The 224,826-nt window shown below is 40.4% G+C and overlaps 7 protein-coding genes across 18 annotated transcripts; 2 read left to right on the top strand and 5 right to left on the bottom strand.

Annotated features, from left to right (window-relative positions):
- Positions 1-20,828: 20,828 nt before the first annotated feature.
- KATNBL1 (katanin regulatory subunit B1 like 1) lies at positions 20,829-62,860 on the bottom strand. Of its 4 annotated transcripts, XM_054513621.2 has the most exons (11): positions 62,704-62,860; positions 49,025-49,178; positions 36,062-36,192; positions 35,109-35,149; positions 33,244-33,523; positions 29,329-29,447; positions 28,191-28,241; positions 28,013-28,102; positions 27,581-27,670; positions 26,250-26,343; positions 20,829-24,343 (listed from the first exon to the last, which is right to left on the bottom strand). In XM_054513621.2, the coding sequence occupies exons 3-11, from the start codon at positions 36,176-36,178 to the stop codon at positions 24,311-24,313; spliced, it is 915 nt and encodes a 304-aa protein (XP_054369596.1). In that variant the 5' UTR covers positions 36,179-36,192; positions 49,025-49,178; positions 62,704-62,860; the 3' UTR covers positions 20,829-24,310. The 4 variants fall into 4 exon arrangements, with proteins under 4 accessions (XP_054369596.1, XP_045756372.1, XP_064426788.1 ...); XM_045900416.3 differs by lacking the exon at positions 49,025-49,178 and having other exon boundaries at positions 62,704-62,859; XM_064570718.1 differs by lacking the exon at positions 49,025-49,178 and having other exon boundaries at positions 62,751-62,852.
- A 13,603-nt stretch (positions 62,861-76,463) lies between these two features.
- Positions 76,464-82,022, top strand: EMC4 (ER membrane protein complex subunit 4). 3 transcript variants are annotated; one of them, XM_045900420.3, is made up of 5 exons: positions 76,464-76,673; positions 77,019-77,133; positions 80,753-80,906; positions 81,211-81,371; positions 81,610-82,022. In XM_045900420.3, exons 1-5 carry the CDS (start codon positions 76,588-76,590, stop codon positions 81,643-81,645), a joined length of 552 nt encoding a protein of 183 aa, XP_045756376.1. In that variant the 5' UTR covers positions 76,464-76,587; the 3' UTR covers positions 81,646-82,022. The 3 variants fall into 3 exon arrangements, with proteins under 3 accessions (XP_045756376.1, XP_064426792.1, XP_045756377.1); XM_064570722.1 differs by having other exon boundaries at positions 76,613-76,752; positions 77,019-77,248; XM_045900421.3 differs by having other exon boundaries at positions 76,613-76,752.
- SLC12A6 (solute carrier family 12 member 6) lies at positions 81,858-168,007 on the bottom strand. Of its 3 annotated transcripts, none has more exons than XM_045900418.3 (25): positions 166,408-168,006; positions 125,980-126,024; positions 110,217-110,311; positions 108,892-109,023; positions 107,291-107,437; positions 105,892-105,946; positions 104,496-104,626; positions 103,568-103,809; positions 101,157-101,371; positions 99,984-100,142; positions 99,709-99,807; positions 99,378-99,435; positions 96,238-96,412; positions 95,815-95,933; positions 94,522-94,620; positions 92,104-92,223; positions 91,216-91,320; positions 90,640-90,808; positions 89,143-89,338; positions 88,373-88,542; positions 87,522-87,653; positions 86,825-86,932; positions 86,439-86,623; positions 85,916-86,049; positions 81,858-84,971 (listed from the first exon to the last, which is right to left on the bottom strand). In XM_045900418.3, exons 1-25 carry the CDS (start codon positions 166,676-166,678, stop codon positions 84,880-84,882), a joined length of 3,453 nt encoding a protein of 1,150 aa, XP_045756374.1. In that variant the 5' UTR covers positions 166,679-168,006; the 3' UTR covers positions 81,858-84,879. The 3 variants fall into 3 exon arrangements, with proteins under 3 accessions (XP_045756374.1, XP_045756375.1, XP_064426790.1); XM_045900419.3 differs by lacking the exon at positions 166,408-168,006 and adding an exon at positions 150,357-150,789; XM_064570720.1 differs by lacking the exon at positions 125,980-126,024 and having other exon boundaries at positions 166,408-168,007.
- A 4,843-nt stretch (positions 168,008-172,850) lies between these two features.
- On the bottom strand, positions 172,851-173,684 carry NOP10 (NOP10 ribonucleoprotein). Its single transcript, XM_045901926.3, has 2 exons — positions 173,527-173,684; positions 172,851-173,219 (listed from the first exon to the last, which is right to left on the bottom strand). The coding sequence occupies exons 1-2, from the start codon at positions 173,578-173,580 to the stop codon at positions 173,079-173,081; spliced, it is 195 nt and encodes a 64-aa protein (XP_045757882.1). The 5' UTR covers positions 173,581-173,684; the 3' UTR covers positions 172,851-173,078.
- Positions 173,685-175,579: 1,895 nt separating this feature from the next.
- NUTM1 (NUT midline carcinoma family member 1) lies at positions 175,580-185,174 on the top strand (the record flags this gene model as incomplete). The annotated part of the gene is made up of 7 exons (XM_045900422.2): positions 175,580-175,718; positions 177,395-178,094; positions 180,035-180,163; positions 181,249-181,388; positions 181,888-182,177; positions 182,474-182,590; positions 182,953-185,174. Coding segments are annotated over 7 exons (3,549 nt in total), but the record flags the coding sequence as incomplete, so codon positions are not given.
- Positions 185,175-186,157: 983 nt separating this feature from the next.
- LPCAT4 (lysophosphatidylcholine acyltransferase 4) lies at positions 186,158-194,026 on the bottom strand. Of its 5 annotated transcripts, none has more exons than XM_064570723.1 (14): positions 193,258-193,515; positions 191,893-192,035; positions 191,339-191,559; positions 190,852-190,964; positions 190,674-190,734; positions 190,319-190,377; positions 190,095-190,129; positions 189,495-189,549; positions 189,273-189,355; positions 188,898-189,023; positions 188,432-188,564; positions 187,237-187,335; positions 186,755-186,911; positions 186,162-186,538 (listed from the first exon to the last, which is right to left on the bottom strand). In XM_064570723.1, the coding sequence occupies exons 1-14, from the start codon at positions 193,369-193,371 to the stop codon at positions 186,345-186,347; spliced, it is 1,593 nt and encodes a 530-aa protein (XP_064426793.1). In that variant the 5' UTR covers positions 193,372-193,515; the 3' UTR covers positions 186,162-186,344. The 5 variants fall into 5 exon arrangements, with proteins under 5 accessions (XP_064426794.1, XP_064426795.1, XP_064426796.1 ...); XM_045900424.3 differs by having other exon boundaries at positions 186,165-186,499; positions 193,258-193,499; XM_064570724.1 differs by lacking the exon at positions 187,237-187,335 and having other exon boundaries at positions 186,158-186,538; positions 193,258-194,026.
- Positions 194,027-208,915: 14,889 nt separating this feature from the next.
- On the bottom strand, positions 208,916-209,452 carry LOC123862361 (cytochrome c oxidase subunit 6A1, mitochondrial-like). The gene has a single exon (XM_045901927.2). The coding sequence runs from the start codon at positions 209,443-209,445 to the stop codon at positions 209,110-209,112; it is 336 nt and encodes a 111-aa protein (XP_045757883.1). The 5' UTR covers positions 209,446-209,452; the 3' UTR covers positions 208,916-209,109.
- Positions 209,453-224,826: the final 15,374 nt, after the last annotated feature.

The following is a 224,826-nucleotide window of genomic DNA, read 5'->3' on the forward strand; positions in this document are numbered from 1 at the left end:
AATATTTTTCCATCTTTTTGTGTCAACATTTCTTATTTAGGACATACCAAGCTGGGAGGTGGGGATAAAATGGTGAGTTAAACAGACTGATCCTGCCTGAGAAGCTGCTGACAAGTAAATAGGTAAAAATGTAGTAACTCAATTATACTATGTCCCACGAGAGGGGAAGTGCGGCGTCCCCCCAGAGCACAAAGAAGGAACATCTGACTTAAACCAAAATTGGAAGTGAAGAAGAAACTAAGACTCACAGGTCAGGGCGCCTGGGTGGCTCAGTCGTTAAGCATCTGCCTTCGGCTCAGGTCATGATCCCAGGGTCCTGGGATCGAGCCCCGCATCGAGCCCCGCATCGAGCCCCGCATCGAGCCCCGCATCAAGCCCCGCATCGGGCTCCCTGCTCGGCGGGAGGCCTGCTTCTCCCTCTCCCACTCCCCCTGCTTGTGTTTCCTCTCTCGCTGTGTCTCTCTCTGTCAAATAAATAAATAAAATCTTAAAAAAAAAAAAAAAGACTCACAGGTTTAAGGGAAAATTATTTTAAGAGAAGGTGGGGAGGGTGGTTGGAGGGAAGAGGCAGAGAGGAAGGGAGGCGAGTTCTTGGCACAGGGAGGAGAACGTTTGAAAGCTTGGAACTGGAACTGCAGGGTGTGTCCGACACACTGGCTGAGGCCTGCACTAGCTCCCAGTAGGGTGCGTGCGTGCGTGTGTGTGCACGTGCGATGTCAAGTTGAGATGAGGCCGGACAGGAAAGCAAAACCAGGAACACAAAGGGTCGAGTAAGCCAAAGCACTTAATCCTGAGACAATAGGCAATCCCTGAGGAATTTCAAATCAGGAAATGATTGCAAGTTGGAAAGATCCCTCTGTTTGTTACAAAAGAGGAGAGAAGATTTAGTCATTCTCCCAACTCCTGCCTCAAAGACAACCTGCCAAATAGGTTCATAAAGTTTTACCATCCCAAACAGGAGCCTGTGGTATTTTGTAAATTTACAAAAACCATACTAAAGTTGCCAGGAAGGTCCAGTTGGGTCACCAGCAGCCCTGAGGTAAAGTGATGAACTCCAAGCAGATTCTGAGCCAAATTAAAGAGGCCTTGGCCAAACTGTGGAAGGAGCCAAGATGCCCTTCAACAGATGAATGGATAAAGATGTGGTTCGTATTACAATGGAATATTACTCAGCCATCAGAGAGGATGAACACCCACCATTTGCATCAACATGGATGGAACTGGAGGGGATTGTGCTAAGTGAAATAAGTCAAGCAGAGAAAGACATTTATCATATGGTTTCACTCATATGTGGAACATTAGGAATAGCACAGAGGACCACAGGGGAAGAGAGGGGAAAACTGAATGGGAAGAAATCAGAGAGGGAGACAAACCATGAGAGACTCTGGACTCTGGGAAACAAACTGAGGGTTTCAGAGGGAGGGGGTGAGGGGATGGGGTAACTGGGTGATGGGTATTAAGGAGGGCATGTGTTGTGATGAGCACTGGGTGTTATATGCAACTAATGAATCGTTGAACACCACATCAAAAACTTATGATGTACTATACGCTGGCTAACTGAACATAATAAAAAATAAAGTGAAGGTGGTCAGTAGCAGCAGAATTGGATCTACCATTTAACATTGAGTCAGCGACTGGCTTATTGTAACATTAACTCATATGTGATAGACATTATGTATGAATAAATAATCATAGCTACATATTAAAAAAATAAAGAGGGCTTGGCTTTTTTTGTTTCTACTGTAGGTGTTGGTGCTTTCACTCCTTATCTTTCTAAAACCTATCTAATCCCAACTAACCATAAAATTGAAGAACACTTTACTTTGGTTTATATCAGTAATAAAACTGTTCCGATTGAAAGACAAAGGTAAAGAAATTCTATCTACCATAAGCTTATAAGGTATTTGAACAAATTTGGTATTTGATACATACTGTCTGAAATTGCTAATTTGAGTGCAGAGACCATGTTTTCCAGATTCGCTCAGGCTAAAGTAATTGATCTCTATCCAACCACATCCACAAAAAAGGAAAATATAAACAAAAACAATACACACAACCATACCCCTCCCCTACATGTTTTATGCCACTTACTTCAATTTTTCTGCTGTGTATTTCCTTATAGAGCCTACAAAAGCTTGTACACAGCATGTACATATAATAGGGTCTTTTTGCAATGATGATGTTTTTAAATCTGTGTGTTTATGTGTATAACAATCTGTTGGTCACAACACACCTGAAAACTTAATTCAGAGCTCATGCTCTCTCAAACTTTGGTGTTGAATCGGACAGGAAAAGTAAAGTAGTAGGGACTTCTAAACAGATCAACCCAAAAGATTTCATTCCCAACACGGACAAGAGGGTTGCCAAAGGGACCTTAACTGTGCTGATTTCATATGTCCCTCCCATTGCAAAAACTTTACATTTAAAATATTTGAAATTATAATTGTTATCCTTGAAGGGTAAATGTCTGATTCCTGGGCTTTTCATGGTGCTCTGTGGTACTCCCGACCTTTACTTTTCTGAAATAGAGGGTTGATAAGGGCTGGCTAGGCCCAAGGACCCAGAGGGGTCCTGCAGGACCAGCCAAGGGGGTTCTGGGCTTCACACAGGATAGAAATCAAATGCAAGTGACGAGGAAGTGAGAGCAGAGTTTACTGAAGACCTGGAGGGAGTGCGGTTACAGCCAGAGCATCTGGGAGACTTGGGGAGGAAAGGAGTGTGAGTCTCACCTTTCTTGGGATCTGGGGTTTTTATTGAGGGTTGTGGTCTGGTGTACATGTCTTCTCAGGCATCCAGGAACTGGTTAGTACCACGACAAGTGTTTAGATGTCCTCACAAGTTACTTATGACCTGGAACCAGGGGTCTTGGTGAGTCAGTGGTCTGGAAAACCTGCATGATGACCTTGCCAGGTCACTCCTTGGAGGACATTTGTTGTGTTGGAAGACTTCAAAGAAATCATTAACTTCTTGACCTTTACGTGGAAGACATACATTATCTGAACTACAAGGCGTGTGTAAGGTGAGGGTGTAGGTCCTAGCTAGAACAGAGGCAGCAAGAAAAGCAGTCTTTCCTGGTCTCCCTTCAGTTTCCCTGTCTTAGAGTCATGTGGTGATGGTCACATGGAAAACCCATGACCAGGCTGCCGTACTGCAGGGTGAGAATATTCTAGTCTTAATGTTCGTTCAGCCACTTTAGGGAGAGACACGTGTTAACAGCTTATCCTTTATGTTAAAATTTCAGTTAGAAACAGACAAACAACAAAGCACAAAATGATTGCTGGCTTCTTTCAGAAAGACTTCTCTTGTCATTCTGTTTCATTTTCTTGTGTACCTTGCCCTAATACTAAAATCAAGAAATCTCGTGTTATAGCATTTTCCAATGTCCGTGGTGTAATTATTTCCACCGTGACCCATGACAACTATCACGCCATGAAGGCAGAGTTGGGATGTGCCCAAGCAGCTGTCCAAGAAGTTGGGGCAAGCTGGTTTCAGCACATCAGTGCCTATGACAGTAGTTGAGACATACCAGACAACGCGAGCCAGTCAGGTCCTTCCAGCTGAGGATCCAGTCCTAGTAAAGTCGATACGAGCTGTTCCTGCTGTGCCTTAACTCCTGACTCCCAAAATGGTGAGCCTAATAAAATAGTGGTTTTTTTAATGCCACAACTTAAAAAAAAAACAAAACACTTTACTGAAATATAATTCACATGCCATGTAATTCACCCCTTTAAAGTGCACAACCTAATGGCTTTCGTATATTCATACATTTGGGTGTCCATCACCATAATCAATTTTGGAACATTTTCATTCCTGCCACCCCTCAAATCTTATGTCCCTTAGCTGTCACCTCCCAATCCTCCCACCCCTCCTCCCATCCCTAGGCAACAAATCATCTGTTTTCTGTCTCTGTAGATTTGCCTGTTCTGGCCATTTCATATAAATGGGATCATACGAAGTGGTCTTCTGTGACTGGCTTCATTCACTTGGGCATACTCTTTCCAAGGTTCATCCGTGTTGTAGCATACATCAATACTTCATTCTTTTTTGTTATTAAATAATATCCCGTTATATGGCTATACCACATTTTATTTATCCATTTATCATTTGATGGAATTTGGATCATTTAGTCTTTGTCTTAGTCAATTCAGGCTTCTATAACAAAAATAACATAGACTGGGTTGTTTAAACATTTCTAACTCATAGTTTTGGAGGCTGGGAAGTCCAAGATCAATGCCCTACTGGTGAAAGCCTGCTTCCTGATTCATAGACGGCTGGCTTTTCACTGTGTCCTCCCATGGTGGAAGGGGCAAGAGAGCTCTCAGGTTCTCTTTTAAAGACCACTAATCCCACTCATGATGGCTCCCCCTTCATGCCGCAATCACCTCCTCAAGGCCCCACTCCTAATACCATCACCTTTGGGGCTTAGGATTTCAACATGTGAATTTGTAGGAGGACATAAACATTCTGTCCATAACATACTTTTTGGTTATTATGAATAATACCGCTATGAACTTTCATGTACAAGTTTTTTTTAATAGACATATGTTTTCATTTCTCTTGCATATATAACCAGGAGGAGCACGGCTATATCCTATGGCATCTCTGTTTAAATGTTTGAACAACTACCACGCTGTGTTCCCAAGTAGCTGAACCACTTTACATTCCCACCAGTGTACAAAGGCTTCAATTTCCTTACATCCTCACCAACTCTTGCTGTTATCTGTGTTTTTTATTGTAGCTGTCCTGGTGGGTATGAAGTGATACCACATTGTGAATTCAGTTTGCATTCCCCTGGTGGCTAATGATTTGAGCAACTTTTCTTGTGCTGGTTTGCCATGTGTATCTTCTTTGGAGAACTGCCTATTCAGGTCCTTTGCCCATATTTTAATTGGGTAGTCTTTTTATTATTGAGTTGTAATAATTATTTACATATTCTAGATATGAGTCCCTTATCAGGTATCTGATTTGCAAAAAATTTCTCCCACTTGGTGGGCTGTCTTCTCGCTTTTTTGCTAGTGTTCCTTGAAGCGCAAGTTTTGGTTTTGATAAAGTCTAATTTATCTGATTTTTAAAATTTTGTTGCTTGTGCTAATAGGTAAGAAACTATTTACTAATTCAAGGCCAATGATTTATACCTATTTTCTTTCAAGAATTTTATAGGTTTTGCTCTGATATTTAGGTCTTTGATCCATTTTAGGTTAATTTTTGTGGGTGATGTGAAGGCCCAAATTCGTTCCTTTGCATAGCATCTGATTGTCCCAGCAACATTTATTGAAAAGATTATTCTTTCCCCATTTGTTTTGGCACCTTGTGGAAAAATCAACTGACTATAGATGCAAGGGTTTTTTTCCAATCTCCATTCCATTTCATTGATCTATAAGTCTATTCTCATGCCAGCACCACCCATCTTGGTTACTGTACCTTTGTTGTAAGTTTTGAGATCACACACTGTGAGTCCTCTAATTTTATTCTTCTTTCTCAAGATTGTTTTGGCTCTTCAGTTCCCTTGAAATTCTGTATGAATTTTAGGATCAGCTTATCAATTTCTGCAAAGTCAGCTGGGATTCTGATAGTGATTGCATTGAGTCTATAGATTAAGTTCGGGAGTATGGCTATCTTAACAATTTGTATTCCAAACCATTAACATGGGATGTCTTTCCATTTCTCTAGGTCTTCTTTAATTTCTTTCCACGGGGGCGCCTGGGTGGCTCAGTCGTTAAGCGTCAGCCTTCAGCTCAGGTCATGGTCCCGGGGTCCTGGGATTGAGCCCCACATCGGGCTTCCTGCTTCTCCCTCTCCCACTCCCCCTGCTTGTGTTCCCTCTCTTGCTGTGTCTCTCTCTGTCAAATAAATAAATAAAATCTTAAAAAAAAATTTTTTTCTGGGGCGCCTGAGTGGCTCAGTTGTTAAGCGTCTGCCTTCGGCTCGGGTCATGATCCCAGGGTCCTGGGATCGAGTCCCGCATCGGGCTCCCTGCTCTGCGGGAGGCCTGCTTCTCCCTTTCCCACTCCCTCTGCTTGTGTTCCCTCTTTCGCTGTGTCTTTCTCTGTCAAATAAATAAATAAAATCTTTAAAAAAAAAATTTTCTTTCCACGATGTTTCGTAGTTTTCAGAGTATGAAACTTCTTAGGTTACATTTATTTCTAAGTATTTTATCTTCTCGTGCTCTTGTAAATGGAAGAGTTGTCTTAATTTCATTTTCTTTTTTTTTTTTAAGAATTTATTTATTTGAGAGAGAGAGAACAAGAGAGAGAACATAAGCAGGGGGAGCAGCAGAGGCAGAGAGAGAAGCAGACTCCCCGCTGAACAGGGAGCCCAATGTGGGGCTCCATCCCAGGACCCTGAGATCATGACCTGAGCCAAAAGCAGATGCTTAACCGACTGAGCCACCCAGGAGCCCCACATTTTCTTTTTTTTTAAAAGATTTTATTGATTTCTTTATTTTGAGAGAGTGTGTGTGTGAGTGGGGGAGGGGCAGAGAGAATCTCAAGCAGACTCCCTGCTGCGCATAGACCCTGATGCAGGGCTCAATCTCGTGACCCTGAGATCATGACCTGAGCTGAAATCAAGAGTCAGTTGCTTAACCGACTGCGCCACCCAGGTGCCCCCAATAGGTTGCCTTTTAAAACAAACTAGATATAATAGCAACATAATTGTTTCTTTCCTCTGCCTTAACTAAAGCACAGGCTTATTAGTTATTTTAGCATCACCTTTTTCTTTTTTTCTTGTTCATAAACACCATACATTTATTTTATTTTAATTGTGGTAAAAAACACATAACAAAATTTACCATCTTAACCACTTATTTTTTTTTAAGTAGGCTCCAAACCCAGCATGGAGCCCAACATGGGGCTTGAACTCACAACCCTGAGGTCAAGACCCGAGCTAAGATCAAGTGTCGAATGTTTAACCAACTGAGCCACCCAGGCACCCCCCCATCTTAACCACTTTTAAGTGTACAGTGTTAAGTATATTCACATTATTGTGCAACAAATCTCCAGAACGTTTTCATCTTGCAAAATTAAACATTGAAGCTCTATACCTATTAAACAACTCCCTATTTCTCCCTCCCTATCCAGCCCCAGGAAACTGCCATTTTACTTTCTGTTTCTATGAATTTGACTTATCCAGAGTAGCATCTAGATAAGTAGTAGACTTATCTAGGATAGTCTACTCATATAAGTGGAATCATACAATATGTCTTTTCGTGACTGGCTTACTATACTTAGCATTATGTCCTCAAGGTTCATCCATGTGATGGCATGTGTCAGAATTTTCTCTCTTTTTAAAACTGAATAATGTTCCATTATATACATATCACAATTTGTTTTGTTTCCATCTCTTGGCTATTATGAATAATGTTGTATGTACCTGGGTATGAAATTATCTCTTTGAAACAATAATGTTTAAATCTTAGCTGCACTCTGCTCTGTTAACTGGGCTTATTTTAACCATTAGGAAATCAGTAACTCGACATACAGGACCACCCTCTTTTCGCAGTATTTGTTAACTTTGTATCATACAATTGTAAGCATGAGGAATGTAGCCTTAATGTAGCTGAGTGATAGGCTTGGAAGGACCTGGCCTCATACCTGGGCAGGTGTGTCTGCCACAGGCCACATCCCTGCTGCAAGAGAAGCTAGAAGAGTGAGCATCAACCATTTTCAGCTTCAGGTACATAAGGTGAAAATTTCTCTACACTAGGTGGTGAGGGGTCTTTGCTGTGTGCAGGGAGCCAGAAGAATAATTTAGCATCAATTTTCTTAAATAGTTTTGCTTATCTTTATTAGGGTATCAATGGATTATAATTTAGCCACAGATTAAACCTGATCTTGCCAATTTTGATGCAAAGAAGGTTTTGATATCTGCTAAAATCTCCACAGTTAAGGAAAAATAAAAGCAGAAACACCTTTCTTACTATATTTAGCAAAATAAAATTTCAAAAGTATTTAAATTCCAGTTAACATACAGTGTAATATTAGTTTCAGGTGTACAACACAGTGATTCAAACACCCAGTGCTCATCACAACAAGTGCCCCCTCTATTTATCCCATCCCCCACCCACCTCCCATCGGATAACCATCAACCATAGTTAAGAGTCTGTTTCTTGGTTATATTTAGTAAAATAAATTTTAACAAAGTTGTTTTTTTTTTTTAAAGATTTTATTTTTATTTATTTGAGAGAGAGAGAACACCTGAGAGGGGATAGGGTCAGAGGACGAAGCAGACTCCCTGCCGAGCAGGGAGCCCGATGCGGGACTCCATCCAGGGACTCCAGGATCATGACCTGAGCCGAAGGCAGCCGCTTAACCGACTGAGCCACCCAGGCGCCCTATTTTTAACTTTTTGAGGAACCTCCATACTATTCTCCAGAATGGCTGCACCAGTTTGCATTCCCACCAACAGTGCAAAAGGGTTCCCCTTTCTCCACATCCTCTCCAACACCTGTTGTTTCTTGTGTTGTTGATTTTAGTCACTCTGACAAGTGTGACATGTTATCTCGTTGTAGTTTTGATTTGCATTTCCCTGATGGTCAGCAGTGTTGAGCATCTTTTCATGTGTCTGTTAGCCATCTGGATGTCTTTGGAAAAATGTCTATTCATATCTTCTGCCATTTTTAAATTGAATTATTCATTTTGGGGGTGTTGGGTTTTATAAGTTCTTTATATATTATGGATAAACCTTTATCTGATATGTCATTTGCAAATATCTTCTCCCATTGCATAGGTTGTCTTTTAGTTTTATTATTTCCTTTTCTGTGCAGATGCTAACAAGAAAGTTTTTTTTTTAAGATTTTATTTATTTGAGAGAGATAGTGAGAGAGAGCATGAGCAAGAGGAGGGACAGAGAGAGGGGCAGAGGGAGGGGTAGAAGGAGTGGGAGAAGCAGACTCCCCGCTGAGCAGGGAGCCCAACGTGGGGCTCAATCCCAGGCCCCCGGGATTATGACCCGAGACAAAGGCAGATGTTTAACTGACTGAGCCACCCAGGTGCCCCAAAAAACAGACTCTGAAGTATTGGAAACAAAATGATGGTTACCAGAGGGGAGGTGTGCAGGGGGATGGGTGAAATAGGTGATGGGGATTAAGGAGGGCACTTTTTGAGATGAGCACTTGGTGTTGAATGAAAGTGTTGAATCACTATATTGTACACCTGAAACTAATATTACACTGTATGTTAACTAACTGGAATTTGAATAAAAACCTTAAAAAGAAAAAAAAATTGTATCCTTTTTCATTTTTTGAAAAAATTCTGGCTTGCCAGAGATGAACTTTGTATTTTTTCTCATTTCTCATTCACTTACCCTTATTCACCAACAATGCCTACTAAATGCCTTGGTAATTATCTTTGGAGTTTCTGCATTTAATATACAGTATAGAAAAAGTATTCTCTATTACTCAGCTTATGTTTAGTACTACTTTTAAATACTTTTTAAATATACAGTTGTGACATTTTTTAGTCTTCAATACTCACTGGTAAAATGATGTTTAAATGTCATATCAATTAACCCCCGCTTAGTTTTTTCGTTTACTAACACTTAGGAAAATAATAAATTAATATCTCACAGAAAAAGATTTAATATGTATCACACAAAAGAAAAAATATCAGATGCGTATCCCGAGAGAGTAAAATATTCTTTGAAGAATCACAATTAACATATTTTCACAGAGGATAGTAGTATCTCTTTAATTTAATGCCATATTCAAAGGTCAAATTTTACTCAAACCGCTCTACCTTCACCCCTCCTTCCCACCTCTTTCTTTTACTATTCTGGAAGAGGAATATAGCTTAAAGGTCTAAGACTCTAGAATCATGTTGCCTGCTTTGCCACTTAATGAACTGCGTATCCTTGGGCAAGTCAGTTAAATTCTTTGTACTTCCATTTCCTCCCGAGAACAATTATAGTACCAACCATGCCACTGAGGACAAAATGAGTTAATACATGTAAAGTGCTCAGATCACTGCTTAGCGCAAAATTAGTATTCAGTAAGTGTTAGCTATCATCATGATCTTTAGAAACTTTTTCTTCTGAGGACCTTCAAATACAGCAAGAGCTTCTAAAGAGTGAAATATTTGCATTCTTTATCGTTATCTTTGATCTTCAGTAAGACACAGATATGGTCAATGTCAACAAGAAGTCAAATGATTAGAAAAATGTTTATTAGCAAAGTCAAACACTAACAACTCTTGGGAGAAAAATATAGGGATCAGGGAGGAGAAAAGAGAATCATCTGATTTTCATAAATCTCTCACTTGGGCAAATAGTCTTGGGTAAATAGGTATAACATGTTGGAAGAGCTCACGAGTGGTTATCAAGATTTGAACATAGGAATAAAAAATGTGCTCGTGGGACATGATTACAGCTTTGCTGGTGCTTCACAGAAATGTTTAGTTCCCTAAAAATACTGCAGAAATCACAAACTGAATCAAGTGACTCAGCAAATCCTGTTAGAAGGTAATGAATTTACCGAATGCTCTTCAAACAAAGTGTAATGTTTCTATAATTACAGAAACTAAAAGCTTATAACTCCTAGCTGTTGTATGTTTATTGAGATCTTTAATATCCTAGGTATACAAAAAAATGGGCAAGTCAGACTATGGTGAAGGAAGTAAGTTTATTACGGATTAAGGATTTAGCTCAGCTTCTGGCCTCGCCTTCATAATTATAAAAAGGTCTCATTTGATATATTGCCTAAATCTTTCTTTCCAAGCCAAATTTGACATAGCTTTATCATGATGCTCCTCCTCTGTAGTATCCAAGCAGAGGTTGTATAGTATGCTGAGGACTTACTATCATGGACCTGAGTTAATCATTGTTTTGGGGTATTGAGCTGAAGTCAGACTCATTTCTCCTAATCCACGTAAATAAAACCTACTTCACCCAATAACCTCTCTGAGCTTGTTTGGAGGCGTTTGAGACTCAGGGTGCCCCGGTTCTAGTTCCGTGCTCTTTCCCCTCTGTCACACTGCTTGTGACTCAGCATGTGCTCGGGAACAGCTTCCTTCTGAAATTTTTTTTTTTTTTTGAAAGATTTTATTTATTTCAGAGAGAGAGATAGCGAGAGCAGGAACACAAGCAGGGGGAGTGGGAGAGGGAGAAGTAGGCTTCCTGCAGAGCAGGGAGCCCGATGTGGGGCTCGATCCCAGGACTCTGGGATCATGACCTGAGCCGAAGGCAGACGCTCAACGACTGAGCCACCCAGGCGCCCTCCTTCTGAATTCTTAAAAGGAAAAACTCAGATGACCAGAACATAAGCAACTTTGGAATTAGTAGTTCAGCAATTTCATTTGAGAAAAGTTTAGGAACTGTATTTATTTTAGGCTAACCACACCCCTACAGAGGGCATGCTTTCGACGTGGGGTTTTCTGTCTGCGTTAGGAATGTAATGTGCACTCGTTGCATAACTGCGGTACAATGACAGTTCCACCAGGCCGTGGTATTTTAGCTAAACTGGTATCTCGGGGAGTAGGGATATTTAAAGGCTATGATTTCACATAATTTATAACTTTTTTTCTGTAAAAGATAATGGCATCACAAACCCAAAGGAGATCTACCATTTTGCTTTTGCATAGAATTTATAATTAAACTGAGACTTTTCCCAGAAAAGCCAGAATAGCAACTTAGAATGTTGCTGTACAAATTCAGGAAAGAAAAAGTGAAAAATGGATACTTAGAATTTACCAACATTTACTAAACAGCCATTTACTCAGTATGGTGCAGGACACAAGCACCGAGGGCACGTGCGCTCTAGCAGGCTTACAATCTAAATTCAGTACAAACAAGGGTATACCTGGCACGAAGAAGAAAATAAAGAGGCATCAAAAAGGAAGGTGAGGATCGAGCCCCGCATCGGGCTCCCTGCTCCGCGGGGAGCCTGCTTCTCCCTCTCCCACTCCCCCTGCTTGTGTTCCCTCTCTCGCTGTGTCTCTCTCTGTCAAATAAATAATATCTTTAAAAAAAAAAAATCAGTCTTTATTAAAAAAAAGAAAAAGGAAGGTGAAAAACAATTTCACTATTAGTAAAAATTTAAACTGGTTTCTTTAATGGAGCATTCACCTCCACTTCCAAAGGGATTAATGGCTAAACAAGATTGTCATTAATGATAAGCACTATGTCGTACAGCAGGTCTCTAGAACTCACTCCTCTTGCACAAATGTAACTTGATATCCATTGAACAACCCCCGTTTCCCCCTCCTCAAATCCCCTGGCAACCACCGTTCTATTATCTGCTTCTATAAATTTGAGATACCTCATGTAAGTGGAATCATGTCGTATCTGTCCCTCTGTGATTTATTTCACTTAGCATGTCTCCCAAGTCCATCCATGTTGGTACAAATGGTAAGATTCCCACCCCCCACCCCAGACTAATAATATTCTATTGTATGTATACAACACATTTTTTAAAAAATCCACAGTGGACATCTGTGTTGCTTTCTTGTCTTGGTTATTGTGAATAATGCTGTATTAAACTACAGTTTTGATGAGTATAGATCTCATGGTAAGTATTCTTATCACACATACAAAAAAAAGGACACAAGGAAACTTTGGAGATGATGGAGCTGTTTATTGCTGATTGTGGTCATGCATCACAGGTAAACATCTGTGTATATGTCCAAACCCATCAAATTGTATGCATTAAAGATGTGCAGGTTTTGTATATCATTTATACCTCAGCTGTAAAAAAAGCTGTAAAAAAAACCCAAAAAAACAACCCAAAACATTAAAGCAAGCTGAAGATGATCTAGAAATGGTGTAATCAGAATTCTTCTGGGTCAAGTTCTTGTAAGGAAAACTTCCCAGCAGCTACCCATTATATAAGTAGTAATATGCAGGGAAAGGGTGGAAAGACAAAATGTCCCTGAAAGTTGTACCTTAACCCACTGATGCCACTATTCTCAAAAGACATCGGTGTGGATAATAAGCTAAAATGTAAGTGTGAATCTCATGTATCTAATTTAAAAATAAACAGGGTACACAAAACTCCCTATTAAACTTATTGAGTTTTGATTATAAAGGTTGGAGGGACTTATCAACACCAGGAGAAATAGCTTCCCTCTTCTGCAGTCAGGCATCTAGTAAATAGTAACATGCACTACATAACGAAAAAACTTTACAGTGTTTAGTATAGTACCTTATGCATTTGAGTGTGAAATTGCTTAAATCTCAATCTTCCTAAAAAAATTAAGAACTAAAGCTTTCAAAGTCTTTCCCAATAGTACGGTTTTAGAATTAGAAATAAAATACATTTCGTATTTTACAACAATTCTCTGAGGACAGCGATTGTACCTGTGCTTAAGATCAATAAGGATATAGCAAGTAATCTATTGATTATGGACAGCTTCGCTACCTCAACCAATTGACATCTTATTACCCATTGGGTATCTCATAGCTCAATGCCTCTGTTTTGCAGGAAATAATCACCTGCGGTAAATAGAGAACTTTAGACATAGCCTCAATCATACTTGTTAGCATTCATTGGGACTTAAACCACCTCCTTACTTTTCCAATAAAAGTTTTGGGACACTTGAAATACGACTCTTAGAGAGCTGCATAATCAGACTAACAGGAGAAATTTCTATTAGTCTAACTTGAAAAAGGAAAAAAAAATCCATAGATTCAACTTTAATTTAGAGGCTCTGTTTTTTAAATAAAACATTTGTTAGTGACTTGTTAATTATTGAACCTTTGGTATCTGTATGCATTTGGCTGTACATACATATTTCTTTTTTTTTTTTTTAAAGATTTTTTTTATTTATTTATTTGAGACAGAGAGAATGAGAGAGAGAGAGCACATGAGAGGGGGGAGGGTCAGAGGCAGAAGCAGGCTCCCTGCCGAGCAGGGAGCCCGATGCGGACTCGATCCAGGGACTCCAGGATCATGACCTGAGCCGAAGGCAGTCGCTTAACCAACTGAGCCACCCAGGCGCCCCTGTACATACATATTTCTAAACTATCAGTGTTAGAATTTACTCAGATCACTGCTAATAAATGCTACTAGGATGTTCTTGAGGAAGTTTTTCCTTATATATAGTCAGCTGTCACTTTTTTTCTGAAAAGACTGATCAAGAGATAAAAGTAGCAGACATGAAACTCACACACATGTGATATGACAAATGGGAGTGTACCAGCTGCTACAAGCAGCTCATGGAGGCGGTATTTTATAAATATCTTTTAATTGAAGTATTTGATTTCAAGGATATAATGCAGTTCCTCAAATATCACACTAGTCAACAGCTGAGTTAACGTTTAAAAGCACTAAGTTTCATGTCGTTTAAACACAAAACTTGTAACTGAGTCCTCCCATATCAACTTATATTTTTCAAAGAATTATTCAGTCTCACTACCTAATAAAGATAACAGAAAAAGAAAGTCATGATATTTTCATTTAGTTCAAATTACAAAAGTATACGGGCGCTTGGGTGGCTCAGTTGTTTAAGCGACTGCCTTCGGCTCAGGTCATGATCCTGGAGTCCCTGGATCGAGTCCGCATCGGGCTCCCTGCTCGGCAAGGAGTCTGCTTCTGCCTCTGACCCTCCCCCCTCTCATGTGCTCTCTCTCTCTCATTCTCTCTGTCTCAAATAAATAAATAAAATCTTTAAAAAAAAAAATTACAAAAGTATATCAAGAAAACTTTGTCCAAGAAAACTTTAAGACGATAAACAGTGTGATATGATTCTAAAACATCGGCTACTCTTTTGAAGACTACATCAAACATACATCAATTATCATAACTACTATAGCTTTCATTATTTAATTATAAACTTACGTCAATATTTAAATAATTATAGAAAATTACTTTAGATGAATAATTTTACCAAAGTACAGTTTCTAATTATCATCAAAAACTTTTAAAGCAAACTTTTGCTATTTCATATTTTGAAGATTTGTAGAATGAAGTCATTACATACATTAGCTACATAAGTTCTGACAAAGCAGAAATGACTATTAGACTAAGGTAAGAATAACATGGCCCTGGATCAATACTATCAGACATTCTTAAAAGCCTAAAACGTTAGGTTTATTTTGTTTCAATTGCTATATAGTTATCTTTAATTAACTTGTCTTTAAAGTTTATGAATAACAAAACAAAAAATCACAAAATAATTGAAAATTTAAAAATTATTAATTAGAAGGGTACTAACAATTTTCTGTTGATCTGTTTTGCTGTTAATTGTCTTAATGAGTTCAAACAAAACAAAACTATACTTGGCTAAATCACCAATAACTTTACAAATAATGTGAAGAATAAAGTTTTATTGCTCTTCTTTAAAACAAACATTTAAATGGATGTGAAAGCAAGTCAATGTAAAGTGTGATCTTAGAGTTGACAAAGACTAAGGAATTTTACTTAGTAGTATAAAAACACTAATATGGTATAGGAGAATTCAGTAAAAGTCATTACTGCATCCATTTTAAGAAAATCCTCCTCCCTGGGGTGCCTGGGTGGTTCAGTCAGTTGAGCTGTTGGACTCTTGGTTTCAGTTCAGGTCATGATCTCATGAAGGTTGAGCCCTGGTGTTGGGTTCTGCATTCAGCCGGGAGTTGGCTTGAGATTCTCTCTCCCTCTCTCTCTCTGTCCACCGCCCCACTCCGCTCCCGTGCTGGCATGCTTGCTCACTCTCAAATAAATTAAATCTTTGTTTAAAAGATTTAATTTATTTGAGAGAGGGCACTAGAGAGAGAGAGCAAGCACGAGTGGGGGTCAGAGGGAGAAAGAGAAGCAAGCTCCCCACTGAGCAGGGAGCCTGATGCGGGGCTCAATCCCAGGACCCGGGATCATGACCTGAGCTGAAGGCAGGCGCTTAACGGACTGAGCTACCCAGTCGCCCCGTCAAATAAATAAATCTTAAAAAAAAAAAAAAAAAATTCTCCTCCCTTTATTCTGTATGAAGATATAACAATCTTTATGGTTGATTACAGCATAGGATAATAGGTTGAGTCTAGGAATAGGAGAATATTCACATTTTTAATATATACACATGAATTTATGTGTGTATAATTTTTTGCTTTACCTATCTCTGTTCCTATTACTCACCATTAATTAATTTTTCTCCATTTCTAGCATTACATGACTTTCCTCCAGGACACAATGCAATGATTACTTTTTAATTAAGAATACAGTATCTGGGTTGCCTGGGTGGCTCAGTTGGTTAAGCATTTGCCTTTGGCTCAGATCATGATCCTGGGGTCTTGGGATGGAGCTGAATCAAGCTCTCTGCTCAGCAGGATGTCTGCTTGTCCCTCTCCCTCTGCCTCCATACTTCACCACTTGTGTTCTATCTCTCCCTCAAATAAATAAATAAAACCTTAAAAAAAAAGAATCTAAGGAAAATTTAGGCAGAAAATTATTCAGTTAGAAGCACTTCATTAGATAGACTTTCTGTAGAAAATACATTGAGAGTCAGGTTATTAGGAATTGATTTATTCAGATAGTGCCGAATCTTAAAAATCAAATCTTAGTTTTATACTGACTTGATAGTCATAGTATTGCTTAACATTATCAGTTTCAGAAAGAAAGGGTGGCCTAATTAGAAAATTATGTTTGATGGCTAGAATACACCAGAATATAAGTTGAAATTTTGTTCCTAATTACTTAAGATCATTTAAACATACCTACATGTTTCTTTTTCAAAATAGAGAAATTGCTTTTACTTATAAGCCCTCTTGCTAGCATTTTTTAAAAGTTAAGTAATAATTAGCAGTGGTCAAAGAAAACAGACTCCTATACTAAGAATGCTTCAAAAGTAATTCTCAAATATTTTTTTGGCTACTTCCAATTTCCCCACAGAAATTAATAACTGCTCAGAACATATAGCTTTAATAGGCAAAAATGTTTTTCAGTTACCTTCAAGCTTTTCCAGTGTATGGAGAGTAGGAAACAATATACCCAATATCAGTATGTAGAGTTTGAATCCATTTACATTAAAAATATACATACACCCAGAAGAAAATCTGGAAGGAGAGACACATTGGCTCCTCCAGGTGGATAAGATTACGGATAATTTTCTTTATTATTCTATTTTCAAAAATAAGTATGAACTACTTTTGTAATTTAAAAAAGAAACTCACAGGGAAAAAAAACCCATTGTACCTCACATGATTCTCAATTATTTTAAGACAAAATAAGAGAAACACAAAACACCAAAGAGATGTCCTCAATTTCGAGCAAATGTATGTGTTTTACACATTACATGAAAATACCTTCACTTTGCACTTTATAGGTGGTCCTCTCTTACATGGATCTTGTGTGAAATGTAGAAACTATACAATAGAAAAACAATTGTAACAATCTTTAAGAATCAAACACATTTTAGCTAAGGTTTTATCCTGTTGTATGTAGCATGAACATTTACAAACCAATATCCTAAGACAAAAAAGTGAAGAGAAGAAAACTGGGTATTTTTCTTCTAAAATTACACATTTTTAGCTGCTATCACAAACAGCTTTGGATTATTCAATTACTTCCTCGATACATGCCCAAAGATGCCACAACCTTGCATTAATTTGTGAGAATCAATGCCTACTGCCTGCCAGGCTTTGTGCTTAGTACTGGAGATGTGAAAGAGAACACAGTCTCGGGCCTCATGAAATTACCAATCTAGCTGGGAAGACAGATAAACAATTAGAAAACACTGATATATCAGTAGTGTTAGGAGAATAGGGTTAAGATGAGAGCGTGCAGCAGATACCTCTAACAGGTTTAAGAGGTATTTAAACTGTGTTTAAGCTGAGACCTGAACGTTGAGAAAATGATAAATGAGAACTTGGGGAAGAATGTTCAAACAAAACATTTGCAAAGAATATTTTCAGCATTTGCAGTTTTCCCAGAAACTGAAACAAGTTCATTCTAGCTGAAGTACTGGAAGAGAAGAGGAGGTGTGGTCAACAGATTATAAATCATACTGTTTATTCTAAGAGGCTTTAAGGAGTAAAATTTGTGCTCTATAGACTATTCTGGGGCAGCATGTGTGGAGGATAGCATATAGAGATGCAGGACCAGTGCCAGATAGACCAGCCTGGGGGCTGCTGGAATAATGCAGACTAAGATAATGGCAGGAGAGGTGGAGAGATACAGAAAGATGAGAAAAATTGAGGGAGTCGCACCAACAGGATTTGATGAGTGATTTGGAGATGACTCAAAGTTCTGCAGTTTGAGAATTGCTGATATTAGGGCTATTCAGTGAGAATGGAAACCCAGGACCTAGCCAGAATACCTTCTGTCCCTGGGGGGTGGGAGTGAGGGGTGTGTAGGGTTGGTGGAGGGGAGTGGAGGTGGAGAATGAGGTCAATTCTGGATATACTGAATTTAACATGTCTACAAGATGTCCCAATGGACGTTCCCAGTAGGCAATTGCATATATAATTTATGAGCTAAGAGATTTAGGGCAAGATCTATATTTCAGAATGATAAAACATACAGTTTGTTTTCACAACCTTTAAAAATATCCATGTCCATTTGATCCACCAAAAAATGGCCTCCTGTCCACCCCCAAAATGAGAACAATTAATGTAGATAGCAAAGGACGCCTTGGGAATAAACAATGTTTTTCAGGGAACTGGTAGAGTGAGAAGAGACCTTAAAACCTTGAACACCGACATCTAAGGGACAGGCAGAGAAGCCTTCAAAAGAAGAGACTGAAAAGTGAGTTTGTTGTCCCCTTTACTGATTTCTAATCTATTCTAAGTAGAGGAAAAGGAATCCAGATGGCTAAGGGGAAAGATAGGCCTCTTCTAAACCTTTTTTAAGCTTTAGAATCTGCCTAAAAGTATCCATCTTTTCCTGCTGTTGTTGAGGCTAAACTACAGTTGTACAGAAAGGAACTGGTGAATGGACTGCTGGGCAAGTGAGGGGTGAATTAGGGCCTCATTCACCTATTGAACTAATTTTATACAAAGGTCTAATGAAGTGGTTTTTTTTTTTTCTCTCACTCTCTTTTTTAAATCAAAGTAGAAATTGGGCGCCTGGGTGGCTCAGTTGGTTAAGCGACTGCCTTCGGCTCAGGTCATGATCCTGGAGTCCCAGGATCGAGTCCCGCATCGGGCTCCCTGCTCGGCAGGGAGTCTGCTTCTCCCTCTGACCCTCCCCCCTCTCATGTGCTCTCTCTCATTCTCTCTCTCAAATAAATAAATAAAATCTTAAAAAAAAAAAATCAAAGTAGAAAAGTAAATGAATGCTAAAACTCTCTTCCTGACTTCTGGAAGGTGAGGTCTAATTCTAATCCAGGCTCCATGTTGCAGGTTTGGTTGATAAATGCAACATAGTTAATTTTAGAAGCAAATAACTCTAATAATTCAGTGTATTCCAGGACTCCCGCGACAACTCTTTCTTACCCTAGAAAATACTTGGATCAACTCTTCTCAGCTTTGGTGTAAATTCATAGTGTCACAACAGTCTTGGCCAGGTCCGGGACATTAAAAAAAAAAAAAAAAAATCCTGGTTTAAATCTGAATGAAAATACATAATACTGTAAAGGATAAGAATCAGTACTCATTCAAATACTTAGATGTCCATCACCAACAAAATGGACAAATACATGAGGGTGTATTTCCACAATAGAGTATCATTCTGGAAGCAAATGAACTAGAGCCATGTGTACTGACAGACATGAATCTTTTTTTTTTTTTTTTAAAGATTTTATTTATTCATGAGAGACAAAGAGAGAGAGAGAGACAGAGGCAGAGGGAGAAGCAGGCTCCCCGCAGAGCAGGGAGCCCGATGTGGGACTCGATCCAGGGACTCCAGGATCATGACCTGAGCCGAAGGCAGTCGCTTAACCAACTGAGCCACCCAGGCGCCCCGACAGACATGAATCTTAAAAGAAATAGAATTTTAAGTAAAATCAGCAAGTTAAGGAAGGATGTGTAATGTGTATGTGCTGCCGAAGCGAGCACAGGGATGTGTAGTGTGACCCTATTTACATAAAAATTGTAAAACCCATAGGGGCATGACAAAGGCTGTGTCACCTTGGAGGAGGGAAATAATGGGACATGGTAAGGTACATACAGGGTTTCAATTGTATCTATGATATTTTATTTAAGGTGGGTGATATATTATAAACAATACTTTTAAATTTTTTCTTTTGACTTTTATTACTTTTTTGAGGTATACCTTGTGTAGTAAATGGTGTACATGTAAAAAAAAAAAAAAAAAAGAGGGGCGCCTGGGTGGCTCAGTCGTTAAGCGTCTGCCTTCGGCTCAGGTCATGATCCCAGGGTCCTGGGATCGAGCCCCACATCGGGCTCCCTGCTCCACGGGCAGCCTGTTTCTCCCTCTCCCACTCCCCCTGCTTGTGTTCCCTCTCTCACTGCCTGTCTGTCTGTCAAATAAATAAATCTTAAAAAAAAAAAAAACAATACTACTTCATGTGTATTTGGGGGCTGAATCCTCATCTAGACTCTTGACATCTCTTATCTGAAAACTTTGTAGCTCAGATAATAATTCTGTTTATCAAAGCAATAATATATAACAAGCTTTGCTATGAAAAATATTGGTAGCTCTGGGGCTGCCCTTTCACAGAACTGGTACACAGTCACTGTCTTTTTGTGTATTATGATTATAGTCTATAAGAGAAAATACTGGGGTATATACTATGTTTTATTTGTACTTAATTTTTACTGACGTTTGATTTTAGCAGATGCTGTTAAGTCAATGATCTGACCCAGAGAACATTACACTGACTACAATATTTTAAATATTATTTTAAGTACAGCATTGGAAAAGATACTTGTTTTACTGGGTATATAATATGCAGTATTTGTTTTTATTGTTACACTTAATGCTGTCACTGAATCAATCAAGCTATCTTACAAATTAGGAGCATACAGTGTTTAGGGATGAATTTTTTATTCTATATTCCTGTTACAGAATAAAAAAGGAGCAGGAATAGTTGGTCACAAAGTTTTATGACAATTTTCATAGTTAGAATTAGAAATTAAGGGAGAATGAATAGGAGTAAATAAATACCTACCAACAAATGTCCAGCAATATTATTTCCATTTGAAGTAATCCAGAAAATAAAAGTTCGTATTGAAAGATAAGTAGTGTATCCAAATGGATCACTCCAGTTAAATCAATTGTTTGTGATTTTTTTTTTTCTTCTTTAAATCAACAAAGGCAACTGACATTACCATCTTGCTCTTAAATAGGAAGAAAGATAACTGGGAATGACTGCTAAAATATTAAATTTTGCTTTTTCAAGCCCCTTGATTAATTTAAGTAATTTAAGTAACTATTTAAATATTATTCCTATTACCAACATTTAATAGCTAATAATAATTTCTCAAATCATCCATTAATGTTAATTATATCAACTTGCCAAATACAGAAATGTTCTGAGTTGGCCTATTTCAAAGGCCAGAAATGTAGCTCTGAATCTACATGACCATTTTTAAGATTAGGACATAACATGTATCAAAAATGTTCAAGGGCATTAAGATTTAATTCGTCAGTAGCCCTCAGAGTTTAGTGCTGATATTAATGATTCCCCAAAGTGGATACAGGATTTATATCCAAATCCTCACATCTCAGGATTCAAGTAAATAATCTGTGTCAACTACTTCTGAAATTACTGCCAAAAGATTAATTTTAAAAACCATCTGATAATGCTTGCTTCCTTTTAACCCTAATTCTGATCATGACCACTCATTACAAAATCCATTCACTTTATTTCTAGTAGAAGCAAATTACTTGATTATAACCCTCCATCACCTCAATAAACTTCCTGTCCCTAGACCTGCAAAGTTAGCAAAGTCAAGTACAGAATACCTAAGAAGGTAGAAGAGGTAAAAAGGCATAGAGACGTTGGGTAGTCCCTCAGTTCTGTATACTGCTTAGCAGCACAATAATAAATGAGCAATGACAGACAGCAATTGTCCTAATCTAGGTCAATACAACAGCCAAAATACTTTGTAAACACTTTCTTTGGCTCTTTTTGGAGATCAAATCAACACTGTTCTGATTACATAGCATGAGAGGAGCTTAACAGCAACCAAAGTGTTCAACAATATTTACTTATTTAACATCTTTTATCCAAAAATCGTACTAAAAATACTAATCATAACTCAGTAACTGAGAAAGGTAGATACTAATGTAAACCGCAAACGCCAAGAACAGAAATTAGGAGTTGTGTGATACTGAATAATATATGTGAGCTAAAGATTCTGCTGTCTTAGACAGCACTGAGTATACTTTCCTTTAATAAACCCAAACTTAGGCACAAGAACTCAGTGTTAATAGGATTTTACCTTTTGTTACTATGTTTTATTTGTATTTGTATCTAATTTTTACTGAAATTTATTGAAATTTGATTTTTAAAAGATACTATTTAGGAAATGGTCTTACCCTGAGAAAATTACAGTGACACAATATTTTAGATATTACATTATGTTTAATTTAAATATTAAAGTCTATAGTATCACATATACCAATTATTTAAGCTGTCTTTCCATTTGAGATGAAAGGCTTATGCTATGTCATATACATCATCTTCCTTGTGACTAAGAGCTGAATTGTGAGATACATACCTACAAGAAGTTGCAATCTGTGGCCATGAATAGTTCTGTGTATGTGTAAAGTTAATGAACCTATAAAAGAATTGAACTCCTATCCTTAGCCTCATTAGCACCATGCTCCAACTGAGTTAACTGGTGCAAAGTGTTAGATAAGACAGTGATAACTAAAGGAATAGGAACAAAGAAAGGTTCTATTTCATCATCTTAAGGTTTCACAGAGATGACGCAGGTTTACGATTCAAATTCCCACCTCCTGAAAAACAACTTCTTATATAACTCAACTCTCAAATCACAGAGATGCAGTAATCTTAAATTATTCTAAAGACTTAAGAACTGATTATTAAAATTGATGCTCACTGTGAGGAATACACAGCTATATCAAATATAGCTACACAAAAAATAGAACTCAGTGAAAGATAACATTTTTAAAGCAACAAAGTTGCTTGGGATTCACATCAGTAGTGGCTAACTGGATAAATGCTAAAGATTTACATTCAAGTGCTTGTAGGATTACTGCAGAAAAATCAATTACTAAAAATCTTTACTCAGATGAGATGATGCACAAACTACCAATAGTGGTATTTAAATCCCAATCACTTTCAAGATAAGATATATAGCTGTTAAGACATTCCAGAAATGGGTTCATTGACACTAAAAATGATATTAAAAAAAAAAGACCTCATACAGTCTGCTGGCATTTCATACTAACCATTGGAGGAGGTAGTAAAGTGTTGGAATTTAGAACACAAGGTCAGCACTAACTGTAAACATTTCTAAAGCACTGTATGTAATTCTTTAAAACATAAGTAGTGAAAAAGAATTAAACTGATATAAAAGCAGAATTAAAAAAGCAAAAAATAGAAATATTTAGTGAATTTACTCAAATGAAGAAAGCTTAAATGATACAGAACTGAAAATATTAGGAATCTATATACAATAAAAAGTGAATATAAATTAGCCAACTCCATGGACATTTCTAGTTAAGCATTCATACAAATACATATTCACCTTTTTCTTTTATATAGAAACAACACATACATACATGACACAATGATTCTGGCAAAAAAAAAATTCAGAGATACGGAAAATATCCTCAAGTTTTAAAAATGGTATGGAATAAGTTTTAACAACAACATTCTACATGAGTGGAAACCCCTGATGTAATTCCATGATTTTATCATGCCAGAAGCATGGTTGGTTTTAATTTTTTTAAACACGTATTGGTATACATTGGCTTATTAATAATTAAGGCATTTTGTATACACAGTATCTCAGTGTGGACAAATTTTTAGTACTGATTATTTGCTATGACATTTTAAACTTGCAAAGTCTTCAAAATAAGAAAATAGCTGCACACATTTAAGTGTTTTCTTATAAAACACAATCTTCAAAAGAGTCACGATGATTGGTCTTTGTGATTCCTAGTAGTAAGTCCTGTCTTCTTTTTGACATAGTATAAATTATATTCTTATGTAGGATTGCATTAAGACCCAGTAGTTCTTAAACAATGTTACCAAATAACCATATAAATCCCGAATGCAGCAAAGGCGAACAATCTTCATAGTGCACTTTCACCTCATTGAAGTTGAAGCTGCTCCTTTTGGATATTTTTCCACTTCAATGTGAAGTAGATTGTTAGGGTTTCATTAGTGGTTTCATATGTGGCTTTTTAAAGAAAAAAAAGGTTTTGATTTCTTCCACGATTCACAGTTCTCAGATGAGACTTTTTTTTTTGTTTTTGAAATCTTAGTCTGGGGACGTTTTGAATAATCAAATGCTCTTTAGTAGATGAAGTCTCTCAATTCAACTGTAATAAATAAGCATCTACATCCTTAGAAAACAAAACAAAAACATTTCATTAGCTGGTACAGCAAATACACATATGCACACCCCATTTTCTTCTCCCTTTTTGTTACGTGATTTGCTTTAGCTTCTTGCGACCTTCTGAGGGTAAATGTGTCTTACTGAACTTTTTTAGCTGCATTTTGTTTAGCACTGTGTCTGGCACACAGCACATGCTCAATAAATGTTTGTTAAGTGCTGAGTGAATGTTCTGGTTCCTGTGATCAAATCACTCTGCTTTTATAGCTAAGCAAGATCATTAATTCCCAGCAATTCCTTCATTGCTATATATACTCTAGGCCAGCCTGAGGACAGCCTTTCTTTTTTTTTTTTAAAGATTTATTCATTTGAGAGAGCGAGAATGAGAGATAGTACATGAGAGGGGGGAGGGTCAGAGGGAGAAGCAGGCTCCTGGCCGAGCAGGGAGCTCGATGCGGGACTCGATCCCGGGACTCCAGGATCATGATCTGAGCCAAAGGCAGTTGCTTAACCAACTGAGCCACCCAGGCGCCCCGAGGACAGCCTTTCTGATTTCTACCCTTGAAAAATTACAACTGAGGGCTTAATACTATAAAAGAGGTTTTATCACAACTTAAGGAACTTCACAGAACTTTTTTAATCACTCAATATTTTCTTCAATAATAAATACTGTATCTAGGGTCATAACCACAAAATTTCTCTTTATAAAAAATTGTAATTGAAAGGAAATTTCTAAGGAGACAATATTTTTTCAGTACTACTAACAAGAATGCAAGGTGCCTCCAGAACAAGGTGATATGTAATACATACTCTATATCCATTTTCTATCAACTTTTACTTCATTTCCCCCCCATTACTGAAAGAACAACAACTAAAACAACAACAAAAAACTGGGAAATTGATATTTATGAGATTTTCATTGTTAAGAATTCTACAGAGTAAAATTATACACAGTGGTCACACACTTGTTTGATAAATCATTTTGCTTCTTTTCTTGAAGGTATCCAAGGAGAATTTCACAACTAAGTTCACAACATAATACCTCTTACTTAGAATACTGTATTTTTTAAACTAAAGAATGCTTGTATATTTCTGATTAATGCCCATTTATGATAGCAGTATGCTCAGTAAAAGGGTGTAAATATTTCTTAACAGTGATCTTTTCCCCCCTGCAATTACATTTTAACTACCAATGTTTTCTGGAGTTTAAATATTAAAATCCAAACTACCAATATATCTTTTCCTTTAAGAGATAAGAAAGTAAATAAAGAACAATGTCAAATTCATACTGTGATTTGAACATTTACTTTCCCAAAAGCATGACATTAGCAAAAGCCAAGTACAAAATAATACCCTGAAAGCATTTGATTACATTCCTCACCCCTTGCCTCCTGAGTGTCACTCTCTTTTCGGATGCCTTCCTAACCTGGGTTCCTAACCTCTTCTCCAACTGGAGCTAGTTCATTAAATTCCCTCTAGCACATCATTTCCACAGCTGCATCTGAAATACATTCAATGGCTAATTCCTGTGTTCCTTGCCAAAGTCATATTCATATCCAGAGGACAATACGAAACTGACTTTAGGCCTTATTAGAATAGTACTGTAGGGGCGACCGGGTGGCTCAGTCATTAAGCATCCGCCTTCGGCTCAGGTTATGTCCCACGATCCTGGGGTCGAGCCCCGCATCAGGCTCCCTGCTCGGCAGGAGGCCTGCTTCTCTCTCTCCCACTCCCCCTGCTTGTGTTCCCTCTCTCGCTGTGTCTCTCTGTCAAATAAATAAATAAAATCTTGAAAAAATATATATGTACTGTATTGAATATTTGAAAGACTTCATTTATAAATGCATAATACTAATATATTATTTCTAATATTTAATTAAGCTTAAATAGAGATTTTAAGCTTAAATGTGGATTACCTTGGCTATATTACCAGTATATCCTGGAACCAAAGTAAGATGGTTTTCCTGTTCCCATAATCCACTTAATTGTTGTTTTAAAATCTGAATATTTCTATGAGAAAAGAAAAAAGAATGCAATTATAAGAATATGGACTTAGTAAAATACACTTAATGAACACAGTTTCAAATTCTCAAGTATTTATCAAGAGAAATTGTACCATTTGAAATCAAGTAACTCTTTAAAATAATACTTGCCCATCATGGAAATTAAAGATTATTTTTTTGTTAAAGCAGGAAAGAAAACTAGGCATTTGGAGCAGCATGTGGACAACCTGGTCTTGGGTATGAAGTGGGAAATTTTTGAGAGCCTAGAGAAAAAAATCTTTAAGAAGACTGTTGGGAGATATTTTTTTGCAGCTTCATGATAATCTGGTTCATCGAGTAGAATACCCACACATTTTTACATCAAGGCAATATTCAAATTATGATGATTATAGTACAGTTTTTAGAATTATAATCATCCACATCGGATTCTCAGGTTAATGTCTAGGTAGTCAAAGACCTATAGGATGCAGGATGCTTCCATCCCTGTGCCTCAATACTTAACTCACCAAAAGCCATCTCTCTCTTTTTTTTTAAAGATTGTATTTATTTGACAGAGAGAGACACAGCGAGAGAGGGAACACAAGCAGGGGGAGTGGGAGAAGGAGAAGCAGGCTCCCCGCAGAGCAGGGAGCCCGATGCGGGGCTCGATCCCAGGACCCTGCGATCATGCACTGAGCCAAAGGCAGATGTTTAACGACTGAGCCACACAGGCGCCCCAGGTATATCCATTCTTTTTTTTTTTTTTTTAAGATTTTTTATTTATTTATCTGAGAGAGAGAATGGGAGACAGAGAGCATGAGAGGGGGAGGATCAGAGGGAGAAGCAGACTCCCCGCTGAGCAGGGAGTCCGATGCGGGACTCGATCCAGGGACTCCAGGATCATGACCTAAGCCGAAGGCAGTCGCTCAACCAACTGAGCCACCCAGGCGCCCAAAAGCCATCTCTTTTTTTCTCCCTTACTCATTATAACAGGTATGAGGGTTAAAGCACTGTTGTGCTTTTTCCTCCTAAAATGAAGTATAAGGTTCTGCCAGAAAAAGAGATAGAGGAGGTTACTGGGCTCTGGAATTCAATTTTCATATGTAATTTTTGCATGTGAACACTATTCTAATTTAATATTTCTCTGAAAAGAAAATAAATTGTTATTTAATAATGATCATGGAATAGAATTATCATCTTTTAATCAAACTGCTTTTCTGAAAAAAATTTTATTAGAATGAGTTTATTTTTAAAGATATACTCACCCATCATTTACAATTTCTGTTTTGGATGATAGTTCTGACCACCACCTTTTTATGACTGCTTGAAGCCAGTTTAAACCAACTATTATATATCTGAAATGACATTTTGTTACAGAATTCAAGTGTTTTCACCCAACAAGCCTTTACAAAAAAAGATACTCAGCTCCCAAAAAAGCACATACACATACTGATTTTTCCCCTTTAAAAATTTTATTTCACTACTTTCAAAAGCTGTATTTTATGTAAGTTGTTTATAGATGCTTTTGTAATTAATCTTTAATCATTTCATATTCTTTTCTTAATTGGGCTATAAGCTCCTTGAAAACAGACACCATGCATGTCTCATGGAGTTCAAACTACCACTATGTACTCACAAGCAACAAAATCAAGGATGCTGTAAGAGAAAAATGAATTGAGAGTCACATTAGCACTTACTCTTCAAATTTGCTTTTAAGTAGGGACTTTACTAGAGGCAACAAATCTACACAGCAGCCAAGTGAGATGTATTGTTTTTCTTCCTGTAAACTAAAATAAATACTAAGTTGTAAAATTATGAATAAGTAATTTTCCTTCTTTAAACTACTTTTTTTCTGAAAATTTTTTTTTTTTTTACCTATTGGTGAGCACAGGAAGGCAATCCACAACAACTCCAAGGTCTTCTATCCTGTGGGTACAAAACTGCTTAGAGTGCTGATTTCCTTATCTGTAACTTGCACACTGCTTTTGAAAAATTTACTCATTCAGCAAAGAATCTAAGTCTCTATGATGAGCCAGATGCTGGGGATGCAGCAGTAAACAAAGAGATACAGTACTTGTATTTCAGAGTGTGTGTAGGGATGGGGTGTGGAAGAAGACAGAGACAGATAACAAGTAAAATACATATAGAGCAAGTTGATGGTAGTAAGTGCTATGGGAAAAAATAGGAGAGACAGGGAGTGAAGAAATAGGTATTTTTTAATAGATTTTATTTATTTATTTGACAAAGAGAGACAGCAAGCGAGGGAACACAAGCAGGGGGAGTGGGAGAGGGAGAAGCAGGCTTCCCGCTGAGCAGGGAGCCCGATGTGGGGCTCGATCCCAGGACCCTGGGATCATGACCTGAGCCAAAGGCAGACGCTTAACAACTGAGCCACCCAGGTGCCCTGAAATACGTATTTTTAAATAAGGTGGTCAGGGAAGGCTTCATTAATACTGGAGAAGTGGGGGTGCCTGGTTGGCTCAGATGGTTAAGCATCTCACTCCTGATTTTGGCTCAGGTCATAATTTCAGGAGCCTGAGATCTAGCCCTGCGTGGGGCTCTGAGCACAGAGCCTGCTCAAAGAATCTTTCTCTCCCTCTCTGCCTGCCTGACAACGCCCCCTATCCCACACACACACCCTCTCTCTCTAGGGGGGAAAAAAAAGATAATGTTTGAGAAGAGACTTGAATATATTGAGGAAAGCCAGGCTTAAAATTCTGACTCAAAGAGGATTTTTAAAAGGTTACTTTTCCCATACTGGTATCTCTGGGTTTTATATATAAGAACCCTAGAGAAGGTAATAGCTTTGTTCAATATGATGAAACATATGGTTTTCTGTATATTGATTACTCTTAGACTGGTGATAAATATAATTTAAAATATATTGTTGCTACTGAACCTAAATATAGGAAGTTTAAAATTTTAGCCAGTATAACATAAAAAAGAACAGGCACTTCAAGATAAAACATGGAAATTACTTTAACTGAACAAAAGCATAAAAGGTCATACTTACCTCACCAAATAAGCTACAAGCTCACTTATACTTCTCTTTCTCCAGAATGTTAAAGCTACATTCAATCTCAAATTCCTGCTGAACAAAACCTGTGCCATTGTTTCATGGTCCTGAGAAACCTGAAAGGCAGTCATCTAATTTGTTAAAAAGCACACTGAAACATGACATGAAACCATTTTTTTCCAGTTAAATTATCCTGGTAGACATATTTTAAAATTATGCAGAGGTGACTCCTTTTTACTGACCCCAAAAAAGGAATGTTGCAGTTGAACAAAGTAAACAAATGATCTGAATAAATTTAGGACTTGTTTATTTTTTTAAATATTTTATTTATTTATTTGACAGAGAGAGACACAGCGAGAGAGGGAACACAAGCAGGAGGAGTGGGAGAGGGAGAAGCAGCCTTCCCGCGGAGCAGGGAGCCTGATGTGGGGCTCGATCCCAGGACCCTGGGATCATGACCTGAGCCGAAGGCAGACGCTTAACGACTGAGCCACCCAGGTGCCCCAGGACTTGTTTATTTTTTTATCAAGACTTTTTATTTGCTACCATTTTCTTTTTAAATCTCAATAATTTGTAAAATAAATTACTTTTAACTCACCTACAAACCTAGCATTTATTATGTGGATTAAAAGCAAAGATAGATATATACTGAATAACACGGGAAGGGAACCACAAAAATTCAGTTCTATGACCAGTATTTAAATTCATTCATTCCTTTTTTTAATATAGTAAGGTAATATGTTCCTCTTGTAAAATGTTCAAATAGCACAGAACTGTATCAAAGAAAAAGTGAATAATCTCTATCTACCCAGATAAAATCTAGTAGCACTTCTCAGAAGTAATCACAGTTAACAGACTGGTATGTATCTTTCTAAACCACTTTCTAGACAGACAAATTAGATATAAAATTAAAATATTATAATACCTGTACTTTCGAAAACCTTGTTTTTCACTTATATATTATAAAGATTTTAATGTCAAAACACAGATCAACCTCGGGGCGCCTGGGTGGCTCAGTCGTTAAGCGTCTGCCTTCGGCTCAGGTCATGATCCCAGGGTCCTGGGATCAAGCCCCGCATCAGGCTCCCCGCTCAGAGGGAGGCCTGCTTCTCTCTCTCCCACTTCCCCTGCTTGTGTTCCCTCTCTTGCTGTGTCTCTCTCTGTCAAATAAATAAATAAAATATTTAAAAAAACAACAACAACAAAAAACCACAGATCAACCTCATTTTTAAAAAACAATCTCCAGTTGTTATACACCATAATTTACTTAGATTGATTCTGGTTTTTCCCTATTAAAACTATGCATCAGTGAACATCCTTATGTATGTAAATATGTGCACTTATACAAATATTTCGGTAAGATTATTTTTAGCACCGGAACAACTAGATTCATTGTTTTAAGTAACAGATTAAGATATAATTCACATACCATAAAACTTAAGCACTTAAAATGTACAATTCAGTTTTTAGTATATCTGTGGATTGTACAACCATCACCACAATCAATTTTATTCATTTATTTTTTATAAGATTTTATTTATGCATTTAAGAGAGAGAGCACACAAGCAGGGAGGGGCCTCAGAGGGAGAGGGAGAGCAGGGAACCCAATGTGGGGCTCAATCCAGGACCCTGAGACCACGACCTGAGCTGAAGGCAGTCGCTTAACCAACTGAGCCACCCAAGTGCCCCACCACAATTAATTTTAAAATCAACATTTTCATCACCCCTAAGAGAAACCCTGAACTCCAATCTCCCTTCTTTCCAGCCCTTGGCAACCATTAATCTACTTTTTGTCTCTATGACTTCACCTAGTCTGGACAGTTCATATAATGTGAATTATACAATATGTGGCCTTTTTGATGTGGCTTTTTTCACACAGCATAATGTTTTCAAGGTTTATACATAGTGTAGCATATATTGGTACTTTACTCTTTATAATGGTCAAATAATATTTCACTGTATGAATATATGACATTTTATCTATCCATACATCAAGTGAAGGACATTTGGAATGTTTCCACTTTGGGCTATTATGAATGTTATGAACATCTGTTTATAAGTGTTTGTATGGACATATGTTTTCAATTCTCTTGGGTATATACCTAGGCACAGAACTGTTGGATCAAAAGGTTATGTGTATTTGAACTTTGACAAAATAATGTTAACACTTTTAGATTTAGGTTTTTAGAGCAGGCACTACTGAGTCAGTAAAAAAGGTATGAAATAACAAAAGATCAGGGGGTCCTGGGTGGCAGAGTCGGTTAAGCGACCGACTCTTGGTTTTGGCTCAGGTTGTGAGATCAAGCCCTGTGTTGGGCTCCGTGCTTAGCACAGAGTCTGCTTAAGACTCTCTCTCCCTCTGCCCCTCCCCACTGCATGCACAAGTGAGCGCTCTCTCAAAATAAATAAATCTTAAAAAAAAAAAAGAAATAACAAAAGATCAATAAACTTACTAGCTAAGTGTCATGCTAAGGAAGGTTTGTGCAAAGTAATCAAACTGAGAGCAAAGTAAAAGGGGGACCTTGAAAAATGACTCACCATGGCACTAATTCAAATGTATAACTGAAGTTGTTTGTTTTTTTTTTAATAAAGGTATTTGCCCTCAGAATGTCCATTCCCTCAATTCAGCTGATGAACCAACCTAGGTCCCAATCTAGGCCAGATTTCTGGGTTATATAATCATATGTTCTTTTTCTTCAGGGTATGTAGTTTCTTTGATTATCTGATTAGTGTTGGCCCCATCACTTCTCTAACTACATGAAAGTAGGAGCAGTGTCTGTTTTTCATCTACCGATGTAACTCCTCAGAGCCTGCAGAATGCATTACACAGTTGGGAGCCCTCAATAAGTATTTGTGAATGAATCTGCATGACAGTGATTCTCTTTAATACTAAGTTTGATTACCATCCTATTCTCCAGGGTCCATGATAATTCACTATTAAATCATTCTCCTTGATTCCCTTTTTTTTTTTTTAAAGATTTAATTTATTTGACAGAGAGAGAGAGTGAGAGAGGGAACACAAGCAGGGGACATGGGAGAGGGAGAAGCAGGCTTCCCGCTGAGCAGAGAGCCCAATGTGGGGCTCAATCCCAGGACCCTGGGATCACGACCCGAGCCAAAGGCAAGACGCTTAATGACTGAGCCACCCAGGTGCCCCTCCTTTTAAAAAAAAATTTTTATTTATTTAGTTTAGAGAGAGAGTGACCGAGCAAGCACACGCATGTACGCACAGGGAGGGAGAGGAAAAGGGAGAGAATCCCAAGCGGACTCCACCCTGAGCACAGAGCCCTACACAGGACTCAATCTTATGACTCTGAGATCATGACCTGAGTGGAAACAGAGTCAGAGGCTTAAGTGACTGAGCCACCCAGTGCCCCCCTGCTTCCTTTCTTCTCACAGATCATGACAGAATTATACAACCAGCATTACAATCCAGTTTTAGAATATTTCTTTCACCACCCCCCCCAAATTCCCTTGAGCCTGTTCAAACAACTAATTTCACCTGAGCTAGAAGAGCAGCAAAGCTCAGCATGTTTTCCTGAACAAAGCTTCCAATGGCAATTCTGAGAGCCAAGCAAAACATTTGTTCCTGGATAACTAACTGGCTTTGGTGGTCTACTTTTTAGGCCAGATACCTTCTTTTCCTTTCCTTTAAATCTCTGCTGACCAACTTGCCATTTTGAATATTTATAGCAGCTTGTCAACCATTTCATTCCATCTCAGATATCACTAACTTAGTGAAATGGAGTAACTACTGATTCAAATTTGGTTAATCTAGAAAACTGTCTCAGGGAGTTAGAATCACTCAGAGTCTGAATTCAACAGGCAATGAACGACTCTGCTAGCAGAATATGACAAAGAAAAAGGGAATAGTATAACAGGAATAAAGTTAAGCTCATTTAAATGACTTACCTCAGAAAAAAACCCACTATATTTTGATGATGGGCTTTCTGTTTGTGAAGAACCAGAATCACTGGAGTTAACCAAATATGTTCGACTATCATGGCGTAATTTTTCAGGCAGGTGGCCTGTACAAGCCAGTTCATTTTCTTTATTTGCCATGTCACAGCCCCCAGTTCTAGGGGACTGTTTTCTTCTGTAACAAGGATTTAGAAAGGGATGATGCACTTTCTTTCTGCGATAGATCACCTTACGTAGTTTATCTGGGCTTTTCACAGCTTGTCCAACTGTTCTGTAAGAAGAATTGATTTGCTTAAGTGAAAAAGAACTACATGAAAACCTTTACAACTTTTTAAGCAGAAAGATTTAATAGGTCACATTTTGTGATCACAATCCACTAAAATTAGAAGTAAACAGAATTTTAAAAATCCTAACTCTTAGATCAAAGAAGAAAATTAAAGAGAAAAAATTACAAACCTACTGGAAAGCAATGAAAAGGATAATACTTTATACTAAATGAAACTGAAGAAGCATAACTATATGCTTTAAAAATGAAATATATCTGAATTGTGCAAATTTGAATATACATATATATTTTAAAGATTTTTTATTTATTCATTTGAGAGAGACAAAGACAGGGAGTGAGAGCATGAGCAGGGGGAGGGTTTGAGGGAGAGAGAGAAGCAGACTCCCCGCTGAGCAGCATGCCCATCGCGGGGCTAGATCCCAGGACCCCAGGATGATGGCTGAGCTGAAGGCAGACCCTTAACTGACTGAACCACCCAAGAGCCCCAAGAATAATTATTTTGATTAAACTTAAGTACATTTAATTTGTTTAAATAAGATAAGACACAATAGAGCAAATCTAACAGTTTCATACGGTGATTCTCAATGTTTTGGCCTCAGGATAGTTTGCAACTCTTAAAAATTACTGAGATTTCGAAACAATTTTTTTATGTGGGCAATATCTACTGATATTTACTGTATCAGACACTGAAACTGAGGAAACTTACTGATTCGTTTAAGTAATAATAAGATTACATATTAACACAGAATATTTTACCAAAAAAACCCCGTTTCCCACAACAAAATATAGTGAGAAGAATGGCACTTTTTTACATTTGTGCAAAATCTCTAATATTTAGTTAAGACAGTTGGATTCTCATATCTGCTTCTGCATTCAATCTACTGTGGTATCAAATATCATGTAGTCCCTGGAAAACTCTATTTCTAAGAGTGAAAATCAAGAAGGTGAATTAATGTTATTGTTATGAATATAGTCTTGACCTCATAAACTACCTGAAAGGACTCCAGGAACCCCCGCTGTCCTCAGATCCATTCTGAGAAGCAGTAGTTTAGTAGAAAGTGCTTTTAGAGTTCCAAAGATCTGGGAACCAATGTCATTTTTACCACTTTCTGGCTGTATGACCCTGAACAAATCACAAATCTTTAGTTTTTCTCATCAATTGTTAGGGGCAATGATACCTTTCTAGTAGGATTGTTGTAAGGATTAGAGATAATACTGATGTGTTTTCCACAGAGAATGGCACACAGGGGCTATTTGACAATAAGTTACTTATTATAATAAAAGAGAATACTTTTTTTTTTAAAGATTTTATTTATTTATTTGAGAGAGCGAGAGAGCACAAGCAGGGGGAACAGCAGAGGGAGAGGGAGAAGCAGGCCCCCCATCAAGCAGGGAGCCGGATGTGGGGCTCAATCCCAGAACCCTGGGATCATGACCCGAGCTGAAAGCAGACTTTTAACCCTCTGAGCCACCCACGTGCCCCGAGAAGACTTTTTTTTCCCTCCCTCTTTTTCATTCTTACCTAGCTTTCAATATTTCTGTTTCCCACAAACTTTAAAGAAGCTCTTACCTATTTATGTAAGCAGCCAACTGTTTTGGAGATTTCTTAACCTGAAAAACAAAAGGTAGATAGTTAACAGCATATTTAAGTTCTGTGACTGATATCAACAAATCTGAAATTCCATAGTTAAGTTTTTCAGATTAAAGCAGCAGTCTCAGTCTGTAGTTACAACAACACTGTGCATAGATATATCTGACAAAGCAACATGTCCATCTCCCTATTTTATTTTCCATGCCACTAGTCATATATTTTACTTACAGGGTACTTAATAAGTGTGTTGACTTTTAATATCGTTTAAAAGAAATTATATCAGCATGAATGAGCCCTGCAATGGTGAACAAAATCACCTCTGAGATTCCTCTTTAGAATTAAACTATAATATTCAAATGATATCATATCAAAACAGCATACTGTCCATAAACTTTATAGAGCTTTTGGAATATAAAGTTTTCAGTAGTTCATTAATTGTACTTAATTCTGGGAGATAAGCAAAGTATCACCTTCCTATCGTTTAAATAATTTAACCAGAACTATCCATAGACTTAACAGTTCAAACTATCTGTGATATACTGAATGACCATGTCCCCTCAAAATTCATGTTGAAATCCTAATGCCCAAAATGAATGATATTAGGAGGTGGGGCTTCTAGGAGGTGATTAGGTCATGAGGGTGGTGCCCTCATGAATGGGATTAGTGCCCTTATAAAAGAGACCCCAGGGAGCTCTTTTGCCCTTTCTACCACGTGAGGAAACAGCAGAGAAGACAGCCAACTATGAGCCAGAAAGAGGCTCCAACCAGATACCAAATTGGCCAGGGTCTTTATCTTGGACTTCTGCCCAGCCTCCAGAACTGTGAGAAATAAATTCCTGTTGTTTATAAGTCAATGTCTATTGTATTCTGCTATAGTAGCATGAAAAGATTAAGATACCGTCTTACCCATTACCTAGAAACCATGCACTTACCTCCTTCATGTTCTTATTAGTAAAATTAGAGATCCTTTTTCTAGGAAGATCAGTGGAATGATCCTCAATATTATTACAAAAGGCTCGTTTTTTAACATTGTGGGCTTCAGATGCCATAATCTCTTAAATACCTAAACAACAAAACAAAAATAATAAATGGAAAATACAAAAAGCAAAAGAGCCTGATCATTAACAGACATATAAAAATATAACACTATGTAAAAGAGGTTCATGAGTAAAGCAGAGAACATAGTTCTAATTTATATACATTTTAAAACTAAACAAAGGAAACAGAAGGCAGGGCATTCCAGGAAATTAGGCTCCTCCTGTTCTCATTCTTTATTTGCAGCCAGTTAATAATATGGCATATTTTTTGCCAATGCAACATGTCAATCTCCCTATTTTCTATATCACCAGCCATATATTAAATTTAAATTTACAGGTTATGAAATCAGGTCTATATAGTAAGTATCAATGACATCCAAATGTATGGAAGCCTAGTCTTAGAATCAAATCACTGGGTTAAATACAACTACAAGCAGCAGAGGAACAAAAATCAAACTATATATATCTGATTTGTTTTATGCCTAATCCTTAAATTTTTCTTTCATTCTTACAGTTAGTTCTCCAGAGCTTTCCTCTACCTTTGAAAAAACAATCCACAATTTTCTATTCCTTCAATTATATCCAAAGAGGGGGAAATAGATACTATTACTTCCTTTACATAACAGAATAAATTAGTGATTCCCCCACTTGCACTCACATTTCACATAGGAAGTTTGTTTCAAGCCATGACTGAACACAAGTTCCTCCCTCGTTCCTTTTTTAAATGTTTACTGAGCATTCACTATATGCCAGGCCCCAGAATTAATGTAGATGACAGACCAGAGATGCTCTTCTAAAGAATCATTTGGGAAGCTTTTAGAAAATACATCTTTCTGGGCCCTAACTTCAGATTATAACTCAGCAGGTCTCTGGAGTGAAGCCCAAAGCAATTATATTTTTAAAAAGCTCCACAGCATTTCTGATGCACACTCTTAGAAGAAAATCTGCCTTAGAGAACTTTCCAAAAATATGCACAAACACATGAAAATTTGCAAATAATTTCAGGGTATTCTAAGATTTCTGGCCATTAATCCATCCAGCTGCACCCCTAGATTAAAAAACCTTTAGGATGAGACTTTTAAAAAAATAGAGTAATACAATAAACACTCCAACAGAGGGGCAGTCATGTGAGTCAGCAAAGCTTCACTGAGCAGACTTAAAGGACAAATAGCACATTGAAAAAATAGCATGTGCAGAACTGAAAGGCATGAAGCAACATGGCTTGTTTGGCAATCTCTTAAGAAGACGCATGTGACTGGATCTTAGGCTGGAGGTGGGTTGTAGCAGAGTAAAAACTGAGGCTGGAGAGATAGAAGCTGGATCATAAAGGATCTTTTGCACAAGGTAAGCTTTTCTTTCTTAAAGAAAGGGGGACTTTTATTAAAGATAATGGACTAAACTTAAGCAATTACTTCTACCCTTCCCTGAAACCTCATTACAATGATAGTAAAAGGTTTTTAAAGGCATAAAACCCATAAGGACAAAGAAGAAAAGATGAGTTGATGGCAATAACATTTTGGAAACTGCAAAGCAGAAGTGATAAATGAGAGCAGATCTGAGAAAGCCAAGACCTAAATCAGCAATGAGGAAAGGTAAAAAGCAGAATCCCCAAAAGGCCCAGGACTTGGCAATATTGAGGATCTCAAGAAGTGGGGATAAATGTGGGCTTAAGAATAAGGAGAATGAATATCCATTTAAGACACAATTAGCCCCTAGATCCCTTTCCCCATTCCAATAAAATTTTATTATATGGAAAATTTAAAACAAGAGTCCTTGGGATAGGAAACACCAGGCACGAATGAAGGAGAGGAGTATTTTCTAACAGGGGATCAAGTGAAAGTTTATATACTAAATGTTGAGATCTAAGCTTCTTTCTACCATTTGCCTCATGGAAGCCTGAGGCCAGCCTTATACACTCCAGGAAGAGTACAGAAGATCCTTCTTTGGGAACTCTGATCAGTCCCAGAGAAAGCACACATACATACATACATACATACACACACACATCTAAAAATATTGACATCAGTGATGGTCAAAGTCTCCCAAAGAACTGTTTTCCATCTTGATTATGGTGGTAGTTACCTGTCAAAACTAATATTACTATGCACAAAAAAGGGTGAATTTTTATATGTAAATTATATCTTAATAAGCCTGACTTTCAGAAATCCTTGAGAGATAAGAACAAATTGTATACATGAAACACAAATGAGACAAAAAACAACAAAGATTTGGAAATTAAAAAGGATATAATAAGATAGCAAAAAAATCAGTAGAAGCTGGAAGAGAAACTTGAGGGTGTCTCCTGAAATATAGAAAAAAAAAATAGGTAAGATTGGCTTAGAGGAACCAATATCCAAATAATGGAATTTCAGAAAGAGTACAGAGAAAACAAAGAAGAAATCAAATAAATAAATGAAAACTGTACAGGACTGAAGGACATGAATTTCCACATTGAAAGAGCACAATGAGGGGCAGCTGGGTGGCATTTGCCTTTGGCTCAGGTCATGATCCCAGGGTTCTGGGATTGAGCCCCACATTGGGCTCCCTGCTTGGGCTCCCTACTCGCGGGAGCCTGCTGCCCGCTCATTCTCTCTCTCTCTCAAATAAATAAATAAAATCTTAAAAAAAAATAAACTGAAAGAGCACAATGAGGGTCAGCATTGTGGATGAAAATAGACCTAACAAGGCACATAATCGTCAAATTTCAGAGCACCAGAGAATCTGAAAATATATGAAACAAACAAACAATATCCCCTCCCAATGACTGATGGAACAAATAGACAAATTCAACAAGGCTATGAGACAATACCATCACCAACAGGATAAAATCAACATTGATAGACAACTCCAACCAACAACAGCAGAACACGGACATGCCACGATAGTGATACAAGCTAAAACCACAATGACGTACTATTTCACAACCACTAGAACGGCTATAATAAAAATGACATACAAATGCTGAGAAGGATGTGGAGAAACTGGAACCCTCACCCATTACCATAGAAATGTAAAATGGCATAGTGACTCTGAAAAAGTTTGGCAGTTTCTTGAAATGTTAAATGCTGATTTACCATATGACCCAGCAATTCCATCCCTACATATTTATTCATGAGAAATGAAAGTTTATGTTGACACAAAGACTTGTATGCAAATGTTGATAAAAACATTATTCAGAATAGTCAAAATGTAGAAACAACCCAAATGTCTACCAGTTGGTGAATGGAAAAACAAAACGTGATATATCTGTTGGGAATACTACTCAACAACAAAAATGAACAAAATATTAATAGATGCAACAATATGTACAAACATCACCCCAAGTGAAAGAAGCCAAACACAAAAGATATTATGTTATTTCATTTATATGAAATGTCCATAAAAGTAAAGAGCATAGAGGGGCTCCTGGGTGGCTTAGTTAAGTATCTGACTTCAACTTGGGTCATGATCTCTGGGTCCTGGGATTGAGCCCCAACTCAGGCTCTCCACTCAGGGAGTCTGCTTGTCTCTCTCCTTCTGCCCCTCCCCCTGCTCATGCTCTCTCTCGCAAATAAATAACATCTCAAAAAGAAAAAAAAAGTAAAGAGCATAGAGACAGAAAGTAGATTAATGGTTGCCTAGGGCTGAGGGGGGAGTGAGAATAATTGCAAATGGACACAAGGTTTCTCTGGGGGTGATGGTGGTAATGGAATTTTCTAAAATTAGATTGTGGGGGCCCCTGGGTGGCTCCGTTGTCAAGCGTCTGCCTTCGGCTCAGGTCATGATCCCAGGCTCCTGGGATCGAATGCCACATCGGGCTCCCTGCTCGGCGGGAAGCCTACTTCTCCCTCTCCCACTCCCCCTCCTTGTGTTCCCTCTCGCTGTGTTTCTCTGTCAAATAAATAAATAAAATCTTAAAAAAAAAAAAAAAAAAGCAACTGTTGAGGCTCCTAGGTTTTTCCACAGTGCTGTTTGATAATATACAAAAAGAGAATAATCTGAAATGGGATTAAGAGTGGTTGAAGACAATGATTATAGAAAGGATACTCTTTTGATGCAAAAGAATTAAAGAGAATAAAGAGCAAGGTCTGGGAGATACTGAGAAGAGACCAAAATACTAACTTCACGTATAACTGTTCTGAACGTTGACTAAAACATGTATTTTCTTAAATAAAGGTAAGACAAAAAAAAAAAAAAAGGTAAGACAGTGATTGCTACGGATATTTTCTTGAAAAGGTAGGAAAAAACTGGCTGGTAGAAAGAGCTGGAGGGTTGAATTCCCCTTATACAGTAGCTATCTCTTATCAGAAAGATGAAAAGGGATCTATTCATATAATCTACTACAATGGCTGCCAAATGAAGAGATTAAACAGCTCTAAGTGTTCACATACTCCCTACCTACTCACAACAATGAGAAAAACTCATCATACAGGAATGAAACACGTCCAGACTTTTGTCTCTAATAACTTGTTACAGCTCAAAATCAAATTAATTTAAGCTTTCTTTTTATATTAATATAGTATATCAATCATTTACATTGCATTTAACTCTGCAATTTCACTAGGCCATTTCATTCCTCTTCTTAAAAAGCAAAGCATGAAAAAAAAAAAGCAAAGCATGTTTGTGTAAAAAGAATTATGATAATATTCCTGGTATCAAGTATTCTCCAATTACCACCACAGACTCGCACAAAGGTCTTGAATGGTATTCCCCAAAAGTCTTGAGGTTGAAAACTGTACATAATCATTATTATGTAATAATAAAATACATAAATAATAAAGAGGTTTTAGAATTTAAAGCCTTAGCTTAACTTTTTTTTAGCCCAGGAAATCAAGTAACTTGCCCAAAGACACTAGGCTAGTTAGTGGCAGAGTGCAGGGCATAGAATCCATGCTATTCTACCACAACTTTGTTTTCATTAATCCAATGCAACTGATTCCTAACCACAGTAGAGTCAACTTTCAATCCAGAATAGCTGAATAAGATGAGAGTACAATTCTAAGGAGCGGCCAGGAGAGAGACAAATGAACATAAAACTATAAAGGAGTCCTACCTCCTATCCTTCCCTTACCCTATAAGGGTAACATTTTCTTCTCTCTTCTAAATCCCACTAGTGGATTTTTTTTTTTTTTTTAGGCTGGACAGTATTCTATTTTATTATGTTATGTTAATCACCATACATTAGTTTTTGATGTAGTGTTCTATGATTCACTGTCTGAATATAACACCCAGTGCTCCATTCAGTACGTGCCCTCTTTAATACCCATCACCAGGCTAACCCATCCCTCCACCCTCCTCCCCTCTAGAACCCTCAGTTTGTTTCTCAGAGTCCATAGTCTCTCATGGTTTGTCTCCCCCTCTGATCCCCCCCTTCATTTTTCTCTTCCTACTATCTTCTTGAACCCTCCTAACTGTTGGGAATGCAAGCTGGTGCAGGCACTCTGGAAAACAGTATGGAGGTTCCTCAAAAAGTTGAAAATAGAGCTACTGTATAACCCAGCAATTGCACTACTGGGTATTTACCCCAAAGATACAAATGTAGGGATCTGAAGGGGTATGTGCACCCCGATGTTTATAGCAGCAATGTCCACAATAGCCAAACTATGGAAAAAGCCAAGATGTCCATCAACAGATGAATGGATAAAGAAGATGTGGTATATATATATATATATATATATATATATATATATATATATATATATATATATATAATGGAATATTATGCAGCCATCAAAAGGAATGAGATCTTGCCATTTGCAACGATGTGGATGGAACTGGATGGTATTATGCTGAGCGAAAGAAATCAATCAGAGAAAGACATGTATCATATGATCTCACTGATATGAGGAATTCTTAATCTCAGGAAACAAACTGAGGGTTGCTGGAGTGGTGGGGGGGTGGGAGGGATGGGGTGGCTGGGTGACGGACATTGGGGAGGGTATGTGCTATGGTGACGACCAGTGGATTTTTAAGGCTTAAAGACAGACAAATCAGAGGTTTCCCCCATAAGGCAGCTGTCACACAAAAAATATGAATGGGAAGGATAAACATGGGTTTTTTTCTTTAAGAATTTCAATGAAGGGGAGAGGAACAGAAGGTACAGATGAGATTTTTCTGGTATAATCTTTAGAGCCTGCGGATATGGATCCCTCCACCTAAATTCAGCTACCAGACACTTAATAACTACTTTGGTATCTGCAGCAATTATTTAAATGTTTAACAGTGAAATTTGGATCAGGTTAAAAAACAAGGTGATAAAAAAGGGAACTGAGAATGCTAAAGTTGATCGAAATGGGATCAATGCTTACAATGAAATATTAAAAACGCTATTTTCGGGGCGCCTGGGTGGCTCAGTCGTTAAGCGTCTGCCTTCAGCTCAGGTCATGATTCCAGGGTCCTGGGATCGAGCCCCGCATCGGGCTCCCTGCTCTGCGGGGAGCCTGCTTCTCCCTCTCCCACTTCCCCTGCTTGTGTTCCCTCTCTCGCTGTGTCTCTCTCTGTCAAAATAAATAAAATCTTAAAAAAATAAAAACACTATTTTCAAAGAATGTTTTGTGAGTGGAAGTTTCAAAAAATAATGGCATTATAAAGAGTAGGTTAAAAAATAAATGGTTATTCAAAAGCTATCTAAACTATACTATGTGTTGGGGCACCTGGGTGGCTCAGTCGTTAAGTGTCTGCCTTCAGCTCAAGTCAGGATCCCAGGGTTCTGGGATCGAGCCCCGCATCGATCTCCCTGCTCTGCGGGAAGCCTGCTTCTTCCTCTCCCACTCCCCCTGCTTGTGTTCCCTCTTTCGCTGTGTCTCTCTCTGTCAAATAAATAAATAAAATCTTAAAAAAAAAAACTATATATGTGTGTGTGTGTGTATATAATATATAAACGATCAATGCATTCAAAAGAGCTGTGTCAAAACATTAACAAAAGTTACTGCTAGTGGAATTACAGGTGATTTTTTCCCTTCATTTATAGGTTTCTCTATTTTCTACAATGAACATGAATTATTTTCATAATCTGAATAAATACTTTAACTTAATGAGGTCACTCTCTTATAAAAAGCAGTTTAAACTCCCTTATAGTAAAAAAGTGAAAAAGGTGTAAATGCCAACACACAGAGGTAACATTTCATAGGAAGGCTTTATTTTACCTTTCCCAAAATTAGGACAGCTCTATCTAATTTTCTCAGTTGTTGCCTTCTCACCTCATTTGGGACTTAGCTCTCCCCGCCCTACTTCTGTATCTTCAATTTCTCCCTTTGAACTGATTCCTCTCCTTCTGCTTTCAAACATGCTCAGGTTTCCTCTATCAACTCCTATACTCTTTCTCTATTTCTCTTTCCTGCCAAACTTCTACAATGAGTGCTTTTTAGTTTCCATTTTCTCTTTAACCCTTTACAACCTTGATTTTATTTTGTTCTCTCATCTGAAAAAAATTCCATCTTCAAGGTCACTTGAAGCTATAAGGGACCTTTTTATAACACTGATGACGCTCATATCAAGGTCAACCAAGCCAATCTAAAGACTTTGATTGTTCTTCATCACCATTTAGCTTTTTCATCATTTCACAGCACCCCAACACATGCGCGCGCGTGCGCAACAGTATCTATTCATAGAACACAGCACTACAGTATCTTGAGTTTCCTTGTTCCCCTACTCCCTTTTGGTTCCTTTTCCTTCAAGAACTCTTATCTCTACACTAAAATTGGAAAAACATGCTTTCAAGGCTTCAGCTATTTCTCTAGACACAGTTTCTCCTCTAACTTCTATGTATTTGGCCTCCTGATCTGGCATTGGTAGTCCAAGTCAACACATCTAAAACTTCTTCAATCTCTTCCAATGTCAAACCATCTAAATGCCCTTCCTAGCTACCACATTTTAAATTGCTGGTATCAAACTTCTCTCAACTAAAAACCTAGGCGTTATTTTGACTTCTTTCTTCTTCCAACTGATCACTGAGTCTTCTTGAATCTTTCTTCAAAATATTTCATGGATCCGTTCTGACCCTTTTTTTCTTCACTCAATTACGCATAAACCAGGTTTGTCGCAAGCAAATTGGGATATATGGTCACTCCATCTCGGCTGAAAGATCTACTTTCCTAGACCGATTTTTCTGTATTTTTTTTCTATAAAAATTACCAACCACTCAGGAATAAAAAGGAAGAAGTTACTTATACACATGACAACATGAATATGCCTCAATCTCATTACGCAAAATGAGAAGTGAGATTCCCAATGCTATACACTTTACAACTTCATTTTTATGACACTCTAGAAAAGGCAAAATTATAGGTAAAGAAAAACAGCAGTGGCTGCCAGAGTTTCAAGGAAGGAGAAGCTGATCATAAAGGGCTCAGAGGGAACTTTTCATAGTGAGGGACATGTTCTATTTCTTGATTGTGGTGGTGATCATACACACACAACTCTGTGTATGTCAAAACTCATGTCAGTGATGCCTCAATAATCTGACTTTAAAAAAACTGGGGTGTAGAGCACACGTCATTCATGGCTTTTCATTAGGCTCCTTGGACATTCAACACTCACTTGACAGAAGTGAGAAATATGGTTCCACTGGGACCACATCCATTCTTTTTCTCCAGGAATTGGTCCAGATTTCAGTGTCGGAGGTTCCAGAAACATTCCTCAAAGCATCTGAACTATATGTATGTTCTGAGTTGTGATTACTAAGGCCCGCCCTTCTAGTTCTATGTTCTACTCATCTATGTGGGCTGATTGGCCCCGAGGATGGGAGATGCCCTCAGGGCCCTCTGTGTGCAACGATGAGGGGTGAGTGCTCTCACTTGGAGGCTAGTGGGAGTTAAAAGTTTAACCTGCAGGGGCACCTGAGTGGCTCAGTTGTTAAGAGTCTGCCTTCGGCTCAAGTCATGATCCCAGGGTTCTGGGATCGAGCCCCGCATCAGGCTCCCTGCTCCGCGGGAAGCCTGCTTCTCCTTCTCCCACTCCCGCTGCTTCTGTTCCCTCTCTCGCTGTGTCTCTCTGTCAAATAAATAAATAAAAATCTTAAAAAAAAAAAAAAAAGTTTAACCTGCAAAGGCTTCCAGGCTCCTCCTGCTTCTCCCAAGCTCTCTGGAAAACTTTGAGCTCCCTGTGCAGTAGGTATCAAAACTCACTACCTGGGTGAAAAATTAAAGACTCATCCAACCTTAAAGTCTAGTGTAGCTAAAAGATTAGGTCAAATAGTCCCATGTTCAAATCCCTAGCTTTCCCGCTTAACTAGCTATGTGACCTTGAAAAGAGCTGAGCCTCATTCTCCTCATCTGTAAAAGTGAAATTGCTTGTGTATTTACCCTGTTTCCAAAAGTAAGAAAAACTGCAGACAATAAAACGGGTTTTTATTTTTTTAATAAAGGAATAACTAGGACAAAGAGAATGGGGGGGGTAAATAAGTTAATTACCTAGCTGTCAAAACTGATGAAGAGAATACTTTAACTGATTAAAGAGATTTCAAAGCAGTAGGGAAACTCTGGGGAGAGAAAGAGCACTAACACTGGAAGTTCACAGAGGGATCAAGAGTGTCCGTGTATGAGAAGAGGACAAAGATTTTTTTTTTTTTTTAAAGACTTTATTTGTCAGAGAGAGAGAGAGAGCGCGCACAAGCAGGGGGAGAGGCAGACAGAGGGAGAAGCAGCCTCTCCGCTGAGCAAGGAGCCCAATGCAGAACTCGATCCCAGGATCCTGGGATCATGACCTGAGCCAAAGGCGGGCCCTTAACTGCCTGAGCCACCCAGGCGTCCCAGAAGATGGCAAAGATTTAAGAAATGAACCACATTAACACTTTCACAAAAAGAGGGGCGCGTGGGTGGCTCAGTCACTGAGCATCTGCCTTTGGCTCAAGTCATGATCCCAGGGTCCCAGAGATGGAGCCCTGCATCAGGCTTCCTGCTCAGTGGGAAGCCTGCTTCTCCCTCTCCCACTCCCCCTGCTTGTGTCCCCTCTCTATCTCTGTCAAATAAATAAATGAATAAAATCTTAAAAAAAAAACAACTTTCACAAAAAGAAACAGGGAAAAGGCTAAAAACTCATTGTAAGCATCCTTAAACAGAGAATGCATACTTTATAAGTCTCATTTGTTTTGCTATTAATACTTCCTGCCTTTCCTGATGTTTCATTTTTTTGGAAACAAAATGTTTCTTCTTTTATGGAAACAGAAGCATCCCTTTCCATTCCATCACAGCCTCTCTGACCATGACTGAATTCAAATCTTCCTCTCTGAATCATTTCTTGATTCCTATCTTCAATGATCTCTTCCTTCACCACCTTTTTATGGTACTTAGTAAATTAACATCACATAGTTTAGGACTTTAACGATCAACAACTAACTGAGGGCCTAAATGAAGACATGCGTGAGCACTGACTGATCCAGGTGTGTCTCCTCTTGCCAATCTGCAAAACTTCCCAGAGCAGGAACTGCATTTCACACCTCTAGATACACAATCTAAAAGGTAATCCAACAACTTTTAATTTAAATATATACAAAGACACAAATATATATATGTATATAGTGTATATCCTCTAGTGAGCAACTGAATATCATCACAATCAAAGTACTAGTATTTAAAGTTCATTTTATAAATGATTAGAGGAAAGAAAGCACATGTATTCAACATGCATTTACTGAGCACCTACTGTGTATCAAGAGATGAGTAAGTACGAAGCTCATGGCCTGGGGGTGGGGGGGAAGAATGACAAGAACTTAAGAAAGTCAATAATTATAAAACAATAAGTGCTACAGGAGAGGAACAGATAGTACAGGTTGCTAAAAAAGCAGCAGCAGTGAATCTAATTTGAGAGGAAGTCAAGTATCTAGAAATATCTTATGTCACACCAGATCTGAGTCCTGAAGACAAACAGAAATTGTAAAAATGAAATAAAGGAAAGCTCTCTATTTAAGCAACCACAGTAAAAACTCTTACTCAAAAATCAGAATGTACTTTCTTTATTTCCATATTTTCAGTTCTTCTCCAGAAATGGTTGTTCAATTTGAGCATGAACACAAAGCCAAAACAGATACAGAAGCTGACGGGGAACTGTATAATGGATATATCATCCAAACCACTTATCAACTTTAGCATCACAAACAAGGAGACAATCAGACCTTACATGTCTCCTGATGTGATACAACAGAAAATACACTTCACAACACTATTAAATATTATTGCCAAAAAATCTAGCCTAAACATAATCAAGCTTCAACTGTCTGTTACCAACTACTAGTTTAAAGGAAATAGAAGTCAGAGAGGAACGTGTTAAGCACTACCATGGAGATATAATTAGCAAAATCCAGAAAACAGAAAATCTTGGGGACACAAAACGCAGTTTCCTCAACAAATATTTTACAAGAAATAAAGAAGAGGAAGCTATATATTAAAAGACACTGCATCGACTGAATACAATGTGTGGACATTACTTAAGATCCTATTTTTTAAAAGCTGTTAAAATGTATAATAATTAGGGAAATTTGAATATTGACTGGATATGTAATATTAAGGAATTATTAGTTTATGACCCTAAAGTATAACAAATAATAAACTGTACATATTTAAAGTGTACTTATATATACATGCATACACCCATTAAACCATTACCACAATCAATATTGGGAACCTATGCATCTTCTTTTTAAGATTTTATTTATTTGATAGAGAGAGGAGAAGCAGGGGAAGCAGGAAGCAGTGGGAGAGGGAGAAGCAGGCTCCCCGTTGAGCAGGGAGCCCAATGTGGGGCTCGATCCCAGGACCCCAGGATAATGACCTGAGCCAAAGGCAGACGCTTAACCGACAGAGCCACGCAGGCGTCCCCCTATCCATCATCTTCAAAAATTTCCTGTGTCCCTTTATAATTCCTCCCCAACCACTTGATCTGCTTTCTGTCACAACAGCTTAGTTTGCATTTTCTACTACTTTATATAAAAAGAATCATACAGTATATACTCTTTTTTGGAGGGGAGGTATATTTTCTTTCACTCAACATAATTATTTTGGGAATCATCCATGCTGTTACATATATCAATAGTCCATTCGTTTTTACTGCAGAGCAGTATTCTATTGTGTGAATATATCAAAATTTGTTTATCCATTCATCTGCTGATAGACATTTGGGTGGTTTCCAGTTTTGGCTATTACTAATAAAGCTGCTATGAATAGTCCTGTACGGGTCTTAGCATGAACAGATACTTTCATTTCTCTTGGGTAAATACCTAGGAGTGGGATGGTGGTAGGTATATGTTTAACTTTTTAAGAAAACTGCCAAACTTTGAAAAGTTATACCATTTTACATTTCCATCAGCAGTGTATGACAGTAAGGAATCACTGTTAATTATTTCTCGTCGAATGGTATTATTTTTACATCTTTTGTTTTTTTAAAGTGTCTTTTAGAGATACATATACATACATCATACAGATGAAAAGAGATGATGTTTAGGATTTGCAGAGTAAGGGAAGATCAATGGAACAAGAAACACTGATAATGGCTGAAGCTGGGTAACTGGGATATTCATTATACCATCCTCTCTTTCTCCATGATTAAAAATTTTTATAAAACAAAATAGATCAGATACTAAACTACTTCAATGAGCAAATCTTATTTGTGGGCTATATAAATATGTATATAGCAATGTTCTGCAATGACATAGTTTAAATGGCATGTCCTTGCTCTTTGGGTTAGAGATAGTATTCCCCTTAATGACTGTAGCTGCAGTCAACTTTGATCTCAACAAGAGTAGCGGGGGACAAAAAACAGATGTGGGCGGGAAGTCTATGGTCCTGTCCCTCCCTCTCTAACTCCATATCCCTGGATTTGGAGGCAGAAGGAAATGTGTTGCATAAAAGGAAAAAAAAAATCAGAAATAAACATGAATAGGGGCACCTGGGTGGCTCAGTCGGTTACAGGCCTGCCTTCAGCTCATGATCTCAAAGTCCTGGGATCAAGTCCCGCATCGGGCTCCTTGCTCAACGGGGAGTCCGCTTCTCCTTCTACCTGCCGCTCCCCCTGCTTGTGCTCGCTCTCTGACAAATAAAATCTTAAAAAAATAAAAAGAAATAAAACATGGATAAAAATGATCTCTCTCATGTTAGAATACCCTAACAGACACCGAATGCTTCCACAGAGATGAACCACACAGCTGGGGATAGTAGAGAAACTTTTTTACTTTATGCTCCCTTTATACAAAACTTTGCCTTTCATACAAGTATTACTTACTTCAAAAATAAGTCAAATTAAAAATAAAAAATCACTAGTAATTCAACCACCAATACTATTCTGGTGCTTCTCTCATGCAGTTTAGTTTTTTTTTTTTTTTTTTTAAGATTTTATATATGTATTTGACAGAGAGAGAAAGCACAAGCAGGGGGAGGTGCAGAGGGAGAGAGAGAGGGAGAAGCAGGCTTCCCACTGAGTAGGGAGCCCGATGTGGAGCTTGATCCCAGGATCACGACCTGAGCCAAAGGCAGACGTTTAACCAACTGAGCCACCCAGGTACCCCAACATGCAGTTTAGTTTTATAGGCTGCATTTTGTCATTAACATTGTTTTCCTACATATTAAAAAGTGTTTTTGATAATGATTTAAATGACTATATACTATTTTATCATAAGAATATTATTTTTATTTTTGCTATTTCAGAAAATACTTTGATGGAGATAGATATTTGTACAAAATTGATTATTTCCTCTAGATAAGCTCATGACTGGGTCAAAAAATATTATTATTGAGCTCTTCAAATATATGACAGAAGCCCTTTCACATTGTGACTGGGAGTGGTGATTTTTAGTCAAAAAATCATTTAAAATGAGGATTCATTTAAAACAGAGAGGGATGTACACATGTACCTTAAAATAATGCATATGCATCATCTATGATTTCTAATTTGGGTTTCTTTCAAGTTGCCCAAGAACTAATGCCACTCACAAAGCAGGATCAGTACAAAATTCTAGATGGTTACGGTTTTACTTCACTTATCTTTAGCTTTGTAAGCTACACCCAAGTTGATAACCAAGTTTTTGAGTCACTTGCCTTCATCTAGTATATCTAAAGCATTCCAATTAGTTTTCATAGAAACAATGCTCTTTTTTTTTTTTTTTAAGATTTTATTTATTGGGGCGCCTGGGTGGCTCAGTCGTTAAGCATCTGTCTTCGGCTCAGGTCATGATCCCAGGGTCCTGGGATCGAGCCCCGCATCGGGCTCCCTGCTCCGAGGGAAGCCTGCTTCTCCCTCTCCCAATTCCCCTGCTTGTGTTCCCTCTCACGCTGTCTCTCTCTGTCGAATAAATATTGACAGAGAGAGAATGAGAGCATCAGCAAGGGGGGTGGCAGAGGGAGATGCAGGTTCCCTTGAGCAGGGAGCCTGATACATTCAGGTTTCGATCCCAGGACCCTGTGACCATGACCTGAGCAAAAGGCAGATGCTTAACTGAGTGAGCCACCCAGGCGCCCCAAAACAATGCTTTTAAACTTCTATCTTAAACTGCTGCATTTACTAAACTGGGCAACTATGTAAGCCTGGCAAATGGGCAGATGGACAGCCGCCCTCCAATCCACGCTCCTGCCGACAGAGGTGGGCAATGACCACTAATCGGCACCCTTGATGATAGAAGATTCTGTATTATGAATTTTTAACTTTGAAAATTTGACAGACAATAAATAAGATTATGTTTTAGTTTGCATCTGAAAGAATATGAAGTTGTACTTTTCTTAGGTGACTGAACTGAAAGGACGTGGCTGTATGTTGTAACAGGGTGACATAAGTCCTAGAGTCAGATTCCCTGGGTTTGAGTCCTGCTTTAACCATTTACTAGTTATGTATTGTAGGCAAATTACTTAACCTCCTATTTTCAGAGTAGTGTTGTGAAGATTAAATAAAATAATCCAACTGCCACAATGTCTGGCACATGGTTAATCACTCTGTAAATGTTAGCTATCGTTAAGTTATACATAAACATCACTGATGAAGCAAGCTGCCTTTAGTGGTAAGAAACATGCTTTGTGGTGTCAGCAAATTTTAATACCAGTTTCCTACATGTGTTACATGTTTCTGTGTATGTGTACATGTAGCACAGGAAAAAAATAAATAAAAAAGAGACTGAAAGGACAAAAGTTCTTTCTAAAGAGTGGTATCACAGTAGAATCTTTTTCCTGTTCATTTTTCTACAGTTTTAAGGTTGAATCATTTTCTTCAGCTTATTTTTCTGTATCAATTTTCTACAGTAAAAAAAAAAATTACATTTTACAGACATTTCTTTTTAGCATAAGACAATACATTAATAAGATGGAAATTCAAGTTTCTTAGGCCTTGAAACACACAAATTCTCAAGTTATGTAAAGGAACACAAAAGAATTGTAAAATTATAAAACTCAGCGACCTGAATCACGCACGTCAATGTAGAATTTTGATGTTATATACAGCTACATCATGGCAACTAGTAGTTTCCTGCCTCATTTCTGCTCATACCTTTAAGCCTCCCAACTTTTCCTATTGCAAAATCCTCATCATACCATGTTTATAGTGGGAGAAACACAGAGAAGCCACTGTAATACAGTATGTTAAGTGTGGCAATATCCTTGATGATTTATCAAATAGTTTAGGAGGAAAAATCGCTCTTTGAGTTAAATTATGAAATAGAAGAGAGTGGCTTAAAGCAAAGATATTTAAAGCGTCATTTTAGGGGTGCCTGGGTGGCTCAGCCGGTTAAGCATCTGCCTTTGGCTCAGGTCATGATTCCAGGGTCCTGCTCCATGGGGAGCCTACCTCTCCTGGTCTCCCTCTGCCTGCCTCCCCCTCTGCTTGTGCGCACGTGGGCTCTCTGCCAAACAAATAAATCTAAAAAAAAAGTCATTTTATAGAGTAACAACAGCTTCTAGTCCAGTAGGATTCACCTAGTGTTCTCAATGAGGGTATCACTAAATTTTAATCAAGGTGTTAAATTTATTTTCATAACTATAACAAAGATGATCAAAACAAATGTTGGGCTGAACAGATTATGTGACCTAGTGCAGAGCAGTTACAATTTATCATAAGGACTAAAAAAGATACTTTAATATCAAGCCAGTTTAAAAAAATGATTCCATGATTTCCCAAAGGTGACATTCTTTTCTTAGGTATATTTGGACAAGGGGGAGGTGGCTTACAAAGACTGCAACACTGTACTCAAAAAGTGACAAAGTGAATGGCATTGTTAATGTGCTATTTTTTTTTAAGATTTTATTTGTTTATTTGTCAGAGAGAGAGAGAGAAACAGCAAGCACAAGCAGGGAGAGAAGCAAGCAGAGGGAGAAGCAGGCTCCCTACTGAGCAAGGAGCCCAATGTGGGACTCAATCCCAGGACCCTGGGATCATGACCTGAGCCAAAGGCAGACGCTTAACGGACTGAGCCACCCAGGCATCCCTAATGTGCTGTTTATAAACTAAATGAAACACTAATATCTTGGTAGAACAATGATACATTCTGTTGACCTGTTTGGAGCCTTTTAATCCCGTCTAGATTCGAATCTGATTGAGGGTTAACATTTTGAAAGAATATCTCAATTACATGGGTCATGGCTTGGTGGGCAGGAGGTGAATAACAATAGAGAAGAAAAAGAAGCACAGAAACAAGTATAAGCAGTGCTTATTCATGCAGCCTCCAGGGAAACGGTGTCCCATCAAATTCCTGGATGTCTAATGCACTTGCTAGGTTTATTCCTACTTGAGGAAATGGATTTACCAAGTTATCAGAGCCTGATATTATCACTCAAATCATAAAACTAAGTACCCTTATTCTGATTCCATGTTCAGAACGACTCAAAGCCCCTAGAACCTGGAATAAACCACAACGGTTTTTTATTTGCTGATTCATCACAACATCTTCTATTAATTCAGTCCACCATCCATGGAAGGCTGGTTTGAGAAATAATGCCATATTCAGGAAGGCAGATCAAGCATGAAAATACAGATTTTTGGAGATTCAATGGGTACAAGAATGATAATACATCATTTCAATCAATTAGACCAAACTGAATTCCAACTCTCTTATGACTGAATTACCCTGAAATGAAAATTATAAAACTGATGCTATGTGGGAATTACCATTCCCACCACCTCTTCCTTATTTTAAATAATTAAGTCCACTGAATATACTACATTAAGGAACTGGTATTAATAATGGGGAAAAAAAGCTGAATTCTGAGAACTGAGAATTCTCATCACCTTTACCAGTAATTGTGGACCTACAGACTTAATTTTTTCAATGCCTTACACTGGAAAGTGTGCAGGGCAGGGGTAGGTGCAGAAAAATGTTAAAACTTATGTACAAACAAAATGTGTATGTGAGTGAGTGCCTGCATAGTCCCTGAATATCTTTGAAAGGAAGAAACTGGGGACAAAAATCACTTCTAAAGAGAGGGTAAGTGTGGCTGGGGGATGAGATGAGAGGGAGACTTTTCCTTTTTGGACTTTCTGAATTTTGTATCAAATGCAAGTATTATTTTTTAACTAAATTAAAATGTATTGATAGTGGGGCGCCTGGCTGGCTCAGTCGGTAGAATGTGTGATTCTTGATCTCCGGGTTGTGAGTTCGAGCCCCAAGTTGAGTGCAGACATTACTTAAAAATAAAATCTTTATTTCCCCCCCAACAGACTCTTCACTACAGAGAACAAGCTGAGGGCCCCTGGAGGGGAGGTGGGCGGGGGATGGGTTAAATGGGTTAAATGGGTGATGGGTATCAAGGAGGACACTTGTGATGAGCACTGAGTGCTGTAAGTGATGAAATCACTAACTTCTACACCTGAAACTAATATTAAATTGTATGTTAACGAATTTAAAAACAAAAAAATATTTTTTAAAAAATAATAAAATGTATTGATAGTATAATATACATCTCTTCTTAAATGGCTACATAAACACCTGAATCTTTAGGAAGACTTAGGGTTTCTAGAGCCAAGTAGATGATTATCTTAGCATGTTTTGGTGAATATCTCTTATTCTCCCTGTTAGAGTATTCAAATTAGAGTATTTCAATTAGAGTATTTTTCTGGAAATATTCATAGGGAAGAAAAATACTCTAATCCTTTCTTACTGTCTTCTTAAACTCAGAAATGTATATAAATATATACATATATAAGACAACATCACCTTAAGGATCCTTTCTGACCCCTTGTTTAGCTACTAAAGGTATTTCTGATGCTTTCAAGTTAGATAAGACTCTATGTATGAAAGGATATTCCAATAAGATATACAACTCCAAAAAAGACAAGCTAATATAAACTAATTTTAATGTTCTATCTTCATGATTTGGACTAAGGTTACCAATCTATAACACCTGTGCCTAATTTTGAAGTCAACAGTGAGAGGGGGAGTATACCTTAAAAGGGTAGACTGCCCTTTTGAGAATTCAACAAATCAACAAAAGATGATGCTAGGGTCCTTTTATAACAATAGTTCTTAATCCTTCTTACACTCCAACACTTACAAGGATTACCACATATCCCTATCCATTACAGTGGTTTCTTACCATTATGTCCCCTGGGCCGAAATCAGAATATATGCTGAAATTTGAAAACGCCCCCTTCTCTTAGGGAACACCCTTTTCCAGAGTAGGAATCACACTGCCTTAATAAGGTATGACACCCAGGTCTAAAACTTAACTGTAACCAAATTTAACATATTAACCTCATTAAAAAAAAAAAATCGCCCCTCTCAATGTTTCCTCTCAAGTTTGAACTCACATCACCAACTGCCTGTGAGTAGCACCATGTGGATGTCAGTTCCACAGTCAACAATTCTTGAACTTAACATATTGAAAATAGAACCCTTAATATCCATCCTCTCAAATCTGATCCTCTCAACTGTTCCTAATTCAGTGAATTATTCAGTTCCTTTGTTCATCAGCTGTTTATTAAGCACCCACTATGTGCCAAGCACTTTTCTAGATACAGTGAACATCATCCCAGTTGCTGAAGGCCCCAAATGATTCATTATTTTCTCTTTTCATATATTCCCTATCTCCAATCCGTTGATTCTGCCTTTTTAACATTCTCAAACTTCATTTCTCTCCATTTCTGATACCACCATCCTAGACCAAACTACCATCATTTCTCTCTTGGACTATATCAGTTTCCTCCTAAATCCTCTAGCCACACTGGACTTCTATCCTTGAATACACCAAGTTCATTTCCATTTTGTGGCCAAACCATTCCTTCTGCTTAAAACATTCCTCCCATATACTCCCAGGGCTACTACTTCTCAGCTCAGATGTTACCCACCCAAGAGCATTTCCCTGACCACCCAATCAAGAATAACCCCAACCTCACCTCCATTCTCTATACCAGCACCTTGTACTTTTTTTTCCCACCAGAGCAATTATCAGTATCTGAAATTAGTTTGCTTATTTGCTAATCGTTCATGTCCTCCCAACTAGACTGTGAGCTCCATGACAGCAGGAATCATGTTCACTGTACCTAGAAAAGTGCTTGGCACATAGGGGGTGCTTAATAAACAGCTGATGAACAAAGGAACCTATCTAAAGAAAGACAATGTCAACCATGAAAGATAATGGTCAGCTGGGAGTGAGGCGTCACAAAATATTATTTAAAAATGTCAATGGGAGAGTGCCTAACTGTGGTTAACATTAAAACTGTGCCATGATATTCCAATTCTCCTTTCAGATACATGGTAAGTTTATATTTGCCCATCCTCTTGAAGTTAGGTATGGTCATGACTTGCTCTTGCCAATGAAATATAAGCCGAACTCTTTGAGAGTCACTTTCGGTGATTCACTCCTATCACCATCACTCTATTGTAGCAACCAGCAGCAGGACAGAGATTAAGGTTCCATCTGTCCACATTCCTTAGCAAGGATAACGTAGAGCAGAGCCCCCAGATAACGCACATGTAAGAAGAATCAAGGAGAAACAAACCTTTGTTATTTGAAGCTACTGAGATTTGGGCGTTGTTACTGTCAAATAACACAGGCCATCCAGACTGATAAACCATCCTAACAATATTGTGGGCACATAATAACGTAATCAGTCTTACTAAGTAGTCAAGTGATGCCACTAAGTATACACAAGTAATTTCCTCCTGGTTATTATTCAGTTTCCACATAGGTCTGCCAACAAGAGAAAAAACTGTTTACGTGGAGTTTATGAATTCTTGTCCCTGATGCTATTTTTCAATAAATATTTCCCAAATAATGAATGCCACCCTATACAGGCATACCTACTAGCCTTTCCTTACCTGGAAACAGGTGAGAATAACTGTGCTTTTTGTTTATTATCTACATCAACTATTCAGTAATTAGTTACTGAGTTCAGGTCATTGTGGAGGAAACAGACTATAAAGTAGACTGGATAAAATGCACAAGTCCCTGGATACCGAGTCAGGAACATGGACTTTAATTTTATAGACAAAATACACTTACTGAGAAGCTTTGTATAGGAATCATACGATTAAAAACTATTCTTGGGGCACCTGGCTGGCTCAGTCGGTAAAGCAGGAGGCTCTTGATCTCAGGGTCGTGAGTTTGAGCCCCACATTGGGTTGAGAGATTACTTAAACGTTTTTTAATTTTTAAAAAACTATCCTTGAAGATTATTTTATACGGCAGTTGTAGAAATAGGATGATTGGAACAGGAGTGCCAAGAGTACTAATTTCCAACAGCTGTGCCATGAATCCTCCACAGACGAAAGGCCTAATTTTAATCAATCTATATGATTTATTTTGGTTACAACACTAAACATACTGTTAATGATGTACTAAGTGGTACAGGAAATAAGCAAGGCCTAAGTTGTTGGGTTTTTTAAAAGATTTTATTTACTAAAAAAAAATCATTGGCGGAAAAAAAGAGATTTTACTTACTTATTTGAGAGAGTGCATGAGCAAAGATTTTATTTATTTATTTGAGAGAGAGAGAGTGCATGAGCAGGGGGAGGGGCAGAGGGAGAGGGAGAAGTAGACTCCCTGCTGAGCAGAGAGCCCAGATGCGGCTCAATCCTGGGACGCTGGGACCATGACCTGAGCTGAAGGCAGATGCTTAACGGACTGAGCCACCCAGGTGCCCCAGCAAGGCCTAAGTTTTTGCAAATAAGAGTAAAAGGCACACTCAAAAGTCAAAGTTGCACTAAAGTAAGATCTGGTAATGGACAAAACTGTACTCTGAGCATGAGGGGCAATCAGGTCAGTAATTATTACAGAGTTCTGAAAGGCAACCAAGTGAACAATAGACGCTTTACTATCAGTTAGAGGTATTTTTCTATTATAGGAATGACTGGGTTGTAATCAAGTTGGTTTGTATGCTGAGTTCTTTCAAGATACTCAGAGCATCTGTGCAGTACTCCAACAAGCTTGTTTTTTCCTCAACAACAATCCATTCCTTTCATTCAACAAATATTAAGTACATGTTACAGGCTAATTAACATTCTTTTTTTTTAAAGATTTTATTTATTTATTTGAGAGAGAGAATGAAAGAGAGCACAAGAAGGGGGAGGGTCAGAGGAAGATGCAGACTCCCTGCTGAGCAGGGAGCCCGATGCGGGACTCGATCCTGGGACTCCAGGATCATGACCTGAGCCGAAGGCAGTCGCTTAACCAACTGAGCCACCCAGGCGCCCGCTAATTACCATTCTTGGCACTGAGAAAACATGAGTGAACAAAACAATGATCCCTGCCCTCCTGGAGCTTATATGCTAGTGGCACTTAAATTCCATTCTAAAATTTCTCCCCCAATCCTATTATATGGGAGTAGCTTTTACAAATGCCTTTGGCAGATATCATCTGATTAATGCACACTAAGATGTGAAAGACTAATAGTCTCACCAGAGATAATTACCCTTGAAAAGTAAATACTTCACAGATTCACAGACTCTTAGAACTGGGAAGGACCTTGGAGATAATTTCAATTTACAAATTAGATTAAGGGATCTGCCCAAGAACACTCAGTCACCAGTAGGAGAGCAAACCCTAGAACTGTGACTTCCAGTGTTAGTGCCTTTTCCATATAACACCAAGCTGCCTGTTTTAAGATTACACTAGTGAGCAGGAGAGATGCTAGAATGGGCATTCATGATTCATACATAGGTGATACGTTCCTGGATGACTGTTGAAGGCAAAAAGAATTTCAGGCAGTGTGTAAACTTGAGAGGTGGTTATAGGGGAAGCAAACTGGGGGTACCTTTCAGAAGACTCTTTCTCCCATCTCTACCTTCATCATGTCCCCAAAACAAAGACAGTAAATACAAAACTTCTCCAAAGTTAATGCATATTAGAGGAGATACTTGGACATGAGCACGCAGTAGTAAACACAGCATCTGAATCTAGCAAAGTCAAACTGTACCTTATCCAAGTTGAAAGTGTATGTTCCCAGTAAAGGTACCATTTGTATTAAGTTCAAGGTTTTTTTTTTAATTACTTTCCTAAAAACATTTACCAGAAAGCACCAAATTAACTGATATGGGTCATGGGTATAATGATTGATAAAACAGTAATGTAATATTGATGGGAGTGATGTTATGAGGCACTAGGCAAGCATTTTTAAGGATAATGCCTCTTCCTCCACAAAACAGTTATACGCATTTCTTGCTTATAAACTGTACCAATCTATACATTTGAAAAACCCAAACTCGTCCTTTAATCTCTCAAAGGTTCATGAACCAACCTGAGACTTATTTAGTATTCTAACAGAAACTGCATTTAAAAAAACTTTTCAAGAAGAGGGAAAAGACTTGCTAAGAATTGAAAAATAAGCTTTGTACCAAAAAAACAAAAGAAAAGAAAGATTATTAATTTTAAGAGTTTTACGAAGAAAAAAAGTTTTAGGAAGAATGTAAACTGACAGGCAGCAAGGGTCCTCATTAAAATCTCATTATGGGTGTCTGTGATGGCAGTTTCTATATCTAAGGTGAAAATTATGAGAAACCCCCCTCAAAAAAATTATTATGAGACTTCCAATTTATTTCAGTAGCTCTGCCATTCTTTTAGCTTCCAATGTTTAAAACCTTGAAGATACCATAGACTTTTGCCCCTATTATTTTCTATAGTTAATCAGTCACCATATTCTATTTCTTCCTTCAAAATGTCTCTTTTGAATATAAGCAAAATTCCCAATTTCAAAAGAACACACACACAACAAAGACTGTGACTATTAAAAAGAGTACTTTTCAAGCAATGGGAAATACTCATGACATGCTGAGTCAAAAAAAAGGGCAGAACAATAAAAACCCACAGGGAGAAAAATGTATAATCCTAGTTTTATAGAAAGGAAAATAATCATCAGCATAAAAAATTTTTGAAAAAGGGACGCCTGGGTGGCTCAGTCAGTTAAGCGTCTGCCTTCGGCTCAGGTCATGATCCCAGGGTCCTGGGATCGAGTCCCGCATCCGGCTCCCTGCTTGGCGGGAAGCCTGCTTCTCCCTCTGGCCTGCCGCTCCCCCTGCTTGTGCACTTTCTCTCTCTCTCTCTGACAAATAAGTAAAATCTTAAAAAAAAACCCCACCACATGAAAATGTTAACAGTTGTTCTTTCTGCTTGGGGTGGGGGTGGGAGGTTCTAAGTGCTTTTAATTTTTTTCTCACACTCTCTACATTTCCAAAATTTCCTACAATGAACATGCATTATTTTCAGTGAAGAGACATTATTTTCAAACTCAGAAAAAAATGTCATTTAAATAACTGTCCCATTTTACCACTACATGTCATTCTCACTGCCCTCATCCTATTTCCTTACAGCCTCCCCTCCTCCGAAGGACTCCAACAGCAGCCTCCTTCTTTAGGTCTCTGAGCCAGCTTCCCTCTGAGCCAGCTTCCCCTAGCTTTATTATTACTTGTACTCATGCTCCTAACATTCATCATTCATACTTACATAAAGCACATGGAAGCAGAGGCTGGCCATATAAACAATCAGCTCACAACAGGGTTTCTCACCCTCAGTACCACCGACATTTGGGGTAATTATTTCTCATGGAGGGGCTGTCTTATTGCAAGATGTTTAGCAGCAGCGTTCCTGGCCTCTATCCAGTAGATGCTACTAGCACCTCCCCCAATTCTAGTCATGACACTGCCAAATGTCCCCTGAGGGACAAAAACTGTCCCCAGTTGAGAGCCACTGATTTAAAAGTTTTAAACTTCCAAAATCATCTGTGTATATACATATATGTCAAGCCTAAACTTCTTTCCCATGTGTGTCTTTTTTTTTTTTTAAGATTTCATTTATTTATTTGAGAGCGAGAATGAGAGAGAGAGAGAGAGAGAGAGAGAGCACATGAGAGGGGGGAGGGGCAGAGGGAGACGCAGACTCCCTGCCGAGCAGGGAGCCCGATGCGGGACTCGATCCCGGGACTCCAGGATCATGACCTGAGCCGAAGGCAGTCGCTTAACCAACTGAGCCACCCAGGTGCCCCTCCCATGTGTGTCTTATACAATTATACTGATTCTCAGTCTTGCCCACATAATCTCCTTTTTCTCAAAAGAACTTTCCAAATAGATCAGGTCCACTGTTCTCTAGAAAATAATTTCATTCTCACTTCCAAGTCTTTGACACACAGTTTCCTCACTAAAATTCCTCATTCACGCTTATATTCAATGCCCTACATCCATCCTTTAGTAGCTGGTTCTTTGCATAAGCAATACTGTTCAGCCTAGTTCAGTTCACCATATACAGTCTGCACTAAACAACAGTATTTTATATTGTTGCTGTTAATCTCATATCCCAAACTAAGGTTTGTTGCCCTGGCACATTTCTTTTGTATAAACAATTGCACCTAACACTGCTGGGCATAGAGACAATCAAAAGCGTGATAACTGATGAATGAAATTTAAATGCTCTGCTGTAAATCACTGTAAACTGCTGATTTCTTATGAAATGATTTTGCTTTGAACCTTTATTTCTTGTCATGGAGCTATAAGTATAATCACTCCAGATACAAAGTGACCACTCAATAGAATTTCAGAACAAAAATATATAATGGTATATTTTAAGTAATATATAGGTTTCAAACTGTTCTCTACACTGTCAGGAATGATATAAAGGAATTAAAACTATAAACTACAACACAACCATGAACTTTATGAACTCCATTTATCTTAAAATATCCAGCGGAATTTTTGCTCAGTGCACAAAATTTAAGTATGGTCAACAGGAGGAGAGAAGCCAACTGAATAGTGTGTGAATGTATATGTATACACGAACACACTTCACATAGATCCCCAGTTGAGAGAAATAAATGAAAGAGCTTTGTAAAGTAAAAAGAGTCAAAATATAAAGGATGCAGTTAAAGAAGCATAGTTAAAAGCATGAAACCAGGGCGCCTGGGTGGCTCAGTTGGTTGAGCGACTGCCTTCGGCTCAGGTCATGATCCCAGGGTCCCGGGATCGAGCCCCACATCGGGCTCCCTGCTCTGCGGGGAGCCTGCTTCTCCCTCTCCCACTCCCCCTGCTTGTGTTCCCTCTCTCGCTGTGTCTCTCTCTGTCAAATAAATAAATAAAATCTTTAAAAAAAAAAAAAAAAAAAGCATGAAACCAGCCTGCTTGGGTCCCAAATATATTAGCTGCGTGTCCTTGTACAAGTTACTCAACTTCTCTGTGTCTCAGTTTCCTCCTTGTCAAAAAGGGGATAATAATAGTATCCGTCCCAAAGTATAAAGCTCTCAAACACTGCTTAGCATACAGAACGCCCCCCCAAAATACTTAATTATTATTATTACAATGCTAGTTATTAGCCAAGTAAAAGCCTCAATGTATAAAATTCTGATTCAAGTCTGAAGCAGGTTCAAACAAAACAGAATAAACTACTGACACAGTTTAAGCTATTATTAGGTGGCCTAGGTTCTTAGAATGTTTTGCTAGTGCTAAACTATTACACAACTAATTTTTGTCCGTTTTTTTTTTCTTTTAATCTGTAAAGAAACTGACATAGACACCTCTGTTTTCAAGGAACTTTACAAGCCACAAGAAAACAACTGAACTCTTTGTTATCTCCATATTTAAGCCAATTTAAAAGCGTGGTAAAAGCCTGTAAAAGTACTGTTACAAAACAACTTCTCAGAAAATACAATGAGATTTTCAAAGTTGCAATCAGCAATTCTTGTGCAGTTATGTCAAGCTTTCGTCCCGCTAAACAAAAGCTTATCTGTCAGGGAGCCACGGACCCGTCAGAAAGTAAGGAAATACCAGGGCCCGGCCCAGGCGGCTCGGGAAAACAGGTCCCCAAACAGAGCGCCGCAGACGCGTCCCGTCCTTCCCCCTCCCCGGCCCCACCCGCAGAGAAGGTAAGTGACAGCTGGCCGCGTCCACGCCTCGCCCGGCCCGGCCCGGGCCCGTGGCGCCCCGCCCCCGCCCCGCTCCCGGCGGCCTCCAGCGCCCGCCGCCCGGACGCTCCTCGCCGCGGCGGGGCAGGGGCTCCCGCCCGGACACCGCGTCCTCGCCGCCCCGCCCCCGCCCCCGCCCCCGCCGCCGGCTCGGCCGAGCGGAGGCCGCCGCGGGGCCCCAGGTGGGCCCAGGGCGCGCCCGGGCGCGAGGAGACGCGCGGCCTCCGCAGGGCAGCTGCGGGCGCCGGGCTCGTGCGGGCCCGGCGGTCACTTACCGGCGCCTCATGGTACCGCGGCGCCTCAGCCCAGCCCCGGGACTAACCAACTACGCCCGGCAGCCCAGGACGTCCCTCGGCTCCCGGGCCGTGCCCCACTCTGAGCCATTCAAACGCGGCCGCGCGCGCAGCCCGCCGGGATAGCTTCCCCGGGGAGGTCTGGCCGGCTCCGCCCAACGCTGGCTCCGCCCTCCTCGGGTCGCGCAGGACCGGAGAGGGGGAAGAGGACGTGTGGCCATCCTGCCCCCTGGTGGCCACGGGCCCGCACAGTAGTCTTGCAATGGGGCGGCAAGTAATAAGGCTGTAGGCACTGAGCTCTAGGAACGGAGGGTCATCAAAGAATGACCCTGAGCTAGTGACAGTCTGGTGAGGGAGACCATGCCTTAAGTGTTGTCCCAGGAGATGAAACAATCTGCTATAAGTGCACGGAGAGAGCTATTCATTCACTCCCATTTAAACGCACTAAGGCGAAGTATTTTTTTTTTTTCTTTTAAGATCTTATTTATTTATTTGACAGGGAGAGAGACAGCGAAAGAGGGAACACAAGCAGGGGGAGTGGGAGAGGGAGAAGCAGGCCTCCCGCTGAGCAGGGAGCCCGATGTGGGGCTCGATCCCAGGACCCTGGGATCATGACCTGAGCCGAAGGCAGACGCTTAACGACTGAGCCACCCAGGCGCCCCGAAGGCGAAGTATTTAAAAGCATGGACCCTGGACCTACGTGATCTTGACCAAGTCACATAAATTCCTGTGTGTTTTGATTTGCCCAACTGTAAAATGGAGATTATAATGGTATCTGCCTCACAGCTGTGAGAATTAAATGAATTCATACATATAAAATACTTAGAGGGATGTGTCTGGCATATGGTAAGCACTATACCATTGTTAGCTATTATGTTTCCGTTCCCAATATGTGTCAGACTCTGTGTTAGACTCTTAAGAACACAAGAAATATGGGGGCACCTGGGTGGCTCAGTCGTTAAGTGTCTGCCTTCGGCTCAGGTCATGATCCCGGGGTCCTGGGATCGAGCCCCACATCGGGCTCCCTGCTCAGCGGGAGGCCTGCTTCTCCCTCTCCCGCTGCTTGTGTTCCCTCTCTCGCTGTGTCTCTGTCAAATAAATGAATAAAAAAAAAAAAGAACACAAGAAATATGTATGATGCAAACCCTATCCCCCGGAAGCAAGCTCAGGCTTTTTGGTGTGGGAAACACTGGAATATGAGATTAGGGTTGGGTCTGTCCCTCACCTACTTTTAATCACTGAGGAAAATTCTCTTCATCATAGTAGAGACAGAGTGTACCCATCTTCAAAGGTAAACCACTGGTCAAGGTTAACCAAATTGTGACAGGAGCAAGATTGGTCTCTGCTAGGCCTCTCACCCCTTGCAGAAGCCAATCAAGTGGTGCATTCTTTTTTTTTTTTTTAAGATTTTATTTATTTGACAGAGACATAGCAAGAGAGGGAACACAAGCAGGGGGAGTGGTAGAGGGAGAAGCAGGCTTCCAGCCGAGCAGGGAGCCCGATGCAGGACTCGATCCCAGGACCCTGAGACCATGACCTGAGCCGAAGGCAGACGCTTAACGACTGAGCCACCCAGGCACCCCTAAGTGGTGCATTCTTGATGAAACGTTTCCTCACTGCAATTACCAAATTCCTTAACTCACTTTTTTTAGGCTCTTTTTTCCTGAACTGTCCAGGGCTTGCCTAAGCAATGGGTTGCTCATGTTTGGTTCGACAATATTTTTGAGGGCCTACCATGTGCCAGGTTGACATTGTACCAGCTGCCACAGATAGCCTGGGAGAGCTCATAGCAGCTTGGACAAACAGGAAAAGAGATCATTCCAATACACTGTGGTGAGTGCAATGATAAAAGTATATACTAAATGTTATGGGAGTTCAGAGTAATGGGAGGTCTGGTAGACAAACTAATCAGAACTAAAATGTCATTAGATGATAAAAACAATGCATTTTTCTTCCCTAGTAACTTAATGCAAAAAATTAAGTAATGATGAAAGTTTGGGCCACTACTCTAGGTTGGTGGGAGAAATCTTTTAAGATATATTTTGCATAAGCAATGCCTTTGAGAGCCAAGCACAAGCAGGCACATGCCTATGTGTGGGGCCACACCTGTAACAGGTGGGACTATTGAGAGACTCCGGAAGGGTGAGTGGGGGAAGGGAGCAGGAACCCTGGGTTCTAGGGGTATGCAACATAGAACATTTCTTGAGTATGACTTCTACTAAGTAGGTGTGCTATTTTAAAGAAAATAAAAATCCAACACACATGGGTGAAGTCACTTTCTCTCAAGCTATTTCTTCATCACTATCATCATAAACAGGAATTTCCTGATGACCCACAAAAGGCACCATGTGGGGCCCTCATCAGAAAATGAGGAAAAGAGTGTAATACACAGTACCTTACCTCAAGGGAGGCTAGTTGATGAGAGAAGACAAATAACGGAGTCCTAGGACTCAAGGGAATCTGCTGCGTTAACATAGAAGGATCTCAGCTAAAACAAGGCCTCCAGTTGTCTGAGGCCAGAGGAGAATCCCGATATTCACATTTCTAGAGCTTCTTAGGGCATAGTCTCTCAGGCAGTTGTCTCTAGACTCAGGTTCTGAGGTTATACCAGTGATGAGCAGCCCTGGCCCATGGGTCTCATGTGGCTGCCAAGTGTCAACATAACTTAAGGTGAAAATAAAGAAATTTGCCTTCATATTGCTATGTTTGAAATATATACCATTTTAGTGATAAGAATGCAGGTCAGTTTTCTTCATTGACACTTTTTAGTCAACCAAAGTTGAATTCTTTTCCCTTGGAGTCCAATCAAGGTTTTTTCTTTTATAGATTAAAAAAAAGATTTAAAAAAAGGGGGGGGCACCTGGCTGGTTCAGTTGGTAGAGCATGCAACTCTCGATCTCAGGTTTGTGAGTTCAAGTCCCACAATCTGTATAGAGATTACTTAAAAAAATAAATTTTAAAAAAGTGCAGCCCATACATATTTTTATTATCCCTCCACCAGTCCTTGTGCATAGAAAGGTGTGCACTGCTCACCCTCACCTTGAGCGGTCTCCAAGGGAATTTACTTCCCTGGCCATTCCCTCATTCCTTCCTTCTGAATACCTTATATTCCTTGCCTCTGAATGAACAGGCAGGTAAGTCAGCCTTTCTGCCCCCACCCCATCTGTCTTTCTTAGGGGTATGGATGTCATTCAGGGGTGTATAGAGTAACCCTGACCATAAACACTCATATGAGAAAAGAATTCTCATGCAAAGTCTTATGCCTCCTTCTAACTGGACCATTGGGGAGGATCGTGGGGGAAGATTTGAACCAGTCTTGAGAAGCTGGGCAGGATTTTGACAAGCAGGGTGCTCTGGAAATTTGAGGGGCAGGGGAGGGAGTGCAGAGTAAGTTCTAGGACCACTGTCTCTCCCAATTTGAGTGAGTGGAGGTAGCTCTGCAGAGTGGCGAGAGCAAAGACTGAAAAGGTATGCAGTCACTTGACAGGTTGTGAAGATCTGGAGTGATCAAGCAAAGGTTTTTGGGACAGAAAAAAAATCACTAGAAACACTTAAAAGTCTATTACTCATGGATAAGCACTATTTCCATTTGAATATATGTTTTTTTCAGATATTTTACTATGCAAATGTAGCTATATCTAAGAACAGAAATGAGATTATATCCTACTTACAACTTTGTAAACTGCTTTTTTATGAGCAATATCATATTACATATGTCAATCCATGACAATTAATATAAACGTACATAATAAAAAAGGCATAGGCATTGAGGGAGGAAGTGATGAAGTTAAATCAGTACTTCAGAAGGATTAATCTGTCACTGGGTTGTAAGATGGCTAGTGGGAGGAAGGGAGGATTGATGGCAAGAACGTTAGGTATGAAAGTGTTGTAGTTCAGACCAGGGGTTCAGGGAGCCATAGCTTTTACTGTGCTGTGTGTCATTCTCATTAATGCCGACTGATGCCAGGCCTGATAAAGGACAATGCTTGAAAAGACCTAAATAAAAGACAGCAATAGCTCATCCATTCCATAAGAAACTGCATCCACTGCTCAGTCTCAGAGCCTTTGGAAAATTCCAGGCACTTGACTTTGGCAGTCATAGTGGGAAATCAATCCTTTTTTTTTTCTGTTCCTCCCTTCCCCACCTTCCTGTGTAGACTGTAGAGGAAGGAATGGCATTAGGGAACATTTCTGGTAAGGCCGTAGCCGTGGAAATTAGCAAATCTCACTCGTAGTTTACCAGATTCATGATTATTTCAATCATCACCACAGACTGATGCCCTCAATGGTGCAGAAGCAGCAGGGGTTTTTTGGGGGGCGGGGGAGGAGTTGGAGGGTAGGAGTGGTGGAGATTGTTGATTGGTAGGGGATCCTTTTGTTAAGACAGTTTCTGAGGGCGCCTGGGTGGCTCAGTCAGTTAAGCATCTGCCTTTGGCTCAGGTCATGATCCCAGGGTCCTGGGATTGAGCCCCCATTGGGCTCCCTGCTCCGTGGGAAGCCTGCTTCTCCCTCTCCCACTCCCTCTGCTTGTGTTCCCTCTCTCTCTGTCAAATTTAAAAAAAAAAAGTTTCTGATGCAGCTCTCTGTTACACCTCTACAGATGGAAAGCATGTGACGATATCCGCTGTTTATAGGTTTTCAAATCTGCATCCCAAGAGATCATTTCCCTCCTTCTCCCAGTAGATTTCCTGCAATTAGGGTACACTGTCATCAAGTAGAAGATGGTAGGAAGCAGCATGTTAGAGAGGAAAGAACACTAGCTTTGGAGCAAAGCTCATCTCTATCAGAAGCCTGGATCGCTGCTTTTGGGCCCTCTCTACTCCATTTTTACCTGAACTGCACAGTGGGGATAATAATATTCTTCTCCTCGGGGTTGTTGGGAAGTAGGGTAACATAGGTAAAACACTTCAATAGTGCCTAGTGCAGTGATTGTGTCTCTCTCTGCAAAACATTTCCCCCCTAACTCTACCTGTTCGGTGATTTTTCCGAGAGAATACAGGATGTATGGTTGCGTGCTGTCTTGGGAAAGCAGAGCCCTGGAATTACACCAGCTTTAGGAGGGGGGCCAGTGGTGGGAAACAGACTCACTGTGGTGCTGATGGCCTGGTACTCAGTACATGGCATCTGAACCCTATGGCCATACGCAACACAAACCCAACCGTGCAGTTGCTTGGGGGATTCACGCCTACTGGGGCCTCAAGACAAACAGGCCTTGTGGAGAGGAGTTCAAGGGCAGGGGGACAGGCAGGAAGGCAATGAAATGGGCAGGACAGCAATTATAAGAAGCAGGATAATGTCCATGGAAAGGAGACTTGGAAGAGCAAAGCAGATCCCCAGCCTCAAGAGATGGGGGCTGTAGGAAGATGACAAGACTGAAGTCCACTTCTCAGAGCTGGACACAAAGGTGAAACCACTCTTGCAGTGACACTCTTGCAGGCAAAATTGAGTCTGAGCCTAAACTGGCTCAAGTTCCTACCCCAAATTAGCTATGTTCTTCACAACACCAGTTCTGTAAGATATTGATAGATTGAAAAAAAAAAAGAGGAAAAAAAGAAAAAGAAAAAAAAAGGCTTTCTTCGGGGTGCCTGAGTGGCTCAGTAAGTGTTTGCCTTCGGGGATTGAGCCCCCACATCGGGCTCCTGGCTCTGTGGGACGCCTGTTCTCCCTCTCCCACACCCCCTGCTTGTGTTCCCTCTCTTGCTGTGTCTCTCTCTGTCAAATAAATAAAATCTTAAAAAAAAAAAAAGGCTTTCTTGGATTAAACAAATATTAAGCAAATATTTATTTACTGTAGTATTTCTCAGTCTTTAAAATACTAACATTAATTGTAAGTCTCTAAAAGAAGGATGTAGGGGCGCCTGGGTGGCTCAGTCGATTAAGCGGCTGCCTTTGGCTCAGGTCATAATCCCAGGGTCCTGGGATCAAGCCCCACATCGGGCTCCCTGATCGGTGGGGAGCCTGCTTCTCCCTCTCCCTCTGCCTGCCTCTCTTCCTACTTGTTCTCTCTGTCAAATAAATAAATAAAAACTTAAAAAAAAGAAAAGAAAAGAAAAGAAAAGAAAGATGTATACAGTGTTGCCCAAACTTACCCAAACTCTGAATCCTTTAAAGGGGAGAAAAAAGAAATATTCTAAAGAATTACTCTAATCTGAAAAAAGCAGCAGGACTAGCATGGGTCCTGGGGGATGGGGTGTGGCTCCAGCTGTGGGTTGGGTGGAGAGGAGTGTGGAAGTTGGGTGGGTGCCTCGTGATTGGTCAGGGCTGGATGAGAGCAACAGAGCCCGAACATCTGGCAAGAGCTATAAATGACAAATTGTAAAAAACTGAAATAAAGATTAAGCCATACCATTTTCTTTGCCTTCTTAAAAAATGAAAACATTCCAAGGCAGCTGGGTGGCTCAGTCAGTTAAGCGCCTGACTTCGGCTCAGGTCATGATCTTGGGGTCTTGGGGTGGAACCCTGCATGGGGTTCCGTGCTCAGCGGGGAATCTGCTTGAGATTCTCTCCCTCTGCCCCTCCACCGCACTCATGCTCACTCTCTCTCTCAAATAAATAAATAAAAGTCTTTAAAAAAAAAAACATGGCTCTTCATGAAACAGCATGTTATAAAACAGTATGCTGAGTTAGTCTAAATATAAATCAAAAAAGTCTGGAAGAGTCTGAATCAAAATGTTCATGGGGAACATTTTTTTTTTGCATGCTATGGTTTGTTATCTTTTTTTACTGAACTGTATTTTCCATTTTATATAATAAATGTCCTTCTTCCATAATTAATTTGTAAAAATCACTTTATTAAAGGAACCAATCATAAGCAATTAGGAAATCGAACAAAATTTTTTGTGCAAATTTTTGAAAGTTTAGAATTTAATTTGCAGCTTTGGTGATATTATTTTATCACTTGTTATTTTTTTTCCATTTAAGCTAATCCTGGTTAGCTTGATTCATTTGAATGGACCTCTTTTAGAAAGAAACTTGTATCTTTTTCCTAGGGCTGCTATAATGAAGTATCAGAATCTGGGTGGCGTAAAACAACAGAAATATAGTCATTCTCAGTTCTGGAGGCTAAAGACCAAAATCAAGGCATTAGAGGAATACGCTCTCTCTGCTGGCTCTAGGGAGGAATCCTTCCTGGCCTCTTCCTAGCTTCTGGTGGCTCTGGCAGTCATTGGCTTATAGCTGCATCACTCCCATCTCTATCTCCATTATCACATGGACTTCTTCTTCCTTGTATATCTGTGCGTCTTCCTCTCTTCTTATGAGGACACCAGTCCTTGGATTTAGGGTCCACAATCATCCAAAATGACCTCATCTTTCTAACTACATCTGCAAAGACCCGATTTCCAAATAAGGTCACATTCTGAGTTTCTATCTGGATGGATGTCAATTTGGGGGGACACTATTCAATTTACTATAGAAATAATGTAGTCCACAAACCCTTCGAAGTATAAATTAGCACATTTTGGAGGGCCTCTTTGAGCCTATCAATGTTTTAATTATAACCTCTGTGGTAAGCAATCCTAATTACATGACTCTCCTATAGAACCGTGTTGACAAGGTCCCTAGGGATGTTCACAGCAACATTTTTTGTAATAGTGACAAACTGGAACAACCTAAATGTCCATCAACTGGGGACTGGATAGCTAAATTATCATACATCCATGCCATGTATACTGTATAGACTTTAAAGGGAGGGAAAACTGAATGGGAAGAAATTGAGAGGGAGACAAACCATGAGAGACTCTGGACTCTAGGCACCAAACTGAGGGTTACAGAGGGAGGGGGGGTAGGGGGATGGGGTAATTGGGTGATGGGTATTAAGGAGGGCACATGTTGTGTGTGTTGAGCATTGGATATTATACGCACTAATGAATCACTGAACACGACATCAAAAACTAATGATGTACTATATGCTGGCTGATTGAACATAAGAATTAAAAAAAAAAGAAAAAAAACTGAGCAGCAGCTATGGAAGACATCCAAGATAAAGTAAAAAAACAAAATTAAGTGCACAGTGTTTAATGTGTTTCCATTTATACAATAAGCTCCTACAAATTAGACAACCCTACATTTATGTTTATGTTTTAAGGGATGACTTTGTCTTTCTTTCTTTCTTTTTTTTTTTTAAAGATTTTATTTATTTATTTGAGACAGAGAGAATGAGAGAGCACATGAGAGGGGGGAGGGTCAGAGGGAGAAGCAGACCCCCCGCCGAGCAGGGAGCCCGATGCAGGACTCGATCCCGGGACTCCAGGATCATGACCTGAGCCGAAGGCAGTCGCCCAACCAACTGAGCCACCCAGGCGCCCAGGGATGACTTTGTCTTTCAAGTACTTACTGTTCACCTTCAATTTTTCTGAATCGCACTTCACCCATGTATTAGTCTGCTCAGGCTGCCATAACAAAATACTGTAGATTGGGTGGCTTAGACAACAGAAATTTATTTCCTCACAGTTTTGGAGGCTGCGAAGTCTGAGATCAAGGTGCTTATTGATTCAGTTACTGATGAGAGCTCTCTTCTGGGCTTTAGGACAGCCACCTTCTCACTGTGTCCTCACTGGTGGAGTTAGATAGTGAGCTCTTTTGTGTCTCCTTTGAAGGACAGTAATCCTATTATGAAAGCCCCACCTTCATGACCTCATCTAACCCTAATTACCTCCCAAGGCCCGAACTCCAAATATAATCACATTGGGGATTAGGGCTTCAACATATAAATACTGGGGGAACACAATCAGTCCACAACAATCTTCCTTCCAAAAAATTCAGGCCATAAAGCAATGCTTATACCTGAACCAATTGAGGCTTTTAAAAATTAGCACATGGGGGGCACCTGGGTGGCTCAGTCAGTTGGGTGTCTGACAGGTCATGATCTCAGTGTCCTGAGATCGAGCCTGGCGCTTGGTGTGGAGTCTGCTTGTCCTTCTCTCTCTCCCTCTGCTCCTCGAGGCCCTGCCCCACTCGCTGGCGCTCTCTCTCTCTCTCTGGAATAAATAAATAAAATCTTTAAAAAAATAGCACATAGGGGCGCCTGGGTGGCTCAGTCGTTAAGCTTCTGCCTTCGGCTCAGGTCATGATCCCAGGGTCCTGGGATCGAGCCCCTCATCGGGCTCCCTGCTCTGCAGGAAGCCTGCTTCTCTCTCTCCCCTCCCCCTACTTGTGTTCCCTCTCTCACTCTGTCTCTCTCTGTCAAATAAATAAATAAAATCTTGAAAAAATAAAAAATAAAAAATAAATAAAAAAATAGCACATAGGAAAAAGTACCATAAAGGACCTGGATTGGTCATTCAGATACTTGATATAGAGATAGTTTAGCTCACTTCCAAGATAGCTGAAATTAATCATCAGTATGAATCCAGAGTAACCAAGCTTGAAGAAACATGCTAGGCCATCAGCAATGTATCATTATGACTCATGCTATGGTTGTCATTCTTATCCTTTAATAAGATCTGTGGGAATGGCAATCCTCCCAGTTTCCTAAGCAAGTGTTGGAGGGATGTGCTATAATGGGAACTTGTTAAAATGTGAATTGCACAACAGCTCTCCTGAAATGAAAAAAAGGTAATTGCTAAGGAAGAATGGTATTACTAACCAACATTTTCTTCCAGCACTGTCTAGTTCATGTCACTGCTGACAGGGGCATTTCATGACACTGCAGAGCCATAAACCAGAAGTTTTTTTAAAAAGTAATCCACATAGAAATGATGCAGAAATCCAGCAAGAACTTGGAAGGTAATATCTTATTAAAAAAAAAAAAAGACACAAACTTGTTTTTTCACTGAAGGGGTTTGAAATTTCAAACAGACAAAATGGAGGGGAAAAGTTTCCTCTCGTTAAGACTCTTACTAACACAGAACAAATTGCATCTTGAATAAAGTAGTGTAAGGTGGCCCTTTTCAGAAGGCAGTGATGATACTAGAATCAAATAACACAAATAACTGGGGATTTGCAATGGAAATTGATCTCCGGATAGTGAGTTTGAGCCCCACGTTGGGCGTAGAGCCTACTTAAATTTTTTTAAAAAGTAAATAAATAAAATTTCCTTTTTCAAGTTTCAATCCAAATGCAACTGCTCAGAAAACGGCATGAAGTATTAGAAATAGTCAGCTTCTTAGACCCCTGAAGTGGTGGGGGTGAGATTCAAAAACAAAGACAAAAATTGTGTAGATGGCCCAAATATAAAAGTCAGATGAGGCAACTCACATGACCTATGGAATCATGGTGTGCCTTCTCAGTTTCTTTAATTAAAATCATATTTGCTCAAAAGCACAAAGGGAAGTTTAACATTTATTTTTACAAGTTGAGTATTTCCATTACTGTCTAATTCAAGTTTAGTCCAGTGGCAGGCATGCAAGGAGGCTGCCCCAAACTGCAGATTGTTTGCTAAGATTACTTTGTGTAAGTTCAAACCTTTTAGAGCAGCAAAATACTCTGGGTCAGTGGTTCTTAGTTCTTGCTGCACAGTAGATGCCCATGTTCTATCCTAAGCAAATGAATTAGAATCTCTGGAGTGTGACCCAGCTATCAATTAGTATTTTTAAAGAGCTTCCAAGGTAATTCTCCTGTGAATCCAGGACAGAGAACAATTATGCTTTGAGGTTTGGAAACACGTCATGTTATATTACTAACATTTATACTTTTTCTAAATCCAAAAGTGGTCCCTGCACAATGCAGAGAACTAGGAAAAATATGGGAAAGCACAATTTTTTTTTTAAAAGATTTTATTTATTTGACAGAGAGAGAGACAGCCAGAGAGGGAACAGAAGCAGAGGGAGTGGGAGAGGGAGAAGCAGGCTTCCCGCAGAGCAGGGAGCCTTATGCGGGGCTCGATCCCAGGACCCTGGGATCATGACCTGAGCTGAAGGCAGACGCCTAACGACTGAGCCACCCAGGTGCCCCAGGAAAGCACAATTAAAAAAAAAATTATCTGAAATCCCATTACTCCTTTATGTGTTTATCATTTTTTTCTATGAATATATATGAAAGAGTAATATGCAAAATGTTTTTAAAAATATATTTTAGAATTAGAAGGTAACTTTAGAAGTCATTTAGTAGAAGTCTCTTATTTTATAGATGAAGAAATTAAGGCCAAGAGTTCCTAACTCAAAGTGATACAGGTAGTTCATTTGGAGTCAGGATTAGAATCTAGGTTTACCTTGATTTTTCTTGAAAAACATAATTTGTAAAAAACAAAAAAACAACTTGAATCCTCGAGTTTAATTTCAACTTGAAACTCCATTTTTATAAAGGATCTATTATTTCTTATGATATTCTAATATCTTACAAAAAAAAACAAAACCAAGCAGAGCTTTTCAAGGACTACCTTCATCTTTCTCCTGAAAAATTCTAGCATGCTTGGAAGAAAGTTGCCCTCATTGTATTCTATGGAACACTGACTCCATAGGAAATGTATAGGTGTGATAAGGGAAAATAAAAGGGGGGGGGGAGCTTCTCATTTACGTGAATGGGAAGCAGAATTAAAGAAGGTTCTTTATTGAATCATTTCTCATGGTTTTAATGTTATACTAATCCCACTGAGAATCTCTAAGGTGTGTGTGCAGAAGAGCATCTGTAGTTTTTCTCAAATGTGTTTGACCTTGGAATCCTTCTTCAGTTCAGTTCCAATTTTCACCTCCGTCTTCATGTTCTTTGGAACATGTTTTAGCAAACAACACTCTGAGGACTCCTAGGATAAAGGAAAAATGACCTGCACTAACCTGAGGCCAAAGCAACCTTGATTTGGGTTACGGTTGAAACATTTTTGTAGTCAGTGGGGGAGTACTTTAAAAGGGAAGGAATATATGATTTGAATGACTGACAACCTTTTCAAAAGTGTTCCTTTACAATTTATTTAAGAAGCAGAACAATAGCTTGAACATCAAAAAAATGGCATGAAAACCATTAATTGGATATAACATATAACATTCTAAAATGTATTCTCTTCTAGTTTTTACATTTTTTCACATAAATGTAATTATAGTATATTCAGTTCTGTATTATATTTACTTTCAATTAATTTACTCACATTCACTAAACATTCAATACATTATGTTCTAGGCAGTGGAATCAAATATAATTAACATGTAGTTCCTAACATCAAGGAATTTAGGGCAGAGTGCAATGAGAGGAGGTAGATACGTGCTCAGAGGACATCAACAAACACAAACGCAATGTGGTTAAGTACTGCAGATTTCACTGGGACAAAGATTGACCAATAGGGTCAAGACCCTTGTGAAGTCTGAGATCAACCTCAAAGTTTCATCAGAGACAACAGATAAAGGCAGAAAAGTAGAAAGAAGCAGGAAAGCAATCCATAATTTCCGTCTTCCTATGATCAGATAAATAAACATTTTAGAATGAACTGGAAGGGGAAAAGCCTTTTCCATTACTGCCTTATTCAAACAGTCTGCTATGAACACAAAATATCTTTCAAATCAGGAAACAAAGTGGGGGTGGAAACTTCAGCAGCTCCAGATCACCATCATCTTCAAGGGTCCAAACTCTTTAATTGGCCCTTTTCAACCTTACCTCCCAACCACACTCTCACAGCACTCCTCTTCCCTCACCCCCCCCCCCGACCATATCAGATAACTTGGGGTCAAAGGAATAAGGGTTTGAAAATACAGTACTATTTTCAAAGCACCAATTTAAAAGTATTATAAATGCTGGTGAAATGCAAAGAGGTGTGATTTTGCTAGCGGGCATTTAAAATTCCTTTAAAATGTGCATAGGCTTTGATCCAGCAACTGCACTTCTAGGAATTTAACTTAAGGAAATAAGAAAAGATATACTGTTTATAAACACTTTATAAAAGGAGGAAAAAACGAGAAACAAATACCCAATAACACGTTATATAATTATATAGATACACAACTCAATACAAAATCCGATCACTAGTGTGCCTTTTTAAAAAAGTATTTTATTTGTTTGTTTGTTTGAGAGCGTGCGTGAGCGACAGAACACGAGCGGGGGATGGGGAGGGGCAGAGGGAGAGGGAGCCGCAGACTCCCCACTGAGCAGGGAGCCCATCCCAGGACCTCAGATCAAGACCTATGCGGAAAGGCAGAGGCTTAACCAACTGAGCCACCCAGGCGCCCCACTAGTATGCTTTTTAAAATAATAATAATAAAAAAACCATGCATAGGTGGCGGGCACTCCATTTAACCTCACAAGCCTTGAAAACGGATAAACTTCTACATATGAAGAGGCTGAAGCACTAAATATTTAACGTGTCCGAAGTCACACAATTAAGTAAAGAAGCCACGATTCAAAAGGAGGCCATCTGAATCTCAAACCCATGAGCCCTCCCACGTCCACACTGCTTCCTAGTTTTGGGACAGAATGGGCACTGAACTATTTACCTCGCAGGATTAATGTGACTTAAATAATAAACACAAAGCTCCTGGGACATGGCAGACATTCTGTACTCGGAAGCTACTAAATAACTTGCTCAAGATCACACACCACCCGTAGTAAAACCAGGTTTAAAGGAGATTTGCATCTTGTGTTCAGGGGGGGCGCGCAGGAGCTCAAGAAGGTGTCCCTGGCTTCAATTCCTAACCCAGAGCGAGTATGGACTTGCCCTCTGTCCCGCAAGCGCACCTCAGAGGTCAGGGAACACCCAACAGGAATCTCCAAAAAGGAGGAAGCGAAGTACGGTCGGATTTTCGCTGCACCCAGCTTCTCCAGCTCCAAGTACTCTCTGGCTCATCCTCCGCTCGCCAATTTCCGGGGTGGAAGTGACGTCTGTGCTACGCGCCGCCGGAAGCGGGCTTGCAGAGTAGGACCAAGAGGCAGCGTGTGCCCGTGGGCCTGGGTCCGGGCCCCGCTTCAGAGTAAGGAGCTTCGCAGCCTTGGTAGGCGGCCGTGGCCATGACGGCACAGGGGAGCCTGGTGGCCAACCGAGGCCGGCGCTTCAAGTGGGCCATTGAGCTGAGCGGGCCTGGAGGAGGCAGCAGGTGAGGAGCCCGGGCGAAGCTCGGTAACAAGAGTCTTCACCCCAGAATTGCCGCGGAGGAATAGGCCCTGATCTCTCAGGTACAACTCTCTGAAAATGATGGGTGGCACAAAGAGGGCTCCCGGGGAGCCGGCGGCTTCTCTACGGTGGACGTGTCTCATGTTCAAAAGATGCTTATTTCATTCCTCACAATAGACAAAAGTCTGACGAACCCACGAGAGGGCTTGGTCTAATCTGGGTAGATTAGATAAAGATCTGAGGATCTTTGTTCCAATGATTAGAGCAGGAACGTGGGATATGAAGTGTGGGAGGCTGCAGCCTTATGTTTCTTGGTTTGGTTCTTTAGGAGCCGAAGTGACCGGGGCGGTGGCCAGGGAGACTCGCTGTACCCTGTCGGTTACTTGGACAAGCAAGTGCCTGATACCAGCGTGCAAGAGACAGACCGGATCCTGGTGGAGAAGGTGCAGAGCTATAGGTGTCACAGTAGTTCCTAGGCCAGTCCTGACCTACATATCCACCGTCCTCTCCCGAGCAGCATATGAATATCCTACTGTGGGAGTCTTATCCCTAATATTGGTAAACTGCTTGAGATTAATTTACAGTAGTAAAAGTGCTTAATAGTTAGAAAAATAAAATATGTTTGAACATGTAAGGAGGTAGGTTGGAAATTATCCTTCGGTACCGGTGCCTAATGGTTGAAATCATTCTTTTACCCTAGTTCCCTTACAACCACACAACCAATGTGTCAGGATATTCTTTTGGTTTTATCTTCAAAACAGATTTAAATTTTTGCTACTCATCACTACTTCTTCTTACCTTACCTCTCATTCTAGTCTGAGCGATTTCATCTCCTGCCACTTTCCCCTTTGTTCTTCATTCCACTCTAGTCAGAATGGCCTCCTTGCTGCTCCTTGAAAATAGCAGGCAGGCTTCCATCCCGGGCTTTTTGTACATGTTCTTTCCCTCTTCCTGGAATACTCTTCCCCCAGATAACCTGTATGACTTGCTCTGTCATTTCCCTTAGGTCTCTCGGATATTACCTTCTTAGAGAAACCTACTCAGGGCACTCCCTGTCCTCTTTTCTTACTTTATTTCTCCATATCATTCATATACATGATATGATTATTACCTGTCTTTTTACTCTCGTAATGTCCAGGAAAGCGGATTTTGTGTCCCAAGTGCCTAGAACAGTAGCTGGCATTTTCTTTCCTCTTAGCCTTAATATTGTTCAATACTAAATGATCTTTATTTCATGAAATGCAGTGATTTTTACAGGAAAATGACAGCTGGTATCAGTGCTTTTCTTGATAAGTATATCATTTTTCATCTTGGTACATCAAATTGTAATATGAACAATAACATGAAAGTATTATTAAAATGGCCTGATTTTGAAGGTAGATGATTATACTTACTTTAGAACAGTTCTGTTGTATGGTTTGATCTTTAAAGTCCCAGATAAATGATCTTTTATGTAAGTGACACACCAGGGAATTGCTTACAAATATGTCCATTTATTCTTTTAACATGAGTAAGCTCAAATGGATAGTGATATATTCTTCTAATATTGCTAGATTTACTTTGTTAATATTTTGTTTAGTAGGATTTTTGCATTTAGGTTCAGGAGTGATATTGATCTATAAACTTTACTCATAATGTCCTTGTCAGGTTTTGGTATTTATGGGGCCCCATGTAATGAATGTTCATTTTTTATTTTCTGAAAGAATTTGTATAAGATTGGCTTTATTTTTTCCTTAAATGTTTAGAATTTGCCAAGAGAAACCATCTGTGCTTAATTACAGATTCAGTTTCTTAAACAGTTTTATGACTAAATTTTCAATTTATTATGCTATTAGGTTTTTCTTCTAGGAATTTATCCATTTCCCCAAATTTGTAATATGATCACTTTTTTTTTTTTTTTTTAAGATTTTATTTGACAGAGAGAGAGACAGTGAGAGCAGGAACACAAGCAGAGGGAAGTGGGAGAGGGAGAAGCAGGCTTCCCGCTGAGCAGGGAGCCCGATGTGGGGCTCGATCCCAGGACTCTGGGATCATGACCTGAGCCGAAGGCAGACGCTTAACGACTGAGCCACCCAGGTGCCCCTGTAATATGATCACTTTAAGATTTTATTTATTTGAGAGAGAGAGAGAGAGAGATGATGAGCAGGGGGAGGAGGAGAGGGAGAAGATGGCTCCCCGCTGAGCAGGGAACCTGAGGCGGGACTCTATCCCCGGACCCTGGGATCATGACCTGAGCCAAAGGCAGATGCTTAACCAACTGAGCCACCCAGGCGCCCATATGATCATTTTAATACACTGCCAGAACTATAGAGTTGTCCCTCTTTTATTCCCAATGTTGAATATTTCTCTTTTTCCTTCATCAGGCTCACCAGTATTGATGTTATTAACCTTTAAAAGAAAACACCTTTAGGGCGCCTGGGTGGCTCAGTTGGTTAAAGTGACTGCCTTCAGCTCAGGTCATGATCCTGGAGTCCCAGGATCGAGTCCCACATCGGGCTCCCTGCGCGGCAGGGAGTCTGCTTCTCCCTCTGACCCTCCCCCCTCTCATGTGCTCTCTCTCTTTCTCTCTCTCTCAAATAAATAAAATCTTTAAAAAAAAAAAACCAACCTTTAGCCTTGTTGATTTAAAGAAAAATTTATTAATTTCTTTTCTCATTTTTCCTTTTCATTTCCTTGGGTTTAATCTATTTCTTTTTCTAACTTATTAAAATAGATGCTGAGAATGACATGGATGGAGCTAGAGGGTATAATGCTAAGTGAAATACATCAGAGAAAGACAAATACCGTATGATTTCACTCATATATGAAATTTAAGAAACAAATGAGCAAAGGGGGAAAAAAGAGGGGAGGGCAAACCAAGAAACAGACTCTTAACCATAGAGAACAAACTGATGGTTACCAGACAGGAGATGGGTGGGGGGATGGGTGAAAGAGGCGATAAGGATTAAGGAGGGCACTTGTGATGAGCTTGTATGGAAGTGTTGAGTCATTATATTGTACCACCTGAAACTAATATTACACTGTATGTTAACTGGAATTAAAACTTAAAAAGATTGTAAAAAAAGAAATAATGCTTACTTTTTTTTTTATAAGATTTTATTTATTTGACAGAGAGAGCGATCACAAGTAGGCAGACAGGCAGGCAGAGGCGGAGGGAGAAGCAGGCTCCCCGCTGAGCAGGGAGCCTGATGCGGGGCTCTATCTTAGGACGCTGGGATCAGGACCTGAGCTGAAGGCAGATGCCTAACCGACTGAGCCACCCAGGTGCCCCAAATGCTTACTTTATTTTTAGTCTTCTAAATATGTATTATAAATTTTTCAGTGCTCCGTGTCCCACAAGGATAATATGTGGCATTTTTGTTATTGTTATCAGTTAACAATATTTCTGTTTTCCATTGTATTTTCTTTTATTTATGGATTATTTAGAATGCATTTAATTCCAATATATAGGGAATTTTTAGTTTTCTTTTTGTTACTGATTTCTAGCTTAATTGCATCATAAGCAAAGAACATGCTTTGTATGATTTGGGTTCTTTGAGAGTTGACACTTTCTTCAAGGCTCAGCAAGTGGTCAGCTTTTGTAAGTGTCCCATGTGTGTTTGAAAAGAATGAATTCTCCAAATGTTGGGTGCAGTGTTCTATATATGTCAGTTAATAATGTCATTTAGATCTTAATATCTTGATTTGTCAGCTTGTTCTTTTAGTTATTGAGGTGTGCTAATCTCCCACCCTATGGATTTACCTATTTCAGTTGTAGATGGGGCAATGAGAGATGCAGAAGTACAAGAACAAAAGTAGGGAAGTCTTTTTTTCTTTAGCCAAATCATGGGGAAAAATGGTATCTGGAAAACCAGTAGGAAAAAACATAACGAATGGTGAGGATGCCTTATTTTTAGAAGAGCAAGCTTCCTGTGGCAACATGGAGAAGGGCAGACAGACGTGGTGGAACTGAGGAGTCAGCTCAGTCAGCAGCACAGAATTGGGAATTGACTTTAACATCAGTGACCCGATAAATGTGGGACTGAGGATAGATATCATAGGTTAAAATTGTGTTTGTTTTAGCGCTGCTGGGACATTGCCTTGGGTCCCCTCAAGCAGATTCCCATGAACCTCTTCATCATGTACATGGCAGGCAATACGATCTCCATCTTCCCTACTATGATGGTGTGTATGATGGCTTGGCGGCCCATTCAGGCACTTATGGCCATTTCAGCCAGTAAGTATTCTTGATACAACAACCCTTCCTTAAGTTTTAAGAATTAAAGACAAATATTAGTGAAACCCATGAAAATCTTTAGTACTGCTCTTGGCTAGTGGCCAGGGGGAGGGTGTGCAGGGTGGTGATGGTAGAGGTGGTGGCGTGGAGGAGGGAAATGGAGCTTATCATGGCTTTTTGTTCACTTTTAATGGTCCTATTTGCTATTTTACTTTGGGTCTCTCTATATTATTTTAAAATATGGCCTGATTCATATTAAAAAAAAAAGTTGTTTTGGGTTTGACACTTTTTGTTACCCCAACAGCTTTCAAGATGCTAGAAAGTTCAAGCCAGAAGTTTCTTCAGGGTTTGGTGTATCTCATTGGAAACCTCATGGGTTTGGCATTGGCTGTTTATAAGTGCCAGTCAATGGGACTGTTGCCTACACATGCATCAGACTGGTTAGCCTTCATTGAGCCCCCTGAGGTAAGCAAAGGAAAAGTTAAATTTGGGGCAGTTGTAATGTAAATAGCAGACCCATTTGATGGTGGGGGATTTGAGTTGGTACTAGAGCTTATTTGTTAAGAAATAAGATCCCTTGGGAGTTTGGAAGTTGTTACTTTTTTAAGGATAAAGCTAAATAGAGCCTGTGATTAAATAAAGAACTTGATTCTATAAGTTAGTTCAACACCAATTCACCAATCACCTATTTACCTTGTTTCAGAGGATGGAGTTTAGTGGTGGAGGATTGCTTCTGTGAAGAGGAGAAAGAAGCACCTGGTGCCTGTGTATCGGGATCTCATTTACAACCTTCTTTTGTGCCCAGTGGCTCCTTCTCAGCATACTAATTCTTAAAGTTATCACTCATGCTGAACAGAACCAAAGCTCTCTTTACTCCATGGTGAGGAGATGAATCCCAGAAAGACAATGTACGTATCACTCCAAACACACAAAGAAACTATACCACAACCCTTGAATGAAAATAATGTAGAAAACTTTATTTATGTTTCCAGTACAGAGCAAAACAACAAATAAAACTGTAACTCTATGTAAACAAAATGGTTGCTGCTAAATCAAGAACCACAGCAGCATCTCCTTTCAATAAATTAAATGGTTGAGAACAATGCTTAAAAAAAAGGTTGCACAAGTTTCCCTTAACTCTATTTTCCTTAATGTTTCACTTCTATTTAACACAAGCTGGAACATAAAAATTCTGTTGGAGACACTGGAAGATGTGAGAAACTAATGCTGGATTCAGATTATACATGATGAAAAGAAAAATAAACCAGACAAAAAGAGTACATAAATATGCTTACAGTGTAATTGCTACTTTAACATCCACAATAATGGATTTTTAACACATTTAGGGGGAGTGAGGATTGGCGGGCTAGTTGGGGCCACAGGAATCTGAGGCAAAGGAAGATACACGGTAATGATCTTTCCCCTGCCAAGAGGAACCGGGCCCCTGCTGAGCAGATGCTGCAATTCAAACCTCAGCTTTTAAGATAGCTTTACAAGGCAGAAGGCCAGCAGCTGGAGAAGGTATATTGTCATAGTCTGCCCTGGTAAATCTTAGCTAAGACTTAAAAGCTGGATCTTATTCAGAAGGCAGGAAGAGGTCTTTCCTTTCTCTTCCTTCTTGAAACACAAAAGCCCTTCCCCTAAGGTGCATTCTCTCTCGCCAAGTTTTCAGTATTGCTTTATTTGCAGTGATTAGAAGAGACAAGACACTTCACAGACGAACAACATAAGCAACACATGGACGTGAAATGCTCTAGACAGAGATGAGTTTAAATCTGGCCTAATAACCATTTTCCCATGTAATGGTGATTTTATGTTTTAGGGGCTGAAGTAGTGGCTGTATTAATAGCCACTCACTCCCTTATCCCTTTAAAAGATTCTTACAGAGCTCCAACCACAAAAAGCTCTTCTAAAACCTTGTTTTCTGCCCATATTTTTTCTATATGGAAAAAAAATATATGTATCAACCACTTTGGCCAGAGGATGTGTGTAAATGTAGAGGAATTCCTGGGCAGGCTGACCTTTAAAGCACGGGGGCTTCAATATCTTGGTCCTAGAGAACCTGTTCCACTACTGTGGACTCAACTAAACAACAGAGTATTACAATGGAAATTTTAACAGTGCTTCTACCCTCTGCAGGAAGGAGCAGGAACTTAAAGATCATGTTTGTTTTGCTACCCTGACTGGGTCTTGAGGTTGAAAAAAGAGCAAAGGGAACAAAATACTCAGTTTCTTAAGCCATACTGAAGAAAAGGTTTTCTCTGTCCATAAAAATCAAATGAATAATCTGCTGGGACCTAGGTTTGCTTGCTCCATATCCTATTGGGTGATCAAAGAAGAGTGGCAGTATTTATCATTAAAAAGGTGATTGAAGAGCAGTCATGAATACAGGCAAAACAGTTTTTCTAAATACTTATCCTATAAAAGAAAGGACCATTTCACATATTTGCAATTACCACTCAAGGTAGTTTCCCTATGCTTGAAAGCTAGGTGTTTTATGACCAGTAAATTAAAATGACCAGTAAATGTTTTATGACCAGCAAATAAAAAGCTAAGCTTGTACAAGTACTTCCTTGACACATTGAGAGCTTTCTGAAAACAACTGGAATAGCAGAGGACTGTTGGCTTGGATAATCTTGGTTCAGAGCCAAGTTCCTGCAGTCACAATGAAGAATAAAATTGATAAAAACGCTCATACTCCGGACATTTAGATGAGTTGAGTGCCTCAAGTCTTGGCTATGGCTTTGGAAATGAGTGCACAGGTTTCTTAGTGAAAAATAAGTTTCTTGAATCAGGTCAATGCCAATCGTATGCCACTTTAGTGAAGCAGGTAGGGAGAGTAGCAGCAACTCAATCTTTGGCACTATGGAAGGAGTATGGCTCTAGAACTTCGAATTCCATTGCTGGATTCCCCCTTTAAAAGATAGTTCAAAGCTTTTAGGGAAGGATTTTAGCCAGTCTTCCTAGTTTATTCCTATGATTTTGGACCTGTGCCTACTAACCCAGAGGGCATAAAAGAAAGGAGAGGCGAAACTACTGGTCAATGTGCATCATCATCTAGATTTCTTGGACAACAGCTTGCTTGTTTTGACCATGTCGCACATGGTAACCACAGACTGTTTCAGTAGATCTTAATTTGGAGTTAGGGTACCCTAATTTGGCCATTTGAAAAGAACCTGAAAGAAATTCTTTTTACTCCACCTTTAAAAAAACAATTTCCAGGATAACAATGCGTGTATTACAATCTTAACCACAGACTGGGTTTTGAGAACCAGCTGACATATAAACCGACATAGTATGTGTACTGGAACCTGGTATTTGGGGGGAATCTTGTGTTGGAGGAAGAAGTAGAGGCTGTAGCCATGTTTCAGTTTTTGTATAGTACCCTAATATAAAATAGAGTCCTGGAGAACAATGGAAACATTAAAGAAAATTAGCTAAAAAAGATTTTCATCTTGGTTTGCCACAGGTTATCTCCACAAGGATGTTAGGTCCCCACATACTCGGCCATGCATTCTTTAGTATGATGAAGCTGTGTCTCTGGCTGTTACCCCCATGGTGTCATCATTGGACCATGACTTCTGAGACTCCCCTTTAATGTTGGACATGTACTTGCTTTTCGTCTTCTTGAATTTCTAGCATCCCTTTTGCCAACTCATTTTAATGGTTTAGCCTGTTAATTCTAATTTGCCTTCAACTAGTACAGACATGGCTTTTAGGACTTGACCAGTGTTCTGATATTGAGGAAATATCTGCTTCTTCTGTAAGGACAGCAGATCATATGATAGCAAAGAGCAGAACTACGTGTACTTTTTTGCACAAGTACTCGAGGTTCAGCTTGTCAAGAGTTCAGTGTGATGTGTACAGAACCCAGGCCTCTACTTGATGGGAGTAGTAGTAAAGAGCTGGCACTTCCATGGAGAATGGAAGCCTTTTAGGAAAGGTGAGGCCAAGCAGAGTCTTCAGGAGTAGATTATGAATAAATGGTGATTACTTCACTGCCACCACCCCGGACAAGGAGGACTCGCTCTAGTCCCTCGGTGAGCACTTCTAGGAACTCCATGTCTTCCGAATTTGTCAAGGAGACAAATGAGGAGAAGAACACACTTTATAACCTGACATGATAATCGAGGTTTATCTGACTGCAAAGCTGCAAAATTAACATACTTGTTTTCATTATTATATATACTCAGAGTTGGAGACGTCTGAACTCTGGATTTAATTTAACCCTGTGAAATAATCCAGGGATCTAATTCCTTTGCATATATAATACAAGACCTTCATTTGTTAGACTTTTTTCTAAATGTAACTTTACAAATGGGGGAAACTCACAAGTAATGTGTTTGTACCACAGCAAAATAAGCCAAAAAAGAAGAAAAGGCCACAACAGGGCAGCTTATAAGACTGCTCGAGAGAACCCAAGTAATTTCTAAGTGAAGCTGCTCAAATCAGATTTTTCTGCCAGTTTTTTTTTTTTTTTTCTTAATCTCTTCTCCTTAATGGTACTGATGGGAATGGGCCAGTCTATACCATTGCATTCTTGAAGGGGTCCCATTAAAAAAATCCTGTGATCAGGGTATGAGGAAAAACCCTTATCTTTTTTTTCCCCTCAGAGGAGATTTCACTTAAACTGCTTCTCCCCTAACTACATCCACAAGAAAGACGCTTTGCAAAGTGGGTGGAGCCTGAGAAAAGGAGAAAGGATGTGGGTATTGCGTCTCTAGGACTGTTTCAGAAAGGATTCTATACTGTGAATATTAGAAGTCATGTTGCAAATTTACCACCTAAAAAGTCTCTTTAGGGTTCAGAGAGAACATATATACCCAGCTCCCCCAAAGGAGATCAATCTCACTGCTGTGTAAGAATCCTTGCCTAAGACTTTTAACAGCCTTTCCTCCTTGAGAAGGAAATATGGGCACAGACAATGACTTTTAAGGTTACCTAGTGGTCTTATCTAAGAAACAGGCTAAGACTTTCCCTACTGGTAGCTCCATTCTTGGAAAGGATACAGTTTTCATCACCCTCAGGGTTTCGGGGTGGCCCTGGCATATTCAACAAAACCAGCTTTGCTTCGTGGGACTTGTTAACTATAACCTCATTGAGTTTCACTGCCGTATGCATCCGCCTCACATTGGAATGGTCTCTGGACGGGTGGAAGGGAGAAAGAGAGGTGGTTAAGGCAAAGAGAAAGCTAGGCATATAGTCAACTTTAAAAACCTTGAGATACAGAACTTTTTTGCTTTGACTATGAATAATGTAGTGAACAAATGATTTCTTTATACTAATATCCTGGGTTTTCTCATTCTACATTTGCTTGTTTTATTCCAGGAACACAGTATGGTGAGAAAGAAGGGTGGTTAGCTTATGCACAATGTTAACTGGTAGCTGATATGCACAGGCAAATAACAGAGATGGCTGGATTTGGGGTGAAATGAAGAACAGACCTCATCCTGTGTATCCAGGCAAAGTCACATGTGTGCCACTGACTAGGATACCATATTACATGATAAGCTTGTGAGTTGGAAAACTTACGGACGCATGTTAAGCAGGTCCTGGAATCCTTCCATCGACTTAGCCTTTTGTCCCCGGGATGCCATGTACTTGTCTTTTGTCCAAGTCATGTGCACCTTCTCCTGATAGGTTTCTGTCTCTTCATCCTCATCAGAGCCAATGCTGGTCAATCGCAGCATTGAGTTCCGGTCTTTCACCAACTGTGCCTGAGAAGGGCCCAACATAGCTATGACCTCTGTACCCAATTCCCTCTCACGCTTCAGCTTCAATTATTTTCAAATAATAATGTGGTTATAGTGAAAGAACTGATAAAGGGAGAAGGAAAGAATGTGTCATTCTATGAGAACAATATAGTATCATCCCTCTCAGGGACAGACTAGCATTCAATGAATACAGGAAGGTCTCACCTCTCTGTCCCTCTCTGTTTTGGACAGTCGCATGTGCCGGAGCATCTGGGACCTCTGCTCCATCATCAGGGTGCGCTCATAAGTATAAGCAGATATGTCACTGTCATGCTGCCGTAGATAACACAGAGTGGGCAATAAGCACAAAGGAGAAAGAAGGATGAACCATACACTTTCATGTCCACTCACTAAATTAAGCCAGAGAAAGTATCACAATATCAACCTAAGTTTCACTCCTATGTTCTTCAGTTACTGAGCTATATAATATTATGGACTGTAGAGCAAATCTAGAAGCCCTGAGAGTCTTTTCCATAATCCAACCATTACATATATGTTTCCTTGAAACAAAATACAAACTCTAGTCTTTTTTTTTTTAAGACTGCTAGGTTATTATTAAAAAAAAGCACTGTGTGTGATTTTAACATGCATATATGAATTAAAACTTGATAAAACCATATTAAGCAGACAATCTGGTAGAAATATAAAGGCTGTATAACAAAAGAGCAAAAATAAAATCCACCGAATACACAACACATTCATATTCTACTTATCTAGATCAATATATTAGGGCTTTGTTGGAACTAAGAGATTAATCCACATTTGCAGCTGAACAATTTCCCAAACCAAAAAAAGTTCTAGGAAGACAGGGTAGGAAGTGGGGGAAGGGTGGTCTGTTTGATCTCAAACTCCGCTTTCTCACCATCTCTACCACTTCCACCTCGGCCTCGATGCGTAGGTGGTAGAGGAAGGTAGCCAGGTCCTTCTTCATCTGAATACTGTTGTCTTCTAGTTGGGCTACTGTGAAGATCCGAATGCTACATTTTCGCCACACCTGAGAAAGTACCATACATACATGGAAAGTGAGATGCAAGAAGGCCAAAAAAAAAAAAAAAAAAAAAGAGTTATTCCTCAAACACAAGACATTTTTTGCTTTGGACAGTCTTGCTATAGTATCAGGATATTTGTTGTTCTTAGCTTCTAACTTGATATACTATTGTACGAAGGCAAAAGCTTAACTAAAAACACATTAAAAACAGCTTTAAGAAGTTCTTAATTTCCTAACAAGAAGAAAACTGGCAAAAGGGGATATATATACATTAAGAGGGTACTGTATTCAGATAGCATATTGATGCCTCATGCAGACTCTAATATTTATTATTTTAAAGTTCAGTTTAACTAGTCTTACCAAAGGATGAGCATACCTATGTATAAGATACCCACACACCCAAACATAGGTTTCCAGCATTTGAGAGACTTTGGTCTTTTTTTTTTTTTTTTTTAAATGGACGTGTCACTTCTTAATGTTTTTCCAAGAGCTCATATGGAACTTTATTAACTTGCTGAATTTCACTTAGAGATAGGTAGGTATCAACTAGAAAGAAAACTACTTACTTCTCATACGGTTGAAAGTAGGATCATGGGAAAGCTAAGAAAAATCCCCAACTCTTCTGATCCTAAGCCCCAACACTATAATCAAAGAGGAAGCATCTGTCTAGTGAACCAGGACGATATCAAGGGAGAAAGACTTTTTTCAAAAGGTATCTAAAATACCTTGTGCTGTTTAAGTAGGAATGGTAATAACATGAGCATCCCCCCATCATGCACAATCCACCACACATCAATGTTGCCCTCAGAAAACTGCTCCACATTGCTGGGAAAGAAGGAGATGTTTTTAGCCACCAGCAGGGCCAGATGGGCAGCAGTTGTCACTCGAACTGTGCCTAGGGAGAAAACAGAATCAGGATAAACAGAGAAGACTCCTGAGGCTTGCCTTGCTTCCCACCATGTCAGGAAAGCAAGGGTAATGCGTTTTTTTTTTTTTTTTTTTTACATTTCTTTAAGCAAGGTATTCTGTTTACATAGTGGGTTATACCTCATCAAGTAACAACAATCATTAAGAAAAATCTGAATAACTAACAGAATTAGATTCAGAACCATGATTTATATTACTAGATATATGCTGATCACTACATTTCTAAGGGGGGGGTTATGTGAATTCTGGAGATTTTGATGAAAGACCATCCTTCCAATTCCTGTGAGAACATCAATGAGGCAGATCACAAATGAAAATAGGGCAATTTCAGAGATAATTCCTAGCATAATACTCGACAGAGATAAACAATTCATGAACATAATATAAAGCTGGAGGGGGTGAGGAGAATAGGATTATTACTGTTAGTAGTTACTTAGGTGCCCTTATGGGACTATGCTTCCGCAATGCCACGGTCTCTACTTTAGGCTATGGGGTAGGGTTAAGGCAACAGAGGTTTAACTGTAATCCCTATTTGGGCCCTCAGGATAAAATGAAAAGTGTTCTGTACCGATAAAAGTCTTCCACGCTCGAGCATCTTCACTCTGGCGCCAGCCATTAGGCCATCCCATCACCACCGTGTTGTGCTTCATGCCCCCAAGGCCACATGACTGGATGAGGTGGGAAATGCCCTCCCTCAGCTTGGCTGCCACCACCAGCTGGCAGAATCCCTTCACCTTCTCTGCCTCCATTAGATGCTTTATGGTCTGAAAAAGAGAACCTCAATGCTGAATTGCTTCACCCTGAACCTTTTAATCTATTACTCCTTGTCTTATAATCTCCTCCTCTTTTCCAAACTCTGCTTAAGACCGTATCTCCTACAGAAAAGTCCAAAAAGTAAAATTAGGCCAATGGAATTTCATTATCCTTTGCCTTTTTCACTAAGTGCTTACTACATATATTGCTGGTTGACTACAGCAATGGAGTTCCTCTGCCTTTTCCTCTATTCTGCTTTCCCTTCTTTGTAACATACCAAACAAATCAAGAGCAGGGATCTTCGTAAAACAAATATTCAATATTCTTTCTTAACTGGCCAGGCTGAGTGTGAACATGATCTACTTCCTTCCTCAATCGCCCTGATACCCTGACTCGTATTATTAGAAACTCAATCTGATGATTCAGTTTCACTTAAAAATTTTCTCTGGTATGTTTTTTTTTTTTTTCGTTTCTCCTATTTCCATCTGTTTTGGTATTTTAATGGTGACTACTGATGACCCTTGTCTTTGCTTTGCTATTATTTATTCAAGCCAAGTTGGAGATAATACTTCATTTACTCTCTTAGTGGAAAGATGAAGGGAATAATGGTGTAGAAAGAGGACAGAATTTTCCTGAAGGTACAGATTAAGTCAGTGATGTAGCAAGGGTAATAAGCAAGCTTTACTGATTTCCAATCCTGTGCTTTTTATTTATTTTTACCATCATTCCAGACTAGTGTTTCTTCAAGCATTTCTAGTTTTTAGGGTTTCAAAGTATTCCAAATGAAATCCAGTAAAATTTTTGAAATAAAAGGGTTGGTTTTATCATTTATAATAAGTATTAGAGTGAAAACTGCTTTCTTCTTTAGGGAGAACTTATACTTGGCAAGTTAATCAGAAGTAAAGCAAAAGAACCTTGCTCATGATACCAAGGTAGACTGGTAAGGAGAAAGGAAAGTTGTTCATTGCTCCTTGTCACCAGATTGAGCAGAACCATCTCCACGATTCAAGGGACAGATTTATTTACTTGACTTCTCTGAGGCCTGAGTCAATGTTTAGAGTCTACTTGCAAACAGTGCTTAGCCTTGACAATCTTAAAAGTTTAGTAATGCTTTTTAAATGGAAAAAATAAATTATTATCTTCTGGTTCATCTTCTTATTTGGGAGAATATGATTGTTCAAAAGTCAGCACTAAGAAGGAAACCTCCTAGATCACTCAGGAAAGGGATTAACTTAGAAATATGACATCTAACAACTTAACATCACAAAACCAGAAGCTAAATTCCACTAAGTCAATAAGCCTTGACTCTTACCTGTTCAGCAGCTAAAGCTTCCCCGTAGTTCTCCAGGAAGTTCCCCACAATGACAGAGCCCACAATAGTGAGACCCTTTCCTGCTTTAAGTTGTGAGGCAAAGGTGAGGAGGCGAGGATGCTTGACGTGTAAGTCCTCATCTAATTTCAGCAATACAAGTAACTGAGGCCTGCAGAGAGATTGGTGGGAGGGTGGAAGGGAGAAAAAACTTTGGGTTTGGGGAACAGAATGACAATTCTACCCTTTAATTCAGGAGATCTATATAAAACTGTAATCGGGCAGAAGGAAGAGATTAGAGAAAACGATAGGATGAGGGTGTAGTTTATTTCAATCCTCCCAGTATTACCACAAATCGATCATTCTGCAAGGAACAATAAAAATGGCTGAAGTCTAGACCAGATATCCCATGAAGAAAAGAGAATAAAGTATGAAGGATCTGGAATCATTCAAAATGGGTCCATTATACCAATTCCTTGAGCCACCTGAATTCCTTATCCTGTAATCACAGAAGCACATAGTTGTGTGTGTTAACCATGTGCCAAACACTACACCACTAAGCTCTACTGATTTCTTTACCTCCAGTTTTTAGTGTGTGGCGGTCCTTCTTCCAGCCGGAGCAAAGCAAACCGGGCTGCACTGAGGGACAGCCCACGGATTCCATCACCCCATTCTTTCTCCGCTCTGGGAGACAAAAGAGAAAAAAGCAGAGACAGATTTCAACTATATCAAGTACAATTTCAAAACATAAAGTTTATTTTTTCTTTATCTAAAACTAACATATGCACAAGGAAGAAAATTAAAACTCATTATTTATATAATGCTCTTTATTAACATAAGGAACCCACCAAAAGCAGATCCACACTGTCCTTCATCAATGGACCACACTGTACAATAAACAATTCAAAATAAAGGCTGGAAGTATCACTCACTTGTCCTTCTATGTAACTGTTCAAAAGCAATAATGCAAAACAGCTATTTGGAGAAGGAACTTACGACAGACCCAAAGTTTAATTTAATTTTGAAAATAATGGGGAAAAGCAAAACTCAATGTAATCTTCTGAACCAGTGTTATTTATTCCTAAATTTTGCTAGGTGTTTCTGAAGTCTTAGTTGTTATAGTTATTCAGGATTAATTTCTTTTTCATTTCAGAGATAATACCTTGACTGAAGAGATAAGCAAAAATACTTGTATTTGTGTTATACTTTAATACTCATCATTATTATTTGACAAGTCCTTTAAGCTACTTTTTTCACTGATCTGTTCATACTTTCTCAATGGGTTCCCCTTGTTGATTCTGTATGTTTGTGTCTGTAAGATGGCTAAAAGAATTGGGGATACAAAATTTAGTTACAGATGAATGAGGTTATCTGGATCCTTACTGCAATTTTCATTGGGCTGGCTCTACACAAACTAGTCCATTTTGATACTTTTAGCAGTAATCAAGGTCAAATCCACAGACTCACCCTTGGTACTCGATGTACTTGTAGATCATACCAGCTATTACCATAGCTACGATGGCGTAATACCAGGAAGAAATGAACATCAGAGCCAGACAGATACTCATTCCCATGAAAGAGAGGGCCCTAGAAAATTAAAAACAAAAACACAAACAAGAAAGTGTTTTTCTAAGCAGCTTAAAAAGAAGCCTGTGCTAGAGATGCTTCTCAAACTGGTGAGGGATTGCTAAATTCCAATATATTGCAGACTGAACTTCTGTAAAACGCAATAAAAATGAGTTATTAGAAAAGTTACTATATGCCTGGATGCTGTGAGAATGTCAAATTGCTATAAAAGTTTCAAAATATTTTTCTCAATTTTTATAGTTGTCTTATCATGGACTGCAATAGTCGGTAGATCTGCACCGAGGCCCAAACCATCCTTTGTGCTGATGTTTCTCATTGCTGGGAAAACATATAAATGAACAGGATGTAATGAAAGTTATCTGTAGTTGTGAGGATAATTAATGCCTAGTTGGCAAAGCAAGGATGGGGCATGTAGTCAGAATTATTAACATGATCTTTTAAAAAAAGTATTTCATGTAAATATTGCTTAAAACCATATTAACATTCATTAGCATACATGCAGAACCCACTGAAGGAAATCTGCCATTAGTTTCCTTACTTTACATAAGAGAAACGTGGCAGAGGGGCACCTGGGTGGCTCGTGGGTTAAGCGTCCAACTCTTGATTTTGGCTCAAGTCATGAACTCAGGGTCCTGGGATGGAGCCCTGTGTTGGGCTCAGTGCTAAGTGTGGAGTCTGCTTAAGAGTCTTTCTCTCGGAGTGCCTGGGTGGCTCAGTCGTTAAGCGTCTGCCTTTGGCTCAGGTCATGATCCCAGGGTCATGGGATTGAGTCCCACATCGGGCTCCCTGCTCAGCGGGGAGCCTGCTTCTCCCTCTCCCACTCCCTCTCCTGTTCCCCTTGCTTGTGCTCTCTTGCTCCGTCAAATAAATAAATAAAGTCTTTAAAAAAGAAAAAAAGTCTCTGTCTTTCCCTCTGCCCCACCCCCCACTTGTGTTCACTCTTTCTCACTCTCTTCTCTCTCACTAAAAAAAAAAAAAGAGAGAGAGAGGAGAGAAACTTGGCAGAGAATGATGGAATGCCTGTTTTGATCAAATAGATCAGGTAGACAACCATGCTTACTGAAGTTCTACTGTGTACAGAATGAACTTCTTAGCTCCATGATGAATTTCAAAAAGAGTGAATGGAGAAAATCAGATCTAATAAAAACATAGGAGAAGGAGGGGTGCCTGGGTGGCTCAGATGGTTAAGCATCTGCCTTCGGCTCTGGTCATGATCCCAGGATCCTGGGATCGAGCCCCACATCGGGCTCCCTGCTCTGCGGGAAGCCTGCTTCTCCCTCTCCTCATGCTCCCCCCCCGCTTGTGTGCTCTCTCTGTCAAAAATAATCTTTAAAAAAAAAATAGAAGGATAAAGGGAAAAGGTAACAAAAGCAAAACAGTAACACAACAGAGTTCATAGTGAACATTTAATTAAGGTTAAAGCTAGAAGGAAGATTAGAGGTGATAAAATCAGTGAGGATCTAAATTTTTGCCACATAAAGGTCACACTCCTGCCCATCACGGGTAAGTGAAGTCAGGAAAGGGTCAAGGAGGAAGTTAGCACAGAGGAATGTAGCAACAGGTGCCTACAGGACATATTAAAGAACCTTTAGCTAAGACAGGAAAGAAAGGAGGAGATGGGATGGTAGCTAAAAGCGTGATGACTCCCTTAAGACCGAGGAGACGTGAACTCAGCAGCAGCTGTCCAACGTTTCACTGAGAGCTTTACTATGTAGTAGGCACTGTACTGAGCGCTTCAGATCATCTCAAAGCAACCCTATGAGATAGGTAATACTATCAGTCCCATTTCACAAATGAGTAAAATTAAATTTGATGTAGTTATGTGCTTTGGTAAAAGCTACAAAACTAGGAAATAGAGCTGACACTGAGCTAAGGTCATCTGACTCCATAGCTCATACTCTTACCTGCTACATGAACCTCCTAAGGAAGAGAGAGTTCGAGAATGAAAACTGATGAGAATAAAGATAGAAAGGGGTGAAGTCCAGTGCTTAGCTAAGAGGGAAATGGGAAAACAGATATGCAAAGGGTAGGCTGGTTTAACCTGAAGAATGCAGCAAGCTGGAAATATTTATTTCATAGTTTTGATCTTTATTCTCAAGTGGGTGTTATAAATTATAAAGTGACCTATGAAAAAACACAGTAAAGTGGTGGAAATTCAGGTAATCACTGAAGTTGAAACAGGCAGTAGGATGGCTGGCCAAGAAAAATTGTATTAACCACCCAGAATCTTCTAGTTTTCTAGTTCAATGATGGGTTCTCTCCAAATGTGGGGAAGAAGAAGAAAAAGAGCAGACTTACCAGTGGTAGTAGCGGAACCGGGGTCTCCAGTTGGGTGTTCGAAGTAATGTTTGCAATGCACATGCCAAGTTCACAAAGAGGTAACACATGAGGAAAAACCTGGCAGAATATAAATAGTAAGAGGCATGATTATTATTGTAAAATGATTCTCCAAAGGTTATTATAGATAAAGACCTTGTTGTTCTAGCCCACTAGCCTTTGATTAAGACTAGGATGTAGAGAACTTTAACTTCTCCCCACGAACTTGCTCATTTGCCTGTGTTCTCTCTCAGTGAAAGACATTACCCAGTTGCTCTTGGGATAATCCATTTCCTCATTGTCACTCATCCTTGTTCCAAATTAACTTATCAAGTCCTATGGATTCTACCTATTTACACATTTTTAAACCTTTCCCCTCCTTTCCATCTCTACTATTATCATCTTAGTTCAGGATCCTTTTCTTCCTTGCTGGATTAAATAAGCTTCCAGCTGGCATTCCCAGCTCAATTTTAGCCTCCTTTTCACTTGTCTTTTATAGCAAATTATCATTCTAAAACATAAATATGATCATTCTATCCTCAAAGGATCACTCACTACCTCCAGGTAAAAGTTCTGGGTCTTTTGTGACCTGGCTCTAGCTACTTCTCTGCTCAGCTGCCCCCGAACAGGCACGCTCCTTTCTATCAAAGCCAAACTACTTTGAATTCTCAGATGTGCTGCGTTGTTTCAATCCTCAATTCCTTTACACACATTCCGTGTCTGGGACATCTCACTCTTTTCATTGCTTAGTAAATAACCAGTCCTCCTTCAAGATGCAAGTGTCCCTTTCTCCAGAAAACCTTTCTTGAGTCTCAGTCCATTTGGGTGCCTTGCTGTGAGCTCTTACGCAGTGTTCACCTTTACCACAGTTCTCATCACACTACACAAGGATCACTGGTCTCTCCATCATTGGTTCCTTAGGGTTGTGTAATCCATCTCTGTATTCCTAGCATGCTGCCCAGTGCCAGGTGGGTAATTAAGTCATCACTAAGTTGCAGTTGAAGGATCAAAGCTAAGAGTAGCAGTGAAAGCTACAATCAACTGATAATAAGAAATGAAGGCAAAGAACTTGTGAAGTTATACCGGTAGGAAGAAACCATGACAACTTATAAAAGTTAGTCTTACTTGAAACTTCTTAGGAATATGTATTATTTAGGTGAAGTTACACCTGTCCTTGGCTCACTCTTTTATCACTACTGTTATATGCCCGATGGAAATCAACATGTATTACACATCATATAAGCAAGAAAAGTAAAGAGAAGAACTGGCTCTTACATAGAAAGAATTGGGGCCACAAGATCCAGGGAGGCGATAAGAATCCCCAGCTCTGCAATGGCAGCAGTTAGAAGTAAAGCCCAGGTAGGTTCCCCGTTGGCTTTACTGTGACCAAAAACCTGTATAGAGAAGGGAAATATCAGACACAGGTGTGTGGGGAGTGCCAGAGTCAATGCTCCCTGATTCCTCTATGCCACAGTTTCAGGTATATGAAGGATAATAGTGTTACCAACTTTGGTATCTTTTAAATACCTTTACCCCACTCATATATAAACTCATCCCTCACAGGGATTTAGAAGGTCTTGTACTAAAAACCCACATGTCTTCACATTATATGATCTAATAATTCCTAAGCCTATGAAGACCACGGTTTCTCAAAAAATCTGAGGAAAAGGAAATAGGGTATGGGAAAGGATTACTCACCCTCAGAAAGGGTATGATGTTATCCTTGGCTATAGCCTGTAGCAGTCTTGGTGCACCTGTGAGACTCTGAAGCCCAGCCCCACATGTTGAGAAGAAGGAGCCGATGACAATCACCCATGGGGACGGCCAAGATAAGGTACCCACCACCAGATTACCTTTCACAGCATCCCCAAACCTGGGAAAGAAATGGGAGTGTGGAAATTTACCTACAGACTGAAAGACTAGAGAGACATTCACCTATTTTTTTTCTATTTATAATCTTCAGAAAATTAAAATGGAGACAGATATAAATATTAAGAAATGTAAAGGTAGGCAGATTTGATTTATATTAAGAAAAAATAACCTGTGGAGCCAGATAATAAAGCTAAGCTTCAACTGTAGCTTTTTCCCCTCAAAATATCAAAATATCTGTGCTCTTTGCAAAAAATTGGAAAAATACAATAAATATAAAAAGCCGGGAGGAAATTCATTAATCATAATCGGTAATATTTAGCATACTTTGCACATTTTAGTCTGTTTACTGTTTTTATAAACATAGATGAGATCACATTACACCTATAATTCCATATTAACTTATAAGCATTTTCCTATGTCATGAAAAACTCTTCATGAATAAAAATTTTAGTGGTTTTAATAATATTGCATCATAATTTACATAATCCATCTCTCTAATGTTGGTTTTATACTATGGAAAATACTGTGATTAACATCTTTATGCACATATCTACATTCACACTTCAGATTTTTTTCCATTATGGCAGGTTCTTTTTTTTTTTTTTTTTTTTGAAGATTTTTCTTTATTTATTCATGAGAGACAGAGAGAGAGAGAGAGAGAGGCAGAGGGAGAAGCAGGCTCCCAAGGAGCAGGGAGCCCGATGTGGGACTCGATCCCAGAACCCTGGGATCATGACCTGAGCCGAAGGCAGACGCTTAACCATCTGAGCCACCCAGGCGCCCTTATGGCAGGTTCTTAAGAGGGAATAACTGCAATGAAAGGGATCAGTATCTTTAAATATTTCAAAATCACTACCAAACTGCTTTCCAGAAAGGTTAGAATACATTTTATTTCCATTGGAAGTATATGAAGGTTTAAGTCTTATAGCACAGACCCATTTCACACCAGCCTTGAGTATTAAAATTTTTAAAAGTCAGTGCTAATTTGATGGGTATGACATGGCATCTCATTGTTTAATTATTTATGGTTTTAACCATTTTTATCAAGTATCACACACAAAAAGTAATGTGCAAAAAACAAATGTACATTTCAATAAATTTTCACAAAACATCCATGCAGCTACTATCTAGTCAAGACACAGAACACTGCCAGCACCCAAAAGTCTCTCTTATGCCCACTATCACGAGCCCTTTTGTCCCCCCATCGTCCTTTTAATACTATGTCATCTTACCTGTTTTTAAACTTTAAATAAATGAAATACGTGATATGTGTTTTGTTTCTTTCACTCAACATTGTGAAATTCATCCTAATTTTTTTTTTGTATATAGCTGTGGTTCATTTATTTTCATTGCTCTATGGTTTTCCACTCCATTTCCATTATGAATACATAATTTATCCATTCTACTACTGATGAACATTTGACCTATATCCAGATTTTAACTACTAATGATAATACTGCTGTGAGAATTCTTGTGCATGACTCTTAATGCACGTGTGCATGCATTTCTGCTGGGTCTACCTAGCAGAGGAATCGCCGGGTCATAAGGTATGTGTACGTTCAACTTTAGAAGATAATGACCAACAGTTTTCCAAAGGGACTTTCCAGCTTACACTTTCAATACTGTTTATATGATGGTGTAATTTACCAAAGCTCATACGCCCATATATTTTCAGTGACAATAGTATAGTTAACAGTAAACTGTGCTTATTCTTTTTTGTCAACACTATGTGTACACAGCATCTACTAGGGTTTCTGTCCTAAAAGAACTCGATCGATCGAGTCAGGGAGAGTGATAGGAAAAGCTACAGTATCTGTGGTATGTGCAACAGTGTAGTGGCTGAACAAGAGGGGGTGTGTGGTTGTCTCTGCTGGGTGAGCGTGGGAAAGCTTCACAGGACAGAAGACAGTCTAGTCTTAGAGGATCAATGTGTCTGCTAGGGGGGAGTTACCCATTCTAAGCAAAGGAAACTGTACAAACAAATGTGTGGCTGCGTATTTAACTTCAGGTATGGCTGGAGCACAGGCAGTTTATGAGGGAATGATGGGAGAGGACATCAGAAAAAGGTACACAGGGCCAGACTGAAGTAATGGGTTCCAAGGGGCTTTGGCAGGCTGTGAAGCAGGAAGGTTTGTATGAGCCAATTTTGTGTTATAGGAGAAATCATTCTGGCGGCAGTGGGAAAGGATTGGAAGGTGGTAATACTGAAAGAGAGATAATTACACTACTTTAGGCAAAAGATCCTGAAGGCTTGGGCAAAGGGATGGGGATAAAGAATAGTGGAAAAGAGGAGATCTAATAAGATGAAATGTGGAATTCACAGGACTTAGAAACTGGATGAGGGAACTGGTGGAGAAAGTCTAGGATGGCACTTATATTTCTGTTTTGAGAAAGGGTGAATGGTGAGGCTAGTAACTCCCCCAGATGGGGAAAATGGGAAGAGATCTAGCAGGTTTAGGGGAAAGATTTTTCTAGGAATCTCTTACAAAAACTTATTTTTTGTTCATAGGTGAGAGGACAGGAAAAACACCCAGCGGTCTTCATGAATGAAGAAGAAAGTTTTAAAATTGTATTTAGAATGCTAAACAGATACATACTTCCATGTCTCATAGAGATGCTAGAGACACTTGAAAGTTTTTGTTTTGTTTGTTTTTTCTAACTTGCTCTCCTTCACTTTTGGTTTTAGTTTCCAACAGCTCTTCATGTGTAGGGAAGCCCTTATGCAAACAAATTCACTACTTTATTGAAGCGCTATATTCATTGCATCTCACATATTTGTAACAGTATAACTGGTACTTATTATTCACTAACCTTTTTGGGAACTATATACATATATTTTCTAATTGTTAGTCATGATCTATACCTCAGGTTGGGTTTTGAGTTTATGACTTTTGTGGGGCAATGTAGAATGATGAGATATAATGGAAGACAGACACATAAATGTTACAAAGAGATGGACTACTTACTTGTCTCTAAGAACAACACCTTCAATACAGGCACCAAAAAGGACAACATTGCTTAAATCTACCATACTGAGAGTCAAGGAAGCTGACCTACAACTCTCTGAGATAGAAAGTAAACACTCAGGATATTTCTTCTATCAGTAAAATGAGGTGCTAGATTCACTAATGTTGTCAATTCTTTCTTGAATTTTAGAGCTGAGGTGGATAGATTATCTGGTGAGAAGTGAGCTGGTAGAAAGCAGGTATCTTTATTAGCAGGATAAAAATATTGATCAGCCTCATTCCACAGATGTGCCTATGACTAAAACTCAGGCTGGATCCATGAAAAGGATACAGACAAAGGAGGTGGTCAGGATGGCAAGGATAGTGCCAATGGGAATAGACTTCTGAGCATCCTTCAGGTCTCCAGATCTGTTTGATCCAGCCATGATACCTTTAGAGGGAAAAAAGAACAAGTTAACTTCTTAGTTCCTGGATACTTTGATATTCATGCGGATACCAAAGATTGGAAGCAAATCTGAAAAGCCTGAGAATATAATTCTGTCTCTTAAGAAAAATCACTCCTTTGGTCTCCTAACTTCTAAAACAGACAACAGCCCTTCTGCTTACCTGTGACAGAGGGGAAGAAGATCCCCACCAGAAGAGTAAAAGAGGTGGTGATGTCAACAAGGACATATTCATGGTTTAAACTGCCTAAGACATCAGAAGATTTGGCTGAGGGCTTTTCAATGATCTCTCCCTTTGGTAGGTAATTACTCCAAAGATTCTCTGCAGTGGGAAGAAAAAGGTATATAAGCAACAGAAGTATGGAAAGAAGATAACTAGGTAATTTTCTACCTAAACAATATTCTAAATCAGATTCCTCATTTATATAGTTTTTAAAGGTATGTTTGCTTCTACATGAACACATATATATCATACAATAAAGAACACATAAATAAAAACCTAATGCTCTTTCTCATCTGATTCAAATGTAATTTGACAGAATGCTTTGGTACATACAAATGCAGTTAAATTTACAAATGCAAATTAGTAGAAGTTAAGTGGACTAAAGATGAATGCTCAGAAAAGCTTATTTTTCTTTTAAATTAGTAATCAGTGCTATTTCTAACACCTTAGTGTAAACTTGCTTACGCACAAAGACATTTGTGGACCAAACATTTAAGATAGAAGTCACTTAAGGCAAGAGTTTCAGAAACTGGGCTGAGCGAGGAAAACAGCATGTGTGGATGTGGTGACACTGCAAGCTCCATCTGGCTGTCACTGTGGGAAGAACACCACAGTCTCACAGTGTAACACACAGGGTACTGTATTACTACATCCGACTTCAAAAAGTGATCTGCCTAGCTCTGCTCTCAAAAGGAGGGAAATTTTATTTTTTAAAAATATTTTATTTATCCATCAGAGAGAGGGAGAGAGAGCGAGCGAGCACGAGCAGGGGGAGCGGCAGGCAAAGGGAGAGGGAGAATCAGGCTCCCCGCTGAGCAAGGAGCCGGATGTGGGGCTCGATCCCAGGACCAAAGGCAGGCGCTTAACGACTGAGCTACCCAGGCGCCCCCAAAGGAGGAATATTTTAGCAGAAAGCGTCACAAGAGAGTTTGAAAAAGGATAAGTTCACTAACAGAAAAGCAGAAAGACGTTGAATGTAGAGGGGGGTGCTGAGCTTAAGGAGGGTAGGGATACTGTGGCAGTGAGACATCGTGGACAATAGAAGACACTACGATTGAAAAGCCTGCTTTCCTGAGCAGATTAAAAAACTTGTTCAAAAACCTCCTGACTTACCTGTAATGACACCACTAGCCAAGCCAGGAATGCCCTGAATTGAAGTGACATTATTATGAATAAAGTATTCATCACAGGTGGCATTGAAAAACTGACTTGAGTTACAGAAGAAGCCCCATAACTTTGACGGTACTGTCATGTTGTTAATTTCTTTGGTCTTAGAGCAAATATCAATGTGTCTTGACGAAAGGGTGCGGTTACCCAGCATGCAGACCCTAAGTGAAAACAGAGAGAAAGATGAAGGGTAAAAAATAAATAAATAAATAAATAAATAAAATTTTAAAAAAGGTAGGTAGGTTAGAAATAGGTTAGTAATGGACAAAACAAAACAAAAAACCCTCATCTCTAAGAGGACGTGAAAGGACCTAATACTTAACTGACTTGTTCTGTAGATGGAGATTTATTTACATTTTCTGCAATTTAATCCTGACAGCCATCTCACAAAATATGCATTAGTATTTCTATGTTGTGGATGGAGGAACTGAAGTTTAGGGCAATAAAGTAGTCTACCCGAGTCATACTGGTAGCAGGGTGATAGAATTCAAACAGAGTAACTGTCTGAAGACACTGTGCTTACTCATCTTCCAAATTTTCTAGATTATTAACCAATTGTTAGGTCTAAAAGCATCCTACAGTCCTTTTGTTCTTTCTAAAAAAAAAAAAAAAAAAAATTCTCCTAATTTTTTGGCCTAGAAAAGCCTATGTTCATAACAACCCCTTTGAAAATGTTATACTCAAGGTCAAATCTTCTGGCTACTGTTTCAAGAAAGACAGCTTGGCTGGAATAAAAAGCACATCCCACTATGGCCTAAGAGAAAACTATTTTTGAATGTAAGCCTAGACCCAGTGGGAGTGAAGGTATTTAAGGATATTACAAATAATAACTGCTGATTTTATTTTTTTCTTTAACCCAGAGCTATAAATATGAACAAAAGAATAATACTCCCACAGTTAAAGTACCTCTCAAGAGGAACAAAGAACTTTTTAAATCTGCAAAAATGACAGCATACATACATAATGAACCATGTACCCATTACTCAGCTTCAACAACTCAATACTGCCCAGTCTTGTTTCATGCATTGCTCTAGCGAATTTGGTCTTGTTCTGCTGGAATATTTTAAAGAAAATACCACATATCATGACCTTTTACCCACCAAAAAAGAGAAGCATCAAAGGAGAACTTCAGGCAAAATGGAATTTCTCAAGTTAAGATATCCAGAATATAGCCTTCAGTACTTTCGGCTAGTCTGCAGTCCCTAAATAAGCAGACTAAAAGTTGATGATGGAATCTATCACTGACATCATTTAGCAAAGAAGAAATACTGGACCAGGAGTTAGGAAATCAAAGCGTTCATATTCTTGTTCTGCCATTAACTAACTTTGGGGCGAGTCATTTAATCTCTATAGATCTGGTTTTTTCATCTCAAAAAAACTATTTTTCTGTAATCAGGTTAAATCGACATAGGAGTGAGGAGTTTGATACCTAGATAATCCAGATGACTTTTTATTTTTTATTTTTATTTTTTAAAAGATTTTATTTATTTGAGAGAGAGAATGAGAGAGAGAGAGCACATGAGAGGGGGGAGGGTCAGAGGGAGAAGCAGACTCCCCGCCGAGCAAGGAGCCCGATGTGGGACTCGATCCTGGGACTCCAGGATCATGACCTGAGCTGAAGGCAGTCGCTTAACCAACTGAGCCACCCAGGTGCCCTCCAGATGACTTTTTAAAGACAATCTCTGTAACAAGATTACAAACACCTCTCAGTGCTAGCTAATCATTATGCCACTAGTCAAACAGAGAACAGGTGACCGGAGAGTCACCTATCTGTACAAATCCATTACTACTTAAAAAAATACACTTTAATGTACCTGCATTACTTATGGTATATCATACAATCTCTATATAGAAATATATATATATGTAAAAATGTGACATTTCTTTCTCTTTATTTTATAACCAGAAAGTCTGCTATGGTATTAACAGCAGGTTAAAAAGTTTAATTAATTACAAATATTTAGGTAGGAATTTAGGTTTCTTTGATTCTCTTGATATTTTATTAATAAGAGGAATCCAACATTTGTACTTTACAAAGCTTGCTGGTAATAACTATACTATCGTAAAGCTCTTCATGAATAGTTGTTCAAATATACACAATCATTATAAGGAGGTTTTGAGAAAAACCTAGTATCTATATCCAAATGATGTTTAGAGCTGCCAGTTCCATGCTTGGGACATAAGGAAGAGGATCAACATGAGAAGTCTGCTGGGAGGCTTCCTGCCTAGATGCTAAATGAGCTCATCCACGAGAGAAATCTCCGGGAGATTGAAACTGTACTTGAAGTGATCACATCACCAGACACTGTCACGGACTACCCAGTAACTGATGGCCGGTCAGAGAGACAGACACGTACGGGAAGTGTGGAGGGGCAAAAGAAGACTTGATGGCTCCAGCATAGATGGCCAAGATGGACACAATGACACAGGCCAGGAAAAGTGAGGCAAATTTGTTCACGTAGCGTACACCGATGAACACCACCAATACCATGAGGACCAAGAAGGCTGTGCCATAGACACGCATGTTATTGAGCATGGCTGCTGATTCCTTGAGTGCATCATCGCTACGAAAGATCGCAGCTCGGGGGACAATATATACCTGTTAAGCAAAAGAAGTAGAAAATGAGGTCATTTCAAAGTCTTCAAGTAAAAGGGTTGTTGTACTTTGCATTTGCTTTCACACAGCAAAGCAAAGCTAAGATAGAAAATGACTGGAGACTTAACCTAATTCCCTCAGAAATTGGGTATCATTTATGTTTTTTTTTTTTAAGGCTACATGCTATTCTGAATACCTACATTTCCAAATAGAAACAGCAAAAAAAAGCATTAGTAATTTATTCAAAGGGTTATATAAAATAATTGTAATGATTATCTTGATTCCTATCTCATTATTCCTACTTACTTATGATTATTTTAAATAGTAAAAAAAATATTCCAATGAATAAAGAAATGAAAAACATTTTATTTCACTGGGATGAAGATATCAAAAAAGATAAAAACTTTTATTTTTTCCGATGCAAGTCTTGCCTTGATCAAGACTTTAACTTCTTGGATGAAGTGGTAGGGTGTTGGTGAATGGGTGGTAGGGAAGCAGTATGCAGGCAAAGGATACTCTCAACCTTTCTGACTTATGTTCACAAGAGGAAGTCAATAACAGGTTAACAGTCAATCACTTGATTGATTCTATAATGGATCTCTCAAAAGTTTTGCTTTCTTTCAAACAACAAAATAAATCCAAATCTCTATCGTTTCTACACTGCAGACCACAATTAAGCTATTACTCACCAGAAAAATTTCAATGGCACCAAGGATATACATGGCAGCTGCAAATGTGGTACCAAGATAAAAGCAGAGGCCAACAGCCCCACCAAACTCTGGGCCCAGTGCTCTGGAAATCATAAAGTATGAGCCCCCAGCTAAAAGACAAAACAGAATGTAAGCAGGATAAAGAAAGTACATCAGTAAGAAGAATGTAAACAAGTCATAAATAAGAAGGATAAATGTTTCAACTTTTTCAAAACTCTGAATGTGATAAAAAGTAGATTTGCTAATGGGAAGTAAAAGATAAAACCTTTATGGTAGAATATGCTGAACATCTAATGCTCCTCATGAAGTAGCACAATTTGTCAGTATTAGTTAGAGAAGCATCAAAGAATATTTACTACAGGCATGAGACAGCCCAATAAAATATATTCTAACTAAAAAGAAGCTAGGAAGGTGATACAAATTAAGGATTCTAGCTTAGAACACAATGAGATTTTTTCCTTTTTCTTTTAACTGAAGTATAGTTGACATAAATGGTATATTAGTTTCAAGTGTACAACATAGTGATTTGACGATTCTGTACATTCTGCACACCACAAAAGTGTAGTTCCATCTGTCACCATACAATGTTATTACAATATTACTGAATGTATTCCCTATTCTGTACTTTTCATCCCTGTGACTTATTTTGTAACTGGAAGTTTGTATTTCTTATTCCCTCTCACCTATTTTGCCCATTCCCCCCATTCCTCTCCTCTCTGACAACCACCAGTTTGTTATTTATGAGTCTGTTTTTTTGTCTGTTTATTTCTTTGGATTCCACATATAAGTAAAATCATATGGTATTTGTCTTTCTCTGTCTGACTTATTTCACTTGCATAAAGTGGATCTCTAGGTCCACCTGTGTTGTCACAAATGACAAGATTTTGTTCTTTTTTATGGTTGAATAATATTCTGGTGAGTGTGTGTGTGTGTCTGTGTGTCTCCACATCTTCTGTATTCATTCATCTACTGATGGGCACTTAGGTTGCTTCCATATCTGGGTTATTGTAAATAATACAGTAAAAACCAGAGGGGTGCATGTATTTTTTTGAATTACTGTTTTTGTGTTCTTCAGATACATACCCAGTAGTGAAATTACTGGACTGTATGGATTTCTATCTTTAATTTTTTGAGGAATCTCCATGCTGTTTTCCAAAGTGGTTATACCAGTTTATATTCCCACCAACAGTGAGTGAGGGTTCCCCTAGTTTACAACATAAAGAGATTTTTAAAGAATGTATTCTAAAGTCAAACAGTGTGAATGTCTATGACCAAGAGACTAAATAGTATTCTAGTCCTCGGAAGTTTGCACTTCTGACTTGATAGCATAAACATACAGTAGTTGTTGACAATCCCTGAAATCCAGCCTACTGACCTGGCACCACTCCATTTGTGGCAATGGCACTCATGGAGATAGCAGTCAACATTGTCTGTAAAGGAAGTGAAGGAGAAGATTGTTACTGTAGTTCTGTACTATTTTCCTGTCTGTGGACCTCAGAGCACTTTCTGAAAAATTAACTCTTCCTACCTTTATGGAGGGAGTTGGCGGCCATTCCTAATATTATGGAAATGAGATGATGTGGTTCAACTCATTGCCCTAGTCACATTACTGTTATCTTGAGTATTCTGTTAAAATGCTTCTATATCATAAGCAGTAGGTTAGTTGCTAGTAGGAGCCACTGATCTCACCCTGGTCTCCTAGTTCACTTGGAAAACAGATTAGAAACTAAGGACTAGCTACAATTACAAGAACAATATTCAGTAAGGAGGGGAACCACTGCAGACTTCTGAAATAATAAAAACCGTATTTTGAAAACATTACCTGGTAGCAGCATAGAATGGACTGCAGATAGGGAGCAGATGAAGGCAGAGTGACTTGTTAGTAGGCTATTATAGTTCAGTGAAAAGTAAGGACTGTAGTGCTAGTAACAGAAATATAAAGGAAGGGTTGTATGTAAGAGATTTCAGAGGGAGACATGATTGACCTTGGTAGCTGATTAGATGTGAGAGGCAATCAAGGAGCCAAACATGGCCCTGAAGTTTTAAGACTAAGAAACAGAAAAAAAAGAAAAAGGTAGTACTATTAATTTTAAGTTATTAATGATACAAACTATGTCTTCTTATCCTGCTTTATATAGCACTCAGCTGAGCATAATGTACCAGGAGGGTATAATAATGATAGTAATTAAAGAGGCCAGAAGTTGAATAAAAAAATAAAAAATTTTAATAATAATCAACTTATAATAAAATTGATAGATGTGGCTGGGACATGTGGATAAGAGGAGTTTAAATTCAAACAAGATCAGAATGTTCTCAGTACAGTGGGGAGAAGACCTGGAAAGCACACCTGAATTTCTGGGGAAGGGGTAACAGATGAGACTTCAAAACAAAACAAATACCCCTCGCCCCAAACAACAATCAGTTTTGTTCCTCAATACTATACTGGAGTAGTACATCATCATTTTCTAACTTTGGTACTATCAAACTCCAATGGTTTGTATTCTGAATTCTTTGAATCAAGGACTACATCTTCCACCTCCTCTAAAAGTCTTCCTTTGTAATTTCTAGTACATCATATTACGCATATAAGCAGCAAAGACTGGACACTAAATAACTGAAAATCTTTCAGAGTTTAATATCAAAATAATGTCTCCTGTTGAGATCATGAGTCTTTCCCGAATAGTCTTTGTGTTATTCTCAATTAAGTCAAGTGCATATAATCTTGAGCTCCTGCAATGTTCCAGGTGATCTCTAAGAGCCAACTGGGGACTTACACAGCAGCAGCAGATAAGGACAATTGCAAAGGCCTGAAGAACTCCAGCTGTGCCCACGACCCACGTAAGGCGTAGAAACAAGATCACTCCAAAAATATTTTGTAGGCATGGGAGGTAGACACCCATGAAAGTACCCATTTGAGGGGTCTGCAAAGAAAGATGTTGACAAAAGAAAAATTACATAGTCATCTAGATGAGATGCTTTTATCCCTTTATTTGTATATAAAAACTTGCTCCCTAACTACCATCTTAACTTACAAAACACATAATTAGTATAATCAATATCTTAAAAGAGGCACATATAAAATCTCCATCTTATAAATGATCACATTATTCCTAGAGCTATACATTTTTACTTTACACAGGTCCCCATATGTTTTTACATGGGCATTTGACCACAAACTTTTAAGTGTACCCCCAACAATTAAAATGTTCTGTTCTTTGCAGCTATTAGCTTTTCCTTTTTTTTTTTTTAAGATTTTTTTATTTATTCATTCGAGACACAGGGATAGAGAGAGAGAGAGGGAACATGAGCAGGGGGAGTGGGAGAGGGAGAAGCAGGCTCCCCGCTGAGCAGGGAGCCCGATGTGGGGCTCGATCCCAGGACCCTGGGCTCATGACCTGAGCTGAAGGCAGACGCTTAACCATCTGAGCCACCCAGGTGCCCCTTTTTTTTAAGATTTTTAAGTAATCTCTACAACCAACGTGGGGCTCGAACTCACAAGCCTGAGATCAAGAGTTGCATGCTCCACTGACTGAGTCAGCTAGGTGCCCCTAGCTTTCCCTTTTCATTTAAAAACTGAATAATGATTTGATGGACTTCCTTCAGAGTTTGGCATAAATCCTCATGGTAGCTGGTAAATGCAGTTGGTAAAATGAAGATCTGAGGATCATTTTATCCCTGAACAACCAGAAAGCTAACTTGTAATATGGTTCCATATTTTCATTTTGAGAAAAACTGAAATTTAGTCTTTGAAAAACCCCATCACTTGACAACAGAGAGATGGCATCAGCAGATGGGTGTGAACCCTCTTCTTCTGAAGTGCTATTCCCTGTCCCTGGAATGCTCTTCTCCCAACTAGGGGGCTCATTGTCTCACATTGGTTAGGCCTCTGCTCAAACATCACCCTGTCAGAAAGGGCCTTCCCTGACCAACCTCTCTACAACAGCAACCCCCTCTGCCCTGGCTCTCCTGCTGGCCAGTTTCAGTGTCTTTATCCTGCCTTTTTAAAAAAAATGAATTAATTATTGAAGTTAACACACAATGTTACATTAGTGTTCAACAAAGTGATCTGACAAGTCTTTGCATATGTTATGCTATGCTCATCACAAGTGTAGCTACCATCTGTCCCTGCTTATATTTTTGTTAGGCCATCGTCAATACGTAATATACAGTTTAACAACTATCTCCTCATACTAGAATTTAGATTGCATGAGAGCAGGACATTGTATGTTCTGTTTTTGCTATGACCTGCCCAGAACAGTGCCTGGCATATATCAAGCATTCAATAGTTACTGAACATAAAGTGATGCCCTGGATATTTCCTCCTTTCTTATATATGGGACTCTTTTTATTTATCCTTGTTATTTGAAGGCCTCACCTTAGTGGGCTTCTTTTTCCCCTCAGTGATGTTCTCTGCCTCTTCATGTTCCTTTGCTCCTTGTGTCAGATTAGTATAATTGGCCATACGGTTGAGGAGAGAAGATACCTTTGGTCTGGTGTCCATTTCTTCCTATAAAGCCAGAGACATGGAAGAAATGAGTAATAAAGAACACTGGAAATAAGCATCAATGTGGCCCTCTACCAGAAAATTGCAAATTAAATGAGAAAATACATCACAGGTAAATATTTTAAGAAAATTTATAAATGAGGTTTTATTCTCCTCCCACATTAAAATATCAATCAGGACTATACAAATCCTTATAAAATTCTTAAGTGAAAAGCTTTATCATTCTTTCTAATGGCTTAACTTTACAGTAAAAATAAAATCACACTGGCACCTACAGACAGCTGTAACCTTGAAAAAAGCATTGATAATATTACCTTTAACTATAGTGCCCTTTTCTTTAGGCTACTAACATTTTTTTTTTTTTTTTTTAAGTGGCTCCACGCCCAGCATGGAGCCCAATGTGGGGCTTGAAATCACAACCCTGAGATCAAGACCTGAGCTGAGGTCAAGAGTCGGATGCTTAACTGACTGAGTCACCCTGGCATCCCTAGGCTAGGCTACTAACATTCTAATAACACTTATGGCTATTATTTATGGCACCAAGCACAGACAGCTCAATAAAAAACTTTTGTGACTGAACTAAATATCTATCTCAGATCTTTTCTTGAAGGAAACTGAAAGAAGATACCATTTAAAAAACAGGTACACTAAGAGAACTGGAACTTGCATCATTGTCCAAAGCCAGACACAAAGGCAGTGCTGGACCAAAGCAGGCTCCTTTCAACTATCCGACTGCAGAGCCCGTCAGAGTCCATATGGTCTTGGGTAAGACATACAGACAGGCCCTCTTAATCTGGCAGCCTATTTCCTACACTGATTTTTCTTTTAGTAGTTCTAAGGTAAATGATGGTCTTCCCAAACACAGAGTTGAAAAATACTCTATTTTATACTTCATAGATAATTCCAATGCAAATATTTAAATCCTAGCTGAATTAGACAGCAAGGTTCTCCATGCCTGTGATGTCAACATTCCTCCTCAATTCACAGAAATCTGATTTAAAGGCTACTTATTAGTTAGTGATAATTAGATTATATAGAGTAAATCAACTACAATGACAAGTTATAGTATTATATTTTAACAAGCAGTTCTTAAAATTATCCAGCCTGTACTGTTTTAAAACTAAATGGGATAGAAAACCGCTATCCTGAAATCTCTGTTCCTGAAATTTCTGCCCTAGATTTCTCCCAAATATTACCTCAAAGAGTGCCAAGTTTTTATCAAAATATTCATCTCCTTCTTCATAATTGGAATTGTTGAGATAAGCATTTCGAGCTTTCTTATGCCCATCATCTGGAAAAGAAAAAAAGGAAATCAAGTTAGTTTCTCATTGGTATTAAAGAAGTATCAGCACCAAATAACTTCATTTGCCTTTTAGAATCCATTTTCATATTCAAATTTTAATCTGAGAGTGGGAGAACTCAAATTAGCCAGGCTTAGAGAATGTGGCTGCCTCCAGAACAGGAGCAAAAATAAATCTAAGAGGTAAACAAGAGGAAGGTTTAACAGTACAAAGACCTCTGGAAACACTATTCTTTTAGGATTCTAGCCTATAGGACTCTACTCTTAAAGTCACTAAAACCTAGAATAAAATTTTTAGCAAGTACTTACTGAGCTATTTTACTTTTGAAATTTAAATTCAATTAACATATAATGTACTATTTGTTTCAGGGGTAGTACTTATTGAGTCCTTACTCAGTGTATCACTGCACACTTTATACACTACTGCTGTTGATAATGGTAGTAAAAGCCCTCTACCTCCAGGTCTGTACAACCTTTTATAAGTGACAGTAGGTAAAAAAAAAAAAAAAAGACTACATTAGGTCATGTAACCAAGCATTATTTTTGTACAAACCCTTGCCACTTTTTTTTTTTTAATGTTGAAAGAGGCACCCCACAAGAATTTGGTGAACCAGATCTGCAGAAAAAATAAGAGACTAGGTTCCCTCAGACAGTAGAGTCTGTGTACTTCCTTAGCTTTGGTTCTTTGTTGTATTAAGAGGTATATATAATTATAATCTGTCAGTCAGAAAAAGATAAATACCATAGGATTTCACTCAAATGGGGAATTTAAGAAACAAAACAAATGAACAAAAGAAAAATAAAGAGAGAGAGGGAGAGGCAAACCAAGAAACAGACTCTTAACCACAGAAAACAAACTGATTGTTACCAGAGGGGAGGTGGGCAGGGGGATGGGTGAAATAGGGGGTGGGGATTAAGGAGGGCACTTGCTTTGATGAGCACGGGGTGATGTATGGAAGTGCTGAATCAAAAACTGTCTCCCTGAAACTAATATTATACTGTATGTTAACTAACTGGAACTTGAATAAGAACTTAAAAAAGAATATACTTAATGAGTACTGAGAAAAAAAAAAGTTATATATAGTTATAATCGCCTTGTAGGAGAGAGAAAATAAAAAATTATGTAAATGTCATTAAGAACTAACACTTTAGGGGCGCCTGGGTGGCTCAGTTGGTTAAGCGTCTGCCTTCAGCTCAGGTCACGATCTCAAGGTCCTGGGATCCAGCCCCACATCGGGCTCCCTGCTCAGTGGGGAGCCTGCTTCTCCCTCTGCCTCTATCTACTGCTCTGCCTACTTGTGCTCTCTGTCAAATAAATAAATAAAAATTAAAAAAAAAAAGAACTAACACTTTAAGTATTCAGGAAATAGATACTAATATAAAAGTTAAAGAAATTAATTTAAAGTCCTATAACCTTAAATACCAGTTTAGGAATAGTCAACAAGCTATCAAAATAACTGGATCACGTCAAAGGACGGAAGGGCCAACCTGATAGGGTCCCCACCAGCTAAAAATGGGATAATACGAACATTAAAAATAAATAATGCATTGAACTGAAATGTAAATATGTGAAATATCCAAAATATTAAAAAAAAAAAACTAGTCACCTTTGCAGAGTTATTAAGGAAACAACGTATTTGAAAAACAATAAATGGAAAGAATCAAGCAATTATCCTGCCTTTCTTGTATCAACTATATTTCAGGGTAACAAGGTAAAAAGGTATATATAATTATACCTTTTTATAGGTATATAAAATATACCCATATATTTTAATAGGTGCCTCTTTCAACATTAAAAAAAAAAGTGGCAAGGGTTTGTACAAAAATAATGCTTGGTTACATGACCTAATGTAGTCTTTTTTTTTTTTTTTTACCTACTCTCACTTACAAAAGGTTGTACAGACCTGGAGGTAGAGGGCTTTTACTACCATTATCAACAGCAATAGTGTATAAAGTGTGCAGTGATACACTGAGTAAGGACTCAATAAGTACTACCCCTGAAACAAATAGTACATTATATGTTAATTGAATTTAAATTTCAAAAGTAAAATAGCTCAGTAAGTACTTGTTAAAAATTTTATTCTAGGTTTTAGTGACTTTAAGAGATTATAATTATATATACCTCAGGTAAAAAGTTAAAGAAAATTTTTTCATTATAGAAACATTCTAGCTAATAAATGTGGAATTTAAGAAACAAAACAAATGAGCATAGGGGGGAAAAAGACAGACAAACCAACAAACAGACTCTCTTGTTTCAAGTTTTTATTTAAAGTCTAGTTAACATATAGTGTAATATTAGTTTCAGGAGAAGTTAGTGATTCATCACTTACATATAACACCCGATGCTCATCACAAGTGCCGTCCTTAATGCCCATCACCCATTTAGCCCATACCCTGCCCACCTCCCTCCTTCTCTATAGGTCAGAGTCTATTTTATGGGTTGCCTGTATTTTTTTTTTCTTTCCCCTATGTTCATGTGTTTTGTTTCTTAAATTCCACATATGAGTGAAATCATATATTTGTCTCTGACTGGCTTATTTCGCTTAGCATAATACATTCTAGCTTCATCCACACTGTAGCAAATGGCAAGCTTCCTTTTTTACAGTTGAGTAATATTCCATTCTGTGTATCATCAGGTGGTGGACACTGGGGCTCTTTCCATAATCTGGCTATTGTTGATAATGCTGCTATAAACACTGGAGTGCAGGTGTCCCTCCGAATCAGTATTTTTGCATCCTTTGGGGTAAATACCTAGCAGTACAATTGCTGGGTTGTAGGGTAATTCTATTTTTAACTTCTTGAAGAACCTCCACACTGTTTTCCTGAGTGGCTGCACCAGTTTGCATTCCCACCAACAGTGTAAGAGGGTTCCCCTTTCTCCACATCCTCGCCAACATCTGCTGTTTCCTGTACTGTTAAATTTAGCCATTCTGACAGGTGTGATATCTCATTGTAGTTTTTTAAATTTGTTTTTCATTTGTTTATTGTTTAACTTAAAAATATTTACTGAGTACTAGAGACAAAGCAGTCAAACAGGATGCTTAAGCCAGTTTTCAAGGACTAGACCAGTTCCCTTTAACTTGACTTCAGAAATTTCTGGCTTAGCTCTATATAGTTTTTTTTAACAGCTTTATTAAAATATAATTTACACATCAAACAATTCATTGATTAAAAGTATACATTATTAGAGTTTTGGGTATATTACATTATTAATTTTTTAAAATGTGGTAAAATCAAACAAAACTTGCAATTTTAACCATTTTTAAATGTACAAATCAGAGGCATTACATTCACGATGTTGTACAACCATCACCACTATCTGTTTTCCAAACTTTTTAACCACCCCACATAAGCTGATTTTTTTTTTTCTTTTTTTTTTTTAAGTAGGTTCCTCACCCAGCATGGAACCCAACTCAGGGCCTGAACTCACAACCATGAGATCAAGACCTGAGCCAAGACCAAGAGCCAGACACTCAACCAACTGAGCCACTGAGGCAGCCCCATCCCCTACATAAACTGATTTTTAAAATATTTCTTTTGAATTGATGGAAAAGTCTTACTCTTCTCAGTTCTACCACCGGACACAATGCCCCTTTTAAGATCCCAATGTGTTCTTCATCCTAACTTTTATTGGAACTCATATCAGTCCTAACACTTGCTATCCCTAAATAAGTTCCTCAATTTCTTCAACACTCATAACTACAACTTTTAGAACAGAGATGCACCCCAGAGAGCTATGCTTTGTCTTCTAAGCTTAACTTCGCTGACTCATTGTAGCTTTGGTTTGTATTTCCCTGATGATGAGTGATGTTGATCATCTTTTCATGTGTCTGTTAGCCATCTGTATGTTTCTTAACTAGAGAGAACAAACTGATGGTCACCAGAGGGGAGGTGGGTAGGGGGATGGGTGAAACAGGTGATGGGGATGAAGAGTACACTTATGATGAGCACGGAGTCATGTACAGAACTGTTGAATTACTATACTGTACACCTGAAACTAATTTAACACTGTATGTTAAATAACTGGAATTTAAACAAAAAAATGTTTAATGCATATGGAATAATTAGGAAAAAAAAATCACCAATTTTCAACTCCCAATGAAATAATGGGTCTAGGCAATCACCATCGATAGTTGCTATAAACCCATTAGATGAAAGGCTGAGATGTAACTTTATAATGGATGGGTCAGGATGATCTGAACTCAATGATCAATCTCAACATCGCTAAAAGTGGACAACAATATAACTGCACAACCTGTGATGTATTCCTACCAAAAGAATGGAAGTTGAATCTAATCAAACCTCTAAATCTGGGGCACCTGGGTGGCTCAGTCGTTAAGCGTCTGCCTTCGGCTCAGGTCATGATCCCAGGGTCCTGGGATCGAGCCCCGCATCGGGCTCCCTGCTCTGCAGGAAGCCTGCCTCTCCCTCTCCCATCCTACCCCCGCTTGAGTTCCCTCTCTTGCTGTGTCTCTCTCTGTCAAATAAATAAATTTAAAAAAATCTTTAAAAAAAAAAAAAAACCTCTAAATCTAACGACCAGTTCACGAAAAACAGAGGAGGAACATGTTAAACACCACCACAAAGATAGTGCAATCATCAAATTCAAAATGTGAGAAATTCTACATGCTAAATAATCTGACTTATTCAACAAATAAATGGCATAAACTAAAAAAGGTGATTTCATAAATTAAGACTCAAAATGATGCATCAACCAAGTGCAAGGTGTGAAACTTGTTAGAATCCTGACTCAAATCAAATGTAAAAAGACAATTCTTTTTTTTTTTTTTTTAATATTTTATTTGACAGAAACACAGCAAGAGAGGGAACACAAACAGGGGAGAGGGAGAAGCAGGCTTCCCGCCGAGTGGGGAGCCCCATGTGGGGCTCGATCCCAGAACCCTGGGAACATGACCTGTGCCGAAGGCAGACGCTTAACGACTGAGCCACCCGGGCGCCTTGTAAAAAGACAATTCTGAGGGGCGCCTGGGTGACTCAGTCGTTAAGCGTCTGCCTTCGGCTCAGGTCATGATCCCAGGATCCTGGGATCGAGCCCCACATCGGGCTCTCCGCTCCGCGGGAGGCCTGCTTCTCCCTCTCCCGCTCCCCCTGCTTGTGTTCCCTCTATGGCTGTGTCTCTCTGTCAAATAAAAAAATAAAATCTTAAAAAAAAAAGACAATTCTGAAAGAGAGAAATTTAAATATAAATTAAAAAAAAAAAGGTAAATAAAATCATGTGATGGAATTTTCTTTAAGATATTCCAGGAAAAAATTAGGTAGGGCTTGAAAACAGATTCTCAACATTGTTAAAACTGAGTGATGGCTTCATGGAGGTTCATTATGCTATTCTATCTGCTTTTCTAGACCTTTGCAAATTTCCACAACAAAAAGTTATTTATTTATTTATTTATTTTTAAAGATTTTATTTATTTATTTGACAGAGAGAGACACAGTGAGAGAGGGAACACAAGCAGGGGGTGTGGGAGAGGGAGAAGCAGGCTTCCCGCTGAGCAGGGAGCCCGATGCGGGGCTCGATCCTAGGACCCTGGGACTATGACCTGAGCCGAAGGCAGACACTTAACGACTGAGCCACTCAGGCGCCCCGATAAAAAGTTATTTAAAAAAAAAAAGGAAAATGTAATTTTTTTCTTCTCTCTACTGGTTCCATAAAATTCTAAAGAGAATGACACAGCTTAAAATTATCACCACTTTGGAGTAATTCATTTATTCAATTAATTCACCAAGCATTTATTAAGTTTGTATACATCGATGTGCTGGGCACTCTAGGTCCTGGGGATATAGCATTAGACAAAGCAGTTAAAGATGTTGCTTTCATTGTGTGTATATGTGTATAATGAAGTCACAGAAGACTGTTAAAAACACATACACACACATACAAAACTAATTTATAGTATTAGCCAATTTCCATGGTGTAAATATTCACACATGCCAATTTTAAACTACTAACAAAATCCAGGCATATACTGTTTACAAGAGACATATAATGACACGTAAAAGCTGAAAGTAAAGAGATCAGGCAAATAGAAACCAAAAAAAAGCTGATATGGTTTTATTATCACCAGATAAATTTTTCTTTAAGGGGAAAACTTTATTTTGGATGAGAGGGTAACCAAATAACAAAAGGGTGAATTCACCAAGAAAGCAGTTTATAATTTTTTTTTTTTTTTTTAGAGAGAGAGAAAAGAACGAGTGCGTGAGACAGGGAGAGGGGCACATGGAGAGGAAGAGGGAGAAACTTAAGCAGGGCTCCATCTCACGACCCTGAGATCATGACCTGAGCCAAAATCGAGAGTCAGACACTTAACCAACTGAGCCACCCAGGCCCCGCAAGAAAGTATTTTAAACATACGTCTATGGTTTAGAGTTATCTTTCGGTATAATAAATTACTCCCAAATTTAGTGGCTTAAACGCACACTTTTATCTCACAGTTTGTGTGGGCTAGCAATATGGGCAAGGCTTAGCTGAGCCCCCTGCTTCAGTCTACGAAGCTCCAATCAAAGCTCTGCCAGGACTATGGTCTCATTTGAAGGCCTGGGGAAGAGCCACCTCCAAGCTCACGGACACAGTTGTTGGCAGGATTCACTTTCTTTCAGGTTGTTGGCCAAGGGCCTCTCTTGGTTCCCTGCCACGTGGGCCTTTCCATAGGACAGTTTTCAGCATGGCAGCTGGATTCCCTCAAAGCAAGTCATCAAAGAGAGCCAGAGAGAGAGTACAAGACAGATGTCACAGTCTTTTTGTGATCTCATTTTGAAAGTGACATTGCTTTTGCCATTTTCTATTAATTAGAAGTCCAGCCCTCACTCAAAGGGCAGAGGCTGTGATCTTGGTCTATAACAAAAGTTGTTAGAATTTAATTGTGAAAAGATAAATTTTTAAATCCTTCCAAATTTAGAAATTAGAGAAAATACACTGCAAAACAAAACAAGGATCAAAGATTAAAATACTTTAAAAAATTAAGTGACAATAAAGATTATCTATTGAAACTTATAGGATTCACCAAAAGTAGCACTTTAATGAAAAGTTGTCTTAAAGTTTTACATTAGCAAAGTAAAAAGAATAAAAATTATTTGAGCTAAGTACCTATTTTAGCAAGTTAGAGAGCAGAATAAACTCTAAGACAGTAGAAAATATGACAATAACTATACAGCTCTCCTTTGGTTCAATGTCCTCTTCTCTCAACTGTCCATTTTTTCCTGGGTCCTTATGTTTTGGGTGGATCTCTTGTAAATAGCAGATAGCTGTATTTTTAAAAATCTGACCATCTGTCTTTTTAATTGTCAAGTTCAGTCCATCAACCATAGCAATTTATATGTTTAGATTGGATTCTACCACTTTAAAATTTCTATTTGGTCTTTTTTCTTTAGGATTCATTCTCATTTCTTCTCTTTGGATTTTTGGTTTGTTTTTCCCTTATTCCATTTGTTCTCTCTCCTCTTTTGGAATTTCCACATTCTATATCTATTCTTTCAGTAGTTACGTTTGAAATTTTACCACATATTTTACTTAAACTGTAGAGGGGTTCCTGGGCGGCTCAGTCGGTTAAGCATCTGCCTTCAGCTCATGTCATGATCCCAGGGTCTTGGGGTCGAGTCCCGCATCGGGCTTCCTGCTCAGCGGGGAGGCTGCTTCTCCCTCCATCCCTATCCCCTGGCTTGTGATCTCTCTCCCCCTCTCTAATAAATAAAATCTTAAAAAACAAAACAAAACAAAAAAAACCCAAACTGTTAAGTGAGTTTAAACAAGTCTGTCATCCTCCCAAACAACAAAGACTTTCGTTCTCTCTCTTCTGATTCACGTATTACTGTTCTGTCCAATATTTCTAGTAGCTTATTTTATTACACAAATAAGACACTAAAAATATTTCATGGAGACAACACTGACTTGGGTGAAGGTCCATGTTTACCATTTTATTTGTTCAATACTTTTGTTGCATTTCAGAGTACTAGTTTTCTGGGATCTTTTCACTTCTACTTGAGGCACCTTCTTGAGAATTCCTTTAGAGGAGAGTTTCTCAAACTCAGCACATAATTATTTGTTGTGGAAGATGTCCAGTGCACTGTTTAAGAGCATCCCTAGCTGTGAGTCACTAGATGCCAGAAGCATCTCCAGTAGTGACAATCAAAGTCTTCAAACATTTCCAAATATCCCCTGGGGGACAAAACTGTCCTCAGTCATAAACCACTAGCTTAGAGCAAGTCTCGTGGTGAAAAGTGTTCTTGGCTTTTATTTAGCAACAACTGTCTGCATTTTGTCCTTATTACTGGGTGGCTCATTTGGTTAAGTGTTTGACTCTTGATTTTGGCCCACGTTATGATCTCAGGGTCGTGAGATCGAGCTCTGTGTTGGGCTCTGTGCTGAGCATGGAGCCTGCTTAAGATTCTCCCTCTCTCTCTGCCCCTCCACTTACATGCTCTCTCTAAAAATATTAAACAGATAGATAGACAGACAGTAGAGCTTTTCAGAAGTCTGGGTCACTACTGTGACCTCAGGAAATCTCAAATGGAATGGAAGTTCTAGTTTCTGAATAGTAAGTTAGTTTTACTCTGCAGGAACTAAGAACCAAATCCATATCCTGGGGCTGTTTTAGGATTATCCAGAATCCTAAAATAATTCCTTTGGAGGATACCTACTGAGACTGGTCTCAATAATGCTATGAATTAAACAGTCCATCAGATCACTATGTTGGTTTTTTAACCTCATTTTACTATCCAGATAATGCTAACATTACTGGGAACTTAACTGGTGTTTCACTGCACAATTCAAACAAAAACTGATATAAGTGCCATTGATTCTACCACAGATTTCAGATTTCCATCTTTTATGGCATACATTTTTTTTTGTAAATAGAAAAATGGTATTTCGAATGTCTTGCTCTTTATACAAACTTTATTGTTGTGGTGCTATTATCTCTACATTGCTGCTTTTGTAATTTGCCACTTATACTACAATTTGGGGCTAAGATAAATCAATCTCAGATTCCTCCCTTAGTCTCCTGATCTAGTCAAATGGTCTTTGCTGGTCTGAGCTAGGAAGGACAAGAGCAGTAAATGTACTTAATTTCCCTTGGCACGTTTGGGCCTGAACTATGTAACTGTGTGAACATGAAAGGTTGTCTCAAATGTTATAAATTATGTTTTTGATTTTACAGTGTTTGAATAAGTAGTCAAGAGTCAGACATTATAACTGCTATATCTAAGTCAATAGCTTATTCTCTTTTTCTTTTATTTGAAGAAACCATGTCATATGTTCAGTAGAGTTTCTGATTTTTTTTAAAGATTTTGAGAGAGAAAGCACAAGTGGCGGAAAGGAGGTAGAGGAAGGGAGAAGCAGGGAGCCCGACAAAGGGCTTGATCCCAGGACCCTGAGATCATAACCTGAGCCGAAGGCAGACGCTTAACCGACTGAGCCACCCAGGCGCCTCTAGAGTTTCTGATTTTAATGATGACATCCATGTAATACTGTTTAAATGCTGTTCTGATTTTTTGTATTTCCTATCTATTGCTAATGAGGTCTAGAGGCTTATCCATATTCAGTATTTTTAGGGGAGAGGTAGGAAAACTCCTTCACAGTGGTATTTTGATCTTCTGTCAAGAGGTACACGTCATCTGATTTTCTTTATTTTTGAGATACTAACAACTGTTGGCGATTAATGACTAAATCCATTAATTTATGAGGGATTACAAAGTGGTGATACTCTTTTCTATTATTCTTCCTTAATTTACTAGCTGAAATACTTTTATAAAGAGACACTCCCTCTAATATACTATTTGGTTACCCATTTGTATAGTTAAAGGTAAGATAAATACTTCATTCTTTCCTTTTATTAACCAATTCTCAGAATAATGAATTGGTTCACTAGAATACTACAGTGGTGACCAATTGGTTCTTTAAAGTATCAATACGAGGGGCGCCTGGGTGGCTCAGTCGTTAAGCGTCTGCCTTCGGCTCAGGTCATGATCGCAGGGTCCTGGGATCGAGTCCCACATCGGGCTCCCTGCTCAGCAGGAAGCCTCCTTCTCCCTCTCCCCCTGCTTGTGTTCCTGCTCTCGCTATGTCTCTCTCTATCAAATAAATAAATAAATAATCTTTAAAAAAATAAATAAATAAATAAAGTATCAATACGAACTCATGAATTTAAATATTGGATATATTTCAAATGAAATTCTTTTCCTGCATCAGTTAAGATGATTCATTCTTTAATCTCCTTTTTTTTAAGGGGCGGGGGCGAAGGGCAGAGGGAGAGGGAAAGAAAGAATCTTAAGCAGGCTCCATGCCCAGTGCAAGCCTGATGCGGGGCTCAATCTCACAACCCTGAGATCATAACCTGAGCCAAAATCAAGAGTCAGACGCTTAACTGACTGAGCCACCCAGGTGCCCCTAATCTCCTTTGGTTAACACACGGAATTATATACATTGATTTTTAATGGTAAACCAACCATTTTTTCTAGCAGAAACCCAAACTGGTCACAGGGGTAATTTAAAAAATATGTATCGCTTGATTTAGATTGCAAATATTTCATTTAGGACATCTGTATTCATAAGTAAAACTGGCCTATACTTGTCTCTCATTGTCATTGCTAAGTTTTGGTATCGAAGTTATGCAATCCTCAAACTGAGTTGGGGAGTGTTTGTTTTTCTATTCCCTGAGAGAAACTGTAGAAGAATTATTATTTTTCCTTGAATGTTTGGTAAAAATTGTTGTAAAAATGCTAGGGCCCACTGCTCACTTGCTTACTTGCTTACTAAAATGTTTTAAATTAAAAATTATACACATACACACACAGAAAAGTTCATAAATCATAAGTATACAGCTTAATTCTTTACCACAACAGCAGTTTCACTCTTCCATACAGCGCCTCCACCTAATCCTGAGTTTTATGAGAGAGCTGATGAGTCAGTGGGAGCAATAGGTACATTAAAATAACTGTGCCCTATTGACAGGAAGAACATTTAGAAGGTCTGAAAGATGCTATTATAAATTCCATTCAGCACGCAAGGCAACCGAAGCAGTTTCTAACCTACCAGGCCAAATTATGCTGAACAAGATTTTTTTTTTTTCAAGATTTTTAAGTAATCTCTACATCTAAGGTGGGGGTCAAACTCGCAGCCCTAGATCAAGAGTCACATGCTCCACTGACTGAGCCAGCCAGGTGCCCCTAAGCAAGATTTTTATAGAGAACTGGCAAGATTTTTTTTTTTTAAAGATTCATTTATTTGACAGAGAGACAGAGAGAACACACAAATAGGGGGAGTGGCAGAGGGAGAGGGAGAAACAGGCTCCCCCTGAGCAAGCAGCCCCACACAGGGCTAGATCCCAGGACCCTAGGATCATGACTTGAGCCCAAGGCAGACACTTAACCAACTGAGCCACCCAGGCGCCTCAAGAGCTGGCAAGATTTTAATTCAAGCTAAACCAATGCCCCTTCTGTATGATGGTTAGAAAATATAATAAAAAAACCACTTTTCGGTCTTTTACAAATTTTTTTTTTTTAAATAACCCAGCCTTTTAAGGATTTTTGAGGCTATAGCTTAAACAAAGATACTCAAAGGGGTGCCTGGCCAGCTCAATCAGTAGAGCATGCAACTCCTGACAGGTCGTGAGTTCAAGCCCCATGTTGGGTGTAGAGCTTACTTTAAAAAGAAAAAAAAAGAAAGAAAGAAAAGGAAGGTGCTCAGGATAGGACCCAGAAGATGGTAGTTATTAAGAGCATGAGAAAAAAGGAGAATATAATCATATCTAACGAACTTCAGAATGAGCACCCAGGGTAGCAGGATGAACTTACTTATGAATCTAGCCAGAAGACTCTGGATAAATTCCCAGGCTTGTTTAAAACTGAATGCAAATATAGGATGCTAAATGAGATTAATGGCTGGAGTAGTCTCTTTGCAAATATTTGGGTTTTTAGCTAATACTAAGAGAAGTCTTCTTCACAATCATATACCATTTCTTTTTGCACATAATTCGTTTACTATCTTTTACAACAAGTGCTTCAGTGGAAACAAAATCCAGCTTACACTGGAATGGTACCAACTCCCCTGACTGTCCATTTCATTAGCTAAGTCCTTCCCTACCTCCATTACACACATGTTCCCGGCCAGATGATAAACTACTTTCAAATTTCTCTACTTGTTGGCATGTATCAGAGACAGAAGCAATTTAATAGTTTAGGGGAGAAATTTACTTTTCATGGTCTGCCTAAATCTTTCAATGAAATCTTAATCATTCCTGGTCCAAATATGAAATTTTTATATAGAAAAGAATAATTTTGAACAGTCTAAATAAGCTATCAAATATAAAAGTCTAAAAAAAGAGAATAGTGACAACCCCCCAATATCACAAGGCTAGGACCCTTGTGATCAGAGTTCTAGCTACATGTTTATGTCAAACCATTTACCTAACAAATATTTATTGAGTGCTTAGGATATCAGTTACTGTTCCAGCACATAAACTTTCTCAAAGAAAAGAGAATTAAGATCAGAAACTTATGGGGCACCTGGGTGACTCAGTTGGTTAAGCATCTACCTTTGGCTCAGGTGATGATCTCAAGGTCCTGGGATCAAGCCCTGCATCAGGCTCCCTGCTCAGTGGGGAGTATGCTTCTCCCTCTCACTCTGCCTCTCCCCCCTGCTTGTGCTCTCTTTCACTCACTCCCTCTCTCTCAATAAAATCTTAAAAAAAAAATCAGAAACTTATGTCCTTAACAAAGAAAGAGCAGGAGTATCAACTAATACTCTGAACCTATAATAAGCAAACATGTCAAGTATTTTCCTTACTTTTTGATAGCTTACATTTTCCACAACTGCTTTGCATATACTTAAACAGCAAAATGTTCAGCAATGTACAAATTTAAAAAAAGCCTCAAATCAACCCTCACGCACCGTTGGTGGAAATGTAAATTGGACCAACCACTGTGGAAAACAGTATGGAGGTTCCTCAAAAAATTAAAAATAGAATTACCATATGATCAAAAGATTCTACTACTGGGTATTTACCCAAAGAAAATTAATTTGAAAAGACATATGAACCTGTGTTTATTGCAACATTATTACAACAGCCAAACTACAGAAGCAACCCAAGTGTCCACCTACAAATGAATGGATAAAAAGATGTGGTATATGCACAATGGAATATTCAGCCATAAAAAAGAATGAGATCTTGCCGTGTGCAACAACATGGGTGGACCTAGAGTACGTTAGGCTAAGTGAAGTCAGGCAAAGAAAGACAAATATCACATGATTTCACTTACATGTTGTATATAAAAAGAAAATAGGGGCACCTGGGTGGCTCAGTTGGTTAAGCAACCAACTCTTGATTTCGGCTCAGGACATGATCTCAGGGCTGTGAGATTGAGCCCCACGTCCCAGCATGGAGCCTGCTTAGGATTCTCGCTCTCTCAAAAACAAACAAAACAAAAAAACAACAAACCAAAAAAACCAAAACAAACAAAAAGGATTCTCTCTCCCTCGGCCCCTCCCCATAAAAAAGAAAAACAAACAAACAAACAAAACAACCCTTAAATACAAAGAACAAACTGGTGGTTTGCAGAGAGGAGGTGGATGGGTGGGGTGGGTGAGATAAAGGGGGTTAACAGCATAATGTGTGTAGAAGTTGAATCACTATGTTGTACACTTCAAACTAATTTAACAATGCATATGAACTATAAATAAATTTGTTAATTCTTTTTTTTTTAAGATTTATTTATTTATTTGAGAGAGCGAGAATGAGAGAGAGAGAGTACATAAGAGCGGGGAGGGTTAGAGGGAGAAGCAGGCTCCTCGCCGAGCAGGGAGCCCGATGCAGGACTTGATCCAGGGACTCCAGGATCATGACCTGAGCCGAAGGCAGTCGCTTAACCAACTGAGCCACCCAGGCGCCCCAAATTTTTTAATTCTTAATAGAAAAAAAGACAGATACAAACTTCCAGCTATAAAATAAGTAAGTCATGGAGATGAAAAGTATAGCATAGGGAATATGGTCAATAATACTGTAATAACGCTATATGGTGACAGTGACTACACTTATTGTGGTGAGAGTACTGTGCAATGTACAGAATTGTCCAATCAATCTGCTATACACCTGAAACTAATATAACACACTGTACTTCAAAAACAAAACAAAAACAAAAAATCCAACAAAAAATAAGCCTCAAATCCAAAGACATACACACAAAATGGCTGTTAATATATTTAAAAGCACTTAACCTCACTAATGATTGAAGAAGTACAAGTAAAAACTAGAGATGCCATCTTCATCTACTAGAGAAAGAAAAAATTTTAAGATTGGTATCTGCTCTTTATGATAGGGATGTATCTTTTTGAAGATATGTATACCCTTCGACCAAGGAATTCTACTGTTCGGAATTTTTCCTTCAAAATTACTGGCAATGAAAATGCAAGAGTATATGTACAAGATGTTCACTGTAACATAATTTTTAACAGTAAAACACCTGAACAGGGTGTCAAGAACAGGGAACTGGCTGTGTGAAGTTAGAACACAGGAATACAAGGGAATACTATTCTACAACAAACAAAGGAATAAGGCAAATCTTTATGTACTGAAATGATGTGTCTAAGATAAAATGTTAAGTGAAAGAAAGGAAGTCGCAGTCTGTAGAGTATAACCCCATGGATAGAAAAAGGAAAGAAGACAGTCACATATAATAAGAAAATGTACAATTAAAAATTTCTAAAAGAATTCCCAAGTTAGTGTCAATAATAAGTACCTTGGGGGATTGAGGAGGTGGTGGGGAGAAGAGATACTTTAGAGGACTTTACTTTCTTTACATATACTTTTTGTATTGTCTGAATTCCTCACCAGAGTATGTTTTATTTCTATATTTTAAATTTTATAAGTTCTGAGATGTTGTGGAATTCTGTTAAACAACAAGCTTACTGAAATTTAAACATGTGATCCCTAGAAGAAACTATATGTTAAATAATCACTTATTTAACATATGAAGAACTGGAACATCAACTTCTTCTTCTTCTTTTTTTAAAGATTTTATTTATTTATTTATTTAACAGAGAGAGAGACACAGCGAGAGAAGGAACACACAGAGGGGGAGTCGGAGAGAGAGAAGCAAGCTTCCCGCTGAGCAGGGAGCCTGATGCCGGGCTTGATCCCAGGACCCTGGGATCATGACCTGAGCCGAAGGCAGACACTTAACGACTGAACCACCCAGGCGCCCCGGAACATCAACTTCTACGTCTTGCTTAAGCTCATGCTGTTTATGAAGTACTTTCAGTAATTAAAAAATGAGGGTGATTAAAAGACCAAGAAAAATAATAATAAGGGCAAAGTAGCTGCAAAGCCCAAGATACTACAGAGTATTATAGTATCTTCTTGACAAAATTATCTTGGAAAAAAGCAGCTCTAATTCTTACAGATTTTATTTTTAAACACAGACTATGTAAATTACTTTTAAATATAACTACAATGGGACTTAATAATCAATTGCAGAAGTCGTTTCCTAAAACTTACCAAGTTGGGAATGGAAACAGCAGGAAAAAAAGTTGAGGAGTGAATAGCAGAAAAGGAGGGGATGGAAAACAGAATTAGAAGTGGGAATAATGTCTGTTAGTATAGGCAGGAAAAGGGTGACTTTAGAGAAAGTCAATCCCCACAGTAATACTATACCTAACAGCTGGCTGTGTTCCCCTGTGATGGAGTTCTGACTCGGGTCTGAAAAACAAACAATCGAAAAGAAAAGAAAAAAATGAATGACCAAAACAAATAATTTCTTAAAAATCAGCAACAAAAGTCAACCAAGGAAATAAGAAAAAAAAAAAGTTTTTTTAATGCTCAAAAAACATTAATAAAAGGATAATAAAAACAGAATAAACTATTATAAAAAATAATCACACAGCTTTTTGAAAAGTTAAGCAACAGAATTACCATGTGACCCAGCAATTCCACTCTTAGGCATATACTCAAAAGAACTGAAAACAGGGACTCAAAACATTATTACATAACATCAGCAGCATTATTTACAGTAGCCAAAAGATGGAAACAACCCAAGTGTCCTTCAATAGATAAATGGATAAACAATAATGTAGTATATACATACAATGGGATATTATTCAGCCATAAAAAGGAAATGAAGTTCAGATATATGCTACAACATGGATGAACCTTGAAAATATGCTAAGGGAAACAGGCCAGAAGCAGAAGGACATATTTTGTATAATTCCATTTAAATGAAATTTTGAGAAAAAACCAAATTAAAAAGATAATCACACAAATTTGACTAACCAATACTAGTTCCATAAAGTAGTATGATTTGGGGCTTACCACATGGGTTACATTTTCTCTTTAATGGCAAAGGAACATATGGCCATAGCAGCTCAAAGTCAAGACATAAGTAAAGCACTCATTACTACTAGCAGGTATGTTCTGATTTGACTTCATGATAAAATTACTAAACTGGCTTTTATAATATCTACTTCTTCTAATCTATAATAAAATTAGTGGCAATAAGCCAAGTTCCTAATGCAAGAGATATTGACAATCATCATTTAACAACTAACCACCTGCTTTTTTTTTTAAAGGCTTGAAAAGCATTAAGGGCTAAATATGGAAAAGACTCTGAGCTCCAGTTTCCTCTAAGATTAAGTCTCTTGAGATACTGAGGATTACATCTGGCTTCCCTGAATGTGTCTGGGGAACAAAAATAATTTTAGACGAGGGGGTCTGTGAACAATGGGAAAAAAGTTGCATCTTTATTTTCACTAACCTCTAACTGAAGTTTAGTATTTTCTCCAAGAATGATGTCAGCAACAAACTACATAAAAGTACCTGTGCTTTGTCAACAATAAATGATTTTTCATATCACATTGTAATTGTTATATATATCTCATAATACCATTTAGGTGCAATACTACTTTGAAATTATGGTAGTAATTAAAAGGCTGCTAGGTCTTCAATGTATTGATAAAAAAAGCACTTATATTATTAGATCACAAACAATAATTTTGCTAATTGTATTTTAATATAATAGGGTTCTTTTTAATCCTATATATATGTATTTATACGCATGTGTAATACTTTACACATTTAAAAACATTACTCTGGGGGCACCTGGGTGGCTCAGTCATTAAGCGGCTGCTTCGGCTCAGGTCATGTTCCCAGGGTCCTGGGATCAAGCCCCACGTTGGTCTCCCTGCTCAGAGGGGAGCCTGCTTCTCCCTCTCCCTCTGCCTGCCTCTCTGCCTACTTGTGCTCTATCTCTCTGTCAAATAAATAAAATCTTAAAAAAATAATAATAAAAATAAAAATAAAGGGGGACTGGGTGGCTCAGTCATTAGGCGTCTGCCTTCGGCTCAGGTCGTGATCCCGGGGTCCTGGGATCGAGACCCACATCGGACTGCCTGCTCAGCAGGGAGCCTGCTTCTCCCTCTCCCACTCCCCCTGCTGTGTTCCTGCTCTCACTGTCTCTCTGTCAAATAAATAAAATCCTTAACTAACTAAATAAATATAAAAACATTACTCTGAAAAGGAATTTGTAGACTTCAGACTGCCAAAGAGGTCCCAGATACAAAAAAAATTTAGAATTACTGTTTTAAACAAAATTCAAACAGTATTTCCATGGTGTTATAATAAACGTTTTTTATACATAATTTAATAAATCTAACACTTTAAGCATCCCATACAAAAAGAACCAATCAGAATACTAAACAAATTCTGGTTTCTGATGTACAGTACATATTATAGTATACTTTACATACTTTAATCAAGGAGGAAATAAGGTAGAAACCTGGTTGATACAACTAAAGTTTTCAACGTTATGTGAACATTTTAAGATATAATTTTAGATTTTCTTCCTTAATTTGGTTTTTAAAAGATACTCTAAATTTTTATATTCTCAGATGTTTTCCCCAACATACCACGACACGGATACCTAGTTTTTAAATTTAAACTCATCTTATTTCCTATTTAAATAAACAATATGGGTTTGTGCGTAAGACAAAGTAGGAATACCAGTTCTTTAGTACATTGTGTATTAGATTCATCTGTTTCTCTCTCCCCCTCTCTTTCTCTCTCTCACACACACACACACACACACACATGCACACAGGGGATAAATTAGGCCCTATCATTATAGAGAAGCAGGTATATAGGTAGCATGGAAGGAAGAGTAGTGAAAGAATCATAGAATTTAGAACCAGAAGAACTGTGGTCATCATCTAGCTCTACTCTAGTGATTCCAAAGGAAAAGTTGGAGAAATTACCATCATCTATTTTTTTCCCTAAAAATCATACCAACATCCCTTTTTAAGATTCTGATTCCAAGATACTGCCATTAATGGGAATGCCTTTTATGTATGTTGGGATGGGGCAAAGTTTAGAATCTCTTAACATTTATAGTTGAGGGGTGGTTGGTTAAGTGTCTGCCTTCGGCTCAGGTCATGATCCCGGGGTCCTGGGATCGAGCCCCACATCAGGCTCCCTGCTCACCGGGGAGTTGGCTTCTCTCTCTTCCTCTGCTCTTCCCCCTTGCTCGTGTTCTCACTTGCTCTCTCTCTTGAATAAAAAATCTTTAAAAAATAGTTATAGTTCAAAAGATGAATGCTGTTAATAAGTGGCCTAAGACACAGCACACTATTTTCAAAAGAGAGATAATCTTAGTCTTTTGAGGACCTATCTTCATGATTCTTGGTACTCTGTAATTCTAACTTTTTTGTCCTAAAATGAAGAATAGCCTAAAACAAGTTATTTGGAATTTCCAGGCAATCTATGAGTTTTAGAAAAACATCTCAGATAACTCAGGCAGAATAGGTATGATTTTAGATGGGGAAATAGAAATGATTTTTTTCCTTACAAATTACCTCCTTCTATACTATATACTCCCTTGCCTTCTAAGCTGTGCCCACATGCCGTCGTACATTTTCTAGTCAAGCCAGGCCTCTTCCTTTGAACACCCTCCTACTATATGTATTTGAGATGAGTAGAAATAAGTCTTTGTGTAGTTCCCTACAAGTTCAACTTAGATTTCTTTTTCATTTTTTATGAATTGAAGGAATGCAGGGCAACCTTTACTTAATACTTATTTGGTAATTTGAAGACTAACCTCCAAGAACTTGCATATACTTCACTGATACACATAAAACCCAAAACAAGGGCAAATCTAGGAGTAAACAGGTTCAGAACCCATGAGAATGAAAATTAGCCATGCCTATAAAAATCACAATTGGTAAATGGGTTTAAGTTGAGGAGTGTTTCTGGGTATGCAGTCCAAATTGTGTAATCAACATGGTAACACTGCTCTGAGATATGTCTGGGCATCTTTCTATTGTCTTATGTCTAACTCTCCCATTTAACATTTTTCCTGCTTATGTCACTGATGAGGGCACACCCAAGTTTGCCGAAGCCTCGGAGTTGTCCTAAACATTACTCAAAATGTTTATTTTAACCAAATTACTTCCTGTAATAAAAACAACTTGCCAATAACGTAACTATTTTTACTTTTGATGGTCTTTATAAACTAAGCTACCCACAGGTTATAACTCAAAAGGTTATACCAAAAGGTTATACTCAAAAGCCTATGATACTCTACCAGTCAAAATGGTAGTTCAAATAGAATCATGCATCTTTTCACATGTAAATACAATCAGAAAAATGACCTGAAAGTATTTCCTTGTTACAGTAATGATACAGTGGTTTTACAAATGGGCACTTTCTCAATATATTTCATTTATCCTGGGTAAATGGTAAAGAATGGAGATTTTATTTAGTTTCTTGCCATGTGCCTTGGAGAATAGAGAGAAAAATGATTGTGGGTGGTACCTGCTTGTAAAACTGCCTCTGTAAATAGTTTTTCTGAAGAGCCTTATTATCTCCCTTAGTTTGCCCACAGCAATAGCCTTTTCTGAATTTCCTTTGCTAATTACTTGTCTACCATTCTTAGTAGAGAATTTGAAGCAAATAAAGGCTAGCTTGTACCTTGCATGTAAAACTCAGTGTAGCAGGTTTTAGTCTTCATTAAAGATAGTATCAGTAATTTCATTAAGTAACACAATCAATAGTGGAAACTATTAGGCCTAATTATCTAGAAAAAGAAGTAGGCAGGACCAAGTGCATATACATGAGGACAATCAGCTCATTATAGTGTATATTATCTAGATATACCTCGAATACAAGGGTACAAAATACCTGAAATCACCAGTCTTAACACATTCCTAACTTTCTGGACTCCAACTTTTAAAAAACCAAAGTAGCATTATCATAAGAAACCATTTTGACTCAGAATTAGACAAAGCGGATTAAAAATGGAATCAAAGACAATTACTCCAACGTTCACAGTTACTAGATTCTGCCTCTCTAAATGGGTACCTATTGTAGTGGGAAACCCAAGAAGGAAAACAAGCTGAAATAAGGTAAAATCTGAAAAAGCCTATCTTCTTTATATACATTTTGAACTTATTGCAATGAGACCAGAAAGACCTAGAAAAATTTACATGTGATTAATTGGGTTTAAATAAATAAGTGGGTGAAAAACATAAGGCAATTGTAGGCAAAATAATTTAGCTGTAAGATGGAAATGTAAAGCAATGCATACAGAAGTTAATTTAACTAGTTTTTTATGTTTCTAGCCTACCCAACAAAGGAGAGTCAAAAGATCCTTACCTGAATTTTTATTGTAACATATTTTTAAAAGGATACTTAGAATATACTTCTGCCAAAAAACAATTTCTGCTAGGACAGTGTCTAGTCCAAACCATCAGTCATGCAAGTGATTTGTGTAGACAGCTAACCATGGAGAGAATAAGCTATCGTAGCAGTGAACCAAGGACTGTCCTTGTACCATGCATTTTCTTTAGTATATTAATAGAGATTTGTTGAGAAAATGATTTGGGGTAGGGGTGGTAAATAAACTTGGCAAATATATTTAACACTCAAGTATATTCCTATAATGTTTAATTTCTCAGACGTTTCAATATGCTAATGGCTGCCGAACTAATCTCCAAAAGAATATAGTATTTGGCATTCTTAAATAGATCAGAAGAGATAACTCATTTATCACCACACATCTTATGTGATTAGTGTATATTATCTAGATATACCTCATATTGTATACATGCTGGGAAATGTTCAACTCATTCATTTCAATATGCCAAGGTTAAATGATAACTCCCTGAATCATCATTCCCATTTACTCATTTCTTTCACTTAGCAATATTACCATTAAACTAGTATTCTCTAAATTTGCCCAGTCAAAAGAATCACCTGGAGTTGTTTTTTTTTTAATTTTATTATGTTAATCACCACACATTACATCATTAGTTTTTGATGTAGTGTTCCATAATTCACTGTTTGCGTATAACACCCAGTGCTCCATTCAGTACATGCCCTCTTTAATACCCATCACCAGGCTAACCCATCCCCCCACCCCCCTCCCCTCTAGAACCCTCATTTTGTTTCTCAGAGTCCATTGTCTCTCATGGTTCCTCTCCCCCTCCGATTTCCCCCCCCTTCATTTTTCCCTTCCTGCTATCTTCTTCTTTTTTTTTTTTTTAAACATATAATGTATTATTTGTTTCAGAGGTACAGGTCTGTGATTCAACAGTCTTACACAATTCACAGCGCTCACCATAGCACATACCCTGTCCAATGTCTATCACCCAGCCACCCCATCCCTTCCACCTCCCACCACTCCAGCAACCCTCAGTTTGTTTCCTGAGATTAAGAATTCCTCATATCAGTGAGATCATGATATATGTCTTTCTTTGACTTATTTCCCTCAGCATAATACCCTCCAGGTCCATCCACGTCGTTGCAAATGGCAAGATTTCATTCCTTTTGATGGCTGCATAATATTCCATTGTGTGTATGTATGTATGTATGTATGTGTGTATATATATCCATATATATATTTATCCATTCATCTGTCAATGGACATCTTGGCTCTTTCCATAGTTTGGCTATTGTGGACATTGCTGCTATAAACACTGGGGTGCACGTACCCCTTCAGATCACTGCATTTGTATCTTTGGGGTAAATACCCAGTAGTGCAATTGCTGGGTCATATGGTAGCTCTATTTTCAACTTTTTGAGGAACCTCCGTACTGTTTTCCAGAGTGGCTACACCAGCTTGCATTCCCACCAACAGTGTAGGAGGGTTCCCCTTTTGGAGTTATTTGTTAAACTACAAATTCCTGGATCATATAACTAGCCCTAACTGACTCGATCTCATGAGAAAAGCCTGAGGTTCTGCTGTTTATCAAGTTCCCAGATGACTATTATATATCTTCATTCATTGATTCAACTAGTTGAGTGATTAAGAAGTCTCAAGCATTGTTCTATGTGCTAGGGACAGAGCAATAAATTAATGTGAAAGACAAATTTCCTGTTCTCATGCAGATATGGGGAGATAAAGAATAAAAGAAAGTTAATAATCAAGATTATTTTCTTTATAACATCATAAGACAAAATTAAGAAAAGTGAATAGAGAGGCTATTTTGGATTGGGTAGACAGTAAAGGCCTTTCTGAGAAGGTAACCTTTATGATGAGACTTGCATGTAAAGGAGACAGACATGTGAGGATCTTGAAGAGGACTGATCAGGGCAGAGAAGTAGCCATGCAAAGGCCTTAAGATGGGAATAAGCTTGGCATGTTTAGGAAATATCAATTTGGCTAAAGCATAATGAGGAAGAAAGTGGTTTAAAAAAAAAGTCCTCAAACTAGGTAGCAGATACATGCTGTAGTATTGCAGACCATGGTAAAGAGTGTAAATTTTACTATGAAAGTGAGGTGACACAATTAGAAGGTTTTAAAAGCAGTAAGAGAGGTTTGATTAACTTTTTAGTTAATGGCTGAAGAATGCACTGTGGAGGGAGGAAGAGCAGAAACAGGGAAGCAATTAGGAGTCTACTGCAGGAATCTTAGGAAGACACGGTAATAGCTGTAGTGAAGAAGGTGAATCCATGGTGGAGAGAGTGATGAGATCTTCCAGAGGAGAATTCTTCAGCTTGTCTTCAGAGGTCATGTCCATGTTACTCTAAATTTATAGTTTCTTTCATGCATTTATTTACTCAATAAAATTTTTTGAGCACCTTCTACATGTGAAATACTATTCTAATTAATAGAAATGTAGTAGCAAAATCCCTGCCATCAAAGAGCTTACATGATCAAAGAGCAACATATTTGTCAAGAGTGATGAGTTCTAAAACCAAAAAGCAGAATAAGAGAATGGAGAGGATTAGTAGGGGGATGGTTTGTGTGCTAGTTTAGATACTGAGTCTAAAAAAGGTCTCTCATATAAGGTGGTATTTGACCAGAAACTTGAAGTGAGGCATCTAGCCATACAAATACCTGCAGGAAGAACATTCCAGGCAGAGGGAATGGTTAGTGCAAAGAACCTGAAGCAGGTGCAGGTTAGCATGTTCAGTGAACAGCAAGGAGGCCAGGTTACCAAAGGGAATAGGGTAAAAGTGATAAGAGATGGATATGTGGGGTTCCCTGTGGAACACAAAGGACTTTGGGTTTTAACTCTGAGTGAGCAAGGAAGCCATTGGAAGGTTCTGATTTATGCTTTAACATGATCACTCTAGCTGTTGTCTGGAGAATAGACTGCAGGAGGCAGGTGAGGACGTAGGACACAGAAGGCTTTTGCAATGGGTCCAAGAAAAGGGGATGGTAGTTTGGATCAGGTCAGAAGTACCAGAGCTGCTGAGTAGTGGTCAGAGGCTGGTTTCACAAGGTTAGCACACCGACTGACTGGAGATTGGGGGGCTGGGGTGGGAAGAAACGAGTAAAAGGTTTTTCCAAGAGCAATTAGAAGTTCCTGAGCTGTGGGTGTCTGGGAGAAGAGTGATGATGGTGATGATGAATGGAGTGGGAGAGAAGGCACACTGTGACAGCTGTGCAGCTGTCCTGGAGCAAATGCGAGGCACAGTGAAAAGAGAACACAGGATCTGGAAGCAGATAGAGCTCAGGTGCGATCCTAGCTCTATATTCGCTATTTGTGTAACTCTGAGAAAATGCTTCAATTTCTTAGCCTTAATTTACCATCTATGCAACAGGAACACCACAGAAATTATTGTCAGGATTACAGATGGTAGATATTCATTAAACGGTAACTATTAAGAAAACTGAGAAGAGCCATGGAATAATCCTTAAGAAAAAAAAAAAAACTATAGTGCTGCAAATAATCATGATTAAATTAGAAATTAGGTAGCTGGGGATATTTTTTAGAACTTTAAACGTTTTGCAGTACAACATACTTAGAAGAATACAAAAGTAATATGGGTGAATACTTGGACTAATATACACATTGATTAAAATTGTACAGTCACGTGATATTAATAGTTTAAGTAACTCGTCTTATTTTGAAATTTGATACACTGATAATTTGGACTAAATATGCATTTACATATGATTTGGGATTTTTTGATAAAATAATTACAATAGTAATTGTCCAGGAGTGTCTGTATTACATTCCCAGTACAAGTTTATTAATGACTCCTATTCAAATAAGCAATAACTTAATTAAGTTTTAAATACAAATAAAGCTATGTTGGATACTGTAAGAAATAAAATAATGAGAATAAGGTATTTCTTGACATTAAGAAGCTCACAAACTAGTTGAAGAGTCAAATTCAACTTAAGAAACTAAAAAAGAATGGTAGTAATAATGGGATTTCATGTTCAATAACATTTTACAGTTTTTGAAATGTTTTCACATATTTCATTTGATTCCCACGATAACTCTGTGATACAGGTAGGACATATATAAAGAAGCTAAAGCTAAGTTAGGTTCAATGGTTTGGCCAGGGTATAATGAGAGTAAATTTCAAAGACTGGCTTGAACCTGGATTCTGATTTTTTTTTTTTAAAGATTTTATTTATTTATTTGAGACAGAGAGAATGAGAGAGAGAGAGCACATGAGAGGGGGGAGGGTCAGAGGGAGAAGCAGGCTCCCTGCCGAGCAGGGAGCCCGATGCGGGACTCGATCCAGGGACTCCAGCCAGGATCATGACCTGAGCTGAAGGCAGTCGCTTAACCAACTGAGCCACCCAGGTGCCCGTGGATTCTGATTTTCTATTACACCATGCTGATCATAAAATATAAGTATAAGAATGAATATTAATAACATAGTTAACTCTTCATTATCCAGGAAAATATATTAGGAAATAACAAAAAGGTATGTATGAAATAATTAAATTACAAATCAGCAAAATAATGTGTGGAACTAACAGGGATCATTAAAAACACCACTTATGGGCCACGTGGGTGGCTCAGTCAGTTAAGCGTCTGCCTTCAGCTCTGGTCATGATTCCAGAGGCCTGGGATCAAGTCCTGCATTGGGCTCCTTGCTCAGCGGGGAGCCTGCTTCTCCCTCTCCCTCTGCTTCCCCTGCTTGTGCCCTCTCTCTCTCTCTGTCTGACAAATAAATAAATAAAATCTTAAAAAAAAACAAAAAAAAACCTCTGGTGAGTTTCCTGGATATATATCCCACTAAGACACACTGCCTCTTGATCTCTTTTTTTAACAGGCTAAAAGCCTCTGCTTGGCAACAGTATCTAGCAAGATTAATACCGTTTATATTATAGCTATTTTTAGTTTATTCTCTATTTATAGAGTAGTAAGCATGCTGGTATTTCATTTAGTGATAAAGTTCCTTTCAGTGATTCAATTTAAGAAAAAAATATTAAACACAAAGATACATAAAAATGGAAAGATTATAAAGGCAGTCTCTAAATGACTCAATTTAGGGAACATGTCCTACTGTCATCATACCAAATCTGCACAGCAACCCTGTGAGGAAGAATTTTTCCCACGTTCCAGAAGAAACTAGCCCAGAGAAAGCTGAAATGATTTGTCCAAGGTGGCAGAGCCAATAACCTGTGGTACAGCCTTTAGTGCTGTTGTTAAGGGTCCAAAGAAGGGGAGGAGCAACATGGATCGAGGCAGTATGAGCTTTAAGCAGAACTTTTAAAAACCTTAAAAATCATGGAGAACTCAAAATCACAGGAGTAGAATAAACATGGCACATGTCTGGGATGGTTTGCTTAGAAGGGTTGGGTCATATTAGCAAAAGTCTTTGGAGTCTAAAGCAGATGGAAAACAACTGAAATTCTCTACATAGAAGTCTAAAAACGGGGGTGCCTGCGTGGCTCAGTTGGTTAAGCGTCTGCCTTCGGCTCAGGCCATGATCCCAGGGTCCTGGGATCGAGCCCCGCCTTGGGCTCCTGCTCAGCGGGAAGCCTGCTTCTCCCTCATCCACTCCCCCTGCTTGTGTTCCCTCTCTCACTCTGTGAAATAAATAAATAAAATCTTTAAAAAAAAAAAAAAAGTCTAACAACAAAAGCAGTGTTTTAGGCAAGGAAACAAGGGCAATATGCAAAATGAAATGAATGTCAGAGTTATTAGAGACAGGCAGGCATAATCGTTACTAGACCACTGTAATGTGTCCATATGCTAACAACCACCTCGAAGATGGTCTCTAGGATTATTATCATTAATTCAACCGATACTCTGAATGCCTACTGTATGTCAGGTACTGGGCTAGGCACTACACATACCGAAGGAGTTACTCTTTCTTCTCAAGAAGTTGGGAGAGGAATTATACAATTATGAAACAATAAAAATAATTGTTACAGTATAGGTACAAATATTGTGGGCATCAAAAAGGAAAGAAAACAAAATAAAGCAGTCAAGAATGGTATCAAGGAAATAACTGAGCTAAATCTTGAAGGATGGATAGTTTATCAAAAAGCAGAAGGGTGAGAGAAATGGAGAAGGGGAGACATTCTATTTTTTTTTAAAAGATTTTATTTATTTGAGAGAGAGAGAATGAGAGAGAGCACGAGAGGGGGGAGGGTCAGAGGGAGAAGCAGACTCCCTGCCGAGCAGGGAGCCTGATGCGGGACTCGATCCTGGGACTCCAGGATCATGACCTGAGCCGAAGGCAGTCGCTTAACCAACTGAGCCACCCAGGCGCCCCAAGGGGAGACATTCTAAACAGAGGGATTAACAGGACATGGCTAATAGAGAAGTTCTAGAGATATAAAAGGAATAGTTATACCTAATAATATGCCTTTATATAATGCCAGGTATGTATTACAACTAATATATAATGATATATAATGTAATATTATATATTAGTCTATAGTATCATACCTACAAATACATTGTACCTAATATATAACGTACACTTAAACTGACAGACACAAAGAATTTGTCATTGACCAAAAAAAAGTGGGTAATAAGAACCAGTCAGCATATGCGTTTCCAACTTTTGATTCTTCCCCTTCCCTCATTCACAAAATCCAGTCCATTGTGGCTTCTATACCCACCTCTTCTTTTCCACTGCACTGCCATCATTTAGATTCTTGTCCTTTCCAGCCTGGACCATTGAAATAGCTCAATTATTCTCCCTGTCACCAAATCTCCCACCTTCAAACAATCCTGTATTTTCCTTCATATTAATAATCCTAAAATTCTGCCTTTATTAGGTTGCTTCACTGCTTAAAAAACAAAACACTTTCAAAGGTCTCCGATGACAGTGCCAGGAGTCCCCAACCATTTTGTGAAGACATGATCATTCTCACTTACTTATATCCGGACATCACATGTGGGTGCTGGTTCAAGTTCCTTTAAGGAATGGAAAGGACTGTCTTTGTAGGTTCTGCCTCCATCCTTACTGTGAATTCTCAGGCTGGGCTTAGGGGTGCTGGTGGTAGCAGAGGCTAATGGATTCAACACCTATAGTAAACACTGGTTTACTTGTTTGGATCTCTTGGCTTACAGGAGGAACTCCAAAAACCTCAACCTGTCTTTCAAGTCCTTTTATAATCTAGCACTAGCTTACTTCTAACCTTATATCATTTGCTGGGGCTTAAACTCACGACCCTGAGATCAAGACCTGAGCTGAGATCAAGAGTTGGACGCTTAACCAACTGAGCCATCCAGGCATGCCATAGACCCATGTATCTTTGATTACCTCAGTTTTTCATTGAAAATTTCCTTTTCTTTCTTTCCTACTTATCTGAGTTCTACGTCCTTTAAAGGGCCAACTCAACTGCTTCTTTGTTTAGGCCTACCCTGAGATTTAATTTTCTATCAGCTTTAACCTTCCTCTGAATTGTTGGGCATATACCGCCTTGTATTATCTTTTCATTAATCAACCTATTAATTCAAAGAATATTTACTAAGCACCTGTGTCAATACTATATGCTAGGCAGGGGCGCCTGGGTGGCTCAGTTGTTAAGCGTCTGCCTTTGGCTCAGGTCATGATCCCAGCGTCCTGGGATCAAGCCCCGTATCGGGCTCCTTACTCAGCGGGAAGCCTGCTTCTCCCTCTCTCACTCCCCTTGTGTTCTTTCTCTTGCTGTGTCTCTCTCTGTCAAATAAATAAATAAAATCTTAAAAAAAAAAATACTATATGTTAGGCACTTGGGGATACAAAAAGAACAGAACACAGTAGCTACCCTTGGGGATTTATAGCACATATGGGTAAAACAATTACATCATGGTGATTAAAGCACTATATAGTAGAGATACAGACAAAGAGATATGGGAGTGTGTAAAATACATTACATTCTCTGAAGAATGTAATGGAGAAGCCACCAAGGGAGAAGTGAAGTTTGAACTCAGACTGTTCAGTTGGAATGTTCTAGATTGTGAAGGCACATGTATGATCTGCTAAGCAGAACAGACTTTATTCTGCAGGCAATGGGGAGACAATAGTGTTTTAAATGGGAGAGTAAAAGGATGAGATTTATATTTGAGAAAAATTCCTCTGGTAGCTACTATAAGGATGGCTTTAGGAGGCTAGACAAGAAGCAACAAGGAACTATCCTGAACTAATGTAGTAGCAATGAGGATGGGGAGAGGGAGACAGATTTGAGAAATATTTGGGAGACCAAAGGGTCAACAATTGGCGAAAGAGACGGAAAGAAAGGGATTGGGGGAATGTTTTACTACAGCGAGGGGAAAGAGCCAATATAGAAAACACAGGAGAGAGGCAAGAAAAGCTCTAGAGCACAGGCGTACAGATGAGTATTACATAAGAAGGAAGAAGGTAAAGGATAGGTGTCAATATGGATGTTGGGAAGAGGCGTTTTGGAATTACAGTTTACTCTGAAGAGCAGAAGTTCAGTCATGTGCTGAATATAAGAGAATGGAGGATTGGGAGCTTAACAAACATTTTAAGTTTTGTGAAGAACTTAAGAGAAAGGAGGATAACTAGGATTACTTAGAAGAATGTCTGAATAGTGTTAACAGTACAGCTGAAGTTGGAAATGAATTTTTGGTGGCACCAATTTTCATAGCTGTGAGATAACCAGCCCCGTGGCCCTACCCGAGCAACACAGCTATCAAAATTGAGAGGAAAAAGTAAACAAAAAACGAAAAAAGTTTTTTAAAGAAAAGAGAACGAGAGAAGGCCCAGTAAGTCAATCCAGGGGTGGGGGTCGGGGGGTGGGCAGGGTCAGGGTCCTATCTGCCATTTTAAGTGCTTTGAGGGTAAGAACTTTGTATTAGTGTTGTTGTGACAAATATAGCTCTTTGTAACATAGCAGTATCTTGTACATGCTATAAAATACTCCATACATGCTTGTTAATTGATGATGAACTGATTTCAAAGAAAAATACTCAGAGATAGAAATTCAGGACGAGTTTCAATAAAAAGTTAATAATGGAAATAAAAAATTTAAAGACATCATCAAAACACAGAGTTGAAGATAAAAGGATAAACTTCCCTAGAAGTCAGTGTAAAGAGAGAGGAACTGAGATCAGGTCCTGGAAATAATAGTTAATAGAACAAAGTGCAAACACAGAAGGAAACAGAAAAAATCATTGAAAGAACTATGACTGCAAAGCTGTCATGCCAATTTTCCCCCAGAAAACTAGACACCTTTTAGGTAAGAAAGGTGGGAAGTAGTAAAAAGGCAGAGTCAATGGGAGCAGAGAACACTATACACAAATCCTGAGAAAGTTTAGGAGAGTTCATTTAGCAATCTTCCTTCGGATCCATCAGACTTGGCCTGAAGAAAAGGTGGCAAGACAACAGCAGCCAGCAGGCAAGTAGCTTAAGTTGGAGTAGACCAAGAACCAGGGCCAGTCGTGAGTCTTATCTACAGGGGCCCACTGTAGTGCAGGGAAGGGGACAGCCTGACGTTGGTAGACGTGAAACTGATGGCACTGGGGGACAATCTCACCAAGAAATAATCCTTACTTAGGATTTGGGGATAGTTGCAAACATTCAAGAAGACTGTTGATACCTTATATCCTTCTTTGGCATTGTGGATGACCCAAATTATTTTTCATGAACTGTAGAAAAATATATTTCATGTTTCCTTCACTTTATGTATTTCTATATTTCCCTCTCACCCTCCCTCCCTTCCAAGAGTTGGACACTCAACTGACTGAGCCATCCAGGTTTCCTTCACTTTAAAAGATGGTTTTGGAAGAAGAGGCCTAACCACCATATAGACCACCTCCTTAATAAGGAGGGTAGGAAATTGACCTTAATACCCAAATTCTAAGGAGCTAAAGCTTTGTATTATGTGGACTAAGAGCATACAATAAACATTTCTGATATTTTAAGAACCTATATTGATTTCATGTCATGGTCAAAGGTTAATTGCTTAAATTTAACATTTTCTAAAGTTTGAAACACAGAGAAGTTAAAATGGAAACAACTGCTGTAACTGTTGTATATTTAAATTTTAAAAAGCATTTTTAGTCTGTATGTGAATATACACATGCACACAAACAGGTTTTGATTATTAATGTGTCATGATCTTCCATAATTTAAAAAATACATAAATGTAACCTTACAGTATATAACCTTTTGAGACTGGCTTCTTTCATTGAGCATAAGGCCTTGGAGATTCATGCAAGTTTTGCATGTATTGGTACTTAGTCCCTTTATTTAAAAACTTTTAGAGATATGATTTACATACCATATAATTCACCCATAAAGTGTTCAATTCAATGTTGAATATATTTGCTTTGTTGTGCAATTGTCATCACAATCTAATTTTACATTTCGGTCCCCATACCCATTAGCAGTCAATCTCCATCTCACTCCCCCACCTTACCCAGTCCAAAGCAACAACTAATCGACTTTCCGTTTCTAAATTTGCCTATTCTGGACATCTCATATAAATGAAATTATATTATATGTGGTCTTTTGTGACTGGCTTCTTTCACTTCACATGTTTTCAAGGTTCATCCATATTGTAGGATGTATCAGTACTTCATCTGATTTTTATTGACAAATAATATTCTGTTATGTGGATATACCACATTTCACTTATATATTCATCAATTAGTAGACATTTGGGTTATTTCTCTCTTTTTGGCTATTGTGAATAATGCTGCTATGAACATTCCCATACAAGTTTTTATGTGGACATATATTCTCATTTCTTGTGGGTATATATCTAAGAATAGAATCACTGAGCCACATGGTAACTCTAGTTCTATTTCTAACTTTCTGAGGAACTGCCAATCTATTTTCCCAAGTGGTTACACCATTTTATGTTCCCACCATGAGTATATGAGTGCTTCAATCTTTCCATACCCTTGTCAACACTTGTTATTGTCCATCCTTTTTTTTTAGATTTTTTAAAAAATTTTATTTATTTGACATAGAGACAGAGAGAGAGGGAACACAAGCAGGGGGAGTAGGAGAGGGAGAAGCAGGCTTCCAGCTGAGCAGGAAGCCCAATGCAGAGCTCGATCCCAGGACGCTGGGATCATGACCTGAGCTGAAGGTAGACGCTTAACTGTCTGAGCCACCCAGGCGCCCCTGTCCATCTTTATATTAGAGCCATCCTCATGGATGCAAAGTGGTATCTCACTGTGGTTTTGATGTCCATTTCCCTGATGACTAATGATGCTGAACAGCTTTATATGTGCTTATTGGCACTTTCTCTCCTCATCTCCATCTGGAAAGCTTTTGCCTCTTTTTCCTCCCATAAATTTGAGGAACAAGTCCTGTGCCATCTTTCCCTGACAGATCTCCCACAGAGCCCAGGCTTCACTTGCACCTAACTGTTCACTGGATCCAGGGGCCATTTGGCTCAAATAAGGCAGATACAGGCTGGAGTCAGGAACAGAGGGATAGTGAGATTTCACCTTCCCGGAACCTACTCTGAAAAGTACATTCTGTTTACAGACTAATACTAAAAACATTCAAATCCTGGCAAATAGTTCAAAAATTTAAAAAGGCTCTGTTGGGGTGCCTGGGTGGCTCAGTCGTTAAGCGTCTGCCTTTGGCTCGGGTCATGGTCCCAGGGTCCTGGGATCGAGCCCCGTATCAGGCTCCCTGCTCTGCGGGAAGCCTGCTTCTCCCTCTCCCATTCCCCCTGCTTGTGTTCCCTCTCTCACTGTGTCTCTCTCTCTGTCAAATAAATAAATGAAATCTTTAAAAAAAAAATAAAAATAAAAAAAATAAAAAGCCTCTGTTAAGTCCAAATATCTGTGGGTTCTATCATTTTCAACTACTGCCCTTAATGTTAAGCTCTGAGAAATAAGGAAGATCTTAATGTTACTTGGACTTAAAGGATATTGACTAGATGGATGAATGAATCGTAATGTAACTATGTTACATAAAAGAAGTCAGACAAAAGAGAGTATATTCTCTATTATTCTATTCATATAGAATTCTAGGAAAATGCAAACTAATGTACAGTAACAGAAAGCAGATCAGTGGTTGCCTGGAGACCAGGGAGTTAGGTGAGTGGGTTACAAAAGGGTACAAGGAAACTTTTGGAGGCAATGAAAATGTTCATTATCTTGATTATGATAACTGTTTCAGGAGTATATACAGATGTCAAAACTCATCAAAATGCACACTTTAAATATGTGCAATCTATTTTATATCAATTATACTTCAGTAAAACTTTAAAAGAAATACTGGTTGGGGAAAATATTTGCAATTTAAATCACAAAGAACTAATATCCCTAAATATAAGGAACATCTAAATATAAAGAAAAACACCAACAGGTTTTAAGAGGTATGAACAGAAAGTCACTGAGCTTTTGTGAGTATGAAATTTTCCATAGTAAAATATAGATAATTATCAAAAAATATTAAAACACTATCCCTAGCCCTCATATAATTCACAATATGGTTGAAGAGATATGAATATAATTACAAGCCACTGCAAGTTCAGACCATACTGCAAAATATATGTGCTGATATGGATTGATGCAATAATCAAAGTGGGGGTAGAGGATCAGGCAAGTCATCTTGGCCTTGAGATGATATGAGTCTGTACAATTTTTTGGGGTACACAGGAAGTAGGCAGAGGAGAAAAGAGTTCAATGAAAAATATATGAACAAAGGCAATGTGACCGCGGAGGAAATAAAGACAGCTTTTGAGGGCGCCTGGGTGGCTCAGTTGGTTAAGCGACTGCCTTCGGTTCAGGTCATGATCCTGGAGTCCCGGGATCGAGTCCCGCATCGGGCTCCCTGCTCGGCAGGGAGCCTGCTTCTCCCTCTGACTCTCCCCCCTCTCATGTGCTCTCTGTCTCTCTCATTCTGTCTCAGATAAATAAAATCTTTAAAAAAAAAAAAAAGACAGCTTTTGAAAAGGACTCTTACTATAGGTTCACCATTCTTAATACAACCACTGAAATCTCCTGTGACCAAAAAGCTAGATGTTGCAGTGGAAGGAACCCACAGGAAAGGAAAAGAAAGGAAAGGAAAGGAAAGGTAATTAATTCACTATGTGAGGGTATGGAATGGATCAAAATCATTTACACTATTTATGCAACCATATTCAGTCTTGACCATGTCTTTGCTCTACTTATATTAGTATTTTTCTCTAAACAGACTTGTGTTTTTACTTAGCTTCATTCTAAGAATAAGATCCATGAAAATACAATTTTTTCTAATACACTAAAATAAACACCTCTTTCATACGTCCAGTAGTATATATATTCTTAAAAGTTGTATTAAGAGGGCTCCTGGGTGGCTCAGGTCATGATCTCCCGGTCCTGGGATCGAGTCCCGCATCGGGCTCCCTGCTCATCCGGGAGTCTGCTTCTTCCTCTCGCTCTTTTTCTCCCCCTGCTTGTGCTCTCATTGTCTCTCTCTCTCTCTCAAATAATCTTATTTTTTAAAAAAGTTGTATTAACATTCTTTCACTTACTCCATATGCCCATCATTAACACTCAGTCTTTAATGAAGCCTCTATTCCTATCTCACTGAGAAGTATACATCTCCCTAGGAATTTCAGAAGCAGAGGGCTAGTAAAGGATTGTCAGAGTTAACCAGGTTCATTGCTTGTTCAGATCTCTCAATTTTCAGCATCATTTGAAAGAGTATTTTACATGTGGAAATATTCTACAACAAATTTTAAAAAATCTAACACATGAAAAGATAGAAGCAGCAATTAACTTCCAATTAATTTTGAGAAATACGCAAAACAAAAGAAGTAGAACCTAAGAAGAACTAGTAAATACTGAGACACCAGAGCAATAAATATTTGTGTGACTGTTTAAAGTAGAGGGACAGTGTGGTGTGGTGAAAAGAAAAAAGGCTTTCGAGTCACAGAGACCCTTGTCTGAGTTCCGTGTCTATCACTTATACAGCCTACCTAATTTCTTGGCACCGAACTTTCCTCAGCTCTACAATGGAGATAATGGTCACCTGTCCTGGTTGTTGTAAGGATTAAATAAACCAGTATTTGTAACATGCCTGGCACACCCCAGGTACTCAACAATTACTACTACAATGTTGATGACATTTTGTAATGTAAAGTCATTTCCTCTTTCCACCTGGCAAAACCAAACATGCTAAATTCCTTAAAGCTTATTAGCTTACAATCTATTTTGTAACTTATGCCAAATGTCTAAATTCAGTCTGAAATGTGAAACTGTATTTTGCAATATGCTAAAACTACACTTAATATTTTTATAATCCTAAACTAAATGTTGCTTTGAGTATAGAATATAAGAATATTAAGCAGTATGCATGTATATATATATTTTGGAGAAATTTTATCTTTATAGCATTAAATGAGTTCTAATATGGTATGTCCCCTATGGGGCAAAAGTAGTAGATGGTACACAGAGGGTGGACACAAAGCAAGGAAAATTGGGGAAAGATTCTAGAAAAAAAAGATTCTAAAGAGTACTGAAATTCAGGGAGATGTTTTTTCTGACAATGATGGAATATTAGGGGCTGGGAAGGGAGGCAGAAAAACATGTCTCACTGAGTCATATTTAAGGAAAACTCTTGACTCTCATATTTTAAAACAGCAGATCTGAATTTTTGTTAGCTGGGTTGGTAAAAACCCACTGAATAGTTAAAAGGGCACACACAAAAAAAACTTTTACATCTTTACTAGAAAATATATTTTTTAAATTTTTATATTTTTAATTTAATTTTATTTATTTTTTTAAAGATTTTATTTATTTATTTGACAGAGAGAGACACAGCGAGAGAGGGAACAGAAGCAGGGGGAGTGGGAGAGGGAGAAGCAGGCTTCCCGCCAAGCAGGCAGCCCGATGCGGGGCTTGATCCCACGATCCTGAGATCAGGACCTGAGCTGAAGGCAGACACTTAACGACTGAGCCACCCAGGAGCCCCTGATTTTTAATTTTAAGTAGACTCCACACCCACCATGTGGCTTGAACTCACAACCCTGAAATCAAGAGTCACACACTCTACCAGCTGAGCCAGCCAAGAGCTCCCTGAAAATATATATAATTTTTTTTTTTAAAGATTGTATTTATTTATTTGACAGAGAGATAGCGAGAGCAGGAACACAAGCAGGGGGAGTGGGAGAGGGAGAGGGAGAAGCAGGCTTCCTGCCAAGCAGGGAGCCCGATGTGGGACTCGATCCCAGGACCCTGGGATCATGACCTGAGCCGAAGGCAGATGCTTAACGACTGAGCCACCCAGGCGCCCATATATATATATTTTTAATCAATACCAAGAAACTCTTTGTCTACTTCAACCTATTTCAATGTTAGTCAGTAAAAGAAAGTAGTCCTATCACCTTCTTTAGAACATAAGCTTCATGGGTAACAAGCAGAACTAATAGCAGTCTAACAGCTTGTGGGTTTTTAATAAAACTAAAACTCTATTTAACACAAAATCTCTCTCATAGTATGTTCTCATACCATTTGGATTACTTGACAGCTAATGTCTGGAGATGCTGTTCAATACCAGTACAGGTTTCTTTCTTTTCTGTTACAGGTCTGTTTCTGAAAATTTCCTTAGAATCCTATTTCAAAGGAAGGGTAAATCTTCCAATCTGCTATCTGTATCAAGTGAAGGTAAATCCAGCAGCTGAAATCTGCCTAATCCATAGACACTATAAGAAGATCTGAGGAGTTAGGGAGAAGATTTGGAATAATTATTCCAGAGAAATACTTCAACAAACTCAATAAATATTTAAATAAATGAAAGAATGAAACATTTATACCTGATTAAGTAAATGCAATAAACAGTAACATTCAGTTGCACTGTTCCTATAAAAACCATCACAGATTTGGTAACACTCACATCAATTCCTGGGGACCCATGAACATCAAGATACAAAGTAACTTACTCTTAAAAAAAACTATGACAAAAAAAAAAAAAACTATGACGTGGCATCAGGGTGTGATGGGAAGCACATAAAATTTAGAAGTCTGAACACTGGCTCTGCTTTACTCACCATGTAGCCCTAGGCAAGTACTTACTGACCACAGCCTTGGTTTCTTTATCTCTAAAAAGGCATTAAACACCATTATCCCACAGTGAAGAGAAGATGAAATTGCTAATCCTTCATTAGGTAGCCTCATCTCTTAGCTCTCTTCACCACATGTCCAATGTGCTACCTTAAATTTTTATTTCCCACATGCGCTGTACCCTCTTCTCATACCTCCTATTGTTTTACTATTACTTATAATCTTTTCCAGACTTCCCTTCAAGAATCAGGTATATCCCAACCTCTGAGATACCTGTCTAGGGTCCCCTCTAGGCAATATTATTATTCTCTCCAACACCTGTTACCCAAAGCTGTTTCTTTTTGTTCTTATTAAACCACTAATCACAATAAGTAAAAGGCAGCTCTTATTTCTGAATGCTGTGTCACACATGTGTTAAGTGCTTTATATTCATTTTCCCATGTAATTCACAACCACCATGTAAAGTAGGTACTGTTATTCCTTTTATCAAAGAGTAAAGTAAGGTTAGAGAAGTTAAATAACTTGCCCAAAGTCACTCAAGTAATAATTAATACAAATTATCACTACTCTTAATTAGTAATAATTAGTAGGACTAATCCCAGTAGGACTGGGATTCAAAGCCAGGTCCCTGGCTCCAAAGCCATTCTGCTGCCTTTGGTGGGGAACTTACACTTTCTGTGCCTTTGTAGCCTTAAGAAAAAAGTCCAACACCTGGCATGACATTTGCACTGAACGCGTGTTTAATGAATTTAAAAGGCAGAGAAAAAGTCTATTCACTGAATAGCCTCTTATGTGCAATTCACCTGGATTTGGAGATACACAAATGATTTGATAAGGTCTCTATCCTCAAGGACCGACAGTGAGTCGGCTGGGGGAAGAGAGACAAGTTAACAGATAATTGCAATACAGATGTGTTTCATAGGATTTCCATGGGCAGGCTGCTGGGAAAACATAGGATGGGGCACCTAAACTGGATGGGGAAGGAGGAAAACAGTCAAGAAAGATGTTAAGAGGGGCGCCTGGGTGGCTCAGTCCTTAAGCGTCTGCCTTCAGCTCAGGTCATGCATGATCCCAGGGTCCTGGGATCGAGCCCCACATCGGGCTCCCTGCTCAGTGGGAAGCCTGCTTCTCCCTCTCCCTCTGCTGCTCCCTCTGCTTGTGCGCTTGCACTCGTGTGCTCGCTCTCTCAAATAAATAAAGTTAAAAAAAAAAAAGGTGTTAGGAAGTCTGAGTTTCTGCTTTTCCCTTCAAAACTAATTAAGCAGGGTTATACTAGATTGACATTTAGTAGCTAGCATGGCAGGGATTAATGTACTTCTTAAAATTAGATTATGTCTATATTCATATTTCTATTTTATCTCAAATTACCTGTCTTAGTTCAAATAAATCTCACCTTTGAGAGAACACATTTTAAAGAAGGATTTGCTTTCGAAATATGTTCCATTTATATGACGGTATGTATTTTTTTCTCCTCACAGATACTGACAGAAAAACATGAAAAAAAGCAACTGGTTACAAAACTGGCTAGTGTTAGAAGTGCTTGCCACAAAACCACAATCTAGATTTTTAACTCAGAAGAACAGGGGGCTAAAACTTACTACGTTTTAAGCAACTGCTCCCCAAACAACATCTATCCTCAAAAATGTCATAATCCTAAAAAACAAACCAAAAAAACAACAACAAAAAAACTTTTTAAGTTTTCCCCATATGTTTCCCTCCTTCCCCTCTAATTTAACCTTACGATAAAGAAAATACAATTTAGATAATATATTCCCATCAGTTGTTCACTTACCAAACAATAGTTCATTCAAGTGGCCACTTTCGGGCTGTCATGGAAAACGCCAAAATAAAAAGCCTTATTAAATTCAAGTTAGATTATATCTGTCACTTCTTTGCCCAAAGCAATAACTATGGAAGAACATAAATTAAGCCTAGCATGTCACTTATTACAAAGTTGGCTACTATCAAAAAATTTTTACAGTTCTAGGTAGTTGCTAATAGATTAAATGACTTCAACACTGTTGCAATTTGAGTAAAACAGATTTCACCAAACATGATGGGACCAGTAAAGATGAAATAATAAAACAGAGCAGAGGTGGTGAAGAAAGGAAATAAAAAACCAATGACAAGTGAAATGAGGTACAGATAGACTTCACTTGTTTGCATTGTGTGAAATTAAGACAACAGTAAAGCCAAAGCCAAAGCCTAAAGGGATTAAAATCTAAGGGCAGCAAACATAAGCAACTAAGAAAGTATTAACTTCAAACACACACAATCAGGAAAATAAAACCTTAACTTCTTTGAGCTAAAGTTGTGGAGAACCAGGTTCAAGTTCAAAGTAGGCTAAACACTTCAACTTATCACCCTTGACTATTCAGCAAAATGAAAACAACCTGGCAGACAAAGACTTTCCATAAAAATCTTATCTCCCCCGGTAAATTCTCTCACTAGAAGGAAAAAATAAAAGGAATTTTTTTTGTAGTCTCTGTAAGTTAGAGATTTTTAAAAATTTATAAAGACAAGAGACAGTAAACAGCAGTTTACAGAAAGTAATTATGATGTGTTACTAGCTATAAAGAAAAGTTAGAGTCATGGAATTAAAAGGAATTTTGAGAGATTATTTATTCTCTTAGCCTATATTCACATACTAGAGAAGTTTTTCGACAATTTATGAAACTTATAGACTTGAAAAATAAAGGGCTTCAAACTACATCTATATTTAATGCAATATTAACTAACATTTTAATTGCATGTTTAAAAATTCAAAACCACAATTCCCCCAGCAAGTGTAACTGTTACCATTTAGAGAAAATAATAGGGATAATCACATTCATCAAACTTACTAAACCTGATGCTATGCTAGTCACCAAAATGATCTATTGTACTTCTTTCATTAAAGAGTTCTTAGACCTTTCGCTACTGAATTAATGTTTAACTGGTAAACTGAGGCAAAATACTGAATAACCTGAGAAGTCACAAGTGCAGAGTCCACTGTACAAAACTACTGAACCATACTCTTCCCCTTTATGTACTTTTCCAGATATAATTTAAATTGTCCCAGCAAAAGGTGCAGTTTAAATTCCGCGTAAATTGACTTTTACTGTGCTTCCTTTTCGCTTGAAAACTTTTCATATATTGCCACTGATTCAATTTCACCTGTAGGTAAGGAACACAGAACTCATTGTGGGGAAAACAAACCAGAATGTGAAAAGAGAGAAGTTATCAGATATACAAGGGAGTGAAACAGTTGACTGAAAAAGACTTTAACCACACTACTTTCTCTCCATCCTTAAGGAGGTGTTTTTAAAATTTTAGTTACCATTTCTTTCACAAAAGACCCCATAGGTTCTAAAAGCTCCTAAATTGAGTACTCACCTGGTTCATCCGAATGCTGAATCAGGGCTTTTATTTCTGCTAAGCTGGGCTGTCCCTCTTTGGAGACCGAAGCTGCTGCCCCCTCCTCTGGGTCCTCTACCTTTGTCACCGTAAAGTGTGGCATTGTTATAGTTAGGAATCCTTGCTCTCGCTGTATTTAAACTTCCTTCCAGTCTACTTTCCCTGACTACCTCTTCCTTGCTGCGCCCCTTTCAGACTCAAATCACTGCCTTACAGGAGACCGAGGCTGGGAATAGGGAAGTACTTTCTGTTCACGTGACCTACAGCCCCAAGGGAGTGGAACGCTGGAAGACACGCCTTCCACTGTGTTTATCATTCACTCAAAAGGAGTAAGCACCCCACCCCTTGCTTATGGTTGTTAAGCTCAAGAATCCCAAGAACTGTTTAGGCAGCTTTCCCAGAACGGCCAAAAGCTGACAGTGGGCAGAATTCATAACTACCGCCCACTGTGTACTCACCCACTCATTTCCTTCACTTAAGTTATTTCCAACCCTACGTGCACGTCATGATCTCAACCTCTGCCCTTATATTTCACACGAGAAAGATTAGGGAACAGTTCATTGTACAAACTTTTAAAGAAAAACTGGCACTACATCAATTTAGAAAATGAAACAAATTATTTGTAAACTTCTGTTGTTGCTTTATTTTAAAGTATATGAAAAATAGTAATTATTGTTCAGATGAGAACACTAATTCCACAAGTATTCAATGAACATCTACTTATTTTATACAAGGCATAGTTCTAGACACTGTAGACTATACCACGAATCCAAAAAGAGACAGTAATATTCCCAAAAGTCCAAGTTTGTTTTAAAAGAGCAAAATATTTTTATAAAGAGTTCAGACTTTTTTTTTTTTATACAGAGAGTTTAAACATCTTGTTTTAAAGAAAGAAAATTCAAGAAAATCCCACTAAGAGTTGTATAGTTCCCTCAAACATTTAACATATTTAATTCTTGGTGTGTTTTATCAGATAACTGTATCAAGTGCTCAGTTGATAACTAACTATAGAGTTTGAGGCTGTATCTCTGAACTTAGATAAGGGAGTTCAGTAAATTGAGCCCTGTGTTAACTTCCATGTTGATGATGTAATATAAGGGCTTTGTTGTTAGTAACACCTGACATGTAAGACTGCACTAAATTTAACAGAAGGAATGATGGTTTACAATCCTCATTTATTCCTATACTATTTCTAAAAGAAAAGAAAGCCAATAGTTGTTCAAGACCTACTTTGTACTCTGCACTGCACTAGGAACTTTTCATTATGATCTCATTTAATCAGCACAGAAACATTAGGCTAAGGAACTTGCTCAAAGTCACAGTTTTTTTTTTTTTTAAAGATTTTATTTATTTATTTGACAGAGAGAGACATAACGAGAGCAGGAACACAAGCAGGGGGAGTGGGAGAGGGAGAAGCAGGCTTCCCACTGAGCAGGGAGCCTGGTGCGGGGCTCGATCCCAGGACCCTGGGATCATGACCTGAGCCGAAGGCAGACGCTTAACGACTGAGCCACCCAGGCGCCCAGTCACAGAGTTTATAAATAGCGAAGCCCAACCTAAAAACCTGTAGTACCCTTGTTAGTAGGTGGCATAGAAGTTTCATAGAAAGAAAACTCAGACACACCCCAACTTTAATTTCATGGGTTCCTGTATAGCACTGATTTGTAATCTTGGCTGCACACTGGAATCAACTGGGGAGATTTTAAAACTACTGATGTCTGGGTCCTGTCCCAGATATTCTGATTTAGTCGCTCTGGAATAGAGCCTGGGCAATAAGACTTTTTAAAAGCTCCCCTACCTTCCAGATGGTTCTAACAAGCAGCCAAAGTTGCAAATTACTAAGATAGGGGAAAGAGAAAAGTTTATTACCTAAGAAATCTTTGTAACTATTCTTACCTTTGTAACTATTTTATCTTTGAAATGAACTAAGTCAGGTGTGGTGTGCCCTTAGTGACTTTTCCATACTTAACAACTCAGGTAGCTACTCTACTAATTTATTCAAAGGAACTTAACTACCAAATTGTCAGAGATTTCAATATCAAATTCTGGGTTCCAAGTTCTTTTTTTTTTAATTTTTTAATTTATTTGACAGAGAGAGAGACAGCTGAGAGAGGGAACACAGCAGGGGGAGTGGGAGAGGGAGAAGCAGGCCTCCCGCCGAGCAGGGAGCCCAATGCAGGGCGCGATCCAGGACCCTGGGATCATGACCTGAGCCGAAGGCAGACGCCCAACCACTGAACCACCCAGACGCCCCTGGGTTCCAAGTTCTTTAATACTTCAGTGCCACGGGATATTTCCAATAGGATCTGGCCTTTCATATTTATTTAATAAAGAGACTTGAACTATGGCTAATCATCTACAGTTGATGGACACGAACAATGACAGATTATAAATCTGTGTACAGCTTGTGCATATAAGCCTATGTACAAATGTTACCCTGTCACTTCTCCCCTCTAAAAAAATCCTCAAACTAAAGAAGTAAGAAGGTAACACATTCCTGTTAATCTGTGACAGGAGAATTCATTTACCAACTTGATGCTTTGATACCACAGTGCCCAGCAACTTTAAAATAGTTCTCTTTTAGGGTGGACTGTAGATAAAAGTGCAGGAGCATAAAAAATTGAAGGCAAAGTTAAAGTAATACAGAAAAAGTTTGGGGGGGACTGGTAAAGCTGAGGTGAGTGCTGTGTGGGGAGTGATTAGATAGAGAAGGTAGAATGTAAGAAATAGCTATTTAGGGATGCCTGGATGGCACAGCTGGTTAAGCATCCAACTCTTGGTTTCAGCTCAGTTCTGATCTCAGAATCCTGAGATCGAGTCCCCCCCTAACCCCTCCCAACAACGTGCTCAGTGTGGAGTCTGCCTGGATTTCTCTCCCTCTCCCTTTGCTTCCTCCCTCCCCCCGTGCTCTCTCTCGCTCTCTCTCTCAAATAAATAAATCTTTTTTAAAAATTAGAAATAGCTATTTAAAGTGTAATAAACTATGACAATGGGGGCACCTGGCTGGTTCAGTTGGTAGAACATGCGATTCTTGATCTAGGGGTCGTAAGCTGGTTGTAATCTCTACACCCACATTTGGTGTAGAGATTACTTACTTAGATAGATGGACAGATACGTGTTAGGAAAAGTAGAGTAAAATGTTAATCACAGACTCTGGTGGGTGTATAGGTGTTCACTATAGAAGTCCTTCAACTTTCCATATGTTTGAAAATTCTCATAATAAAATGTTGTGAAAAAATACAACAAACTGACACCATTATGAAAATGAACACACAAGTCAGAGACTGGGGGGAAATACCCCTAAAACATGTATTTGACAAAGGACTTGTATCTTGAATATATAAAAATCCTCTACAACTCAATAATTAAAAGACAAAAAAATTCAATAAAAAGTGGGGGAAAAAATGGGGCGCCTGGGTGGCTCAGTTGGTTAAGTAACTGCCTTCGGCTCGGGTCATGATCCCAGGGTCCTGGGATCGAGCCCCACATCGGGCTCCCTGCTCAGCGGGGAGCCTGGTTCTCCCTCTGCCTCTGCCTGCCACTCCCCCTGCTTGTGCTCTCTCTCTCTCTCTCTCTCTGTGTCAAATAAATAAATAAAAATCTTGGAAAAAAAAAAAGTGGAAAAAAGATTTAAGTAGACAATTCATAAAGGAAGTTATATAAATGGCTAATAAACTTGAAAAAGTGCTCAACATCACTGGCCTTCAGGGAAATGCAAATTAAAATCATCATTAAAACTGTTGGCAAGGATGGATGCCTGGGGTGACTCAGTTGGTTAAGCATCCACCTTCAGCTCAGGTCATGATTCCAGCGTCCTAGGATCGAGTCCTGCATTGGACTGGATCCCAGAACTCAATCGAGTCCCCTGCTCCTCGGGGAGCCTGTTTCTCCCTCTCCCTCTGCTGCCCCCTCTGCTTGTGCTGTCAAATAAATAAAAAAATCTTAAAGAAAACAACAACTGTTGGCAAGGATGTAGAGCAAATGTTGGTGGGAATATAAAATAATACAACCACTTTGGAAAGAGGTCTGGCAGTTTTTGTTTTTAAAGGTTTATTTATTTTAGAGAGAGAGAGCACACACACGCTTGCGCAGGGTGGCGGGGCAGACGGAGAATAAGAGAGAGAATTCCAAGCAGACTCCACTCCAAGCACCAAGCCTGATGAAGGGCTGTATCCCAAGACCCCAAGATCATGACCCAAGCCAAAACCAAGAGTCAGAAGCTTAACTGACTCTGCCATCCAGGAACCCTGGTGTGGCAGGTTTTTTAAAATAAATTTTGAACAAGTATGTTTATAGTAGTTTCATTCATAGCAGCCCAAATAGGAAACAGACCAGTTATCCATCAATAAGATAAAGAACCTGTTGTATATTCATACAATAGACTATTACTCAACAATAACCAGGAATAAACTACTGATAGATTCAACAACGTGGATGAATCTCAAAAACATTTTAAGTTATATATTACATATTAATTATATGCATACAGAAGTATTTGGAGTTGAAGCATAAATGATGCCTGCAACTTACTTTAAAATGCTTCAAAAATAGATGGATCCACTGGAAGGGATAAATATGTGGTAAAACAAATATAGCAAAATGTTAATTGTAGAATTTGGAGGATAAAGATACAGGTGTGTTCTTTCAATTCTTCTGTATGTTTGAAAATTGTCACAATAAAATGTTGGAAAAAATACAATAAACTGAAGTTCACTGAACGCTTTATAAAAGATCTTTAGATCTAAGTATAAAGCAAATCACTTATGAGTCAAATTCCATTTCACATAAAATTTAGGCAGTTACATAAATGGTAGTCCTGTACTTCGATTTTATAGTGTTGAAAGCTGTTTGAAATCAGTCACTATACAGACTTGAAATACTTAGTTTTACATTAAAAAAAAAAAACTATGGTATTTTTAAATAGTAAGACATAGGGCAGGCTAAGGCAAAAAGGGCATTTATAATGGCACTACTCCCATAGTGCTTTGTACATTAGGCCAAATATTATACATATTATATTTATTTTACTAATCAGTTTCAGTAAAACTTTGTGACTACATTATGTCTGTTTTTTTTTTTAAAGATTTTATTTATTTATTTGACAGAGAAAGACACAGCGAGAGAGGGAACACAAACGGGGAGTGGGAGAGGGAGAAGCAGACTCCCTGCCGAGCAGGGAGCCCGATGCGGGACTCGATCCAGGGACTCCAGGATCATGACCTGAGCCGAAGGCAGTCGCTTAACCAACTGAGCCACCCAGGCGCCCTGTTTTTTTTTTTTTTTTTTTAAAGATTTTATTTATTTTACATAGAGAGAGAGAGAACAAGTAGGAGGAGCAGCAGAGGGAGAGGGAGAAGCAGGTTCCCTGCTGAGCAGGAAACCTGATGTGGGGCTCGATCCCAGAACCTGAGATCATGACCTGAGCCAAAGGCAGACATTTAACTGACTGAGCCATCCAGACGCCCCATTATGTCTGTTTTTTTTTAAAAAAGCATGCCTACCCATTCTTTAGAAGAATGGATCTACTATGGTAAATATTTTAAAAGTATAGTTTACCATGCTACACTACCCAACTGCTTCTTTTTAATCACAGCTAACAGCTCATGACCACTAGCATTTTGTTTTATTCAACCCATTTATTAAAAAAAAACAAAGACAAATTAGATGTAGTGAAAAGACTTATACAAGGAAAAGTCAGTGGGAAATTATTTTCAACATAAGGATTCTTTCAGGTTGTACTATATTGTTATACTAACCACTCAGTTTTAGAGTTAATCATATATGTATTTCTTATTCGTTTTCAGAACCTGAGAACTGTATTGTACAAAAGCCATACACAAATAATCTAGAACCACACTATGTTCTGAAGTGTTTTATTTTTAAAGGATTTTATTCATTTATTTGAGTGAGAGAGAGAGAGTGAGAGAGACAGAGAGATCATGAGCAGGGGGGAAGAACAGAGGGAGAAGCAGACTCCCCGGTGAGCAGGGAATCGGATGTGGGGCTCGATCCCAGGCCCTAGATCATGACCTGAGCCAAAAACAGATGCTTAACCAACTGAGCCACCCCGGTGCCCAGCTGAAGTGATTCTTAAGAATTTAGTAATTCATGCTAAAAATGGATCCCCAATGCAAGAAAACTTCTATAATAAGTGAGCAGTAAGCAAATTCCTGGAATTAAAAAGCCACATACATTTTGAATACATGAGTTTTACCAAATGTCATTCTGCTCATTCCTGAGAGCATCTTGCAGATATAATGTTAAGGTTTTAGTAACACATTAAATAGTATTTTTTTTAATAAAAAATGCAACTAGAGCTTGATCAATGGTACCAGCATGCTATTAAAAAGCTGAAAAGGTATAAAATAGAGCAGACTAAGTTCCATGACATACACACAATGTAGACTTAACTCATCTGTCTACACCTTTTCATAGAATTCTGTCTCTCTCTCATACACACACACACATAAATTTGGTGGGAGCAGTGTGCAAAGAACAACGGATTCTGATTTGGAAACAGATTAAAATCTTATGAATCTCTCCTAAACTCTTGAATTTGAAGATCCATTCAGAGTACTTTATCTACTATTAAGATCCAGCCACAGTTGAGAGAACCTTTAAAATTGTAAACAATTAATAGCTTTGTGCTTATAGTATTTGGTCTATTACAAATGGTATTTTTACAAAAGATAGTAAAGAAAGTGTAATCTACCTCCAAGCAGTTGCTTTTTCTGTTTTTTTTCCCAAGCAGTTGCTTCTAATGTAGCAAGTTATTACTTCAAAATATTTAGGATATATATTTTCATTGAATCATTATAACCACCAGCCAGCAACTAAATATAAGTAGAAAACTACATTATGCTTTAATTTTCTTGATCAAGGTAAATTTATGATAAACTTTGAGCAACAAAGGTTAATTATGTTTTATTCTCAGTTGTAAACCCTTCATACTCTTTATTCTATAAATCTAACAACAGATCTGTAATAATTCATCTTATTAAGAGGATGTTGTTTGACAGGAAAAAGATCTGAATTATAGAATTTCTTTAAAATGTCTGAATTATAGAACTTCTAAAAAGGTACAGGAGTTCCAAAAATTTTTAACTTCTTATCTTCAAATATTAAGAGAGGAAAAAGGTCACGTGTTAGAGCAGGGATTCTTAAGGAAAATATCAGACTTGCCTGAAGGACTAACCCACTCCCTGACCCCCATTCATTTACTCAAGCTTCAAAGGGCCACTGGTGGGGAAACAATACCTCATGTGGTATCATTCAGAAGGTTAGGCAGTCAAAAGAACAGTGCTTTGCAAATTACCTCTGGTAAAGGATTATTTTTCTTTATATTCACAATTCATATGAAATACTAGAAAAATGGAAAATATACAAAACACAAGTTCTAATTTTTATATCCAGATTTGACATAAAATTGCTCTATCAAATTGCTATCCAAGTTTTTAAAAACTTTCAATTTCTTTTTTTTTTTAAGATTTTATTCATTTATTTTGACAGAGAGAGACACAGCGAGAGAGGGAACACAAGCAGGGGGAGTGGGAGAGGGAGAAGCAGGCCTCCCGCCGAGCAGGGAGCCCGATGCGGGGCTCGATCCCAGGACCCTGGGATCATGACCTGAGCCGAAGGCAGACACTTAACAACTGAGCCACCCAGGCGCCCCAAAAACTTTCAATTTCTGAACTTATCTCCTCACAGACAGGTTAAGTAAACAGCTCATGGACCAGCACCATTTACATACTACACTCCAAATGGCTGTGCTACAGAACGTTGTAAACATTTTACTGGCAGAGAATAAGCAGTTCAGTACTTAAATTTAGAGCTATAGCTGTAAAAGTATACTGACTTTCATTCTTAAGCAGAAAATGTATATATATTTTCCTTATTTAGCATATCGGCAAACCCTTTTTCTCCTTCACACACTGGACAGTAAATAATGGTTTAAAATATCAAAATGATCACAAATTCTAAATTATGCATTATGTGAACAATTACAGAAATAATTTAATGAGTTAATCAATTACTTTGGTGAAGACCAACTATCATGGATAGTAAGAATTTAAAATTCCTAAATCTCAGAATTATAAAAAATTGTCTATGAAAACAGATTTTTATAAAATGGCATCAGTGATGAATATATGACATATTAGGGGGCTAACAACTGAAAGATAATACATAAAAGACCTTATTGTCTGATGGACTCAACGTATTGTATTGCAAGGAAGACAAAGACTTCTCCAAATCAAAACATCAGGAAAATCTCATGCTTTATTGAAGCTGAAGAAATCATGTATTCAATACATATATGAATGCCCACTATGTGCCAGGAAATAGGAATACAATGGAGAAGGAGGCACTGTTCCTGCCCTCGAGGAGCTCACAATCACATTATCTACTTCACTATAAAATAAAAGGCAATCTTAAACCAGGACTGTATGTACAATATGGTGTAAGCATAGACAGAACCCTTAGAGCACAACATACTACTACCTTGCCTAGTTATTTCTTCAGGGACTGAAGCTGTGAGTCTTCACTGAAGGAAAGAATGTAGTAGAAGGATAGTTGATGGCTAACTAATTTGATAGCTATATCGCCCATTTTGGCTGCTGACCCAAATATTAAAGAAGGCATTATCAAAAAGCCTCTGTGTACTCAAGAGTCCTCAGCTTCCACTCTTTCCTTTTCTACAACATTACAACTCCCTAAATAAGGCTGCGCATCTCTTTCATTAGTCGAATGTCATTACAGCCTAGATATTGTAGGACCCAAGAATCACCAACCAAAAACAACACTGGCACTATGAACATGGACTACTCAGTAACTCATTCAGAATTTCATTTCTGATGTATGACATTTCATTCTTTATTATGAAATACTTGCTAGATAGGCTTCTAAGCAACACTACAAACAGTGCTTAGAAAATGAAACTGCAACACATGGTCAAAACTTAAGACATATTTCTAAAAATGTAAAGAAAGGAAAATAAAAACACAATTCAAAACAAAATTTTCTTGTTAATTTCACCTCAGAGAACAAGTGGTTTTTTTGTTGTTATTGTTGTTGTTATGGTTTTAAATAAGTTATTGCTTCTTTCCTCCCTTGCAACAAAACTCCATTTTGAAATAGATCTGCTGTGAGGTGCCTGGCTGGCTCAGTCAGTATAACATGCTATTCTTGATTTCAGGTTGTGAGTTCTAGCCCCACGTTGGGGGTAGAGATGTAGAGATTACTAAAACAAAAAAAGAAAAATTAAAAAAAAAAACCAAAACAAATAGATCTACTGAAACTTGGGTCAAAATAAGAATATTCATTAACTTTAGGAGAAATGACTGTATTAAATCAATAACTGTATAATTCAGCATTACTAAGCTGCCCTGGGTATTTGCAGACCATTTACTTAAAAGACACTGAAAGAGGGGCACCTGGCTGTTTCAATCAGTGAAGCATGCAATTCTTAAATCTTAGGGTTGTGGGTTCCAGCCCCACGTTGGGGGTAGAGATTACTTAAAAATAAAAACTTTAAAATACATATTTTTAGGCCAGATTTCCTTTCAGGAACATAGAACCTTAAAATGATTCAGGAAACATGTCATTTTACTACCTCTTTTTGAATAATAAAAACAATAAACTGTTTCCTTTCATGTCCCCAGTGCAAGGCAAAAAGCTGCAAAAATGTACACTGAACATAAAAATTGCATTTCTTTTATGCTTCTTACTAAATGTTTAAACAGAGCCAACCAATGGTAGTATAGTAGAGGAAGTGTAATAACAGGAATACTGATATTAAAATCACACACACCGGGGCGCCTGGGTGGCTCAGTCATTAAGCATCTGCCTTCGGCCCAGGTCATGATCCCAGGGTCCTGGGATCGAGCCCCACATCGGGCTCCCTGCTCGACGGGAAGCCTGCTTCTCCCTCTCCCACTCCCCCTGCTTGTGTTCCTGCTCTTGCTATCTCTCTCTGTCAAATAAATAAATAAAATCTTAAAAATAAATAAATAAAATAAAATAAAATCACACACACCTGGGTTTAAATCACTATTCTTCAGTTTATTATTTGTATGACCTTGAGTAGGTTACTTAACCTTATCAGTTTCAATTTTCGTCTGGATGAGAAATGCCATCATAGCTCCTAAGAAAATGACTTTTTTTAAATGAAAAAGTATCTGGAACGCCTGGGTGGCTCAGTTGGTTAGGCATCTGTCCTCGGCTCAGGTCATGACCCCAGAGTCCTGGGATTGAGTCCCGCATTGGGTTCCTTGCTCAGTGGGGAGCCTGCTTCTCCCTCTGCCTGCCCTCTTCCTGCTTGTGTTCTCTCTCTCTGACAAAATCTTTAAAATGAAAAAATATCAAAACATGATTTTTCAGGAAAGGAAAGAATTAACCTCTCAAGGGAAGAATGTTTTCTATATATATATCCTAATAATTCTTAGAATTTTATTTGGAAATTAGCACACTGCTCAACTACAAAAAAATAAATCAATTAAGTAAATTTTTTACATGCATCTTAGATATAAATTACCCAGTTGTGAAAATAAGTATTATTTCTGGATATTCTGTCGGTTAAGTGTCTGCCTTTCGGCTTAGGTCATGATCGCAGGATCCTGGGACTGAGCCGAAGGCAGACACTTACCCGATGGAGCCACCCAGGCACCACTCTTATGATTTTCTCAGTAACATTTCCTTTTCTCTAGCTTACTTTATTGTAAGAATATAGTATAGAATACATACAAAATTGTTAAAATTGACTTTATATTATTGGTAAGGCTTCCAGTCAACAGTGGGCTATTAGCAGTTACAGTTCAGGGGGAGTAAAAAATGATACTCAAATGTTCTCTTGCATGGGGGCTGGCACCCCTAACCCCTGTGTTGTTCAAGGGCCAACTATAATATTCACCTTTGATTGGCAAAACAATGTAATTCACTTATTTTCGTTTGGGGCAAAAAATTAGAAGTTTTTTGGAGAAGTATAGAAAAGTACTTAGTACTTTGAAACATGTTCTTATGGAAAAAAAAAAAAAAACTAGATAGCTTTCAAAGTTGCATAGTCAATCATTATTCTGATTTAACCTTAGCATGAGAGACATTTATGAGACCTACCAATAACACACAGAATTGGTAGATCAGTCAAATAGGCTAAACACACATGTAGTGTAATGGCTCCAAGGGAAGATAAATATTCTATTCTATTAGACCTACTAACATTTAAGGAAAAGCCTGCTGTGCCTATCCACTCAGTGAAATCCCAATCAGGTGGGAAAGGTCTTCCCATAGGTACAGCATTAATCACTCTTTCCTTTGGGGCTCTGGTCTTCAACTCTGGCTTTCTGTTAGAAATCAGATTTTTGAAAAGCTTTTAAAAACTACTGATGCAATTAAATCAGAAATCCCTAGATAAGGGGCAGAAGTATTTTCTAAAAAGATCTCTAGATCATTCCAACATGCAGCCAGATGAAGCATCACTGCTCTATTGGGTACATTTCATTTGCCTTTATCATAGTATGTTTTTAATTTTTGTTTATTTTTCTATCTTTGTTAGTCTAGAAGATCTTCAACTCAATATATATTTTACTGAGTGCAAATTATATGTAGCATCACACACCATACTAGGTGCTGATGATACAGAGACAACTTTGTGTCCCTGTCCATGAGAACCCTATTGCCTAATTGAGAAAGATAACATACAAACAAAAACAACAAAATTAAGTGAAATAGGTGCTATAGTGAGGGATATAGGGATCTCTACCACCTAACACCCCCCAATAAAAACTTGGTAACAACCACCCTTGAAGTTGGTATATTTAGAGCTCCTTGACTTAAATGGCTTCTATTTTTACTCCACTTCAAAAACCCACTCCCAAGGCTGCACACTAGATCATGTTAACACTGGAATTGCCCCAACTCTGAAACCATTAATTCCAACATCCAACTGTTTGACCACAATCTTTAAACCTTTTACTTCCTTCACTACCACCTTACCCCACCAAGTCCTCCAGTCTCTAAGTGTCTCCATTTTTTACCTCAGTTCATCATTTTCCTTTGCTGTATCTATTATATTATTCTACAGCGTGCTGCATTTTTCCTTTTTTTTGTATTTTGCTGTATCTTTATTGTTGCACTTATCATACAGCATAATTTATATGAACATTTGTTTTCTCTATTAGATCGTAACTTTCTGTAGAACAATTATTGGATTCTTTTTCTTGGTCCTGCATCCTTAACACTGACAACAGGACCAGACCCCTAATAAGTGTTCAGTAAGGACGCCTGTGTGGCTCAGTTGGTTAAGCGTCTGCCTTCGGCTCAGGTCATGATCCAGGGGTCCTGGGATCGAGTCCCGCATCGCTTCTCCCTCAGCCTGCTGCTCCCCCTTCTTGTACTCTTTCTGTCTCTCTCTCTCTCTCAAATAAATAAATTAGATCTTTTTTAAAAAAGTGTTCAGTAAATGGTGAAGGAATGGATAAAGGGTTCTTGTCATTTTCATCACCAGACTACAAGCTCTACAAAGGCAGAGACTATCTCATCTACAGATTTCCTATAATTCCTACTGGAGTGCCTCACAAATATCAGAGCCTCAGGGAGCATGTGTTAAATTGTAAAAGGATGAAATGTATTAGATACTGTGTAAGACATATAAAAATATGTTCCTTGCTCTTTTTTGGGAATTATTATTTCAACAATCATTTAAGAGAGCCAGATGGTTATGAGGCAAATGTAAAAAATGTTCATTATGGCAGAGACAAAATGATATATGGAAAGCACTGGATATAAGTCAGGAGGCCTGTGCTTCAGTCTTGGCTTTGCCACTCTGTGAGCTACAAATAACCATCACTGTGAGCCTTGGTTTCCTCAGTTTTTAAAAAGGAGTTTGACCAGAATTCAATTTTTTTTTTCAGAATTCAATTTTTGATCATCTGAGGTTCCCTAACATGCTATGCCTCTTAAAATTTGTATTATAAAAGTGATATACCCTCAATATAAAAAATTGTACATGCCCTTCTGAACTGTTTAGGTAAAGGGAAGTTCCCATCCTCCACTCTATTTTCATAACTCCCCAAAGCTATCCACTCTCAACAGTTCCTGGTATCTTTTTTTTTTTTTTTTTAAGATTTTTATTTATTTGCAAGAGAGAGAATGAGAGACAGGGAGCATGAGAGGGAGGAAGGTCAGAGGGAGAACCAGACTCCCTGCTGGGCAGGGAGCCCGATGTGGGACTCGATCCCGGGACTCCAGGATCATGACCTGAGCCGAAGGCAGTCGCCTAACCAACTGAGCCACCCAGGCACCCCAGTTCCTGGTATCTTTAAGGCACTGTTCATGTATAAGCAAGTACAGACTAAGATTCTTGTTTTTATTTACCAACTGCACAGTCCCATCAATTCTAAGGGAACCTTGACAAAACGAAAAGACAATTATAAATACTTTGATAACAGGGGCGCCTGGGTGGCTCAGTCAATTAAGCGTCTGCCATGATCCCAGGGTCCTGGGATGGAGCCCCCACAAGGTTGGGCTCCCTGCGCAGCGGGGAGTCTGCTTCTCCCTCTCCCTCTGCCTGCTGCTCTGCCTACTTGTGTGCTCTCTCTCTCTATAATAAATAAGATCTTAAAAAAAATACTTTGATAACAGAAAAATAATTATCTACTCAAAAGGCCAACAGTAGAAAAAATTAAAACAGAATAAGTATTTAAAACTTCCTGTTTCACACCACCCCCAACCCCCACCCCCTGCTGTGCAATGTAATGTAAAAAGCATATGACAAGAAATTTAAGATGGGAAGCTTAAATGTGGAAGAAATGTGGGAGGCATGGGAATTGTGGAGAAAGGAGAGATAATCATACAATCACAATCACAGAAGGATGTATAAAAGGCCAAAAAGTCACAGAATTCTAAATATTAAAATAGCAAACACAATTTTGAAATACACTATGAGCTTAAAGACAGAATCAATTGCAGAAAACGCAGTGTTGTCTTCCTAAAATAATGCCAGCCCAGAGACAAGTGTAGATCACTATGTCCTTGATTTTCTTGACAACAGCATCCTATAAAGATCTAACAAGGGTATCCACAGATTATGAAGCCAAAGACGAAATAATTGTATTTTTGACCAGTCCCTCTGATAGTGGGGAAAATATATCATAAGATTATAGTTGTCATAAGAATTTCTTTTAGAAGATAGAAAGAGAAAAAAAATAGGTCATTAGTAAAATAGTTTCCTATTTTAGTTTCCTGAGAATATACTGGAAAATAGTTTTCTATCTCTAGTTTCCTGAGAATATAATGGAAATTGCAATCTAATGGCTGGACTACTGATTTCTCTTTCATTTGGTACCAGAGTATTTAAACATTAAGGACTATGTTAGAAAGAGAGCCAAGCTTTAACTTCTATATCCACCTAGACAGCATAGATTTCACCTAGACATGTCCCAGTTTTACCCCTATCATGTAAAATGACACTGCTCTATCCTGTAAAGAATGCTTGTAAATAAGGTAAGAACAGCAGCCTGGATCAGGAACCTGTTCCAGAAGGCTAACACATTACTCAAGTCCACTTTTTAAACAGATTAAAAATACAGTTCCATAACATATAAGTCACAAGTCTAACAACATTTAGCCATAAATTGTCTAGCGACAATTACAGCAATAAAAAAAATAACACTGTTATAGTCTATACCTGGTATTTCTACAACCTAAATATAGTATGATGGATATAAACTAAAACAACAATTTAGAATTTGAGGAAGAGAAAATGATAAATTATTTTTATTCCATAATGTAACCTTAATACCATGGTACATGGTATAAAGTTTGTCAAGAAGTTGTAAATAGATAAGTCCATATCTCCATAAGTCAGTCAAGTGAATTCGAGGACTACAAACTTTACCAACTCTACCTTGCTTCCAAACATTCAAAAACACAAACCGAAATAAGGAACTAAAATCATTCTGGTTTCCTGCACCCTTTAGGTTAAGAGGAACAGTATTTCCTGACACCGGAAAATGTCAAGTCAGTAGCTGAAGCTATGGTTTTCAAATTTGGGTAGAATACCATTTTAAGAGTCTTTAAGATTCTTTTTTTTTTTTTTTTTTTTTTGAGTCTTTAAGATTCTTAAGAGAAATTTTCATTACTTGACATATCTACGTCAGAATTTAGCACAAAACTAAACATATAAATCAGTACAGCAATTCTCAAACTTTTCTATCCCACAGTCTGAAAAATGTTATGACCTTTCCATTTTATCTCATTTCTCTCTTCCATCACCTCTTCCCACTAAATCCAGTAAAAACTTCCAAACCAGCTAACACAAATTCGTTTAGGCAGCTAAAGGTCTGCAGTGGTGAAGTAAGTCAGAAGTGGCTTGGGTACCACTACTTCCTGACTACAGAGACTCAATACATCCCATATAAAGTTCAAAGTGAAAAAATTATGTCGAAATCGGGCCCTAAAAGCCTCTTTACAAAATTATATGGGAATCAGGCCCTAAAAGCCTCTTCAGAATTTCTCCATTCCACAGTATAGCACAATAGACCCACCAGCCTCACTGTGAACTTAGCTTCTTGAACCACTGTCTCTGTAAAATACACATTTTTAAAAAGAATTTTGTGATACAATATCTGAAGTCTTTGTAGGAAAGCTAATAACTAAGAGATGATCAATAACTACTGCTAGTAACTAGCCTTAAAAGCAGACTGTAATAGTTAGAGCCGCAAAGCTCGCTCTCCACTAAATTTCACAATTTAGGATTCTCTGCGCTGAAAAACTATTAAATTCTTTGATATTCACCCTTAACCAAACCACTCATTTCAATTCCAAGGAGGCAAAAATGAAGTAAAAATAGAAATCTACTTTCTTTCCCCCATGCCAAAGTTATTACTACAGACAGTCATCGTGCTAACCATTGTTCCAAAGGGTTCCTAGGCATCTCAAAGAGATTGCTCAGTTCCTGATGATTACTGTATAATGGAAATCAATCAGATAAATAAGCCAGCAATTAAAGTATCCTGTCATCTGTGTTCCCACTTACCCTCGGTAACATCCTGGGGGTTAGAAGTCCGGTCACTAGCTGGATCCAGTGCAACAGTTGCTAGTGAAGTGGTGGCTCCAGACATCTCACTCATAGGCTCACTACGGCTTGTTTCAGGCATACTTTCCCGTGAGCTAAATCTTACTCGGGAACTGGATCGGGAGCTGAGGTCCGGGCTGGTATCTGACAAACCTGGAATGTCATCGATCTTCGTTGGTGTCACCATGAACCGAACTGAAGCCATCTTGGTGGTGGTTTCTGGAGGATGCATTATTCTCTTTTCCTTTATAAGAACAAAGAAAAAAGGAAAACCCCGCAAAATCCTTCCTCCTACGCTTACTTTTGATTGCAAAAATAGAAAACTTTTTAAAAAACCCTCAATAACCTTGATTTACACCACACAAAAAGTCCCAAATAAGAATTCTACTCAGAATTCAAACGGACTACCCTGGAAAGTGCACAACCAGTAAATATTTAAGGGAAAAAAAAAAAAAAAGACAAAACGATGCCAATCTCGTGGAACGTCGTTCCTTCAGAAAGAAGAGTGATTTAGCTGTCTCCCCTGGTCCAGGGCTGCGGGCTCAGTGCCATGGTCTCAGAGAAGCAGGTGAAGCCTTTCTCCCCCCGACCCCCAGGTTTCTGCCGAGGTAGTTAAGTCTTTTATCTGGTAAATGTCCCACGGTTCTAGTTGAACAAAGTGCGCGCAGGCCCACCCTTATCAGGCGAATATAGCACAGATCAGATTGCGAAACGGTGTACACCGGCCACCTGTTGTGTATCAGGTGAATACCCCACAGGTCTGGCTGGGTGGTGTGTGTAGAGCCAGCCGATATTTGGGAGGCCAATAATCCACTTGGGTCTGGTAGGAGAGATGCGCATGCATAACGGGAAAAATACCCCACACTACAGGATAGAGGAGAATGAAAAGGGTGAGCAGAGGATGCAGGGGCAGAGCGGATTCCCGTCTCCAAGAGGTCTGCGGGGGTGGCCCACCCGCTCTTCTGGCAGAACGGTCCCTAGGATCTGGAAGGAGGCGGCTGGCGAGCGGATCAAGATCCCTGGGACTGCAGCTCAGGGTCGTGGCAGGTCGTCGCTAGTCCATCGAGCCCACGGTCGGCTCGCTGGGTTTCTCCTGCGTGTGACAGGACGGGCCACCCCTTTGCCGGAGGACGCTTTCTCCCCCACCAGGGCCGCGGCGCAGGTCAGCCCCTCGCCGTTCTTCCTTCGGGTCCTAGCAAGAGAGGAGATGGCCTCGCAGGCTGGCCCGGGTTAAGCAGCAGGGGGCGGCGGGGAGGAGGGGAGGAGGAGGTCGCAGGTGCGGGATACCGGCGCCAGCTGATGCGGGTGCGCGCGCAGCTGTTGTTTACGAGCCGGTAACTGTTTCGGAGCCGCGGCGCGCTCAGGAGGGCTCCGGCTGCCGGGGAGGGCGCCCCCTCCCCGGGTAGACGCCGGAGCAGCCGTTACGTGACCTCGCCGCCCCCGGCCCCGGGCCCGGCGGGCTGTGCCAGCGCCGCCGCAGCCCCTCCCTTCCCTCCCAGCTCGTTCCTCATTCGAGGTTAACGGTCCGAAGAGAAGCCTCGGGGAGCGGTCGGAGGGCGGTACCGTCCCGCGAGCGTCGAGGAGCCCCGCCCAGCCTCTGCAGTCTGCAAGGTGACGGAAAGGGTTGCGCGCATGCGCTGCCGGGGTCGCAGCGGGACCGAGGAGCCAAACGTGCGAGGCCCGGAGGAAGATGGGAATTGTAGTTGAGTGTTGGGGCCTGAGCTGCGTGCACTGGAGAAAACAAACCCCTTTCCTTCTGGGTCCCGCTGTGTTGCACGAACTCACTCTGGAGGCACTGGGGGAGCAGACGATGCCCCTTGCCCTCAGAACCTCAAAAACCATCTCTTTTTAATAAAAGCGTCTCTGAAAATACCGTTCATAATTTCTTTAAAAATCACCAACCTCCCATACCATATACCTAGGTATGACCATTACTGAAATTTTTAAGCTGATGTCTGTTTTTAAAGCACCGTATTGTCAAATTATATTCATTTTGTGCTAAATTTTTCTTTTTCCTGTCCTTAAAATGTCTTTTACCATGTATGCTTATATCAACTCATGTGTACACCTTAAATATATACAATTTGGTCAATTATACCTCAATGAGGCTGGAGAAAAACGCTATTTTCATTTTCTAGTTAGACTGAAGGTTCAATTAAAGAAATTTTTTTAAATTTTAAGATTTTATTTATTTTTGCGAGAGAGAGAGCGTGCACACACAAGCGTAGTACGAGTAGTAGTCTACCTGCTGAGCAAGGGGCTCAGTCCCAGGACCTGGGGATCATGACCTGAGCTGAAGGCAGACGTTTAACCAACTGAGCCACCCAGGTGCCCCTGCATTCTGCTATTTTTTTGGTCATTGCAATGACCTCAGTCAGGAGATGAGAAAATGCTTGAAGAATGAGTACATGGAAAAGAGGACCAAGAACAGGGAGCATGACAATGCAATGCGAAAAAGACTTTTTAATCCGGTGGAGGAATCTGAAAAATAAATTACAGGCATACCTCATTAAAAAAAGAAAGAAAGCCTCAGATTTGAATGACCAACAGGCTTGCCTGAGAAGAACATTAATACCTCAGGAAGTGAATTTCCTGCTTCCTCAGGAAGCTATGAGCCAGAGTTGTTAATCATAGGCTTTAAAGAGAAAGAATCAAACTTTAAGGAGGTTTACATTTTATCTTGTTTTTAAAAAAGATTTATTTATTTATTTGAGAGAGACAGACAGATAGTGAAAGAGAGCACAAGCTTGAAGGAGAGGGAGCCTGACACAGGGCTCTATCCCAGGACCCCGGGATCATGACCTGAGCCGAAAGAAGGCAGGTGCTTAACTGACTGAGCCACCCAGGTGCCCCAGGTAGTTCACATTTTAAATGGGAATTTATTTCTCATTTTGTTACCTGGATCTTTCTTGTTTTGTGTTTTTGTTTTGTTTCTGTTTTTTAAACATTTTAGTCCTTATTTACACATTGTATATCTCAAAAAAGTTTTTTGTTTTTTTAATTTTTATTACTGGATCTTTTTAACCAGACTTTGGATTTTATGTGTCATTTGATAAAAGAGAATTTCCTGGCTCAGGTTTTCAATACAGTTCTGATCTATTGCTAAGGATGATGTGTAAACATTTCCACTTGTGAGGCGTAAGGACCCAGGCAAAGCCAGGGCACAGATTGTTAAATTTAAATGTCTCGATCAAAGCTATAGGAAATAACTTTCAAACAAAATATTGATGAGTCAAAATTTACTTAACACTTCTATTTGTATGTTAAACATGCTAAGAAAAATATTCTGGTAGCAGTAGTAGGGAAAACACTGGCAATGGAGTAAAAAAGTACCTCATTGTTTCCTCCAGGTCTAAAATAAAATAAAATAAAACAGGGGCGCCTGAGTGGCTCAGTCAGTTAAACGTCTGCTTTCAGTTCAGGTCATGATCGCAGAGTCCTGGGATTCAGCCCCAAATCGGGTCTCCTTGCTCAGTGGGAGTCTGCTTTTCCCTCTCCCTGCAGCTCCCCCTGCTTATGCTCTGTCAAATAAGTAACTAAATAAAGTCTTTTAAAAAAAATTTTCAGAATGCTGTGGTGTTTGTGACATTCCTGAGGCAAGTTTATCAAGACACTGCATTCTTCAGTGTGCAAGTGTGGAGATAAGTCAGGATGCATGTTTAAGAGGTGATGGAGCACAGCAGAGCAACCCGACGCCAGGTGGCCAAGGCTCCTGCACTCTCCACAGCTGACCCTGCTGGGCTCGGCCAGCCCCCACTGCTCTCATAGGCTTTCTCATATTTATAAGGAAATGGTGGGTTTCTGCAACATCCAATTTTGTTTCATACCAGTGTATTTTCATTCACTTACATATACTACCTAATACCAATATACTACACCTCTTAAAACTCTCTTCTTCCGTTTCTGAGCATATCTCAGATGTTAATATCCAGAGAACCTTTTAAGGAAAAAGTCCTTGGTATATTTAAACCAGTCTACCTTTTCTCTTCTATTTCAATTAGGAATATTTCCAGATCAAAGTCTTTTCATTTCAGTTTACACAGCAGGTAGGTAGCATGGAACAATAGTAATCCTTTTTGGGGAGGGGTGGGGGCAGGTAGTGGGTTACTTATAAAGACAAAATTACAGGCAAATTACAAAACATTGCTAGCAGAGTTCACTTACTGACTTTGGTGTTTAAGAAGTTTCCATAGCAGATCCTTTTTCCAGTTATTGCAGAATTAACATTTCTTCCATCACTGTCCCCTTAATAAGATAGGGTAACACTTTAAAATCCCTGTAAGTGAACATGCTAAGAAATTAAAAATTGCTTGACAGGAAACAAGAATTTCATTTTACCATTCCCATAAGTGATTAAAAAATCATTTGTCTTCTATTAATTATCACTCAAGTCGAGAGATTTTTTTTTTCCAGCAGTCAGCAACTATCCTCAACTTTTCTGCTAAGACAGTCAGACATCAGAGTCCAAGAGAAATGTTTATCCCTTTCCAGGACCTGTGCTGATAAATTAAATTTATGCCGATTTAAGTTACATCTGCTTCTAGAATCTAGAATCTTGATGCTGTAGAAAAAGATTGTTTAGGGGTGCCTGGGTGGCTCAGTCGTTAAGCGTCTGCCTTCGGCTCAGGTCATGATCCCAGGGTCCTGGGATCAAGCCCCGCATCGGGCTCCCTGCTCCGCGGGAAGCCTGCTTCTCCCTCTCCCACTCCCTCTGCTTGTGTTCCCTCTCTCACTGTGTCTCTCTCTGTCAAATAAATAAATAAACTCTTTAAAAAAAAAAAAAAAAAAAAAAAAAAAAAAAAAAAGAAAAGAAAAAGATTGTTTAATTAGAACACAATCTCCATAAAGCAGTTTTTAAATCAGTGGCACTAGGCAAACATTCAAATCCAATGTCAAAAGCCACAAACGGGAAGACTGGAAAATAATGAGTTGATTAACTTAGCAAAGAGAGGAAGAAGCAAGCTAGCATTTTTTTGAAAGCTTACATACAGTATTTTGTCTCATCATTCTACTATGAATTGTCCTAAGAAATCTCCCAGGGGTTTTTTTGTTTGTTTGTTTTTTAATTAACCCCAACAGTAGCTTAAAAAACAGCAAAATCCCTGCTTCAATCTCTCATACCTCATCTTCTAAATTAAGATCCATGTAGAGTTCCACAAAGCAGCTGGCTGCCAAAGAGAATATAAAGTTAGGTGTATGTGAGAAGACAATTCCTTGATGGAGAGAACTAAAAACCTGGGAATATTTTCGGAGGGGGAGTAAATAAATATCAAGGCATTTGTATTCACAACAGTTCTATTTGCAACACAGTGAGATATATTGTTATCCACCACTGAATCCTATCAAATTTCAAGTTGGAATAAGGCTTAGAAATGATGAGAAAAATGAGACTACACTGATTACTTTCTCAAAGTTATGCAGAAATCCTGGTCTCCTGACTTCCAATTCACTGCATTCCCTCTACAATATAGCTGCTATTCTTTTTCTTTTTTTAAAAAAAACATTTTATTTGGGGCGCCTGGGTGGCTCAGTTGGTTAAGCGACTGCCTTCGGCTCAGGTCATGATCCTGGAGTCCCTGGATCGAGTCCCGCATCAGGCTCCCTGCTCGGCGGGGAGCCTGCTTCTCCCTCTGACCCTCCCCCCTCTCGTGTGCTCTCTCTCTCTCTCATTCTGTCTCAAGTGAATGAATAAAATCTTTAAAAAAAACAAAAAAAAAAACAAAAAAAACACATTTTATTTATTTTGAGAGAGAGAGAGCTAGACAACACAAGCAGGGGGAGTGGGAGAGGGAGGAGGCTCCCCTCTGAGCAAGGAGTCCAACATGGGACTCAATCTCAGGACCCTGGGACCATGACCTGAGCCGAAGGCAGACGCTTAAAAACTGAGCCACCCAGGCGCCCCTGCTATTATTTTTCAAGCAACTCCCCCATTTTGAGTCAAAACGTCATTTCAAGGGGCAGGAAATTACTTAAATGAGAACAAGGGCATTTTTTAGTGAATGGGGACAGTTGTGGAAGAATCTGAACCATTTTTCCGGTTCCCCAACACCGTATCCCGCACAGCACTACTGCCATAGCAGTGACTGAAGGTTTTTTTTTCTTTTTGAAGATTTTATTCATTTATTTGACAGAGACACAGCGCGAGAAGGAATACAAGCAGGGGGAGTGGGAGAGGGAGAAGCAGGCTTCCCGCTGAGCAGGGAGCCCGACGCGGGACTCGATTCCAGGACCCTGGGATCATGACCTGAGCCGAAGGCAGACGTCCAACGACTGAGCCACCCAGGTGCCCCAGTGACTGAAGGTTTTCTTCCAAGGGCTGTTGTACCCCTGGGGTGCTCTTCCCTCTCATCTCCCTCTTTTTTGTTTTTAAACCCCTCCTTTTTCCCCACAACATACAAAATAAGAGCTTTTCAAATCATTTTAATAACCTAGCAGTGATTCAAAATATGGAAAGAAGATTCAAAAGAAGGATGCTACCATGATCGATTTACACAAGCATGATCAAGGGCAACGATGAAACCGGATTCCAAAGAGCAAGGGTGGTAAGAAGGCTTCCACGCTCACAGTTTGAAGAGCTTGGTTTCGGAAAGTCTCTGAGGGGTAGCAGAAGAGACATGAAGTTTAGGGGGCCCTCAGAGGACAGGGCGCGGTCGCTGGGTCATGAGCACCTTGAAGCGTTTCTTGACGGTGATTCGGTGTCGAGAGTATTTGTCATCTGGGGAGAACCGAGCAGGATGCGCCGAGCAGGTCTGTTGTCCCATAGGGTCAAGCTTCTGCTCGAGGAAGAGAGAGAGACATAATTTCAGTACAGGGGTGATGGGAAAACTCAATCACTGGCGTCATCAGGGAGACAGAGTCTGGGATGGGGAGGAGGCTGCGCGAAAAAAGGTAACCAGGAAAACAGGACACGCGACGGTTAGATCAACAAGTCATACACTCCTTCCACCACTCGTGGCTTCTGGGCTTGCTAGTTCCCCTCACCCACCCAGGCAATTCGGGGGCGGGTCTCAGCCGCTTCTCCCACCTATACTTCTTGCCATGACCATTTACAACCCATTTTTTTGTTTTGTTTTTTCTCACCTTCAGCGTATAGACTCGGTCTCCCTGCTCGTTGAGGTAATACTGGAGAAACATGACCACACCGAAGCCAGAAGTTCTAAATTCGTCGGCTGCTCTTTCGGATGGTCTCACGTTTTTGTTAATTTCCTTCCGGTAAAGCCGGAAGTCTCTCTCAAGGCCTGCCGGGAAATGTAGTCCATTTAGGCCTCTCTCCCAGGCCAGAAGGGGGCGGACTAGTGCAAGGATTTGGCCCACTTGCAACCCAGTTGCAACCTTGCAGGCGTTGGCTTCCAGTTGCAACATTGCTGGCGTTGGGAGACACGTGGAGTGTGCCCACTGTGTGCAAGACACTGCTAGGAGTTAGAGGGGGGTAGGAATGGATATGAGTTGAACATTAATGAATAGAATCCTGTCTTTATCTCGAGATGCACACCCATTTCACAGGCAGTGGGTTTCTAGTGCCTGGAGAAACAAAGGCTCCAGGATTCAGAGCCCCTTTAACTTAGGGTATAAAGAAGAAAGTTTTCTTCCCTCCCCTCTTTTACATCCAGTTCCCCCGTCCTATTTCAAAGTATTGGCGGTAAAGGGTGCATGATGGGTATTCAATATTAGGTACAGCGAAGAGAGCGTGAAGTTATTTTATGAAACTGGTGAAGCATATTTTAGTGGTCGAACCAAGATTTAAACTCAGGTCTTTTTACCACAAATCCAGCGCTCTTTCCTATAGTGGTGAGTAGCTAATAATAGCATAATATGATGCACCTCCTAAGGTTATTTCGAATTTTTAAAAGAACGTAGAAACTCTCTTTATAGAACTCTGGGTTTTAAAAAATGACAATTGGAACCCAGATATTACAAAGACGATCGTTACAGTATTATTTACAATGGCAAAAACATTGGAACATACGTTAATTTTATAACCAAGAAAAGCCTGAAAACGTTTTTCTTTTTTTAAAGGATATAGTCTGTATTTACTTGTAGCTGCATAAAATATCTCTGCAAGGATTCACAAGAAACATACTATTGGTTTCCTCTGGGATAAAGAAACTGGATCCAAAAAGAAAGGAGAGAGAGAGAGAGAGAGAGAGAAATCAGTTCCAGAGGAAAGGAGTGGGAAGGACCCTTGCTGTATATTCCGTTTTGCATATGAACTTTTGAACCATGTTAATGTACTTGCCATTTCAAAAACTAAAATTATTTAACAAAAATTTTAAACAACAAAATAATTTAACAAAAAGGACTTTTTTGATTTTGGAATTTTAGGCTGAATGGCAGTTTTTGGTAGAATGGTGCTTTTCAGCCAAGGGTAGGCTGAACCTTCTGTGGACTGCAGAGCTGATAGTACTGGACTATTTGGGACTGCTTTTTTTTTTAAGATTTTATTTATTTATTTGAGAGAAAGAGAGTGAGTGAGGGAACACAAGCAGGGGGAGCCGCAGGCAGAGGGAGAGGGAGAAGCAGGGCCACCAGCTGAGCAGGGAGCCTGGCAGGGCTGGACCCTGAGATCATGACCCCAGCGGAAGGCAGCCGCTTAACCAACTGAACCACCCAGGCGCCCCTGCAGGACAGCTTTCTAAGGAAATGATATGCATACAGCCAATCATACACCCTGATTTTCTGAGACAATCTTAGTTTCAAACATTCTGTTTCTTTGATCCTTAAGTGCAGGGACTATATGCTCTGAATTTGGTTTGGAAAATATAGACAACATTGAATTAAGCCTAGGGTCTGTCACAACCTGCTATTAATAGGAAGTCAGTTACAGAACTGGGTGGGTTTGAAGGGCATAAAACTATTTATATATATTATATATATATATATAATATATATAAAGAAATGTATAAGTAACCGAGATGTAAAAATGTCATGTTAGGAATCAGAAAGAATTTACAAATTGCCCTAAAAAGACACTCAACAGTTGTGTTGCCATACTCTGGTTTGGAGGGAATTCCTGGTTACTGCTTACTTACCAGAGCCCTTTGGCATCTCTCTCTACCCCTGCCCCTGCTCCCCTCCCCTCCCCCACTGCAGAATGCCTTGAGTCCTAGATTCTAATTCTGTTTTGATCTGATCTTTATCTTTCCTTCCTTGGATCCCTGTGTATCTACTGGGGCCAGGTTGCTCTCTGGGTCCTGGACCTGACTGTCTCATTCTGGAGTCTTCCAGACAGCCACGGTTAGTGCCCAAACCTGAGAGGATGGCTTCAGATGGAGGTAAGTCTGCAAGTGGTGGGGAAGCTCTTGGCTACCTGCTCACACCCTTGGGAATTCAGATTTGACACTTTACCTGGGGACCAGCTTTTGGGGCTGACCTAAAGAGATTGTAAGAACACTAGACCCCAGCAAAGTCATGAGTGTTGGGAAAGCTGGGGAAGGAGATTGTGGCATTAACACCGGGTTAGGGAATGAAGAGAGCCTCCTGGGAGGCAGATCAAAGCCCCTCAGGGGAAAGTCTAAGTATAGAAAAGGGATGGCAGTTAGCAACTTGTTTCTCTGGAAGAGGAATCCCTTCAACATATGTTTGTGTGGCATGGGCAGGGGTGTGTGTGGTGCGAGCAGAACAGAGAGGGCTCAGGGGGAAGGTCCAAATTCCTGTGTCTTCTTTAGGCAAGTGGAGCCTGCTCTAGAATTATGCCCTGAGAGAACTGGGCCGGAGCCACTCTCAATCTTACTGAGTGGAGTGGGTGGAGACCGTAGTTGCAAAACTGTTCCGCTGGGTTATCCGTTGCCTAGTCTGTAGAGAAATGTCCTTCCAAAGGCTAGCCTGGAAGGTACTGTTAAGTGCCTCTGCTCAGAGCCTGATGGCTCCTTTTTGCCCCAGAATGGGCTTCTCTTCCAGTTCCCGGAGCAGTTTCCCTTGATTTCCCAGGGCCAGGGGAGGTGGATAGCTCCAACTGGAATGCGAGATGGGGCTTCCCTGAGATGCTCTCAGTTTTTCTACCTCTTGTGGAACTCGGGCCTCAGACCCATTTCACTTCGCAGAATCCGCCTGGCCCTCTGCTTTGTGGTTGAGATAATGAGTTTGCTCATATTCCATGTCTCCTTCGTGGTCAGGAAGTGGAAGCTGAGTGTTGTTAGTTTGCCAGGGGAATATTCTTTATTAGAGCGGGGGGAGACTTGTATGAAATTAGGCAAATGATCTTCTATTATGGTAATTAAAACTCCTGAGACACATGTCCTGATTGATTAAGTGCACATTTTATGTATTTTTCCTTGAGTTCTTGGCCCAGAGGCCACAGAGCTCCTTCTCAGCACCTTCTGTGTTTCAGACTTCATTGTACCTTGTTCATAGTGGACCCTAAATTTCTGCTATTAGGACTTCCAAGCAGAGGGACTACAGACAATCTACACCACCAAATTTTAACATGTCCAGCAGCTACTTAGAGCTCCGGAAACCTCCTTTCTTAGCCACCCCTCCCCTCAGCCATTTCCTGGTCCTTATCTCTTAGTCATTCCTGGCTGTTACATAGCAAAATTTCTGGAAACCAAACATCTAATCCACACACACTTTCCAGGGAACAGCACTTGTGTGAGCCGTGGCAGGGACCACAGACTAGCTGGGGGCAGGGTTCAGGTGGTGTGGACGTGTTTGGAGTGGGTGGGACTAAGAGAGGTACTTGGGTGCTAGCTGCCATGTGTTAGGGAGTCTGAGCTCACGGGCCCAAGGGTCACTGCAATTTCTCTAGGGCAATAATTCTCACCTAGGAGTAAGGGACGTCAAAATCTCTTGGGGGACACCTGCAAACTGTGCAGGTTCCCCCGCCCTAGTCCTTCCCTCACCTGTTGAGAAGCAGTGCTCTGATTGTTCAGGGACGAAATAGAACTCCCATGACCTAACCTCTGACCTCCTTTTCTCTTACTCCATTCCCTCTTTTTCTTCGTCTCAACAGCATCTCCACTGTCGGGACCGGATATGACCATGACACCTGGTGCCGCCCTGTCTCCTTTCACTGCAATTCCCTTTCCCCAGCCTGCTGCTGGCCCACCAGACCAGCCACCCTGGGAGCCGCCTCCACAGCCTCCCATGCCTTCAGCATTCTCTCCAGGCAACCCTCTGGTGCTCTCTGCTCTCCCCAGCCCATTGTTGGTGACGGGGGATGGGGGCCCTGGCCCCAATGGGGCTGGAATCATTGTCAAAGTCAAGACAGAAGGGGGGCCAGCTGAGCCCTCTCAAACTCAGAACTTCATCTTTACTCAGCCAGCCCTCAGTTGGATTGCCTCAGGCACTCCCTGCGGGGCCCCTGAGGGGCCTCCCCCTCAATTCATGACAGCTTCTAACATGAAGACCCTTCTGCCCACGAAGGCTGTCGGGGTGAGCCAGGAGGGCCTCCCAGGCTTTCCTGCTCAGGCTCTACCACCAGCTACCCAGCTGGCCCCCATTGTGCCCCCGGAAAAGGCTTGGCCAGGGCTACACAGGGCAACCGGAGAAGGAGGTCCGTTGGCCGCCCAATCTAAGCCCTCACTGGGTGACCTCTCCTATACCTCCAAAGGTGTTTATGAGAACTTCCGCCGCTGGCAGCGCTACAAAGCCTTGGCTCGGAGGCACTTGTCTCAAAGTCCTGATGCGGAAGCCCTTTCCTGCTTTCTTATGTAAGTGGGGAGATCTGAGATTAATTATCCTAGCGCTTTTAAACAAGGGGACTTTGGGCCGGACAGGAGGTTGGGCTCTCTAGGAATACTTGAGGGCAGGTCATGAGGGAGCTAGCGAGGCTATGAGAACACAAAAGCATAACGATGATGATGATGGTGATAAGCCTCTTTACCCACTTCCCAGATTATAATGAGCTTTCGGGGGTCTTCTCTCAAGTGATCCTCACAACCCTGTGAGTTCAGGCAAGCATATTAATGTAATCCTCATGTTTAGGTGAGAAGACCGAAGCCCAGAGGTTTCCTGTGACTTAAGCGAGGGGCCATGTGTAGAGCTTAGGTCTCTGACACCAAGTACGGGGGCCTTCCATTCTATTTTATTACCGTCTGACATCGAGTTAAGCTGTCCACACCAGCGGCATGAGTGCTGGGCCCTGACCATTTGTGTAGGAGTGGAGGATGGTGGGGGGCCGGGCAAAGGATGTGCCACCCCGCCCCACCACCCGCTATTTCTTCCTGAGTTCAAGTTGAGATAGGGAGGTGGTAGAGCTCGCTTAGTGACCGATGGCCCAGGTTCCACTGCTTGCTAGATTGGTGACCCTGGGCCCCACATTTACTACCTTGCCCTCAGTCTTCTCATCTAGAAAGGGGATGATTATACCAAGTTCAGTGGGTTGCTGAGGTGAAATGAGTTATTACCTGTGAAGTGCTTAGCAGAGCGCCTGGCACAGAGAATGCCTCCTTTAGATGCAGCTGCTAGTATTATTACTATTATTCTAAAAAAGGCAACGGAGAAGAGGAAGAGAATTCACAAAAGGCCAGAATGTCTATGTGAGTGGATGCTTAGCCCAGGACCCCAGGGGTCAGGGGCTGTCTTTTGTGTCTATAAAGCCAAGTCATTAGCCAGCCATCTGGGGAATTTTCTCTTCTTCTCCCCCAGACCCACTGCTTCCCTTAACTGCACCGCACTCTTGGCATTCTGTGTAAACCACTATGTAACATACCACATTTTACTGGATTTAAAAAACAGGTGCATTTGCTTTCCCAGTCTCTGAGCTCCTAAAGGAATCTCCCTTTCCACCCCGACTCTGGAGTGAATAAATCAAAAGGCTCCCCCGGAGTCCTTGGTGTAGATCCCCTTACCAGCTCCCTGCCTTCTCCAGACGGCTCTGAGTTCTCTTAGCAGGCTGGATTTCTAACTCCTGGCCTCTTCCTGCTTTCAATGCCCAGGGGCTCCTCCAAAATGCAACCCAGACTCTCTGTAACAGTCGCCCAGGAAGTTGGTAAAATACTCAGTCCCAAGATCCTGGGGTGCTGAAACCCCTAATTATAACAAGCGTCAGCAGGTGATTCTAGGCACAGTGCTTGAGGACTCTGGCAAGTCAGAAGGGCAAAAATGAATCATAAAGAACTTAATTTCAATATCAATACAAAGAGTATTGATATTTGACTCTGTGAAGGGTATCCCAGAGGCAAAAAAAAAAAAAACCACTTAAAAACCAACAAACACAAACACCACACAACCTTTAATTAGAGATTCATTTGGGTTAGGTAGTGCCTTTTTTGAAAAGCAAGAGCCTTTGGGCAGGGTTAAGCCTACTGTATAATGAACCCATTAATTTAATAACATGAGTGCTTTCTTTCTCATGTTTAGTTGAGGATAGAACTGTGAGAATTAGGGGTGGTTGATTTCAAAAGTGGGGAGCAGAAACAGTCATCTGATTTTGTGTGAGATTTGAAAATTTCAGCCAGAAGACAGTCCAGTATGGTAGATGGGTGGATGGGAGGTTGGGGGTCTGGAAGTCTAACCAGAGGTGGGATGTGACAAGGATTGGGGGGCAAGTTAGCTCTGCTGAGGGACAAGGGGGTGCGTGTTGGTGTTTGTCGGGACAGGTGGATGGGGGGCACATTGTAGAACGTGACTGACCCAATGGGGGTTTTAGCCCAGTGCTTCGCTCCCTGGCCCGGCTGAAGCCCACTATGACCCTGGAGGAGGGACTGCCAAGGGCTGTGCAGGAGTGGGAACACACCAGCAACTTTGACCGGATGATCTTTTATGAGATGGCAGAAAAGTGAGTTTAACCAACCCTCATTCTCCTGAGGGGTGCTGTGTAGTGGAGGGATGGATGGGGGCAGGTAAGAGGCGTGGATCGGGGTGTGTGGGTACTTATTAAAAGGGATACTAAGAGGAGTGGTGTAGACTAGAATGGGGTCTCCCGGATTCTCACTGCTTCCACCACCTTGACTCTTGGGTTTTTCTGTCCTCTCACCTTGAAAGCTCTCCCTCCCCCAGATCCTGAATTATACATACAGGTCCTTGATATTGAAGCTCTTAGAATGGGATTGGAGCCCAGTTGGTGTAAAAATTCCTTGTAAAGGGACCTAGCAATGAGGAGGTAAGCCCTACTGGGCAGGTTCTTTCCTATCTCACTGACCAGGTAGCAGGTGGCTACTGATGCCGACCTTGGGACCACTCCTCCTCTGGAAAGAGTCGCACAGAAAATCATTTACCCTGTTATCCCAAGGAGGGCTTGGTACTTAAAGAGGTTGGTCAGGGGAAGGTCCTGGATGCCCAGAGTGGTCTCCTGGCTCTTATCCCTCATTTCTCCATGACCATCGCCTTGGTTAAAGAAGTAACTCTGGGGAAAATGAACCCTTTCCTCCAAAACTTAACTTTCCATTTCCTCCCTTCTGGACCCATACCTCCTAGAATTACTCTTCCTGACACCCAGTTCCAGCCTCAGGACTTGGATCTCAGCACTGCCCCCTGGTCGGAACTGCCTTGAACTGCAACCCCAGGCCCTGCTTTAGGATTTCAGTCCTCCTTTAGGGTTGTAGGTAGAGGCAGATGAGGCCTTGTAGGGCTGGCTGGTAGGATCCTGCTAGGCTTTGGCATAGGGCTGTATGAATTGCTCTTGTACATCCTCCATGATGCTGGGTGAGATCAGGGATGAAATAGAAGTGAAAGTGATGGTTCTGTCCTGGAGAAGCTCAGCATTCATTTTCTCAACAAGTTTCCTAAGGGATGACTGCACGTGAGGGACTCTGTCGTGACCTTGTGAGTTTTCCCCGGAATGGTTACTGGGCTGTCTGTGAGCAGCTCCCTCCTAGTGTCTGGCCTTCTCGGCACTGTCCAGGCCTCCCTCACCCTCTGCAGGTTCATGGAGTTTGAGGCCGAAGAGGAGATGCAAATTCAGAACACACAGCTGACGAATGGGTCCCAGTGCCTGCCTCCCGCAGCCCCCCTGAAACTCGACCCTCCAGGGCTCCTTGCCCCTGAGGTTAGCCAGCAACCAGGTAAGACTACCTCATTCCAACCGGAGCCTGGGGCCCAAGGCTCAAAGGGAGGTGTACGCAAGGCAGTCATGCACTAGGGAAGGCATTGGCCCTGCTTCTGTCACTATCCCTCTGGGGGGTGGCAGTGATGTTCTGAGCCGGACATACATAGGAGGCTGGCTTCCCAGGTTCCCTTTGTCCCAAACTGATCTTGGCCAGGTAAACCGACTACTCTCTAACAGGCTGTACAGGAGGGCATAATACCTCATCTGCCTAAGAAATGGGGGCTGGATCAGAGGACTGCTTGGAATTTCAGGGGTTTCCAGATGCCTCATGCAGGCACTGTCTTGGACCCTCCAGCTCCACAATCTGCTCCCACGGCTGGTCCCGTTTCAGGCCTGATCCAGCCTGTCATCCTTCCAGCGTACCCGGATTGCTGCCCTGACCAACCCAGGGTTGGGAGGCAGAAGCCACAGTCCCTGTGCCACCCGCCATTCCTCCTTTGCGTCTCTTCCCTTAGCGTACATTCCCAAAAAGGCGGCTTCCAAGTCACGGGCCCCCCGCCGGCGGCAGCGCAAAACACAGAGGCCTCCGGTTCCTGAGGCCCCCAAGGAGATCCCCCCGGAAGCTGTGAAGGAGTATGCTGACATCATGGACGGGCTGGTGGGGAGTCAGTTGGCCATCGGGGCGGCAGATGGAAAACAGGAAGAGGAAGAACAGCAGCAGCGGGAGGAGGAAGGGATGTATCCAGATCCAGGCCTCCTAAGCTACATCGATGAGCTTTGTTCTCAGGAGATCTTTGTCTCCAAGGTGGGCTGGACCTGGGTGTCTGTCTGGTTTCTAGCAGATCCTGGGTTCGAAACTCCAGGGGACTAACGACCTAGGGTTTTTCCCGAGGCAGTTAGGAACTAGGCTGTCTTCCTACTGAGAAATGTGTGTGCATGCATGGACACATGTGAATGTGTACAGCTGGTGGTGGTCATGGTTAATAACAACCCCGGGGAAGGGCTGGGGGAGGGGGACACATGGCTTCTTCTCTAGAGCCTCTTGATTCCCAGGTTACTTCCTGGTAGGGACTCCGATCACCATTTTCTTCTGTTCCCCAGGTGGAGGCCGTCATTCATCCTCGGTTTCTGGCAGATCTGCTGTCCCCAGAACAGCAGAGGGACCCACTGGCCTTAACTGAGGAGCTGGAGCAAGAGGAAGGACTCAGTCTTGCCCAGGTAAACCTGGGAGGTAGGAAATGTCAGAATAAGCAGCTTTGCGTGATTTTACCTAACCTTACGCTGTCTTGGTTGGTATGACTTCTGGAGACAGACAGCTTGAGGATTGGGATTCCGGTGCAGAACAAGTAGGCAAGAGACTGTGGAAACACAGGAAAAGGGGAGCAAGCATAAGGGGTCACAGCATGGGAATAAGACCCAAGAAGGCGGAAGAGAAGAGCTATGGTATCTGTTTCTGATACCGTGACTTAGGCCGCTTACTTGCATTCCCTGCCCTGTCCAAGTACTATCTCCTCACCACCCCCTCAGCCACCCCTTCTCACGGCCATGTATCGGACAATGTTTGTCCACTCTCCTTCCAGCTGGTCCAGAAGAGACTCCTGGCCTTGGAAGAGGAGGATGCAGAGGCCCCTCCTAGTTGCAGTGGAGCTCAATCAGACTCCAGTCCTTCTGTTTCTGAGGAGGATGAAGATGGGGGTGGGCGGCTTCGGCCCTCACCTGGGCCGCGGGTGGCTGGGGGCACCGTTCGCCTTGGAAAGGCTACTTCTCCAGGAAAACGGGTGAGAGAAGAGCATGGTGGGCAGGAGCGGGCCCTAGATGGCCCGAGGGGTGTGCGCAGAGACAGGGACACCGTGCCGTCCCCCAGCAGCTGGGACCTGCAGCTAGAACCTACAGCTCCACAGGGAACTCGAGGGTCCTTAAATACAGAGGAAAGAGGGGCCGGGAAGACAGCAAATCAAATATCCCCACCTCAGGACGACCACCTGGGAGGGGCTAGGTCTCCCGGGCACCCCCTGGTGGCTGACAGAACTCCTGAGACTCTGCCCCTTTGTTGGCAGGAAGGCCCCCAGCCTGAGATAGTTCCCCGTTTGGATGTGGGACTCGAAGAGCTGGCTCCCCTGCAAGGACAGGGGTTAGAAAAGCGGGTCCTGGGGTTGCAGACAGGCCAGCAGCTGGGGGGTCTTGGAGAGCTTCCTCAAGGGACTGAGCCACTAGCAGTGCTCCAGGAAGGCTCTTCGGGAGCCATGTGGGGAGATGACAAAGGTCCTCCCGTGGTTCAGGGTTATGATCAGAACCTGTCCCCTAGAGCAGCTGGTGACAGGGAGGGGGACGGAGCCTCTCTCAGTCCAGGACTTTGGCTGAGCAGTGAGCTGGATGCTGTGGCCTTGGAGTTGCCCTTACAAATTGAGGAGGTCATAGAGAACTTCCACGATGCGGAATGTGTCACTGAGCATCGGGGAGGCTGGCAGGTACTGGGCTCCAGAAGCAACGTTCCTCTGGGTCCTGGAGAGACCGCAGCGCCTGGGGATGGGGGGCGCAGTGCCATTCCCTGCGGAGGCACAGAGGGCACGGCCGCCCTGCAGGAGGCGGACCACTGCAGCCCTCCGGGACCTCTGAGGGCCAGCGGCCCATTCGTGAGGCCTGAGGAAACTGGAGAACAGAGCCCTGAGGCTACAGGGGATCCCAGCCATCTGTGGGCTGAAGGTTGCCCCTCTTTGCTGGAAAGTGGTATCCGCGTGCCCACACCGGGGGTTCCCAAAGAAACCCTTCAGCCTGCCTGTCAAGGCAATATCCCTGTGCTGGGGACCCAGGGTATGTCCCCCTTCCCTCAGGCCAGCCTGGAGGTGGGAAGCAGAGGCCATTCTGTCTCTCCTCTGTTGGAAACCACAGAACATGTCACCATACTAGATATTGGAGATGCCTGTGGCCTCCAGCTAGCGGTCTGTGAGGATACCCACCCACCAAATTTTAACTCCTATGACCCCCAAGGAGAGGGCAGGGAGGATACTGATTTATCCAAGCCTGAAGACCTTGCTCCCTTACCAGGGAATCAAGAGCCTTACGCACATGGGACCCCCAAATCAACATCTCCTCGCCAGGGCCTTGGAAGCACTTCCTCTAGAAGAGGGGCCAGGGATGCCTTAGTTCTGACAGAAAGCTCTCCTGTCAGTAAAACATGCAGCTCAACGGACGGGGCCAAAGGGAAGGAGGAGGAACGGGAGGGGGAGGAGGGGGAGGATGAGGAACTCTCCAGCTTTGCCTACCTCTTGGCCTCAAAACTTAGCCTGTCGCCACCAAGGGGGCCTCCCTTCAGTCTTCACCCTGCCTCAGGCCTGCCCTCGACAGGAGGGCAGGGGGTCCAGAGAGCATCCCACTCCCTCTCTGCTGAGGCGAGAGGCCTTGGCCAGTCTCCACATCCTGTTGCCAAGTCTGGGAAGAGAACTCTCAGTGGAGGTCTATCTCCTGCCGAAAAGAGGCCCTACCAGGGAGCTGACCTTGGCATCTCTGGGGAGAAACCCCTGGCTCTGGGAGTGGTTCGAGCCTCACAGCCTCGTAAAAGGCGGCGTGACACTTTTGTCACTGGCCGAAGGAAGAAACGTCGGCGTAGTCAGTAGGGGACAGCAGGACCCTCCTACCCCACCTGCTGACCCTAAATGTGGGGGCCCCCAGGGTAGATTTCATCCCAGCTGCACACCAGCAGAGACTGGTTCTCAACCCCATGTTATTTTGTTGTTCTGCAAAAGTAGTGACTGTGGGGAGGTCACACTGGCTAGGCTGGAGGCGGTCCCCTTGGTGGGAGGTGGAGGAGTACCTTTGGAAGTTGTATGGTGCAAAGAAAAATAAAGATTTTCTGGTTGTTGGAAAATGCTTGCAATGTGCCCTTTCGTATTCATGTCTTCACTGCTAGATGGGGTGAGGTGCTGAAAAAGAGGTGGAGGGGGCTCCAGATTCCCTGGATCTAAATACCACTCCATTCTCCAGCCTTATCCATGCTCCCTGATGAGCTCCTGTCCTGAGAAGCCCCCAGTGATCCCTTTATCCCTCTCCGTCAGGAAAAGCCTAGACTTGATGCTGGGGAGTGCTTCTCGGGACAGGCCACATTATGTCTCCCTTTGAAAGTCTGTAAGATGGAAAGATGCCTTTTTTTTTTTAACCTGTCAGATCTCTGGGTTAGAGATCTAATTTCCTAAATCTAATTAGTTTTCCATAACTCTGTCTAGACAGCACCTTTTTGGGGGGGGGGGCTTGTTTTCTTTCCCCCTTCCTTGAAGAGGCTGGACAGAAAGGACTTAAATGTCCTCCACTCATCCATCCCCTGGCAAAAGAACACCCTCCTGAGGCTGGTCTGAGCTGCAGGGCAGACTCTTGGCAGCTGCGGACACAGCTCTCTGCTCCCACCATGAGGGGGAATCATTCTCAGTGGAATTATTAAATATAAAATGGTAGTTAGCTATTTTTTAATCTCTAATGAGGACAGAACAGGAGGGAATAGGCTGAAAAGGTTCATGAGGAAGCCTGTTAAAATGTGCATAGGTGTGTGTGTGTGTGCGTGCACGTGCATATATAGGGTTATGACAACAGAAGGGGAGGCTTTGACATCGGCATGATTTCTGTGCAGGAAAGAGTCCCATCTAGTCCAGCTGGAAGTGAGGATTCACCCAGCAGTGGCCAAGAGGACTGACTCTGGGAACCTCCGGGATCGTCCAATGGGCAGCCTGCAACCATTAATCCCTTTGGGTCCCACCTGATACTATCAATGTAACAGCCTTATTTTTTTTAAATAGATATATATTTAGATTTATATATAAAATAGTTTTTTACAAAAAAAAAATACCCAAACAAACAAAAAACGAAAATCAACTTAAAAAAAAACAAAACAAAACACAACAACAATAACAAAAAAATCAAGCAGGAGCAGAAACGGGCTTGAGGCACGGGGTAGGCCGGAGGTGAGCTGGGGACGTCGAGGTGCTCAGTCGCCCTTCTGCTTGGGCGCTGGCACAGTCCCATTGGCCAGAGCCATGGGGCTGCCGGGGACGGAGGCCTGTGGTTTCGGGGAGGGGCGCAGGTAGGTGTTGAAGAGCTTCCCGTGGAGCGGGTCGTGGAGGGAGAAGGCCTGGAACTGACCTGGACAGGCAAGAGTGAGAAGGCAAAAGGCCAGAGGATCTAAGGAGGAGGGGAAGAGGGCGGCCCTGTTCTTTTTCAGAATTGGTTATGTCCTGTCCCTCTCATCCCTGTTGCACTTCTCAAATCCAAGCTTCCGTCCTCACCTCTCAGAGGATGAACCCTGCCCCCCCCCGCCCCGCTCCCCAGCCCTTGTCCCCTCCCAGCCCAGTGCTGATGGTGGCCCAAGCCCTCTTGGCAGAGAAGGCAGTGACTCACAGAGGGAGAGGCCTTGGTGGGGTCCCGCCTGGCACAGCTCAGCATGCAAAGTCGCAGCAGCAGGGCGGGGTGAGCCCAGCAGTAGGTGCAGGATGGTGCTGAAGCCATGTCTGTACAGCAGGCGGCCAGGCCCCTCTGCTTGCTCCTCGGCAAAGAGCTGGCACAGAAAGGGACGCAAGTCAAGCCCTGTCTTCCTGCCATGGCCCCATACCGCCCTGCAGGTCTGCCTGACGGGTTCCTCCTCTTCCGAGAGTGCGGAGTACAGGCCCTCCCTGACTCCCTGCCACCCCACTCAGCCCTTTGTGCAGAACTAAAAACTCACAGCTGCTGCCCTTGCCCTGTTCTCAGGCAGGTCTCAACACTGGGGCACTGGGGTGGATACTGAGCACCTACTATCTAGAAGCTACTGGGAGCAGCACCCCACAGAAGCCTCTGGGTGGGGTAGGCATGGCCACCACATGTCCCCCCCACCTCTCTGATACCTCAAAGGCCAGGCGGGTCAGCTCGTCCAGGCTCCTGCCCCCATCCAGAGCTGCCAGGGCCAAGGCCACATCTCGAAAGTCCACCAAACCTTGGGCATCCTGGAGGGAGAAACCAGGGTTTGGCTCCTCCCTCTTCTCAGCAGGCACAGGGATGACCCTTGTGTCTGCTTCCCTCAGAGCTGTGAGCTCTAAACTTTCCAGGATTCCCAGGATTTCGCTCAGGTCATGGGTTCGCTCAAGCTCTCTCCATGTCACCTGGTGACGAAGCTCTCCTGAAAGGGATCTCCTGTTAATGTTAGGGAATCCCTCAGGAATGCTGAAGTTACCATCAAATTTCTGATATGCCCCAAGCTGGAAAAACTGGTTCTCAGCTGACTCAGCCTATGCTGGAGAACTGGTCCAACAGACTAAAAAGGGCCCACTGGCGTAATTTCTTACCAAAAAAACCCCAAGGAGGATGCCTGCCCTGGTGAAACCATGCTATTCCAGTTTTGGTTCTGCTCTGCTATAGGCTAAGTGGAGAAGCTCCTTTCAGACACAGTCGGCCCCAATCTAAGGAATCAACACTCTCTGTCCCTTTAGAGGATGTTGAGAGCCATGATGTTAAGTATCTTAAACCAAGAAAAGCTCTCTGGGGCCAGTGGTGGTTGTTTGCGAACATTAAGAATCTTCTGGGATTATTATAATTCAACAGGAAAACTTGGTTAAGTTCCAGGAAATCTATGGAGTGCCAAAATTCTTAAGATAGTTCAGGAATCCCCTAGAGAAGCTATGGTTTATTTTTAAAAAGTACTGCAAAGATCTCTGAGTCTCAAACCCGTCTAACCCGTCCCATGTTCTCTGTATGTCATCTTCCCACCACTCGGAGGTGCCCCACAAGGTTATACGGTCCCCCCATCTTTGCTAATCTCTAAAGTGGCTTCGGAAACTTATGGACCTCACTGATCAATTATTTCTCCATTGTTCCTTCCCACAACAATGATAACATTGCTCTTCAGTGCACTGGATACTCTATAAAAAAAGAATCCCCCAGCGGATCTCAGGAGATGACCATCCAACAATGGCTGTTAGAACATCCAGGGCAGGTTCCAAACTGGCCACCCATGTGGCCAATTGGATAGTATCCTTAAAGCCTGAGCACATCAGCCTGGAGAGCAGGGCCTGGGTTCTGACCTATGAGTCCCAGCTCCTTTACCTGCTGGAAGTAGCTGAAGGCTCCAGCCACCGTCTGGGGGTCAGAGAGCTGTAGCTGCCTGGCAAACTCTTCCTGGCTGATCATTCGACTCCGGCCTGGCTCTGCCCCAGTGTCCACACGGCCAGGGGACAGCCTACAATGGAATTGTTGAAGGCAGGGAGTTTACTCAGCTTCTTCCTGGGCCTTGGCCCCAGCCCCAAGAGTCCCCCCAGCACAGGTATATCTGGTGTTTTTCTAAGATGGACTCTAACTCACAGTCCTTTGAGAGCCATTCCTCCTTTTCTCACTGGGCTTATTATATATCTTTCCCTTTCTTTTTACCTCCTTCCTTTTACTCCATTATCTTAAAAAAAAAATCCTCTACCTTCCCACTTATTTCTTTTTTAAGACTTTCCTTCCTTCTTCCCATTTCTCTTTTTTTTCTATCCGTGACACTGCCCATACCGTTACATTCAAGGTCACCTACCCAGCCTTCCGAAGCACCTTTCCCAGTTCCCAGAGCTGCGGCTCCAGTGAGACCTTCAGCCGGCCCACCACGATCACGGGCAAGCTCCCCACAAACTCACACTCAGTGGCTGGAATGCCCAGGGCCCTACAGGATGAAGAGCGATGGAACGGAGTGGGGGAACAAGGAAGAAGAGTCCTCTGAGGGCTCATTACCGAGTCGGCTGCTGAACAGGGAGGAGATCAGGCCCCTTTAACCACCCCCCGTCTCAGCTGTGCAGAGCCCATCCCACTGCCCACTCCCCCATCTTTGCCTTGGAACCTCAGCCCTCCACCCACTGCTGTGCTTCCTATGTCCTGTGTATCTGCTCCAGGAAATATTTTGTGGGATACTCACTGTGCCATTACCCTCTGGACATTGTTGGCATAGAGGGTGGGGTTCCTGCTCTCCTCCGGGCTGGGGTGGTACACAGGGAGGAACTGAAACAAACACACACACCTCATCAGGACCTCAAGCTATGGGTGAGCACTCCCACCCTCTTTTCCCTTCAGGGATCAGCTAATGCCCATTCCCCTCCCCACCCACAGTGGCGTTGGGGAGGTGGGGGAGGTGTCATACCTCCACATCCACGATGCTGCAGGGCTGAGAGGCTGTGAGCCAGAGGACTTTCAGTCTAAGAGAAGAGAGACCTCAGATGCTCACCAATCCCTAAGTATGGGGCCCCCCACCCTGAGGAGGGGAGTGGGAGAGTTCTGCCCATTCACATAAAAAGGGACCCCTAACCACACAGTGAGCTGGGTAAAATATGCAGTTGGGAGACAGAGGGAAGGGCCCGAAGCTGGTAGGGAAAGTGAGAACATGGCAGGGACAGGCATGAGGAGGAACTGCCAGAGAAGAGGTATGAGTAACCGCAGACAAGGGGAGGCAACCGTGCTGGCTCTCAAGGGAGGACTGAGGGAGATCGCTCAGAAACACTGGACGCTGAGTTCAAAGGAGCTATAGTCACAGCAGGAATGATGAGGTGGGATGGCTGAAAGCACTTCCAGATTACATCGGGAAATGAGAACAAAACAGGGAAACAGGCACCCTCTTCTCTAGAGTTCTCTCAATCTGACAGTGAAGAAGGTCCATTTGCCTTGTCTGGAGATTGGAAGATGGGCCAGGAAATCTCTGATGGGCCCTGCCCCCCACCCTCACCCCAGGAACACCAAGACTCACACTCCAGGGCCCCTCCATGCCCAGCTGGTGGTGTCCTAGAGGAGAAGCAGAGGTGAGGGGAGAAAGGCATTACTCTCTTTCCCTGGAGCTTGGCCAATCCTCTTTGGGCAGAGGCCCTGACCCCACCCCCGCCCCATGTGCACATCCCACGGCGACACTAGAAGTTTTCACTGATTTAGGGTGGATTTGGGCTCCCCCACCTCCTCTCTTGGACTCAGACTCACCAGACTGTTGGGGTATCGGATGAGGACAGGTTGCACAGGAACCCCGGCAATGAAGGCTCCTGAATCCCATTTCCACCCCCCACCCCCCACCCCCCAGGCAGAGGTTAGTTCATGGAGGTAGCTAGAAGGCACCAAGTGTCAGGGTCTGGGACAGTTCTGAAATGATATCTGGCCTGGCTCCATTTCATTTGTAATTTTCTTTCTGACTCCTAGAGACTTTTCAGTGTCAGCTAGGAAGTTCCCTGTCTCTCTTCCCCAGGATCCCCACTCCACTTCTTGGGTTATTCCAGAGTCCCCCTCCAAATCTGGGGCTCCTTTTTCCTTCAGCCCTACCACCCACTATCATTTTATTCACCTGGTTTGAATTTAAGCAAAGCCTTCTTGTTGGAACAGGTGCCCTCAGGAAAGAATAGTACCTGGGGGGAAAAAAACCCCGAGGGACCAGAATGAGGTGGGGTTGCCTGAAGGGAAGAGAGGAAAGAGAAGCCTCTTTGGGAGCACATAAAAGGTGAGATCTTGCGACCCTTACCCACCTGGGGCCACTTGCCTCCTGAGGTAGCCCGCCTTCGGACCTCCTCCACCACTCTGCGCCGAGAAGCCGGGTCATGCCGGGATACTAGGATGGCTTGGTTGAAGCGAAGAAGGGCTGGGGTACAGAGAGGATACAAGGAGTCACTTGGTTCCTACCCAGAGGCATTAATACCTGCAGCCTCCCCTTCCTCAACAGTAGGAGATACTTCGCAGTGATCTCTCTGCCCTGAGGACCCTCCTTTTATTGTGTGTTGGTCCTTTTAGGCAAGTGATCAGAGGTCCTTCCAACACCTCTAAGCACCAGCCCTCAGAATCTAAGGGGTTGGTTCACAAACAGTATCCATTTGCATCTCATTTGCCAGCAACCGCTGATTTCCCTTCTAACCTCTCCCTTCCCCCTTGAGGCCAGTTCTTTCCAGAGCATCCCTGATTCCTGCCTTTTTTGCTCAGTTGTCATCTCTCCCCTTCACCCGTTTTATGCTCTCTCACCTCCAATGACAGGCACGGAAAGGTTCTCAGCTCGGGACACAACCTTGGGCAGGTCACAGGGCAGCAGAACAATGGGGTCAAAGAAAGTAGAGTGGGGAGCGGCAACAAGGACAGGGGCTTGAAGGCGAGAGGCCCGCTGTCCCCGAACGCGAATTCGAAGAAAACCCAGCAGGAAAAAGAGCAGGCGGCTGAGGCCCAGCACCCCGTTGTGGCACACAGTCCTGCAGGACAAGGCTGGGCATCAGCAGAGGCGGTGATTCCGTCCCTCACTCACCCCCCCAGGCTTAGGCACCCAGAAAAGCGCTGCCTTTCTCTTGTCCTCTATTCCTCTGCCAAGGGGCTGAAGTCTGCCTGCTTTGGGACATATCAGGGTGCATCACTTCGAGCTAAGGTCCTGGGTACCAGGTCTGAGCCTGGCTGACTCATCTCACCTACCTAGGCTGGGTAGCAGAGCTTCAGAACCCTCCCTCCGTTTCTTCTCAAAGAGGGAGCAGAATGGGTAATAGGGAAGAGAAGTGAGAAGTAGGGTCTCTGGGGGCTGATCCCCCACTTACTTCCTCCATCCTGTAATTGGCTCCTGAAGCTGCTCCTCCGTAAGACCAGCTACTTGCAGCCAGGCAAAGGGCCAGAGGAGAAAGAGGACAATAAAGGCCAGAAGCACTCGGATGGGGGCCAACAGTGCCCCCAGGAGGCAGAACTGCAGAGGGTGGGAGAAAATACCACTTCAGGATTGGGAGACACTCTCCATTGCTTCCCTTCTCCCACAAGGATGAAGCAGAGAGCCATCACCCCCTGTGGATCAGGAGACAGGTGGTGTAGGAACAGAAGATGGGGCGGGAATCCAAGGGGAGAGGATAAAGGATTAATAGGATCAGGGGCCTCATTATTAGGATCGGACCTGATTTTTTTAATCATAAAACGCATCTATCACTTGGTGAGGCTGTTAAGAGCTTTTAATGATAACCCCTGTGGAGGCGCCCAGCACAGTGCTTGATGGGAGAGTAGGCAGGAGATAGTCCCTCCCCCACCTCGCATTCCATAAATAGCTCCTATGTCCAAGAGGAACCAGGTGCATAGTTCTTTCTACTTTGGCCCTGGGAGGTGGTAGAGTTGGAACACACAGAGGTCCACTTTTTAGGCCCAGGCCAGTCTAGTTCCACTCAACAGCACTCCCCTAGGCCTGCGGGGTGGGGTGGGGGAGAAGAGCGCGGCCCTACTCCGCAGGGTAGGGATTGCCAGGAGCCAGGTTGACTGCTAGGGATGCCCTGGGGAGAGTGCAGGTAAACAAACTGAGCCCCACGAGCCAGCCTCAGGGGCGGTGAGGGTGGCAGAAACCTTGGACACTCCCTTCCCCAGTTCCCCTAGGCTAGTGCGGCTCTCCACTTCCTGTAGCCAGCCCCCTTCTCAGCCTCCCTACCCCCACCAGGAGGTGCTGCAGTGCGGGGAGGGGGGTGGAGCGGAAAGAGGGGGGGTGTTGGGTCGGCAAAGGGGCGCAGGCTATGGGTCTAGAGACGTCTTCCCTCTAATTCAGAGCCTCGAAGAAGCACTCAGCACGCCCCTGCCCCCACCCCCGGCTTTCCGTAGCCTCCACCTCCATCCTAGTTCATCGGTCTCCGCAGGATGTAAACCGCATTTCCCAGTATCTTCCATCTCCCCTACCCCTGCGTCTCCTGCAGTCCTCTATCCTCATCTAGTCAATTCTTCCACACCTTAGAGCTATCCATCGCCCAAGCCCGGGCCCTCTCCAAGGACTTCTCGCCCACCCCTGTCGCCCCCACGTGCGCTCCCCCGGACACCCTCCCCGCAAGCCTCTCGCCCACCTCTTTTCCGGATAGGCATCCCCATCTTTGCCTGGGCTCTAAACGGCCTCCTTTTCCTACCCCCACGAGTCCTCCCGACGCCCCCCGCTCACACTTTACCTTAACCCTCTGGAGGCGGGAGAGATGTAACTCATGCACGAAGGGGTTGGGGGGCGCTGGGGGCCCGGGGGTGGGGTCGAGGGGGGCCCAGTGCCCCGGACTTCCCTGGCTCATAGCGGCGGAAGAAGGTGGGCGCGAGGGTGCCCCGGCCCCGACCCCGGGCCCCGCTCTGCAAAGCAGCGGCTGCGGCTGCAGCGCTCCGGCCGGGGCCCCGCCTGGTGCCGGGCGCCGAGGGGCGGGGAGCAGGCGGCGCGGCCCGGCCCGCGTTGTCAGGGAGCCGGCCGAGGGGCGGGGCTTCCAGCGCCCGGGCGCCCCTGCACCTCCGCGCCCGTCGCGCCCGCCGTGCCCGCCGTGCCCGCCGCTGCCCCTCCGGCCATTGTGCGGCGGCGGCCGGATGCCGGGGCGTGCTGACCCCGGGCCTGGCCCTCCGGGCGTTCCTTTCGGAACAGCGGGCCGCCGCCTCCCCGCAGGCCTCCGGCTCGGAGCGGGCTTGGGGCCGCGAGGTGGGCGTGGAGCTGAGAGCGTCCTTCGACCCCGCCCGGGCGTCGAGGTCACCCTGCGAGCGCAGATCGGGGCCCTCGGGCGGCTGGGAATGGAGGAGCCGTGCGCGGTGCGCCGAGGCCCGCAACTCGGGGGCGAGTGGGGCCCCGCTCTCCCCGCGTGCTCGCGGGCCCCAGCCACCCCTCCTCGCAGGCCGACCACCTTCCCTTCCTGGTCGCGGCGACGCCATCGCGGGGGGACTTGGGGCGCTCGTGCCCTCTGGCGGCCGTGTCGTGCCTCAGCCCTCTCCGCGTCCGCGTCCTGCCGGTGCTCAACAGGGTCTCCTGTTCGGCGGCGTGCACCTGGCGTCGGCCTGGCGCCAGCAGCCCTTGAGACGCTGGCGCGCGTGCTTCCCGTGAACCCGGCAAGGCCTGGCTGGGGAGTGGCAGTGGAAGTCGGGAAGGCCGGGCGACCGCAGAGGCGGCTCTCTTTTCACTCCTAGTCTCTTTTTCTCCGTCTGCCCCTCTTCTGTCTCTCTGCCCTTCACGCCCAGGCTCCAGACCATCCTAGAAAACTCGAGAAGTGGTCAGCACCTGGCTGTCAGGCGATGGCGAGGTCAGAGAAGTTGTCCACAGCTAGTAACACGATCAGAAAGATAATACGCACGACAAAAAGGGGATGAGAGCCTACCTGCTGTGGAAAGAAGCTGCCTTCAGTTCACCTCATTCTCGCGCTCTCTTTTTTTTACCTTGGTTTCTCTCTTAAGCATTCCTGTCAGTCACCATTTCCTGAGGGCAGTGGGGACAATGGCAGATCAATGGGCTGCTGCATACCATTAATCTTTCATTGGAAGGGGGACCCGCAAAAAAAGCCAGAAGTCACTCTGCTTCTGTCTAGATCCTCTCCTCTCCCTCCCTGCCCCAGAATTTACTCACTTAATTCCTACCTGTATTCTTGAGAGCATCAGCATTCTCAGAGAAACAAAGGAATGTCCTAGTCGATTTATTTCTTAAACGTTCTTAGAAGAGATTCAGTAACCCACTTACTATTAAAAAATTTAAAAATCATTTCCAGCTTTATTAATTACATACATATAAGTTGAAGGTGTCTAATGTGATGGATGGTTAGATACATGTACATCTACCTCCTATTTAGGGGAGAGTGGGTTTCTATATGTCTAACTATTTTTCCAAGGTAGTTAAGATATTTTTATAATTTCTTTTTCTTCAATTAAAGCAATCCATTAAGTTCATAGTTACACATGGCTTGCTTTTTATGCCTCTAGTATTTTAACATAAATTATCTATAACCATACCAGGAGGAGTTATTAAACTTAAAACTCAAACCCATAGAGTAATAATGATTATATGCAAATTATTATATAATTAAATTAAGCATAACCACATATTATCAATGATGTACAGAGAAAATTTTGTTACTAATTTCTGATTCTGTGGAATTGATGAAAACCCTTAGGCAATGTGTCTGGTGTGGAGATTCTTCCATCATTTGTTCTGTTCACCTGCTATGTCTCTTGCAATGTTCTTGCTCCTTGCTACGCTCTGACATGCTGTTACTTCGTTGTTTCAGATTTCTTATCACTGATTGCAGAGCAATCTCGGTATTTGTGGCAGTTTTTAACATCTTAAATAAATCTTCATTAACTTTTTGCGAAAATGTTCTGCAAATGTGCTTGCTATTAGCTGCTAATTCTATTAGGGGCTAATTGCCAAGGTATGGCTTTTTTGTTTTTGCCCCTCTGCTCACTGCCTTTTTCTAATTTAGATGCTCTCGTATAATTCATTCTGCCAGTGCTGGACTGACGGGCTAAAGGTTTCATACTTTGTCTTTTTTGTAAACTCTTTGATTGGTCCGTTCTCCCTGTTTTTCCTTAACAGAACCCTAATTTAGTTCAAGTACTTAGCTGCCTCACACACCTATTTGCCCAGGGGCAGCCAGGTTGGGTGGAACCTATCTGAGGAAGTCCTTTTCTCCTGGTCAGTGACTGATTCGGAATGGGTGTGTGACTCTGGACAATGAGACATGAATGAAAATCTGAGGAACTTCTGGGAAGTTTCCTTACTCTTCCTGAAAGTGCCTTACAAAAGAACACTCTAGCTTTTTATGCTGTGGGTGTTTCTGAATGTGACACCTATGACTGTTGGAACCATCTTGCAACTATCTGAAGATCAAGCATCACTTAGGATAGAGTAGTGAAATGCAAAGAATCTGGGTCTTTGATGATGGAATTGAGCCTCTGAACAAGCCAAATTGAAGTCTGAAGTACTTCTGGCCTGCCTGTTATATGAGAAAATAAATTTCTTTGCTCATTAAGCCAGTTTAAGTCAGAGATTCTGCTATGTGCAGAAAACCACTTTGGTTTTCTGTTGCTGTATAACACTTGCCTTAAAATTAGCAGCTTATGGGGCACCTGGGTGGCTCAGTCGGTTAAGCGGCTGCCTTTGGCTCAGGTCATGATCCCAAGGTGCTGGGATCGAGTCCCACATTGGGCTCCATGCTCGGCGGGGAGCCTGCTTCTCCCTCTCCCTCTGCCTGCCTGTCTGCCTACTTGTGATCTCTCTCTCTCTGTCAAATAAATAAATAAAATCTTAAAAAAAAAAATTTAGCAGCTTATAGCACCCTCTATTTATTATCACAGTTTCTCCAGATCAGAAGTCCAGCTTAGCTAGGTCCTCTGCTTAGGGTCTCACAAAGCTGAAGTGAGGGAGTTGTGAGGGCCATGTTCTCTTCTGGTGGCTTGACTAGGGAAGGATCTTCTTCCAAGCTTCCTTAGTTGTTGGCAGAATTCATTTCCTTGAGGCTGGAGGATTAATGGTAGATTGATTTTACTGCCAGCACCAGAGAGAGTCTAACCTCCAGACTCTTTTACAGGGCTCACCTGATTAGGTCAGGCCCACCCTGGAAAATACCACTTTTGATTAACTCAAAGTCAACTAATTAGGGACCAGGCATGTGGCTATGTATATAATGTGAGTTCTGTTATTTATTCAGCTTGCAGATAATATTTGGCCGTTTTATTGATTTCTAGGCCCCTGGGAATTACTCCATGCAGTAGCATGCTTAGCATATTTGACCCTTTGGGGGGGACCTCATGCCAAAGAGCTTGTGTTCTCTCTCTCTGAAATGTGGGCACACAGTGAAAAGGCTGACATCTGCAAGCCAGGAAGAAAAGACCTCACTATAAACAGACCATGATCTCAGACTCCCAGCCTCCAAAGCTGTGGGAAAATAAATTTCTGTTTCTCAAGCCACCCATGGTATTTTGTCAGCTGACTGAGACACTATCACTATGTTATCATTGTTTATGTCAAATCTGTTTAAATGTAGGGATACGGAGTACCACAGAGGCTGGAGACATGAAGGATGCCTGAAGTAGTCTGGAATGATTCTGGACCTTTGCAGACTTTCTAAATGAATGGGAATAGCTACTGAATCCGCTTGTGTCTGGGGGCAGTTGTACAACTGAGAGTGCTTTGAGTTAAATTCCATGCAGATTACAATGTTTATTAAAGGGCCAGTAATAAAAATGTCCAACTCGAAGCTTAAATAAATATTATTAAAACTCAAAAGTAACCATAGCAATTGTTTAAAACTTGGACTCATAGGATATTTTGTTTGGAGGAGTATTTGATCACTGGCATTGTTCAGAATTGCTGATGCATAGTGATAATAAAATGCTGACTGATTTCTAGCCCATTTAATTACTGTTTTTATATTCTCTATGGACAACACACATTTTTATTGCCCTGTACCTGGGGCTGACCCCTTCATCAACCTGTCCTTGGTACCCTGCTGACTCCACGATCTCTTAGGTGCTTGCTTCATAGGTTGGAAACCACTGGTCTAGCTTGGGAGACTAGGAAGATTTGGGGTTGACGTGATTTACACATATTAATTGGGAGGCACCAGCCAGATCCAGGTGAGATTGTCTAGTAGGCCTTTAAAAATGTGGATCTGGAGCTTGGGGATGGAGATAAAGATTCTGGAGAAGTCTGTGCATGTGGTAGAAAAATAAAAAATCAGGAGTGTGTTTCCCACATGCTTTTGGGATCAAATGTATTTCTATTTGTTTCAGAGGTGCTTTAAGGCAGGAGGGAATTCTGACAAACCATCTTGTCTGTTTTCAATTTAATGAAAAAATGATTATTGAGCAATCCCTATGTACCAGACACCATAGTAAATGCTGGGAATATATATATATATACACACACACATTCAGGGTGAGTTGGACACAGTCTCTGTTATGGTTGTGGAACTTCAATTCCAGCTTCTTCATTCCATCTTATTCTTGAGCCAGGATTGATATTGGACCATTTTTATGAAATCTCAATAAGCAAGAAGTTCATTTATTACTAAGCCAGATTCTTTTTGAGGGGAGCGAAGAGGCTGGACTTCTCCTTGGTAGGGTTAGCATAGATTTTATGCCTTCATTCTAGGTTTACCAAGGATGTCCTTGGGGGAATTAGAAATTAGGGGGAAAAAAATCACAGTTAAACTTCAACATTTTCAAAAATACACAAGGTAGATTTGAGATGAGAAAAAAAGTTTTTTTTTTTTTATTAAAGATTTTTATTTATTTGACACAGAGATAGAGAGAGAGAGAGATAGCTAGAGCAGGAACACAAGCAGGGGGAGTGGGAGAGGGAGAAGCAGGCTTCTTGCTGAGGCTTGATCTCAGGACCCTGGGACCATGACCTGAGCTGAAGGCAGACGCTTAACGACTGAGCCACCCACGTGCCCTGAGGAAAAAAGTTTTAAAAGAGGAGTTTACTGCTTAAGGACATATGTGAGCAAGGAAGGAGGGGGCAATTCCTTCTCTGTGGCCCTCAGTGTACCATAATGCTGAATGTAGCTATGTTTAATAAATGTTTTCTGGTGCTTGAGAGTCTCATTTACAAAACAAAAGACAAAAACAACCCCCCAACACAAACAAACAAACAAAAAAACAATAGCTGATGTAGATCTCAGATGTCCCCTGTTCCTTTGTGAGTTCCTCAAGTCCAGGGGCATGGAATAATGGCTATTAATCACAGTACCCGAGTCACTGCTCTGAGATCTGCATTCTCAGTGTTCTTTATAGAATACTAGGGCACTAAATAAAAGAATGTCTTTGGTATTTATGAAGACACCACTCCTGTCTGAATTATTTCTTCCAGCTTTGGTATTAGATTTGCACTAATCCTTCCTGGGAATAATGGTATGAATTTGAGTTGTCAGAGTGAGGTCAGTACAGAATAAAGTAAACAGCCTTGAATTTGGCACCACAACCTATAGCTCATGGGACTGTTGTTCAGTAACTCCTTTGCTTGGGGCGCACACCCACCCACCCTCCCCATGTCCCCTGTCTAATGTTAGCTGTTCTGCAGCCATTCCCTCTTCCCTCTTTATCCTGAGCTCTCCCCCTTTCTGGAGGCAACCAAAGAGTTCTCTTTCCTGCCTTTTTCTTTCCTCAGAAATACCATTTAAGTTTTGATGAACAATCCAAGAACAAGCAATGAAATGTGGGAGAGAACTAGGTCAGGGACTGTGTGTGGAGGTGGGGAGGAGTGGAGGTGGTGGTGGTGGGATGTGCAAAGAGGCAAAGCAGAGCATGTGTTCAGGTATTAGTCATGTGCTTGGGGTCTAGCACAGTTCCTGGTGGAAAGTAAGTGCCTTCATCATTGTTGGCTAAATGCAAAGTAACATATATTGCTTTTTCTTGCCATATTTCACAAATTCTCTTTTGGCTCACAATTAGAACACACAAAATAGGGTATAAACAACATCAAAGAATTAGAACCAGGGAAAAGATCAGTGAGAATAAACAAGATACTATATTCATTTCCTCTGGTTAGTTTTAAAATGGACTTTATTGAGGTCTATTTTACACTGTAATTTTTTTTTCTTACCTTTTTATTTTGAAACGATTATCAGTTCACAGGAAGTTTCAAAAATAGTACAGAGAGGTCCATATACCCTTCTCTCAGCTTCCCCCAATGGTTACAGCGTATATGACTATAGTCCAATATCCAAACTAGGGAATTGGCATCGATAGAGTGTGTGTATATAGTTCTATGCCATTATATCTCATGTGTAGATTCAGGTAGCCACCACAACGATCAAGATGCAGAACTAGGGTCGCCTGGGTGGCTCAGTCGTTAAGCGTCTGCCTTCAGCTCAGGTCATGATCCCAGAGTCCTGGGATCGAGCCCCGCATCGGGCTTCCTGCTCCGCGGGAGGCCTGCTTCTCCCTCTCCCACTCCCCCTGCTTGTGTTCCCTCTCTCGCTGTGTCTCTCTCTGTCAAATAAATAAAATCTTTAAAAAAAAAAAAAAGATGCAGAACTAGTCCATCATCACAAAGGTCTCCCTTGTGTTACCTCTTTTAAGTTACACCTGCCCCTCTCCTCTCCACCATCCCTCATTCCTGGCAACTGCTAACAGTTTTCCATCACTGCAATTTTGTCACATAGAGAATGTTATATAAGTGTGATCATACAGCATGTGACTTTTTTTTAAAAAAAACCTTTTCAGAGGGGCGCCTGGGTGGCTCAGTCGGTTGACAGAGTGCCTTCGGCTCAGGTGTGATCTCAGTGTCCTGGGATCGAGCCCCACATCGGGCTTCTCCCTCTGCCATTCCCCCTGCTTGTGCTCTCTCTCTCTGTCAAATAAATAAATAAAATCTTAAAAAAAATAAAACCTTTTCAGATTGGCATCTTTCACCTAATGTAATGCTCTTGCGATACATCCAAGTTATGTGTCTCATGATTTATTCCTATTTATCACTGATTAGTATTCCATGCAGTGGGTGTAGCAGTCTATCAAGCCATTCACTTATTGAGGGACATTTTGGTTGTTTCCAGCTTTTGGCTATTACAAATAAAGCTGTGATGAACATTTATGCACAGGTTTCTCTGGGATAAATGCCTTGGAGTGTGATTGCTGGGTTGTATAGTAATTGCATGTTTAGTTTTATAAGAAACTGCCAAACTACGGCCGTCCATTTTACAGTTGTACCAGCAAGATGTGAGAGGTCCAGATGCCCCACATTCTCAACAGCATTTGATATAGTTACTACTTTTAAAACTTTAGCTGTTTTAATAGGCGTGTGGTTATATCTCATTTTGGTCTTAATTTGCAGTCCTATAATGGCTAGTGATGTTGAACATCTTTTTTGTCATCGGTTTTTAATCTTTCTTCAAAGACTTCTTCTTCTTAACCATGATACCAGCTGAGACCACATGTTAGTGTTCATGCTTGATCCTAATTTTCTTCCCTCCCTTTACTCTCTGTGGGAGGGTGCTTACTTTTTGTAAAAAACTCCATGTTCCCCTGTGCTCTAGTATTGCCTGGAGTGAACACTAATAAGGCTGTTTATGACAAAGTATTTTTTGAATAGAAGCCCTGTGTTTGGAGACATTGCCCACAGGTGACAAAAATGCTGCATTAAAGTCATTTATTTGTGTTCTGAATATATTATCTCTAGAACTTTTTTACCCTACAGTTGGATTTTATTTATTTATTTAATCTATGTATTTATTTATTTTTAAGATTTTATTATTATTTTTAAAGATTTTATTTATTTGCTTGAGAAAGAGAGAGAGAGAGCACAAGCAGGGGGAGCGGAAGAGGGAGAAGGAGAAGCCCCGCTGAGCAGGGAGCCCAACGTGGGGCTTGATCCCAGGACCCTGGAATCATTATCTGAGCCAGACGCTTAACAGACTGAGCCACCCAGGCACCCCTTAAGATTTTATTTTTAAGTAATTTCCACACCCAATGTGGGGTTTGAACTCACAACCCCAAGACCAAGAGTTGCATGCTTTACTGAGCCAGCCAGGCACCCAATCATGGGATTTTAGAGTTTATTTTATATCTTGGGGCACAAATTGGCCTTGCTCAGAAGCTTTGTAATGTAATACTCAGGAGTTAGGCTCATTTTCTTTCTTTCTTTTTTTTTTTTTTTTTTAAGATTTTATTTATTTATTTATTTGACAGAGAGAGACACAGCGAGAGAGGGAACACAAGCAGGGGGAGTGGGAGAGGCAGAAGCAGGCTTCCCGCTGGACAGGGAGCCCGATGTGGGACTCGATCCCAGGACCCTGGGATCATGACCTGAGCTGAAGGCAGATGCTTAACGACTGAGCCACCCAGGGGCCCCTAGGCTCTATTTTCAAATCAATATAGACTTTAATTCGTGGTTTTGCCATTTCTGAACTTTGTAATCTTGGACGAGTTATTTAAACTAAGCATTAGTTTTCTCTTATACAAGATGAGAATAATAATGGCAATTACCTTCTAGGGTTTTTAGGAAGACTTTCTGTGTGTTTCGGTTATCTGTTGTGTTACATGTCATCCCAAAGCTTGATGGCTTCAAACGAGGATTATTTAATATTTCTCATGATTCTGGGGGTTGACTGGTTCTATAGACTGAATGTTTGTGTCCCTCCGAAAATTCATATGTTGAAGCATATGTGATGGTGTTAGGAGTGGGGCCTTTGAGAAGTGATTGGGTCATGAGGACGGAACCCTCATGAATGGGATCAGTGCCCTTATAAAAGAGATCCTGGGGGCGCCTGGGTGGCTCAGTTGGTTAAGCGACTGCCTTCGGCTCAGGTCATGATCCCAGGGTCCTGGGATCGAGCCCCGCATCGGGCTCCCTGCTCTGTGGGAAGCCTGCTTCTCCCTCTCCCACTCCCCCTGCTTGTGTTCCCTCTCTCGCTGTGTCTCTCTCTGTCAAATAAATAAATAAAATCTTAAAAAAAAAAAAAAAAAAAAGAGATCCTGGGACGCTCTCTTGCTGCTTGCCGCATCTGAGGACACAGTAAGAACGTGGCTGCCTATGATCCAGGGAGCAGGGTCTTTCTTATCGACACTGAATCTGCCAGTGACTTGATCTTGCACTTCCCAGCCTCCAGAACTGTTATATCTCTTTAGCTTTTCTTCTTAATGACACATGTTTCCTTCCTAAAAAGCCCAGGCCAACCATCTTATAAAATTCCCAGATGCTTAATTTGTTTATTTCTTCATGCTACCATATCACTTGTTTTTTCTCTCCCCTCTATTTCCTCTATACAGGATTGGAGGTTTAGAGACTTGATTAGATTCAGCTTAAACAACTTTGGTGAGAATATATCATACTTAGTGCGGTGTATTTGCTATTGCATTTCCTAAGGAAACAACAATGCCAGGTTGTTCCCCCACTAGTGAGGGCTAAGGTGGTGAATACCAGATCACTCCACTGAATGGCGCATATTTTCACCTTTAGTGATTAGTAACTAATCTGTATGGTTTTAGATTATTTAGCTATTGCTGCATAACAAACCATCCCAAAACTGAGTGGCTTAAAATAATGATTTATTCAGTTCAGGATTCTGAGGGTTGGCCATTTAAGTTGACTTTGTTTATTTATTTACGTTATTTAATTTTTTAAAGATTTTATTTATTCATGAGAGAGAGAGAGAGCACACAAGCAGGGGGAGGGGCAGAGGGAGAAGCAGACTCCCCAGGGGGAGTGGGGAGACTGACACAGGGCTTGATCCCAGGACCCAGGGATCATGACCTGACAGACACTTAACCAACTGAGCCACCCAGGCTCCCCTTAAGTTGAGTTTGGAGGGCAGTTCTGGTTTCAATTGGACTTCCCCATGCATCTATGGTCAGCAGTGGATTGGCTAGGTGGCTTTGCTGCTGGATGCTGACTCACTCTTGCCTGTGGCACCTCGAATCTCCTCAGCAGGCTAACCTGGGCTTATTCTCATGAAAGTGGTAGGATTCCAAGGGAGCAAGGGGAAGTGCATGAGGTCTAGGTTAGGAACTGACACTGTCATTTCTTCCATATTCCATAGGTCAAAACAAATCACAAGGCCAGTTGGGATTCATGGGGTAGAGAGAAATAGGCTCCATCTCTTGATAGGGGAGCTACAAAGTCACATTGCAAAAGACATGGCTAGAGAGGGGAGAAGAAGTGAGACTATTCTTCACAATTAGTCTACAACAGGCATCATGTTGCCTATCAATTTCTCCTGATGATTTTGGCATCCATTGATGATTCTCACCTGAGTCAATTATCACATTGTGGTAACATAAGGGTAATTTCTTTTTCTTCTCTCTTTTTATTGAAATGTAGTTGAGATACAATACTGCAAAAAGGGTGATTTCTTAATTCAACCATTCTCCTATATTTTCTAGATAGCATTCATCTGTAAAAAGAGCCTTCCTCAACATAAAAAAAAAAAACAAACCAAAACCCAAACAATGGGTAGAGGGCCTGAATAGACATATTTCCAAAAAGACACATGAAGGGGTGTTTGACATCACTAACATCAGGGAAATGCAAATTACAACCACAGTGAGATATATCACCTTATGCTTGTCAGAATGCCTAGTATCAAAATGAAGGATGGGAAATCGGAGGGGGAGACGAACCATGAGAGACTATGGACTCTGAGAAACAAACTGAGGGTTCCAGAGGGGAGGGGTGTGGGGGGATGTGTTAGCCTGATGATGGGTATTAAAGAGGCACGTACTAAATGGAGCACTGGGTGTTATATGCAAACAATGAATCATGGAACACTACATCAAAAACTAATGATGTAATGTATGGTGATTAACATAACATAATAAAAAAATAAATATTAAAAAAAAAGACAAGCAATAACAAGCTTTGGCGAGGATGTGGAGAAAAAGGAACCTTTGTGCACTGTTGGTGGGAATGTATATTGGTGCAGCCACTGTGGAAGACATTATGGAGTTTTCTCAAAAAACTAAAAATAGGAATACCATATAATCCAGTAATTCCACTATTGGGTATTTACCCAAAGAAATGCTAATTGGAAAACTTATATGTGCCCCTAAATGTTTATTGCAGCATTATTTACAGTAGCCAAGATATGGAAACAACGTAAGTGTCCCCTGATAGATGAATGAATAAAGAAGATATTGTATATATACACGTGTACACACACACACACACACACACACACAGAGCCCACACTGGAATATTATGCAGCTGTAAAAAGGGATGAGATCATGCCATTTGTGACAACATGGATGGACCTAAAGAGCATGATGCTAAGTAAAATAAATCAGACTGAGAAAGACAAATACCATATGATTTCACTTATATGTGGAATCTAAAAATAAAAAAAGAAATGAATAAAGAAACAAAAAAATGAACAAACCCCGCCACACTCTTAAATACAAGGAATGCATTCATGGATGCTAGAAGGGAGGGGTATGGGGGGTAAAATAGGTAAAGGAGATTGGGAGATACAGGTGTCTAGTTATGGAATTAGTCATGGGAATAAAAAGCACAGCATAAGGACTATAGTCAATGATCTTGTAGTAGTTGTGCAGTGACAGGTGTTAGCTACACTTGTGGTGACCATAGCATAATGTATAAACTTGCCACATCACTATGTTGTACACCTGAAATTAATGTAACACTGTGTCAACTATATTCAAATAAAAAGATTTAAAAAAAGAGTAACTACAGCACACACAATCTTCCTTTATTCTTCTTTTTTATTATTTTATTATTTAATTTTTATTATAGGCACATTTTAATAATTATGTAAAATATAAATAGAATATATTTATATATAATATGTATAATATATTTATATTACATATAAAAATTATGTAAAAACATATGCTCACAAAAATTCAAACAATATAGAAACATGCAAAACAGGAATAAAAAATCTGTAGTCCTACTTTCTAGAGGGACCCATTATTACAATTTTTAACATATTGTCTCATATATAAACATACATATAATACATATATGAAACAAAAATGAGATCTTACTTCACATAACACTCAGATTTCAGATGTCTTTGAAATACCATAATGAACATCTCACACTATTAAAAATACTAATATTTAAAAACAGAATGAAGTGGCAAAACACTTTCCCAAAACTTGGTCTTCCTCTCAGAATCTTAGTTTTCCTTTGACATAGGTTTTGTAAATCCAACATGACCAATCACCACTTCCACATCCACTTAGCCCCATTTAAATCCTGTCACTGTCCTTGGATTACAGTATATCATCCTGAACTTGGCTCCTAACTACTCCTCAGTCTGCTCACTCCTATCATCCCCAAGTTCACCTCTAGCCACTCACTCTTTCTGCCTCAGTTATACCAGATTTCTTTCAATTCCTTAAACTCACTACACTCTTCATGCCTCCTGGTTTTGAACATCTGGTTCCATCTCCTGAAACACTCCCTTCCTCACCTCCCCCTCAGCCCAGCCTATGCCTGACTATATCTTGTTCACCCTTCAGCTTCAGCTCACATCCTACTTCCTCAGAGAGGCCTTCTCCGACTCCCAAACTGGCTTATGTTCTCCTTTTTTGTGTCCTGTAGTGCTCAAAACTAACTTAATGTTTCTATTCATGGTTGGCCTATAAGTGCCAAGAGGACAAAATAACTGTGTCTCCCTTGTCCATCACTGTATCCTCAGGGCTGGCATGGCATTTGGCACATTTTCGGTACTCAATACATTTTTGTTTGATAAAAAAAAAAAATAGAACAGTGTTCTAGAATACAGGAGACCTATCACAATCCTATTTCTAACAATTCCCTCTGCCCTTCCTAGCCATTTAGTTCCTGAACACACTGTAGTGGACCCTGTCTGTGCTCCACCTAGATCCTCTTGGACCCCTTAGTAAAACATTTCTTAATGCTTGCTAATAGCCAGCACCTGCAACTCTCTTAGGAGGACTGTCCTTGGGCTATTACAACTTCTCTCCCCTTCCTCCAGTCTTCTTGAGGTATAACTGACAAATAAAAACCCTCTATATTTAGGATGTATAAAGAAATGATTTGATATATGTATACATTGTGAAATGACTACCTGATTACCATAATCAAATTAATTAATGCATCCATTATCTCACAAAGTTAGCTTAAAAAAAAAAAGATTTCATTTTTGAGTAATGTCTACGCCCAATATGGGGCTTCGACTCACAATCCCAAGATCAAGAGTCACATGCTCTACCAACTGAGCCAGCCAGGTGTCCCTAGCTTTTCTTTTCTTTTTTTCTTTCTTTTTTTTTTTTTTGTGGTGAGAACACTTAAGATCTACTTTCTAAGCAAACTTCAGGTATATAACATAGTTGGTAGTACTACTAACTATAGTCACGATGCTGTACATTTTATCCCCAGAACTTATTCATCTTATAAATGAAGGTTTGTACCCTTTGACCAACCTCCTCCCATCTCTCCCAGCCCCCAAACCCTAGCAACCACCGTTCTATTCTCTGGTTCTATGAATTCAACTTTTTTAGATTCCACATATAAGTGAGATTATACAGCATTTGCCTCTCTGTATCTGGCTTATTTCACTTAGTGTAATTTCTGGGTATACAGCCAAAGGAAATGAAATCAGTATCAGAGCTGCTTTGCTCAGGCAAAGGCCAAAGGAAGTGACCGGGAGTTTACATTCCTCCTCGCCAACACTCCCAGTCCTTAGCCACTGCAGAAGCATGAGAGCTCAACTCCTTTAACTCCAGTTGGGATAAACTCTAAACTCTGAGCAATTATCTACATTCCAGATCCCCTCCAGGATCCGGCTGGACTTTGCATGCGATTGTGCCCATTCTTGGCTTTCTCCCTTCCCTGTCCAGCTTCCCCAACTCCCTTACTAGTTTCTCTTGGTAGCAATTTTTTTCTTTTTTTGCAGGAACTCAGGAAATACTGCTCCAGTGAGTCATTTTTCTGAAATTTTAACTTTTAATTGAGAAATTGATGTATAACATTGGATTAGTTTTAGATGTACGACATAGTTATTTTTAATTGTATTTTTAAACAATTGAGGTATAATTGACATATAACATATTAGTTTCAGGAGCACAACATAATGATTTGACATTTGTATATATTGTGAAAAGATCACCATGATAAACTTAATTGACATTCATCAACACACAGTTACAAGTTTTTTTCTTGTGATGAGATCTACTTTTTTTTTTTTTTTAAGATTTATTAAAAAGAGAGCAAGCATGTGTGCCAATGCAGGGGAGGGTAGAGGGAGAGAATCCTTAAGCAGATTCCCAATGCAGGGCTCGATCTCAGGACCCTGAGATCATGACACTAGCTGAAACCAAGAGTGGGATGCTCAACTGACTGAGCCACCCAGGAGTCCCCAGATCTAATTTTTTTTTAAAGATTTTATTTATTTAGAGAGAAACAGAGAGAGCGTGAGCAGGAGAAGGGGCAGAGGAGAGAGAATCAATCTTAAGCAGACTCCACGCTGAGCGCAGAGCCCCAGGCGGGGCCTGATCCTACAACCCTGAGATCATGACCTGAGCAGAAATCAAGAGTCCTTGGATTAACCGACTGAACCACCCAGGTGCCCCCATCTACTTTTTTTTTTAAGATCTCTTTTAAGATCTGCTCTGTTAGAAAGATTTGAATATACAATATTGTATAGTAAACTATATTTTAAAGTTCTACATTTATGCATTTATTTATCTATTTATCTATTTATTTATAAGTAGGCTCCACACCCAGCATGGAGCCCAACATAAGACTTGAACTCATGACCCTGAGATGAAGACCTGCACTGAGGTCAAGAGTTGGATGCTTAATCGACTGAGCCACCCAAGCACCCCTTAAGTCTACTTTTAGCAACATTCAAATATATGCTGAGGTAAACTATAGGCATCATGCTGTACATTACATCCCCAGGATATATTTAGCTTATAACTAGAAGTTTGTACCTTTTGACCACCCACACCCATTTTCCCATCCTCCCTTGCCTCTAACAACTAATAATATGTTCTCTGTATCAATGAACCCTACATTTTTTTTTTTAGATTCCACATATAAATAAGATCATACAGTATTTGTTTTTCTCTTTCTGACTTATTTCACTTAGCATAATGCCCTTGAGGTCCATCCATGTTGTCACAAGTGGCAAGATTTCCTTTTTTAAAATAGCTGAATAATATTCCATTGTGTGTATGTGTGTGTGTATCTATATATGTCACATTTTCTTTATCCATTCATCCATCTGTGGACATAGGTTGTTTCCATGTTTTGGATATTGTAAATAATGCTTCAGTGAACATGAGGTGTGGTTATCTTTTTGAGATAGTGATTTCTTTTCCTTCAGATAAATACCTAGAAGTGGAATTGCTGGATCATATGATAATTCTATTTTTTTTTTTTTTTTTGGACCAATCTAAGTTATTTATTTAAGCCATCTCCTGCCATAAGCAAAGGGATGGAAGATCAGTATACTGGTCATCATTTGATACAAGTGAGGAAGGTGAGCTTAAAGTCCCATAGACTTTTCTGGTCGGTGTGCAGAGTCATGGTCCAAACCAGGGCTGTGGTCCCCACTGGGTGGTGGTCCAGGTTCTCTTTATTCATCTTCATAGCCGGTTGGAAGTGGATTCACGTGAGAGTTATGGAATAGAGTGTGATTACCATCTCCCCAGGGAAAGGGCTTGGACCTGATGCAGAGATGGGGGTAGGCGATGAACTCGGGTCTCTCGTGCTCTCCGTGACGCGACTTCAGGAAGACATTCAGCATGCTCACACCCACGCCAGCGAGCGCTACGAAGTAGGTGAGAGCCTTCCACATGCGCGCTGAGCCCTCCTCGCCGTGGGCGCCGCTCGCCGTGGACCGCGCCAGCTGTGCCCCGGGCCGACCTAGCAGCCCAGACAGCCGGGACACAGCTGCCGCCGCCGCCGCCATTTTTGACCTGGACCATATGATAATTCTGTTTTTAAAAAAGATTTATTAAAGCACATTAGAGTAGGTTGGGGAGGGGCAGAGGGAGAGGGAAAAAGAGTCTTGACTCTGCTCTGAGCATGGAGCCTGACATGGGGCTCGATTCTGCGACCCTGAGATCAGGACCTGAGCCCAAACCAAGAATTGGATGCTCAACCAACTGCACGACTCAGGTGCCCCATGATAATTTTATTTTTAATCTCTCAGGAACTTCCACACTGTTTTCCATAATGGTTGAACCAATTTACATTCTCACCAACAGTGCACAAGGGTTCCCTTTTCTCCACATCCTCATCAACACTTGGGGAGCATTTTCTTTCTCTCTTTCTTTTTTTTTTTTAAATTTTATTTATTTATTTGAGAGACAGAGAGCACGAGAGGGAGGAGGGTCAGAGGCAGAAGCAGACTCCCTGCCCAGCAGGGAGCCCGATGCGGGACTCGATCCCAGGACTCCAGGATCATGACCTGAGCCGAAGGCAGTCGCTTAACCAACTGAGCCACCCAGGCGCCTGGGGAGCATTTTCTTAATAAGTCACCTGAATATGAATCTTTGTCTCAGTCTGCTGCTACACCTCATGACCTAAGGCCCACAACAAGCTTGCTTCTGACTCAGGGCACTTGACTTTACTTTGGCTTCCTTCCTTCCTCCATGAGGTCTCTATTTAAATGCCATCTCCTCAGAGAGGCCTTCCTGAACTCCAGATATAAAATAGCACCACTCCTTCATTTCTGTCCTACTCCTGTTGCCTTCCATCTCAGTAACTTGTTTTATTTTTCTTTCACAGCAGTAATTACTTTTTAAAAGTACATACTTACCTTTTTGTTTACCATTTCCCTGTTTCCCTGGCGTCTGCTTCATGAGGGTAGGGACTTTGTCTCTTTTGTTATTGCTGCTCTAGAACCGAGCTCCTAGTGGCACTTGATAAAAATCACTGGAATGAATTATTCTTTAATACAGCAGGGAAATGTAGTAGTGGAAATTTTGGGTCAAAGGAATAAAATAAAATTACATTATTAAAACTTACATTTTCTTGAAAATTGTAATAATCTTTAGAACTACATATTTTTTGGTTATCTTTTTTCATTTTGCAACTATTTGTCAGAAATGAGTATTTTAATTAGTGTTGCATGGCCTCCCTGTAGGAACCCCAAAGACTAGTGGCATTTTCCAAGTTCTTCATGAGAACTTATCCCCATTGTAGATGATACAAATGAAAACAATTTGCAATGGAAAGAATATGGAATGGAGTTGTAGTCCTTGTTTTTGCAAACTAGCTCTGTAGCCTTGACTATCGTACCCTTCCTCTAAAATGACTGGCTGGGCTGGATCAGTAATTATCAAACTTTTGTGTGCTTACAGGTAGATGAAAATTTTCCTGGTTCAACCTGGGAGATTTTAGTTTAGGAGGTCTGGGGTGGGCCTCAGAATCTGTATTTTCCCTATAATTACAACAGGTAACTTAAGAACAAATAGTCTCTACACCATACTTAATAGTCAACCGGGCGAGATGTTCATTTATTATGTCAATCAGTCCACAAACTTTTATTGAGCATCTACTATGTACTCTGCTATGTGTTGTAGATTCTGGAGATACGGTAATGAATGAAATGGACTAATCTTTGTTCTCCTGGAGGAGAGATAGAGATAGAGAGATAGAGAGAAAACACTTGACAGAAGACACAGACAAAAAAACATAAAAACTATATATCTATTGTTAGATGGTGTTAAGTGCTAGAGAGAAAACAAGTAAGGATGGGGCATAGAGTGCCCCAGGAACAGGTTGGGGTGGTGGTGATTGGGGTTGTAATCAGGCAAGACCCACTGAGATGGTGACATTTGAGGAGAGACGAGTTAACGATGAAGCTATCTGGAAGAAGAGCATTCCTTAAAATTAACAAGACAGGAAACAAATGTTGGCGAGGATGCAGAGAAAGGGGAACCCTCTTACACTGTTGGTGGGAATGCAAGCTGATACAGCCACTCTGGAAAACAGTGTGGAGCTTCCTCAAGAAGTTAAAAATAGGGCGCCTGGGTGGCTCAGTTGGTTAAGCGACTGCCTTCGGCTCAGGTCATGATCCTGGAGTCCCGGGATCGAGTCCCACATCAGGCTCCCTGCTCAGCAGAGAGTCTGCTTCTCCCTCTGACCCTCCTCCCTCTCATGCTCTCTGTCTCTCATTCTCTCTCTCGCAAATAAATTAAAAAAAAAAAAAATCTTAAAAAAAAAAGAAGTTAAAAATAGGGGTGCCTGGGTGGCTCAGTTGGTTAAGTGTCTGCCTTCAGCTCAGGTCATGATCCCAGAGTCCTAGAATCGAGCCCCACGTTGGGCTCCTTGCTCAGCAGGGAGAGGGAGAAACAGCTTCTCCCTCTTTCCCTGCCTGCCACTCTTCCTGCTTGTGCTCTCTCTCTCTGTCAAATAAATAAATAAAATCTTAAAAAAAAAAGAACTTAAAAATAGAGCTACCCTGTGACCCAGCAATTGCACTACTAGATATTTACCCCAAAGAAAAAATGTAGTGATCCAAAGGGGCACTTGCACCCCAATGTTCATAGCAGCAATGTCCACAATAGCCAAACTGTGGAAGGAGTTGAGATGTCCATCAACAGATGAATGAATAAAGAAGATATGATATATACAATGGAATATTACTCAGCCATCAGAAAAGATGAATACCTACCATTTACATCGACATTGTTGGAACTGGAAGGTATTATGCTGAGTGAAATAAGTCAATCAGAGAAAGACAATTATCATATGGATTCACTCATTTATGGAGTCTAAGAAACAGCACAGAGGATCATAGCGAAAGGGAGGGAAAACTGAATGGGAAGAAATCAAAGAGGGAGACAAACCATGAAAGACCCTTAACTCTAAGAAACAAACTGAGGATTGCTGAAGGGGAGGGGGTTGGGGGATGGGGTAAAAGGGTAATGGTCATTAAAGAGGGCATGTGATATAATGAACACTGGGTGTTATATGAACTGATAAATTATTGAACACTACATCTGAAACTAATGATGTACTATATGTTGGCTAATTGAATTTAAATTAAAAAAAAGAAAAAAAAAAAGAAGAGCATTCCAAATGGAGGGATGGGCAAATGCAAAAGGCTCTGAGGAGGGAGGCTGCCTGCATGTGGGAGGATGGGCAAGGAGTGCAGTGATGGGAGGATTAACAGGAAATGTGGTGGGGAAGATCCTGAGAGGCCAGATCACACAAGGCCTTATAGGTCATTTTATAGCCTTAAGTTTTACTCTGAGCAGAATCAGAAGCCAATGGAGGGTTTTAAGCAGAGTTGAGACATTGTTCTACTCTTTAAAAAAAATTCAGTCCACAAGGGGAGCAAGGGTGGAAACAGGCAGGTGGTAAGTGCTTTTTATGTATTAGCTAATTTAATTCTCATAACCAAGAGCTTTAACATTGTATTATCCATTGTTTGGTGGACTTGGTGAAAAATTTTAAAAATTAATTTTACTCAGTTCTTTGTCCTTGCTATTATTACTGTTTATGTAACCTATTCATTCTCAACCATTCATAATTTCCTGGCCTTTTTAAAGCAGGGAGTGTGGTAGGATGGGAGGTGGGAGGGTCATTCTTTCTTCCCTCCTGACATTTCCTTCCCTGTGAATGGACCTACACTCACCCAACACCGTGGGGGTGGGGAATGTCCATTAGTTTTTGATGGAGTGTTCAACGATTCATTAGTTGCATATAACACCCAGTGCTCATCACAGTATGTGCCGTCCTTAATATCCTTAATACCAACAAAGCACTTTGTTGATTGGTCATTCACAAAAATTACAGTAGGTGGCAGACACACTCTATCAAAATCAACCTCCATCCACAGCAGTTCTATTAAGGAGCTAGCCAATTTTTACAATGTCCCATTAGAAATCACACCACCTTTGTTTAAGCTTCTGTAACAGAGTACCACGGACTGGGTGGCTTTTAGATGACAGAAATTTATTTCCCACAGTTCTGGAGGCTGGAAGTCCAAGATCAGGGTGCTAGCATGGTTAAATTCTGGTGAGGACCCTCTCCTGGGTTGCAGACTGCTGAGTGCTCACTGTATGGTGGAGAGAATGAGAGTACTCTTTGGCTTTTTCTTTCAAGGAAACTAATCCTATTCATAAGGGCTCTACCCTCATGACCTAACCACTTCCCAAAGACCCCACCTCCAAATAGCATCGCGTTGGGATTAGGGTTTCAATATATGAATTTTGGGAGGGGGGACACAAATAATCAGTCCCAGATTCACTTGGCAAAGCCTCTAAGTTAGGCTATTTAAGAATGAATCCTGTTGGTTCTTATCTTGGAGTTGGCAGTCTTTTGAATATTTGTAAAACATGTTGAAGGAATTCATTGTTAGTAGATCTTATTTTTTGAAATAGAAGTTGTTCAGGTGCCTGGGTGGGTGGCTCAGTTGGTTAAGCGACTGCCTTCGGCTCAGGTCATGATCCTGGAGTCCCGGGATCGAGTTCCGCGTCGGGCTCCCTGCTCAGTGGGGAGTCTGCTTCTCCCTCTCCTGCCCCCCCCCTTGTGCTCTCTCTCTCTCATTCTCTCTCTCAAATAAATAAATAAAATCTTAAAAAAAAATGAAATAGAAGTTGTTCAGAGCTAAGGCTTTCAAATAAGAAAAGCCATTGAATTGAGTTTTTTGATGTGTAGAAGGATCATTTTTGGAAGTATTAATTTGTATTTTGCCATATGCTTATTTCTTCTCCTCCAATCCAAGTGTGTAGCCAGGCCCTTGAGAAATTCCTTGTTTCAGATATTTTTTTATAGGATAGAAATCCAAATTTTGATCTTGAAAGAGTATTACCTCCACTGAATATAATTTATGTCCCGGATGGGTAGAAAAAGAACAGAATAGACAGAGAGAGATAAAAGATACTAGAGACTGGGAAGGAGATAAAAGTCACTGGAACTTGTGCTTGTTAGAAACCTAGGCCCCTGGCACAGGATCCCCAGCCTAACCTTCCAGTGCTCTTAGTATGCACAGAAGAGGTGGGATGCTGGACAGGAAGGAATCATAATCCACTGGGACAATGGACTTCTTGGCAGTCTGGATAGATGACTAAGAAACTCTTTAATGCTTCAGTGCCAAAAGATTCCAAGATCTTGGCGCAACTTGGAATTGGGAACCCAAATAATGGATGGAAGTGCTTATCCCCAGCAGCCTGGTAGAATGGGGCTCAGAGTCAGATTTAAGGTGATTAAAAGAAAATAAAACAACACATTATTTCTGTATCCCTAGAGTCATACCCACTACAGATATTTGGATATTTGTCTCTAAAATAACCATATTTACTTTTTATCTCTAATGTTTTATAGGTCTGTGAGTGCCCCACATTTTCTGAACAAGGCTAGCATCATTAGAATAAGTATAAAATTTTCTAGGTGGCTATTTGAAGGTCAGTTTTCTTTTGCCTGTATAGATTTTTTTTTTAAAAAAATTGAAATATAATTGACATAATAAGGCCTGTATACATTACTAATAAACAAAACTATATCATTACTTTTAATTATTTCATTTTGTTTCTTTGAATTCCTTTATCTATTATGACAGATTCTTGGGAACAGTCAGAAATTAGGCTTGAGATCCTATAGTATCTCCAGGTACTGATATTTACTTTTCACAGATATAATTGAAATGATAGAGACAAACAAAAAAGCTACCTAATAAAGTCAAAGAAATATAGTATTTTTGGATTTGTTATGGCCCTTTAACTCTTCAATGAATACTTTATAGAACTCACTACATTTGCTGTGTACTTTTCAAAGATCTTTACCAATATTAACCTCACTTAAGACTTGTAACAGTCTTCTTAGGTAGACACTAGTATCTTCTCTTATTTATTTATATTTATTTATTTATTTACTTATTTATTTATATTATTATGTTCAATTAGCCAACATATACTACATCATTAGTTTTTGATGGAGTGTTCAATGATTCATTAGTTGCGTATAACACCCAGTGCTCATCACAACACATGCCCTCCTTAATACCCATCACCCGGTTATCCCATCCCTCTACCCCCCTCCCTTCTGTCACCCTCAGTTTGGAGAGAAGGAAACTGAGGCATTGAGAGCTTAAGTAACTTGTTTAAGGTTATGCAACTAGTGATGGAGTCAGGGTTTCAGCCCGGGTAGGCTCAGTCCAGAGTCTATGTTGTAAACTACTGTGCTACACTGCCTCTCTCTAACAGGCTCTAATGAGCAGCTGAGAGCCTCTTTTAGGAGAGAAATAGGAAGGCATGGATGATCCGTGGCAATAGGAGGAAACAGCTGACTCATTTATTCATTTGGTTTCCTAAACTTAATTTGTTATTTTCTCAGGCTCAGTTCCTATTCCAGATAGTTCAAGAAATCAGTTCAATTTTCTTACTGTCTTACTAACTGTCCCAATTTAGTACTTAGATGATGGATCTGTCCATCAACTCTGCAGTCAAATTATGGCTTCACTGGTATTACTGAATGATTTTTCTTTATCATGTAAACAGCAAGAGCCATATTTCTGTCTATGGATTTACCATGCAATGAGCAAGATAGAGACCATCTTTACACCTGTCTTTATCTTTACTCACAAGAGAATCTCCTGAAAGATCACATACTAAACATCTGAAATCTTCTGTTACCTACTCAAGGCTAGGAAAATCACACCAACCATATGCTATTTTGCCACAAAATGAAATTACTTCCATTGGCACAAGTATTCAACTAGCTACAGACTCTAAAACCTCCTAACTTTCCTCTGGTTTGATACTTATTTCTAGTCGTTGGTTTGTTTTAGGTAAATGTAGAGTACAATGGAAGCTCTGAAAGACATAGTTTTGTGTAAGTCTCAAGTTCCTAATCAAGATACTCTACTTTTTGAAGACAACTTGAAACAAAGGGGAGGCTTGGTGTACCATGGAGACCCACAATCCCTTGGGACCCTCAAACCAGGAAAGAAGGAGAGTCAGCTCTAGCCACAGGCTGGAAGGGGGTAGACTAGCTGTTAAGCTTACTGGTGTCACATAGAGTGTCTTGGGGGTTTTCTCTCCTAGATAGTTTATTTTCTGTGAGTATATATAAGGTTGACAAGAACTGTTTGTGATTGCAAGGGAATCTCAATCCAGTCTCTATCATTCCAAGCAGATGTGCTGTTCCTTGTCCCTTTCCTGATAGCCAGGGTCCTAGCTCATCTCAGACACAGAAGGTATTTGTTGTCTGTGTACCTCATGACCAAGTAAATAAAAACCTAGGTCGATGACATACATAATGTAGTCTCCATACAATATATTATTATTTATATCTAGAACTGTATTAGCAACCTTACCTATCAGAATAGAAGCCTATGTAGTAATCAATGTCCAGGATAATTTTGACATTTGGCTAAATTTTAGGATTTCTAACACCAAAGTAGATATTATAAAATCTTGGCCACGCTTATATAATTTTAATTTTTTTTCTCTTTTTCAACTCTTCTAGGGTTCTTTTCATTATAGTTTCTCTCTCTCTTTTCCCACTTTTCTTATTTAAAAAATGCTTCATGTTCTGAAAATCTCTTTGAGTCAGGTCTCAGCTTAAATGAGTTTCCCAGGGAAACTTTTCTAATGCCCAGATTAGATTAGGTAGCTCTAGTCAAAGTATTCATAACTCATACAATCAATCAGTTTACTCATTAATTATGGCGTGAAAGGAATCATGTTTATATTTTTACTCTTTGTCCTCCTCTCTGCCATTAGAGTGGATGAGGGCAGGGACATATCTGCTTCTTTCATTGCTAAATTCCCAGGGCTGGCACATGGTAGTAGTTCTCAACAGTTAATTGTCCCCTTTTTGAAGGTTTAAAAAAAAAAATCCCCGCCCCCCCCCTTTTTTGGTTGTTGTTGTTTGTTTTCTATTTCATCAGATACCTTAAATATATTTATGTACAATACAGAATGTTAAACCTGGGAGAGACTGTCAATGCTTATCTAGTCCAATTCTCTGCCCTTTCCCCTTAATTTAAATATGAGAGACCTGTCTCAGGTTGGTGCAGTGACTTCCCCATGGTTACACTGAACACAGGTGACAGAGCTAGGACCCTCAGTCCAAGTCTCCTTCCATATATTACATTGGTTCCTTCCCTTACTCCTCTTTTTGTCAACCCAAGTATCTAATAAGTAAGGAGAAAATCTGGGGATTAAGGAGTGCATTTGTGATGAGCACCTGGTGTTGATGGAAGTGTTGAATTACTATATTGTACACTTGAAACTAATATTACACTGTATTAATGAACTGGAATTTAAATAAAAACTAAAATCTAACTAAATAAATACAAAAAGAAAAAATTATAAAGGAAGTGATTAGTATTAGGTGTTAGTGGTTAAAGGTTAGGTGTTAGGGTTAAAGTTAGGGATTAGGGTTATAGTTAGGGTTAGGGCTAGTGTTTGGGTTAGGGTTAGGGTTATGGTACATGCCTGGAATTTTACAGTTCAGAGACCTCTCCAGAGGGTTAGGGTTAGGTTAGGTGTTAAGGTTATGGATAGGGTAAATTTTAGGGATAGGATTCAGGGTTAATGGTTAGACGTAGGAGTCAGTTATGTTTTGGGTATGGTATGTGCCTGGTATTTTCAGATCAGAGGTATCACAGACAATAAAACCCCAAACTTCTGCTGGGGTTACTGTAAGAGTTCTGGTTAGAGTTAGGCTTAGGGTTTGTTTCAGGGTGAGGGTATGTGCCTGGTGTTTTGCCATTCAGAAACCTCTCCAGAGGGTTAGGATTTGTGGTTCAGGATTAGAGTTTGGGTTAGTTTTAGGGTTTTGTTTAGGGTTGGTTTTAGGGTTAGCATTGGGTTTGGGTTAGTGTTTGGGTTAGGGTTAAAGTTAAGGTTAGCGCTTAGGGTTTAGCAGTTTGATGTTAGGATATGTGCCTGGAAGACATAAGTATTTTTTTTTTAAAGATATATTTACTCATTTTAGACAGAGAAAGAGAGAGAGAGAGAGTGGGCACATGAGCAGGGGTAGAGGCAGAGGGAGAGGGAGAGGGAGAGAGAGAATCGTCAAGCAGACTTCCCACTGAGCAACTGAACACAGAGCCAGACTCAGGGCTGGATCCCAGGACCCTGAGATCATGACCCAAGCAGGATCCAAGAGTCAACGGCTTAATGGATTGAGTTACCCAGGCATCCAAAGGAAGATATAAGGATTTCTAAACATATGTGGGAAAGCATGTTGGAATACCTCTGTGCTTAACTCATTAAAGCTACACTGTGCAAAAAAAAAAAAAAATTTTTTTTTCAGGCATACTAAGAAGCATAATAATATGACCCCCAGAAGAAAAATAAATCAACATATTCAGGAATGACAGAAATGATGGAAATATCAGAAAAGGATGTGAAATCTCACCAAGGCATATAACAATTAAATTTTTGAAAACCAGTGATGAGAAAAACTTAAAGGCAACCAGATAAAAAAGATTCATTGCATATAGAATGAGAGCAAATGACTTTTTTTTTAAAGATTTATTTATTTACTTATTTGAGAGAGAGAGGGAGGGAGAGAGAAAGAGAAGGAGAGTGTGCACAAGCCCGGCAGGCAGGGGCAGAGGGAGAGGGAGAGAGAGTCTTAAGCAGATTCTGCTCTGATCATGGAGCCTGACACGGGGCTGATCTCATGATCCTGAGATCACAACCTGAGCCCAAACCAAGAGTCAGACCCTGAGCAGACTGCACCATACAGGTGCCCCACAAATGGCTTCTCTTAAGAAACTAAGTAATCTACCAATGCAATCCCTATCAAAATACCAATAGCATTTCTCACAGAACTAGAACAAATATTCCTAAAATGTGTATGGAACCACAAAAGACCCTGAATAGCCAAAGCAATCTTGAGAAAGAACAAAACTGAAGGTATCACACAATCCTAGATTTCAAGATATACTACAAAGCTGAGGTAATCAGAATAGTATGGTACCGGCAGAAAAATAAACACATAGATCAATAGAACAGATTAGAGACCCTATAAATAAACCCATACTTATATAATTAATCTATAACAAAGGAGGCAAGAATATGCAATGAGGAAAAGACTGTCTCATCAGCAAATTGTGCTGAGAAAACTGGACAGCTACATGCAAAAGAATGAAACTGGATCATTTTCTTACACTATTCACAAAAAATAAGCTCAAAATGGGTTAAAGACCTAAATGTAAGACCTGAAACTATAAAACTCCTAGAGGAAAGGATAGGCAGTAATCTCTTTCATGTTGGCTTTAGCAACATTTTTTTAGATGTCTTCCCAGGCAAGAGAAACAAAAACAAAATTCAACTATTAGGACTACACCAAAATAAAAAGCTTCTGCATAGCAAAGGAAACAAAACAAAAAGTCAATCTAATGAATGGGAGAAGATATTTGCAAATGATATATCTGATAAGGGGTTAATATCCAAAATATATGAAGAACTTATACAACTCAACACCAAAATCACAAATAACCTGATTAAAAATGGACAGGAGTGCCTGGCTGGCTCAGTCAGAAGAGTGTGTGACTCTTGATCTCAGGGTCATAAATTTGAGCTCCATGTTGGGTGTAGAGATTATTTAAATAAATAAATAAATTTTAAAAATGGGCAGAAGACCTGAATAGACATTTTTCCAGAGAAGACATATAGATGGTCAACAGACACATGAAAAAGATGCTCAACATCACTAATCATCAGGGAAATGCAAATAAAAACCACAATGAGATATCACCTCACACCTGTCAGAATGGCTAGTATCAAAAAGGCAAGAAATAACAAGTGTTGGTGAGGATGTGGAGAAAAAGGAACCTTTGTGCACTGTTGGTGGGAATGTATGTTGGTGAAGCCACTGTGGAAAACAGTATGGAATTTCCTCAAAAAATTAAAAATAGAAATACCTTACCATTCAGTAATTCCACTACTGGGTATTTACCCAAAGAAAATGAAAACACTAATTCACAAAGATATATGCACCCTTATGTTTATTTATTTTTTATTTTTATTTATTTATTTATTTTAAAGATTTTATTTATTTATTTGAGAGCGAGAATGAGAGAGAGAGAGAGAGAGCACATGAGAGGGGGGAGGGCCAGAGGGAGAAGCAGACTCCCTGCCGAGCAGGGAGCCCGATGCGGGACTCGATCCAGGGACTCCAGGATCATGACGTGAGCCGAAGGCAGTCGCTTAACCAACTGAGCCACCCAGGCGCCCCACCCTTATGTTTATTGCAGCATTATTTACAGTAGCCAAGATATGGAAAAAACTTAAGTGTCCATCAGCAGATGAATGGGTAAAGAAGATGTGTTATAAAGACATGATGGAATAGTATTCAGCCATGAGAAAGGAAGATATCCTCCCATTTGTGACAACATGGATGTAACTAAAGGATGTTGTGTTAAGTGAAATAAGTCAGACAGAGAAAGACACACACCATATAATTTGACTTACATGTGGAGTCTAAAAAACAAAACAAATGAAGAAACAGGAAATAAACAAAAAACCAGACTCTTAAATACAGAGAACAAACTGGTTATTGTAGGTGGTAGGAGGGGAGGTAGGTGAGGGGGATGGATGAAATACATAAAGGGGGATAGAGGGGAGGTAGGTGAGGGGAGGGGAGGTAGGTGAGGGGGATGGATGAAATAGATAAAGGGGAATAAGAGGTACAAACTTCCATTTATAAAATAAAGAAGTCACGGAGATGAAAAGTACAGCATAGGGAATAAAGTCAATAACATCGTAACAATGTTGTTTGGTGACAGATGGTGACTACACTTATTTCGTGAGCACTGAGTAATGTACAGAATTGTTGAATCAGTATGTTGTATACCTGAAACTAATGCCACATTGTATGTTTATTATACTTCAATTAAAAATGTTTATTTTTGTTTTTGTTTTTTAAGATTTTATTTATTTATTTGACAGAGAGACACAGTGAGAGAACACAAGCAGGGGGAGTGGGAGAAGGAGAAGCAGACTTCCCGCTAAGCAGGGAGCCTGATGCGGGGCTCGATCCCAGGACCCTGGGACCAGAGCCTGAGCCGAATGCAGATGCCCAATGACTGAGCCACCCAGGAGCCCCTAGTTTTGTTTTTCTTAAAAAACAAAACAAAACACAAGGGGAATCACAATCCCATTTTGCTATGTATTGTCAAATGGTCAATCTCCCTCCACCTTCTGTGCTCTTTGACAGGAAGCTGATCTGTGATTTTTGGTCACATCTTCTCTCATTAAGCCAAGGTGCCCACAGTTATTTCCAAGAATTCTCAGCTTTGTTCACAAACCATGGCCTTCCATGAGCAAACTGCTGGCAAGCCTCTGTAAATGCTGTGCTGTTTCAGATTTTCATATCTTTTTTTTTAGATTTTCATATCTTTATATGAGCAGCTCCTTCTGTCACTGCTCAAAGTCACATTATCACCCAACTACCAACTATTACCTTTTTGATGAAGCCTTTTTATACTTTCCACTCATATCTTATTATTTATCTTCTATGTGGAGCTTTTATTTATTTATTAAATTTTATTTATTTATTTGACAGAGAGAGACACAGCGAGAGAGGGAACACAAGCAGGGGAGTAGGAGAGGGAGAAGCAGGCTTCCCGCTGAGCAGGGAGCCCAATGTGGGGCTGGATCCCAGGACCCTGGGATCATGACCTGAGTGGAAGGCAGAAGCTTAATGACTGAGCCACCCAGGCGCCCCTATGTGGAGCTTTTAATACTACATTTATCCTCTATTTAAAATATTTCTTTACATTTCTCTCATTCACGGACTGTGAATTCTTTGAGGGAGATGCCATGTCTCCTCTTCTTCTTCCTTCTGTATAATTATCATCTATAATAGAACTTGGTATATTAGAATCTCAATTAGTGTTTTTAGAAATGATGTGAATTCCTTGAAATTTTCACCCTTTTCTCTACCATCCTGATCAACGGTCTTTGAACATGTAAAGAAAAATATTTTGTCATGAGGACTAATTAGATACTACAAAAGTCACAAGTGAAACAGGAAATATAACCATATTCATAAAAATCTTATAAATATTTATTTGGAAGAGCAACGGGCATTTAGAGGTAAGAATATTGATGAGACCCTTAGATAGATGAATAGGTAGATTCAGAATAGTGTCAAAAACAGAGTCTTTATGTTTTAGTTGGCTCTTTTTCTTGGATTGTTGTATTTTTAAATTTTTTTAAAAGATTTTATTTATTTATTCAACAGAGAGAGACACAGCGAGAGAGGGAACACAAGCAGAGGGAGTGGGAGAGGGAGAAGCAGGCTCCCCGCCCAGCAGGGAGCCCAATGCCGGGCTCGATCCCAGGACCCTGGGATCAGGACCTGAGCTGAAGGCAGACGCCCAATCACTGAGCCACCCAGGCGCCCCTTGGATTGTTGTATTTTCTAAACCCCAGAATATACTGGTTTTTCTTTTTGCAACCTGTCCAAATGCATATATCTAGAAAATAAATATCCAGTTTTGTGTGTTTGTGTCTGTCTTATATGTATACATATGGGAGAACAGTAAAGATGATTTTCAGTAAAAAAGCAATTAAAAGAGGGTCGCCTAGGTGGCTCAGTTGGGTAAGTGTTTGACTCTTGAGCTCAGCTCAGGTCTTGATCTTGGAGTTGTGAGTTCAAGCCCTTCATTGGGCTCCATGCTGGGCATAGAACCTACTTAAAAAAAAGTAATCAAAAGATATTTTCATGAATCTTAGGACTTCATCTTCATCTCAAGCCCCGAGGTAAAAAACAAAACAAAACAAAAACAAAAACAAAACCACAACAACCTGATAAAACTTATTTATTCATGAGGGAGTTCTTCCCCTACGGGACTCATTAACTGTCTCCTCTTACATTGCTCTGGGAAAATCAGTCTTATTCTGAGACCATTGCCAGCACAGACTGAAATCATATTGGTCTTCCCTCTGCTATGTGGTACCATTTTTGACTACCCTCTGTATTGCTAATTAGCTATCTCTTTTCCACTCTGGGGGAATTTCAAATAGGTCCACATGCCAGATGTGAGTTTTCTGAGGATGCTGCTATTTCAGGTCTGCTAGAAAACAGGTGGGTGAGAAGGACAGGCAAAACAGATGCAATCATATTGTTGTGTTTTGTCGACTAAGATGTTTTCTGGTACTAAATCGGAGTTTGAAATCACCACTGAAGATTCCAAACTGCGATTTAGTTGTGGACCAGGAGAAGAGGGCACTCAGAAGAGAAAGAGTTGAGAAGAGTAGTTGAGTCAATGGGCAGGGTTTGAAAAATATTCTGCAGGGAACTTATGTTGGTCTTTATATATTTTTTTAAAGATTTTATTTATTTATTCGACAGGGAGAGACACAGTGAGAGAGGGAACACAAGCAGAGGGAGTGGGAGAGGGAGAAGCAGGCTTCCCGCGGAGCAGGGAGCCCGAGGCGGGGCTCGATCCCGGCACCCCGGGATCATGACCTGAGCGGAAGGCAGACCCTTAACGACTGAGCCACCCGGGCGCCCCTATGTTGGTCTTTAAAAGGCATAGAGAGAGGGGCGCCCGGGTGGCTCAGTCGTTAACGCGTCTGCCTTCGGCTCAGGTCATGATCCCGGGGTCCTGGGATCGAGTCCCACATCGGGCTCCTTGCTCAGCACAGAGCCTGCCTCTCCCTCTGCCTGCCTGCCACTCCCCCTGCTTATGCTCTCTCTCTCTCTCTCTCTCACTCTCTCTGTGTCAAATAAATAAATAAAATCTTAAAAAAAATAAAATAAAATAAAAGGCATAGAGAGGGGGCGCCCGGGTGGCTCAGTCAGTTAAGCGTCTGCCTTCCGCTCAGGTCATGATCCCGGGGTGCCGGGATCGAGCCCCGCCTCGGGCTCCCTGCTCCGCGGGAAGCCTGCTTCTCCCTCTGCCCTTCACCCACTCATGCTCTCCGTCAAATAAATAAATAAATAAATAAAATCTTAAAAAAAAAAAGGGATAGAGAGGTATTCAGTGTCACATATTCAAGGTTACGAACCATGATTGTGGAAGAGTCAGGCACGATCCAAGAGGCACACAGGAGTGTAAATGACATTAGGATGCACATAGAATATGTAGATTTAGGTCAGATTTAGTCTGGCAGGGGCGCCTGGGTGGCTCAGTCCATTAAGCGTCTGCCTTCGGCTCAGGTCATGATCCCAGAGTCCTGGAATCGAGCCCCGCATTGGGCTCCCTGCTCCGCCCGGAGCCTGCTTCTCCCTCTGCCTCTGCCCCTCTCCCTGCTCATGCACTCTCTCTCTCTGTCAAATAAATAAATAAAATCTTAAAAAAAAAAAAAAAAGATTTAGTCCGGCAGTAAACATCCACTCCAGAGTTGGTAACAGTATCTGGTTTTGG

This window comes from Mirounga angustirostris, unplaced genomic scaffold, assembly GCF_029215605.1.
Source record: "Mirounga angustirostris isolate CCGP_5_RB_7025 unplaced genomic scaffold, mMirAng1.0.hap1 SCAF_9, whole genome shotgun sequence".
NCBI classification, from domain to species: domain Eukaryota; kingdom Metazoa; phylum Chordata; class Mammalia; order Carnivora; family Phocidae; genus Mirounga; species Mirounga angustirostris.

Bases quoted from the DNA above. Each gene is read 5' to 3' on its own strand.
- EMC4 (XM_045900420.3), top strand. From the start codon at position 76,588: ATGACGGCACAGGGGAGCCTGGTGGCCAACCGAGGCCGGCGCTTCAAG. The intron at 76,674-77,018 runs GTGAGGAGCCCG...TTGGTTCTTTAG, and splicing joins GGGCCTGGAGGAGGCAGCAG to GAGCCGAAGTGACCGGGGCG. The intron at 77,134-80,752 runs GTGCAGAGCTAT...TGTTTGTTTTAG, and splicing joins ACCGGATCCTGGTGGAGAAG to CGCTGCTGGGACATTGCCTT.
- LOC123862361 (XM_045901927.2), bottom strand. From the start codon at position 209,445: ATGGCGGCGGCGGCGGCAGCTGTGTCCCGGCTGTCTGGGCTGCTAGGT.
- KATNBL1 (XM_054513621.2), bottom strand. From the start codon at position 36,178: ATGGCATCTGAAGCCCACAATGTTAAAAAACGAGCCTTTTGTAATAAT. The intron at 28,242-29,328 runs GTAAGTATGACC...TTGTACCCACAG, and splicing joins CTTGTAGCTTATTTGGTGAG to GATAGAAGACCTTGGAGTTG. The intron at 26,344-27,580 runs GTGAGTATATCT...CTTTTCTCATAG, and splicing joins ACAGAAATTGTAAATGATGG to AAATATTCAGATTTTAAAAC.
- LPCAT4 (XM_064570723.1), bottom strand. From the start codon at position 193,371: ATGAGCCAGGGAAGTCCGGGGCACTGGGCCCCCCTCGACCCCACCCCC. The intron at 190,965-191,338 runs GTGAGAGAGCAT...TCTGTACCCCAG, and splicing joins TTCCGTGCCTGTCATTGGAG to CCCTTCTTCGCTTCAACCAA. The intron at 188,565-188,897 runs GTAGGTGACCTT...ATTCCATTGTAG, and splicing joins AAGGTGCTTCGGAAGGCTGG to GCTGTCCCCTGGCCGTGTGG.
- NOP10 (XM_045901926.3), bottom strand. From the start codon at position 173,580: ATGTTTCTCCAGTATTACCTCAACGAGCAGGGAGACCGAGTCTATACG. The intron at 173,220-173,526 runs GTGAGAAAAAAC...TTCCTCGAGCAG, and splicing joins ACCGAGTCTATACGCTGAAG to AAGCTTGACCCTATGGGACA.
- SLC12A6 (XM_045900418.3), bottom strand. From the start codon at position 166,678: ATGCATCCTCCAGAAACCACCACCAAGATGGCTTCAGTTCGGTTCATG. The intron at 87,654-88,372 runs GTATTTTAGATA...GTACTTTCTCAG, and splicing joins TCCTACTTAAACAGCACAAG to GTGTGGCGAAAATGTAGCAT. The intron at 86,050-86,438 runs GTAAGTTTTCCA...CCACCCGTCCAG, and splicing joins GACCTGCTTAACATGCGTCC to AGACCATTCCAATGTGAGGC.